At 47.9% G+C, this 261,267-nt stretch overlaps 79 protein-coding genes across 79 annotated transcripts in view; 46 read left to right on the top strand and 33 right to left on the bottom strand.

Moving 5' to 3' along the window:
* The window catches only part of F5147DRAFT_223706 (AP-2 complex subunit mu-domain containing protein), a 1,937-nt gene extending 1,932 nt beyond the window's left edge, over positions 1-5 (bottom strand). Inside the window, exon 1 of the mRNA XM_041428687.1 lies at positions 1-5. This exon is cut by the window's left edge and continues 55 nt beyond it. The gene's annotated coding sequence lies outside the window, so the exon portion shown is untranslated.
* A 5,105-nt stretch (positions 6-5,110) lies between these two features.
* On the top strand, positions 5,111-6,768 carry F5147DRAFT_637287 (carbohydrate esterase family 16 protein; the record flags this gene model as incomplete). Its single annotated transcript, XM_041432939.1, has 10 exons — positions 5,111-5,275; positions 5,330-5,366; positions 5,416-5,444; positions 5,499-5,569; positions 5,617-5,731; positions 5,788-5,805; positions 5,869-5,925; positions 5,979-6,328; positions 6,378-6,416; positions 6,472-6,768. The coding sequence occupies 10 exons, from the start codon at positions 5,111-5,113 to the stop codon at positions 6,533-6,535; spliced, it is 945 nt and encodes a 314-aa protein (XP_041291784.1). The 3' UTR covers positions 6,536-6,768.
* Positions 6,769-9,037: 2,269 nt separating this feature from the next.
* On the top strand, positions 9,038-10,471 carry F5147DRAFT_223646 (uncharacterized protein). Its single transcript, XM_041428686.1, has 6 exons — positions 9,038-9,298; positions 9,360-9,389; positions 9,448-9,464; positions 9,519-10,070; positions 10,126-10,325; positions 10,383-10,471. The coding sequence occupies exons 1-5, from the start codon at positions 9,104-9,106 to the stop codon at positions 10,313-10,315; spliced, it is 984 nt and encodes a 327-aa protein (XP_041291783.1). The 5' UTR covers positions 9,038-9,103; the 3' UTR covers positions 10,316-10,325; positions 10,383-10,471.
* A 1,258-nt stretch (positions 10,472-11,729) lies between these two features.
* On the top strand, positions 11,730-14,078 carry F5147DRAFT_804092 (major facilitator superfamily domain-containing protein; the record flags this gene model as incomplete). The annotated part of the gene is made up of 12 exons (XM_041443332.1): positions 11,730-11,850; positions 11,915-11,990; positions 12,040-12,110; positions 12,179-12,387; positions 12,447-12,486; positions 12,541-12,758; positions 12,879-12,932; positions 12,984-13,056; positions 13,106-13,329; positions 13,389-13,471; positions 13,530-13,646; positions 13,714-14,078. 12 exons carry the CDS (start codon positions 11,730-11,732, stop codon positions 13,793-13,795), a joined length of 1,368 nt encoding a protein of 455 aa, XP_041291782.1. The 3' UTR covers positions 13,796-14,078.
* Positions 14,079-14,185: 107 nt separating this feature from the next.
* F5147DRAFT_699854 (uncharacterized protein) lies at positions 14,186-15,660 on the top strand. The gene is given in 10 exon segments (XM_041437649.1): positions 14,186-14,272; positions 14,326-14,355; positions 14,420-14,436; positions 14,501-15,053; positions 15,097-15,098; positions 15,111-15,302; positions 15,359-15,497; positions 15,532-15,546; positions 15,559-15,565; positions 15,585-15,660. The coding sequence occupies 6 exon segments, from the start codon at positions 14,210-14,212 to the stop codon at positions 15,292-15,294; spliced, it is 849 nt and encodes a 282-aa protein (XP_041291781.1). The 5' UTR covers positions 14,186-14,209; the 3' UTR covers positions 15,295-15,302; positions 15,359-15,497; positions 15,532-15,546; positions 15,559-15,565; positions 15,585-15,660.
* A 1,116-nt stretch (positions 15,661-16,776) lies between these two features.
* On the top strand, positions 16,777-17,594 carry F5147DRAFT_837714 (uncharacterized protein; the record flags this gene model as incomplete). The annotated part of the gene is made up of 4 exons (XM_041444089.1): positions 16,777-16,893; positions 16,962-17,030; positions 17,089-17,392; positions 17,464-17,594. The coding sequence occupies 4 exons, from the start codon at positions 16,777-16,779 to the stop codon at positions 17,592-17,594; spliced, it is 621 nt and encodes a 206-aa protein (XP_041291780.1).
* F5147DRAFT_699852 (uncharacterized protein) lies at positions 17,427-18,969 on the bottom strand. The gene is made up of 5 exons (XM_041437648.1): positions 18,038-18,969; positions 17,922-17,981; positions 17,832-17,864; positions 17,728-17,769; positions 17,427-17,669 (listed from the first exon to the last, which is right to left on the bottom strand). The coding sequence occupies exons 1-5, from the start codon at positions 18,863-18,865 to the stop codon at positions 17,619-17,621; spliced, it is 1,014 nt and encodes a 337-aa protein (XP_041291779.1). The 5' UTR covers positions 18,866-18,969; the 3' UTR covers positions 17,427-17,618.
* Positions 18,970-19,383: 414 nt separating this feature from the next.
* F5147DRAFT_578658 (uncharacterized protein) lies at positions 19,384-19,929 on the top strand (the record flags this gene model as incomplete). The annotated part of the gene is made up of 1 exon (XM_041431448.1): positions 19,384-19,929. The coding sequence occupies one exon, from the start codon at positions 19,384-19,386 to the stop codon at positions 19,927-19,929; it is 546 nt and encodes a 181-aa protein (XP_041291778.1).
* F5147DRAFT_637273 (uncharacterized protein) lies at positions 19,906-22,516 on the top strand. The gene is made up of 5 exons (XM_041432938.1): positions 19,906-20,696; positions 20,743-20,913; positions 20,962-21,554; positions 21,615-21,817; positions 21,864-22,516. Exons 1-5 carry the CDS (start codon positions 20,140-20,142, stop codon positions 22,347-22,349), a joined length of 2,010 nt encoding a protein of 669 aa, XP_041291777.1. The 5' UTR covers positions 19,906-20,139; the 3' UTR covers positions 22,350-22,516.
* F5147DRAFT_699848 (uncharacterized protein) lies at positions 22,517-25,596 on the top strand. The gene is made up of 3 exons (XM_041437647.1): positions 22,517-22,760; positions 22,812-24,808; positions 24,872-25,596. Coding segments are annotated over exons 1-3 (2,313 nt in total). The 5' UTR covers positions 22,517-22,758; the 3' UTR covers positions 25,186-25,596.
* A 159-nt stretch (positions 25,597-25,755) lies between these two features.
* F5147DRAFT_761581 (uncharacterized protein) lies at positions 25,756-27,492 on the bottom strand (the record flags this gene model as incomplete). The annotated part of the gene is given in 6 exon segments (XM_041440535.1): positions 25,756-26,078; positions 26,374-26,542; positions 26,667-26,756; positions 26,776-26,931; positions 26,970-27,091; positions 27,141-27,492. 6 exon segments carry the CDS (start codon positions 27,490-27,492, stop codon positions 25,936-25,938), a joined length of 1,032 nt encoding a protein of 343 aa, XP_041291775.1. The 3' UTR covers positions 25,756-25,935.
* Positions 27,493-29,752: 2,260 nt separating this feature from the next.
* F5147DRAFT_699836 (cyclophilin-like domain-containing protein) lies at positions 29,753-30,964 on the top strand. Its single transcript, XM_041437646.1, has 6 exons — positions 29,753-29,844; positions 29,907-29,978; positions 30,041-30,111; positions 30,165-30,244; positions 30,302-30,431; positions 30,481-30,964. Exons 1-6 carry the CDS (start codon positions 29,773-29,775, stop codon positions 30,521-30,523), a joined length of 468 nt encoding a protein of 155 aa, XP_041291774.1. The 5' UTR covers positions 29,753-29,772; the 3' UTR covers positions 30,524-30,964.
* Positions 30,965-31,061: 97 nt separating this feature from the next.
* F5147DRAFT_699834 (uncharacterized protein) lies at positions 31,062-34,314 on the top strand. The gene is made up of 6 exons (XM_041437645.1): positions 31,062-31,939; positions 31,995-33,482; positions 33,536-33,604; positions 33,663-33,704; positions 33,757-33,840; positions 33,900-34,314. Exons 1-6 carry the CDS (start codon positions 31,199-31,201, stop codon positions 34,188-34,190), a joined length of 2,715 nt encoding a protein of 904 aa, XP_041291773.1. The 5' UTR covers positions 31,062-31,198; the 3' UTR covers positions 34,191-34,314.
* A 340-nt stretch (positions 34,315-34,654) lies between these two features.
* Positions 34,655-37,277, top strand: F5147DRAFT_637266 (nucleoside phosphatase family-domain-containing protein). Its single transcript, XM_041432937.1, has 2 exons — positions 34,655-34,963; positions 35,019-37,277. Exons 1-2 carry the CDS (start codon positions 34,750-34,752, stop codon positions 37,049-37,051), a joined length of 2,247 nt encoding a protein of 748 aa, XP_041291772.1. The 5' UTR covers positions 34,655-34,749; the 3' UTR covers positions 37,052-37,277.
* A 474-nt stretch (positions 37,278-37,751) lies between these two features.
* On the top strand, positions 37,752-39,739 carry F5147DRAFT_774736 (MFS general substrate transporter; the record flags this gene model as incomplete). Its single annotated transcript, XM_041441631.1, has 9 exons — positions 37,752-38,082; positions 38,127-38,370; positions 38,423-38,463; positions 38,515-38,927; positions 38,976-39,234; positions 39,282-39,365; positions 39,423-39,504; positions 39,561-39,603; positions 39,656-39,739. The coding sequence occupies 9 exons, from the start codon at positions 37,752-37,754 to the stop codon at positions 39,737-39,739; spliced, it is 1,581 nt and encodes a 526-aa protein (XP_041291771.1).
* Positions 39,740-39,801: 62 nt separating this feature from the next.
* F5147DRAFT_637260 (acyl-CoA N-acyltransferase) lies at positions 39,802-41,111 on the bottom strand. Its single transcript, XM_041432936.1, has 2 exons — positions 40,673-41,111; positions 39,802-40,619 (listed from the first exon to the last, which is right to left on the bottom strand). The coding sequence occupies exons 1-2, from the start codon at positions 40,751-40,753 to the stop codon at positions 39,975-39,977; spliced, it is 726 nt and encodes a 241-aa protein (XP_041291770.1). The 5' UTR covers positions 40,754-41,111; the 3' UTR covers positions 39,802-39,974.
* Positions 41,112-42,376: 1,265 nt separating this feature from the next.
* F5147DRAFT_223329 (uncharacterized protein) lies at positions 42,377-44,242 on the bottom strand. Its single transcript, XM_041428685.1, has 3 exons — positions 43,999-44,242; positions 42,773-43,902; positions 42,377-42,690 (listed from the first exon to the last, which is right to left on the bottom strand). Exons 2-3 carry the CDS (start codon positions 43,859-43,861, stop codon positions 42,463-42,465), a joined length of 1,317 nt encoding a protein of 438 aa, XP_041291769.1. The 5' UTR covers positions 43,862-43,902; positions 43,999-44,242; the 3' UTR covers positions 42,377-42,462.
* Positions 44,243-49,590: 5,348 nt separating this feature from the next.
* On the bottom strand, positions 49,591-53,571 carry F5147DRAFT_699792 (fungal-specific transcription factor domain-containing protein). Its single transcript, XM_041437644.1, has 15 exons — positions 53,432-53,571; positions 53,216-53,366; positions 52,722-53,137; positions 52,538-52,669; positions 52,091-52,485; positions 51,931-52,036; positions 51,863-51,881; positions 51,734-51,812; positions 51,475-51,688; positions 51,246-51,419; positions 51,117-51,195; positions 50,901-51,066; positions 50,584-50,846; positions 50,073-50,529; positions 49,591-50,013 (listed from the first exon to the last, which is right to left on the bottom strand). The coding sequence occupies exons 3-15, from the start codon at positions 53,093-53,095 to the stop codon at positions 49,832-49,834; spliced, it is 2,640 nt and encodes an 879-aa protein (XP_041291768.1). The 5' UTR covers positions 53,096-53,137; positions 53,216-53,366; positions 53,432-53,571; the 3' UTR covers positions 49,591-49,831.
* A 4,197-nt stretch (positions 53,572-57,768) lies between these two features.
* On the top strand, positions 57,769-60,862 carry F5147DRAFT_614023 (WD40 repeat-like protein). Its single transcript, XM_041432493.1, has 4 exons — positions 57,769-57,933; positions 57,997-59,521; positions 59,574-59,751; positions 59,803-60,862. The coding sequence occupies exons 1-4, from the start codon at positions 57,878-57,880 to the stop codon at positions 60,666-60,668; spliced, it is 2,625 nt and encodes an 874-aa protein (XP_041291767.1). The 5' UTR covers positions 57,769-57,877; the 3' UTR covers positions 60,669-60,862.
* Positions 60,863-63,294: 2,432 nt separating this feature from the next.
* On the top strand, positions 63,295-64,876 carry F5147DRAFT_223218 (AAA domain-containing protein). The gene is made up of 3 exons (XM_041428684.1): positions 63,295-63,515; positions 63,566-63,908; positions 63,963-64,876. Exons 1-3 carry the CDS (start codon positions 63,451-63,453, stop codon positions 64,596-64,598), a joined length of 1,044 nt encoding a protein of 347 aa, XP_041291766.1. The 5' UTR covers positions 63,295-63,450; the 3' UTR covers positions 64,599-64,876.
* Positions 64,877-70,791: 5,915 nt separating this feature from the next.
* F5147DRAFT_837698 (histidine phosphatase superfamily) lies at positions 70,792-73,093 on the bottom strand (the record flags this gene model as incomplete). Its single annotated transcript, XM_041444088.1, has 10 exons — positions 70,792-71,294; positions 71,351-71,424; positions 71,479-71,685; positions 71,747-71,752; positions 71,806-71,881; positions 71,931-72,210; positions 72,266-72,284; positions 72,332-72,420; positions 72,471-72,870; positions 72,922-73,093. 10 exons carry the CDS (start codon positions 73,091-73,093, stop codon positions 71,004-71,006), a joined length of 1,614 nt encoding a protein of 537 aa, XP_041291765.1. The 3' UTR covers positions 70,792-71,003.
* A 215-nt stretch (positions 73,094-73,308) lies between these two features.
* On the bottom strand, positions 73,309-73,919 carry F5147DRAFT_699759 (uncharacterized protein). Its single transcript, XM_041437643.1, has 2 exons — positions 73,611-73,919; positions 73,309-73,527 (listed from the first exon to the last, which is right to left on the bottom strand). Exons 1-2 carry the CDS (start codon positions 73,744-73,746, stop codon positions 73,349-73,351), a joined length of 315 nt encoding a protein of 104 aa, XP_041291764.1. The 5' UTR covers positions 73,747-73,919; the 3' UTR covers positions 73,309-73,348.
* A 3,306-nt stretch (positions 73,920-77,225) lies between these two features.
* Positions 77,226-79,332, bottom strand: F5147DRAFT_837696 (histidine phosphatase superfamily; the record flags this gene model as incomplete). The annotated part of the gene is made up of 10 exons (XM_041444087.1): positions 77,226-77,504; positions 77,572-77,645; positions 77,700-77,906; positions 77,968-77,973; positions 78,027-78,102; positions 78,156-78,435; positions 78,491-78,509; positions 78,571-78,659; positions 78,710-79,109; positions 79,161-79,332. The coding sequence occupies 10 exons, from the start codon at positions 79,330-79,332 to the stop codon at positions 77,226-77,228; spliced, it is 1,602 nt and encodes a 533-aa protein (XP_041291763.1).
* A 912-nt stretch (positions 79,333-80,244) lies between these two features.
* F5147DRAFT_699736 (uncharacterized protein) lies at positions 80,245-81,782 on the top strand (the record flags this gene model as incomplete). Its single annotated transcript, XM_041437642.1, has 8 exons — positions 80,245-80,296; positions 80,344-80,404; positions 80,470-80,567; positions 80,620-80,761; positions 80,809-80,962; positions 81,027-81,248; positions 81,310-81,457; positions 81,603-81,782. Coding segments are annotated over 8 exons (963 nt in total), but the record flags the coding sequence as incomplete, so codon positions are not given.
* An 858-nt stretch (positions 81,783-82,640) lies between these two features.
* Positions 82,641-83,694, top strand: F5147DRAFT_223085 (uncharacterized protein). The gene is made up of 4 exons (XM_041428683.1): positions 82,641-82,843; positions 82,893-83,046; positions 83,098-83,260; positions 83,312-83,694. The coding sequence occupies exons 1-4, from the start codon at positions 82,699-82,701 to the stop codon at positions 83,357-83,359; spliced, it is 510 nt and encodes a 169-aa protein (XP_041291761.1). The 5' UTR covers positions 82,641-82,698; the 3' UTR covers positions 83,360-83,694.
* Positions 83,695-84,220: 526 nt separating this feature from the next.
* F5147DRAFT_699730 (tRNA-specific 2-thiouridylase) lies at positions 84,221-85,998 on the bottom strand. Its single transcript, XM_041437641.1, has 9 exons — positions 85,886-85,998; positions 85,776-85,837; positions 85,586-85,723; positions 85,436-85,533; positions 85,309-85,385; positions 84,991-85,257; positions 84,757-84,940; positions 84,550-84,705; positions 84,221-84,501 (listed from the first exon to the last, which is right to left on the bottom strand). Exons 1-9 carry the CDS (start codon positions 85,977-85,979, stop codon positions 84,378-84,380), a joined length of 1,200 nt encoding a protein of 399 aa, XP_041291760.1. The 5' UTR covers positions 85,980-85,998; the 3' UTR covers positions 84,221-84,377.
* A 107-nt stretch (positions 85,999-86,105) lies between these two features.
* On the top strand, positions 86,106-88,260 carry F5147DRAFT_222984 (histone acetyltransferase ELP3). The gene is made up of 8 exons (XM_041428681.1): positions 86,106-86,228; positions 86,280-86,515; positions 86,571-86,641; positions 86,690-86,977; positions 87,032-87,514; positions 87,573-87,696; positions 87,746-88,112; positions 88,163-88,260. The coding sequence occupies exons 1-8, from the start codon at positions 86,204-86,206 to the stop codon at positions 88,237-88,239; spliced, it is 1,671 nt and encodes a 556-aa protein (XP_041291759.1). The 5' UTR covers positions 86,106-86,203; the 3' UTR covers positions 88,240-88,260.
* Positions 88,261-88,280: 20 nt separating this feature from the next.
* F5147DRAFT_578449 (uncharacterized protein) lies at positions 88,281-89,420 on the bottom strand (the record flags this gene model as incomplete). The annotated part of the gene is made up of 2 exons (XM_041431439.1): positions 88,281-88,799; positions 88,890-89,420. The coding sequence occupies 2 exons, from the start codon at positions 89,418-89,420 to the stop codon at positions 88,281-88,283; spliced, it is 1,050 nt and encodes a 349-aa protein (XP_041291758.1).
* A 20-nt stretch (positions 89,421-89,440) lies between these two features.
* F5147DRAFT_699723 (uncharacterized protein) lies at positions 89,441-90,116 on the top strand. Its single transcript, XM_041437640.1, has 3 exons — positions 89,441-89,507; positions 89,558-89,683; positions 89,737-90,116. Exons 1-3 carry the CDS (start codon positions 89,469-89,471, stop codon positions 89,833-89,835), a joined length of 264 nt encoding a protein of 87 aa, XP_041291757.1. The 5' UTR covers positions 89,441-89,468; the 3' UTR covers positions 89,836-90,116.
* A 2,526-nt stretch (positions 90,117-92,642) lies between these two features.
* On the bottom strand, positions 92,643-94,240 carry F5147DRAFT_746175 (nucleotide-sugar transporter-domain-containing protein; the record flags this gene model as incomplete). Its single annotated transcript, XM_041439821.1, has 2 exons — positions 92,643-93,960; positions 94,014-94,240. The coding sequence occupies 2 exons, from the start codon at positions 94,238-94,240 to the stop codon at positions 92,643-92,645; spliced, it is 1,545 nt and encodes a 514-aa protein (XP_041291756.1).
* Positions 94,241-95,423: 1,183 nt separating this feature from the next.
* Positions 95,424-96,848, top strand: F5147DRAFT_699716 (mitochondrial ribosomal protein subunit-domain-containing protein). The gene has a single exon (XM_041437639.1). The coding sequence runs from the start codon at positions 95,499-95,501 to the stop codon at positions 96,774-96,776; it is 1,278 nt and encodes a 425-aa protein (XP_041291755.1). The 5' UTR covers positions 95,424-95,498; the 3' UTR covers positions 96,777-96,848.
* Positions 96,849-96,928: 80 nt separating this feature from the next.
* Positions 96,929-99,190, top strand: F5147DRAFT_699714 (Mif2/CENP-C like-domain-containing protein). Its single transcript, XM_041437638.1, has 6 exons — positions 96,929-97,267; positions 97,326-97,973; positions 98,019-98,333; positions 98,391-98,551; positions 98,607-98,697; positions 98,764-99,190. The coding sequence occupies exons 1-6, from the start codon at positions 96,964-96,966 to the stop codon at positions 98,955-98,957; spliced, it is 1,713 nt and encodes a 570-aa protein (XP_041291754.1). The 5' UTR covers positions 96,929-96,963; the 3' UTR covers positions 98,958-99,190.
* On the bottom strand, positions 99,188-101,041 carry F5147DRAFT_699711 (uncharacterized protein). The gene is made up of 12 exons (XM_041437637.1): positions 100,919-101,041; positions 100,636-100,870; positions 100,498-100,587; positions 100,422-100,444; positions 100,338-100,371; positions 100,204-100,273; positions 100,098-100,148; positions 99,967-100,042; positions 99,820-99,916; positions 99,758-99,765; positions 99,558-99,697; positions 99,188-99,488 (listed from the first exon to the last, which is right to left on the bottom strand). Exons 2-11 carry the CDS (start codon positions 100,680-100,682, stop codon positions 99,558-99,560), a joined length of 636 nt encoding a protein of 211 aa, XP_041291753.1. The 5' UTR covers positions 100,683-100,870; positions 100,919-101,041; the 3' UTR covers positions 99,188-99,488.
* A 7-nt stretch (positions 101,042-101,048) lies between these two features.
* Positions 101,049-102,471, bottom strand: F5147DRAFT_761562 (uncharacterized protein; the record flags this gene model as incomplete). Its single annotated transcript, XM_041440534.1, has 3 exons — positions 101,863-102,471; positions 101,797-101,812; positions 101,049-101,251 (listed from the first exon to the last, which is right to left on the bottom strand). The coding sequence occupies exons 1-3, from the start codon at positions 102,007-102,009 to the stop codon at positions 101,049-101,051; spliced, it is 366 nt and encodes a 121-aa protein (XP_041291752.1). The 5' UTR covers positions 102,010-102,471.
* An 11,407-nt stretch (positions 102,472-113,878) lies between these two features.
* On the bottom strand, positions 113,879-114,822 carry F5147DRAFT_222780 (uncharacterized protein). The gene is made up of 4 exons (XM_041428680.1): positions 114,685-114,822; positions 114,424-114,637; positions 114,051-114,365; positions 113,879-113,999 (listed from the first exon to the last, which is right to left on the bottom strand). Exons 2-4 carry the CDS (start codon positions 114,554-114,556, stop codon positions 113,926-113,928), a joined length of 522 nt encoding a protein of 173 aa, XP_041291751.1. The 5' UTR covers positions 114,557-114,637; positions 114,685-114,822; the 3' UTR covers positions 113,879-113,925.
* A 6,749-nt stretch (positions 114,823-121,571) lies between these two features.
* F5147DRAFT_543207 (D-Tyr tRNAtyr deacylase-like domain-containing protein) lies at positions 121,572-122,404 on the top strand (the record flags this gene model as incomplete). Its single annotated transcript, XM_041430282.1, has 6 exons — positions 121,572-121,614; positions 121,668-121,730; positions 121,837-122,024; positions 122,080-122,158; positions 122,210-122,253; positions 122,309-122,404. Coding segments are annotated over 6 exons (513 nt in total), but the record flags the coding sequence as incomplete, so codon positions are not given.
* Positions 122,210-124,374, bottom strand: F5147DRAFT_803970 (uncharacterized protein). The gene is made up of 6 exons (XM_041443331.1): positions 124,228-124,374; positions 124,104-124,175; positions 123,777-124,051; positions 123,227-123,731; positions 123,002-123,173; positions 122,210-122,952 (listed from the first exon to the last, which is right to left on the bottom strand). Exons 1-6 carry the CDS (start codon positions 124,357-124,359, stop codon positions 122,699-122,701), a joined length of 1,410 nt encoding a protein of 469 aa, XP_041291749.1. The 5' UTR covers positions 124,360-124,374; the 3' UTR covers positions 122,210-122,698.
* A 98-nt stretch (positions 124,375-124,472) lies between these two features.
* On the top strand, positions 124,473-127,373 carry F5147DRAFT_637225 (uncharacterized protein). The gene is made up of 6 exons (XM_041432935.1): positions 124,473-124,961; positions 125,010-125,411; positions 125,463-125,585; positions 125,637-126,868; positions 126,925-127,011; positions 127,068-127,373. The coding sequence occupies exons 1-6, from the start codon at positions 124,674-124,676 to the stop codon at positions 127,099-127,101; spliced, it is 2,166 nt and encodes a 721-aa protein (XP_041291748.1). The 5' UTR covers positions 124,473-124,673; the 3' UTR covers positions 127,102-127,373.
* Positions 127,374-129,249: 1,876 nt separating this feature from the next.
* On the bottom strand, positions 129,250-130,752 carry F5147DRAFT_699611 (uncharacterized protein). The gene is made up of 3 exons (XM_041437636.1): positions 130,416-130,752; positions 130,095-130,363; positions 129,250-130,036 (listed from the first exon to the last, which is right to left on the bottom strand). The coding sequence occupies exons 1-3, from the start codon at positions 130,516-130,518 to the stop codon at positions 129,467-129,469; spliced, it is 942 nt and encodes a 313-aa protein (XP_041291747.1). The 5' UTR covers positions 130,519-130,752; the 3' UTR covers positions 129,250-129,466.
* Positions 130,753-131,340: 588 nt separating this feature from the next.
* F5147DRAFT_699609 (uncharacterized protein) lies at positions 131,341-131,791 on the top strand. Its single transcript, XM_041437635.1, has one exon. The coding sequence runs from the start codon at positions 131,346-131,348 to the stop codon at positions 131,628-131,630; it is 285 nt and encodes a 94-aa protein (XP_041291746.1). The 5' UTR covers positions 131,341-131,345; the 3' UTR covers positions 131,631-131,791.
* F5147DRAFT_699606 (uncharacterized protein) lies at positions 131,792-133,505 on the bottom strand. The gene is made up of 7 exons (XM_041437634.1): positions 133,227-133,505; positions 133,043-133,150; positions 132,867-132,909; positions 132,789-132,809; positions 132,679-132,710; positions 132,472-132,615; positions 131,792-132,256 (listed from the first exon to the last, which is right to left on the bottom strand). Exons 1-7 carry the CDS (start codon positions 133,424-133,426, stop codon positions 132,061-132,063), a joined length of 744 nt encoding a protein of 247 aa, XP_041291745.1. The 5' UTR covers positions 133,427-133,505; the 3' UTR covers positions 131,792-132,060.
* Positions 133,506-133,894: 389 nt separating this feature from the next.
* On the top strand, positions 133,895-134,818 carry F5147DRAFT_699599 (acyl-CoA N-acyltransferase). Its single transcript, XM_041437633.1, has 5 exons — positions 133,895-134,056; positions 134,109-134,133; positions 134,184-134,274; positions 134,328-134,618; positions 134,666-134,818. The coding sequence occupies exons 1-5, from the start codon at positions 134,004-134,006 to the stop codon at positions 134,755-134,757; spliced, it is 552 nt and encodes a 183-aa protein (XP_041291744.1). The 5' UTR covers positions 133,895-134,003; the 3' UTR covers positions 134,758-134,818.
* F5147DRAFT_613982 (uncharacterized protein) lies at positions 134,819-139,783 on the bottom strand (the record flags this gene model as incomplete). Its single annotated transcript, XM_041432492.1, has 7 exons — positions 134,819-135,508; positions 135,560-136,433; positions 136,487-138,109; positions 138,158-139,065; positions 139,118-139,303; positions 139,356-139,424; positions 139,474-139,783. Coding segments are annotated over 7 exons (4,654 nt in total), but the record flags the coding sequence as incomplete, so codon positions are not given.
* Positions 139,784-139,904: 121 nt separating this feature from the next.
* On the top strand, positions 139,905-141,204 carry F5147DRAFT_699593 (uncharacterized protein). The gene is made up of 2 exons (XM_041437632.1): positions 139,905-141,135; positions 141,187-141,204. Exon 1 carries the CDS (start codon positions 140,156-140,158, stop codon positions 140,786-140,788), a length of 633 nt encoding a protein of 210 aa, XP_041291742.1. The 5' UTR covers positions 139,905-140,155; the 3' UTR covers positions 140,789-141,135; positions 141,187-141,204.
* Positions 141,131-143,456, top strand: F5147DRAFT_699591 (uncharacterized protein). Its single transcript, XM_041437631.1, has 3 exons — positions 141,131-141,527; positions 141,679-142,123; positions 142,192-143,456. The coding sequence occupies exons 1-3, from the start codon at positions 141,317-141,319 to the stop codon at positions 142,997-142,999; spliced, it is 1,464 nt and encodes a 487-aa protein (XP_041291741.1). The 5' UTR covers positions 141,131-141,316; the 3' UTR covers positions 143,000-143,456.
* Positions 143,457-143,570: 114 nt separating this feature from the next.
* F5147DRAFT_613981 (uncharacterized protein) lies at positions 143,571-145,198 on the top strand. The gene is made up of 5 exons (XM_041432491.1): positions 143,571-143,895; positions 143,948-144,122; positions 144,177-144,362; positions 144,412-144,761; positions 144,817-145,198. The coding sequence occupies exons 1-5, from the start codon at positions 143,877-143,879 to the stop codon at positions 144,954-144,956; spliced, it is 870 nt and encodes a 289-aa protein (XP_041291740.1). The 5' UTR covers positions 143,571-143,876; the 3' UTR covers positions 144,957-145,198.
* A 2,308-nt stretch (positions 145,199-147,506) lies between these two features.
* F5147DRAFT_222459 (uncharacterized protein) lies at positions 147,507-148,621 on the top strand. Its single transcript, XM_041428679.1, has 2 exons — positions 147,507-147,636; positions 147,691-148,621. The coding sequence occupies exons 1-2, from the start codon at positions 147,604-147,606 to the stop codon at positions 148,516-148,518; spliced, it is 861 nt and encodes a 286-aa protein (XP_041291739.1). The 5' UTR covers positions 147,507-147,603; the 3' UTR covers positions 148,519-148,621.
* Positions 148,622-149,401: 780 nt separating this feature from the next.
* On the top strand, positions 149,402-150,559 carry F5147DRAFT_222429 (uncharacterized protein). The gene is made up of 4 exons (XM_041428678.1): positions 149,402-149,433; positions 149,515-149,629; positions 149,684-150,434; positions 150,485-150,559. Exons 2-3 carry the CDS (start codon positions 149,597-149,599, stop codon positions 150,392-150,394), a joined length of 744 nt encoding a protein of 247 aa, XP_041291738.1. The 5' UTR covers positions 149,402-149,433; positions 149,515-149,596; the 3' UTR covers positions 150,395-150,434; positions 150,485-150,559.
* A 1,579-nt stretch (positions 150,560-152,138) lies between these two features.
* F5147DRAFT_699577 (sphingomyelin phosphodiesterase) lies at positions 152,139-155,359 on the top strand. Its single transcript, XM_041437630.1, has 21 exons — positions 152,139-152,439; positions 152,490-152,537; positions 152,601-152,915; positions 152,965-153,130; positions 153,186-153,306; positions 153,351-153,485; positions 153,533-153,554; positions 153,606-153,742; positions 153,795-153,937; positions 153,987-153,993; positions 154,042-154,145; positions 154,194-154,262; positions 154,316-154,325; positions 154,374-154,405; positions 154,458-154,495; positions 154,552-154,611; positions 154,663-154,731; positions 154,782-154,807; positions 154,862-155,022; positions 155,075-155,103; positions 155,153-155,359. Exons 1-21 carry the CDS (start codon positions 152,203-152,205, stop codon positions 155,297-155,299), a joined length of 2,076 nt encoding a protein of 691 aa, XP_041291737.1. The 5' UTR covers positions 152,139-152,202; the 3' UTR covers positions 155,300-155,359.
* A 2,444-nt stretch (positions 155,360-157,803) lies between these two features.
* Positions 157,804-159,027, top strand: F5147DRAFT_699570 (uncharacterized protein; the record flags this gene model as incomplete). The annotated part of the gene is made up of 5 exons (XM_041437629.1): positions 157,804-157,911; positions 157,967-158,089; positions 158,151-158,368; positions 158,425-158,646; positions 158,703-159,027. Coding segments are annotated over exons 2-5 (688 nt in total), but the record flags the coding sequence as incomplete, so codon positions are not given.
* A 3,913-nt stretch (positions 159,028-162,940) lies between these two features.
* Positions 162,941-164,712, bottom strand: F5147DRAFT_653680 (uncharacterized protein; the record flags this gene model as incomplete). The annotated part of the gene is made up of 8 exons (XM_041433805.1): positions 162,941-162,981; positions 163,018-163,159; positions 163,272-163,322; positions 163,371-163,556; positions 163,770-163,838; positions 163,981-164,109; positions 164,208-164,325; positions 164,360-164,712. 8 exons carry the CDS (start codon positions 164,710-164,712, stop codon positions 162,941-162,943), a joined length of 1,089 nt encoding a protein of 362 aa, XP_041291735.1.
* A 6,218-nt stretch (positions 164,713-170,930) lies between these two features.
* Positions 170,931-171,433, top strand: F5147DRAFT_653679 (uncharacterized protein; the record flags this gene model as incomplete). Its single annotated transcript, XM_041433804.1, has 4 exons — positions 170,931-171,050; positions 171,134-171,179; positions 171,226-171,334; positions 171,382-171,433. The coding sequence occupies 4 exons, from the start codon at positions 170,931-170,933 to the stop codon at positions 171,431-171,433; spliced, it is 327 nt and encodes a 108-aa protein (XP_041291734.1).
* A 480-nt stretch (positions 171,434-171,913) lies between these two features.
* On the top strand, positions 171,914-172,351 carry F5147DRAFT_653678 (uncharacterized protein; the record flags this gene model as incomplete). The annotated part of the gene is made up of 3 exons (XM_041433803.1): positions 171,914-172,116; positions 172,170-172,304; positions 172,330-172,351. 3 exons carry the CDS (start codon positions 171,914-171,916, stop codon positions 172,349-172,351), a joined length of 360 nt encoding a protein of 119 aa, XP_041291733.1.
* Positions 172,352-178,489: 6,138 nt separating this feature from the next.
* On the bottom strand, positions 178,490-179,363 carry F5147DRAFT_613975 (uncharacterized protein; the record flags this gene model as incomplete). Its single annotated transcript, XM_041432490.1, has 4 exons — positions 179,203-179,363; positions 179,114-179,149; positions 179,006-179,055; positions 178,490-178,946 (listed from the first exon to the last, which is right to left on the bottom strand). Coding segments are annotated over exons 1-4 (612 nt in total), but the record flags the coding sequence as incomplete, so codon positions are not given.
* A 3,770-nt stretch (positions 179,364-183,133) lies between these two features.
* On the top strand, positions 183,134-185,074 carry F5147DRAFT_746163 (P-loop containing nucleoside triphosphate hydrolase protein; the record flags this gene model as incomplete). Its single annotated transcript, XM_041439820.1, has 9 exons — positions 183,134-183,194; positions 183,484-183,823; positions 183,873-184,066; positions 184,114-184,152; positions 184,206-184,303; positions 184,359-184,430; positions 184,481-184,541; positions 184,591-184,784; positions 184,841-185,074. The coding sequence occupies 9 exons, from the start codon at positions 183,134-183,136 to the stop codon at positions 185,072-185,074; spliced, it is 1,293 nt and encodes a 430-aa protein (XP_041291731.1).
* Positions 185,075-185,344: 270 nt separating this feature from the next.
* On the bottom strand, positions 185,345-186,070 carry F5147DRAFT_699559 (uncharacterized protein). The gene is made up of 2 exons (XM_041437628.1): positions 185,780-186,070; positions 185,345-185,726 (listed from the first exon to the last, which is right to left on the bottom strand). Exons 1-2 carry the CDS (start codon positions 185,871-185,873, stop codon positions 185,572-185,574), a joined length of 249 nt encoding a protein of 82 aa, XP_041291730.1. The 5' UTR covers positions 185,874-186,070; the 3' UTR covers positions 185,345-185,571.
* A 210-nt stretch (positions 186,071-186,280) lies between these two features.
* F5147DRAFT_653674 (uncharacterized protein) lies at positions 186,281-187,159 on the top strand (the record flags this gene model as incomplete). The annotated part of the gene is made up of 5 exons (XM_041433802.1): positions 186,281-186,388; positions 186,435-186,611; positions 186,667-186,729; positions 186,802-187,032; positions 187,058-187,159. 5 exons carry the CDS (start codon positions 186,281-186,283, stop codon positions 187,157-187,159), a joined length of 681 nt encoding a protein of 226 aa, XP_041291729.1.
* Positions 187,160-191,878: 4,719 nt separating this feature from the next.
* On the bottom strand, positions 191,879-194,525 carry F5147DRAFT_653673 (uncharacterized protein; the record flags this gene model as incomplete). The annotated part of the gene is made up of 8 exons (XM_041433801.1): positions 191,879-192,900; positions 193,044-193,185; positions 193,237-193,297; positions 193,366-193,398; positions 193,452-193,579; positions 193,628-193,669; positions 193,764-194,318; positions 194,367-194,525. 8 exons carry the CDS (start codon positions 194,523-194,525, stop codon positions 191,879-191,881), a joined length of 2,142 nt encoding a protein of 713 aa, XP_041291728.1.
* Positions 194,526-194,811: 286 nt separating this feature from the next.
* Positions 194,812-195,720, top strand: F5147DRAFT_774691 (uncharacterized protein; the record flags this gene model as incomplete). The annotated part of the gene is made up of 5 exons (XM_041441630.1): positions 194,812-195,028; positions 195,082-195,219; positions 195,267-195,344; positions 195,390-195,470; positions 195,521-195,720. The coding sequence occupies 5 exons, from the start codon at positions 194,812-194,814 to the stop codon at positions 195,718-195,720; spliced, it is 714 nt and encodes a 237-aa protein (XP_041291727.1).
* A 1,279-nt stretch (positions 195,721-196,999) lies between these two features.
* F5147DRAFT_653671 (uncharacterized protein) lies at positions 197,000-197,985 on the bottom strand (the record flags this gene model as incomplete). The annotated part of the gene is made up of 3 exons (XM_041433800.1): positions 197,000-197,646; positions 197,704-197,920; positions 197,962-197,985. 3 exons carry the CDS (start codon positions 197,983-197,985, stop codon positions 197,000-197,002), a joined length of 888 nt encoding a protein of 295 aa, XP_041291726.1.
* Positions 197,986-198,851: 866 nt separating this feature from the next.
* On the bottom strand, positions 198,852-199,262 carry F5147DRAFT_578442 (uncharacterized protein; the record flags this gene model as incomplete). The annotated part of the gene is made up of 1 exon (XM_041431437.1): positions 198,852-199,262. One exon carries the CDS (start codon positions 199,260-199,262, stop codon positions 198,852-198,854), a length of 411 nt encoding a protein of 136 aa, XP_041291725.1.
* Positions 199,263-201,302: 2,040 nt separating this feature from the next.
* Positions 201,303-205,395, top strand: F5147DRAFT_578480 (uncharacterized protein; the record flags this gene model as incomplete). Its single annotated transcript, XM_041431442.1, has 6 exons — positions 201,303-201,998; positions 202,073-202,539; positions 202,605-202,990; positions 203,066-203,263; positions 203,335-203,759; positions 204,595-205,395. Coding segments are annotated over 6 exons (2,973 nt in total), but the record flags the coding sequence as incomplete, so codon positions are not given.
* A 115-nt stretch (positions 205,396-205,510) lies between these two features.
* On the top strand, positions 205,511-206,392 carry F5147DRAFT_774687 (uncharacterized protein; the record flags this gene model as incomplete). Its single annotated transcript, XM_041441629.1, has 3 exons — positions 205,511-205,717; positions 205,809-206,135; positions 206,204-206,392. The coding sequence occupies 3 exons, from the start codon at positions 205,511-205,513 to the stop codon at positions 206,390-206,392; spliced, it is 723 nt and encodes a 240-aa protein (XP_041291723.1).
* A 1,683-nt stretch (positions 206,393-208,075) lies between these two features.
* On the top strand, positions 208,076-208,750 carry F5147DRAFT_530246 (uncharacterized protein; the record flags this gene model as incomplete). Its single annotated transcript, XM_041430068.1, has 2 exons — positions 208,076-208,178; positions 208,254-208,750. Coding segments are annotated over 2 exons (600 nt in total), but the record flags the coding sequence as incomplete, so codon positions are not given.
* Positions 208,751-211,644: 2,894 nt separating this feature from the next.
* On the bottom strand, positions 211,645-212,443 carry F5147DRAFT_653667 (uncharacterized protein; the record flags this gene model as incomplete). Its single annotated transcript, XM_041433799.1, has 4 exons — positions 211,645-211,766; positions 211,962-211,983; positions 212,124-212,269; positions 212,335-212,443. The coding sequence occupies 4 exons, from the start codon at positions 212,441-212,443 to the stop codon at positions 211,645-211,647; spliced, it is 399 nt and encodes a 132-aa protein (XP_041291721.1).
* A 2,216-nt stretch (positions 212,444-214,659) lies between these two features.
* On the top strand, positions 214,660-214,995 carry F5147DRAFT_578706 (uncharacterized protein; the record flags this gene model as incomplete). The annotated part of the gene is made up of 2 exons (XM_041431452.1): positions 214,660-214,706; positions 214,764-214,995. Coding segments are annotated over 2 exons (279 nt in total), but the record flags the coding sequence as incomplete, so codon positions are not given.
* Positions 214,996-220,904: 5,909 nt separating this feature from the next.
* Positions 220,905-221,786, top strand: F5147DRAFT_222258 (uncharacterized protein). Its single transcript, XM_041428676.1, has one exon. It carries the CDS (start codon positions 221,021-221,023, stop codon positions 221,465-221,467), a length of 447 nt encoding a protein of 148 aa, XP_041291719.1. The 5' UTR covers positions 220,905-221,020; the 3' UTR covers positions 221,468-221,786.
* Positions 221,787-222,201: 415 nt separating this feature from the next.
* Positions 222,202-222,965, top strand: F5147DRAFT_774682 (uncharacterized protein; the record flags this gene model as incomplete). The annotated part of the gene is made up of 2 exons (XM_041441628.1): positions 222,202-222,442; positions 222,493-222,965. The coding sequence occupies 2 exons, from the start codon at positions 222,202-222,204 to the stop codon at positions 222,963-222,965; spliced, it is 714 nt and encodes a 237-aa protein (XP_041291718.1).
* Positions 222,966-223,221: 256 nt separating this feature from the next.
* F5147DRAFT_699540 (mitochondrial import protein Pam17) lies at positions 223,222-224,189 on the bottom strand. The gene is made up of 6 exons (XM_041437627.1): positions 223,995-224,189; positions 223,844-223,933; positions 223,747-223,795; positions 223,528-223,698; positions 223,434-223,468; positions 223,222-223,383 (listed from the first exon to the last, which is right to left on the bottom strand). Exons 1-6 carry the CDS (start codon positions 224,175-224,177, stop codon positions 223,330-223,332), a joined length of 582 nt encoding a protein of 193 aa, XP_041291717.1. The 5' UTR covers positions 224,178-224,189; the 3' UTR covers positions 223,222-223,329.
* A 213-nt stretch (positions 224,190-224,402) lies between these two features.
* On the top strand, positions 224,403-228,445 carry F5147DRAFT_578509 (P-loop containing nucleoside triphosphate hydrolase protein; the record flags this gene model as incomplete). Its single annotated transcript, XM_041431444.1, has 13 exons — positions 224,403-224,909; positions 224,966-225,260; positions 225,312-225,884; positions 226,006-226,621; positions 226,671-226,818; positions 226,869-226,889; positions 226,947-226,987; positions 227,040-227,180; positions 227,234-227,765; positions 227,817-228,034; positions 228,088-228,163; positions 228,212-228,248; positions 228,309-228,445. The coding sequence occupies 13 exons, from the start codon at positions 224,403-224,405 to the stop codon at positions 228,443-228,445; spliced, it is 3,342 nt and encodes a 1,113-aa protein (XP_041291716.1).
* A 568-nt stretch (positions 228,446-229,013) lies between these two features.
* Positions 229,014-231,770, bottom strand: F5147DRAFT_578443 (DNA replication licensing factor MCM7; the record flags this gene model as incomplete). The annotated part of the gene is made up of 9 exons (XM_041431438.1): positions 229,014-229,079; positions 229,132-229,663; positions 229,716-230,106; positions 230,156-230,726; positions 230,773-231,094; positions 231,144-231,364; positions 231,420-231,479; positions 231,534-231,673; positions 231,722-231,770. 9 exons carry the CDS (start codon positions 231,768-231,770, stop codon positions 229,014-229,016), a joined length of 2,352 nt encoding a protein of 783 aa, XP_041291715.1.
* A 534-nt stretch (positions 231,771-232,304) lies between these two features.
* F5147DRAFT_637191 (permease for cytosine/purines, uracil, thiamine, allantoin-domain-containing protein) lies at positions 232,305-234,798 on the bottom strand. The gene is made up of 10 exons (XM_041432934.1): positions 234,239-234,798; positions 234,177-234,191; positions 234,052-234,123; positions 233,837-234,001; positions 233,466-233,787; positions 233,142-233,401; positions 232,803-233,093; positions 232,660-232,732; positions 232,546-232,599; positions 232,305-232,494 (listed from the first exon to the last, which is right to left on the bottom strand). Exons 1-10 carry the CDS (start codon positions 234,463-234,465, stop codon positions 232,423-232,425), a joined length of 1,551 nt encoding a protein of 516 aa, XP_041291714.1. The 5' UTR covers positions 234,466-234,798; the 3' UTR covers positions 232,305-232,422.
* A 1,093-nt stretch (positions 234,799-235,891) lies between these two features.
* On the bottom strand, positions 235,892-238,417 carry F5147DRAFT_699535 (methylenetetrahydrofolate reductase-domain-containing protein). The gene is made up of 11 exons (XM_041437626.1): positions 238,275-238,417; positions 238,020-238,223; positions 237,923-237,968; positions 237,742-237,864; positions 237,532-237,687; positions 237,358-237,482; positions 237,123-237,311; positions 236,830-237,072; positions 236,405-236,776; positions 236,234-236,353; positions 235,892-236,176 (listed from the first exon to the last, which is right to left on the bottom strand). Exons 1-11 carry the CDS (start codon positions 238,356-238,358, stop codon positions 236,006-236,008), a joined length of 1,833 nt encoding a protein of 610 aa, XP_041291713.1. The 5' UTR covers positions 238,359-238,417; the 3' UTR covers positions 235,892-236,005.
* Positions 238,418-238,504: 87 nt separating this feature from the next.
* Positions 238,505-239,735, top strand: F5147DRAFT_222116 (GTP binding protein). Its single transcript, XM_041428674.1, has 6 exons — positions 238,505-238,742; positions 238,793-238,913; positions 238,976-239,048; positions 239,098-239,209; positions 239,257-239,420; positions 239,472-239,735. Exons 1-6 carry the CDS (start codon positions 238,630-238,632, stop codon positions 239,531-239,533), a joined length of 645 nt encoding a protein of 214 aa, XP_041291712.1. The 5' UTR covers positions 238,505-238,629; the 3' UTR covers positions 239,534-239,735.
* On the bottom strand, positions 239,690-241,071 carry F5147DRAFT_653658 (TAP42-like protein; the record flags this gene model as incomplete). The annotated part of the gene is made up of 5 exons (XM_041433798.1): positions 239,690-239,864; positions 239,913-240,067; positions 240,119-240,661; positions 240,713-240,919; positions 240,976-241,071. The coding sequence occupies 5 exons, from the start codon at positions 241,069-241,071 to the stop codon at positions 239,690-239,692; spliced, it is 1,176 nt and encodes a 391-aa protein (XP_041291711.1).
* Positions 241,072-241,198: 127 nt separating this feature from the next.
* F5147DRAFT_699529 (uncharacterized protein) lies at positions 241,199-244,975 on the top strand. The gene is made up of 12 exons (XM_041437625.1): positions 241,199-241,698; positions 241,756-242,318; positions 242,376-242,481; positions 242,532-242,689; positions 242,742-243,095; positions 243,145-243,464; positions 243,517-243,631; positions 243,680-243,781; positions 243,813-244,000; positions 244,056-244,295; positions 244,345-244,480; positions 244,535-244,975. Exons 1-12 carry the CDS (start codon positions 241,257-241,259, stop codon positions 244,763-244,765), a joined length of 2,955 nt encoding a protein of 984 aa, XP_041291710.1. The 5' UTR covers positions 241,199-241,256; the 3' UTR covers positions 244,766-244,975.
* Positions 244,976-246,746: 1,771 nt separating this feature from the next.
* Positions 246,747-249,144, bottom strand: F5147DRAFT_803919 (cytochrome P450). Its single transcript, XM_041443330.1, has 11 exons — positions 248,665-249,144; positions 248,482-248,611; positions 248,244-248,432; positions 248,043-248,194; positions 247,872-247,987; positions 247,678-247,807; positions 247,608-247,621; positions 247,370-247,559; positions 247,191-247,319; positions 247,005-247,142; positions 246,747-246,944 (listed from the first exon to the last, which is right to left on the bottom strand). The coding sequence occupies exons 1-11, from the start codon at positions 248,867-248,869 to the stop codon at positions 246,775-246,777; spliced, it is 1,563 nt and encodes a 520-aa protein (XP_041291709.1). The 5' UTR covers positions 248,870-249,144; the 3' UTR covers positions 246,747-246,774.
* Positions 249,145-251,383: 2,239 nt separating this feature from the next.
* Positions 251,384-251,893, top strand: F5147DRAFT_578452 (uncharacterized protein; the record flags this gene model as incomplete). The annotated part of the gene is made up of 1 exon (XM_041431440.1): positions 251,384-251,893. One exon carries the CDS (start codon positions 251,384-251,386, stop codon positions 251,891-251,893), a length of 510 nt encoding a protein of 169 aa, XP_041291708.1.
* A 3,421-nt stretch (positions 251,894-255,314) lies between these two features.
* F5147DRAFT_774671 (uncharacterized protein) lies at positions 255,315-255,896 on the bottom strand (the record flags this gene model as incomplete). The annotated part of the gene is made up of 2 exons (XM_041441627.1): positions 255,315-255,772; positions 255,839-255,896. The coding sequence occupies 2 exons, from the start codon at positions 255,894-255,896 to the stop codon at positions 255,315-255,317; spliced, it is 516 nt and encodes a 171-aa protein (XP_041291707.1).
* Between the last annotated feature and the right edge of the window lie 5,371 nt (positions 255,897-261,267).

Genomic DNA, 261,267 nt, shown 5'->3' with positions numbered 1-261,267 from the left:
ATGTAATGACTACGGAAGGAAATCTCACGTCCATCCGATGACCAAAAAGGAAAACCCCTTTTATCGTTATAAGGACATTGTTCAACGTTCAATTTCCTTTCATAAGTTATAAGCATACAGTACATATGATACAAAATAAATCTTGTCAATTGATGCAGCGAATCAAGGTATGAATGAAAACACGTCAAACGTTCTGCTCTTGGAGATGCATACACACAATTGCAATATCTAGTGTCTTGACATCCATCATGTCTCGAATAGCAACCATGTCCTTTACCCATATGATGATACTGCGCTCCAAAGCAATTCTTTTATAATTCCTACCACGCTGCCGTGCTTGCAGGACTGCACCAAAAGGCTGTCCAAAGCGAACACTCAACCTCAGAGCTCGCAAACGAGACTCTCAGGCTGAATCAACAACTGATGCTCTCCAAAAGGCCCACTAGCGATGGGAACTCGGGGTTTCAAAAATTCCCAGGCTATCTGTATTGTCTGCGAAGTCATGCAACCCAAGGTCATAATGATTCAATGGGATGGACGAGTATTTGATCACCTGATCTTCAGCGGCGATGAACAGGTCTTGAAGCTCTGCCGCCGAGCCTCTGCTGCCTTGACATCATCAGTGAAATGTGATGCAAGGAAGAGATACAGTTTGTGATCGTCGAAACAAGGAGCACTGATCCTGTCAAGCTGTGTGTACAGCCTTAAAGCACGCTCCACAACTGCGGCATTTCGCACAAGAATATGAAAATCTGCATCTCATCTTCAGATAGAGATGGTGCTGTGCATGGGAGAGCTTCGTACGAGGTAATATCGGCTGGCAGAACAGCTATTAAACTTGGATGATCTTCCGACCCAATCCAGGGTGGTTATATCGCCAAACTGAGCTATAATTTCCTGCGAGAACCACCTGAGAGCATTTTGCTCCTCATAGATGGCAGGTAGGTGGACATCAAAGATGCCAAGTAATGAGCATGCAATGTTCTCCTGCCACATCATGGTGACACGCGTCAACGCCCATTGCAGTTTCTCTGACGCACCTGCCATGCACAGACGTGTGCGACAACCTCCGCATTCATGCCTGTCGATTTTTTCAACTCCAGCATCATAGTGGCAGACTTCTTGTGGTTGGGAGAGTAGTCATCGAGATATATTGGTAGAAGAGAGGAGCCAGAAATCCCTGAACAGTCCATCCTCACGTGTTCTACACGCGGTTTGCGGATGCGCCCGACTTTCGGCAAGAAGATGTGATCGTAAGAGCTGAATAGCGATACTAGGCAAACATGGAGTTGACCGATCGTTTGAGCTCAACGTTGTTATTCTGGTCGATGCAACAAGTATCGCTCCACACTCAGCCGATACCCAGATTCCAGGAAAATTCCAGAATGACTGGAACTTGATCATAATTCCAGATTATACATGGCTTTGTCCTGGATGACATACAGCAGCAGCTCCTTGTTTTCTGCCTATTCGATAACACAACCTAGCTGAAGTATTTTTCCACCATTTCTATATCGATGGGCTCCATCTGAAGGGGCGCATGCGCCATCGATGATGTTAAGATCTCCATTGTACTCTGTGCTTTCCAACGTGTTGATCTGTGTATCTCGATTGCGTAAATGCCCAGTAGAGGTGTTGAATAGATGAAGTGGGGCGTTTTCCAGGCGAGCATGAACGATTCGTCGAATGTCATCTTCCACTCTGACATAATGGCTGACGCAGATCTGGAAAATGAGTTAATTATCTTCATGTTGTCGCACGAGTCATCCGGGGCTTACTTTGTATTCCTACGTCGAGAGCATGGTTCAATTTGGAGAGCAGTAACTATCAACCCGATTGCTAGAACAAGTGAGTCACTATGATGAATATCATCCAAGCGCGTGTTTAATTTGCTAGTGTGTTTTGCGCTTCACAGTTCAGACAGTCTTGTCGTCCGATGTAGTGGCGATGAATTCGAAGGCTCGGAGCCATTGAAAGAGACGACGAGCGAGAGGATTCAGACGCATGAATCGGTGGTGCACATATGCTGCCCAATCTGGTTTCCGTTAGACTGTCATTGGTCGCAGGACGGAAGTATCCAACGTGGAGATGATTCTGACCAAGTTCTTCAAGTCAGGTGTCGTACCTACCCCAATCTGAGGGCCTTCAATAACAACCTCTTGTACAAGGATATTAAACTGGATAGCATCAACAATTTGATATGCCCCATTCGTTGCAGTACACTAGGTTGACATGCTCGTGATGTGACACCATGGGAACGAAGTACTAGTCAGATAATAAGCAATGTCTTTTGTGAGCAACATCAAATTACATACGTATCTTCAAATGCTTTGTATGTGGGTGATATCTTCACCAGTGAAAAAATTCGGAAGGGAAAGGCCACTTAGTCGGTGCGCGGAGCAGCAGGACTTATCGGTCGAGTTTGTGAAAGACACGGGAAGCACCTTGTAAGAACAGCAAAGCAGCCAATGTCTGGAACATGTTCAATGTCCAACGGAGACGGGTGGTTAGTTGTAGCAGAAGCGTTGGCACTTCCAGTCTGCAACGTTGCTGGCGCAGTTTCATTGACCACATTGGATGTCTTCGCTGGTGGCGTGGTGCTGCTTGAGCCACCGGCGAGGGCTTGCCGGCGAGGAGGACGTTGTAGCTGCAACAACTTATGCCTTTTCCCACTGTGGGCATTAGCGGTGCGCTGCAAGACAATATCAACGTCACTAGATGGATGTCAAAAAATCAGCAAAGCTTACGTATTTGCCTCGTGTTGCAAAGACGTCTACAAGGGAAACCCCATGTGGGCGAGGAGTTTGGTCCTGGGAAGCGGAGGAGCGAGAAAAAATACGACCTATCATGTTTTTGATCTTGGAGCCTTTAGCGTTACGCGTAGTGCTGACACGATTGTTGCGTCCAGGTGGAGAATGTGGATCAAACTGTCAAAGGATGGTGAAACATGCATGACATCTACTGTATCATATGAACCATTGAACTTGCATCATCGAAAAATCTACTAGTCGGTATTGGTGCGCGTTTTGGGCGAGGCAGTGGGTCTGGGATGGTTGTCTGCAGGACTCAAATCAGGGATTATACAAAAACAACGAGCGTGAAAGCGTACCTTGAGAATTTTATCAGTGGACTATATGACAAGTCAGCGGGCATGAAGCATGATATAACGAGAAGGTTTGCTCACCTGTTGCAGCTCCTTCTCTGACTCGCTCAAAGGAACTGTCCATGTACGAACATGTCTGTCGTAACAGCCAGCGATGAGCTGACTATCCTGGGAGAATGTCATACACCGGACTGTGTCAGGGTGCTCGAGTGGCTCGCCGATGGGTTCAAATGTGGTCAGGTCAAAGAAGCGCATCGTCTTGTCGTATGATGTGGTGGCTAATGTGATGCCATTGGGAGCAATAGCTAGCGATGAAAAGGTTTGGGTAGTATGTGCGTCAAACTGTTTGATGATGTCTCCGGTGGTAGCATCTGATATTCGGATTTCTTTCCAATTTCCACTGACGAGACGGAGACCATCTGAAGTGAATGCGACTTGCCATGCCCGCTGTTCTATTTTCAGCAACTCTTCTCCGCTTGCTGATTTCCAAATGATAATGTGCTTCTTTGTGCCTGCTGCTAGTTTCGTCCCATCCGGGGAGTACGACACCGAGTATGCCAGATCGCCCACTTTGAGCGGTCCGAGGACTATTTTTCCTGTCTCCCTCTTCCACACGCATACCGTTTTGTCCTGTGATGCACTTGCAAATGTCTTGTTGTCTGGTGCAAATATGACCCCCCGAACCACATTCTCATGGCCCTTGAACGAGATGGGCACTCTTTTGAGCTCTCTCTTGTTTGTCACTACTTCCCAGACCAGAATGCTTCCATTCCATCCTCCACTCGCTATCCAACGTCCATCAGGGGACGCCGAGACCGCGCAGACTTTGTCATCGTGTCCCAACAAGGGCTTTCCCACTTGTTTCCCCGTGTCTAAATCCCACAACCGAAGACTTTTGTCGGCCGAGCCAGTGACGAGGAGACGGGTACCGAGGATGAAAGCTACTTCGTACACAGCTTCCTCATGACCCTTGAGTGTCAGTTCAACAGGATCGGCGCGCGCTTTTGTGGATACTTTGTGGGTGGTGACCGCCATTCAATCTTGTTCCGTGTCTCGGTTAGCAGAAATACTGAGGGAGCAGCAATCACTTACATGCCAGTACGTTATAGTGAGTAGTCGTTAAGCTGTAAGATACTGACTATCCCTGATGTCAGCTTTTCTGTAGACACGTGGTGTCCAGCATACGGATCATCTTCAGCGCTTCTTCCAGGAACTTTCTTCAGTAGGCGCCGTAGGCGCCTGTTGTAACTACTACAATTTCCCGAGTCAGTCGACCCAAGATCTCTTCTTACATTTATGTTGTACTAATAAGTGATAACATAAATGAATCGCTTGATATTGGTTGGCTGTGGTAATAGCACCTCCGAGTCAGGCTAAGAGAGAACGAGATCATCGGTCGCCCTTCCACAGTAGGACGTGCGGTTTTTGCTATATGATTAAGTGCCCCCGACATCTCGCATTGATCACATACCATCACGCACCACAGTCAATTCTGTAACCTGAACCCATCTACCATTCTTCCTCGTAACGCACTCTACTTTGCCACAAAAGAACTCGGAACGATCGTGTTACTGCTGTGTGCTCATTTACCTGCCTGACAACCAACTGCCAATCCATGTGTGCTTATTGCGCACAGTCAACGTGACTTTTGCTGTGGCCTTCACGCGTGATCCACGTAGATCTCGTGACAAAGCACGCACCACTCGATGAACTGGTATCGTCTAATGAATCAACATAATTAATTTCCTATCCCCCAGGCAATATAGTTTTGCTCGGGGAAACACTGGATTTGAACCCGTTTTTGCCCGGAAGAGGTCATTCCTTTATCCGAACCTCATGAATAGGGTCAAGTGTCATTTCCATGCGGTATGTAGTCCGAAGTGCGGACTATTCTCAGGTTACGGACTGCAGTCCTTACCCAGGGTTTCTGCAGCATGGTTATATAAAAGATGATGACGGCCGTGCGTTCAATCCACCCATTTTATCCATTCCAGCGTTTCTCTGGAGATGGTGCGCAACCTAGTCGTCGCCAGTATTGGTTTACTCTGTTCAAGCTCTTTCGCGTCAGCCCTTTCGTGGAACGCGACTGAATACATGTTTGTATTTGGAGACTCGTACAGCACTGATGGATATAACATCTCTGCTGGTATCAACTCACCAGTCCCAGGATATGTAAGCATTTGGCCTGTGTTTTGACTGTTTCTTGGACCGACCTCATATCATCAGACTTCGTCAGATGGTCAGAACTGGGTTCAATTTTTGAGTAAGTAACAAGAGAAAGGAGCACTACTCTGTATCTTACACCGCAATAGCCGGTACATACAACCAAAAGGTCGTGAAGGTGATAGTAGTATAATGCACTTATCTGGCTGGTATACTGATATATGAAGTCCAGACCTTCGACTTAGCGTACAGTGGTGCAACAATCGATGCAGCCCTTGTTCCACCTTATCGACCCACTATGCTGTATGTATAGTCCTTCTATTCGGTCGTTGTCTGAATGATATTTGCAGCTCTGTGGTTGATCAGGTGGCTCAATTCAACAAGTACCTAGCATCCAAGCCTGCTGGCGCTGCATGGGACAGCACAAACAGTCTGTTCGCTGTGTGGATTGGTATAAATGATATTGTAAGTATATTCCGCACAATCCCGTGAATTTCGAATAATTAAACTTACATATCCAGGGAAACTCTGAAAGCTGGGTGGGTTATTCTCATTGTACTCGGGATGGGAATAGTATTTGTCACTGATCGCTTTATACCCAGACTAATATCACTCAAGTTAAATTCTATGGAACTCTCATGGACCGTCTGTTTTCCCAGGTAAGGAGGTTGTACCAGGAGCGTTCGATATGCTATTGACATTATTAAATCAGGTTGAAGATCTATACTCAAAGGGCGCTCGATCGTTCTTGTTCCTCACTGTTCCACCTGTGAATCGCGCACCCCTCTACATCCAGCAGGGTCCAAAGGCTGCAGCGAAAATGGGCACTAACGTTGCTGAGTACAATACGCAACTCACGCAATCCGTACGAACCTTCAAATCCAAGCACTCAGACCTTGACACCGTTACTGTGATGGACACTCAGCCCATCTTCAACGTACTTCTTGACAACTGGCAGACTTTCGGTTTCGTGAACGTCACTGGTTACTGCGAAGCTTACGAAAATGGCACTCCCACTACCACTTACCAGGTTAAGGGTTGTGCACCTGTGTTGAACTACTTGTAAGTCAATTCGAAAGTCCTAGCCGATTCTAATAGTGTTGTTTTGTAGCTGGCTTAATGCTCTGCACCCACTGTTCACTGTTCACAAGTACGCTCCTGATGTTGAATATTTGATTGTTCCTGATGATACTATTTCTATCTAGCATTTTAGCAAAGGCGATCTCCACTGCCCTTAGTGGTTATCCTGCCACGCAGATCGCCACCTAAACCTGAAGCTCCGTTACCACTTTTATACAACATTCGATTGAGCCTTAGGGTGTGTGATCTCGGCTATGCTCAAAACAGTCAAGAGTTAGCGGAATTTGTAAATGACCCAAGTTCACTGTCAACTGGAGCGAAGACGTGAGCTAGCCAATTTTGAAGTCGTGCGTCCGCATGGTGGTCAATGAGAATCTAGCAGAATTATCTGGCTTGAAGAGTTGCGAAAGACATAATCGAGCATGTGGCAAAGATGGCCAGTCCATTCAGGCAGAAGACGACTTCGAGAACAGGGAGCTGGTTCCACAGCCGAATAGATAGACCTAGATGAGCAACGCGTGAAAACTTAAATCTGATAGTGCCAGACATGGTCATATTGGAGACCCACTGGTTGAGAATTGGCCATCATTAAGGGAGGCTTTGAGAAAAAAGACCACGTGTCTGGCGAGGATTTAGGGACAGTAAGATGTTGACTTGACCACCACCCAGCATAGCGCATGTAAGTGTCTGCTCCCCATTCAACGCTCCTGCTGACTGAGACACTAGACAAGATTGAATGGCGATCACCACTACTCGGACTGACGCTCAAGGGTCACAGAGAATTGATGAACGAGCTTTCATCCTCGATACCCGTGTCCTCTTCAACTAGCTCGGTCGACAGGCGTCTCCAGGTGTGGGATCTGGACAAGTTGGAAATAAGTGGGGCCCTTGTTGGGTCACAATGACACTGTCTAAACGGTTGCGGTGTCCTCATAAGGCCTAAGGGTGTTGGGTTGTTGTGAGTGGAGGAGGGAATGGAAAAATCCTAATCTGGAAAGTTCAAGAGTCTGTCCCGTGTAAGGACCATGAGGGTGTGGTTCGGGATGTTGTGTTTGTACCAGACAGCGAGACATCCGCACGTGCACCATGGGACGCAACAGTATGCGTACGGAGGAGAGAGATGAGAAAAATCCAGTCCTTGGGCCACTCAGAGTCACTGGCAGCTGGGAAAATATGGTGTTGTACACCCTCGATGGGGTGGGATTAGCAGCAGGAACAGAGAAGTACACCATGACCATGGCATCATTTGGAATACAGAGACCGGAGAAAAATTGTCGAAAATAAAGGAACGGGCATGGTGAGTCGTATTCAGATCTACATCAGTGAAAACCTCAAAATATATGAATCTCAGATGGCCTACCACCGGAAACTCATCATCAAAGCAGTCTGATGCACACAGCTTCTACCCACTACCCATTGCGAGGTATGGGTTAGTATTAGTCACTGAATAATATCAGCAGAGGCCGTCCGGCTTACTATGATAAAACAATCGGCTTCATCCAGAAAGCTAAGGATGCCGTGGGAAGGGAGGCCCTCATCAGAGGCAACCGGCCTTAGCTAGTGTTGTTGGCAGAATGCTGCCATTCTGCCAGTGGCAATTGCCAAGCGGCAATTGCCGGCAGTAGGTCAAGGGTGGTTGGCAGAAGTCGGCAGAAATACGATGACCTAGTATTTGTTCCTACTAACAAACAATAAAAATTTGACATGTTGCCTAGAAGACCAAGGGCATTCTGTCCAAAAACTTGTGTCCGACCAATTTGTTAGTAGTTACTGGGGAAAAAGTCAAAAATTGGTCAAAAAAAACTCAAATCACTACTTTTTCACATGCAACTGCTGCTAGCTCAGCATGATAGCATCCATTTATTAATGCCATGACAAACATCTAATTGACATGATACCTTTGATCATGCTCATGCAGTGGCTACCTCACTACAAAAAAGGCAATCAAGGCCTCTATCCCCACCTATTGCTTCTGCAACTTCCCGGAGAGTTGACTCAAAGGAGGAGGTTGACCAACCGTGAGAAAATGATGGGGCAGGCCAACTGGCTTTGTTGAAGAGATCAATGTACTCAATCGAAGCTCAGAGTTCATCAGGGTATGATATTGATGCACTTTTGTCTCATCAGGTATATAGCCTTAGTGTAGTAGTCGAAACCATGTTTGCCATAGTACAAACATAGTTGAAAAGAGCTAAAAACGCTCATAATACATTTTGCCGACTTCTGCCATTCTGCCAATTGCCGTTCTACCATTCTGCCATCTGCCAAGAGGCCAATTCCTTTCTGCCCACGACACTAGCCTTAGCCTAGCTAGGACGGATAGTATGACTCATCTACAGCTAATTTCCTAGTCTTCGAGTAGTCACGTGCGTAATGAAATTCTACTTCTCTTTTTGCTTGATTAATCTGAATACTTCACCTGGGTGTCGCTCTGCACTGTGTGGAGGGTTTTTTCGTATCAAATCAGCATGGACACCATCCGGACGCGCAAGCTGAAAAATCAACACCTTTGCAAAAAAGACTATTGGCTATGGTTTGTACCATGCCTATTTTCCTTAACTCCGAGTCGTACGCCTGGCGCCAGTATGCCATAGCTGCGGCATAAATATAGAAATTCTCTTCCTCTCTTGCCAAGTATGTGATACCTTCTTCGGATCATGTCGTAGACTCCATTTGAATTATGTGTCCCTTGCAAAGTCCACTGTTGGCGCTCAACTCGCCACCAAACTCATCTCCTACCGCCTTCGCCAGAACATCATGAGTACCGACCCAAACAACTCTTTTGCAACTCCAAGAGGAGTCGTCGTTCATCATGTGACTCATCCCGAGAGGGACAGCCTGTTTCGTGCTACAGCAGTTTCTAGCGAATTCCTCAAAGCGAACCAGAAAAAGTTTCGCGTACAATGTTCGCAGTGTCGAGTGTCATTGGAGAAACCTTTGAAATGTGCAAAGGTAACGATCAAATATCCCAATGATGTTACAGGTGTTCTCAGCCGTCGCAAATATCTTTTAGTGTAAGAGCGTTTGGTATTGCTCAAAAGAGGTAGGATTTGCGACTGGAACGACACAACTATTTGCAGCACTGACATGTCACGGTCCAGTGTCAAAAGAAACACTGGTGAGAATGCCGCCTATGATTGACACTTACTCCAGCCTTAACACCTTATAATAGGCCCACCCACAAACCGAGGTGCCACGAAGTCGAACGTTCCTCGGGAACCCTCAAATTCATACGAATGTTCATTCTGAATCCGATACTCATGGGGTTCCTCAAAATTGGTGCCGTCATCGACTGTGGCCTGCTTGACAATCCCCGGATCGGATTCGATGTGCCGTTCGGGGTGCGCGTTGATGTTGCCATTGAGCCAAGTAATATCCTAGACTTCGTTGGATTGTATTTCGGCAACAAATCTCCTGGGGACAAGCTTCAAGGAATGGTGCAGGTCAATGCCATGATGTCATGGGAACTTACGTCTGAGCGGGTAGACAAATGGCGTGAGGCTCGGGCAAGGCATGACGCAGAGGGTTTTGCCCAAGATCCTGTTGGACTCGTAGATTTCATCGATGCTAACTGCACAGAGGACTTTGGGAATGCAATGACCGCTGAGTTGCACATCCTACCTGGTATCCTTGACATGGCAAAGGAACGAGAACATTTATTAGGTGTCTCTGCTATCACGGGCGCTGAAATCAGGAAACCTATGAGTGCTATGACATGTCTAGAGTAAGTTCTCTGTTCTCATTTTCTCAATCCTAGTAATGCCCCTTACGTTGCATAGGACTATCAACATGCATATCCGTGCAGATAAAGATAATCAGTTGCATTTACGCACCGAGATGGCAGATCAAGATAAGGAAATTATTCGCGCTGCAGGTCGCAACGAGGACACATATCTGGCTCGCCTTGTTAAAAAGAAGATGCAAAGAGAACACCTGTATGCCAATATCGTGCAACGACGCACTGAGTAGTTTACACAATGTGAGCAAACATTCTAGGCTACTCGCCAGTCTTTCTGAATCTTCGCATCAAAATAAGGAAATTTTGGCACGAGCGATCTGTATCCTCTTCCTCGTGACTTTCAAGTCAGTCTTGTACTATGCTTCATCCCATCGATGGGGCCTTGGTTCTTATGTTGTATCTGCCGAAAATTTGACATCTTGAAGATGCTTGCAACTCTATGTAGTCGAATATTCAGTCCATATGGCTACCAGCACGATCTTGATCAGTCTTGGCCCTCGTATACGAGTTCTTTCATCTTATCATCTTTCCTGACGCCCGAAAATTGACAATATAATCGTTGGAAGATCTTACATGGCCAGGTGCACACGTGTTCTGCAGGATTCCAAATACTTCGTATGTTTAAATATAAATATGCAGGCGATATCTCTCGGCTGGGTGAGTCATTCTTATCATGCCTGTGATGGGAGTCTTTATCAATCAGTACTCATCAAACAGAGTGATACGCATAGCTGCTTCTACTCACTACCCATTGCTTCATGGCAAATGGTACCAAATTAACCACTGCTTCATCGAATAAGGCCGAACTCATCTGGACAATGTGAACTTGCTGCGAATACTTGCTTGAACAGAGACAGAATATCCAAAATGCGTGAACAATGGCTTGTGCCACATATTTTAAATAGTTTCAAGTAGATAGACTGAAACGGGATACAGATGGGAGGGTGCAAATATCAAAGATGTGGCGGCTGCTGCCGGCCACATCTTTGGTATTTGCACCCTCGGCTGAGAGGCATGACTTACGATCGTGAAGATCTTATTCATAAACTGCTGCTTGAAGTATAGATATATAACCACTCACCGCACGCACAGACTCAAGCGCACCTCAGTCTCTCAGAGAACACGCAGAGAAATCTCAAGACCGCTGAGGCAGAATTGCTCAGGTTGTATAGGGGTTACCGATGCATACAGACCTAGATTCCCACGAAACGAAGACCATTCTCTCTCCTATTTCATAACCAACTATTCTATAACCAACTACTCTGATTTAAACTAAACCAGAAGACAATGCGGCTGGTCAGGAATGGGAGGTGAGATTGAAGGTGGAAGAGAAGTCTAAGCAGAGGCAGGGTGCGAAAGAGAGGGTGCTGGAGTTGGAGAGTCAGAAATTTTGTTTCTCCCTCCTCACTTGTCTCTCTTTTTCGCATATCGAGGTCTTGTGCTGATGATGTTTCACGGTAAGAATCTAAAATGCCAGCAGCCAGAATGATGTACTCGCTCAAATACTGCGTACGTACATTAGTAACTTGCAACAGGTACTTATTACATATATCGGCAATATATCGGTCACGGTCTTGACTCGTGATGTCTGGCCGGCAGGTATAGGCAACTGATCCTTCTCAGGGTATCAGCTCACGACTCACGATGGCTTCAGAAGAAAGCCCTATGCTGGTGCCCACCCCGCATGAAGCTGTTTATGACCGATTCACGCCAGACCAAAAGAAGTGGATCCTGTTTCGCGTGTCCTTTGTGGGTTTGTTGGCTAGTGAGTACTGGGAGTTTAAGCGTACTGTTGACCCAGAGGCGTGGTACTGATGAACATTGGTCAGTGTTCATCCAAGTGACGTTCGTGCCTTCGATCCCTCGGATAGCTAAAGATCTCGACTTAACGGATGCTGTCGTCAGGTGTGTGTTGTATGCCCATCCGATGTGTAGTGATTGAACTATTTCCCAGCTTGGCTTTTAGCATATCGATCTTTGCCAATGCCATCGGGGCGTTGATTTGGGCTTCTTATTCGTCGTTCTGTGCGTGCACCCACGGCGTGTATTGTACTCGTGGTAGCTGTTGAGTTCTAACCACAGTCCTAGTATAGACGGACGCCGAACAATATACCTGTGGGGAATGCCGTTTCTCTGTGTTGGGAGCTGTGGTGTTGCCCTGTCGGCTTCATTGCAGAGTCTGTTATTCTGGCGATTCGTGCAGATGTTTGGATGCTCTGGGGCGTTGTCGTTGGGGATTGGCGTAATTGGTGACCTCTATAAATTGGAGGAGAGGGGGACTGCTGTCGGGGCATTCTTTAGTGTAAGGAATCATGATGTTTGAATGGTTTTTTCGGTTTGGTACTGACATCGCTATCTCAGGTCACACTTATCGGGTACACTGTTGCCCCGTTTGTTGGAGGTAAATGCATTCTGAATGTTTTTGGCCGCTGACTCTAGCGACGCATTTGAACAGGTGCGGCGACGCAGTATTGGTCCTGGCGCAATTTGCATTATTCCATTGGTGCATGGGGATTACTCGAGATGCTTTTTATATACCTTTCGTTGCCTGAGACGAGTCATCCCGGCACATTGGGCATCGATAAACTGCCGTCCAGGAGATCGATACATATCGTATGGATTAATCCTCTGAGCACTCTTTGGTTGCTTCGCAGTCCAAACCTATTTGCGGTTGTGAGTCCATTTACCATGCGCTAGTGCAAATTCTCAATTTGTGTGAGATGTAGATGCTTGTGTCAGCTCTAATGGTCAACACTATATATGGTGTGTCGTTACTTGTTACTGATTGTGCAGTGCATTCTCACTCAAAACAATGCAGTTCTCGTCGTACCGATGGCGTATACTATTGTAAGCTGACAATTGTCTTCCATCTCGCATCCTGTCCTGATCGTGGTGTAGGGCGTCCAGTATGGAATCACGAACGAAGCCATCATCGGGGCGTTTTTCCTCCCAAATGGACTGGGAAGTTTCAGTATGTGCAGGGCATTGTACTCGCGGGGCACCAATACAATCTTTAACAGCCGGAACTCTGATTGCTGGCCGCCTATCGGACATTGTAATCAGAAGATGGCGAGAGAAGCGCAGAGGAGCGTGGTGTCCCGAAGATCGTTTGAGAGCAACATGGATCGGAGGGCTGATTATTGTCCCGTTGTCTATTGGGGCGTCAGGGCTGATCACAACGTATATTGGGGGCCCGATCGGCCTCGCGCTGAATATATTATGCCTCTATGCGAATGGAGTGGGGGTAAGTCATACCAGCTGGTCCCCTCACCCCGTACATAATGCAATTCACCGATTTTATAGGTCGATTCAGTAACGAATCCTATCAACTCTTATAACGTGGACGTGGTACATTCTCGAAGTGCTGAGGCCACAGCTGCTTGCATGTTAGTCTCTATGATATTGCGTGACTATCAAACCTGAATGCATCCATGTACCTGTTAGAGCGAGCTGGTCGCTCATTCTGTCTGCTGCCTCTACTATTATCGTTCCATCGATCGAGCGTATAGGTGTTGCGTGGACGAATATCATCGCGGCTGTTTTGGCGATCATTGGACAAGGGTGAGGGTCTTTTTGACCACAAGACCGGTGATACTGACATAGTAATGCTTCAAAATTTCTTTCGTAGGATCATCTTCCTGACAATTCGTTATGGCGATCACATGAGGGCGAGCATAGATGTTGGTTTCTCGACAATAGAGAGTAACTGACAGATTGACCTGGAGGGAAGCAATATGTATTATAATCAATACGGATTAAGCTCAAGTGGTGTGCGCACATGGCATTGCCGTTCTCACTATGTAGAAATAAGTACTGCAGCAGGTATTAGTAATAGTATGTACTTTACTCACTGCGGGTACGCCCGTCGCCAAGTACGTGATGCCTTCTTCGGATTATGTCACAGACATTTTAATTCAAAAGCATCCCTTGTAAAGTCCACTGCTCGCGCTCACCTCCCCACCAAATTCATCTCTTACCGCCTTTGCCAGAACATGAGTACTGACACGAACAACTCCTTTGCAACTCCAGCAGTCGTTATGCTTCAGCATGCGACTCATCCCGAGAGGGACAATCAGTTTCGTGCTATAGCGGTTTCCAGCGAATTCCTCAAAGCGAACCGGAAAATGCTTCGCATACGATGTACGCAGTGTCAAATGTCACTGGAGAAACCTTTGAAATGCGCAAAGGTGACGGTCAAATATCCAAATGAAGTTATAGGCGTTCCTCAGTTTCGCTTTAGTGTAAGAGCGTTTGGTATTGCTCAAGAGAGGTAGGATTTGCGACTGAAATGATGCAAATATCTGAAGTGCTGACTGTCACGATTCAACTTTCAGTGTCAAAAGAAACACTGGTGAGGATGCCGCATATGATTGACACTCACTCCAGCCTTGGACTTGTGACTCACGCTAGGATAGGTCCACCCACAAACCGAGATGCCACGAAGTCGAACGCTCCTCGGGAGCCCTCAAATTCATACGAATGTTCATTTTGAATCCGTTACTCATGAATTTCCTCAACATTGGTGTCGTCATTGACTGTGGCCTGCTTGACAATCCTCGGATCGGATTCGACGTGCCGTTCGGGGTGCGCGTTGATATTGCAATTGAGCCGAGTGATGTCCTAGACTTCGTTGGATTGTATTTGGGCAGCAAATCAGTTGGGGAGAAGCTTCAAGGGATGGTGCAGGTCAATGCAATGGCACAGTATGAACTTACGCCGGAGCGGGTAGACCAATGGCGTGAGGCTCGGGCAAGGCATGACGCAGAGGGTTTTGCCAAAGATCCTGTTGGACTCGTGGATTTCATTGATGCTACTTGCACAGAACACTCTGGGAATGGGGCAACCGTTGAGCTGCACTTCCCACGTGTTGTCCTTGACATCGCAAAGGCTCGAGAGCCTTTCTTACGTGTCTCTGCTGTCACGGGCGCAGAAACCAGGAAACCCATGAGTGCTATGTCATGTCTAGAGTAGGTTCTCTGTTCTCATCTTCTCAATTCTAGCAATGCCCCTTACCTTGCATAGGATTATCAACATGCATATTCGGGCAGATAAGGATAATCAGTTGTATTTACGCACTGAGATGACAGATCAAGATAAGCAGATTATTCGCGCTGCAGGTCGCAACGAGGACACATATCTGGCCCGCCTTCTTCAAGAGAAGATAAAAAGGGAACACCTCTATGCCGATATCGCGCAATTGATACCTTGAGTAGTTTAATGTGAGCGAACACTTTAGACTTCTCACCAGTGTTTCTGAACCTTTTCACATCAAAACAAGGAAATTCTAATTTCTGGCACGAGAAATCTATATCATCTCCCCCGTGACTTTCAAGTTGTACCGTACTTCGTCCCGTCTATTGGGCCTTGATTTTCATGTTATACCTGCTGAAAAATTGACATCTTAAAGACGCTCTATGGAGTCAAAGTCTTATGGATGATGCTTTTGGCAATTGAAGCATATGGACTGACATGGGTAATCGTGAGCCACGATCAGTCTTGTATTCAGTCCATACGGTTACCGGCACGATCTTGATCAGTCTCGGCCCTCCTACACGAGTTCTTTTGTCTTATCATCCCAGGTGTTTAAATACAAATATGTAGGCGAGATCTCTCAGCTGAGTGAGTCATTCTTATCATGCCTGTGATGAAAGTCTTTATCGCTGATCATCTGCATCCAGACAAACGCAACTCAAATTGAATTTCATGAGACTCTCATGGACAGTCTGTTTTCCCAGGTGGTGAAGATTGCACCTGGAACGTTTCTCATGCTATGGACATTATTGCATCAGGCAGAGGATCTGTACTCGAAGGGCACTCGATGGTTCTTGTTCCTCGCCCACACCTATCGACCGTGCAACCGGCTTCATCGAGCAGGGCCCCGAAGCTGCAACGAAAACGGGCACTGATATCACTGGGTACAATGCACAGCTCGCGTATGGTGCGTGAATCTTCCAATCTAAGCATCCATCTTGGCACCATTGCCGTGGTTGACGCTCTGTCCATCTACGGTGCCCTTGGCAGACTTCCGGTTGCGTGAATGTCGCTGGTTACTGTAAAGCTTAAGAGGATGGGATTCTCATTGCCACATACCAACTTGAGGGTTGTGCGCCTGTGTCAAGCTACTTGTTGTAGGTCAGTTCGAAACTCCTAAGCCATTCTAATGGTTTTGTTTTGTGGCTGGCGCAATGGTTCGCGCCCACCGTTCACTGTTCACAAGTATGCTCCTGCTGTTACGTGCCTTATTGTTAATCCATAAGACTTGAAGGTAGGTCACTCTGTATCACCTTCGTATCTCTTTTGTGATCCTCCTGCTCTATCTACAGTTATCAGCACGAAAAATTTCAAAGTCCCCTCCTCGCGCATACCTGCAGGTATCTACGTGTCCATCAATATTGACTCAAGGAAACGCTGGAAATCAGGGAAGATACCGTGACCCAGTAAAGTCCCTCGAATTTTTCGGATGCGATTCGACAACTCATCCTCGGTTTACAGATCATCTCACGAGTCACCTGCATTATCAGTGGAGATCAGAGCACGTTCAAGTAACGACTTTGAACCACATCCGAAACTAGCCAGCCAGTCGCATTCGTTGAAAAAACGGAACACGCACCAGTTAGTCGGTTTCGTCATCTGTAGCGCCCTTTCATTCTTTACTAAATGTTGGTCCGCAGTGCCTTCATCTTCACATGAGATGTACCATCGTGCATACCCTTCCATCCGTACCGTACCTTCATCTTCCAATATTTTCGGCCAACGACGAACGTCTAGTCAAACTGAGGCATCATTGACACGGCGCCGTACCTACAAAGTGAGCACTTCTTTTGGAACTTGCCTATATTCATCGATACTCACGATCACCCCAACGTTTGGTGCCAGTTTCACCCGAGGAGCGATTTCATGGTTTCGTCACCCTTAAATTACAAGATCAACTTAATCCCTCCTGGGGTACGTGTCATCATAACGTCTGGGAATGTGATACTGATGCGTTAGAAACTTCTTATAGTATCCACTGATAGCTTGCGTGTCGAACGCTACTAGTACTCACGAGTCCGAGAAGGGATACCTGAAGTTCGTGAAAGAAGGGGGAAAGGAAATTGAAATCTTGCAATACCTCACAGGAATCGATTCCCCTGCAAATCATACCATCTCTGGAGCACGAATCTGGCCTGTGCGCGGCAGCAACGTCATATCGATGCCGGTGGCTGGCGGCTGGCTCACGTCGCTAATAAAACCCAGTGCACACCTGTACTCTACCACCGAGAACCAGAATTCCACGTGCCGCACCTCAATAGTGAACCACATCGACGGTGCGTCTTTTGCAAACACCGCGCGCGTATACCGCTCATAATGACAATTTTCAATTTCTCTTATTTTTCAGATTTCTGCTTGTGGCACCTTTCATCCCCAACTCCGCTATCGGCAATACTGAGCAGGGGGACGTTGCATGGTGCACTTGCCTCTTTATTATACTATGGAATATGGAGGAGAGATGGAACAGGGCATAGTTAATTCACGGTATGATGATATGCAATATCAGCCCTCTAAAGCTGCAAGTCTCGCGCGAAGTTGCTCGATTTCGGCGTCCTAGTGAAATAGTACCACCGTCAACAAACGAAGATCATGTTTGCCGAGAATAACCCACTTTTTCTCGGCGAACTCGTTCGATTTCAGCCTGCACGCAAATCTACGAAGACAAGTACAGATCAACAAACAAAGACCATGGTTTTTTTGCTACGAATAATGCACCTCTGTTTGGCGAAGTCGTTCTATTTCGGCCTGCTGGTAGACAAGTACCATCAACAAACAAAGACTAAATTTGCTGAGAAAACAACTCACCTGTGCTTGGCGAAACGGCTCGTTTTCAACCTCAAACTCCATGTGTAATTTCTGTCGATTCTGCCAAGACAAGTACCATCAAGAAATGGAGTCCATATTAGCTGAGAATAGCCCACCTTTGCCTCTTCAGCTTCGCGATGGTGCTTGGTCTGCTCAAGTGTCTCTAACATCTTCTGCCACTCGGTCGGATATGCAGCGCATACAGCCTCGATATCCTCAGGAGGTGATCCTAATGCAACCCCGCGATAACGAGCGCGTGCGCGATGGTTTTCACATTCTGAGTGTCCATCACTAGGGAACAGCTCTTTCAAGCTGCCCCACACTACGCTCGAAAACCAATAACATTGGTTTTCATACAAATCATATGCTGGCGCCTGGCGGTGTACCAGAGACAGGACCGTGGACACTTGGAGTGCCGAGGGCGCAGAGGATGAAGGAAAGTCGAAGGTACAGAGTCTTCTGTATGGTGCATATCTGACTTGAAGTTGTGGCGCTGCATCGCGGGGGGAACCATAAATAGATACGGAGTCATACGCGTTGGTGTCGGATGATGAGGGAGAGACTAATTCAGATGATTGTTTGAGGGAACGGCCTTGTCCTTGCACGGCACGGTCTGCAGACACTACAGCCTGAGCGGAGCAGCCATCGACCCAATGGCTAAAATAAAACACGAGGAACTCGTGTTCGGGATGGCCAGCACACTTGCTGTACTCCATGCGTGCCAGTACACACTTTGAGTACAGATTACCCTGTGTTTTGTCCCAAGAATCGGCCATCGAGGAACACCAACTCATAACTGACGCGCTACCGACATCAGGCCCATGTGGACAGTGAAACCTTAAAGCTGGAAGTCCAGGAGGATGCTCTGACATGAATACACGACGGAGGGAGGCTAGAAAACGGTTAATCCAGGAGTGATTTCTTCGGTCTTGTTTTAAGGACATTATAGATTGTCAAGGGTTTGAACACGTTGCTCCAAGGAGAGGCGTCGAGAACATATATATGATACAGCTGCGAGCGGGACTTGCCGCTGGGTCGTCTATGTATGTATACATACTTGTTACAAGCCGTCGGCCTCGAGGTTATATGGTGCCATAATTACTGTTGATAGGTCTGCTTACATAAGGATAATACTATTTCTATTTAGTATTTTGGCAAAGGTGTTCTCCACCGTTCTTAGTGGGTACCATCCTACCCAGATCCCCACTTAACCTTGGAGCATTTTTACCACTTTCCTGGTTTTCAATATATACACAGTGAGAGCACTCTCGGTCATTTCCGACGATGTCGAGACAGCCAGGAGTTGGCAGGATCCTTGAATGACGCAAGCTCATCCAGACCAACGTGATAGTGGCGCTGACGCGTCCAGTGTATTTAAATGCACAGGAGCCAACGGTACCAAATAGTTTTGATTCCGTCCACCAGGCTCGATTGTGGTCCAACGACATCGAGACAGTTTATTATGCCAGTCACAGAATTCGCATCCCTCTCGTTGATCCCCCCTAATACACTATCCGACCCCCATATAATAGATTTCTTCTCCAAGGTTTCTTCCTGGCAATCATCCTCTTCAGGTTATCCGTTAACTTTCTTCACAAATCCAGCAGAGCCTGCTGAGATCTACCTCATCACTGGATGGGATGACGTGCGCGCTCATGAAAGATGGATAGCTAGCTCTAGAAATCAGGAGCTTCTTCAAATCGCGGAGGCGTTCCTCAACATTATTGGAATGGTTCACTTGGACCTGGATTTTAATGAATTCCCAGCGGGAGCCGAGTCACTGGTTTACTACGTGAGGTCCACTGGAGCCGCGAAGGGTGTATCAGAGGAGGCAAAATCAAAGAGTGTGACATCAATACAGTGTGGTTGGACTGGGCACGGGAGGGATGTGCAAGATATTAGCACCGGGGTTTATTATTTCGCGGAAAGTGATACCCACTTGGAGGATGGTGGAAAGGAGGACACAGTGCACGCAAGGACCCATTTGAAGAGGGTGAAGTTCACTTGATACAATTAGTTGATCTTGCTTCATTGGATTTTTCAACTTCGTATTATTACTTGTACAAATGCTATATATGCTACATTGTTATGGTGATGGGTTGTGAGCAATACATGCACTTGTTTATTCTAGAATCCTTCACGGAGTGTTTGTTTGGCAACGGCTTCTGATCCAAACAAACACCCTTTATTCTGACAGCGGCGTGTTGGACAGCCCACGATGTCAGACACGGTTCCTCAGTCACGGCAAAAATCTCGGGTGCCTCGGAGTCATCGACGGAAACGAACAAAAGAACAGGAGGATGAGAGGGGGCAAGCAAAAGAAACGGCTGTTGAACACGACTATGATAGGACACCAAGGGAGCCACGTTCAAAACGCGCAAGAACCAATGGCAAAGGCAAAGAAAAGGATTCTGAACTTGAGCTAGGCGAACTGCCCAATGACTCAAGTAGACCGTTCGGCGAAGAATTCATACCGTTTGCGGTTAGTGATAATGAAGCAGAAGCACCCAAGACACAGGACTCCCATCGCAGTAATGTGGAAATAATAAAAGAGAAAGCGCGGGAACGAGAATGGGACAAAGGGAAACGAGAAACACACGGGGATGGCTCACGAGATGGAGGTGGTCGGGGAACAAAACGAACGTACGAAATGGTTTTTGATGATGAAGATTTGAGGGACCACAGAAAGCGCAGACAGGACTTCGCCCCTACTTCAAGAAAGGCTCCTTGGATTGCCAAAGTCGACTGGGACGGCTGTCACAATGTTCCGGAGATGTACGTTTTGTAACTTTCCTTGACGTTGTGAGCTGATTTGCCACAGGTTGCATCGCGAGGTTGAGGCATTCGTTCGTTACATGTCACCAACTGAAGTCGAAGAGGAAATACGAGGACTGGTAATCATTCTTGTTTCGAATGCGATCATGAATGCATTCCCAGATGCCCAGATACTACCCTTTGGAAGCTATGAAACCAAACTATACCTCCCGAATGGGTAAACATTATATGTATCGTGTCAGAGTCAATGCTAATAATTGCTCAGGGACATAGATCTCGTGATCAAATCAGAGTCGATGGCGTACAGCGATAAAGTGAATGTCCTACGGACCCTCGCTAATGTCATCAAACGCGCGCGGATCGCTTCCAAAGTCACCATCATTGCCAAAGCCAAAGTGCCCATCATCAAATTTGTCACGATTCATGGCAGGTTAAACGTGGATATCAGCATAAATCAGGGTAATGGCGTTGTCGCGGGCGATATCGTGAACGGCTTTCTGAACGGCATGCGCGGATGTGGGTTTGCGCTCCGGAGTCTCGTCATCATCGCAAAAGCATTTCTAAATCAGCGGGCGATGAACGAGGTGTATACCGGTGGTCTGGGCAGCTACAGTATTGTTTGTATGGCAGTCAGCTTCCTCCAGATGCATCCCAAGATTCGCAGAGGGGAGATAGATGCAGAGAAGAATCTTGGAGTTTTGGTTATGGAGTTCTTTGAACTCTATGGTTGCTATTTCAATTATGAGGAAGTAGGAATATCCGTGCGTAACGGTGGCTCATATTTTAGCAAGAGACAGAGAGGATGGTACGATTTCACAAAGAGAAACCTCTTGTCCATCGAGGACCCTACCGATCCCTGTGAGCTCAATCTTCTAAAAGTTTTCACCCATGGTTCACCATTGCTCCCTTTATCACCAGCGAATGATATTTCCAAAGGATCTTACGGAATTGCGAAAGTTCGGCAGACTCTTGCAGGAGCCCACGGAATCATGACATCAATGGCCTTCTTGCGGGCTGGGATCTTAGGTGCACGTAAGGAAGGGCGGACTTACTCTTTACGTGGACACAGGGAACCAGAGGACATGAGCATTTTGTCCAGTATACTTGGCGTCACTCAAGAGGTATAGCTCTCTTTATACTCTCAACGAATGTTAAACATCGCAACAGACTTTGAACAACCGATTATTAATTCAAGAAGTTTATGACCAGCGGTTGCTCCATAAGCTGCTCGGGACCTCTCCCAAGCCCCGTATAGTTCTCGCCGACGTCCCCGAAACTGCTGCTCAGGACAGATCGTCGATGATTGCAAGCAGCAGCACACGGACCCGGGAGCGTAGCGTGGATATGGTGCTCGAATCCGATGATGAGTCGCTACCGCAAGAACCCAGTGGTTCCCGTCAAGATAACGACGAACTTGGTAAATACCATATCGAGAGGCGGCGCACCGTACAGAGGAATGAAGCTAGTCAGTCAGATGAGCAACCCGAATTCACCGCCGACGAAGATGACTCAGTAGATGAGGAAGAAGTGCACTATAATATGGGTCTAGATAACGGGGCCTCTGGTGATAAAATGCGAAGTATGACGAGCAAACGCAGATCATTTTGGCTTTCCAAGGCGATTGGGGTCGACAGCGCTGAAGACAGTAGCTGAAGACATAGTATTACAGTGCATCAGAGAACTGGAGAAGTAGAACTATTTTAGCAAGGTTACGAGGAGTCGGGGCCGAATAAGCTCGAAGTAGACAAAGTTAACCAAGGAAGTATATTTGGAGATGAGGGAGTTAGAACATCTTGGTGCATCAAATGGTTACTCACACTCACTTAATCTTGGTCTCATGCACAACCGTTGCTAGCCAGTCATTGAACCTTTCTCAGTCGCTTGAACTTTGTTTTAGTAGCAATCCCATTGGCATTTGGAGATCTGCGACGTTCCAACTGGCGCCAATTGTTCTTGGGTTCTTCGTTCATTTGATTTCGCGGTCACAACGCTGCAACTCGCCGCATCACCAATTATCCACACCTCTGAGTCGTTTCAAATCTCAATATAGTTTACCCGGTCAATGTACGTGGACAACTTCTGGTATGTCTCTGTATGCTAACCACGAGACTATAGGGCGACTTCGCGCGCGTACCCTCCTCCAGTCAATCTAAAGGAACGTATTGCTGCCCTCCAGCAGAGGAATGTCTCCCCAAGTCAACAGCAATTCGCTTCAAAGAACCTCCCGAGTAGTGGAACCGGATGTTTGCGCGACAAAATCGCTAAATTTGAGGAGAAGGGAGGCGTCCCTGTCCCACGAGGCAGCTTCGGAATGGGTGCTCCTCAGTTGGCAGAAAACGCACCGGCAAAGAAGCGTGGAGAGTTGTATGGGAATCGAGTGGGGACACCAGGCGGCTCACCATCGAGTCGCGCTGACTCACCTCTCCCCCAAGCGGACGACTCACCCTTGCCAAGGAAACGTTGTGTCTCTACCGGGGGTACACTCTTGAAAGGCACTCCTCCGAGATTCAAAACGGGGGTGCCTATTCCACCGCTTCCACCCACACCGTCGCCAGCTTCTCCTTTTGCTCGTCGCAACTCCCTAGCAGTTGATTTTGGTCCCACTCAACGTGTTGTCAGCTTCGGGGAGGCGTCTCAGCATGCAGATGAAGATCTAGAAATTCCCTCACCTTCTCTGCCCACTTCCCCTTCGACGGAAGTAAGAGACCCCGTTGGAACTATAGTCCCGTCCCAGACCCTTGAACCTGTCACCTCATCAGATGATGCACTTCTCCAAGATATGGATACACTATCACAGGCAGAGCAGGAACCAGCGATACTAGAGCTTGGCTTGCAGGCTGACTCTAATCCAGAGCCTGTGGTAGCATTGGATGTCGTGACGTCATCTCAGTCCTCGCCAGAAGTCGTAACCGTCGTGGAGGTGACTTCCGCTACCGAGCCTGATCCTCCTTCGGATGAGAAGCCTCAATCACCATATCATCGCCCGCTGTCGTTAGATGCATCTGTGATCGACACTCAGCCTTCGGAAGCTGTCCTTCCCGACTCGTCTTCAACTATTTCGCATTCGCTCGTCGCCCCCAATGCGGTTACGGAAGATGACTCAGTATTGGCTCATCCCCTGACATCTACCATTACCTTGGGATCCGATGATGTCAATGACAAGGAGCATGATGACGTGGCTATATCATTACTAGTGTCTCCTCCTACTGAGGAAAGTGGGACCATCTCTATCATCGTGCCTCATCCAAAGATCCAAGTACAACCCAGCCTCCCATCACCTGATTTAGAGATAGAGACTACCAAGCCTGAAGTCAAGCGATCTTTCACGGCTGTAGTGCATCATAAGGTCACAAAAGTTCCCGCTACCACAGCACCGACTTCATCCCTTTCCACACCTATAACACCACAAGTTGCGCGCGTGCGGCGGACGGGGATCACTATTGCTGCCGAGCCGCTTTCGAGTCCGGCCTATGGAGAACTCGCCGTCCTGCTAGAAGAAGCAGCGTTGCTTGAGATGAAACTAACTGAGGGTGATGATTCAGAACTGCTAGAGGCCGCGCTTCCCAAAACCCCAACCTTAGACACTTTCGCAACCGACATCCGATCCGTATCTTCCTCGACACTCACAGAGACACTCACAGAACACGTCAAAGCCCCATCCACGGAACACGTTACAACTCCATCTGCGGAACACGTTAAAGCTTCATCTATGGAGACTGCCTCCCTTTCAGAGCGTTCTGTATCTATTCCATCCATCCGAGAACCTAACATGGATGGGGACATCCCCGAGGAGGATGAGGGTGACGGGAGGAGTCTGGCTTCTACATCTGCGTCACAACGGTCTCCTTCACATAGGAGATATCTCTCGAGCATCAGGCGGCTGACTAGTCGTCGTTCGTCAAACTATATGCCTGGGGCGTACCCTCGGGATAGTATTTCAACATCCTCTGAAGACTCCGCCCCGGTCGCAACACCATCTGATTATGGAGATGGGTCAGGTTTTGGTATTACATGGCCAAGTGTATCTCCGAAGAAAGGCGGTGTGGGAAAGTTTGCGGACAAATTGTTCAACCGTAACAGAACTAAGTCGAACGTCAGCGCAGTGGACACAGGTGTGTAAGCTGCTCAGAAGAAAAGCTTCGCATGGACTAAATTATTGTATGCCGTTCCTCAAGACCAAGGCTCGATATATAACTCGCCGAAGAAGTCGTTTATATTATCCCAGCCTCCGAGCTCATCCCCAACTAAAAGCCCTCCAGGTCGCCATGCTAATGAATTACCCGGCTCTCGTCCATCGCACTGGATGGTCTCACGGGACTCATCATCTTCTCCTGCTCCCAGTATCCTTGAGAAGGAACTCTTTGATGAATTTCCTTCTGTGCCACAGACGCTTCCTCCGGGCCCGCTTCACCTGTCTCCAGACCTCTCGGGAGTCGCAGTCCATCAATCATCAACTCTCCCGGTCAAGGCTCGGAAACAGTCGCAATAAAGCTGATCCATAGTTTGAAGTGCTTCATCTTGAGTACCGAAGGAGTTAGCTAGCCTCGCTCCTCATGTTGTCATGGCTTTGCTTTCGTTTGTGTATTCTTGCTATCTTTCAGTTTGAAATTGACACATAATTTTGCTAGTAGATTTGTGTTTCAGTGTATAGCTTTTATATGCTTCAATATTAATATCGTCACGGCGCCGGCGCCAGCCCTCGCCTCACTTATGCCTGACATGTTTTGTGTCCATTGAATTGAATGCGGACTAGTCTTCTTATTTCATTTTGTGTTGGCAAATGATTCTACCATCAATGCATGTTCTTCGACTCCATCTTGACTCAATGACCTTTTCCCCTTTTACCATGCCTTGAATGAATGATTCACTCATCTCCAAGTGGGTCTATCTCAAGCAGTCATACGAAACTCCATTAGCATCAGGTCATTAATAATTTCATACCGGTGAACCAATTTGAGGCACAGTTTCTCAATTTCCCGTTATGGCGGTTTTAGCAAAACCCGTCATTCAAAACAAAAACAAAATTGTGCTGAGGTCTACTTTATGCCTCTACCTACTGTTGTCCCCTTCGGGGTGACATACGAAAAATTGGAACGATACAGAGAAGATTAGCATGGCCCCTGCACAAGGATGACACGCTTTCCCGGAGTGGTAGACCTACGGGTCTCAATATTTATTGCTCTTTTTTCTCAGGACAATGGTAATCAAGTATCTCTGATTGCCCTTGTTTATCGCCTTCTTATTCTTCATTGGTGTTGCCCCCCTGGGCTGGGAGCGAGTCTCCGACTCCGGATGCAACCACTTCGCGGAGACGATTTCGAGAGTTTTGCTCAGAGACGAGGAGTCCGCACTTAAACGTTTTGAACTCCCACATCATTTCGTCTATCGACAGTTCCCAACTTATGTTGGTTTATGATCCCGCCGACCCACGGGTGTTAGCTTCCTGGAATACTTGCAATCCATCAAGTCATTCTTCCTCTCCCACACGTGTTTCACGGGCCACCAATATATTTCCCGCTACGTCATTTGCGTGCGCATTGCACGCTAGCCTCCGAATCAACGCGTTGGGTGTTGCATAAAGTACAGGATGTTCTCGAAAGAACACATATCCAGGTTGTAGCTTCCCCCCACGGCATATCCGCCGCGGCAATCAGGTTGTATGTTTTGCAGGACCGACCTGTCATAGCGATGAGTTTTGGCCCGAGCTTATTAGGCTGTGGTGGCAAGAACGAAGGCAGGTGACCCTTGTTATCTAACAATGGCAGAAAAACCAGGGCGACGGGGTCCTGGTCAGTCAAGAAAAAACAATTTGCATTGGTGGCAGTAATGGTTTGTGCCGTGGTGTACTACCAAGATAACAATCTACGATTTTCCACATTTGGTCGAAAGGATATGCTTATTCATCTGGTACGGGCGCTTGAATTCTCTTCCGCAGTCTGCACAAACAGCCTTAATCTTCCCCTCATGCACCTCCCCGACGTGACGAGTGAGGTTATCCTTGTTGACGAGTGCCGAGCACCCGTTCCAGGTACATTTTACTTTGTCCTTTGCTTGGCTAGCCTGCACAACGGGGACAAACAGTTGCATTTCGGGTCTGAGTCTGGCTGAAGAATTTGACAGGACATGTTCCTCCAAATAGATGCCCTGGAAGGGTTCCGCAGCGGTCCCATAGCCAGAATCGAACGTCCCACGCAGCGATAGGTCTGGGGACACATTGTAAGCGTTTAGGGAAAAGCTGTGAATGATAGGGAATCAACCGAGGTGAGGATCTACATGATCTGATGGCAATTCCGTGACACGCGGGTCGCAGGATGCCGAAAAGGCTTCCGAGTACATGCTGTGCTGGAGGTGAGCTACATAGTTGGCAGAACTGCGGGCGTTGTAGGGCAATAAACCTGTACATGGTAAGCGTCTAAGGAAAAGCCTGCGTATACAGCAACTCACCTTGGGGAGAACCTGTACCTTCTGACAGCAATCCAGTGACTCTGAATGATGTTCCATGGGGTGCAGGCTGTGGCACGAGGCAGTGAATTGTATTGAGGCCATCAAATCCAGCTTTGGAGTCGACGGTGCTATTGCATTCGCCTGAATTCTCCGTTGTGGCATCTGACTGGCAGTTGTCAAGGAGTTCCCTAAAGAGGCTACGGACCCCTTGGATTTCCTCGTGCACGCGATACTCTAACCTGTCGAGGTGCTTAAGACATGACTGCAGGGCCAGTCTCGTTGAATGTTGGTCAGGGGCCTGCCCTGACCGTAAGGACGATGTGTTTTGTGGTGTCGATCTGGATGATTTCATGGTGCGCTCATGTCTTTTTCTACGATGCATGCGCAAGCTATCCATCTGTAGACTCTAGGCGAGAGGTGAAGTAGTGTGAATGCGGGAGAATACTTGTTATTCTTGAACACCAAATGGAACATCACACGAAGCCTTTATACCGTGTTCTTCACGCCCATGGCGCATCTGGCAGACGTAATGTGGGCTACTCTGATCCAATAGGTAATTTTTTCGTACTAGTCTCGTATCGTGTAGGATCAATTGGCAGGTGTTTCCGGAACATTGCAGTGAGTGGAAGTATTGCTTATCGCTTCGAATCTTATCAGCTTGGCTGCTACCTGTCATAGATTCAGATTGCTTGACAACCATGCGCAGCCTGCTTGCCTCCAGGTGACGGCCAAATGTGATGTAAGTGAATTTCCTCACATCCCCGAGACCTCCGAGTCTATGCACTATGTCACTGAACGACTCCTTTGAGTTCAGGTAGGCTGCATTAGAAGTCAGCGTGACTCAGAAGTACATTGTTGGGGGACGAATTATTCAGTGGATATGCCTCCAAACCTGGGACTGCCTAGGAGTTGTCGCCCCAAACCACCGGGACGTTCTCCTCAATGAGGAGGTCGGATAACCCTCTAGTGGCCGGCTTCTAACATAGTCACACTGCGCGTCTCTCCTAGACAGCCCGTTTCCATTGATTCCGCGATGTCGAGTCAGTTGCCGTCTGTATTTGCTCAATGACATGGAATTCCAATGGCGCAATCACGCTAAATTCCACTGACACTACGCCTATTGGTTCACTTTACAGTCTTGACCGCAACCCTACCAGCCATAAAATTTACTTCTCTTTGGCGCTTCAATTAACTTTGCTGAGCGCCTCGTCTGATAATGGCTCTTGGTTAGGTTTTGTTCTGAGGCCATCAACAGGAACCATCAACCATCTGCATCAACCATCAACGGTCGGCTGATCATGCCAGGTATCATAATGGTGACGGCAGAAAGGAAGAGACTGTCTTTGAATCTTTTTTTAATTCCAATTTCTGTCGTATACTCGATGCAGAACAAGTCTACAGGACCCCTGACGCATCAATATTGTGTCGTCCAGATGTCACAGTAGTACTGTAACCTGTTGGAAAAACACTGCCAACCGGTTAACTCGCCTACTTCCAGGCATCGACGGCAGGCATACTGTAAGTAGTCAAGACTTGTCATCTGCTTAACCAGTTACATCAAAAAGCAGTGATACTGAGTACTGCAAGCTTGTGTGTCAGTATCTCGGACAGTAATCATGTAGATTATACAACTGTCCAGATCTACCCCCATCTACTACTATTGTAGCAGCGCTGGGAAGCGTCAGTCCCCGACTTCAAGAAATGACGATGGATTGGCAGCGAACAGTCTATTGATATACCACAAATGTACACCAAGCAGGCACTTCCATATCAGATACAACACTACAAACCCGTCACTGACCTTTCTTTTGCCTTTTGAATCGTGGAGAGCTTTCTTGGTGTAGGTTGTGCATGGCAGCAACTGCATACGCCACAAAACAAGTGGGACCCATGAGCGTCGCGACTGCTAGGTCATAGACAGGCTGATACTATGTCCTTGACAGAGCGCAAAACAATTTCTTGCGACGGACATTCGGTGACAAGCATGCCAGGTTCGTGAATGAGAATCTAACAGAAACCAGCCTTATCTGAGAGTGATTAAACTCAAAAACAGAAAATAAACATCGCCCAAAATATTCGCTGCAGCATGAAATGGGTATAGCGTGCATTACAGGGCATGCATGCATGATTCCCAATCAAAACTGCACCATGATGGCACGACGACATCGGGTGAGATCGAACATGGTTAGCCTGATCTTGTGTAAGTTGGTGGGACAGGCGCCGCCAGGAGACTCTCGAAGAGGATATTATCTGACATGCTTAAGCTTGGCGTCGAGAAGCGAAGTAAAATGAGATGATTGCATTGACACTACATTCCACATCTGATCTTTTAGTATCAACACGCAGAATAGGTGCAGACAAACTTGAAGCGGACAAATTTTCTGCATAGCAAGCACCAGTGTGAGAAAACCATATCATCTTTTAGTCTGGATTTAATTCATCAATAAAACAAAGATACAGAGAGAAACTGAAATTAAAGGACATACACAAGTTTTGTTACAGAAACGATAGACCTCGATGCACCAATCAACTAGTACAGTTTTCGAAAGGGTTCCCACGCCGTCAGGGTATAGGTGCTTGGGGATTTGATCAAAAGCCTCCTACTAGCGTGAGAAATCGGGGGAACAGCACGATGGATTCAGTTGTTCTCGAAACCAGTCTCGGAGACGTTCAGCTTGAATTATACTGGAACCATGCCCCTCGGGTGGGTTTATTCTATTGTTTTGCGCCTTTACTTTGACTGAACTGATCAAGATACCGTCCTAGACATGTCAGAACTTTGCTGAGCTTGCAAAACGCGGCTACTACAACGGTGTTGTGTTTCATCGAATTATCGCCGTCAGTCGAGCTTTTTTTTCTACGGCAAACGTATCTATATTCATGACCAACCATGCTTGTAGGATTTTATGATCCAAGGTGGTGATCCAACTGGAACTGGTCGAGGTGGGACGAGCATTTATGGTCAGAAATTGTACGTCCATCGTAAATCTTTATCCTAAACGTAAACATATGACATGTGCACAGCGAGGATGAAATACATCCAGAATTACGCTTTACGGGGGCAGGAATCCTCGCAATGGCGAACTCGGGGCCCAACACAAACGGTTAGATTCCCGCTTTTTATATCATCTACTGCTTGGAATATAATGGCCCGCTTCTAGGATCTCAGTTTTTTATTTCGCTGGCACCCACGCCCTACCTGGACGGTAAACACACCATTTTCGGCCGGGTGAGCTCAGGCATGCGTGTTGTGCAGAGATTAGGTGCTGTTGCAGTTGATGCTCAGGATCGGTAAGTCATCGTGCGTTAGGATCTTCAGAGATACTTGACCACTTGTTAGACCAAGAGAAGATGTGAAGATACACAAGGCTCGGACGATGTGATTGTCCGTGTATTCTTACGTTTGCCTTCGAGCGGCACGCCAGAAGTCTGCGCTTTTGTTGGACCTAAATGTCTTATCTTGGACACTGGCCACGTCTTCTTGCAGAAGTACAGTCTTACGTGGAATGTTCTATTTTTTCCCAGACTGTCGTGGTTCAAACGCTCAGGATTATGCTTGAAGTGAGAGCCTTCTTTTACCAAACACAACATGACCGCTGTCAACTTGAACCGACCAGGGTCCCGACATTGTCACACCATCCATCATTATATTGAAAATGATATCTGACATTTAGTTTCAATGCGCGACAAATTTGAAGTGCGCATGCGTGTTGGATGCTGAGTACTGAGTGGGAGCCTGTGAAAGCCATTACCGAAGAACAAATCGAGTCACAGGTAAACTACGTTTGGTAAGGGGAAGACAACGGAAAGAGGTAGAGCTAGATACTGGTCGATATATATATATATATATATTGAAGTCGAATATTGATAGGAGGAAGTATCGCGTGACGTGACACGGAGTGACAAAACGCGCTCGGGCATCAAAAGTGCGAGAGTCTGGCTGACAGAGTCTACTGATACAGTCCTGACAGTAATCTTAAGGGTTGCTCCATCTACCATAGGACCGAAAGACAAATACTGCACGTCCTTACCATTCGGCAACTACTAGCACTTTCTCGATGCTATCTGAGCACATCCTCCCGACCCGTAAAGCAGCAAAGCAGGCTTCCGCTGTATTTGCAAACCAGCTCGATTCGCCAGGCCACTCTGATGACGAGCCCGAGCCCTCAGACTCATTTGGGGGGCCTCCATCGCGTAGGCAGCCTAATGTGAAATATCGCTATAACGCCAAGGGCAAATTCCGTGCTTCACCGCTAAAGCAGGCAGACCACTCGTCACCATCCCCCAAGCGTCAGTCCAAACCAAAACCCAAGGCTAAACCCAAGCCTGTAACACCCTCACACTCCCAGCCATCCGCGCGTTCGAAGAAACGCAAGGCCCCGGCTTCTGAATCTGGTTCTGATAGGGAAGGCACAGTAAGCAGTCTCACAACCCTGTCGCCCTCACCGTTTTCGAGCGTTCCTACAAGTCCGCTTATCTCAACTACGGATCTTCCCCCACGTTCCATAATCAGTCATTCTACCCCACCGCCTCAGAAGCTTAGTAGGATTAGGGGTGGTTCCACGCGCTCTCTTGGCGTATCCAGTTCCAGCTTCTCACATCCCCGGAGCCAAACTTCCCCAAGGAAAAGGAAGGCAGGAAAGGCAAAATTATCTGACCGGGGTGATGGACATGGCTTCGGCAACGTCGATACTCTAGTTTGGGTACTGGTGAATGATTCAGGAGTCATTATCACCTCGGTCCCGCATGATGACGATGATATCGAGCTTCTGGAAAACCGCATGTGGTGGCCTGCCAGGGTGAGCATTCCCTGACATGCTGAAAATGTCTCAATTCAAACAAGCGAATGGTTAGGTCGTCCAAAAACAACCTCTCTGCGTGACCCTCTTTGGCGACCTGGCATTATCTCGAGAACCTTCGACAATTTCATCTCCATCCGAATTCAACGTCCAGCCTATTCATGACCTGTCTGGCGAAAAGCGTTTTTCCCGAGCAACTTTTCAAGTCTCATCTCTCACCACAACTGGATCCTCAAACTCTTCCCCTCGCAAGAAAACAAAGACAGATATGTGCGAGAGATGGGAGGCAGCAGTGAAAGCTATGGATGATGCAGATGGACTCAAGCGTGATGGGATGCCTGAGATGATTTCCGCGTACACTGGAGGGACGTTTTCTTCAGAAGAAGACGATATAGAGGACCTACGTTCAACCAAGAAGGCTAAGCTTCTGCCTAGTGTTGAGTTTGAGACTCTTATGGACCGCGCTTGGTCTCCTCCGCCCCCGGACCCCATGCTCCAAATACCAGGCGAGCTCGTTCTGGCGCAGGCACTACGGACGAGAAGTAACAGATACTGGCCCGCTCAGCTTATAGCATACGTTCCACCAACCAAGCCAGGCGGAAAGGAACGCTATCGGGCCAAGTTTCTAGATGAACAAGAGTACAACCTCACCCGGGATAAATTCTGGACCTCTGAGGAAGAAGGCTTTGTTATGTGTGACTTGGGCGAGTTCGAAAGTGCCGTCCAGGACACCGAGGCTCCGGACTCGGAAGATGAACCGGAAGACAGGACGCGGAGCCCTAGTCCAAAGTTGACCGACCCGCCTCCTAGCGCAGATGCTTTCGCTGAGTTGTCGATACATGCCCAGCTAACATACGTGAAGCCTGTACTGAACGCTATCCTACAAGGGAAGTACACCCCGGCAGGCAAGAGCCATGAGGCTTTCATGCGGGGAGGTGCGGCTAGATCCAGTTTAATGAAGCGGGCGGCGGTGAGAGGAGGTCTGGACCCGAACGAGGTTAAGCAGTCACAAAAACTGATTGCACGGTGGGCACTTGGAGAAGAGTATGCCCGTAGAACCAATATAGAATTCAAACCTAAAGCAGCGGTGGTACCACCCCCGGAGCAAGATAGCACACCCTGCCTAACTACTTTGGCCACCAATGGCGATGGGTTGGCAGACGCTGGCATCGAAAGCGAGATAGCTGCAACTTCCGATAGGGCAGACTGCAGCATCTCTCAGCCTATACCTCCCAGTGACGTTGGCAATCAGGTCAACGACACTGAAGCAATGGCAGTTAACAAGACTGAGACCGGAACAACAAACGAAACATCTGCATCTTCCGACACCGTGGTCCACCCTGACATTCCTCAACCAATACCTCCCAGTGACAATAGCAATCAGGTCGACGACCCCAATGCAAAGTCACTTGACAAGTCGCCAGACAATATACCCCCAACTTCCGACAGTGCGAGTCACAACATACTGTCTCAGCCCATACCTCCCAGCAATACTAGCAACAAGATTGATGACGATACCACAACAGTTGGCAAGCCTAGCCAGGTTGGCTCTTTATATTTTACCTTTGCATTTCTTTTGTTGATGTTTTTACATAGGCTGACGATTCCTCAGAGCCGAAGACGATTGATCTGCCTTCTACGCCAAAGGAGATCATTGCAGAGCAGGTAGGATCTATCGCAGTCTCCCGAGTTTCCCAAACCAGATGTTCACCTCTGATTGCAGCCGGATTCTAGCGATCACTCTAACTTGCCGCATACTGGGGAGGTAGGCTAGCTATATCGCAAACACCGCCCGGGATCATTCATCATTTCTACAGATTGACCCTGTGCCCACACAGGACCAACAACGGCCAGTTGGCTCGCAAGAATATGAATCACTATCGACCCTCGATAAACTGGATGCGCGTCTTATGTTCTGTGATAACCATTTTTCACTGATTAAAAGTTTGTTCATCTACAGTATTGCGTGAACATTCTTCTCCCTGAGGCAATCCAGCAGCTACTCCTGTGGCGGTCGGGTGAGCGTACTACAGCTGCTCTTCTCTCACACTCAGAGGAAGAAAGGCTGCATGAACGTGGTTCAGCAAAGGCGCAGGAGACAGACTGGGTATTTGACCTGCTCCGCCTGAGGGAGGCGCAGGCGCGGTTGTGGAGCGTGGATCTGAAAGCTAAAGACAAAGCGAAGAATAAAGGAGGCGAGGCCAGGGGTGGGACGCGTTCGCGGCCTCGCAAGACTACTGTACCGCGATGAGGAACTTCAAGGAGCATCTTGCTTAAGCTCGTTTGGAACGTATGGATGTAGTTTCGACATAGTATTCTGTGTTAATACGGGAGCTGTTTTTTCGATTCAAGGACACTGACTTTTCTGCTTTTCTCAGGTTGGCGTGTGTATGATAAACTAGTATATCAGTCCAGTATATGATACTTTAGGACACCCTGGAAAGGTACAGTGACCGATGCACTTGATATAGCGTAGGTAGTACGGTACAGCATCTCAGCAAAGCCGAGCAGCTGCTGAGCGAAAATTATGATAGTCCAAGTCGATGAAAGAACTGCCAGAAATTCATAGCAGGTCACTCGCACGCGATCATTCGGCATGAAACGAATTTATTACTGCCACGGTTCGTTGCCTATCCAATTAGCCAGATTGATCGTGAACGGTCGTGAAAGGATAACTTCGGGAAGCTGGGTTCCGCGCGGTGGCTGGCAGCGGCTGTGAAATTCCACCTCGTCATTTACATACAACCCTTCCTACTGTGTACGTCTTTGTAAAGTGGAGCGTCGATTGCTTTACCGCTGGGCCCTGGTCTATGCCACCTACGATATTCTCTAATTCTTGGCTTACTGCGCGCCGTTTTGGAATAGTTATTGACGCTGGCTCGTCGGGTTCAAGACTTCAGATATATAGCTGGGAAGATCCCGATTTCGTGCTTAGCGAGCAGGGTGATGATGTACGGGATAAATTGCCCAAGGTAGAGAAGGGTGTCCAGGAGGGAGATGAATGGATAATGAAGGCTGAACCAGGTGCGTACACGTCTGATATTCTGCCCATAACAATTCAACTGGTTCTGTTATGTAGGTCTTTCTACATTCGCAGACAACCCGGAGGGTGTCTATGAATACCTTGCGCCTCTACTTAAACATGCGCGCTCTCAAATACCTCCTTCCCTCGAGTCCGAAACTCCTCTTTTCCTCCTCGCTACTGCTGGTATGCGCCTTTTGACACCGGTGCAACAGGCGCGCGTGCTCAGTGCCACATGTAAGTATCTCAAAAGTGCCTCGAGCTTCCGGATAGAGGATGAATCGAAAGACGGTCCGTGTGGGTCCAGTGTACGAATTATCACTGGCGAGGAGGAAGGCTTGTATGGATGGATAGCAGTGAACTATCTCATGGATGGGTTTTATGGAAAGGACAAGAAGACGACTTATGGCTTTCTGGATATGGGAGGCGCTTCGACCCAGATAGCCTTCGAGCCATCTGACACGCTTTCGGGAGACAAGGAGAACCTGGTTGATGTCCGGTTACGACTACTTGGCGGAGACGAAGTCAACCACTCAGTATTTGTCACTACGTGGTTAGGCTATGGTACCAACCAGGCACGAGAGCGATACGTTGCGAAGACCGTCGAGCATTTCAAAGAGACTTCGCTCGAGGCGTCAGAGTCGTCATCCATACCTGACCCGTGCCTTCCAAAAGATCTGACACTTTCCGAGACATTGCCTCAGATTGATGGGTCGCATTCAACACATCTACTTGCTGGGACGGGCTCTTTCACCCAGTGTCTGGATCGTACTGCTTCCCTCCTCAACAAAAATGCGCCATGCAATACTGCTCCATGCCTTTTCGATGGAGTGCACGTTCCTGCCATCAACTTTACTTCCTCCCATTTCATTGGTGTTTCCGAATACTGGTATTCATCTGAACATGTCTTCGGGCTGGGCGGCCTATATGATTATGTGCAGTACGAGCGCGCTGCGACGCAGTTCTGCGGTATGGATTGGAGTGGTATAGTCAAACAACACGAGCTGTCGAGAGCGCAGGGTATGCGAGGCGGCGATGGGGAAGTAATGGAAAACGGAGAGGTCATGGAGGTCGGGAAGTGGGGCAAGAATGTGGAGCTTCCGAGGTTGCAGATGCAGTGTTTCAAGGCCGCTTGGATAGCTAATGTGCTACATGAAGGAATTGGGATTCCTCGGATAGTTGACCCGGAAGGAAACTCCACCACTATCGGTGAACAAGTGGCACAACAAGCTGAAGCAAAGGGTTTGGGAAGACCCATGTTTCAATCTGTCGATTCCGTTGGAGATATTGCCATTAGCTGGACGCTGGGTAAAATGGTGTTAGAAGCAAGCAAGGAAATCAAACCGTCTTCAAGCAGTAGTAGGCCGCTGGCTGATCCTATAGACGATATTCCTGCTAGTACACCCAACCCTCCTATCAAACCCATTCGACCGTTCTGGGATCTCGACGGGTTGTTGGAAGAGCATGTTTCCCCACATCTACCGGCATCTTTGACCCGCGAGTCTTTGGGATTTCCACCCATTACTATACTCTCCTACGCCATTATCCTCGTCGTGGTGGGCTACATAATCTTTCGCCTACGACATCCATTACGCGTTGTTCGGAGGCGTTTCTTACGCAGCTCATTTAAACGTGACTCGCATGGAGCGTACGCGATGGAGGAAGGAATAACGATAACACGCCCTCCGTCGCCTTCAAATTCCTCTTTTCTACCCCCGTCGCTGCTACGACCCCTGCGTCGCCTTGTGTCCTCATCGACATCATCATCACGTCGTCCGCGTTTGCCTCCCATCTCTACCTCACTTCAACCTCCATTGCTTCGACATTCTCAAACCTCGACACTCTCACCTCCTCCCTATCACAATGCTTCAGATGGGTTCAGCACATCTACTTCTACGTCGCATTCTCACTCTCGTGCTTCGTCACCCACGACTACCACCGCTCCTGACGACACAATAATGGCGAGCAGCAGGTCTTCGATTCCTTCGATCAACCCACGTTCGCGAAATTCATCGTATATGAACTTGACGCTGTTTCCAAGGCAGACACTTTCTCGTGCAAACAGTGTATTACAGCTACCTGACGAGTGAACTGACATTAGACTGGACCCAGAGTATTATTATTGCAGTTGACAAACACGGGGATATCTTATTATACTTGTGGATGGTATAATTTATACCTCGCGTACTTTAGTCGATGTACTTATGCAGCCAACTGACTTTTTTGGGACATGTGTACGTACGTAACTGCATAGTTAGTTCTTCGTTCAACGATTCACTCTCGATGGGTCTATCGACCAAATCATCTAAAACGCAGCTATGGTGACTTTGAGTCTCTTCGAATTCGAGTTAAATCGATAAATGGTATGCTGATATCTTCTATTCTTGCCCGTCAAAAAGTCAACACTGCCTTGCCTTGTCCAGCAACTTGGTTCGAAATAACTGGTGAGCCCAACTTCCTTGTCATGATAGTGGCGTCCTGAGTAGCAGGAAGCTCCGGGTCGGACATGAAATTTCGAAAACACAACTAGGAAATTTCGACTGCTGGCAAGGGGGGCAATCACCCGCAAGGGCCCCCGCTGGGCTCTCAATCGGATTTGCGGCTTGACCATCTTAAGGTAGGAATCACCCAGACTCCTTATAAAATTCGGTTTATTTTCGGACAAACCGCACTTGGTGTTGTTTGGTCTGTGGCTGTCGGGCGCACACCGTTGCAAACCTATAACTATACTTAGTTCCACGTGGTAAGTAACACTTACTACAATTCAAAGATAGGTTGATCTAAACTTCCATGGCAAGCACCCAAGACGTGTCGCCGACAGAGCTGCCCTCTGAGCGTGCTCCGCTCCTTCCAGAGCGGCAGGACGTAATAAGCAGTAAACGCCAATTTTCCCCGTTAACGCTTCTAATCCCGCTAGCTGTCGCGACACGACTTACTTCGACACTTCCTGCAACAACATTATTGGAGGTTATCCAATCAGTCATCTGTCGGCTGTGGCTCACGTCAAATGGCAACTTCCCACCAGGCGGGGAGATATCCAAGGATCTATGCGCAGTTCCAGAGGTGGAGAAAACATACTCCGCCGTCATTTCAGCCATTTTAATTGGCGATGGGCTTGCGGGTGCGGACGCCGCTAAATTTTCTGCTCGATCTAATGTCCAACAGCTATGATCGCATGCAGTATGATCAGCCATATTAGCTCTAGACTTGGAAGAAAACCGGTCATCCTTGGCGCAGTTGCCGTTAGCTTTTTGGCCTATTTTCTTATGGTCTGCTCCCAGTACCTGTCTGGATGGCTAGGAGCAACTTTTTTGGCCGGCTCTCTATTACTGCAAGCATTCGGTAATCCCCTGATTATGATGTTTATGGTAAACATCTACACCGTTGATATCTCCAGTGCTGAGGACAGGTAATGTATAATTGTGGTAACCAATCTTCTTTGTACTGACTAGATGCTCGAGATCACCCGTTTTGAGTGCCATCAATGGATGGGCTATCCTAGGTAAGCATAATCCTTTGCATTTATACAATCCCCATTAATCTACGTGAAAAGGCCAATCAGTCTCCTTTGCTATTGGTGGACTTGTCACCACCAAGACCAATAACCCGCTAATCGTATATTACATCTGCATTTTCGTTCTCGGGGCAATATTCGTCTACGTCTTAGCTTTCCTCCCCGAATCATTACCGAAAGAGAAACGGGATGAACTACGTCGCCAGCGCCTTGCTCAGCAGAATGTAGAAGCAAGCGCCCATCGAAGTTTATCGAGCCGCCTCATATCTACGGTAGCCATTGCGTTCGAACCTCTGAAACAGCTTGTTCCTGCCCGCAAGGAAGATGGCAGACGGAATTGGCGAGTAGTGTATTGTGCAATTCATATCCTCATCGCGATGGTTGCGGTCTCGTATACGCCGGTGGCCCTTACGTTGTTGTACACAACGAAATACAAGTACGACTCTGCTCAGGTAGGCCGAACATCAATCACTGGAGCTCTACACTTATACACGACTTAGACCGGAATGATGTTAACAACGCTGAGCTTGAGTGGTGTATTCTGTCTTACATACACGATACCCTCGCTGATTCGCGTATTGCGTCCGATTTACGCCAGGAAGGTTGTTCTTCCCGAAAATCAACAGGAGCCTAGCGATACTGCTGTATCTACGTCGACAGACCTTCTCGATGTCCATATCATCTTCGTCTCCTGGGTCATCGATGCTATTTCCTATATAATAGCGTCTGCAACGACGACTCATGTTTCACATCTCATAGGTGCGAGGTCTCAAAGGCAGCAATGCGTGTATTGATGCTTTGTGAAGCCGTGACCGCTATCGGTTTCAGCGCAGCACATACTCCCATCACTCGAAGTCTCGCAGTATCATCGGTCGACCCCTTAAAACAAGGTACGTATTTTGAAGCTGCAAACATCCGGTTGATAACTCGCAGATTGTGTTGGATAGGAGAGGTACTGGCTGCTATCGAGATGATGTCCAGCATTGGAGCCTTCCTCTCTCCTGTTGTCATGGGCAGCATTTTTACTGCGTGAGTCGATTGGTTTTCGATCCCACACTGTCTCCTTATTTCCTTGTTTAATGCAGCACGATCTCGAGTCAACCGATGTTGGTGTTCTATATCCATGCGGTAAGCAGGTCACTTGTATACGATGTATATCTGTTTAACGTGTTTATCGCAGGCGATCGTGATAGCGGCTGCATCGCTACTCTTTCTCGTCAGAGACTCTGATCGTTATCAGAAGCCACCACAGACACAAGACTAATGAAACTGTCAAGACCTTTACCATGTATTAGAGAAGGTGCACAGTGCACCGCAGTGGGCACGAATTGGAATTATAAAAGTTTTGTTCTCGCCCGTGATATTTACATGCCAAGTACAGGGGTACAATGTGACCCTCGGGTCTATCGTCCGCGGTGCCAGGTAAGTTATGAGGGTATCACTAGATAGATTCATGAGCCCGCGTGAAAGATGGTGCAACGCTGAGAAAGCCTAGTAACTTAATGCTGTCTGTTCATTATTGCTTGTATTCTCTCTCTCCCACCTTGCTCCCAATCATCCCAACAATGAGCGAGAACAACGGTATCCCTTGCATAGTCTTCTTCGTCAAGACTGCCCCGAGGCATCTCACGACCATTATGTACCTTGGCTTTGTCCTTGCCCCCAGGAAATACACGATGCCATTTCATAATTCCCTCCTTCTTGAAGCCCAGTCTCTCAGCCGCACGAATAGAAGGGGCGTTGACAGAGCTGCATTGCCACTGAACCCTTCGCAGCCCCAAACCGCCCTGAGACGGCACTTGAAGCGCATACCGCAAAAGAAGCCCAACAGCATTGGAATTAACATGCGTCCTTTGAAATTGGGGAAGGATGATGATATATCCGATTTCTGTGCATAGATTCACAGAAGACGAGTTCATGTAAGACATCATCCCGGCCAGCTCGCCTTCGTCGTCTGCTGTAGAGGGTGGTTTTGTTTTATCTATGATGGCGAATGATATCATTCCTGGGTCGTGGTGGACTAGGGTGTCGAGGAAGTTGGTGTTGAAGTCTTGGACGGTTTGGAATGGGCCGGCGGGCATGTGTGCCCATAGTTCTGGGTGAGCTGACATGATGGAACAGAGTGGAGAGGAATGGATTGATGCCTGTCGATCAGGTTAACTTGGTTATCTAGTGTCGGATTGTGTTATCGGCTTACTTTGAAGGGAGTCATCTTGATGCGTTCATTGGATAACTCCCGCACTGGGAAACAGAAATTGAGGTCCTCCGAGAGCGTCATGGTTGCAGAGTTAGATCTAGAGCTGACTAGATAGATAATTACATATGCATCAAGTGATGACTAGGACTGACTCCTTCCGTGGGAGAGCGCTGTCATTCACCACCTCACCATCGGACCGAAGAGAATCGCTCGTAATTCCCTGTTCACTCCAAGGCGTTCGGCCATAGTACACGGAGCATGCTGAGATGCGACACTGTGGTATGGAGTCAAGCACAGGAATGATTCACTGCCAGGAGTGGCACAGTCACTACTCGGAGCAACACTGTACTGTGCAGAACCATCTAAATTACTTTTTTTTAGGTTTCCATGCTCAAAAGGGCAACATTGACTGTCAGCTGCTGTTCATTGCTACCCGGAGCCGACATTGACCCACAATGAAATCGCGGCGAAAAGGCGTAGTCTCGACCTAACGTGTCCAACCATCGTCGTACCCTACTTTTGAAAGTAGTCAAAAACTCGTGATATAGCCAGTGAGTCGACTTCGTATTCTACCCCTATGATAGCACTGTTTTACATAAATCACAGTTCTCGAGCCCCTGAGTGTGGTTTATACATAGTCCTCAACGTTTCGTTTGATCGTCTATATCACATTTAGCAACTGCCAAGAAACTCGAACGGTTCGATCGAGGCGGTACTCCGAAGCGTTCTACATCTCGCACTGCCGCCGGTCGTCCTGCACCACCTCATTCGAAGAACTATTTTAACCAATGAAACGGGGTGCATTACACTTGGCTTCGACGATCAGCACGAGTATCAAGCACTGGCTCATGGGTCCCGCTTGGAACAAGCATCTACGTTTGTCGATCACCCCAAGCGAGTACACATGCTACAGACGTCAGCGGCGTCCTCTTCTCGTTGCACGCCGTCTTATCTCAAAACACCCCGAGGCCCGCTCATTTCATAGAACAGTTCTATCTCCCCCCCACAACTCGCGGCAAATCGCACATTGCACTCGTACACGGAAGGATCCCATCCATCCCTGCAAACCGCATGCATGGCTTGGCTTGACGGCGGACATTCCGAACATCCGAGGAAACATCCCTTATCCGCACCCATCCATCATTCATCTCTCGTATCTATGAAACCGCAGGGCGAACGTCATCATGTCTTGGAATAGTACCAGCCTCATCAACGTCATCTAGACCTTCATAAAACGAGCAGATTTAACAGTGTTTATCCCCTCATGATCATGATCGGATTCAGATCAGACAAATCATGTAAAATGAGCACTAGATAGAGTCTATCCGCACTCAGTTGGGGTGCGATGAAAGGTCACCCAGTCATGTGTCAAAGAGAGTTTGCGAGATGACAATTCATTTAACGGTGTCTTCGTGCTTCGTTCAGACGGAAGTTGGTGTATTAATGAATGACATGTGTATTCACAACTGTCTGCGGTACCACGTTGATGTCTGATTCAAAATGTCACAAGCTGTCATTATTGCGACGACGCTGCTAGAGAATGCAGAAGTTACATGAACATCGGAGTATCAGAAATGAGGCTACGGTACGATCATAAACGCCGGCAGAAAAAAAAATGAAAAATGAGTGGAAAATTAGCGCTACAGTGCTGTCAGTATCGTACAATGCGGGAGGCATGCATATGCATATGAATGCATAGAGTCTATCCAAAGTCTCAACAAAGACAAACGTAAAACAGTAAAGCATGCCAATGAAAAAAAAAACCTTTATCCCAGAAACATACGTAAATGTCACGACCGGTGTCGTATATGAACACCCGTGGACGTGTCTAAAGAATGGCGTCGTTGTAGCTTGGTCTTTGAGGAGAGCCTCGGGGCTCTGGATACTTTTGATAGATCAGACGCAAAGCTAAAAAGCCGGCTGAAAAACGGTCTCTTGAATCCCATGCTGCCAGATTGAGGAGACGATGGCGATTTAGTGGTCGACGTGGCCGTGTAGAGGGAAGGCACGGGGCCGGGCTGAAACAACCACACAATACAAGTCAGCCAAAATGAAACACAGTTACAACATGGAGAGATAAGCACTTTGCTGGTGACTTACCAAGACCTTCACCTTCTGGCCAGGGGTGGGTATAACATAATAGGTGCTGCCCGACTCGCAGCTATCACCCTCGCCTATCGGAGAAGGCGCTCTAGACCGATCTTCCCGTGAAAGGGGCCCTCTCATCCCATACCGTGCTTCTTCATGAATAGACGCGAGATGACTATGAGCAGCGGGGTATGGGGCAGGAGTAATACGCGGGTACTGTGGAAACCCTGAACCCGTGGGCGCAGACACAGTATACGTCATGCCTGGTGCCTTAGTTGGGGCATACACAATAGTGGGTGGAGCATAATGATCGGTAGCGTGGTGAGGTCCGGGTGCATAAACGATCGAAGGCGGAGGCCGATGTCGCGAATGCGAATGTGCAGGATGATGCTGCTCGTATTGTCGAGGAATAGGTTGCGAATGCGAATAAGTAACTGGCGGAGCAGCACTACCATGATGGCTGGGAACGTGTCGTGGCAAGGGTGTGGCCAGGATTTCTACAGCGTTTTTGTGGGGCGGGGATTGCAAGGGTTCGGGCCGGTAAGGTTCTGAAGCTCTGCGTGGCCGATATTTTTCGTTTCTCGAGTCGTAGGGAGTGGCGTGTGGGTCAGAGGGAAGGATTTGGATTTCTTCAGGTTCTAAATCTTCAGGGTCTGCATGATGTGCATTTCGTGCTGAGGAGTGACGATACCCTGTACTATGCTCGGGGTGGCGAGGACCCCGTACAGGATATACATCAGCAGCAGACCTTGAACGGTCATGTGCACGGTGGTGATGGCTGTGTTGAGGATGGGGATGAGGATGTGAACTGGAACTATGACTGCTCCCTTTGTGAGAGCCACCATTGTCATAGTGCCAGTGTGAGATAGGAACGTCGCGTCCGTCCCCATATTTCAACATCATCTTCGGAGGCAAAGAATGCGAGCTGCCGTTGTCTGAGGTAGAGTCGTCGATATCTATATCACTGACGACGGATGGGGGACTTTCGGGGGAATAGAACTGGGAATGGAATGGCGAGTGAGAACGGACCCAGTGCTCAGTACGTTCACGGGAGTTTCTAAAGACCTGGACAGCCTCTGGTGAGGTTGTATACTCTGTCATGAGGGGGTCGTCACCACCAAAATGTCATCAACCAGATAACCCTGCGCAGAGGAGAAGTTGGAATTAATGAACACCGAGGCGAAAGAAAGAAAAAAGTTGATCAAGAGCCGCTGGTTTTATATAATAAGGCTGCGAACCTGACTGAATCATCAGATCCCGTGCCAGTTACGAGAAGCGATGGACACTAGCCAGTAGGGGCTGGGATCCCAGCGTTATCCCAGCTGGGTTGCGAGAGATTTGCTCGCCATGATTAGACTTCTGCAAGCGATTTATTTCCGATCCGTCCAGTAAGAAATTTGCGGATTATCGGGAAATTATTACGCTTTCGTCGGGTTTGGCCATCAGGAAACGTGTTTACAGCGAGGCAGATCCAGGCCAGGCCAAGACAATTGCCATGTACGTCCTTCCCAAGTTCATCCACACAGCTTTCTCAAGAAAGGGAGAGTAGGACATCAAGCTAAACTTGTGCCTGGCAGGCATAAATTCTTAGCGATCCTGTGGGAGTTCCAGTATGTAGCACTGGAGGTGACATAATCCACTAGGTGCACCTTCTTTTCCGCAGCTGCACGGCTTCAGTTGACACACATCAATTCCTTCTTTACTTCCCAAACTGTCCACCTTGGTCTGTGAGAGCAAAATTATATCCGCACAGGCTGTGGCATCTTATCAGGAGTTAGAATGATGATAGCCGTAAGTATCCAACAATGACTTCCCAATCTGATTGCATCATTAATCACTCAGAGCAGGATCCATACAGCAGAGCCCATTAGTATGCGCACATAGCTTTACAATGATTAGGAAATACAGACCCAAAGGGTACTTCTCTCTCACATGCTTCCACCCTTGACCGTTCCGATATTTCCCAGCACGGTAACCAGAATAGAGGGTGAAGAGTTTTCACGCATGACTCGTATCGGTGCTGCGGAGGAGTAAGTCCGGAACCCACTGGGGCACAGCTGGACACAGTTATGGGACTGGTGTCAAGCGTAGTTCGAGCACAAGCCGCAGGAGTCGTCATGGATGAGGCAGGGATAACAGCAGGTGCAATAAACCGGCCCCCCGTCCGCCCTGTACCTGTATGGAAACAGGATTTTTTCCTCGTGGACGGTCTGTGTACCAAGCTTATTCCCATAGCATTTGAAATAGTACACATCTCGACGATCGTCTCGATCAGCGGAGGAACTGCGCCAGCGTGGCCATACGCCTTTATATGATAGCGAAGTCCATATCACAAATCCATGACAATCAGAAGAAGTTTCATCAACATTGAAAGACAGGGGTTCATCAAATTACCTGTGCCCCAGAAAGCATGCTGAAGCTCCACAATGGATTTTCCCGGTAACGCTCGCTCGTATGTAGCTTGATGAGTCTTCCCATTCGCTGACAACATTCACATCGATGGGTCATCGGTTGAAACTATAAAATGTAAAGGGAAGTACAGCCCTGCAGACTACAGCCACAGCCGGCGTTCATTTTTGGGTGAGCACGCTTCTGTAAGAATAGGGACCGCACGTTATAGCAATCGACGCCCAAGAAGTTTTGGAATATGGCGCCACGTTGGTGATTTCTCACCAATGCAGTGAATTAACTAGCGTACGCGAAATGAAACGCGATGAGATGCGACGACGGTGCGGAAATATTGAGCAACGAGCACGTGTGGACAGAGGAAGTGACCTTGAAATTTGCCCCGAGGCTCAGCGTTCATACGAAGGTTTGTGGATGTAGGACATGATCATGATGGTTTCCCTTGGATGAAGTCCCATGTCAGCACGGACTCGGCCGGAATACGTGCGCAGCGTGAGTGACTCAACGGAGTCTCCTGGCCTCCGTGGTACCGAGCGAGGTAAAGATGGAGCTTGAATGCTATCGTTCCTTGTGAGATATCTTCAACAACTCCGAGTCGCAGACCCGTATTCTGTGAACTTACCAGAAGGAAATTACAGCCTTGCCTCGAACTTCTGATGGAAGAACGTGGAAGCACTTAAATTTACAACTCCGCGAAGTTGCTGACCATGAAGAGAGGCCAGCACCCACGTTCTCGTGAGTCACATCTCGACTCTATTGCCTATTATTACTTGCATGCCCACATCTAAATACCGTATTGTCATCGTCAAACATCCATTATTATTGTGACACTTCAAAGCACTTTCTGGAAACGACTGGTAGTTAATATTGATCAGGGATTCGTTTCTTGCGGCTCAAATCCGATCGGGAAATACGTCGTTTGACTTTGGTGTTTGGAGTAGTAGTCGCCGTGCATGTTCCGCAAAAAAAAATGCCGAGGTGTAAGGCTATAACCTGATGGGCTTAAGAGTCCTATGCTCAAGGGCGGTGTCCGCTGGGACTCAAGAACCCAGGGCCAGGTTGGGTCGTTAAATGCATCCTACGGCCCGACAATGGTGCCCTGGCAAGGTCCCATGTTATCATCGCTATCATTGGGAGGCGACATATGCACAGTACACGGGCCCACCTAGATTCGTCAAGCGGGTAGCAATTTCGCGTAGTTACTCGTACTGAATATATGTGTTGTCATGACACTTCCTGAGGACTTGCTAAAGGATCAGGCGTGTCGAGCCTGCCTCAAGTTGGACACACGGCACGCCACATCAGCAATAATACTTCACCCATGTAAATTGTAAGACTCATCAAGAATAGGACCTCCGATTGGTAAGCATGGTGCCAGTATCATGTACGAGGAAAGACAGTTTCGCGCAGCTCATCCTCCTCTGTACAGTGCAGTACTCCGCATTTGGATGCATATCGCGAGTCGGGCGCCTCCAAAAAACGGCAAATCTCGTTGTTCTTGGAAGGTATTTGTGATAGATTCACCAACGTTCCCCTAGTGATATTGGTCAACTCTGTCTTCTGTTCCATGCGCAGGGTCATCCTCGGAGAAGCCAGAGAATGAGGGTCTACGCACGTTTGAGACTAATACGTCTGTCTCGTGTCCGAAACCTAGGAAATGTAATCAGTCATCCCGCAATGGTCTTATGCATACGTTGACGGCTGTGATACTTGTGCAAGAATCAGGTTAAGATCAGGGAGTAGCAGGCCCTGGCCGTTTCCGGTACTTACAGTGACAGGATTACACACGCTTTTTGATATTAAGGCTTCCTTCTCATTCACTTTTCTATCCCAGGGCAATGGTATAGCCAAGTAGGGACAAGGTACTTACAAGGTCTTCGAAGGGTATGCCGTAAGGCATACTAAACATAGGCTGTACCTGCCAAACCTTGATGCTAAGCTCTCTTTCTCATGCGCAGAGACTTACCTAGTCTATCGCGCAGCGGGGAAACTCTTGCCGGTGAAGCTCACTGCTCTGTCTTGAGTATTCTGACCGATATACTGCCTGCGCTAAGTGAAGATCTCTGCAGTCAAACTCGCAAAGTCCTCGGGCATCTTGGACTTAGAGTGAGGAAAGAGTTTCTGACAGAGGTTCTGGTCAGCAAATCGCGTCGCCATGGAATGTGGTGAAACAAAATACGAAGGGGAAGGACGTAATCCACAATAACTTCTATCATGACGGTGACCTAGAGCACACAACAAAGAGAGAGGAAACAACATACGCGAGGCATAAAGCACGTGTATCACCTTCTCTCGCTGTTGGAAAGCGGGGTCTAGATATCAATGAGCAAAAAGTCCATGGTTCATGATTATGACATTACCTTGGAGGTATGAGGGAGAGGAGGCAACCGGAGGTGATGAGAACACTGCCTCCAGCTCCGAATATCAATAAGAAGGTACCAATTAAGCATTCTCTTGTCTGAAAAACCTACAAGATACGTCAGAAAGGCCAGTCGGGATACGCCTGCTTGGTATTAGCTTACTAGGCATCAACACACCCTTTGCTCAAGGTGTTCTCCATAGAAACCATCCAAGATGTTCGTTGAAGGACGGCGTATATCAGCCATATTGGGAAGGCAGGGCCCATCACATTTGCGAGCGAATAATAGCTCATGCTATCAGTGCCATTGATTCCTGTCGTTTGGGTGACCAGCGAATAATGCAGGGATTGTTCATATTGTTGGCCAACCCAAGCTCACAGATAGACTGAGAGCGGCAGGTACCGGTAAAATTTTCAGTTAATATCGCTCCGGAGTTTCATGATGCACGTACAATTTGAAATCTGCGAATAAGATTTGAATCTATAGAGTTCTATATACTGATAGTGCGCTCCATCGCCTGCGCAGTTTCTGGGCCGAAATCCGAAACTGTCCTTCGACTTTTAGTGGTTACGCGCTGTTAGGATCAGGAAGAAATATATACTCACTGACCGGTTGAGCTATCAGCCTGCCATCGGAACGAATGACTATGAGACCCGCCGTCGAGGTGGTTCAAAGTTCCGCAAAGAAGGCATTGGTGCTGTGGAGGCGTCTTCAGCTATTTAATGATAACCCCCATGACAATATTCGTGCTCGCTTCAATTTTTGACATTCATGGATCGTCGATTAGATTCCTTACCTGTGTGTGCCCTTATCAATGCGCAAAATTGCACTGCCCGAGCACTGCATATCCTCTATACATTATTTGAACTTGAACTCCGATCAAGTCGCGTGCCAATAGAACGTCGAGCATCTTGCCGGGTGGCTGAATAGAATCCGGTGAGTAAGGTTCTTAAAGGCGTGATTTGAATGTGGCAAAACGGACCTGAAATCAGGTGCGGTGGCACGGGCCTACCAGTATTGAATGCCTGTGTGCTGTCGCGTCGGCCAGTGTTGGCACATAGGCGAAGATCATGGTTCTAGGTGAGTGCATTGCAGTCTGTCCCATCATCAGCCGGTGCTGAAGACAACGGTCGATTTTCTGGCGCATTCGATCGAGTATACCTTGACAGATGTCGTTTATGCAAGCTTGTCAGTTGGTCTCAAGTCTCATGCACTGTGAGTCTGTGAGACTTGAAAGCAGCTGACAAGTACACTGATACGCGCCGACTCCATTTTGGGGAGCATCATCAATGAAGCGCATACCTGACCAAGACGTCTCCCATGATCAAAGATTGGTTGAAAACATCGGGAACTGATTGTCGACTCGCAGGAATGGTGTGCACCAGAAATGCCTACCAGTGCGACCGTTGGGACCATCGCGGCCATGATCTAAGACGACTGTTGAGTCGCTTTGTCGCATTTTTGAGTTGAAGACCTCATACGAGCTTCTACGATGAACTGGAACGAATATTGTCCCATGGTTTGACTGTCAGTCATCTAGTAAAGCTCGATGGCACACAACTAATGCCCTTGTGGATCTGCCATATATTTCAGCGTTCAGTCCGTGACGCCTGTTGCATGTCGGAAGCCAATCACCCATCATTAAACTTGCTGCTCACCTTGCCCAGCGCGTTACACAAGTTCTTCTTCTCGTGTGAAAGCCGCTCTTTGATCACTGATCTGCACCATGCAACAGTGAGGCGAGCACGACTGATAATATGTTTGTGAGAGTCTTGCTAATTCACATTTCATTCGAATCAGGAGGACAACGCGTCCAAAAAAGGTGTGACACAGTGAGCATATCGGTTCACTGCGACAAGAGGCAAAGTCTAGTGCTTCGAGTTTCCAGTTGATGAAGTGAACGCATGTCCACGAGCTTCGTATGAATAAGCTGTGACAAGAGGAGTTTAGAATAACATAAAGATAATTTGGATGAATGACGCGGCGCCCAAGTCATCACGGAGATACCCGGGAAAATCTACTAATCAAATCGGATCAAGTCGGGTGCTAAGAGAACTGTTCCTCCTCCGCCGACCTGGGAATCGTTTCATGAAAGAAGTGCCCAATGGAAAAAAATATGATACATTGTCTCGATCGAATAAGATGTGATAAAACAAGCACAACGAAGGAGATCCACAAATCAATGATAACATACGACCGATATGTACGAGACCACATAGAATTGAGTACAACGACAACCAAAACAACATATATCACAAACAGGTAAAACATCAACATGAACATGAAAAACGTATCGTTTATATAATTACTTTCTCTGTTGGAATACGGAGACTAAATTTTGTTGGGCGTAGTCCATGTTTGATTGTCGCATTGGGGTGTTCTGGCCAGATGGCATGGGGGAGGGGAGCCAACCGGGGGTGATTAATCCACTACCTCCAGCTCCAAACACGAAGCCGCCACTTAGGCCTTCCATAGTGTCTGAATAACCTGTTTTGAGATGCATCAGAAAGGCTAGCCAGAAGTACGTTTCCTTGATGTATGCTTACCAGGCACCAACACACTGTCCCAGAATCCATTACTCAGGATATTCTCCATAGAAAGCATACCCATATGTTCGTCAGAAGATGGCATATCGGCCATAGTGGGAGGGAAAGTCGAAATATCCGCAACAGGACCCATCTCACTTGCGAACGAATAATCGCTCATGCCATTAGTGCCATTCATTCCCATCGCTGGGTTACCACCGAAGAGCGCAGAATTGTGCATATTGTGGGCCATGTCGCCATGGCTCATGTTCTCAGACTGTTCTCGAGACGACACCTCTTCAGGCTCTTGTGGTGAATCTGTGCGAGCGGTGATCAGGGCCCGCAGGAATGTGCTGTACAGCGCTGGGGCATGATGAGAGTTCACGGCAACCTCTGCGAGGACGTTCGCAATGTCCTTGACGAGGTCGATAATGTTCTGCTCGTTCTCGATGAACTGCTGAAACTCCGGGCGGATAAGCTGGAAAATCTATGTTAGTACCATGACAAATGACGGATGATGATACCGAAGTACCTTGAGCAAACTGAGTACCGCGTAAGAAATGTATACGAAATGTGAATCTGGCGAATACTTCAGCATACCCAACGACGCAAGCTCGTCTCGCGCGACAATAGCTACTGCCGTGGCTGAGGTATAACACCGCGAGAAGAAGTGCCCGATGTCCACTGCCGAATGCTCCATAGCATTCTGCAGCCCGAAAGAGTTCACGACCAACATATAGTAGTGGAAATAGAACTTCATCGTCGTTTGGGATTGCGACAGCATGACTTCATCGGCTAAACAAATGGTAAACACGATATAGGTGACTGCCTCAAATAAAGCTATCTTACAAGTTGGCAAAGGTCGAGCAGTCGTCCATTCATGTTGCCATGCAAGTATCTGAGTCTCGATAGTTTTAATGACAATCAGGTAATCGCAGTCAGTCTGTAAACCGGACGGAGTATTGGTGCCCGAATACAGGAAGTCTAGGCTCCTGGATACAATCCGCTGTAATTCCTGGTAGAGGATGAGATCAAACTATGCATTAAAGATAAATGAATACGCACGACGGATGCTGCTAAAGCAGTGTCACCTGGTTGTCCAACGGGGGACTTCAACCACTGCAGTGCATTGCGGATTACAAAGCTGGTGGATTCAACAATTAGACATGAAAAATAGAAATGATGCCAACTTACTCCTCTTTGATAGAATGAGGCTTTCCCATTTGAGAACTCACACTTCTGTCGAGGGCAAAGCACAAGAGCCATGTTCGCTCACGGTTGTGGACCTCCTTGTCCCGAGCCCGACCTTCTGGTGTATCTTGCGCGGTCATCGTTGTCTTCCGATGCAGGTTCAGGTCTGTCGCCATCCTGAATGATAGACGTCACTAAGTATAAACTGTCGGTAAAATGGAGAGATACGGACCTGATGGCCATTCCCAGCAACAACCAAGTTTTGTCGTACTCATAGCGCTCTACAGCACCGCATCCCCAAAGCGTGAGGAGGAGATATGCCTGTACGATTTCAAGGGATTTATAACCTTTGGCAGGTACGCCAAACGCGAGCTTCTGTGCAAGCTCTGCAAGTTGCTGGTGGAGTTCCGGTCGCTGAGTGTAAAATTTCGATGATATCGCACAAACTGTGGAAGATAAGTCGTTGCACATATGAGGAGTTGTAAACTTACTGGTTGTCAGTAAAAATGGCGAGCGGGAACAGACAAGCGAGGGAGTGTGGAACTCTCTATCGAAGAGCTCGCAGTGCACCTACAAAGGTTATTTAGATACAGCATGATGTGATCATACGTAGTACGAACGTTCAGATGCTCAAAAAAGCTAGCAGGCGATCAGATCGGCATCACAGTGTATGAAACACAATACTCACATATCAAATAGCGCGACCACTTGCTCGGTGCTAACAAAGCTCAGCATCTCGGGCTGGATTTGCCGTTCAATATACAAGCGCCGCAGGGGGAGTATTGTCATCGGGCCTGCAACATTGCCAATTTGCCAAATAGACAACGTGCGAAAAGGTAGCTACGAACCTGGCCTAAAATAATTATCACTGGCCACGCCCACCTTGTGGTCAGGATCGGGGTCGGCTGGGCGCGCTGAGAACGAGGATGAGATGCCCTGGGCGCGTCGGTTTGCCAAGCTAGCCTCGGCAAGCAGCCCGAGGGGATTAAGCGAGTTATCGGGAAGAGAATGGAGCTTTGGGGAAGCAGATGCATTGGCGCTTGATGATGGTGGATAAGCAGACTGGGGAGGAGGCGATGGTGTGTCCAAAAGCGCCTTGGTTTGTGCAGCTTGACTTGTCGGGGAAGGTGATCTTGATACCATGCCAGAGACCATACTCGGGTTACCAATGGACTTTAAAACAGTGTCCAGAGTTTTCTCCATCTTCTTTAGAGAACGAGACAGGAGCTCGTGTTTCCTTGGACTTTATCTTGAGTGTTGGCTATTTGTGCAAGGTATATGAAAGTGAAACATACTTGTTGGACCGTTTGCCTCGATTGGATTCCTCAAATACGCACTCGTGGCTCCCAGCAGTGCAGCGTTTGCAAGGGGGGCCTTGCTCAGCGCCAACGCATTTCATTTTTAGACGCCGACAAACCGTGCACGCGCTAAACAGCATTGTTACGGCTCATGCGATCTAGGAGAGATGGGTGAGCTCACCGTGAACCCCTGGTGGTCTTTGGCTTTGGTTCGTCCTTATCAGCAGCAGGACTGTGCCCATCTAAGCTGTCCTCTGAGCGTGCTTTTTTCCTGCTGCTCTCGCCCATCGCACCGACGAGGGAAGAGGAAGGTCTCTTTCCGTTTGAATTGCCAGGTGAGTAAGACAGGTTGTCATTTGGAGGTGTACCCATTGTGTCCGATCCTTGTGATGATGGTGAAGATAAGTTCTGAGGGACTGTAAGATGGTGGTTGAGGTGCTGCTGGGGCTGTTGATATGTGTAGTAGGGGGGATAAAGCGATAAAGCTGGGTCGATTTGGGGGGAACGAGCAGGAGGCATGTTGGATTGAGGGATAGCGTGATCCTGATGGTGCATGGATATGATGTGGTCAAACCTTGCGGAAGAGTCGAGGTAATACTGCGGATAGCAGGGAACGGGCGACAATGGCATAAGCATGATGTCTTGAAGGGGAGATAACATATGATGGGAACATACCTTGGAAGACTTTAAAACCAGAAACTGAAACTGACGATACTGAAGCACCTAAGAGACTGGACCGCGCGCAAAGTCGCTGTTATGCGCTCACACACACAAGCGGAATGGCACGGTTCCACACAAGGAACGAATAGTCAACCAAACTAGGGTACTAGATGAATTTGGAGTTGTTCAGTAACAAGTCACCAAAAAAAAATTAAAGGGACTGTGACCCACGCAAAGAGGACAAGACCGCCCACTCACAAACCTTCAAACTTTTCTGTCAAAAGCCAAATTAAAATCCCCAGGACAATTCACGAATAACACTGAATCCGATGAGAGACTCGGATTCAGCGCTTCTTGGTCTTCACCCCCTCTGCGACCTCTTCGCCTCAACGGAGTTTCAATAATTCAGGCAATGCATCCGCGTGCTCGTTTCTTCCTTCTGGTTGGTGCCTGCTGTTATCCCAGGGTCACAAACGGCCCTCATAACCGCGAATAAATCTCAAGGGCTTCGAATAGCTGTGTTGCACAGTGTCACGCATCGACAGTCTATGCACAAATCGGACGTCCCCTCAGACCTTGGTCCGGTCTAGACCTCCTCTATCTATGTACAAAGATAGACAACGCTCGGAAATTAAGTAGCTCCATGTCCGTACACCGTGTCCGTACACCGTGTCCGTACCCACCGCTCCTTCCCAAATACCCTCCAGTTGGCGCTCCCCTGACGACAAAGCATCTTATCGTGCAACCTACACGGGGGAGTAACATGCCACATAAGTATTTGTACGTGGTCTCAATCTTTAGTCATGACTTCAGGCCATCGACATATTTTTATCATTGAGCTGTCATTTCTACATATATTTCGAGACAGGTGTCGTGGGTTGGACGCTGTACTAAGGCACGTGTACATTTGCCAATTCTTCACTGTCAATGGTTTCAACATCAGTTACAGCACAGCCTACATGATAGAAGAACGGGGTACAACAAATTGGTGGAGCTCGGACATGGACAAATGCCAGGCGCTGGTTCTACCCTGCTCTGCAGACAAGTCGATTGAATGTGCGTTTCCACGTTCTTTGTATCGCAATAAACCTAGTCTCGCTATCAATTATTTTTCTCAACGGGATTCCGTCCCCACCTTTACTGGTCTAGACAGGTTGCCTTACTCGCCAACTTTACCGTTGTCACCATGAACAACCAAGAGCAGTTCTTTTTTTGTCAGAGGTATGTTTTTCTCTCTGGTGATCGTTATTCCCCACCCCGCTTCCAGGGACCCTTTTTAGATATCATATCCACATGTGCTGACCGCGTGTCAATGATGGCTCGGAAAGGGAAGCCCAATGATTAGCTCCTATCACTCATTGGTGCTTGAACGCTTTGTTCCGCTCCGAGTCCAATCGACGTCGGTACACGTAATCCTGGTCCTCAATATCACTCTCTTTGGAATTACATCTCAACCCTCCACAGTTCGCCGGTGTGGATGGGCTATATGGCAATAACACATAATCACAATAATCCAACTATCCAACTATTCTTCGAGACTTGGCGGGAATGCCACATCACTTGATCGCATTGTTATATATCAACTATCATTCGTCGATCATTTCTCTCGTATGTCTACGAGTCACTCACTCACCTAGATGACAATCCTTTTACACCATGTGCTCTCTAATCGACATCATGTGTTGTTCATCCGCCTATTTTTGCATCGGCATCGGCGTAACTACTCTAAGCAAGAGATTCCGATCATATCGTGGGCGCCTGTACTGTCATTGGTCCTGTCTACTCTTGCCAAACATGCTGGGACACCCTGTCGTTACTCATGTCACTGAGTACCGCATTTAATCCAGCTTGGAGATCTCCGAGAGAGTTAGCTCTGCTCCAGCAGCTGTCGTTGGCTTTTGCGGGAGCAAATGTATTCGCTCGTGAGAAGCATTTGTTGGACAATGTTGCGAGTTTTCTGGATCCCACCGTTTGGCCTCATTGAAACTCCTCAGATATGTTGGGGGAAACTGGATTGATATGTTCTGTATCCCCACTAACATCCAGCATGGTGACATCACAAGATGGCAGTCGATTTCATTCATGTCTTGTCCCCCGCTTTATTGCAGAGTTTTTATCTTCGTGGCGCGGTGATATTGATAAATCTTTCACAGGAAGCCACTCTCCACGATCCTGTTCGTAACCAGCACTCGATACAGAACGACCATTTGGCATCAATATCTATCAGGAAACTTCCGTTAACTCAAGAGTCTATGATGATCTACCCAGAGTTCTCCGTCAAAATGTTCGTTGCGAAGGGCAAACACCACGAGATGAAGGACTAAGAAAAGAATAGACTTGTCTGCCTTTCGTGGTTTGAGGGTGATTACACCGACTGTTATCCAGATGCTATACATACTGCGCCTGGTCCAATTTAACTTAGTAGTTCCACTGCGGCCCCCTCATCCTGCAGTCACACTTAAAGGCCTGCCGTGATGCCGTTCTTCATTTTGGATTTTTGGATTCAATTTTAGTGTCCCCGGCCACAATGAACCTGAATCTTGATTCAATTGAGCAGGTCATCCCCCCTTGCCCCATGACCGAGGGGGCGTCCTGCTATTTGAGGCTATAAAGGTAAAACTTTCACTCCGGCTGCCGACAAAGGTTGTGTGTCCCATGTCTGGCTCTGGGACACTGCTCCTGACAGAAAAGAAAATCGTGTCCCAGAGTGAGGTGAGGTGAGGATTCTTGCCTGGGACACGACTATTTCGTCATGGAGCCAGCAAGAAGAACGAAATGTCGTGATTTTGTAGTCCATTGTGCCGTCATTACCTTTGCAGCAGCTCAGAAACTCGAATGATGAGGCTAAGAAATTATCCCTCGCACGACACAGTATATTAATTACACGTTCTTACAACGAACCCAGAATTTTCTGCCACGAAAAGTAGAATAAGGGAACGTGTCTGGCTTGCGTAAGTACATGTATGGATAGTGATCCTAAAGTGATCACACAGATGTCGGGACATATGACAGCAGCATCAGTTCGAAGGCTTCTACTATCGGTTCCCACTTACTCGGACAAAAGCGACAGCATCCCGAAGGCTTCTTGCTCCACCGCATCGGCTCGCCACTTCTTGGGCAATATCAAAAAACTTTTATCTGGATGACTGCTTCGTCGTAGGCACTTCAAGCATGTGGGAGTCGAGTTAAACTCCTAGAGGCTTGGAAGGTGTTCCTTAGCGTCTGATCTCCTAGAATTTATTAATCTCTGTCTGGAATATTGTTGTAGGCTGTGGCAAACACCCTCTAAGTCTGTATGAGTTCCGTGCATCTCAGACAGACGTAGAAGGTGTTCCTTGGCATCTAATGTCCGCGTCTAACGGTATGTATTATAGAAAACGCATCAATGTTCGGGACCGGCGTTAGCCAACAATTGACGCGGCACTAGGTGTCCGAAACCCGCAGGAAAGATGGGGGGCCAATTAACGGAGATTCGTTTTCATGAAGACCATGGGCAATTCCGAGGCCAAAAAATGATCCGCGGTCCATAGATGCTGCCAGAGTTCCGGCGTTGGTTATCCCAGTGACGGTAGAAATCGAACATTACCGCATCAAATAGTCTCGGGAAGAAACCTCCAAGACAGGCGCAACAATAGCTGAGCCAAGGTGTACGGTAATTTTTGATGTTTACAAGACCGTTATTGACGAGATATTGATATTTCTGTAGATGATACTTTTGCAATCAAGCACGCTCGTCAGAGTGTGATCAAAACAAGCGAACTTGAATGTGCTTGGGATTTTAGAGAGTTGATTGTGGGTATGTTGTGCGGGGTGACGTGATGTGGCGGACGCGGAAACGAAAAGAAGTTAGATTTGTTGACTTCTCATTTGTTCGGAGGTTGGCCTGTAAATCGTTTACACGGCCTTGACAAATTATAGGGGACGGGACCCGCCATGTCTGGGTGTAACACATGGATGTCGACATTGACGAGAGATCAGCAAGCGTGTGGCGTGTATAACCATGCACACTGAGATTGGGTTCTTGATGTATGCAATGTTCCATGGTAATCACCTTCAAGAGGGTCGCCACGTTCATTTGAGTATTTGGAACCAATGGGAATGAATGTGTGCACGAGGTGAGATGCCACAACGTCCTGCTCTGACATGTGACCAATCTGGAGGAGCAAAAGCCAAAGATTTAAGAAAATGCTTATGGAATCACCGTTGGAGGTATGGACATGGATTGTGACTGAGTCTGCGCTTTGGAGCGTCTTGGTCGTCCTGAGCTAGATCCATTCGGTAGGGAGGTAACAATCGCAGCGAAGTGGTAATCAGATCGCAATAGTAATCAGACAATCATTGAGTGACTTTCGACCCGGCGGCCTGTCACGGTGCAAGGTACAAAATAGACAAATTTTGACTGGCGTGTGCCAATCGAAAGAACCAAAGAACTGGAAAGTAACAAGGTAACAGCGTCACCGGGGACTTTGGACGGCTTGACCTGTCTTGATATAAAAACTGGACAGTGCTTTTACTAGCAGACCACTGCCGACTTTGGTTTTAGGTACACGGCAGAAGATGCCGACATGGCTAAAATGAAACTCCGCTCGAATATGACCAGGCTTAGTTGTGTGGGGGAGGGTGGCTCGGCGACAGCGAGAAACGTTTAAGGATAACAACTTCTATCTTGTCATCGTCATGACCCACCAGCAACGCCCGTCGCTGGCCCTCGCACCGTCGGTCAACACTACGACGTAGGTTATACTCATTATTCTAGCTTATCTGAGCCGTCGTTGACGCATATACTTGTTGACCAGGGTAGTCACGACCACGACGACCACGACCACTTACGCGCCGATACAACTACCACCCCTACCACCTCCGGCTGAGCCAAAGGACCCTAGAGAATATCCTTTGCTTCATGCTAAGTTTCCTTCATCCATCAAGAGATTCCCCCTTGTGTTTCCTAATGGCTCTCGTGCGACATTCCGCGACGGGACAGACGGCGAAGGAGATCTGGACGAGGAGGAGCCAATTCCGAGTGGAAAGGGCTGGACAATGGTAAGACCTGACTCAACCGGCAGTTCAAGCAAGGTTGTTGGGCTGGTGGAGGCCGTTGAGCGCTATGGCAGAAAAAGGTCACACGGCACTGACAATATGATGGAGGGCGTAGAGCCTACGACTGAGCGTGAAACACATACGCCTCCCCGAAAGAAGGCAAGGGCGACACATCTTCCGCCGATTACTACTTTGAATGCAGCCGCACCTCCATCACCATTACCATCTCCTCATGGGTCACCACCACCACAGCCTATATGGCTCTCTGCACCTCCTAGTGGCGCCTCTTCCCCACAACCTCAAGCACCACTACAACCAGATCTTGCCCTAACAACCCTTCTTACCCTTCCGTCTCTTTTATCACATTTTACAAGTCTTCCGCAACCGTTACAATCTCATTTCCTCCTTACTTTATTACGGCATTCTCCCTTACCCGTTCTGCGGACGTTGCATTCTATTTTAACTCCGACTCTGGCGCGTGATTTTTTAACATTACTTCCCCCGGAACTTGCATCCCATGTTCTGAGTTTCCTTCCTTATTCTACTGTAGTTCGTGCCTCCAGAGTATCCAAAGCTTGGCGCGTCATTATCGACTCTGATCCTGTACTTTGGTCAGATCTACTCAAAAGTACCAAGATCTGGTTTGGAGGCGTTACAGAGCGAGCTTTTGCGCATTCAATCTTTGCTAGACGTCGCCTCAATATTCCCCCTACTCCCAAAACCCTTCCCCTCTCTCATCCATATAAGATGCTCTTCAAATCCCGACAACTCACTCGAACTCGATGGGTGGACAACGAGAACCCGAAACATCGATCCTTCCCCGCACACGGCTCCTCTGTCGTCACTTGTCTTCTTCTTTCACACGGACGCATAATATCGGCGTCCGATGATCACTCAATTCATGTGTATTCCCCTTTGACAGGTGAACTCCTGCAAATGTTGGATGGCCATGAAGGTGGCGTATGGGCGCTTGCCGCCTGCAAAGATACGCTCGTCAGCGGGTCGACTGATCGCACAGTCCGAATTTGGAATCTTGCAACTGGTCGATGTACGCATATATTTGGCGGCCATACAAGCACTGTCCGATGTCTGGCTATCGTCAAGCCAGAGTGGATCGAAATCGAAGGCGATAGCGGTGTCATTACGAGGGAAAAGTGGCCAAAGCGGTCAGTGATCGTGACCGGCAGCCGTGACCACTCCCTTCGTGTGTGGACTTTACCTCGCCCCGGTGATCCTGAGTACAGATGCTATGGTGCAGATGACTCCGAGGCTGACCCAGCTGATGTAAGATTGTATAAGGCGTTTCGCATTTTGTTCTCATATCTTTGATTTGCAGGAGGATGCAGATGATAATCCGTATCATAAGATGCATCTAGAGGGTCATGACCATGCAGTTCGTGCTCTCGCCGCCCGTGGCCGCACCCTTGTATCCGGCAGCTATGACTGTACTGTAAGAATATGGGACATCGTCACTGGCGAATGTAAATGGGTGCTTGTGGGCCACACACAGAAAGGTTCGTATTCCTGTATACCTCGAAACCCTGTCATTAAAGCCCCGTCCCTAGTGTATAGCGTTGTACTTGATATCTACCGTCAGATAGCCTGTTCGGGGTCTATGGATGGCACTGTTCGTGTGTGGAACTTACGCACAGGGCAGTGTCAACATACATTGACTGGGCACACATCGCTCGTCGGCCTACTCGGCCTCTCCCCTTCCCACCTCGTTTCCGCCGCTGCCGACTCCACTTTGCGCATATGGGATCCCGAATCTGGAGAACTACGCCACACCCTTGCTGCCCATACGGGTGCTATTACGTGCTTCCAACATGACGAGTTCAAGGTGCTCAGCGGGTCAGATGGTACGCTCAAGATGTGGAACGTACGCGATGGTACCGTTGTCCGTGATCTCCTGACAGGCATCCAGGGTGTTTGGCAGGTAGTCTTCGAGGGTCGTTGGTGTGTCGCTGCCAGCAATCGAAATCCTGCTACAGTGCTTGATGTGTGGGACTTTGGCACTGATGAGGATGAATGGATTGGAGAGCCTCCAAGTGGTTTCTATGATGACGACACTGAAGAGGAAGACGAGGGGGAAGAAATAGAACAAGCAGATGTAGACGCTATGGACCAAGACCTCGAAGTGGAAGTTTCTGAGGAGTCTGCAGAGCCCGAGGAACCTCAGGAGTGTGCGCGTGAGAGCAGCCAGCCGCTAGCTGCCGAAGTCGAGGATGTGCCAATGGAGCGAGTGGAAGGCATCAGGGCATCAAAGTGGGCCCCCCCTTCCAAACCCTCCGGCCATCAACGCAATCGCACAGTCCTTGGCGAACCTTCTAGCAGAGCGATTTCGCACCCAGTGGACGGTATCCCTTCACGCTTACCACCCATTAATGAGACGCCCACGCGTCCCAGAATACGCCAGAAGCAAAGGCGTTAATTGTATGTAATGCATCCTAAAACAAAGTCGCTCATTCTTTTTTTATTTTATCTGGTTGTTTCCATTATGGCTGGTGGTACATATTTGTGGCATCTTGACATCCGTATGGATGGGACTTGGATCATTGTCATTTGCAGTATTCAAACATTTGTATCAGTCGCAATGGAATTGAAATTCATCCTGTGTTGTATGTATTCGGGACTCCCGCTAAATCTTGAAATTCCGTGAAATCTAAGCTGCAGCTGCAGGAAATTGACGGTCCTCGAATCTTGCTTCAATCAATTACATTTCGTAAATCTGAGCGTGGGATTTCTTTCTAATGAGGCTGAGGTACCGTGGCAAGCCGTAAAGAACCTTTCACCGCAAACCACCATGGACAGCTTCGACAACTTTCAATATACAGATTCAGCTTCATCGTATGGCGGCGCTATCAGCGTTGTAGATGATAATTCCTCTGTATATACTGCAACTACGAACACTGGAACGCCAGTCGACCTAGAAAGTCTCTCTATCGTAGACGATCGCTCCCAAACATCCTCATACAACAATGGACACGAAGGGCACCACCATCACACACCGAGAACTGGTGTAGATGAAGATTTCTATGCTGTTCTTGACGACCTCAAAGACGAGGGTACTATGGATCTCCCTCCTCATGCCTGCAGGTAAGTTTTACACGTATTATTCGTGGGATATGACTCAATCCGTATCGGTCCCGCTCAGCTACTGCGGAATCCACTCGCCAGCCTCCGTCGTGAAGTGCCTTGTGTGCTCTAAATGGTTCTGCAACTCGCGCGGCAACACTTCCGCCTCACATATCGTGAACCATCTAGTGCGCGCAAAGCATAAGGAGGTTATTTTGCATGCCGAGAGTCCGCTCGGGGAAACTACCCCAGAATGCTATAATTGTGGTAGCAAGAACGTATTCATGCTGGGATTTATCCCCGCAAAGAGCGATACTGTTGTTATCCTTTTGTGTCGGTAAGCCTGCCAGGTTAGCACCGAGACTCATATTCATGGTATATGTGCAGCCAGCCCTGTGCGACGGTCAGCAAGGACATGTCTTGGAACGCTTCCCTATGGGCACCGTTGATCGATGACAGGTCTTTCCTTTCGTGGCTCGTGAAGCCTCCCACCGAAACCGAACAACTTCGATCTCGTCAGATATCGTTCAACCAGATTAACCGCTTGGAAGATCTCTGGCGTGAAAATGCCAATGCCACGCTGGAGGACCTCGAGAAGCCTGGTGTTGATGATGAGCCGCAGCCTATCCTTCTCCACTACGAGGACGCATATCAATATCAGAATATTTTCGGACCTCTCGTCAAGATCGAGGCTGATTATGATAAACGCCTGAAGGAGAGTCAGACTCAGACTGATATAACTGTCCGATGGGATGTTGGTTTGAACCAGAAGAGAGTTGCGTGGTTTTGCTTGCCCAAGCTTGAGAGTGGCGAAGTCAGACTTGCGGTGGGTGATGAATTACGGTTGAGGTACCAGGGAGAACTGCACAAAGCTTGGGATGGGGTAGGACACGTCATCAAGATTCCGAACAGTAAGCTTTATGTCACGAGACAAAGTGTTGCGCTCATGCTCATTTTCTAGACATTTCCGATGAAATTGGGCTTGAATTGCGACGGACCGAAGGTGTACCTACTGATTGCACGCATAACTTTGCGGCAGATTTTGTCTGGAAATCCACCAGCTTTGATAGGATGCAGTTGGCAATGAAGACGTTTGCAGTCGATGAGAAGAGCGTTAATGGCTACATTGTACGTTCGTCACTCTATCCTATTGAAGTCGCTGAGCCCCTCGCTAGTATCACAAGCTTCTCGGACATGATCTTGCTCCCCAGGTTCTCCGCACGCAGATGCCTAAGCGTTTCTCTGCGCCAGGTCTTCCCGAGCTTAACCACTCTCAAATGTATGCAGTTAAGAGCGTTCTGCAGAAGCCCATTAGTTTGATCCAGGGCCCTCCTGGTACTGGAAAGACCGTGACCTCCGCTTCAATCGTCTATCATCTTGCCAAGATGAATCCCGGTCAGGTTCTCGTCTGCGCGCCGTCGAACGTGGCTGTCGACCAGCTCACTGAAAAGATTCACGCCACTGGTTTAAAGGTCGTGCGTCTGACTGCCAAATCTCGCGAAGCTCTAGACTCTAGCGTCGCCTTCTTGACGCTGCACCAACAAGTGGCAAATAATACAACTCACGTGGAGTTGCAGAAGTTGATCATGCTGAAGAACGAACAAGGAGAATTGAGCTCCAATGATGAGAGGAAGTACAAGACATTGATCAGGCAGTGCGAGAAGGAGATCTTGGGTGCTGCGGATGTTATCTGCTGCACGTGCGTGGGTGCTGGTGATCCTCGCCTCAACAAACTCAAGTTCAGGACGGTGTTGATCGACGAAGCTACGCAAGCTGCTGAGCCAGGTGCGGAGCTTGTATCCTTTGATGAATTAGTAATTGGCTGACCTTAAACCAGAATGTATGATCCCTCTGGTGCTTGGGTGTAAGCAGGTTGTCCTTGTCGGTGATCATCAGCAGCTTGGTCCGGTTATCATGAACAAGAAAGCAGCGCGTGCTGGTCTGACACAATCGCTCTTTGAACGTCTGGTTGTACTCGGCAATAGACCCATTCGTCTGCAAGTACAGTACCGCATGCACCCTTGTTTATCCGAGTTCCCCTCGAACATGTTTTATGAAGGCACGCTACAGAATGGTGTCACTGCTCCAGAACGTCTTCGCAAAATGTTGATTTCCCTTGGCCCGCCCCGGACACTCCGATGTTCTTTTACCAGAACCTTGGTCAGGAGGAAATATCCTCCAGCGGAACTTCGTTCCTCAATAGGTACTTCTCATGTCTCATCTCTATTTGCAGCCGCTCATCACTGATCCCAGGACGGAAGCATCCAACGTTGAGAAGATTGTGACCAAGTTCTTCAAATCGGGTGTCGTACCTAACCAAATCGGCGTTGTCACACCCTACGAGGGCCAACGTTCCTACATTGTCAACTATATGCAGTTCAACGGGTCTCTCAAGAAAGAACTATATAAGGATATTGAGGTGGCCAGTGTCGACGCCTTCCAAGGACGAGAGAAGGATTATATCATTTTGAGCTGCGTTAGAAGCAATGAACACCAGGGTATCGGTTTCTTAAATGACCCTCGTCGCTTGAACGTAGCTTTGACTCGTGCAAAGTATGGAGTCGTCATCCTCGGAAACCCAAAGGTTCTCAGCAAGGCAAGTCGCTTTGGTGGTCGATCCTACAGTCCGCTGATTGATTGAATCTTATAGCACCCACTGTGGCACTACCTTCTTACGCACTACAAGGAACGTAACACCCTTGTCGAGGGCCCGCTGAACAACTTACAGGCGAGCATGATACAATTCAGTAAACCTCGCCGCTCCCTCGTCAAGTCCATGGACCAGTTTCGTCGCCACGAGACAAATGCACGGGACTACATCCCCAGCACTGGAGGTGCAGGCAGATCTGGAACACCAAGTCGCTTCGATACTAGTTTCTACCGCACTCATGATGCTCTCGGATACATCCCGTCTGACGTGCAGTCTCTACGCTCCCAAGCCACTTATTCCTCCGGACTCCCCATGTTTGCAGCGGCTGGTGGATTTGGTCCTGGTATACCCCGTGGCTCCGGGGGTGTTGGGAAGCGCAGTGCGTACGGTAGCTACGCCAGCTCCATCATCTCTCAGGATGCTGGACCGCCAAGCACCGCAAGCATTGGCGGTTCTGCCATGGCGTTCTCGCAATCAGACCGTTTACAGAGGCGTGGCTCCTTCTCCTCTGCTGCTGGTGCTTCTGACATGGCCAGCATGAGTGGGTATGATTACAAGAGCCAGGACGGTACGACAGACCTCGACGACGTGAAGAGCCAGTATGCGGGGACGCAATCGGGCGTGACTGTGTTCTAGATGGCACGGGTTATTCTACTGCCGCGGATCCTATGCGCGCACTATGACTGCGCGAGCTGGTTTGTGTGGGACTGGTTCGTGGCTGGTGACGCCACGGCCAGCTAGGCCAGCTCCCTTGCACTTCTTGTCGCATCTTGGCAGCCTGTCGGTGTCTTCAGGTTATCCCTTTTCTTCAGAGCGAGCCGGCGGTTGTCATGCGACAGTCTCGTCGCATGCACGAATGTTACGGTAGCATCCGTATGCCTGCACAGTGGTCTGCGTGCTGCTCTCCGCGTATGCGGTGTTTGACTTTTTAAGTACTTTATGCTTATGCTGAAATCAAGATATGTGATGCATTATGTTTCTTGTATGCAGCAGTCGATAGATGCCTTGTCAATAGATTAGGTTGGCCATGCAAGTATCGGATAAGGTTACATATCATTGTGTGCTCTATTGGCGCAAGCAATCCAGATAATTAGGTATGAACGAGTGGTATCAATTCAGCTGAACGAGAGAATGCTGCGTATGATGGTAGTCCTCTACCGGGAACATCACCGAATTGCGTAAATATCTTCCAATGGATTCAGTAACATCTATTCCAATGAAAACGCTCAGAGGGGACAAGAAGCCTAGCGGGAACCTGAAGCGAATCGTGATAAACATGGGAGGCACCTTGGGAGAACCGCAAAGCAGCTGCTGTGTGGGGAATGCGCGACGTCTAGTGGGGAAGAGGGTCTGGTACTTCCAGTTTGCAACGTTGCTGGTGTAGTTTCATTGACCACATTGGATGTCTCCGCTGGTGGCGTGCTGCCGCTTGAGGCACCAGCGTGAGCTTGCCAGTTACGAGGAGGACGTTGTAGCCGCAACAACTTATCCCTTTTTCCACTGTGGGCATTAGCGGTGCGCTGCGAGACAATATCAACGTGACTACATGGATGTCAAAAGGTCAGGACAGCTTACATATTTGCCTCGTGTTGCAGAGACGTCTACAAGGGGAACCCCGAGTAGACGAGGAGTATGGCCCTGGGACGCGGAGGAGCGAGAAAAGATACGATATACCATGTTTTTGATTTTGGAGCCTTTGGCGTTGCGCGTAGTGCTGGCGCCATTGTTGCGTCCAGTTGGATCAAACTGTCAAGGATGGTAAGACGTGCATCAGATCTACCGTATCATATGGACTTACATCATCGAAGAATCTATTAGTCGGTATTGGAGCGAGTCTTGGACGAGGCCGTGGGTCCGGGATGGTTTTCTACAGGACTGAAATTAGGGATTGTACAAAACAACGAGCGTGAAAGCGGCGTACCTTGACAATTTTCTGAGTGGACTACATGACAGGTCAGCGGGCGTGAAGTATGATACGACGAGATAATTTGCTCACCTGTTGGGGCTCCTTCTCTGACTCGCTCAGAGGAACTATCCATGTACGAACATGGTTGTCAGCACAGCCAGTCGCGATGAGTTTGCTGTCCTCAGAAAATGCCACACACCAGACTGGATCAGGGTGCTCGAGTGGCTCGCTGATGGGTTCGAATGTGATCAGGTCAAAGAACCGCGTCGTCTTGTCGTGTGACGTGGTGGCAAATTTGGTGCCATTGGGAGCAATGGCTAGTGATAAAAGAATTCGGTAGTGCGCGTCGAACCGTTTGATGATGTCTCCGGTGGTAGCATCTGATATTCGGATGTCTCTCAGGTTTCCACTGACGAGTCGGAGACCATCTTGAGTGAATGCGACTCGCCATGCCCGCTGTTCTATTTTCAGTAACTCTTTTCCACTTGCTGAATTCCAAATGATGATGTGCTTATTTGTGCTTGCTGCTAGTTTTGTCCCATCCGGGGAGTACGACACCGAGTTTGCCCAGCTGCCCACTTTGAGTGGTCCAAGGACTATTTTTCCCGTCTCCCTCTTCCACACGCATACCGTTTCGTTCCGTGATGCACTTGCAAATGTCTTGTTGTCCGGTGCAAATACGATGCCATCAACCACATCCTCATGGCCCTTAAACGAGATGGGCACTCTTTTGAGTTCTCTCTTGTTTGTCGCAACTTCCCACACCAAGATGCTTCCATTCCATCCTCCACTCGCTATCCAACGTCCATCAGGGGACGCCGAGACCGCATTGACCATGGCATCTTGTCCCAACAAGGGCTCTCCCACTTCAAGTTGTTTCCCCGTGTCCAGATCCCACACCCGAAGACTCTTGTCGTGCGAGCCAGTGACGAGGAGACGGGTACCGAGGATGAAAGCTACTTCGCACACAGCTTCCTCATAACCCTTGAGTGTCAGTTCAACAGGCTGGGCGGGCGCTTTTGTGGATACTTTGTGAGTGGTAACCGCCATTCAATATTCAATCTTGTTCGGTGTCTCGGTTAGCTGGAATACTGAGGGAGCAGCAATCACTTACATGCGCTATAGTGAGTAGTCGTCAAGTTGCATCTTCTGTAATTGCTGTAAGATACTGACTATCCCCGAACCCTGATGTCAGCTTTGCTGTAGACACGTGGTGTCCTGCATACGGATCATCTCCAGCGCTTCTTCCAGGAGCTTTCTTCAGTAGGTGCCGTGGCCACTTTTACTGTGTCTCAACCTGTCATAATTTCCCGGCCATGTTTGACTCAATTGACCCGATCTCTTCCTGCATGTGTATTGTACCGATAAGTGATAACGTGAATGTAACGAATCAATTGCTTGATACTCATTGGCTGCGTTAATAGCACCACCAGATCAGGCTGATGGAGAATGAGATGTTCGTTCCTGCCTGTATCATCGGTTCTCGAAAGTGGCAGCTTTTCTCCGTTGCATAGTTTCTCCTGAGCACTGCAAGCCAATCGATTCCACGATTACAAGTGTGACCGCCATGCGAACACGGAGCGAGAGATGCTGAACTGGCCCATATACGCGCGAGGTTAAGCATACAAACTGCTATCGATGTCAAATTGTTTGAGGACTGTTGCAGCGTCCCCAGATGGGCGGTGGATTATGAGTGGAGCGTCTGACGGAAGCATCCCTTATGATCACCACTGAACAGAGAACGCCGGCTGCGGACTGAGGAGTGTGAAACAAGCTCTTGTGCATCATCGTGCTCTTACTAGTCTGTGATGAATGATTTTTGTCCTTCCAATACTGTGACTCGTGAGCATCACTACACCAGTACTTACAGAATGGTTCTCGCCGACAACATTTATGCCCTGGTCACCGTTGGCAATGGCATCATAAGACATGCAACCGTATCAGATTGTTGGGACTCCGGCTGATGATGCTAAGCTAACATCGAAAACGTTGAGATACGAACAGCAGTTATTGGACAGAACAATCTGGCTTTCCTTCATCAAGCCGGGGTGGTTGTGTAGTACTCTCCAGTAGATTCGTTCAGATCCAGGTTGCGCTTTCAGCAAGTGCTTTAGTCAAGATTGCGGGGATATCGATGGCAAATAGATGGCACCGAAACTGCATTCTTTTGATGGTCCGAGGTGATGGTATACGAGATCGGAGTCTTGGCTGCCATTTTCACGTTCTGTCCAGAATTCGCGAAAGGAGGATGAAGAAAAAATACCATTCCGAACATCTATGAATGTTGTATATCATAGTACAATTGCAGTCGTTTATCGGGAGTAACTGGTTTGCATAAGTATCTGAAAGAAAATGAATGCGGCAGTTGTATCCATCCCAATGAAAAGTTCGGATAGGAGAGGCCGCTCAGCGGGTATGAGGAGTAGCAGAACTTATTAGTTGAGTGCGTGAAAGACGCGGGAAGCACCTTGTGAGAGCTGCAAAGCAGCTGATGTCTGAAACATGTTCAACATCCAACGGGGAAGGGGGATTGTTAGTTGCACTGGTATTTCCGGTCTGCAATGTTGCTGGCGTAGTTTCATCAACCGCATTGGATGTCACCGCCAGTGGCGTGCTGCTGCTTGAGGCACCGGTATGGGATTGCTTGCGAGGAGGACGTTGCTGCTGCAATAACTTATTTCTTTTTCCACTGTGGGCATTAGCGGTGCGCTGCGGGGAAGTGTCATCATCATGAGATGCGTCAAAAGGAGGAAGACTTACATATTTGCCTCGTGTCGCGAAGACGTCTACAGGGGGGATTCTCCGTGGGAAAGGAGTATGGTCCTGGGGAGTGGAGGAGCGGTAAAAGAGATGGTTCACGATGTTCTTGATGTTCTTGATCCCGGACCCCTCAGCATGGCGCGTGGTGGTAGCAGCAGGATTGTTACGTCCAGGTGGAGGATGTGGATCAAACTGTCAAAGGATGGTGAGACGTGCATCGAATATACTGTATCGTATGGACTTACATCATCAAAAAACCTACCAGTAGGTATTGGAGCGCATCTCGGCCGTTGATGTGGAATGGTTTTCTGCAGGGCTGAAGTTAGGGATCATACAAAACAACGAGCGTGAAAGCGGCGTACATTGAGAATTTTCTGAGTGGACTATGTATATGACAGGTCAGCGGGCGTGAAGTAAGATATTTTGCTCACTTGTTGGGGCTCCTTCTCTGAATCACTCAGAGGAATTGTCCATGTGCGAACATAGCTGTCTTTACAGCCAGTCGCGATGAGTTTGCTGTCCTCGGAAAATGCCACACACCAGACTAAATCAGGGTGCTCAGGTGGCTCGTCAATGGGTTCGAAAGTGGTCAGGTCAAAGAACCGCGTCGTCTTGTCGTATGATGTGGTGGCAAATTTGGCGCCGTTGGGAGCAATGGCTAGTGATAAAAAGAATTCGGTGTGCGCGTCGAACCGTTTGATGATGTCTCCGGTGGTAGCATCTGATATTCGGATGTCTCTCAGGTTTCCACTGACGAGTCGGAGACCATCTTGAGTGAATGCGACTCTGAATGCCCGCTGTTCTATCTTCAGCAACTCTTTTCCGCTTGCTGGATTCCACACGATGATGTGCTCATTTGTGCCTGCTGCTAGTTTTGTTCCATCCGGAGAGTACGACACCGACAATGCCAGATCGCCCACTTTGAGCGGTCCGAGGACTATTTTTCCCGTCTCCCTGTTCCACACGCATATCATTCCATCCAGTGATGCACTTGCAAATGTCTTGTTGTCCGGTGCAAATACGATGCCACGAACCACATCCTCATGGCCCTTAAACGAGACGAGCACTCTTTTGAGCTCTCTCTCGTTTGTCGCAACTTCCCAGACCAGAATGCTTCCATTCCATCCTCCACTCGCTATCCAATGTCCATCAGGGGACGATACCATCCTCCAGACTTCAGCATCGTGACCCCATAATGGCTCTCCCACTTGTTTCCCCGTGTCCAGATCCCACACCCGAAGGCTCTTGTCGTCGGAGCCAGTGACGAGGAGACGAGTCCCTGCGATAAAAGCTACGCCGCGCACATCCCCTTCATGACCCTTGAGTGTCATTTCGACATGAGGTGGCACCTTTCGAGTTATTCCTTTGGATGATACTTCGTCCGTGGTAGCCGCCATTCTTGTTCGGTGTCTCGGTCAGTAGGAGTGTTGAGCGAGGGAACAGACTCTTATGTGTGCTTGGTGAGTGATGCACAAGATACTATCGTTGAACCACCATGTTGGCCTTGCTGTAGACTATTAGCGTAGACTTGCAATTACTCTTTTCTACCGATCTTGCTTCTTGGTACTATACTAATAGTGATCCAAGTGCTTCTTTCAGAAAGTTTCCTGGGCCATAGTAGACGCCGTGACCGCTTTTACATACTGCGCTTCAACATGTCGTGGCTGATACAGTTTATCGGTCAGCCTATCAGTTAAACCAAGATATCTTCTTCTCGCACTGTTCTTCTAATGTTAGGTGACCACATGGATGCAATGAATCAATAGGCTGTGGTGCCATCATATCCTCAGGCACACCAGCTTCAAGCTTGTGTTCCCGCGGGCAGTTGGAAAGCTTCGAATTCTGCAATTTGAAGGTTCAGCAAGGTCTTTTATATGCTTTAGGTTGGATAGGCTGTTTCCAATGCCTCCTTGGTTTACGAAATAACAGTGACCATTCTCCTTGGATCTCTGTCTGAGATAGACAGCCGTCGCCGTCGAGGGACTTGCTAATCAAGGGTGCAACAGTTATTTCACAGTCCTGTATTGAAGCACAGTTTTGGAAAGGTAGACGCGGTGCTAGATCGACATCTAACATTCTAAGGTGAAACGTTTCCAGCACAAGCAATTCGCATGACCCCCATGTACGTGCTCCACATGAGCTCCACACTGCTCACCATCCATCTGCGCTTTTATTCGGACATGTCATTCTGATGGTGGGAAGCAGTCCCTCTGCGCAACAGTATATAACACATCATAGTACATGTAACAACAAAATCTGTCGGTCAAAAACGGATTGGTACAAAATGCGCGTCGTTTACCTTTTCTCGACATCATAAACGTTATCCAAAAGATGTCAACTTGTGGGTGCATACAACCAAATACTAATTCATCCTTTTAACTGGGGTATCTTCCATCAATGATGTTGTCGGGATTGGGTATGGTATAATTGGCGAAGCAATCATGCGCGTAATTGATCTGCCCGATTCTTTCATGCGTTCCGCTGATAAAGCTGGGCAGCACACAGAGACCGTTCGAATCTTCTGTACAACCATGAATGCCCGTCAGTGGTACCACGCCATCGTTCAGAAGGAACCGGATATGAGTTGGTTCCTCTGAGGCTGGGCAACTGAGCACCTGCGCTACAAGCTGGCTGGAAAAAGGTGCGATCTGGCTAGAAATGTAAGACTGAAGTGACGACTCGTCAGAAATAGACACAAGCGGTGGGTCATGAGACTGCATACACGGCGAGGGGGTATATGGTCGGTTGGCAGAGGGCCAGTCGCAGCTAGACTGGTAAAGTTCAAAGCAGTGACGACTGAGCCCTTTTGTCAGTAGTCTTGCATTAGAAAGGAAGGCAGTGACAACATACTGCTGGAGATGACCACGTCGTGGGTAGCGTCCACATATATAGGTTGATTAAGAGGGAATGTGATGTTGCTCGAGTCAAGAGTGCTGTTGGTGCTGCTGTTCCAGACATTGATGGGAATGTGAGTGAGACGCGACACTAGCTCCTGAACATAGCCAAGGCCCTGCGCTGCAGCTGTTGGATTGCCTGGTCCATAGCTGTACCAGAACTCTGTGTTCACAACAAAGTCAGTAGTCGCTCAGGCCACAAGTTTGCCGCTCAATGTGCTCACCAAGATCTGCAAATAGAGATCAGCGCCGAGCTCAGCAAGGATGATTTGAGGGAACATACCGATGTAGTACTCGAATCCTTCCCATTCTTGCTCAGTGAAAAGGTCGCAAAACTTGGAATATCCGAGGGCCACCGTCTGCAGGATGTCACAAATCCATGAAGACTGCATAAAAGGATGGGATTACCTCATAGGCGCACAGTTCTTGCATGTCAACCAATAGTGAGATGGTCAAATTAAATCCTTGGATCATTGGTTGCAAGCGCGTTTGAGCATCTTTGAGATAGATATCCGCCCATTTACCGGCCTCAGTGCCACCGAAGTAACCGATATCCTCCGAATTGGCGTTGGGACACACTTCATAAGGAGCGAGGGTGTTGTTGTATTTGTTTTCCTCAATGATGATCTCCTGGTGATAGTCGGTCTCGTAAGTTCTGATTTCAAAAAAGCCTGCAGCAAAGTTCAGGCTACCGATAGCATCATCAGGCGCAGCACATGCAGAAATATGAACGAATCGCTTACGCAGAATCCACCATGCGATCTATACGACATAAGCAAACCATAAACAAACGTTCGATGCAGGCAAACCTTCAGAAGTAGTACGGAATACTGGGAGGTCCGTGAAGGCATTAAGCAACTGGCCATATCTGTAGCGAAAGGCAACCCCGTTGCTAAAGCTGACGGAGGAGAGCGTCAGTGGAAGCATCGCAAACGAGAGCGAACGTACACCGATTCGCGGCCAAAAGGCGTCAAGATCTCCGCACCCAACTTATATGTCCAGGTTGCCAAGAATTCCAAATCACCAGTGACGCTGAAGCCTTCTTTCAGTGCAGCAGCATGAATGTCAGAGGCGAACTTAGAAGGTCCGGAGCCAGAAGTTGGATAGCGGGCGCCGTGGCGCATCAAAAGATGCACCGCATTGAGACCACACCCTTCTGGAATGATGGGGGATGCATCAGGAAGACCAAATGACTCTACGGAGTACATGGGCGACAAGTTTCCCCAGTGACGCGTCACATTAAAAGTGCTGTCTATGCCATCTGCCGAGTTCGGCCTCGACAAGGGAAATATGTTTTCGACCTTAGAGAACGGGATGGCAGTGACAATGGCCGCAGGTTCAGCACCAGCTGAATGTTTTTGATTAGAACACAGGAAACACAATTAGCATTATCGCTTACTAGGCGTTGGACCTGCATAACCGACTTGAGATGCATCTGGGAAGTAAGCGTCAACAGCAGTGTTGGTGGCACCGGGGGGAGGATAAGAATCGACGACGGTTGATCCTGCATAACTGGATGCTGACTCTGCGCTGCTGAACGGCAGAGCAAGCAACAGGACGGTAGCAAGCATGGCTTAGTGAGTTAGAGAGGTCAGTCGTGTGACATACTTTATATAGCAAATATGCGTGATTATATAGCTAGTAAGAAGTTAACTTCAAACAGGACGCCGCATGGACATGCTCAGAAATTAAAATGACATTGTCATTTGAAGTGAGAATCACGATAATTTCAAATTCGGCAATAATGAGGCACGTGTACTCGTTTGCTTCGCGATGTGGAAACAAGTTTGGTAGTGATGCGGACCAGTAGTCCAGCAGAGGAGAAGCTAGGGACTCTGCATGCCCCCATCGACGATTATTTGCAAGTGACTACTATGACTAGTACACCAAACAGCAAGGAAAACTCGGTAATAGACCCATTCATCTGCAAGTGCAGGATGACTTGTCAATACACTCAGAGGTTGGCCATGCAAGTATGGGATGAAGTTACGTATCGTTGTTTGCTCTGTTAGCGCAAGCAATCCAGAAAATCGGTATGACAGGCAAATGAGTGGTATTTATTCAGCTGAAGGAGAGAATGCTGCGTACGATGATAGTCCTCTACCGGCAACATAATTGAATTGCATAAGTATCTTCCGATATATCCAGTAACATCTACTCCAATAAAAATGCTCAGAAGGGAAAAGAAGCCTAGCGGAAACTTGGAGCGGATCGTGATAAACATGGGAGGCACCTTGCGAGAACCGCAAAGTAGCTGCTGTGTGGGACATGTGCGGCGTCTAGTGGGGAAGAGGGTCTGGTACTTTCAGTCTGCAACGTTGCTGGCCCAGTTTCATTGACCACATTGGATGTCTCCGGTGGTGGCGTGCTGCTGCTTGAGGCACCAGCGTGAGCTTGGTTGCGAGGAGGACGTTGTAGCTTCAACAACCTATCCCTTTTTCCACTGTGGGCATTAGCGGTGCGCTGCGAGACAATATCAACGTCACTAGATGGGTGTCAAAAAGTCAGGAAAGCTTACATATTTGCCTCGTGTTGCAAAGACAGCCACAAAAGGAACCCCGCGTGGGTGAGGAGTATGGTCCTGGGAAGCGGAGGAGCGAAAAAAGATACGATCTATCATGTTTTTGATTTTGGAACCTTTGGCGTTGCGCGTAGTGCCGACGCGATTATTGCGTCCAGTTGGATCAAACTGTTAAAGGATGGTGAGACGTGCATCAGACCTACTGTATCATATGGGCTTACATCATCGAAGAATCTACTAGTCGATATTGGAGCGCGTTTTGGGCGAGGCCGTGGGTCTGGGATGGTTGTCTGCAGGACTGAAATTAGGGATTGTACAAAACAACGAGCGTGAAAGCGGCGTACCTTGAGAATTTTCTGAGTGGACTATATGACAGGGTCAGCGGGCGTGAAGTATGATACGACGAGATGATTTGCTCGCCTGTTGGAGCTCCTTCTCTGACTCGCTCACTGGCAGAGGAATTGTCCATGTGCGAACATGTCCGTCCTGACAGCCAGTCGCGATGAGTTTGCTGTCCTCGGAAAATGCCACAGACCAGACTGGATCAGGGTGTTCGAGTGGCTCGCCAATGGGTTCGAAAGTGGTCAAGTCAAAGAACCGTGTCGTCTTGTCGTGTGATGTGGTGGCTAATTTGATGCCATTGGGAGCAATGGCCAGTGATAAAAAGGATTCGGTAGTATGCGCGTCGAACTGTTTGATGATGTCTCCGGTGGTAGCATCTGATATTCGGATGTCTCTCAGGTTTCCACTGACGAGACGGAGACCATCTGGAGTGAATGCAACTCGCCATGCCGGCCGTTCTATTTTCAGCAACTCTTCCCCACTCGCTGAATTCCAAATAATGATGTGCTTCTCTGTGCCTGCTGCTAGTTTCGTCCCATCCGGGGAGTACGACACCGAGTTTACATATGCATCACCACCCGCTTTGAGTGGTCCGAGGGCTATTTTTCCCGTCTCCCTCTTCCACACGCATACCGTTTTGTCCTCCGATGCACTTGCAAATGTCTTGTTGTCCGGTGCAAACACGACGCCCTGAACCGCATTCTCATGGCCCTTACACAAGACGGGCACTCTTTTGAGCTCTCTCTTGTTTGTCGCAACTTCCCAGACCAGAATGCTTCCATTGCCTCCCCCACTCACAATCCAACGTCCATCATGGGACGCTGAGACCGCCCAGACTTGGGCATCGTGTCCCAACAAGGGCTCTCCCACTTGTTTCCCAGTGTCCAGATCCCACATCCGAAGACTCTTGTCTGTCGAGCCAGTGACGAGGAGACGGGTACCGAGGATAAAAACTACGCCGTACACAGCTTCCTCATGACCTTTGAGTGTCAGTTCAACAGGCTGGGCGGGCGCTTTTTTGGATACTTTGTGGGTGGTGACCGCCATTCAATATTCAATCTTGTTCGGTGTCTTGGTTAGCAGGAATACGGAAGGAGCAGCAATCACTTACATGCGCTATAGTGAGTAGTCGTTAAGTTGCATCTTCTGTAAGGTACTGACTATTGAACCCTGATGTCAGCTTTGCTGTAGACACGTGGTGTCCTACATACGGATCATCTCCAGCGCTTCTTCCAGGAGCTTTCTTCAGTAGGCGCCGTAGCCGCTTTTACTGTGTTTCCACCTGTTGTTGATATAATTTCCCAGCCACGTCCGAATCAATCGACCCGAGATCTCTTCCTACATTCATCTTGTACTGAAAAGTGATAACACGAACGTAACGAATTAATCGCTTGATACTGGTTAGCTGTGGTGATAGCACCTTCAAGTCAGGCTGAGGCAGAATGAGATTCTCGTTCCTGCGAGCATCAAAGTTGGGTCTTGAAAATCGCCACTTGGCTCCATTGCATACTCTCCTGGCCACTGCTGCACCGCAAGGCAATCAATTCCGCCATTACAAGTATGGCCGCCACGCGGACACGGAGCGAGAAATGCTAACTGGCACATATACGCGCACGATTAAGCGTATAAACTACCAGCAAACTGCTATCGATGTAGCGTGGGCGTCCAAAGACTGTTGCAGTATCTCCAGATGGGCGGTTACGATCATGAGTGGAGCATCGAAACGGAAGCATCCTTTATGACGTTGTACATCCACCGGAGTGTGTAATCATCAGACTCACGCCGGGCCAGTTCACTTGAACGTTCAAAATTCTCAAACATCGAAGGACCTATTTGCTGAACCTTCAAACTCTCCTCTTCCCAAGCTGGTCTGGCCCTTGTCATGTCCATCAAGTAAGCTTTTAATCATTGTCCTTGATCAAAGATAGTCATTCTTTCAATGAGCGTGTTCCTCCGGGATGTATGCAATGATGTCATCGAGCTTCGTGATCATCTGTACGATCCGGTAGAAGCTGGTAACACGAGTTCACCATGCACACATGCTCTTGTAGCAAAATTGGGGGAAGGGGTCCTCCGGGGCAGGCGCGCAGCGCTTTTTCACAATGTCAAAACTCTTCAGAAGGCCAGTAACATTGACAGTGACGCATGCACGTGTCTCGAATGCACATGGTTGACGACGGAGTGGAGTGCTCAGGGTGCATGCACGACTGTTCTCGAGGCTCGGAGGAGAAGACTGAAGTACTCTGTATGTCGCGTTCGATTGAAACCTTGATGAAGTTCATGATTTGTTTTCATTCTCTCTGAACAAACTGGTAATTATCCTCGTGATGCTCACCGCTGACGGTTCGTCAAAGTGCAGATCCCACGCGAAGTTGATTGTCTAGACTCTGCCTCGCATCACTTTCTCCTTTAACCCTGCGCATTCGAATTGGACAGTCAACCGTAAACAATTTCCATTAGTATATGGGACGACGTTCAACAGCTCCCAAGGACTTACCCTCCGACGTGCGTACCGATGCATTCACACACGGTTCACTGGCAAAGCGCTATTCAGGGTGTGGAACCGTTACGACATTCGGGCGTTGTTGTCAGGCACGGATGAAGAAAGGGAGACGGAGGACATAGTTTACTCGTCATTACTGCTGTAAAGCAATCCGAGAGGATGACAATGTATGGTACGACCGAACCATTCGAAAGCGAGTGAATTGCTTGTTATATGTAATAACGAAATATGTCCGTGAAAAATGGATTAGTGGGAAATGCGCGTCGTTCACCTTTTTTCGACATCATTAACATTCTCCAACTTGTGGGTATATGCGAACAAATAGCCAATCATCCTTTTAACTAGGGTACCTTCCATCGATGATGTTGTCAGGATTGGGCATAGTATAATTGGCGAAGCAATCATGCGCGTAATTGATCTGCCCAATTCGTTCATGCATCCCGCTGATAAAACTGGGCAGCGCGCAAAGACCGTTCGAATCTTCCTGTACAACCATGAATGCCCTGTCAGTGGCACCACCCCATCGTTCAGAAGGAACCGGATATGAGTTGGTTCTTCTGAGGCTGGGCAACTGATCACCTGCGCTACAAGCTGGCTGGCAAAAGGTGCGATCTGGCTAGCAATGTAAGACTTATGTGACTCGTCAGCAATATATACAAGCGGTGGGTCATGAGACTGCATACACGATGAGGGGGTATATGGTCGGTTGGCAGAGGACCAGTCGCAGCTAGACTAGTAAAGTTCAGAGCAGTGACGACTGAGCCCGTTCGTCAGTAGTCTTGCATTGGAAAGGAAGGAAGTGGCAACATACTGCTGGAGATGACCACATCATGGGTAGCATCCACATATATAGGTTGATTAAGAGGGAATGTGATGTTGCTCGAGTCAAGAGTGCTGTTGGTGCTGCTGTTCCAGACATTGATGGGAGTGTGAGTGAGACGCGACACTAGCTCCTGAACGTAGCCAAGGCCCTGCGCTGCTGATGTTGGATTCCCTGGTCCACAGCTGTACCAGAAATCTTTGTGCACAACGAAGTCAACAGTCGCTCAGGCTGCAAGTTTACCGCTCAATGTGCTCACCAAGATCTGCAAATAGAGATCAGCGCCGAGCTCAGCAAGGATCATTGAAAGAAACATACCATTGTAGTACTCGAATCCTTCCCATTCTTTCTCAGTGAAAAGGTCGCAAAACTTGGAATATCCAAGGCCCACAGTCTGCAGGATGTCAGGAACAAGATCCATCAAGATTGTGAAAAGGGTAAGATCACCTCATAAGCGCACAATTGTTGCATGTAAACCAACCGTGAGATGGTCAAATTAAATCCTTGGAGCATTGGTTGCAAGCGCGTTTGAGCATCTTTGAGATAGATATCCGCCCATTTACTGGCCTCGGTGCCACCGAAGTAACCGATATCCTCCGAATTGGCGTTGGGGCACACATCATAAGGAGCGAGGGTGTTGTTGAAGTTGTTCTCCTCGATGATGATCTCCTGGTGATAGTCGGTCTCGTAAGTTCTGACATCAAAAAAGCCTGCAGCAAAGTTCAGGCTACCAATAACATCATGAGGCGCAGCGCACGCAGAAATATGAATGAATTGCTCACGCAGAATCCACCATGCGATCTATACGACATAAGCAAACCATCAGAACCCATTGTGAAATAAACGTTCGATGCAAACAAACCTTCAGAAGTAGTGCGGAATACTGGGAGGTCCGTGAATGCATTAAGCAACTGGCCATATCTGTAGCGGAAGGCTACCCCGTTGCTAAAGCTGACGGAGGAGAGCGTCAGTGGAAGCATCGTAAAGCAGAGCGAACGTACAGCGACTCGCGGCCGAAAGGCGTCAAGATCTCCGCGCCCAGTTTATATGTCCAGGTTGCCAAGAATTTCAAATCACCAGTGGCGTTGAAGCCCTCTTTCACTGCAGCAGCATGAATGTCAGCGGCGAAATGAGAAATTCCGGAGTCAGAAGTTGGATAGCGGGCGCCGTGGCGCATCAAGAGATGCACCGCATTGAGACCACACCCTTCTGGGATGATGGGGGATGCGTCAGGAAGACCAAACGACTCCACAGAGTAGAAGGGAGACAAGTTGCCCCAGTGACGCGTCACATTGAAAGTGCTGTCTACGCCATCTGCCGAATTGGGCCTCGACAAGGGAAATATGTTTTCGACCTTGGAGAACGGGACGGCAGTAACAATAGCTGCAGGTTCAGCACCAGCTGATTTTTATTTATTAGAACACAGGAAATACGATTAGCATTAACACTGACTAGGCGTTGGACCTGCATAACCGACTTGAGATTCATCCGGGAAGTAAGCATCAACAGCAGTGTTGGTGGCACCGGGGGGAGGATAAGAATCAACGACGGTTGATCCTGCATAACTGGATGCCGACTCTGCAGCGCAGAATGGCAGAGCAAGCAACAGAACGGTAGCAAGCATGGCTTGATAAGTTAGACAGATCAGTAGCACTCGAGTTCCATATTTTATAGCAAATGACATACGTAATTATAATGGAAGTTTATACCGAACAGCATGCGAACAGGACGCCACATAGTAGACATGATGCTCGCTACGTAATTAAAATGTTGTTTTCGTTTGGGACCCGAGCACCGGGGCAACTCACAATTCGACAAAGTTCGGCACTAACGAGTTGAAACGAAGTGTACCTTGTTCGCCTCGCGATGCGAATGAGTTCGGGAGTGACATGGACCGGTAATCCAGCTAATGAAAGCTAGGGATTCTGAGTACACCCGCCGACGATTATTCACAAGTGACTACTAGTAAGTACTGTGTAAGATATATATAGGTCGTGTTCATACTCTGGTTGATCACGTGACGTTAGTGTCTGAATTCACCTGTAGCTCGCTGTACATGAAGTGTGATTGAAAATGGTGCTATGATTATGTTCGCAGAGTATGTAGCAATGTACCCATTTAATTTTTACGAGTCAAATCGAGAAACCGAGGAACGAGCGAGTAGGCATTATGTACAATAATCAAAAGTGATATGAACGCCACCCGCCGCATATAGTACTGTATACATACCGGTATTACCGACTCGGACTTGATAACCCTTAACTTTTCCGGTATCTGAGAAATACATTGCCTGCCTCGCATTACCTTCTCAATCCAGTACCGTTCTGGCTGGACCGTAAATCGCAAACAGTTTTTACTTACGCCACGACATTCAACTGATGACAAGGACTGACACTCCAGAAAGCCATACTTGACCTGCGTACAGATTCTTTCGCTCACGACAGCTATACACCGCACTTTCAAGATTACAATGTCGGCGAGAAATTCGAACGCTGTTTGCAAAAGAGGAAGAGGAAAAGACAACAGCAAATGTAGTGCACAGACATCTCGTGCAGAGGAGCTTTACAAGCAAATATTGAATTCTACGGGTGTGCTGAACAGTGTATGTCTTGACTGGTGCTAATCATGGTCTCAGCGTCAACCTCCAAGGGATCGGCAGTCAATGCCGACAAGGAACAGTCTTTGCGTGACCAAGAGTTAGCCTTGATAAAACTCGCAGAGCTCTAAAGTGAGTCTTGCAAAGTCTGTTGTTTTGCGCAAGCCTCACTCCAGACAGAGATGCCAGTGGCTTAGCGCAAGTCATCACACTCTCGAGATCATTCATGTCTTCAACTGCCAAGGCAAAGACTGCCAAGCTGAGTGAGTGCCTTCTGTTCTTGACCTGCTATACTTCGTTAATGTCTCCCTGTAGTCCGCACGCTTCTTAATTACTTTAACTTTATTCCTAACAGCCGGCAAACCCAGATCGATGTCCTAACCGACAACATTGAGTGGTCAAAGCGCGAAAAGCGCATATTCCTTAAACATAGCTTGGAAATTCGACTCGTTTCCCTGTAAGAAACACTTCTACTTCTTACGACAATGCTGACCATTGGTACAGGCAGCTTGAAGCACTGCAGTATAAGTTAGCCTTAACACGAATCGACGCACTCTTGACAGAGTTGAAAAGGTTAGATGACAAGATGATTCTTACCGAAGTACACCTGCTCGAGAGAACATTCTACCGTGGCATTGGAAACCTGTCGAAGTCCAAGGTTAGTCCTTCGAGTGCCATCCCGATATTCTCATCATGTGCCCTTACGTCCGTGAAATGCAAAGGCTGCCCTTACTTCTGCCAGGACTGCTGCAAACTCAATATATTGTCCTCATCTTCAAGCAGCGTTAGACCTCCAATCTGGTGTTCTCCATGCTGAGGACAAATATTACACTACTGCATACTCGTATTTCTATGAGACTTTCGAGAACATGTCATCGCAGGATGACCCAGCAGCGCTGAGCGCACTCAAGTACATGCTTTTGTGCAAGGTCATGTTGAATATGGTGTGTTGTCACAGTGATGTCACTGATCTTGACTCGTCAGTCATTTTGATGTGTGTTCCAGCCCGAAGATGTAACATCACTTCTCTCTATCAAGCTCGCGGTGAAATATGCTCAGCTCCGCGAGATCGAGAGCATGCGTGCGATAGCGCTTGCGCATCAGAATCGGAACTTGTCAGATTTCGAGAAGGCCCTTCGGGATTACAAACATGGTATATTATACTCCATTTACACAACTTGTTGTTGACTTGTCATTGCTACACAGAACTCTTGTCCGACTCTACTATTCGCTCACATCTCGCAGCGCTTTACGACACCCTTATTTACTGCGTATCGTTGAGCCGTACTCGGTGGTAGAGATTGACTGCGTTGCCAAACAGGTCGGGCGAGGACGGCAGGACGTTGAGGCCAAGTGCGCATTGAATTGTCTCTGTGAAAAGTAGCTAATATCGTGTTTTAGGCTATCTCAGATGATCTTGGACAAGGTGTTCCACGGCGTGCTGGATCAGGGACGAGGATGCCTGATCGTATTCGATGAGCTAGAAGCTGACGTGTCCTCTCTTCTCACTCTTCTCATTCATGCTTATCCTTTTTTTCAGAACACGTATGGTGCAGCAATTGGGACCCTGGAACAAGTTAGCAAGGTTGTAGACTCGTTGTATGCCAAAGTACGTCTGTTTATTGTTCCTGGCCGCTGGTCTATGCTTACGAATATCATTCAGACTGTCAAGATCGCATAGATGTAGTTGTTTATATTTTCTCCTTCCTACACGTGAAATTCAACACGATACGTATAATTAAGAGGAGGAAACGGCCACACTAGGTCAATGGTCAAATCTGCGTGCTGCACAGCATGACGGGGTGGACACAATTGACACCGAGCCGACGGCAAGCTTATATATGTTAGAAACCCCTATGTCTCTCGCATCTGTCGGTGTATCGCACATCATGCCTCCCATTGCCAACCGACAAAAGCTTGCAGACCTAACTGTAGGAGATACAACCGAATTGCTTTATAAGCTCGAGGAACTTCGTTCTGACCTTGATGAAGGGCTTGCTGGTCTGATCCGAGAACTGTGTGGCAAATTGGAAGACCTTAAGGTGATGTGAATGACGCTGAATTGTTCACAGCGCTGATCAGCCTCTCCTTAGGACGTTTCCTTCTCTAAGGTCGATTCAACAATGCTAGCTTCAGTGGGAATATCGTTTGGTCCACTTTTTCTGACCAGCGACAAGAGCCAAGAAGCCAAAACTTTTGGACTTACCGATATACCAGGGTGTCTTCCGATGGAGACTACCCGATTTCTGATAAGTTTAGTGCGCGGCCGCGTCACACAGTGGTATGTTACGGTGGCTGATTTCCATGAATGACTGTATACTCATTTAAACTCCAAAGACGGAAGCTGGATGTCGCATCTTGATCAACATACTCTTGTTGAGAGTTGTATCGGTCATGTCTCCGGATACCACGACGGTGAACATAATTCCAGAATTCCATATCCCTAGCACGATCTTCAACCAACTTGATGGGTCTGCCAAACGTTCGTTCAGTGGGGTCATTGACTTCCTGGTGACTAAACTCCCCGCTAAGTACACCGGTCAGTCATTTTCTGTCGCGTGCTAGAATGGATTTGAACCGTTCTTTAGCATTCCTCCTGAACAATCCAACCACAGCACTGGCGGCTCTCGGAAACACCCAGGAACTAATGTCGTCCAGCATCTTCGAAGCTGAGCTCGATAGGGTTCAGGTTGGTCTATCTCGAGCTACAATTGCTGCGGCTTCATATTGCCAATTGCGGGGGTTAGCTCTCTGTCGCTCTATGTTCCGTGACGTAGTCTAACTTTATGATAGCTTAAATGTCATCAGGGGTGTTGTCACCAGCGGAGAACAGTGGATTTTCTTCGTGTACAAAAGGCACCCAGATGGTACTGGGCGAGTTCTATCTTCTGAACAATACACTTTAGGAGAGAATCTTGAAGGTCTAGCCTTGGTTCTTGGCCTCTTGAGGGATTCGGTGCGACTCAATTCTCATATCTTATCTTTGCATCCTCACTGTTTCGAATAGATTGATAACACAACTAGCTCCGACCATACATTCTTCACTACTACGTGACAGATATATGGTCGTACATAGGGCCTGATATGGGTAGAAGGTGCCCGAGTACCCGCCCGGGTGGAACCCGCAGGTAGCGTGTGGGTCGGGTGCTACGGGTTTCAGAAGCCAGCTGAGGGGTGTGATCTTGAGCAAGGTGGAAGGGAGGAAGGAAAGGTGCAAGAATACGTCACTGGAGCTCCCATAATACTGTCCACGACATTAAAACCTATCATTTATAGTACTTTATACGCGACATGCACGAACATGTGAGGATTCCCGCCGCGACAAACGCTAGGAGCGGTAGTTTGGCTGATTGGTACGGTACCAAGATGGAGCTGAGCCATAAATGCCTTTTCCCCGCAAGTACATGTATGACATAGAGCCCTTTTGATTTGTCATAAAATTTTGGGCCAGGTGGGCACTGTAACAAATTCCTTATGTTCGCACAACTTCATATGTCACTCCAAACACTTTGAATCATTGTTAATGATCAACATATGAGTGTCTGCCTGCGTACAGGCTCTATAGTGCTGTATTCACCTCTCACCAAATTTACAGTGCTTGTCCTCTGTTCACACTACTAGTATGCATCTTGCACATCAGTCCTGTATTGTTGCATTACCTCTAATTCATCTATCTTGGTTTTCGATGGTAGACGTCCGAAAGTGAACGGAACGCTTGTACGAGGTTAAAGAGTACCAGTCCGATGTGCTGGTGTCAAATTGGACGATGATCGCAAGAGGGAAATTACGCTGAGTAAAATGTGGAACCCATCGGTGCTGTGCCCGAGTACAAGACGGATTTACTTTGGAAGTAGAAGTGGCAGCTGCACATAATTCATGCAGATACTCAGGCGACAGTCATCCACGAAAATCCCCTTCGCAATAATTAGATCAAACATGAATAATAAAATTATTAAGAAAATTTAAATAGCTTTTATTATTAAATTTTGTAGAATTTGCAATCAAAAGTCAGGTACGAACATCATTACCTGTTGAACTCGTCGTTTCATGACATTTGAAATAGAGTGCGGCACCTAAGCTACTTCCACAATTGTACCGCATCCTAAACACCAGTATTCAATGTAAATCGTTGCAACTTGTCCTGGTGCAATGGCCTTTTGCGGCTCATCGAAATCGATGCGAATGCAATCGTTGTCACTGACCTAATTAACTGATTGTGAACGATAAAACAACGGCTGGACTCACGAGTACACTGAGCAGCCTATGTCTGACATCACATGTCGGAATTTTATACGTGCTTTGAGACCGCCAGGACGCATGAGCTCTATTGGTGGACTATCGGCCCATATCCACGTCCAATCGCGAATGGTCAAGGATTGTGCGTATAACGCTGGATGATCTCTGGAAATTAACGAACGTTGGTAATTCCAAGGAGGATATGAGAACACTGACGTTCCAGGTACGACATATATTATATTCTTTGGGATGTCTTTCTTCACAACAAAGGTCTTCTCTTTGAGACCTTTCACTTTAGCGCCCTGGCCAATAGTGAAATTCCACGGCCCTGCATGCTCGCCTACCTGGAGTCCTGTCTCCAGATCGATGATCGGCCCAGGCTTAGGTGGTATATATTGAGCTGAGCTAGAAGGTTCAGCGGGTGATGCCAGGCACGAAGTCTGAGCTCACATATGAAATCATGAAATTTACGTTTCTCCCCCACGAAACATATGCCCATGCTTTCTTGTCTGGCAGCCGTTGGTAAATTCCACTTCACGGCGAGCTCTCTGACTTCTGTCTTTTTTATGGATCCTAGAGGGAAAATAGCACGGGAAAGGCTACGTTCAGGGACAGAAGACAGATAATATGTCTGGTCCTTTGTGACGTCGTGAGGACGAAGAAGTCTTGGTCGCGGAACGCCGTTATGGTATTTCCAATCTTTATTTGCGTAGTGGCCTGCACGCATAGCAGGTGAGTTGAATCGAGCACAGAAAAAAGATCAAGTACCAGTTGCAAGCCATGGAGTGTTTGAAAGCCCAGGATCTTCGGTCAGGCGGTCCAGCAATGCGCCAAATTTAACTTCTCTGACCCAAGATTAAGAACAAAATACTGATATAGATATAAAACAACTCACTTATTACACCACACGTCAGGATTGGGCGTGATACCGCTCTCCCAGGACTTCAAGGAGGGTTCGAATACCCGCGTCCAGTACTCACGGGAGAGATCCACCTTTGAGTAAGCAAACTTAGAAGCTTGTAAAAGTAAATCAGATAAAAAATACCATTTTACAAGGTATATCGAGCACCCCGCACACGCGTCTGACATCTTCCCAGTCTTTCTCCCACTCGCATCCATGATCTGAACCAGACTCGTCGCGTGTATCCCAATTACGCATGAACACTGCTGATAGGTCATAATCCTGCCGGTACAGAAAATATGTCAGTTGTAACAGTATGACATATGATGCTTACTTTGTCCGCTAGTAATTTTGCGGTGACTGAGGAATCCACTCCTCCGGACATTGCAACGACAACTGGGTGCGAAATCAATGAGGAATTTACTACTGGATAATCTAACTCACCTTTGTCGCCTTTTCTCGGAGCATGTGTCCTGGAGTCATAATAAGAACGAATCTGTAACTTTTGCAGTCGTGAAAAGCGACATTGTCGAAACATATTAGCTCAGCCTGTGTCGGGCCTCGGTGAGTCAAAGTGTGACAACGGAATAGCGCGTGACAAATGTGTGACCCGAGGTAATAGTCACATCGGGATTCGGCAGTTCCTAGTAGATATACATTCACCAGCTAATTCTTCAAGATCGGATTGCACGACAAGCAAGCAAACTCACAGAAAGGAACAAAACACACATAATTTTTGGCAACCGAATTGATAGCCTATAAATGGTTCAAGGGTCAAAAACCGAAGGTAAACTCATCACACACTCACTTTTATCCACCAACTCACAATCTCAGTAAGGCCCCTCCCAGGCCGAGATCCTTCTTCGTGTAACGTCAGGAATCGCCGCAGAACTAATCAAAGCCCACGATTCTAACCAAACAGTCTCGCTGAATGAACTCCGCGCAAAGATCTCTAAGAAATATGGCTTCGGGGGCGTGCCGAGGCTGGTAGATATCATCAGCGCCATACCGGACGAATATAAAAAGGCTCTTTTGCCTAAACTTCGTGCCAGGCCTATAAGAACGGCCAGTGGTGTATGTAGCTCGTCTACCTCCCACGAGACCCGTTGGATCTGATGGCTCCTCGTAGATCGCTGTGGTAGCAGTGATGTGCAAACCGCATCGATGTCCTCACATCGCTATGACAGGGAACATTTGCGTGTACGTTCCACTTTGTTGTCTCTATCTGTGTTCCTCATCCCTGTACAGATACTGCCCAGGTGGGCCGGATTCTGATTTTGATTACAGCACGCAAAGTTACACTGGGTATGAACCAACAAGTATGCGTGCCATCCGTGCGCGCTACGACCCGTACGAACAGACGCGAGGTCGTGTCGAACAGCTAAAAGCCCTTGGTCATAGTGTCGACAAGGTCGAATTCATAATCATGGGCGGTACTTTCATGAGTATGCCAGAGGACTACCGCGCAAAATTCGTCGCACAGCTACATAACGCTCTATCTGGATTCACGGGCACCGATGTTGATGAAGCGGTACGGTAAATACTGCTCTATTCTGGTTTCAAACAGCAGGATATTTATGCCTCGTATAGATACTCGGAACAGAGCAAGTCAAAGGCGATCGGGATAACCATAGAGACGCGACCAGACTACTGCTTGAGGCCCCATCTATCACAGATGCTCCGCTACGGCTGCACGCGCCTCGAAATTGGCGTCCAATCAGTATACGAGGACGTTGCCCGAGACACAAATCGTGGACATACTGTGCGTGCAGTCTCCGAGTCCTTTCACATGGCAAAAGATGCAGGGTTCAAAGTCGTCGCCCACATGATGCCTGATCTCCCAAATGTGGGATTGGAGCGGGATCTTGAGCAGTTCAAAGAGTATTTTGAGAATCCAGCATTTAGGAGTGATGGATTAAAGATATATCCTACTCTGGTCATTCGAGGGACAGGCTTGTATGAGCTTTGGCGGACGGGCAAGTACAAGAATTACACACCGAATGTCTTGGTGGATGTCGTTGCTCGGATATTGGCGCTTGTACCTCCGTGGACGCGAGTATATCGTGTACAAAGGTTAGTCTCGTGAACTCGATGTGAAACAACATGATTCTAACACAACTGTTTCCCATAGGGATATTCCATTGCCGCTGGTCACAAGCGGCTGTGAAAATTCAGGCAATCTACGAGAGTTGGCCCTCAATCGAATGAAAGACTTTGGTGCAGAATGCAGGGATGTGCGGTATCGCGAAGTTGGCGTGCGTGCGGCGTCCTGAAATAGTGGCTCGAATACTGATGTTCATACAGATACACGAAATACACCACAAAGTACGACCGGGATCTGTCGAGCTCCTTAGACGAGATTATGCGGCCAATGGTGGGTGGGAAACCTTCCTTTCTTACGAGGACCCAGAGCAAGACATCTTGATTGGGCTTCTTCGTCTACGGAAGTGTTCCGAAGAAGGTACCTTCCGACCTGAGCTTGTGCGCAAGGAAGGTGCAGCGGGAGGGTCGAGTATTGTCCGTGAGCTCCATGTCTATGGCACTGCGGTCCCAGTACACGGGCGCGACCCAACGAAATTCCAACATCAGGGGTTTGGAACACTGCTCATGGAAGAAGCAGAACGAATAGCACGGGAGGAACATGGGAGTGTGAAGCTCGCCGTCATATCAGGTCCGACTTTTGGTTTACAAGGAGAAGCTTACCACTCACCTTCTCCACAGGTGTCGGTACTCGAGATTATTACCGCAAACTTGGCTACGAGCTCGACGGCCCTTACATGAGCAAATCACTACTATGACATATACAGTTACACTATGGTTGTACATTACATTATCGTTTTCACGAGCGTCCTTGGTCGCCAATGATCAATGTATGAAAATTCGGAAACACGAGTTCCTCCTCCACTGTATTCCGTATGACATCTTGAATGAACCTCTCGACTCGCGTCACGTTTTTAAGAACATGTTTGTCCGCCTGGCCAATCTCACTCTCGATCAAGATAGACGGGAGGAGGCGCTGGCCAATTGGCAAAAGTTTTCCGTCGCGTTTTCCGCTGTCTTCGTCCATTTCAGGAGGGGTGCTGGATTGACTTCGTGGGCGTTTGCACGCAGGACCATAGGGATCCAATTCATCGAGTATGCACAAGTGCACTCGGCCACGCGAACCCTCGTACGCGACAGCCACCTCTCCCGTGAACACCAACCCTGTCACTGAAAGCTTAATCGGAAGGGACATGAACGACGGGGAAGGGTAATTGATCAATAAGGATGTCGTGAGCGTGAGCCGGAGATTGGAGTGCCAATTAAGGTAGAGATGCAGCTGAAGATCTGGATTATCGGGCGGAGAGGTTGGAGCTGGCTCTGGTTCCTGGCGTGAAGACGGAGGATTTTGTGGAGAAGGAGAAGACTTATCTGGCGTCATAGACGCGCGGGGCATCGAATCATAGACCGAACTAGGATCAAACGATGGTATCGACAAGCTGCTCGTCGTCGGCCTGAATTCGCCCAGGCTAGGCATGCTCACATGCATAGCGCCCCCGCCCCACACGTCTCTCGGTAAACCGGCATGCAATGCAGGCGTAGACGCAAACAAATCCACGGATGGACTGCGCCCGTAACGAATGTGTGGTGGCAGATGATGATATGCCAGACCTTCCTCCGCGATCCCCCGGCGTGCCCCCTTCCTTGACACCCACTCAAACCCGTCTTCATCATCCCCTGCACCCTCCGTTACTTTCACATTGTCATGATCTGGCTCAGAATTGGAGTCAGAATCAGAGTCATCGAGGAAATCGCGGTATATATCACGAAGGTCGACGAGCTCGATGTCTGGAGGGACTGTACCAAAGTCGAGCGAGGAGATTTCGACAGGACCGATGAAGGATGGTCTTTGAGTTGTCGTTAATTGTCTGTTGAGGATGTCAATGAGGGTGGTCGCTAGTGATGAGTTTAGCTTTTGCCATTCCAGTTCGATGGACATGAATAACAGGCGTCGGCATACTCCGATACTCCTTTATAGCAATACCACATGAATAACGGACGGGGAGAGGCAGAAGTCCTCGCGGCTGTCAGTGACTGTTCTCACTACCCTCATGATCATGCTCACCCCAACCTTAGTTCAATGATGGCTATCAATACTCCAAAACTAAGCTCGAAGAGAGCTTGCGGCAAGTCATGACGCTCAAACCCACCAAGTCCTCCAAGGATGCTGTTGTCCTGAAACGAGAGGACGTCGATCTCATCGTGCGTGTTACAGTCTCCATCTAGTGCATAACTCATCCACCGGACTTTTGAAGGTAAATGAACTAGGCATTCCTAGATCGCATGCCGAGAAGGCGCTCTTGGAAAGCGGGGGCGAGCTCGAAAAAGCCCTTCGTGCGCTCGTTGCGAGTTGATGGGACTCTCAAACGAAAGCTTGCCGCCCTTTTTGCTCAGTATCGCTACTCTTCTCATCCATGCAATCGATACCTCAGAAAGGAAGAACAACAAGTAGATGACTCAACGACGGATTTTCAGTCACATTTATAGCTAACAGAACAACTAGACCATGCCAGCAGACGTCGACTTTCTACACAAAATTCACAGTTCACTATTAGTTGAGCTCGAAACGTTCTTGGTCGTCAATTTCTTGCTGCCTGTACCCCCTGAAACTCAAAGATACTCGCACTTTCGGTTATCCAACGTCAAAGTAATGAGTCCTATGCGGATGCACACATCACCGCAATGACCCATACTTCGTTTGTCAACAAGCCATTCATCATCAAGCGTTGATTTTCCCAGCTAGAAAAGCATGTTAATGTGCATTCGACATTCGATTAGAACGCCGTGACGTTATATCCGAGAGGCTTCCGCATGTTCTCGAGAAACGTTGCACTATACGGTTCTCTAAGGTATTTGTGGACTTCACAGTGCAGAGTACCAATGCGATAGCCATCAAATTATCATGAAGTTGAAATGATGGCCCGATGAAAAGCCAGCGCAATATGGTGATATCCAAAACACAGACGACTCAACACGATATAGCTACCACACGAGAGTCAGACGACGTGATACAAGACAAACAACCGTATCAGGCTGTTGGGACTCAGAATCAGGATGTTACGAAAATAACGAGATCCTAACCTCAAACACTAGTAGCTATTGGGTAACTCAGTTTGGCATCTTCGTGTGTGTACTCCGGTGGAATCGTTAAATTTGAGGTTCCAGGTTGTGTTCTGCAATTGCGTATCGATGGTACCGAGCAAAATCTCATTTGCTTGGTGATGTAGTAGGCGCTAAGGACCAGTTTCCATGTAGTCTTTTGCGACCTCTCCTTTGTCTACTGTGAGTTTCCCATAGGGAGGTCCTCTACCGTGTCCAAAAATCTTCGTGGTTAGACCATGTGAAAACAAGGATAAAACGGTAGTCACATCAAGGACAAGGTCCTGAATACACCGGTCTTGTTCACGACCTGCGGGAAACCATATGCATCAGCTCCCGTCTCAGGGGTCTAGGCAAGTCGTTCGTGAGCTGCCGATCGAGATCAAGGCACAACGAGGGCAAGATTTGCAGAGAAACGGAGGGGAAAACTCCCCAGTCGGCGTAGTTTGGTCACCTTACTGCATGATGCATGATGGCTCGTGTCCGTGCTGTGAATCGCAGAGTAGATAGGAGTCTGCAACCTGCAACTTAAAGTACTAATGAAGTTCCCATCCGCGGCCTGTGCTTTATGGTACTTGAATCCTGACTACGGGATGGTATATCCCATAGTAGAGACCATCCCTTTCGTAGCGAAAATGATCTCAAGCGTCATTTTCTTGCCGAGATCGTTGCTGCAAGACGGACAAAGAAATAAGCACAAGCCAGTAGCCAAAAGACACTCACGCACGTCTGACAGGTCAGGTTTTTGGAAGCGCGGGGTGGCATTGCTACCAGTGAAGGGCTTCGACTTCTGCACTTGGAGGCTCAGCGCTCAGCAAAGAGGCCCTTAAAGGCTGTTTCTGCTTCCTTGGCCTGCAACATAAAAAGACATATTCTCCTTGGATCTCCTCCGAGACAATCAGATAAATACATGTACTGCAGTGCCGAACATTCCAGACTGGCCATACAGGAACATGACAGTTACTCGACAGTTCGGTCGGTGTTGAAGACCCTGAGGGCAGAACTCCCAGGATATGGCCCAAATGCCACCGGAAGAAGCCCTGGCACATGTCACGTTGAACGTGTCTTTGGCGTACCGCCCATCACTGCAATTAGGTTAGTTATTGAAAGAGAGTAGTTATCTGATGCCGATCTTAGTAAGTTGTACGACACCAAGGGAAGTTACGTTGAGTATACTGTGGAGCGACAGCCAGATCAGACATCGTGCGCATGCTGGCGTTCCATATGCACCTTGAGACTGCCAGGGTGCGTAATATCGATTGGTGAACTGTTCATGTCAAGAGCAAGAGTACGCATACCTACGTCCAACACGAAATACCACAGATAGGATAATCATGATCCATGAGATCGTGTGCCAAGAAGGCGCTCTTGGAGGAAGTGGGCCCCGAGAAGGCCCTTCATGCACCGAGTCGCTATGAGTTGATATTTGTTCAACGAAAGCTTACATTCATCCCCGGCGAGGGAGGGGACCCGGGAGACAGTCATTCAAAGCTGCGCCAGAGGCAGGCAGGTTCTTGCGCTGCACCGCTGATTATCGATGTTATCTATGCAATTGATACCTCAGCAAGCCAGAACAATAGATGTAAAAGATGTAAATTCAGTCCCAATTACAGCTAACAGAACATGTTAGCAAAAGTCGATACTCTACTAAAAAGTTCAAAGTTCATGATCAGTTACCCCAAGTCCTCGTGCGTAAAGGTAGCAAAACTAGGCAAAAAAGTAGAAATGCAATCTGATGTGAACGGCACCAAGAGCTCCAGAATAGCAAAAACGCACAAAACATTCTGAAGCGGCGCGATCGGAAAAGACTGCAGGGAATGAGCGAGATGAATCGTAATGTGACTGGGCTATGAAAGAGAGAAGATTTGATATGATAACCATGAAATAGATTCAGATTTGCCTGTTTGTGAGATCATGGTGCAGTGGCGCAATGCAATATCTGTGATAAAAAGAGCTTACTTGCAAAGATCTAGGAAACGGGTATATTCAGAAAAAATCATCATAAGACGTCGTATAATAGTTGAAAGTTCTGATGAGTTCTTTTTATGTCCTGGTGTGCTAATTACAGCCGCTCTTCGGGCCTGGGCGTGGGCGTACGTGACGGAAAGGGAGAACCGTATGGTGCGTTGAGGTATCGCGAGGTGGATTCCATGTCAGAGAAGTAGTCGCTCTCAACAATACTCGAGGGCTTTTCTGCAAGGCCCAGAGCACTGGCGATAGCTCGGGGGCTTCCAAACGGCGACGACCTCTTCTGTGATGGGAATTGCCCAATTATGGGATCATCGGGACCTAAAGGGGCGTCTGAAAATGGCTTTGAGCCGCCACTGATCGTGGATGTCATCTTTGTCTCAGGCGACGCGGGCTGGTTGTACATGGCAGTTGCTGCGAGCACCGTGGAAGCCCCGATGATGAAGGAAGGGGTGATGTGGAAGTCGAAGAGCACGACGGAGGCGAGGAAGGATAGAATGATAGATAGTGACGTCGCAAATCCCTTCAAGATATTGTCCGAGTACTTGATCACGACAGCGGTCACCAAACCACCAAAGACTTGTACTGCCACCGTGGCCCACGCCCATCCACCAAAGTTTCGGAAGAGGTAACTCAAGAAACCCATAGAAGGCGGTTGCGCAGGGCCGTAGAGGATGGGGAGGAAGGCAGGGAGAAGGGAGAAGAGCGAGAGTTGGACATTGCGCACCCACAGGTCTGCCTTGGAGTTCTTGAGTACCATCTCGAAGTAGACACCTGCGAGACCGGATGTAAAGCAGGCAGCAGTGACCGCACCAAAGCCCTTTAGTGGGCTCATAATATGGATGTGTAGAGGTGCCGCATCATGTGCACTCCCCACTCGAATCTCCCGCATTCCGCTATTCGATGCAGTCGTCTGCACCTGAACGATACCAACGCCAATCGCCAAAAAAAACAAGGATAGCCATTTCGTCGAAGATAGCGTCTTCCGGAGGAGGATGACTGAGAACGCCGCAGTAGTTAGGATCTTCATTTGATATGCCACCTGAAAGGACGCCACGGGCAAATTGCTGATAGCAACGAACTGTAACGAGTTCTGCACGACGTAAAGGACGGCTGGTATGGACAGCTTCCAACAATCGGGGCTAAAAATCTCACTGCATACTTGGCGGAAGGGTGCAGACCATGGAAAGAGTGCTTGCACGAAGCCAGTGAAAGATTTCCGGGATGACCAATGAGATTCTGATATGTCCTGTGCTCTCCATATTGCAATGACGAAGGATATGGATCCTTTCAGTATTTCGCATAGTAGTACTGCTGCTGCAGGAGAATATGACAGGTGCGGGGGCGTGGATACGCGAGAGTAGTGCATCACAATGGATAAGGTTGCATTTTGAACGGCAAGGGTGATGAGCCTGATACATGGGAAAGTTAGCCATCTGTAGGCCGAACACTTGATTGAACTCACGATACGTATTTCAGAGGCATTCCGCAGATTGTTGGATGTTTCGGAGCTGTTTCTGGTAGAGCTGCGTTCAGATGCTGGTTGAGAAGTAACCCAGTTGATTTGGGTGAGAGACCGTGAAGGCCTGAGGGAGGGAGCAACGGGGCTAGGCGTGGACTGGTGTTTGTGATACCGGAGAGGTTGGAAGATGAAGGAACGGAACGAATGGAAGGGTATGCACGATGATACATTTCATGTGAAGATGAAGGCACTGCGGACCAAGGTTTAGTAAAGAATGAAAGGGCGCTACGGATGACTTCACTGACTACTCGTGCGTGTTCCGTTTTTTCAACGAACGCGATTGGTTGGCTGGTTCGGATATCGTTCAGTGTGCTTCCTTCCACGTACAATTCAACGGAGACCGACAAGAAATATGATAAAAGGCTATAGCTTGCTGACGTGAAAGGGATGAGAAAGGATTGCAACAGAAATCGTCTATGAAAAGCAGTACCTCGTCCGATTCGACCGTGGCAGTTAAATAGAGAGTCAAAATCTGTGGCCACCCAATTAAAACCAAGTCGCCAAGAGAGCAAGGATGTATTAGTCTTCAACAAAGTCAGTGCTCTTAAGCACTGGGGCAGTGTAGGAAAAACTTTGAGGATGATGGAGGCGCACACACAAAAAAGGTGTATCCATAAAAAATCACGACATTCACCAACATCGGCTATGTAATAAGTCACTTGATCAACAAAATGGTTCTATGATCAACTTCATATATTATGATTCTAAACTCATTCTAGGCTACATACGGAGCAACATTTTGACATAATCATGGGAACTACAGACTATCCGGCTCATGGCGCTAAGTGTAACCTACCAAGCTATGCAATCTGTGAAACTGTCATCAGCCCATCATCACAGCTCCTGATCGAGTCACAGGATGGGCACCAATGCGATACCTCAGCCTCGCCTTTATTTCTCCATCCACACCCATCTGTCTGTGCGGCTCTTTGACAAAAACCGCATCAGACACCCTCGCACTTCAAGGGACCCATTCGAGCGGGTTGTGTGTTTTTACCAGGATGATCTTCTTCGGCATGCATCGGTACCCATCACAGCTCAAACGATAAGAATATGCACGACTTACAATATTGTAATTGCACGGTACCCATCTACAAACATCAGTACGAAAAAAAGCTGTAGGCATCTCCAGGTGATCCTGCGTCCTCATCCCTCGACCAGTGGGAGGAACATTCAGCAAAGATTGTTTTTGAGACAACAGATTAATCCTCGACGTTTGTCTGGACTATCCATCCTTGAAAGTTGCGTAAAGCAGAGGATAAACAGTAATTTGGACGTCGTGGTTTTGTTGAAAAAAAAAGTAGAGCGAACAAGGAAGGTTTTGAATAGCACGGCGAATACCGAGCGGACTTACAAAGTCGTCCCAATTTGGCAAGGTATCGGGCATCACAGAAAATTGGACTTGTTGCTTGACGAGGACGTCTAGGCATGGCTTCCGTTGTACAATCTCCTTTCGCTACTCTTCTCAAACGGTCAAAATTCTCCTCCTTTGACCCTCGCATCGCTCAAGTCTACACCACACACGGTGGTGATGCTCACCGCGGCAACTGGGGCTTCAAACGTCCGCTCCCGATACGTAGACGTGGAGCTTACATCACAGTGAAGGCTGTGGACTCACTTGAACAGCAGACAGAATGGAACTCTGCAGAGCCTCAGGCCATGTGGATGAAGAACTGGGATGAGTTGCAATTAAACCCCAGGTCGGAAGAGTTGCGTCGGCCGTCGAGCGAGGATTCTGGTGATATGGTGGACTCGGAGTATGCGCCAATGCGGATGGACCCACAATGTTGGTGCTCGCCTGCTGTCCCCAATGTCCATGCTATGTCCAACTCGGAATTCAAGAAATATGTTGCGCATATCCGTCGCAAACGCGAGCACTTCTTTGAATATCAGAAGATGAAGGCGGAAGCATTAAAGAAGCAGAGGGAGATGAAAGAGAGGGAGGAAGAGGCGTTAAATCTGATGAAGGCAGACTCGTCCAAGGAACCGTCTACACCCAAAGGATTGTCTAAGGCGAAAAAAGCCCCTCCCGAAAAACTTCCAACGGATTATTCCCTTGATGACTTCGCTATGTGGGAGTCTGAAGGAGTACGAGAGCATCCTCGATCACGTTCACTCGAAAGCGTACCACATCGCTCTGCAGGTCTCCATTACTCTCATTTCCCACCACTTCAAACATATCTCTCTACGAAGGAGCACAAAGGACGATTGGTTGAAGAGGTAAAGGGCGACAAAGGAAAGCCCATATATTTCGTGGCATCATACGCTGGTATGGGCACCCTCGTACAGCAGAAGAACAAAGGAGTGGGCAACGTGATGACGTGGGGCGATCCAAGCAAAACTGGTGTGACGAACCTCAGGCCTGAGTCTGTAGTGTTGGAGAAGGCTCCAGAAGTGGTACACAAGAGGCAAGGGTTGAAAGCGGCGAAGCTCTCAATGACAGCATTTGCAAATGACGCGCAGAGTCACTCCCAAAGCAACACACATAGACCTGGCTCACTGGAGTACATCACGGCTGAACCTCTGCAGTCTTTCGCCAATCACACCCCACACCCTAAGCGCGCAGCGAGGTTCGATAATATCGTGCGCAAGTCGACGCAACCACCACCACGCAATCCTAGTGAGACGACACTAGACTTTTTGCAGGAGATCCTTAGAAAGAAGGGTCCTGATACGAACGGGAATGGGGATTTAGAAAAATCATAGTATAGTTTTTTAATCACATTGACACTCTTTGAATCCACCTTGTGCCACACCTTTTGTGGCTCGCGAAGTGACACAAACGCGTGGTGTGCGCGTGACATGCCGTGACCCATTAACCGCGACAAGCGTGTCTTGTTTAAGTTTCCCACGGCACTTACTCCTCCAGCTTAGGTGCTCGCCGTCACCAACGATGCCACGCGAATCTACAGACCGCAGAAAATCAAGCATAGGTAGTCGCCGCGGCCCCCCAAAGAAACATATTCCATTCCGCGCCGACGATCTTGGCCTCGGAAAGAAAACCGGAATTGCAGTCCAATACGTCGGCCGTGACTCTGATGAATTCGAGCCATTCGACGAGGTCATCAAGCAAGCTGACGATCGCACACCGCCCCGAGTTAAATCACGCAAGAAGAAGGCCCCAGTCGTCGCTACTCCCGTTCCAGAAGTCGACGAATACGACGAGGATGGGGAGATGTCCATGGAGTTGGCAGAAAGTGAGTGACTTTGACCGCAAGTAGGATCCGACGCGTTTATCCCCATAATTTTCCACAGGCAACCAGGGCAGTCCGCTGGCTTACCTTACCAATGCGCCTTCCATAATGGCGCCTAACAGTGCGCGCAAACCAGGCTCGTCGCGGTCCGTCCCGCGAACGTCTGAGATCGACTTTGACGAAGTACCTTCGCCCCGTATGCGCACTGCACCGTCTAGGCGTGAATCTACTGTGAATGGTGCAGGACCTTCAGTACTCTCAAAGTCGTTCTCCGTATACAACGACCCTCGTGAGCCTGACCCTGCTCCCGACCCCGAATTCGAGCCAGCAAATCAAGACTTTGACTATGATCCCCTACCGAACGACGACAGCCCGCCGCAAACAGGAACAAGTTTTGATTATGTGAATGCGGACGAGGATGATGAGGATGACGCTGCAGAAGTCGAAAAACAGATAGCATCACAGGCGAAGAAGGCTGACAAGGGCAAGGGCAAGGGGCGCGCAGATATAGAGCTGGGGCAACAGGAGGAAAACGAGATCGATGAGGATATTGCCCAGGGACTCGAAGAAGTTGAGAATGCGCCAGATGAGGAAGAAGATGAAGACCCACCCCCTAAGAAGCCACGCAAAGAAAAACCGAAAGAGCAGCAACCGAAGAAACCAAAAGCAGCGCGTGCACCCAAACGAGTCATCAAATCAGTCGAAGAAAGTAAGTCACCTCTTACACCATGAACAAGAAATTCATCCACCTTAGATTCTCCACTACCTGATGGGGTACGTCGCAGTCGGCGGCATCGGTACAAGCCTCTTGAATACTGGCGCCAAGAAAAAGTCGTCTATGGTGGTGATACTTCTGGTCTGATTCTCGTTCCTCAAATTAAAGAAATCATACGCATCCCGCAAGAGCCTCCTAAACCACTCGGGAAGGCAGGAAAGAAGCGCAAGCGCACAGGCAGTGAACGTGCGAAGAGTATACCTGAGCCATTTGACCCCGAGGAAGGCTGGGACGACGAAACACAGGAATCCGGTGTGGTCATTGACTATGCCACCGAGGAGCCTGTGTTAAGACGTACGTAGCTTCTCCTATCGTCACTTTATAGTCTTATATTGACTATCGTTGTTTCAGGTATTGTCTACACAGCAAAAAAGGTCGATCCGAGACCTGCAGCTGGCGGCGGGTGGTTCTTTCAAAAGGTCTTCGGGGAGGGCGACTTCATTGCGGCAGGCGTCCTTCGTATACCCCCGCAGGGCCGCAAACCAAGCAAAGGCACAAAAGATAATACTTATGTTCGCATTCGTCACTACACTGCGCATTTCAATCTATTCACCTTATTTTACGCAGGTTTTCTACGTCATTGAAGGCGCCGTAGCCGCTGTGATTCATGAATCACAATATGTTGTAGCTACAGGGGGCATGTTCATTGTGCCGCGTGGTCAGTCCCATTCCTCACGCCCCGTCCGCTGGTCTCACAAATAATATAAACCGCAACCACATTCAGGCAACACCTACTACATCGAGAACATCTCCGATCGAGATGCGAAAGTCTTTTTCACGCAAGCTCGCCAGGTATCGTTAGACGAAGACCAGCAACTAGATCACGTATCGCACTCTGCGCCTCCTTCATCGCATCCCCAGCGGTTAAGTGAGGGGGCGACTTCGGTAGCGAAGAGGGGGACGTCGATGAAGATGTGAATAGTTCAGCATGAGATTTGTGAATTTAATAGCGCATTCTTTATATTGCAGTTTCTTTTTCATCGTCATCGGTTCACTGTAACTTATCATAATTAAGTGTCGTTTCTGTCGACAAAATGAATGGGACGGTTATAGCGTTGGCTTAGCATACTTATATCCGCTAGCACTTGGTGTAATACTCATACCCTTGTATTCCATCCCAATTATGTCAGGTCACTCAAACTCTGTCAGGGCCTCTATCACGATAAGACGAGCTGCGACTTGAAGAGGTCTTTGCTTCAAGTCGCTACTCATCTTACGATGAGCGGGATCAGGACAATCGTTTTGATGATCAGTCGACCCAATATGGTATAACGGTGACTACACGAGATGGAAGGTTATACAAGACAAGCAACTGGGACTCTGAACGGGGCCGTCGGGGCGGCGGCGAAAACAGAGAACAAGGCATTAACAACAGTCACCATGCACATCAATTTGGCATTCCTTCGTTGGTTTGCGCACTGTGCCCTAGACTCCGAGTCGCCGGTAGTACTGAAAGGTAAGCTTTCAGTATATTACCTTTTGGTGTAACGGTTATATGCCAGCGGCAGTGCGACTTACTTACGGTTTAGTCTTCGTGAGTTTGCAACGTCCAGTCAGTATGTTCCGTTCGAGGTTGAAGACCGTGTTCCGAAAAAGCTGGTGAAGATCCTGCTCCAAGATGGCAGTGCTTTTAATGGCACCGACCAAGACCTCGGTCTCTTTATAGTTCGATTCGACGTAGATGCGCAGGACCGGTTTCCATCAAGCAGTGGCCTTACTTCCGTTCCTGCAGTATGAACTGTGAGTTTCCTGGAGGGAGAATGAAGGGGAGTTGACACACCCAACTTCTTTGAAGAAGAGCATCGGATCAGGCCCACTGGCAATTATGACGGCTCTTGATAGGTCATATATGACGGGTTTTGATGGGTCATAAAAGCCTTATGATTCCAATGAGGTAAGAAAAAGAAAAGAAACTGGGGTTACAAACCGACTGCAAGGTCCTGAATAAACCCAGTCTCGTTCTCTGCCGTCAGGTGATCTCCGGTAGCAAAGTTCACAGGTGGCTACACAGGTTGTTAGTAAACTGCAGAGATGAAGGCAGATGAATGCTATTCATACAGAGAAACGTGTTCTTTTATCTTTCAGGGACAGTGTGGTTTTTTGGCCTGGCTGCATGATGGCTTGTGTTTGTGGTGGGAACCGCAGAGTAGATGTAGTCTCCCACCTTCAGCTTGAGGGAACTAGAAGTTTGAACGAGGTTATCATGTCCGATGTTTGCTTTGGAAAAAGCAAGGCTATACGTCGAATAAAAGCGACGTTCGTGAGCATGATATTGGATATTTCTCGGACAATACTTACTCGTCCGAGTAGGTCACATTATAGCTGCGCGAGCCTAAGACGAAAGTTCATAATTGAAGTGGGAATTGGACGCGAGGGACCTACCTCTCGCTGGGAAAGTAAAGGTTCTGAAAACATCGAAAGTCTTGTATTCCTCGAGAGTGAAAGCGGGGGTGCTTACTTCCAAACCACAGGGTAGATTGTGTCGTAGAGGCCCTCCATGTCGGTATCAAAAACGAGCAAAATTGTTGTTTCCCGGCCGAAATCGTCGCTGCAAGACGGTCAGGATGAAACAGCGCTATAACTCAAAGACGCTCACGACTTAAATGTCAAGTTCCTAACGATGGTCCCCGAAGGTGTCGACATGGTAGATTCTAAAGTGATTCTAAAGCACAAAATGCAGTTGAGAGTAAGTATGGATTAAAGAACGTCGAGTCCTGCAGTTAGTAGAGGTCCAGGAAGGAGGGCTTTTATATGCCCCAGATAACAGGCTGTATATGCTGTACAGCTTCTTGGTTTGCGTCACAAGCTGTAGCTTATCAATCTTCTGATCTCTGGAATATTTTTAGCGTGAGACCCGACCATTGCAGGGAATCTCGTACAGCTATGTAGTAGCGACGAGCGCTATAATACATATGCGGTTAATGGGTCAGGGATTAACGCCCTACCGACAAAAAGCAATCTCTAGGGTTATTCTTCGTAGTAGAAGGTTGCTTATATGAACCTCATTAATCAGAACTTGATAGGAAAAGAGGAGATAAAGCTAGCTGGCTTTGCATCACCAGCTGCAACGTTGAAGTTGAGAAGGAGATAAAGCTGACCAAGGTTTGGCTCGGCGTAACCAGCTGCAACGTTCAAATTCAGGTTGAGGAGGGATATCTGCGATGATGGGGCAAGAGTCATGTGTTCAGATACCCAGCACGTCTGGCTATGACCTGGGGAACAACAAAACAAAAGAATGATGGATGATCCCCGTCGAAGGAGTCTTTTAGTCTGTTATACCCCGGCAGTTCTCGCTTCCTTGTTTTGCGACATAGCAAGCTGTAGTTGTTTCATCGCGCTTCTGTTCTCTGTAATAGGGTCCGCGAAAGGAGAACTGGACGCGAACCTGAGCGCTTCATCAACGAGGATACACAATCGTGATTAAAATTCAGGGAGGTGAAAAGCATAACCTGAAAGTCGATATTCACGAAGTCGACGACAGCCTGGGAACGCAACATGTGACACTGTAGTATCGGAGAGGGAGATGGGCAAGATAACCCTCGGACCACTCCAAGTGGGGAATGACTCGGACTCGGAGGTATTATAGGTATCGTACGGGAGAAAACTAACAACAGGTACCGATGAACACAACATCGTTTGGATCGCAATAAATCGTCCTAAATATAAAACCGTGACATCCCTGCTCCGGCTGAGCGCTGCCTTGATCTTTTCCTATCTGCAGCACCGCCCTCCTTTGGTGGTGGTTGTGATTACTCACTGTGCTGCATTTCTACCTGTACGAGAATGACACGTGCATGCATCACTGTCAATGTTACTGGCTGACCCGGAGGACCCCTTCCCCCAATTTTGCTGCAAGAACATGGGTACATGGTGAGCTCGTATTACCAGCTTCTATCACATTCTCCAGATCGTACAGATGATCGCGAAGCTCGATGACACCATCACATACGTCCCGGAGGACCATGCTCATTGAAAGAATGACGATCCTTGATCTAGGACAATGATTAAAAGCATATTTGATGGAAATAATAAGGGCCAGACCGGCTTGGGAAGAGGAGAGTTTGAAAGTTCAACAATTGGGTCCTTCGATATTTGAAAATTTTGAACGTTCAAGTGGACTGGCCCAGCGGGAGTCTAATGATAATAGACTCCAGTCGATGTACCACGCAGTCCTTATCAGCTGCAAAGACCTCCCAAACGCTGGTACACCTACCCGCAGGAGCTTGTTTCACCTTCTTCGATCTGCAGTTGGTATTATCTGTTCAGAAGGGATGCTTCCGTTTGGACGCTCCACTCATGATCCACCGCCCATCTGGAGATACTGCAACAGTCCTTCGACGCCCACGCTATATCGATACCACTTTGTTAGCAGTTTATACGCTTAATCCTGCGCGTATATGGGCCAGTCAGCATTTCTCGCTCCGTGTCCGCGTAGCGGCCAAACTTGTAATCGCGGAATGGATTGCCTTGCGGTGCAGCAGTCGCCAGGAGAGTATGCAATGCAGCCAAGTTGCTATTTTCAAGACACGATGATGCTGGCAGGAACGAGAACCTCATTCTCCCTCAGCCTGACTTGGAGGTGCTATCCAACCAGTATCAAGCGATTAATTCGTTACATTCATGTTTTCACTTTTCAGTACAAGATGAATGAGAGAAGATATCCCGTGTCGACTGACTCGGACGTGGCCGGGAAATTGTATCAGTTACAACAGGTTGGAACACAGTAAAAGCGGCCACGGCGCCTATTGAAGAAAACTTCTGGAAGAAGCGCTGAAGATTTGCTGAAGATGATCCGTATGCAGGACACCACGTGTCTACAGCAAAGCTGACATCAGGGTTCAGGGATAGTCAGTATCTTACAGAAGATGCAACTTAACGACTACGATAGCGCATGTAAGTGATTGCTGCTCACTCAATATTCCTGCTGACCGAGATACCGAACAAGATTGAATGGCGGTCACCACCCACAAAGCATCCACAAAAGCGCCCGCCCAGCCTGTTGAACTGACACTCAAGGGTCATGGGGCGCATGTGTACAAAGTAGCTTTCATCCTCGGTACCCGTCTCCTCGTCACTGGCTCGGCCGACCACAGTCTTCGAGTGTGGGATCTGGACACGGGGAAACAAGTGGGAGAGCCCTTGTTGGAACACGATCACGAAGTCTGCGCGGTGTCGGCGTCCCCTGATGGACGTTGGATAGCGAGTGGAGGATGGAATGGAAGCATCCTGGTCTGGGAAGTTGCGACAAACAAGAGAGAGCTCAAAAGAGTGCCCGTCTCGTTTAAGGGCCACGAGAATCTGGTTTGGGATGTTGTATTTGCACCGGACAACAAGACATTTGCAAGTGCATCAATGGACGAAACGGTATGCGTGTGGAAGAGGGAGACGGGAAAAATAGTCCTCGGACCACTCAAAGTGGGCAGTGGTCCAGGTGCATACTCGGTGTCGTACTCCCCGGATGGGACAAAACTAGCAGCAGGCACACATAAGCACATCATCATTTGGAATTCAGCAAGTGGAGAAGTGTTACTGAAAATAGAACAGCGGGCATACAAAGTCGCATTCACTCCAGATGGTCTCCGTCTTGTTAGTGGAAACTGGAAAGACATACGAATATCAGATGTTACCACCGGAGACATCATCAAACAGTTTGACGCGCACACCGAACCCTTTTTATCACTAGCCGTTGCTCCCAATGACACCAAATTCGTCACCACGTCACGCGACAAGACGACGCGGTTCTTTGACCTGGCCACTTTCGAACCCATTGGCGAGCCACTCGAGCACCCTGATCAAGTCTTTTGCGTGGCATTTTCCGAGGACAGCAAACTCATCGCGACTGGCTGTGTTGACAACCATGCTCGCACATGGACAGTTCCTCTGAGCGAGTCAGAGAAGGAGCTTCAACAGGTGAGCAAATTATCTCGTCGTATCATGCTTCACGCCCGTTGACCTGACATATAGTCCACTCAGAAAATTCTCAAAGTACGCCGCTTTCACGCTCGTTGTTTTGTACGATCCCTAATTTCAGTCCTGCAGAAAACCATCCCAGACCCACGGCCTCGCCCAAAACGCGCTACAATAGTGACTAGTAAATTCTTCGATGATGTAAGTCCATATGATACCGTAGATTTGATGCACGTCTCACCATCCAGGCTTTGACAGTTTGATCCAACTGAACGCAACAATCGCGCCGGCACTATGCGCAACGCCAAAGGTTCCAAAATCAAACACATGATAGATCGTATATTTTCTCGCTCCTCCGCTTCCCAGGATCAAACTCCTCGCCCACTTGGGGTTCCCCTTGTGGACGTCTCTACAACACGAGGCAAATATGTAAGCTTGCTGACTTTTCGACATCCATGTAGTGACATTGATGTTGTCTCGCAGCGCACCGCTAACCCCCACAGTGGAAAAAGGGATAGGTTGTTGAAGGCACAACGTCCTCCTCGCAACTGGCAAGGTCACGCTGGTGCCTCAAGCAGCAGCACGCCACCAACAGGGACATCCAATGTGGTGAATGAAACTGCGCCAGCAACGTTACAGACTGGACATGCCAACGCTTCTGCTACAACTAACCACCCTTCTCCGTTGGACATTGAACATGTTCCAGGCATTAACTGCTTTGCAGTTCTTACAAGGTGTTTCCCATGTCTTTCCTTAACTCCACCGATAAGTCCTGCGGCTCCGCGCACCAGTTGAGCGGCCTCTCTGTTCCAAATCTTTTTGTTGGAGTAGATAGCATCCATGTACTAGCTATTTGAAGACACATATGTAATACGATGTTGCTCTCAAAAGACATTGCTTGACAAATAACTAGCACTTCGTCCCCATTGTGTAGCATCGGAGTTGGCCAACCCAGTGTGTTGAATGACTGGGGCATACGAGAAATACGATACATTGTAAATCATGATCAAGTCATCGACGCTAGCCAGTTCAATATTCTTATACAAGTCGTGATTAAGAGACCCGTTGAACTGCCAGTGCATGTAGGAACGCTGGCTCTCGGCAGCGCTGAGCGCCAACGTCCGTGTTCATACCTCTGACGTCCACAAAACTTGTGCTCGGGTTATGGAATGTTATGCCACCAACGATCCTCGACTTTAGTACTAATTAAAATTGACGACCCTCCGATATAACATTAGAGGCTTCTTATGCATCTGTTAGACAAGAAAAATTTTGAGCCATTTCTCGTAATGCAGAGCCTCACACGAACATGACAGCCTATTTTCTCTGCAGGAACGGCTGTCCCTACCCCAGTGCATGCGCTTCCGGCCCCGCAATCTGCACGAGTTGTGACATGGACTCTTGGCCCGAAGAACACGTATTTCAAAACTTCTCAACGTTACAATTCATCTTGTTGATATTTATCCGCTGCTGGCCAATGATGTTTTTGTTAACGTTTAACTCGCCAAGGTTCAACCGTCTGTCAACTACCTTCTGTTGCATCCCTTGTTAATTCATAATCAAATATATAACCTCTGCAAGATCTGCACGACATTCGGCAAGACCGTCCACCATCTATCTGAGTCCATGCCCTATCGATCGTGATGAGTATCTCTGACCCGGTACAACGGGGCTTAGGCATCTTGCCTATGTTCAGAACGCATTTGGCCACTGGCCTGTTTCGCTGAATATAACGTCAATTTGCAACAAATTTGCAAAACATAGAACCATGTAGTAGTTTTGACCGAGTGTTGCAACGTTGAGCTCCTGGTACAATACGATTTGTGCAATAACGAGTGTACACGAAGCGTCGAGACACAGAGACGCTTTGTGTGAGAGTGACTGAAAGGGAGAGAATACGCATACAAACCATCGACGAGCCTCCAAGACCACGTTCCAGCCTCATCTGCGTTCAACATGTCTCGAGTTCATTGTAATATGTTGTTGATGTGTTCATGGGGTTTGACAGTTTGAAGTGTCGGTTGTTGTTGACTGCTGCTAGAACATCAGAGAGGCGGTGGGGGAGATGATATGTCGGGAAGGGGATCGTGCAGAGAATGTGCAGCATACTGAAGAAGGAGATGTGATTGGAGAGGGGAGTGGTGCAGAAATCTTGAATAAACTGGATAATAGCCAAGTGCGTGAGCAGTTGGTTGTTGAGGTTGACTGTCAGTGGAGGGCAAAGATGCTGTTGCGAGTGGGTGAATCAGTTCGATGAAATGTTGTGCTTAATGACTGCAAAATTGGAAGGATTAACACCATCATAGCTTTTCACATATTCAAAGACGAGGATATATGCGTAGGAGTACAACATTCCTGCAAGGGAATGAGCGCATATACTCACCTGAGACGTCTCCGCGTAACAGATGAACAGCTTTTTTAGCAAGCGCATCAGTATTTAAGGAACCAAGATATGGACACACCATTCAATCTACCAATTCCACTCGACACTCAGACACATAAAATAGCAATACATACATGTACGTCCTGCAAGAGCATATGCTCAAAGGGATGATTTGAAATGGAGTCGTCCAAGATTGAGTCTATTATTAGACTCACTGTGACAGTTGGTTTGCGCATGTTTGGTTCATGTTAAAACGAAACGTTGTCAACGTTGGCCTCGGCCGCCATCTCGAGCCGTCCTTCAAGCTTCAAGCTTCCTGGACAATCCAACAACGTTGCAGCCCCTATCCACTATGGGCATCTCGCTATCAAGGCCTCTGCGAAGCTCTCAGGATCTATATATCTGCGCGGCTCAAACCAATTTGCTCAGCACCTCATTTGATATAGCTGCCAAGAACGTGTGCAGAAGCTGTTCATTTCGTTGTGAGCTTTCCAGAGCTCGTTTGCGGAAATTTTATTGGGATGATCCTGCCTAGTGTGCAGAACGGTGTGTGGCTATAGATTGTGAACGGTTCACGAGTCTAGTGCAACATGTACATTGATATGCATAATCTATACTTCTCACAAATCATGAACTTTCAATCGCATGCGCTCATAGATTAAATACCAGCCTTTCAGTGCCAGTCCTACCAGCGGTGCTTTTTTGATGAGATTTGTTGCGATATCGGTACATACAGAGTAGTTCTCCCTCGAGCTTCAAGCTTTCAAGAACAATCGTGCATGCACCCTGAGCACTCCACTCCGTCGTCAACCAGTGCGTTCGAGACAATGCTACTGGTCCTCTGACGATATCGTGAAAAAGCGCCACGTGCCTGGCCCGGAGGACCCTGTCATTTGCTACAAGAGCATGCGTGCATAGTGAGCTCCTGTTGCCAGCTTCCATCAGTCCTCGGGATAGATGATCACGAAGCTCGATGGCGCCATCGCATACGTCTTGGAGGAGCATTCTCATTGAAGGAATGATGAACCTGATATGGGCCAGATCGGCTTGGGAAGAGGAGATTTTGAAGGTTCAATATTATAAGGCCTCCCAAACACTGGTACAGGAGCTCATTTCACTCTCTTTCAATCCGCAGCTGGCGTTCTCTGTTCAGTGATGATCATAAGGGATCCTTCCGTTGGACGCTCCACTCATAATACAGTGGCCGCTTATGTCGAGATGCTGCAACAGTCTTTTAACGCCCACGCTATATGATCGATAGCAGTTTTGTCGGCAGTTCATATGCTTAATCCCGCGCGCATAAGGGCCAGTCAGCATTTTTCGCTCCGTGTCCGCATGGCAGCCAAACTTATAATCGCGGAATTGATTGCCTTGCAGTGCAGTAGTAATCAGGAGAAGCTATGCAATGGAGCGAATTTCCCACTTTCAAGACCCAACGATGCTGGCATGAACGAAAATATCATTTTCCTGAGCCCGACTTGGAGGTGCTACCACCACAGCCAACCAGCATCAAGCGATTGATTCGTTACATTCATGTTATCGCTTATTAGTACAAGCTAAATGTAAGAGATCTCGGGTCGACTGACTTAGACATGGCCGGGCAGTGACAACATGTTGAAACATGGTGAAAACGACCACGGCGTCGGCGCCTACTGAAGAAAACTCCTGAAAGAAGCGCTGAAGACGTTGCTAAACCGTATGCAGGACGCCACGTGTCTACAGCAAAGGGTTCAGCGATAGTCAGCATCTTACAGAAGATGCAACTTAACGACTACTCACCATAGCGCATGTAAGTGATTGCTGTTCCCTCAGTATTCTGTATTCCTGCTAACCGAGACACCGAACAAGATTGAATGGCGGTCACCACCCACAAAGCATCCACAAAAACGCCCGCCCAGCCTGTTGAACTGATCAAAGGTCATGAGGAAGTTGTGTGCGAAGTAGCTTTCGTCCTCGATACCCGTCTCCTCGTCACTGGCTCAGCCGACCAGAGTCTCCGGGTGTGGGATCTGGACACGGGAAAACAAATGGGAGAGCCTTTGTTGGGACACGATGACGAAGTCTGCGCGGTGTCGGCGTCCCCTGATGGACGTTGGATAGCGAGTGGAGGAGGGAATGGAAGCATTATGGTCTGGGAAGTTGCGACAAACAAGAGAGAGCTCAAAAGAGTGCCCGTCTCGTTTAAGGGCCATGAGAATGCGGTTCAGGGCATCGCATTTGCACCGGACAACAAGACATTTGCAAGTGCATCATGGGATCGAACAGTATGCGTGTGGAAGAGGGAGACGGGAAAAATAGTTCTCGGACCACTCAAAGTGGGCAACATAGCAAACTCGGTGTCGTACTCCCCGGATGGGACAAAACTAGCAGCAGGCACAGATAAGCACATCATCATTTGGAATTCAGCAAGTGGAGAAGAGTTGCTGAAAATAGAACAGCGGGCATACAGAGTCGTATTCACTCCAGATGGTCTCAGTCTCGTCAGTGGAAACCTGAGAGACATCCGAATATCAGATGCTACCACCGGAGACATCATCAAACAATTCGACGCGCATACTACTGAACTCTTTTTATCACTAGCCGTTGCTCCCAATGGCAACAAATTCGCCACCACATCATACGACAAGACGACGCGGTTCTTTGACCTGGCCACTTTCGAACCCATCGGCGAGCCACTCGAGCACCCTGATGAAGTCTGGTGTGTGGCATTTTCCGAGGACAGCAAACTCATCGCGACTGGCTGTGTTGACAACCATGTTCGCACATGGACAGTTCCTCTGAGCGAGTCAGAGAAGGAGCTTCAACAGGTGAGCAATTTTTCTCGTCCTATCATACTTCACGCCCGTTGACCTGACATATAGTCCACTCAGAAAGTTCTCGAGGTACGTCGCTTTCACGCTCGTTGTTTTGTGCAATCCCTAATTTCAGTCCTGCAGAAAACCATCCCAGACCCACGGCCTCGCCCAAAACGCGCTCCAATACCGATTAATAGATTCTTCGATGATGTAAGTCCATATGATACAGTAGATCTGATGCACGTCTCACTATCGTTTGACAGTTTGATCCAACTGCACACAACAATCGCGCCAGCACTACGCGCAACGCCAAAGGCTCCAAAATCAAAAACGTGGTAGATGGTATCTTTTCTCGCTCCTCCGCTTCCCAGGACCAGACTCCTCGCCCACGCGGGGTTCCCCTTGTGGACGTCTCTGCAACACGAGGCAAATATGTAAGCTTTGCTGACTTTTCGACATCCATGCAGTGATGTTGATATTGTCTCACAGCGCACCGCTAATGCGCACAGTGGAAAAAGGGACAAGTTGTTGCGGCTACAACGTCCTCCTCGCGACTGGCAAGCTCACGCTGGTGCCTCAAGCAGCAGCACGCCACCAGCAGGGACATCCAATGTGGTCAATGAAACTGCGCCAGCAAGGTTGCAGACTGGAAATACCGACGCTTCTGCTACAACTAACCACCCTTCTTTGTTGGACATTGAACATGTTCCAGGCATCAGCTGCTTTGCAGTTCTTACGAGGTACTTCCCATGTCTTGCACGAACCCAACAGATAAGTCCTGCTGCTCCACGCACCAGCTGAGTGTCCTTTCCCTTCCAAATCTTTTTTGTTGAAGATATCACGCATGTACAAAGTATTCGAAGACACATGTAATTTTATATTGCTTCCAAAATACGTTGCTTGATATCTGACTAGAACTTCGTCCTCATGGTCTCACATCACGATCATGGTCAACCTAGTGTATTACAATGACTGGGGCATACGAGAAATACGATACATTGTAAATCATGATCAAGTCATCGATGCTAGCCAGTTCAATATCCTTATATAAGTCGTTATTGAGAGACCCATTGAACTGTATATTGAAACGCTGGCCCTCAGATTGGGGCAGGTACGACGCCCGACTTGAAGAACTTGGTGAGGACCTTCTCCACATTGGATACTTCTGTCCTGCGACCAATGATAAGCCGGTGCGATTGAGAGATGAGGACATGGAAGTACCTATTGAGGAGTGAGGTTCCTCTGGAGGATGTTTCCTCCCGACCAAGGTTTTGGTAGAGAAACACCATGATGCCCGGGGCGAGAAAATTGTCATTATTGTGAAGACGTTCGGGAGCAGTGACACCATTCTATAGTGCACCTACCCCGTCTCCGTTGACATAATTTGTTGTGCTGTGCATATCGCGTTCACTTTGAGGTCTAGGGGAAGCATTGCGAGATAATCAGCAGTTTTTTCAGAGAGAATGAAAATAAATTATGAATTTCATCAAGGTTTTAATCAAACGCGACATACAGAGTACTTCAGTCTTCTCCCCCAAGCTTCAGGAACAATCGTACATGCACCCTGAGCACTCCACTATATCATCAACCAGCGCATTCGAGACACGTGCATGTGTCACTGTCGATGTTACTACCCCTTTGAAGAGTTTTGATATCGTGAAAAAGCGCTGCACGCCTGGCCAGGAAGACCCCTCCCCTCAACTTTGCGACAAGAGGTGCATGGTACGCTCGTGTTACCAGCTTCTATCACATCGTCTGGATCGTACAGATTATTGTGAAGCTCGATGACACCATCACATACGTCCTGGAGGAGCACGCTCATTGAAAGAATGACGATCCGGATCTAGGACAATGATTAAAAGATGAACATGATAAGGGCCAGACCTGCTTAGGAAGACGAGAGTTTGAAGGTTCAACAATTAGGTCCTTCGCTGTTTGAAAATTTTGAACGTCCAAGTGAATTGGCCCAGCGTATTAAGTCTAATGATAATAGACTCCAGTCAATGTACAATGATGTCCTTATCAACTGCAAAGGCCTCCTAAACGCTGGTATACCTACCCACAGAAGCTTGTTTCACTTTCTTCGATCTGCAGTTGGCGTTATCTGTTCAGTGGTGATCATAATGGATGCTTCCGTCTGGACGCACCACTCATGATCCACCACCCATCTGGAGATACTGCGACCGTCCTTCAACGCCCACACTATATCGATAGCACTTTGTTGGCAGTTCATATACTTAATCCCGCGCGTATATGGGCCAGTCAGTATTTCTCGCTCCGTGTCCGCGTGGAGGCCAAACTTGTAATCGCAGAATTGATTGCCTTGCGGTGCAGCAGTGGCCAGGAGAGTATGCAATGGAGCGAAGTTGCTATTTTCTGATACTGGCAGGAACGAGAACTTCATTCTCCCTCAGCCTGACTTGGAGGTGCCAGCACCACAGCCAAGCAGTATCAAGCAATTAGTTCGTTACATTCATGTCACTTATTAGCACAAGATGAATGTAATAAGAGATCTCGGGTCAACTGACTCGGACGTGACCAGGAAATTATATCAGTTACGACAGTTGAAACACAGTAAAAGTAGCCACGGCGCCTACTAAAGGAAACTCCTGGAAGAAGCGCTGAGGATGATCCGTATGAGGGACACCACGTGCCTAAGGCAAAGGCAACATCAGGGTTCAGCGCTCAGCGATAGTCGGTATCTTACAGAAGATGACTACTCACTATAGCACATGTAAGTTATTGCTACTCCCTCAGTATTCTTGCTAACCGAGACACTTGAATGGCGGTCACCATCCACAAAGCGTCCACAAAAGCACCCGCCCAGCCTGTTGAACTGATACTCAAGGGTCATGAGGAATCTGTGTATGAAGTAGCTTTCATCCTCGGTACCCGTCTCCTCGTTACTGGCTCGGCCGACAAGAGTCTTCGAGTGTGGGATCTGGACATGGGGAAACAAGTGGGAGAGTCCTTGTTGGGACACGATGACAAAGTCTGGGCGGTCTCGGCGTCCCCTGATGGACGTTGGATAGCGAGTGGAGGATGGAATGGAAGCATACTGGTGTGGGAAGTTGCGACAAACAAGAGAAAGCTCAAAAGAGTGCCCGTCTCGTTTACGAGCCATGAGAGTCTGGTTCATGGCATCGCATTTGCACCGGACAACAAGACATTTGCAAGTGCATCGCTGGACAGAACAATATGCGTGTGGAAGAGGGAGACGGGAAAAATAGTCCTCGGACCGCTCAAAGTGGACAACATGGCATACTCCGTGTCGTACTCCCCAGATGGGATAAAACTAGCAGCAGGCACAGAGAAGCACATCATCATTTGGAATTCAGCAAGTGGAGAAGTGTTGCTGAAAATAGAACAGCGGGCATGGCGGGTCGCATTCACTCCAGATGGTCTCCATCTCGTCAGTGGAAACCTGACAGACATCCGAATATCGGATGCTACCACCGGAGCCATCATCAAACAGTTCGTCGTCGGAATCTTTTTATCGCTAGTCGTTGCTCCCAATGGCACTAAAATAGCCATCACGTCACACGACAGGACGACACGGTTCTTTGACCTGACCACATTCGAACCTATCGGCGAGCCACTTGAGCACCCTGATAAAGTCTTGTGCGTGGCATTTTCCGAGGACAGCCAGCTCATCGCTACTGGCTGTTATGATGGACATATTAGTACATGGACAGTTCCCTTGAGCGAGTCAGAGAAGGAGCTTCAACAGGTGAGTAGATTTTTTCGTTATATCATGCTTCACGCCCGCTGACCTGTCATATAGTCCACTGAGAAAATTCTCAAGGTACGCTTTCACGCTCGTTGTTTTGTACAATCCCTAATTTCAGTCCTGCAGAAAACCACCCCGGACTCACAGCCTCGCCCAAAACGTGCTCCAATACTGACTAGTAGATTCTTTGATGATGTAAGTCCATATGATACAGTAGATTTGATGCACGTCTCACTATCCTTTGACAGTTTGATCCACATTCTCCGATTGGTCGTAACAATCGCGCTGACACTACACGCAACGTCAAAGGGTCCAAAATCAAAAACATGATAGATCATATATTTTTTCTCTCCTCTGCTTCTCAGGACCAAAATCCTCGTCCACTCGGGGTTCGCCTTGTGGATGTCTTTGCAACAAGAGGCAAATATGTAAGCTTCGCTGACTTTTCGACATCCATCTCGCGACGTTGATATTGTCTCGCAGCGCATCGCTAATGCCCATAGTGGAAAATGGGATAAGTTGTTGCGGTTACAGCATCCTCCTCGCAAGCAAGCCCATGCTGGTGTCTCAAGCAGCAGCACGCCACCAGCGGGGACATCCAATGTGGTCAATGAAACTGCGTCAGCAACGTTGCAGACCGGAAATGCCAATGCTTCTGCTACAACTAACCATTCTTCTCCATTAGACATTGAACATATTCCAGGCATTAGCTGCTTTGCAGTTCTTACAAGGTACTTCCCGTGTCTTAGTCCTGCTGCTCCGCGCGCCAGCTGAGTGTCCTTTCCCTTCCAAAATTTTTTTGTTGGAGAAGATATCATGCATGTACGAAGTATTCGAAGACACATGTAATTTTATGTTACTTCCAAAATATATCGCTTGGCGAATAACTAGCACTTCGTCCCCATTGTGTTGCATCGGAGTTGGCCAACCCAGTGTATTACAATGACTGGGGCATACGAGAAATACGATACATTGTAAATCATGATGAAGTCATCGGCGCTAGCCAGTTCGATATTCTTATACAAGTCGTTATTGAGAGACCCGTTGAACTACATATAGGAACGCTGGCCCTCAGATTGGGGCAGGTATGACACCCGGCTTGAAGAACTTGGTCAGAATCTTCTCCATTGTCAGGCACATCTGTCCTGCGTCCAGTGATAAGCAGGTATCACTGAGAGATGAGGATATAGAAGCACCTATTGAGAAGCGAGGTTCTTCTGGAGGAAGTTTCCTCCCGACCAAGGTTTTGGTAGAGGAATACCGGGATGCCCAGGGCGAGGGGATCGACATTATTATGAAGACGTTCGGGAGCAGTGACACCATTATATAGTGCGCCTTCATAGGACACGTTCGAGGAATGCAGACAAACAAGGGCGCATGTATACGAATGGGTCTGTTGCCAAGTACAACCAACTGTTCGAAGAGCGATTGTATCAGATGAGCGAGTGCCGCATTCTTCAATTTATTCGCGATAAAAACTGGACCAAGCTGTTGGTGATGGTCGAGGACAACTTGCTTACAGTCAAGCACCGGAAGAATCGAGACGCGCTGAAAGTATGGATAACGTACAACCTGTATGCGGGACGCCACGTGTCTGCAGCAAGGCCGACATGTGGATACATTGGCAACGATAGGGAGGACCTGTAGGATATAAATATTCAATTTGAACGCCACTCACCATAGCGCGCGAGGGCTCCCCCATTCAAAGTTCCTGCTGACCGACACATCGAACAGGGTTGAATATTAGATGGCGGCCACCACTCGCAAAGACAGGACGTCCAAACTACCCACCCCATTAGCTCAAGAAGAAATATCTCAGCCCACACTCACGCTCGTGGGTCATGAAGAATGGGTGTCCGGGGTGATTTTCATCCCTCATACGAATCTCCTCGTCACTAGCTCCGCCGACAAGACTCTTCGGGTGTGGAATCTAGACACAGGGAAACAAGTGGGGGATCCCTTGTTGAATCACGATTGCGCAGTCTGGAAGGTCGCAGCGTCTCCCGATGGGCGTTGGATTGTAAGTGGAGGATGGAATGGAAGTATCCTGGTCTGGGAAATTGCAGCAGACAAGACAGATCTCAAGAGAGAGCCCGTCTCGTTCAAGGGCCATGAAATTCTGCTTCGGGGCCTTGCATTTGCGCCAGACAGCGAGACATTTGCAAGTGCATCGAATGACTTGACAGTATGTGTTTGGAAGAGGGAGACGGGACAAATAGTTGTCGGACCGCTCCGACTGGGCGAGCTGCCAAACTCAATCTCGTACTCTCAGGATGGAAGAAAACTAGCAGCAGGCACCGACAAACACATCATCGTTTGGAACGCGACGAATGGAGAAGAGCTGCTCAAGATACAAAAGCGGGCATACAGAGTCGCATTCACTCCAGATAGTCTCCGTCTCATCAGTGGGGACTGGAATAACATCCGAATCACAGATGTTGCCACTGGAGACATAATAAAACAGTTCGACGCGCACAACAAACCCTGTCAATCATTAGCCGTTGCTCCCAATGGCACCAAATTTGCGACCACTTCAACCGACAAGACCACGCGGTTCTTTGACATGAACACATTCGAACCTATCGGCGAGCCACTCGAGCACCCTGATGTCGTCTTGTGTGTGGCATTTTCCGAGGACAGCCAGCTCATTGCTACTGGCTGTGAGGACAAGCTCGTCCGCACATGGACAGTTCCTCTGAGTGAGTCAGAGAAGGAACTCGAAGAAGTGAGCAAGTTCTCTCGTCATGTCATGCTTCGCACTGACTTGTCATATAGTCCACTGAGAAAATTCTCCAGGTACGCTTTCACACTCGTTGTTTTGTACGATCCCTAACTTCAGTCCTGCAGAAAACCATCCTACATCAATAACCGAGACGTACTCCAATACGGTATACCTACTAGTAGGTTTTTTGATTATGTAAATCCATACGATACAGTATATTCGATGCACGTCTCACCATCCTTTGACAGTTTGATCCACATCCTCCACCTGGACGTAACAATCCTGCTGCTACTACCACGTGTCACGCTGAGGGGTCCGGGATGAAGAACATCATGAACCGTCTCTTTTCCCGCTCCCCAGGGCCATACTTTGACACTTCCCCGGAGCGCACCGCTAATGTCCACGGTGGAGAAAGCTAGCAATCTCCCTTCCCCGTTGGATGTTGAATGTGGTCCAGGCATCAGCTGCTTTGCAGCTCTCGCAAGGTGCTTCCTGCGTCATTCACATACTCGACGAATAAGTCCCGCCACTCCCCACACCCGCTAAACGGCCTCTTCTATCCGAACCTTTTCGTTGGCATAGATACAACTGCCGCATTTATTTTCTTTCAAATACTTATGCAAATCGATGTTACTCCCGATAAACGACTGCAATTGTACTATGATACACAACATTTATTCGAAATAGGATTTTCTCATCCTCCTTTCGCGAACTCTGGACAGCACGCGAAAACAGCAGTCAAGACTCCGATCTCGCATGCCTAGGCAGCCTACACCACCTCAGACTATCAAAAGACCGCGGTTTTGGTCGGTGCCATCGATATCCTCACAATCTCGACTCAAGCACTTGCTGAAAGTGCAACCTAGATCTTAACGAATCCACTGGAGAGCACTACACAACCACCCCAGCTTGATAAAGGAAAGCCAAATTGTTATGTCCAATAACTACTGTTCGTATCTCAACGTTTTCCATGTTAGCTTAGTGTCATCAGCCAGAGTCCCAACAATCTGATACAGTTGCAGTCTCGTATGATGCCGTTGCCAACGGTGACCAGGGTATAGATGTTGTCGGCGAGAACCATTCTGTAAGTACTGATGCAGTGATATTCATGAGTCACAGTATTGGAAGGACAAAGTTCATTCACCACTACAGACTGGTCAGTAAGAGCACAACGACGCACAGGAGCTCGTTTCACACTCCTCTACCCGCAGCCAGCGTTCTCTGTTCAGTGGTGATCATCAGGGATGCTTCCGTCGGACGCTCCACTCATAATCTACTACCTGTCTGGAGACGCTGCAACAGTCCTTAACCAGTTCGACGTCCACGCTATATCGATAGCAGTTTGTATGCCTAACGTATATGGGCCAGTTCAGCATCTCTCGCACTGTGTCCGCATGGCGGTCAAACTTGTAATCGCGGAATAAATTGGCTTGCAGTGCTCAGGAGAAACTATGCAATGGAGCAAAGCTGCCACTTTCAAGAATCAATGATGCTGGCAGGAACGAACATCTCATTCTCCCTCAGCCTTACCTGGAGGTACTATCACCACGGCCAACCAGTATCAAGCGATTGATTCGTTACATTCATGTCATCACTTGTCAGTACAAGATAAATGTAAGAGATCTCGGGTCGACTGACTTGGACATGACCGGGCAGTGACAACATGTTGAAACATGTTGAAAAGGACCACGGCGCCTACTGAAAAAAACTCCTGAAAGAAGCGCTGAAGACGTTGCTAAACCGTATGCAGGACGCCACGTGTCTACAGCAAAGGGTTCAGCGATAGTCAGCATCTTACAGAAGATGCAACTTGACGACTACTCACCATAGCGCATGTAAGTGATTGCTGTTTCCTCAGTATTCTGTATTCCTGCTAACCGAGACACCGAACAAGATTGAATGGCGGTCACCACCCACAAAGCATCCACAAAAACGCCCGCCCAGCCTGTTGAACTGACACTCCTCAAGGGTCATGAGGAAGCTGTGCAAGAAGTAGCTTTCATCCTCGGTACTCGTCTCCTCGTCACTGGCTCGGCCGACAGGAGTCTTCGGGTGTGGGATCTGGACACAGGGAAACAACTGGGAGAGCCCTTATTGGGACACGATGACATAGTCTGGGTGGTCTCGGCGTCCCCTGATGGACGTTGGATAGCGAGTGGAGGAGTGAATGGAAGCATCCTGGTCTGGGAAGTTGCGACAAACAAGAGAGAGCTCAAAAGAGTGCCCGTCTCGTTTAAGGGCCATGAGAATGCGGTTCAGGGCATCGCATTTGCACCGGACAACAAGACATTTGCAAGTGCATCATGGGATCGAACAGTATGCGTGTGGAAGAGGGAGACGGGAAAAATAGTTCTCGGACCACTCAAAGTGGGCAACATAGCAAACTCGGTGTCGTACTCCCCGGATGGGACAAAACTAGCAGCAGGCACAGATAAGCACATCATCATTTGGAATTCAGCAAGTGGAGAAGAGTTGCTGAAAATAGAACAGCGGGCATACAGAGTCGTATTCACTCCAGATGGTCTCAGTCTCGTCAGTGGAAACCTGAGAGACATCCGAATATCAGATGCTACCACCGGAGACATCATCAAACAGTTTGACGCGCATACTACCAACTCCTTTTGCTCACTAGCTATTGCTCCCAATGGCACCAAATTAGCCACCATATCATATGACAAGACGACGCGGTTGTTTGACCTGACCACTTTCGAACCCATCGGCGAGCCACTCGAGCACCCTGATGAAGTCTGGTGTGTGGCATTTTCCGAGGACAGCAAACTCATCGCGACTGGCTGTGTTGACAACCATGTTCGCACATGGACAGTTCCTCTGAATGAGTCAGAGAAGGCGCTCCAACAGGTGAGCAAATTATCCCGTCGTATCATACTACTTCATGCCCGCTGACCTCTCATGTAGTCCACTCAGAAAATTCTCCAGGTACGCCGCTTTCACGCTCGTTGTTTTTTACAATCCCTAATTTCAGTCCTGCAGAAAACCATCCCAGACCCATGGCCTTGCCAAAAACGCGCTCCAATACCGACTAATAGATTCTTCGATGATGTAAGTCCATATGATACAGTAGATCTGATGTACGTCTCACTATCCTTTGACAGTTTGATCCAACTGAACGCAACAATCACTCCAGCACTACGCGCAACGCCAAAGGCTCCAAAATCAAAAACGTGGTAGATCGCATCTTTTCTCACTCCTCCGCTTCCCAGGACCAAACTCCTCGCCCACACGGGGTTCCCCTTGTGGACATCTCTGCAACACGAGGCAAATATGTAAGCTTTGCTGACTTTTCGATATCCATGTAGTGATGTTGATATTTTCTCGCAGCGCACCGCTAATGCCCACAGTGGAAAAAGGGACAAGTTGTTGCGGCTACAACGTCCTCCTCGCAACTTGCAAGCTCACGCTAGTGCCTCAAGCAGCAGCACGTCACCAGCGGAGACATCCAATGCGATCAATGAAACTGCGCCGTTGCAAACTGGAAGTACCAGACCCTCTTCCTCACTAGACGTCGCACATGCCCCACACATCAGCTGCTTTGCAGTTCTCGCAAAGTGCCTCCCATGTTTATCACGATCCACTTCAGGTTCCCGCTAGGCTTCTTGTCCCTTTTGAGCATTTTCGCCGGAATAGATGTCACTGGATCCATCGGATACTTATGCAATTCGATTATGTTCCCGGTAGAGGACTACCATCATATGCAGCATCCTCTCGTTCGGCTGAATAGATACCACTCGTTCACCGGTCATACCTAATTTTCTGGATTGCTTGCGCTAACAGAGCACACAATGATATGTAACCTTATCCCATACTTGCATGGCCAACCTAATGTATTGACAAAGCATCCATCGACTGTCGCATACAAGAAACATAGTGCATTGTTGCATGTCTTGATTTCAGCATAAGCATAAAATACTTAAAACGTCAAACACCGCATACGCGGAGAGCAGCACGCGGACCACTATGCAGACATACGGATGTACCGTAACATTCGCGCACGCGACGAGACTGTCGCATGACAACCGCCGGCTCGCTCTAAGAAAAGGGATCACCTGGAGACACCGACAGGCTGCCAAGATGCGACAAGAAGTGCAAAGGAGCTGGCCTAGCTGGCCGTGGCGTCACCAGCCACGAACCAATCCCACACATACCAGCTCGCGCAATCATAGAGCACGCGCATAGGATCCGCGGCAGTAGAATAACTCGCGCCATCTAGAATACAGTCACGCCCGATTGTGTCCCCGCATACTGGCTCTTCACGTCGTCGAGGTCTGTCGTACCGTCCTGGCTCTTGTAATCATACCCACTCATGCTGGCCATATCAGAAGCACCAGCAGCAAAGGAAAAGGAGTCACGCCTCTGTAAATGGTCTGACGGCGAGAATGTCATGGCAGAACCGCCAATGCTTGCGGTGCTTGGCGGTCCAGCATCCTGAGAGATGACGGAACTGGCGTAGCTACCGTTCTGGCGCAAGATCATGTCCAAGAAGCGTGTAATACCGGTCAGGAGTTTGATGCATTGATGAGTTTAATCCGATAGTGGAATGAACATACGATGCAACCATGGACGCTCTTCTCGGCTTCATCGAAACATGCCGTTCTTGCTGCATACACCCACGTCTTGATTGTCCGAGAAACTTTGTCTCAGACCTTGTGTCAGTCAGATTTACGTTCACCCAATTTCTAAACCAGACATAGACATCCAGGCTCGTCCCCCTGGCCTGGGTCCATTCGAGGGAATCACTCACTGGCTCGCATTTATCCGAATAATATCTTCCTCGCAAATCGCAAGTGTGCTCTTTACGGACTGGCTGCATTTCCCAAGGTCAATGTCAGTGGGTTCGGACCTATCCCGCTGCCGATAATTCTACGCGACGGGACGTTGAAGATGACACCAAAGGTACGAACGCCCAGCACGGACTTATGTCGGATTTCAAAAGCGAAAAAGGCAGTCCCCGTTTCAGTGATATTTGCGCGCTGATCTACCGTAAAGTCAAAGATCCGGCACCGACAGGCATGTACCACCAGGGTCCCGATGATCTGCGATAATATGAGCAGTTGTTGCGAGACATGGAAACAAATTTGATGATATGCGAGTCGGAGATCCCCGTACCCCGCATCAAACCGTTTTTTTTCGATTGAACAGTTGAAGATCACTAGTGATCACCCACGTCATCCTGTGTTTAACGGAGATAGCCTGCTTTTGACCTCCAGATCATAAGAAAACGCCCTGAGATCGAATCGTTATTAGATGACAAATGTGATGAATGACGAAAACTCATGCTGACTGAGCTGTAACGGAATCCAGGAAATGACAACTTGAAGCCACCCAACCCAATCTGTAATATGATGAGAGCATGATAAACTTACATAAAGAAGTAGTAAGTCATGTCTTACAAACCTAGTACCACAGCTGTTTCCCCTGATCCTGTGACAGTACGTACTCGTCGTGCAGATGTCCGAGTACCTAGTATGCGTTTTGCCGCGACCAGGCATAAGTAAGAGCCGACGGTGATGCATCCCGGTGGAGTGTCCGAGTGTATGAGTTACTGCCGGCAGGCTGTCGTATCATCCTGCCATCTTTTTGACGTGGCTATACCACTGATTCCTCGATGGGTATCAGTGACTATTGACTCATCAGTATGTACTCACATATTTCGGCCGTTCAATCAACATGTCATGATAGTACGAGTGCTAAATACATCATGCACATGAGTCATACATCGAGCTCCGGGGATGCACAGACGGCTTACAATATTTATTAATCCAGTGGATTGCGCGACGTGAAAATGTTGCAATGTCATAGTGGCATAAGCCTGAGAACAATGTACCTGATAATCTAAAGATAGCAACTACCCGCGGGGCTTTCCCGAATGATTAATGAGTCAATAATCCTCAGTACTCTATCATGTAATCAATCTTATTGTCGGACTGTCATCACCCTAGGTCAGCGCTAGCATCGACGGCCCGCCGCATAGCACAAAATGAGAGCTGTTGTTCAACGCGTCGCATCGGCCTCGGTATCAGGTAAAAATTATTAGCAAATCCATCACAGCTAATGTACCTAATCTGCATCGCAGTCGACGGAGATGTGATCTCAAGCATATCCCGAGGACTGATGGTCTTAGTTGGAATCGGTATTGGTATGGATATGTATCCTGTGCAGATACACAGCCAACGAGTATTCGCACAGGATAGATGACACGCTTGCGGATGTCGAAACATTGGCCAACAAAATGCAAGGATGAGCGTATCCTCGGCCCTTGTCCTCCGCACTGACCACTAGCAATAGACTTAACATCCGCGTTTTTGATGCGAATGGTTCAATGTGGAAGTCCAACGTCAAGGACATCGCTGGCCAGGTTCTCTGCGTCTCCCAGTTCACGCTGATGGCGAACACTACCAAAGGCAACAAACCTGATTTTCACCGTGCGATGGTGTGCCATATCTCAATTTCTTGATAATTTAACGCCGATTGCATTGCTTTTCCAGTCCTCGAATGCCTCCAGAGAACTGTATGCAACGTTTCTCGAGAAAATGCGGCGTCTGTACGTGCCGGATCGAATACAAGGTTAGCTTCGTTCTAGTCGATGCACGATGACGTGGTTAATGTACTTTCCAGACGGGCAATTCGGTGCTATGATGGATGTATCGTTGACAAACGAGGTATGGCGTATCGCTACTCGAGCTTTTTATGCGGTGATACATGCTGTCTGCATAGGGACCTGTTACTCTGACGTTGGATACTCGGAAGTTTGAGTATGTTGCCGTTTCAGGGGGTACAAACAAGAAATCGAGTGAGAACCGCAATAAAGAGGCCAAGAATCAAACGGCTGATGCTGCTGGCTCGAGATCTGCTGCCAGTGTCAATCCAGGCATGACTGATTCGCAGGTCAACGTTCCGTAGTGTTCGTGTGCGTGAACAATGTCATTTCTTCATCAATTTCTTTGACCCTGTTGCCGTTCCTGACAAAGTAAACTGAACTGCGAAAGTCAGTTTTGTAAGTTTGGATACTGAAAAGCCGATGTCACAGCAAGCTGGGCCATGTGGCATCGACTCGGATGTGTGACGGCAGAAAATATGCGAGATGACAGCGACAACTGTGATCGGCTACAACATACCACCGACGAGAGCCACAATGGCTTTCGTGCGCCACCTGACCTTTCTTTCTCCGCCCTTCCAAGGCACCGCCCAACGATGCAGTCCCTTAATTTCCTCCTGTAATTTTTGACGTAATTCATCTGACGAGGTCGCCATCACGAAAGACAGCTCTGTGTCAAGGTTCGTTGAACGTGAGTTCAAGTTCGTCGACCCAAAAAGCGTGAGGACTGGCGGTGAATCTACTGAAGGAGAAAGCCAAATTCCTGAATGGACGACATGAGATTTGACAACGCTCCAAAGCCAAGCACTGACCTTTTGCGTGGTACGTCCAACCAGCCCTTTCCCACTCTTTAAGGCTGACATTGTGGTTATTTGAACAAGGTCGGCTCGCGGCTCTTACTGCCGACATAAAACGTTTCTCCAATAGGGTATATCCCTCAGGGATGAGTCCAGACAGGCCTCCAGACCCGTAGAAACCATTTGCCTGAGAACGCAGGTTACATCATGATCAGCGTGCTGATCTTGGGAAAAAATCACCTTCGGACTGGCTGCTATGATACTGCATCCAACGTTAGATTTCAAAATAAGATCTTGGTATTCCTTGGACAGTCCAAAGTAGCCGCTTGTCAGATTCATAATAGGTTCTTGATCAGAGCGGTTTTCGCGAGATGCCAAGTGATCGAAGAGCATCGACAGAGTATGCTCTTCTTCTCGGATATTGAATTGTCCAGCTTGGATCACAGGAAAGATGACTACATCCGACGAATTTGTCTGTTCTTCACTGGTAGAGGACACGGACGAAAACAGATGTTTCGTTTGAAACTGTGACAACACACGTTCTGCCTTGGCCTGGATCTGCCACGGCAAAACAGACGTGTCGTCCCAATGAAGGGCATGTCCATCTGGAGTTGCCAGCACTCGATACGAAAAACCAGAGACGGCCTGCAAGAATGAGAAACAGTAATCTGCAAGAGCAGGTTGTGCGCTGAAATGCAGATACCGATCTTGTCTATTCGAGAAATATGCCTTGTTCAGGTTCGCTCTGTTATTTTGTCAGCTCAGCATTTTTGAGTTCCAAATGACTGACCCGCTAATCATAACTTCATCGTCAGAACCGTAAATTTTGGCGTGCCAGGTGCCCCAACCTTCGTTGAATCGGGGAGGGACTATATTTGACATCGCTGCACTGAGCTTTGGACTCCGAAATAGGGATATATGTACTCTATGCTCATAGTTCCGTAGGAGGGGAAGAAGGGAGAGAATGGGAGACGATGGTCCAGGTCGAGTTGACCGGTTATAGTCCAAGTTTAAGTAGAGGTGCAGACCAGGATTCGTCCGAAGTGCATCGTCTAGAGCGTTTATCTGGTGACTATCAGGAAAACTCTCTTTGTCGCAGAATGCATGATGTGCCTACCAGCTCTGTCTCCGAGAAACCAATGTATAATGACGATAGAAAAATCCGCCGCCGTGCACGACGGATGATGTTCTAGCATGCACACCGTCGGAAAGTCTCATAAAGACAAGATACGAATGCTTACAAGCAGATTTGCGTAAAAGTCAGAAGGCTGTGACAGCACACGCACGTCTTTCGACGCTACCTTGAAGCTCGGCTGTTTCTGCGCGAGACAAGACACGAATTCACGGATAGTAGGATCAAAATTGCGCGTCATAGAAAAGTTACGCGCACATTTGGAAATAGCAAAGGATTTCAGGAGTTCCTTGTGCGTGCCGGAGTGCCTGCATATGTTTCTGTATGCTACTGCGAGCATGTAAGTATCTTCAACCTTGGGTGCTATTTACGCCGAAAAGGCAAATTTAGTAAAAGCGCACTGTTGACTAAGCGAAAGATAACTAAAGTAAGGCGACTGCGCGTTGCAGCCTTGCATCACTTATACACCAGCGGAGTCCCGGCATGGGACGGTTTTAACAACGAGGCTAAACTGCTGGCTGTTTCTATCATTCTCTTTTTCTTGAACTGAACACGATGCTGGCGAATGCTACAGTCGAAGTGTTCAGACTTGCAAAGTCAAGTGTTATCCAGGCATCTGTCACGCTGTTGACCTTCCCAGTCCAATTGCTAGGTCGTATACGGAAATTGGGCACAGATGACAGATGGGTGCACAGCTCCGAGAGTTTATTCGCTTTCGGAGTTAAGCATGACCTGTCCGATGAATTCTTGTTATCACAGTCTCCTCCCCCACCCGTATCTACCCCTTTACCGGGTCCATGGAGCTTTCTGATATCTTGGTATGTTTTTGGATTGATCATTATGGTGTGTTATACCCGCAAGTAATGTGCTCTGTTACTGACTTTGCACTAGGCGGTTCTCTTACATCGTATACGGAACATCGTAGTGCCCAGGGATGAATTCATCAACCGTTTCACTCGCACTACAAGGCTCCGCGCATTCCCATACTCTGCTATCCCGTCTATCTTCCCTCTAGATCTATCGTCTTCAGTAACTCGTTTTGTGCTACGCTCGCCCTCGCTATACTTCGTTTCCAAGATGGTCGTTATATGGCTTATCGTTCTCGCTCAAGCAGCAGACAAGTTTCCAACGTGGAACCTGTCATGGTTGCAGTCAGCGGGGACTTATGCCGCCAAGAGAGAAACGGCGGACCTCTGCTGGTCCACTTTTTGCGCTGTCTGTGGTGTTTTATGCATGGAAGGACTAACACATGGTTTAGAAGGCGGGGCACACCGCCCTTCTCCATTTAATCTGGTGCGGTTCTAGCGTAATGTGCAAGATCACTCACTTACGTGAAGAAAAAAGCTTGGCTATGCTTTTCTTTTGCACACATACTCTTCCCCAGTGACTCACTGGATAACGCTTGAGGGCTCGACTTCACGGCCAGACAAGCATGTTGTACTTACTATTCTGTTGCCTTTGTTTCAGGTTCGTTGGCTTACCTCGCTTCGTGGGATGATAATTAACAACCCTTTCTAGCTCACAATCATCCACTTGATTGGGATTAAGCAAGATTGGTCGTCCCATCGCCTCTTTCCATCGGCGTTTGTGTCGCTTCTTGCGCTCATCCACTTCCATTCAGTTCTATGGCTATCGGACTCATCTTATCCTCTGCTCAGCTACGTGCCTTGCCTGTTCGAATCTTCCCTTCTAGCCGTCATATTTCTGGCTCTATTCCTCAATGCCTTTACCCAAATTGCTACGGAGGGTAAAGTCTCTCGTCTCCTATTTGGCCACCAAGCTGCTCTTCTTCCGCAATGGGATGAAGACTTCTCGGTTGCATTGTTACGCATGGGTACGGCAAGCCTCGAGGCCTCGAGTGTATTGGGCCTTGGGAATCAAGTGGGCGGTGTTACTGCGGTCACGCCACTTCCCCTGAACGATGGAACCGTGGAACTGAATCGATTGGGGGTGGTTTCACTTGCCCCAGCTGTCGAAGGCTCCATCAAACACCGTCGTTTCAAGAAGGGTTTTACCAATGAAGTCAAGACCATCAAGGTCACAACGACTGGAGGAGATATCTGGTTTGATACAGCTTGGTGCAGGGATCTTGCAAGACTCGGAATGAGTTTGGTGCAATGTGCCAGAGGGCTGATAATGAAATCATGGAATGCACTCAGACGGAGGTCGCGAAAGCCGCCCAACTTCCCTCCTCGACGTATAGTGGTCAGAAACGAGGCCACCACAAGTGAGCAGACTCAAGGGTTAGATGCTGAAGAGGCCGAAGAACAAGAAGAATTGTACAGACGATTCATTAGGGGAGAATCCATGGACGAAGACGATGAAGATTTTGAATATCACCCCTCGGAAACAGAACGGAACGGGTTCACTAGCCCTACTCCATCGGGGTCCGAGCATGACAGCGAGGAGGAAGAGGAGGAAGGAGAAGAGGTTCCAGGGCAAGTAACAGACGAGATTGTCAACTTGTTTTCGGACCTCTCTTCCACTCCCTCAGCCATGACTTCTACCTCGGTCTTGATGGCGCATATGATCCATAATTCGACATTGCCCATGACAAGACAACGATTCGAACACCTGATGTCGGCGCCTTCTCAACGCAGTGACGATTTCCTGAGCGACTGGTCGGACGTTGCTGCAATCCGACGATCATCTTCCAGCGGGACTGGAATGCATGAAGACTCGCAGGACACAATGAGAAACTGCGTGATATGCACAGTCGAGCCACGGCAAATCATATGTTGGCCATGTCGGTGAGTAACAAGGCGCGATTTCTTTTGGAATTCATGTGAGACTGACTGCTCGGCAGATGTCTAGCGGTGTGTGACGACTGCCGCGAAAATCTTGCGTCACGTTCGTCCGCATCTACACACACGTGCCCTTGCTGTCGAAGAAAGTGAGTATCTTTACAGGGCAGTAACAAGGCTGGAATTGACGTTTCATTTACTTCAGCGTGGATGGGTATTCGAAGATCTACATCCCCTAATGTAAAGGGTTTTATTGGGTGGATTTGAAGAATGTAATATTACGATAGCAGGGGTCGCTATTCCTGACGTGGATCGTAGATAATGGCGCGTTCTGTTAGCTTTCTAGATCTATTCTTGCGAATCTTGACATGATAACGTGTGCGGGGAAGACCCGGTTGACAGTATCAAGGGAAGCAGGAGACTAAGCGCTAGGCGCTAGGATCTAGACTAATGTCTGTATGCGGGAAGCTTAAGGGTGTCTAAGGAACGTATCTCGTGCTATCTCACCTCAGTTCGAACAATGATACGCCACTAAACCCGTTAACATAACGTTTGACTAGTAGTAGAAGGTAATTGCAAATATGAAACAGGACAGATGATCGGCACCTACTTACCAGTACTAGTTGCCACTGCCACGGAACCGCTCAATCATATGTGCATCCTGTCAGGGTATACGGATCGAGCGATTAATGGCAAAAATACGCAATGGCCACACTACCCCAACCAGTCAAAACACTATCTATTTGGCAACTACTACTACGCCCGCTTGTCATTGACAGCCCTGTGTAGTAGGTCTAAACCCACTAGTCGACTAGCCGGTGCTCGTAGCAAAGTCATTGGGAGCCCATTATAGTATCGTTAGTTGAGTGGGTATGAATAGCAAAACTACGCAAAAGCCACACCGTGACAACTGCCGACTGGTCTTATCAATTAAATATACGTACACGACACTCCGGCCATGACGCACAGGATATCACGAGCTCGGGTGCCGCCATATAGTAAAGCGTACTAAGCGCTGCCTCAACGGCGTTCAGCCAGCAGCGGTTATTGCATGGGGGTCATGCTGTGGCGCCGGCCCACTCACAAAACAGCACATGACAAACCTAGACCCTTCACCCCACCGAATCGGACGCCCAGGCACATCAACTGGCCGGATACATTGAATATCTCGAGCCTTTCAACGCCACGTTCAAGCTTTAGGTGAGTATACACACCGCTGCGTCGAATAACCGAGACTCGAGCAAACGGTCACCGGTCATATGCTCCCCCAGCGCCAACCGAAGCGATCTATCTATAATTGTTACTGGCTTATCAGTTAACCGCTCGTGATGGAAATAGCACCCGGGTAGGACGGTACATACTTGAAGATTGCAGGCCAATCGGCCGTTTGGCAAGGACATTTGATTGGACATGGACATGCGGCAGTGCGGGCGCCTTCGTGTAAGCCATATACATAGTGAAAAGAATGCTGCATCAACCCGACCAATATCCTCCCGCAGTATCAGTCGAGAACCGCACACGTTGCTGCGACCGCACCATGCAGTCAACCCACCAAAAGCGATGCATTGCATGATCAGCCCCCTCCCATTGATCTCGGACGCCATAAATGTCAGACAAGCCCCGAGCCATAGGACTTTCAGGTACTACCCACACCCTGAATAACATTTGGAGGTTATCATTACTTGGTCACACCCCCAACCCATCCCAGAAAAAACCAAGCCAAGCCCTGTGATTAATCTTCGGACTCCACTGATTCCGGGAAGATTCGCGGTTAGGGTTGTTCCTGAAATACGACAGGCCTAGTGTGACTTGACTCGCGGGCCCAACGTGTGTCCGATCGTCGTGTATCCTTGCATATATGAGTATGAGCCTTCGCAGCATCGTGTCCGTGATTCTCCTCGTGAGAAACCAATTATATTTGTTGTATGGAATGTGACCCATGCATATGATAGAAGTCGCGACTCTGGTTGAGGACAAGCTCCGTTTCCGTGATACCGTTTATACAGTATACGCATCGCTACTAGTAGATGATGTAAAAGTATGTACGAGCGCTATAAGTAAGAAAACAAGGCAATGTGCTTGGCGACTACCAATCTTCATTGATGCTGCGTAGGGCTGGACTTCTCGCACGACTTCCGCGTTTCAATACAATCATTATTTGAGTTTCATTCATTCACCAACATTGTCCGGTGGTCAAGGAAATTTTTAGAGTGACACGGCCCTCGCCTTCGTCTCGCTTAGATCCAAAGTCCAGACTGTTCGCAGCCGACTAAGCATGCGAAGCCAGAAGGCCCATCGGACCCCGGGTGTTGGGCGTTTACCGTCAACCAGTGACGTGCTTTATGATTTGCATCATGTGCACGCAATAACACTTAATTGCAACGTGGTAAATTCACGGTGATGTATTGAGTGGAGTCACTGCACGTCAGATCTGATGAACATGTGGTTGGAGTGAGATAAACGATGAGGATCATGGTATTTGCGATAGTATGACGATAAGCTTTTGAGCACGAGGCTGATGTGGAATTAGTCTTGAAAATATAGCGACACCACAATAACGTTACGAAGAGAATAATAAGATCATCGAACGAATATAAAGGATATCTATGCAGCAACTTGCATCACTGGATTCTTAAAAGGAAAATGCGAATAACGATTGTGCGGCTTGTTGGAAGCCGGCTGAGAACGTGAACTTGAATGAGGCACAGGAATAGGAAACGAGCGCAGCAAGTCTAGTGTAGATGTAGCTTGATACGACTTCTTCGGGGGTGGTGGGGGAGGAATCACGAGTTCCATAGCGTCATGATGTGTTTTTACGGCAGGATTGAATGAAGAGTTTGGCACAGCCTCAGGAGTAAGTGGCTGAGGGGAGCTCCCAGATGATGAAGAATGGGGGCTAGAAGGATCCAAATCTGGGCAACGAACATGGTGCGAACGGTTGTATTGTGAGTGCGCGTGGGATGGAGAGTAATCTGCGAGTCTGCGGAAGTCGTGGGAAGGAAGAGCGACTGAAGACAAGCCATCGTGATGGCTAAGAATGTCATCTTCGGTAATTGACAGATCAAAATCAAGCACGTCCAGAAATTCTCGTTCAATTCGGCCGACATCACGTTTGCCGAATACGCCGGTGCAAAGAGCCCAGTGAACATTTTTAAGTGTGGAATCGTTTGAAAACTGTTAGGGTGGAGTCAGGGGGTGATGACATGGGAGAAAGTACTTGAAGTAAACGTACCTTGCTAGCGATCATTATGGCGCCAAGGAAGACACGCTCGCACGCCCACTCCTCTAGAGCGATTTGCAAGTGAGGTTTGGCGCGATTGATGTATACGAGGGAGACAAGAAGTGTAGGGAGTGTGACTTCTGCTCTAGTGAGAACATTTGTGACAAATGTGGTGAATTTGGTGTGCTCTGGGCGGCGAGACACGCTGCGGCCACGATGAGATGATGATGGACGACCCATGGCATAGTTGACTGTGTCTACTACGCAATCAACGACATATTCTGGAAACATTGTTAGGATGGATGGGACATTGCAAAGTGGAATATGACATACCGATAACAGGTCGTGATAGCTTTATTTCGAGGAGCTCGAGGAGAGCAGGAGAATGTAGAGCAGGGTCTACAAGGCTTGCCTTGTGGATTGGAGAAGAGACCATTGCTGTTGCTGTCTGAAGTATATGGATGATGATGACAGAGAGAGCTTGAAGCGAGGATGGCTCAGTGGGGTATTCATGTTGGATGGATCGTGTGGTATATAAAGGGACACCGGATGGGAGGAACAGCAAGAGAGCCGGATCGGTTACTTACGAAAAGGGACAAGTTGACATGAGCGATTAGAAAGGAAGGGCCGGAGTATTGCATAATCGGTTTCGGCTTTCAGTTGTGCTGTGGTTGTGACTCGGCGTCGGTGAATGAACACGAATCTGCTGCCGTTAAAGGGCTTACAATTACATCCCAATTTGGATTTAATGTTAAATTCGGCAAGACGCGGCACAGCACCGTAACAATCGCAGTGTCATTAGCCGATACGAGCGTGCACCAGCGCTGCCGCCGGTTGGTTTACGTTCCGATGGGGACAATGCGAACAGTGTCAGTGAGTGAGCTCACAGGTAGTAAGTATGCACTAGTTCGGCTTGAAAGAGGGTACAATATTTACCCGAGTTAAGTATAAGTATACCTGTATAACGCTAATATGGAATCTTCTGTTCAAGTACTTATAATAAGTTATAATTTCCCGCCACTTCAACAGAGCTTCCGAGCGCAATCTTACCACCAGAATCATCAGTAGGAACGTGTCGGGTACCACGGCCGGTACGGTAGAAGCAACTAGTCATGCTGACACGGGTTCCGTGTAGAAGGGACATCCATCGACGATTTACCACCCTTGGCTGCGATTGTTGCGGGGAAGATGACTCACTCACTCCACTTACCAATACAAGTTCGTACCCTGTATCAGATCAAAGCTTCTGCCCATCCAAGTCGGATGTACACATCGTCAAATCTAATACTCAGTATCTTCATTACTTGCATAGAGAAATCATGTACGATCCCATGTCAATGGGCGTGTGGCGTCCTCCGATATACTATGCCAAGGGCATTTCAAGCCACTTCCACAGGAACACTTGGCCTGTTCACAATCATACAAGACCAAGGAACCGTACGTCCATCAAGTGCGGTGTTTTATCACCTCCGTTCATTATCATGCGTATTCAACGCATGTGGTCCTTCCGGTATCTCAGTCGGAATGTCTGGTAGTACCCATTCGTAGTCATGGACGGAGTCGATCTTAATGCGGAGTCACATCTTGAACTACCTAGCGTGGTCGTCAGGAGAATCACTCCAGCGCTCACGCCAAGGCACAAAGATAGTCGTTGAAATGAATATGGGCTATAACACAGCATCCCAGGGGAGCAGATCATCATCGATCAGTCACGGAGTTCAATAAAGTCATTTATCATGTATGTATGTGATATAGTACAACTTGTAGTCACAGGAATCCATATGATAGAACCCACATCATCATCCGTCCCTAGCTGTCCCTGCATCTAGCCCCCAAGTCACTAAAGCCCGCATCAATCAAGCGAAGAAAACTCAAAACCAGCTCGTAAGTTTGCGGCCCACAAAATGATTTTCCTTCCTTCACGCTCGCTAAGCAATTACATACCAAGCTGCGGCCATTGTCACCTGTCACTCGTCAATCATGCAGTGCCACCAGCCACTGCACTTCCGCTAGCACTCGTACTTCCGCTAGGTGCGTTGCCACCTGCTTTGCCACCACGGTTTTTGCTACCCTTAGGTCGACCTCGTGGGCGTTTCGTGGTGCTAGGTTGTTGATCTGGCTGACTGTCGCTTACAGGGCGTTTCTCCCCATTTACCCGACGATCACGCAAATACCTATTTAGGAAATAGCAAGTAGTTAGCACACGCTCACGAAGACTACGCAAGGCGGCGGCGGTTTACAATCCCCAGAGAATGCACCCGAACCCGCCGTGCGACAGGACCAGTACACTCCTGTGGCGGGCCGCCGATCGCCAAAAACATGCTGCGGCGCACACACAGAGCCGGGCAGAAGTTCCCTCAAATTACAGCCGGAAGGAACTTGGACTTACTGAGACGTCTTCTCATCAAGCTTAGTTTGGAGTGGGGGGAGCGGGGGCTGGCCGAGCTCGGTCCGCAAGCGATCAACGTCCGCTTTTGCGATAGCATATTCACCTTCTTGGAGGGTTTGGATTTGTTGCCTTAGATCCACACACCTACACAGTGGAGTGGATTAGGACACACTGCGGGGGAATAAGAGACGTGGGAAGAATACGTACTCTCGTGTGATGGATGCTTCGAGGAGATCCACCTTTGGGGAAAGGTGAAAGATAGCATGTGAGCAATACCATCCTTAAATGGCACGTTTAATACCGACGATCCAACGCACCTTGTCACGGTCTGCATTTATCTGTCAGCAAAATAACTGTTATCAGCATAATAACATAAGCTGTGACGGAATATATACCTCTGCGAGTGCGTTAAGTAATCGTGCACGTTCGCTGTCCAATCTGCCAGAGGGCAATTAGCAAAAACCGTCAGTAGCACGCGAGATATCAAAAATGGACGAATCAGACACGGTCATGATGGATTGGGAAAGGTAATGTGATAGATTGGTCGAATCATCGAAAAGGTTATTCATACCGATTTTTTTGTTCTTTGATGTCCTGAATTGTCTTATCCTTTTGTTCGAGGGTATTATGGGCAGCAACTATATTAGCGGTATGCAGTTGCAATGTCAGGGAATGTTTTCTGCCCACAGCTAGTTCAGTACCGGATGTTGAGGCAATGACGAACCCAATCTAGTTTAATAACGCGCAAAACTCACTTGAGTTCAGCAGTCTTGGCAAGCTGGACGAGTTCAGTCGTCCAATTACCGGTCGCCACAAGGGGCTGCGGCTTTGGCGTCACTGGTTGTGGAGCTGTAGTAGTTGCATGTGGTGCTACAGTACTAGGGCCTGCAGCGGGTGCAGACATTATCATTTGGCCATAATCGTTGGATGATGAAGCAGGGAACTGTTGATACATTGCAAATGTCAGAAATCGAGCCAGCTACAGCGAAGGGCCCTGGGGTCTTGGGTAGGTATGAGAGTGGTTGAGTGCAGAATTTGCTAGGACTCCGTGCACTGCTAGCAGGTGTTTGTCTTTATTAGGAACCGAGGCTGTCGACACGAATTGGGATACTTACTTCATCTTCTTTCAACGTTGATTCGAAGACGATGTGCAGATCTGGTCAGAGATGTTCATGTATCATTTGCGGCAGAAGCTTGTCGACCCTGCGGCTCTTCAGAATACTGTGTATCCGAGCAAATCAGCTTCTTTCTAACCGTTGGAACACCAGCAAACTACTAGTACCGCTGTATTATTATTATTGTTATTGTATGGGCTTAGTCCTAACTAGGTAGCTCGGTACCGTTCTAATATGGCTCATGTCAGTCTCAACGTTGAGGGTACTACTTATAGGTTGAATTTGGACTAGAAGTACTCAATACATGGCCTTACCGTATAAGCTGATATACTAGTATGTACGTCAGCGCCCGCTTCCTTTCTTCTTCAACACAGTGACAATTTCATTTGTTCTCGAAACGAGATAAACCTCATCACGATGAGCGTCCTCAGGCCCTTCAAAGCGAATGATCTGTTCAGGTTCAACAACATGCAAGTCTGACATTTTTTGAACTTGCCGTCGTGTATTGAACGAAAATCACAGCAATTTGGACGTCTGGACGGAGACTGCGAGTCTCTCATACCTTCGACCATGGATCTAGCTCATAGTTTTTAACAGTACGGTATTCCCTTCTATCTAACTTACCTTCAAAGGTGGTCAGACCTTTGTTTCACTCAAGAAAGCCCAAGAGGCCGGTTGCAAGGCTACAGTGCGTCCATCTCCCTCGTGTCCTCAGCCGATACAAATCACACGTCTTGAAAGTTCTTGGCAAGGCTGAAGGTGTACAAACCGAATGGCATGGTCACATTACAGCCGTTTCGGTTGCTCCAGAGTACCGTCGTCTCTCTCTAGCACGAAACATGTGCCAGCGTCTCGAATTTGCCTCAGACGGGATATACAAAGGGTACTTCGTGGATCTTTATGTGCGCTGTAACAATGCACTAGCCATCAAAATGTACGAGGGTATGGGATATAGCGTGTACAGGCGAGTAAGAGAATACTACGGTAATCTTGGGGTAGGGAAGGATGGACGAGACGAGGAGGACGCGTTTGGTGCGTATGCCTGCAATGGTACTTTGGACCATACTCATGTCTGACAGATATGCGAAAATGTTTGTCACGCGACGTGGCACAACGATCTATACGGTCTAATGGTCGAGATATGATAGTCAGTGCTCATGATGTCTCGTAAATCGGTAGACGTATTCTGTGGATGTTCGTTCACAAACTATTGCCTGCATTACAATGCACCGAACACATCATATACTAAGTGGTGGAGGGTCGTCCGGCCCAAGAGCAGCCAGCTCCTCATCATAAAACTGCATCAACGCAGCTTCATCTGAGCAGAACTCCTGCATCTTTATCCGAATCTCTTCCGCCGCAGCTTCAGGTCTCTGCTCCTTACTCTTCATCGCACTGCCCATGCGACCTGGACCCAACAAACGGTTGGTCAGGAACAGCAGTCCCTGCGAACCGCCTATAACCTGCACAAATGCGACACCAGACCGATGCACAAATTGCGAATGTTTGAAAGGTGCTCGGCGGTAAGAGTAGGAGACCTCTACATCCTTCGGGTATAGGTTGGTGGCTTCCACATCGAGGATGAAGTCAAAGCGTTTGAGAATTGCATATTCGAAGTAATGCGTTGTATGCGTTCCTTCAGGTACGCGCTTCTCAAGACCCGGAACAATGGGTGGCGGTATTACCAAACGCAAAGGGAAGCAAGACTGGAACGCGTTGCGTTCTCGTATGTCGCCAATTTCCATGACATAGGCCTCGACCAATTTGAGGCCGTACCTTTCAATCGCCCGACTCCATTGCCGCAGCGAGTCTTCAATGCAACGCGCAGTGGATCCGATCCACTGCAGCTCGAAGTGAAATACTGTCCCAGGGTTTTGGATAATGTCGTGGTGAAGAACTACTGATTCAGCCTGGTCACTCCTCTGTACAAATGACGTAAGTTCAGGGAAGCCACACAGTACAACTTTGTGTACCTTGGTGGGATCAACATCAATTATCATAGTTTGACTCAGGATCAGGCACTTCCTGTTGCGCCTAGGCCCCGAGGGTCTACCAAGACTGGATGGGTAATATCCTCCCCCTGGTCTAGTGATGCTGACCTCATCGCCGTTAATATAACGAGATGTCTTGATCCACCCTCCTCTTGGGGTGCTAACGCTTGCATATTCACCATTTAGCTGATAGAAGTAGTGCCTGTGGCGGAATGACAAATTAGTCCAATTTGTAGTATCAAACATCCGAGGAACTTGCCCGTCCAGTAAGCCGTGGCGCCCTCGGCAATGAGAGAACAACCCTTGTTCAAGGAGCCTCGCCCCGCATTCAGCACCTTGCTCCCTTGACGTCACATCTCGGAACTCGCGCACAAGCCACGAAACAAAGTCAAACCCAGTGAAAGAATCAGGATACTTCGCTCCATGCCATTGATGAAACTTGATCGGTACGCCGTCCTCTTCACGCATGAGTTTCGCTATCAACGAAAGAGGGGTGTCTGCGATTTCCCTGGTACTCTGCATTTTCTTCTTCAGAGGTCCCGCAGCATGTATTTCGTCCAGTTGTGCCACAAGCGACTCATCCAGGACACAGTGCACAGGGCCGAGTGTCGTAGGGAGGAAGCGCACGGGTGCAACGGGCGTACCGCGCTCATCTGGAGGTTGCCACCGCAATTTTGTGAATATCTCGGCAAGCTTGTCAATTCCCATAAGCCGAATTTCTTCATCATTGAGCTTCTCTCCAGAGGGTCCCACATTACCCTCAGGGACGGCGGACGGTATGACTACGAACCTAGTCCGCCAGTATCGCAAGGATTCATTAAATTGATGTTCATAGCCAGCAACCAACATATCCAATCTAGGATAAGAAATCAGCACTGACATCGTGCACAAGCACGAAAAAAAACAGACCTGTTCCAGCCGAAATTTTCCAGTCCATGTGAGACGAACTTTGTCTTCAACTCCGTATACCCCACACCGAGCTTAGGCCAGATGAGACACTCGTACTCAAAGGGCTGGGTCGGCGGCATTCTTCTAACATATCGCCTCACCTGGATCGCCTCGCCAGTGTAAGATATCCGGTGAATCTCATTGCTCATGCTCAAGTAAACAGGTAGATTGGTGGTCTTGAGAACTTCCGCTGCCCCAGCTGGCTTTGGCGATGCATCGTCCTCGCCCATGAAAGATTTCGTCCGCCGCATGGTCGTGTGGTCTTCACTGTCACCCGTTTTACGTGGTCGCAAGACAAACTGGAACCCTTGTGCAAGTCGGACGGCAACCATACCACGCATTACAGTGAGTGCCCACGCACGGCGCACTTCCTCGGTGTTCCCCTGAGCAGGAGGCGGTTTCACCAGGAAGGAACGCATCTCTGTCGGATCGACGACAAAGTCATACGAGAATACATCATATGACAATTCCAGCTCTGAATTGCTGGGGAAGTGGTCCATCGTGAGCGGAAGACACGCTGGAGTGACCATGGACTTCCATTTCACCTCGTGCTTGTACGTGGGCGTAGGAAACACATGCTGTCGGCGTCTGGCAAGTGAAGACTGTGCGTACGAGACTGTAGGTTGAGGTCGCGACGGATTGGTGCGAAGAGTGGGGACTGGGGAAGACGACGAGAAAAGTAGGTTTAGTGCATTTAGTGTCGTATTGCGCCTCTTCCCAAAAGTGCTTTCATCACGGGGAGGGGTGTTCATCGGTGAATGCCGATTCAAGGAACTTCGATGCGCAAAATTGCCTTCTTCCTCATACGTCCTGCTCAGAGCCGATCGACCCGATGCACCATGTAATATGGCCATTGGTTGAGGTGAGCGGGAAAGCGAGGCAGAGGGTGTAGCGGAGAGATTTGACGTGATCGGGATGCGCATGTTTGGAGTGGGGGGAGATATGGAACCTGTGACTGATGAGGCAGCAATCGAAGATGTCTGAGAGTCACTCGAGCTTCTTTGAAAGGCATTGTAAAACCAAGACGATGCAATTTTAGCAAGACGTGAAGAGCCCGCGTTGCGGGATTGAAGGTCACTTCCGTTATTGGAAGTAGTAGATGCGTTGGTTCTCACTGAGCGTATAGACTGCGAAGGAGATGTGCTGAGTCCGGTTACGGAGGGTAGCAACCCATCTTCATTGCCTTCAGGAGGTAGATCCATGATGATTTTTCTGGGACTTTCTTCAATGGGTGCTATACGCGTGGAGGCGATAGAACTGCGTTGCGATGCTAGCCCACGTCTCTCACTCATGATCGATGAACGATAGGACGAGGCCATGACAGTTCCACTTGCAGAAGATCCATATGAAGTGCGCGTGCTGGCGACGGGTCGGGGCTCTTTCTTCAAGACGAACAGATCCATGTCGGCTTGATCAGCTTCTGCTTGTGTGGGAGCACGGTCATCTTCCGGAAAGCTGTCTCGTGGGGGCATGGCGTATGGGTCATGTAACTCTGGGAGGTAAGGGACCTCTATGCCAGAAAGGACGTCATGCTCGAGTAGCCCAAGCATCTGTATCTGATGCATTTTTGCTCTGGCAACAAACCTGAGAATGCCGTCAGTCAAGGCGAAGGATCGAGCTCAAACAACAAACCTATCCTCGCGAAAAGGTAGATCCATCTGCTTGTCCCAGAAGGAGATACCTATCCAGAATGGCTCCCACCAGAACGTAATCTTCTCCAATCTCCTGGACTCCTCTAGGTCTTCATCACCTCCCCAGAGCGGATCGAGGGCTCGACCTCCGTTCTTCCCATCCTTATCCAAGCGTGGCTCGTATCCCTTGAAAGCGAATATGGGAGTCTGGTGTAAAGGGCGTTTTGCTAATGATACGAGATCCAAACCGAAACCCTGGTCAAGCATGCGAGTTGTGGTTAATCGGAGCAATTGCTTGGATACTTTGTAATAGCCTGTACCGGGAGTGATGAGGATGATTGACGCCCCAGTGTTTGACAGTGAGCGATCAATGTAATGCGTTTCATTTGGGTTAAGACCCAAGTTGAGAGCCTCCAAAATAGGTCCGTCATGCGCATCCGATAGCTGACCAACGAGTCTGGCTTGCTCTGGTGCTATAGATTCGACGGAAGCTTGATGGTAGTGATGGGCGAGTAAGATGTCCCTTTGAAAAGCCCAGAAGGACACTTTGAGTCCCACAAGTGTAGGTTTCCAGTCATGGATGACTTCCAAGTCAGTAATGACCTTGTAAAAATCCTTGTACCGTCGACCATCTTCATCCAGTCTTAGAGGCCCTGCGGTATACTCTTTTTCGGAGTCATCGTAATACACCCTCGAGATAAGCACGATGGTCACTGTATGATTCGTCCCAGCCTCGCGCCACTTGGCAAATAAGGCAGGGAGAAACGAGTGTACGATTTTCTCATTGTAGCGTTCACCATCTCCCGCAAATTCCCAGAGTTCACGGCAGACTTGAATGAAGATTGTCACTTTCGCAGAGAGAGACCGGTATATTGCTTTGGTAGTGGCAGTAACGTATCCTGCAGATACCTGCAAAAGCGCCTTTTGAGTATAACAGGGAAGCGGGAGGCCATACACCTACTCTTCGACCCTTGACATAGATGGATTGTATCTTGGCGGCGATCACGCTTATGAAGGATATCTCCTGATCGACAAATACACACTGCCCTACAAGGTGCTCTGCTAGTCTCCACATCTCATTTCGACCAAGATATTGGTCTTGGAATGTGAACTCGATATAGTCTGCACAATACTGCTGCTTGTCCACCTGCCTCGATTATGAGCACGCCTTTGACCGAAATTGTCAAGAATACAATTACTTTCGTTACGGCCACCTCGCCATTGTTCTTGATTCCAAACGCGTCTGCAACATTCTTTGGAAGTGAAATCTGGGCCTGTCTGAGTGCGATTTCACGGTGACCGAGGCAGAACAGGCACCTGTAATGCGGGTTTCGAGCAGCCTTCGTCCTTTGGAACCATGAATAGATACCCAGCAGTAGCATTTACTGTATTGCAACCTGAGACTTGTAGCATGTCTCCCTCTGCCACACCGGGCAACCATGTTTGATTCAATATAGCGGTGGAAGACTCCTTCTGGTCGTGTACCCATGAATTGAGAACTTTGACATCTCCGAGTTTCAGAGGTTGTGGTGGTGGTCCAGGGGGATTGCGAAAGATTGATTGTGCAGTATTAGACCTTCTCCGACCAAATTGCTGTGCATGACTGTCTGGTCGGACTGTGCTCATGGTATTCGGTTATAACATTACATATACGTAACAAAAACTCCCTGGCAAAAGGTGCAGCCAAAAGCGGTTATGCGCTTAGCTAGCTCTAAGTCAAAATCGGTTGCAAAGTAAATTCGACTTTAGTGCTGTTTAGCCTGTTACCAAGAGATACACGGAGCTATACCAAAGTCGTACTCATAATAAATCATTTTCGCTTCTCAGGTTTGCTCTGATCCACCATCTGAAGCTGCCTTCCAACTGGGCTGCAGACCGCGGTGTAGTCGTTTCGGATAAAATTTTCTCGGAGACTCGTCACATTCTTTGAACACCTTACATTCTTTGAACACCTTACATTCTTTTCTTCCGAGTCAGTCCGACTCGTCAAGGGCACACCATGTCTGTCGCCACCTGCCTCGATAATGACCATGAAGTGGTGACCAAGCTCTCGTCCGAGCACACCCCGTCCCCTAACTCATCATTGATCTTTCCTACCATCACAAACTTTAACTCATCAAACTCCTCTCCTTCATCCACATGCTTTTCGCTGGGACACATGCCAACTGTCAGATTCGCACCGCTTCCCTCACCAGACCCTAATCGGAAGCGTTCGGACTGTCCGCTCGGGATGGCGGCCCGTTCGCGGAGAAAACGTCCCACACGTGGAGGGCGTCAGCAAGGACGGCCGTTGTGGACCTACGACCCTGTTGCAGAAGACCCACTGATCAAGGATCCGCTTGTCACGTTGGGGAAGTTTGTGAAAAGCGCAACTAGAAACCTATGGCGACGCGTGAGAGAGAGGAATGGGCTTGTAGATCAGGTGGAACCTATCCAACACGATGGCGTTCTTGATATCAAACCAAGGAATGGTCACGAGCAGCTGGTGGAAGTGGTGCCAGCACATAGACAAGCAGTCATCTCAGAGGTGGGAACGCGTTCTGAGCGCCCTGCGCTTGATGACAATAACTTGAAGTGGCGGCGGAGAAGGACTACGGGCAGTACTATGCCTTCTGGTCCAGGCTTACATTAATTCTTTCAAGACTTTTACGGCGAATTATGATAGTTTGATATTTCATGCAGATATATCATGCCGCTGGCAGAAGCTCTACTCGAGCTTGTCTGCAAAAGTTCTCGGTTCTCAGTGTTGTGCTACTTTTTCACCAGTAATATTAATAGTAGTAGTTCAAGTTGCCATTGTTGTTAGCATCTGTGCACGCACCTTGTCAACGGGGTTTCAGTTTGCCCGACGCCCGTCGTGTGCACTACAACCCAGCTGCAGGTTGCTATGATAGAGTGCAGATAATATTACGGCTAACCGACTGTGCCGAAAATGAAAAGGTAAGCGAAAGCAGTGCCTTCGTGCCTTTGAATACACAAGTAAGCTTTGCTCAACTTTCAACCTTTGTTTCTTGACTTCATTCTCCCCAGTTCCCTTTTCTCGATTGCTTGCCTTTTCTTCCTCCGGGCTTTCTGGACCCGTGTTTTTTTTTTAATTACTTTTTGCATGAACCCTTAGTGCTGGACTTGCTTGATTCTGTTGCCCAACCTTCCAAGGACCATGTCTTGCACCCCGTCTGCCACTGCAACGGAGTACACCACTATCACTACATTTACGACGTCCACGTCCCTCTCACAGAGTGTAGCGAACAATCAGGATGCACTCACCACTGTTGTGCAGCAGACCTGTATCGCCACTGGCACCTTGAGTGGATCAAATAGTACAGGTTGCATCTCGAGCACAGCGGTCACTCAGGTGAACACCATTGCAGGTGCGTAGTTCATTATCGTACTCATTTCCCTTCTGCTGTCGCACCACGGTGTTGTGTGACCGCGTTGACGGCACCGATGCTTCCACTTGTCGCGGTTATTTTGGTCATCCTTCGCTTCCGAATGGGGTGCTGATGGTTGCATTCTTTCCAGGTGGGGTTGTTACCACACAAGTACCCGTAATTGTGACGGTTTTAGTCACCCAGACTCAACCAACGAGCACTCTCTTCGCCTCTTGCTCTGATGGTTCCACCCCGTCGCAGACAACATCGCATTCCACGGCTAGTCAAACAAGTTCTAGTTTAACTCCTAGCCCAGTCACAACGTCCGTGCTAGTAGAGACCACACCTGCGCCGTCCATTATCACCCAATCGTCTTCTACAACCCTTTCGAACGGCGATGTGGTTGCGACTGTATTCACTACAACATCTACACTCCCGGCATCTTCTGTTTATGTACCATCTGTGATTGTTAACCCAACTGTCACAAGTACTCAAAGTGCGAGTGGATCAGGCACAGATGTAGCCCCCATAGTCGGGGGTGTGCTTGGCGGTTTTGTTGGATTAATCGCGATCGTGGGCGCTTTGTGGTACCTCTGGTAAATTCCGTCACCCTAGCATTCATTTGTTTCCCCGATTTACTTTTTCCTTTCCTCCTCTTTTGCAGCCGCAGACGCAGATCTTGGGATGATATCTTTGATAGAGAAGCCATTGAAGATGAAGAATTTGATTCCCCAGTTGCTGTGCGCCGAGACCGTGACAGGAGCATGCTTGACCTCGGCGCTGAGCCTAAACCATATCAGTATGGTCTCGTCGGACATGTAACGCCACCACCAGGGTCAAGTTCCCCGCCAAGCATTCACCAATCTCACCATCCTTCATTCAGCACTTCCGTGGCAAGTAACCACAGCCGCAATACGTCAGTCACCCCTTTGCTTGGCATGAGTTCTGCGCCCGGGAACGCTTCGAAGGCTTCCATTTCAGGGTCCATGCAGGCAACACAAACTGCTGTTGCGCAGAGGCATCTCAGTGCGACATCCCAATCGACATCCCAGTCTTCCATGGGCCCTCGATCGCTGTCTGTGGTCTCCACCAGCAGCGCGACACCATTGCTAGATGTATCCGGACCTTCTTTGCTTTCGTCGAGCAACCGCGTTGATGAGCTTGGCGTATTTGATCCGCTTAATCGCACAGGAAGTCCTACCCCTGTGATTGACAGGCGGGTCTTGCAAATCATCAATGATGGCCCTCAGTCGCCCAAATCCCCTGTTCTTGTATCTGCACCTGCACCCACACCTGCACCCGCACCCGCGCCTGCGTCTGCGTCTTCTTCATCTGTGCCTGCTCGGCCGCCCGGTAAACGTGCCCCAAGACGAAGGAGATCTAACAGTGTTGTTGTGCACACAGATGCCGGACTGGTTTCTCCCACTTCGGGTACTGCAGCAAACGAACCCCCACCCTACTCGAGAGAATAGTTCATCCCTCCCGCCGAAAACAGTCCATTGAGCACTGATATCACATTTACTAACCCTACCCCATATTTGGACTTGCGATGACCGTACTATAACCACCCACGCGCTTTTACGTTCCTCCATACCTATATACAGTTGTTTGAACGTAGCCTATGGACAATACACTCTAATCATCTCTGAAGATATTCTCACTGTGGTTTCTTATTCTGCCCACGGAGTGGATAGATACGAATTGTATGCCAGCGCTGTTCATTGTCTTGATATAAGTATATCCCCAGATCCTGGATACAAATACCCTTACAGTCATGGCTTGGTGAGCTGTACATAGTACTACTGTAAATTATGATTTGAGAAGTGCGGCGATTTCTGAGATCGTATGTAATTGGGAGATTGCGTATAACATCATGTGTTGTACTACGTCCACTGGGCAACCCAAGGCTGACAACGACAAACATCGGGCGCTGTGGACCAACAATAAAAATGGACGAGCCAGCAAAGTGTTGTGGTACTTTTTAACTCCGCGATTGAGATATTTTAATTTTGATTCCGGGCACCAATTACGTAAAAGTCGGATGAAGCATTGTACTCGCTCTTTTTGTTCAATGAATCGTGTGTGGACTTTCTGAAGAACAATAAGGTCGGGAGGTCAATGGACCATCCACATCAGTCCAAACTACATAAACCGTTGTTCTCAGCTGGTCAAAATGTATTCCATCCCCCGCCTCGTTTCCTTAACCGTCCTCGTTGCTTTCTACCGGTGCTGGGCCACCCGATTATTCATTCACCAAAGACACCCCTGCAATTGCTGTTGTTTTCAAGTCAACCAAGTCTGTGATCTTAAGCATCCCCTAGACATTATCATTCTTTTCTATCGTTCATAATGGCCGGCGTACGAGCATGTGAGTACAGTTTTTTTGTTTTGCTTAGCTAGGTTAGCTGACTTGGCCTCAGATATCTTCTTTGGACTCAATGTTGTCCGCTTCCTGAGCATCGTCTCTCTCATACTGGTCTTTGCCAGTAGCATCTTTGTCATAGTCACAGACGTTGAGGCTGTCAACGCGTTTGAAGCTGCAAGACAAAGTGGCAATGTCACAGCGCAAGACTTTGCCGACTGCGAATACATCGAGTAAGTTCGAATGTCCCATGTATAAGTATTATTGTGTACTGACGTCGTAAACAGGAACAGCACCGTACCCAACCAGATTGGCGGCGTTTTCTGGGCTATCATCAACCGCCTGCTTATTATCTTCCAAGTTGTCATTCTTTTCCTTTCCGAAATTGGCTGGCCATCCCCTTTCTTTGATCGCTTTTTCCCTGTGCTTGGTTCTGGCTTTGGACTTGGTGCTCTTGGTATCTTCCAAGGACTGTGAGTTATTTTCTTTACGCAGTTTCGTACACAGCGCTGACTTTTTTAGTATCGGAGCTGCAGTCCTCTCGCAGCATGTGGATGACTTCACCCTTGTCTCCGCTTTCTTCCTTTTTGTCCTCGGCTGCATAAACATGTTCCTTGGTCTCCTCTTTCGTGAATCGGCCAAGAGCAGACGTTCCATTACGTTGTGGCGTGAGGGTGCCAAGGATGTACTGCCAACGAACAACCCACGTCCTCCTACCAATCTTAGCCGTTCTAGCTCCGGGCAGACATACACTTCTTCGACAGTCTACGATGAGAAGACTGGAAATGTTACGGAGTTCGGCGCAATGCGGAATGGAAGCCGAGCTGGTTACGGCTTTGGGCGACAAGGTGAGAAGGCTGCAGGCCTGAGAGGTCAGTGTTCATTGTTCTTTTTTTTTCCGTACTATATTCTCATCATGGTTCTTAGGCTTCTTGATCTCCAAGCCTCTTGAGAGTCGCCCCCGTTATGCAGCTCGTCCCACTAGCGCTCCCTCCCGGTCCTCCCGTTCTTCCTCGCCTGAACCTGAATCTGAACCTCATTTCGCCTCCAGCGGTTCCGCGATTTGATGACAGCACCGACGCTTCCTAACACTAGGAATTGTCACGACGCCACGCGCATGTCATTAACATGACCGTACTTATATGGTCTACTCATGTGTGTACAACCACGGACAACCCCAGCGGGAACGCTGGTCTCACGTTGATATATCTACTGTATGGTGTTGTGCAGTACACTATTTTGTACTGTATTGGACAGTTGTAGCTCTTAGCATTACATATTGCAATTAATAAGTACTGTTTGAATGTAAGCTGACTGTCGCTCGATTTCTGATTTCTGTGAAGATGTCATCGTCAAGACACCAGTTGATATCACCAACTGCCACACTGCATGAATACACCTGTACTAATACTTGAAGCTTGAAACCCAACTGATAAGTAGGCTCTCACTTCGAGCAATGAGCCCAGTGATGGTCAATGATGGATCAAATTCTCTGAGGTTGGCTTCTAGATGCGTGACACCAATTTTCAAGATAATTCAGATTCAAATGATGCTATGTCGCAGATATGCTCATCACATACCGTGGTCTAGTGTCACCTGTGATAAAGCTAACGGGTCGAGTGTGAAAATGCCAACCTCGTTCGATCAATCGTGTTTTTCTACCCTCGTGGTATCGAAGTGCAGCCAGGGCGTCTGTCACTCCCTCGTGATGGCGTAATCAGTACTTCCTGATCGTGTCAGACCATGGACATGGTTTGCTCGGAGATAAATGGGTTTGTAGCATGTGCCACTGATGAAGACGGTTCGAATTCTGGAGAAGCGTGGACTGTCCAAAGTGTTGGAATTCTTTCTGTTTATTCGGGCGCAAATACATCGACGCATGCGCGGGGTGCAAAAGATGGCACTGTGCAACGATTGCACGGAACTTGAAAAAGATGCGCATATTTCTGATGAGGAAGAGATTCATTTATTTGATGAGGAGATATACATGCCGATGAGGTGGACATGCATATGCCCCAAGTAGAGATCCCCAATCGTTTACGAGGCACAACTCTCGTGACCGTGACGGCGTATAAACACTGCCAGCGCAGAACCAGTGCAGACTGTTTCGAAGAGCGCCAATTCTGTTGCGGGAAATGTACCGGTATTGCTAGGGGAATGGCAAGTGTTCTGAAATGATTGTATCTTTAGCGGATGAATGACTTTTATGGATAATTCAGAATGGATTGCAAGGCACCTCTGTACCCGATTTGCAAGGGAATGAAGGAGTTTTCGTAGATTCATTTTCGTACATCAAATGTTGGTTGACATTGATGTATCGAAATAAGGTAGGCATCCTGATGGATGCAATGCAACGACGTGGTGAGAATAGCGATGTATCTGTCGACTTAGAATCGACCAGGGGCAATGGGTTTTGACGGGCTGGTTGTCGCCAAAACTTTGCGAAAACGTTCCCAACACATGCGAACGAACTCAAACGAATACGGCAAGTCCAGTATATTGCCGAACAGGGATGATGTATCCCAAACTCGGGTATTTGAGGTGACCCCTGTGTCACGCAGCGCAGCAGATGTGAGATAGATGTTGACTTCCTGCAAATGCCCCCGACCCACGAACGTGCTATGCAAGGGAGCTGGGTGAAAATATCACGAGCGAGAACTTCGGGGTCCGCTACGAGTTTCCGAGAGGTGTGTCCAAATTTTTGTAAAAAGGTATGTTGTGTTGGCTCAACAGCAGGATCGATATCGAGATTCACGGTATCAATTAACACTCGCAGTCAAACCAAGTGTAGTCATCGACAAAGGGCTGTGAATAATCCGCGGACTGTGACGGAAGGTGGATGGCGACCCAAGTTATCTATTTCCAGATGACGAAAACACAGCAGGTTGCCTCGATAGGGATGACTGAGAGTGTGAAAAAGGCGGTCAGATGGTATAATCGATGAGGGAACACCGTAACAAGCGGAGCGACTGCAAAAATCGACATGCATTATTGGCAGATAACGGTTCGACGCCTTTCCCCGACAGTTCCACTATTTTAAATGTTCGGTTAGCCAGGCCCAGGTTGCCATTGAACGTAAAAAAATGAACAGCACGAAACTGACCCTGACAGTGCGATACCGCTACGATATACCAGTGGACCTCATTATACAGCATAGCATTTGTTCTGATGGATTTATTTCAGTTCACAGCACACCCACCATGGGCTTGTGGAAGGTTTTGCAGGCCGTTACAAGCGCTGCAAAGGATTTAAGTCCAAATCGGACTCAGAATCCCACTTTGAACTCCCCTAATATCTCAATCGCAAATGATGAGATCGTTAACAGTTCTAAACTTCTTCCGTGTCGATAGGACAGCTAGAGCGTCGGCGCACCTGCACAGCTGGTGCCAGTGGTTCAATTTCGAAGGCGCCACAGCCTCCGCCGCAATCGGAGGGAAGACACAACATCGCGCGATGTCGAACTTCTGAAGGTAAGCTGCGCACGCATGCGCACCACACTCTGGATCCACATGTACATAGTATGATAGAGCTAGTGGTCTGGACAGAGGAATACCGGAAGTATCCGGACCAGTACAATGAGCCCACTGGACCCTGGTTCCTAAATCGCGTTTCCTAAACTATCTGGACTGCACAGCATGAGGACACATGGATCCAAAGATGAAAATCGTATAAGTAGGTTCTCACAGCGAGCACGAGGGCACCCAACAGTCAGCGATGGATCAAAGTCTTTCTGAGGTAGGTCTCCAGGTGCGTAAAGCTCAGCATCCAGGCACTTCACATTCAAATGACACTGTTTCGCAGGACTATTACCAGCTGCTCGCCGATAATGGTTTGATATCCCATTCGCAAGCAAGTCAAGTACCTAAAATACCCACTTCACCATCCGCGCCAGACCATCCTCGCTGCCCCCTCTGCTCGCACCTTCTCGTCACATGTCATGGTTGTTCGAATGTCACCTGCGATAACAGTCACTGTAAAGGTGCTGACCTCGTTAGTTTTGTGTCTTCGTGTCAATCGTGCTTGTCGACTCTTGCAACGGCGAAGATGTGCAGCCAGCTCAACTGTTTCTCTCGCACACATTTTACTGGTGGTGTAATCTGTCCTGATTGCGTCAGCCCCACGGACGGTCACATAATTTGTCACTGCGGAGACAGCTGGATTTGTGGCCCGTGTGCCACTCAGAATCAACTTCTCGACAGGTGTGGACGCTGTCCAAAATGTCAGAACTATTTTTGTTTTTTTGGGTGCAAATATATTGGCGTGTGCGCGGATTGCCGCGAGGTGACGCTGTGCAACGATTGCATGGAGGAAGAATTATCCGAGTCTGATCGGAAGCGGTCTTTCCGCTTAAGAGAGAGCATATTAACATTCCTCGTGGAGACGTGCGAAGAATGTCGATCCAGAATCTGTATAGATTGCTACGAAGAGCAAAAATCCCGTTGTGGATCTTGTCTCAGTGTTCATTGCATGGATTGCGCGGCCTTATATGTTGAGTGCCCGGGATGTGAGGAGCGTACGTGTTCACAGAAGACTTGTGTGTGTCATGAGTGGTGCCCGGTATGTCGATCTTCAAACAACAATTTTTGGTTGCCATTGACATATCGAAATAAGGCACAATTCTCGGACTAGTTTTACACGTGACAGCTTCAGGAAACCTGCAGTCGACCAGTAGGAGTTTTTGATAGACGCTGACGGGTGTTAACAAAACCTTTTGTCAGTTTCGCAGTGTACTCTTGCTTTCGAATTTTACCTGTTCAGGCTTTCGCATTCCTTCCCGAACGCAAACGTTCCTTTTGCGGAGAAGTCCCAGGCATGTACGAACGAACACAAACGAATGAAGCAGATGTTCCCTGAACGTGAACATATCCCAAACTCAGGCATTCGAGGTGATTTCTATGACATACCGAACAGCAGCTTTTCAAAGATATGTATGAGATGGGTGTCGATTTCATCCCAGGGCTTCCAATGGACATGCGGGCATCATCAAGTTGCCTTTGAGAGGCTGAGAGTTGTAACGAAATATCAGACAACTAGTGGGGGTACCGGTGAGTTGCTGACGGGCGAAGTCATCAATAGAAGGTGACAGTAGCAAGGTCAATTGAAGGGAGTTGCGCTCCGTGCGAATTCGAGACTGAACGTGGGAAGAAATGTGGTTCACATTGTTTAACAGAGGCAATCATAGATGTGGTCAGGGTGTCCGCTGAGCGCTGCAGCGCTGAGCCCGCAGGCTCGGCAAAACTTTCCAAGAGAGTCCATATGACAGGCCTGTTCGAACGTTCATTAACATTGTCTGGACTCTACAATGCACCAGAATGTGGGTGTCCGAATTGCCCACATGATGAATGTATAGATTGTTACGTTGTACAACACTTTTCAAACATTACATTTTTCGGCTAAATTCGGATTCTCCTCAGACAGCAAGTTAGAACAACATCGTACGATGTCGAACTTCTGAAGGTAAAGCTGCGCATGCATGCGCCCCACACACTGGTAACTCTGGATCCATGCACACATAGCTACTACTAGTGGTCTCGACACAGGAACATCGGAAGTATCCGGACCAGTACATTGTACAATGGTTCCTAGAATGTCATTTTGTTGTTTCCTAAACTAACTGGACTGCACAGCATGAGGACACATAAATTCCAAGATGAAAACCTGATAAGTAGGTTCTCACAGCGAGCACAAGGGCACGCAACAGTCAGCGATGGATCAAAGTCTTTCTGAGGTCGGTCTCCAGGTGCGTGAAACTCAGCATTCAGCCACTTCACATTCAAATGAAGCTGTTTTGCAGAACTATTACCAGCTACTCGCCGATAACGGTTTGATATCCCAGTCACAAGCAAGCCAACCACCTCAAATACCCACTTCACCATCCATACCCGACTATCCTCGCTGTCCCATCTGTTCGCATCTTCTCATCACATGTCATGGTTGTTCGAATGTCACCTGCGACAACAGTCACTGTAAAGGTGCTGACCTCGTTAGTTTTGTGTCTTCGTGTCACTCGTGCTTTTCGACCCTTGCCACGGCGAAGATGTGCAGCCAGCTCGACTGTTTCTCTCGCGTACATCTTACTGGTGGTGTAATCTGTCCTGATTGCGTCAGCCCCACGGACGGTCACATACTTTGTCTCTGCAGGGACAACTGGATTTGTGGCGCGTGTGCCACTCAAAATAAAATTCTGGACAGGTGTGGACGCTGTCCAAAATGTCAGAACTATTTTTGTTTTTTTGGGTGCAAATATATCGGCGTGTGCGCGGACTGTTGCAAGGTGACACTATGCAACGATTGCATGGAAGAAGAATTATCTGATCGGGAGGAGTCTTCGCGCGCAAACAATAGCGCATTCCTCGTGGCGACGTGCGAGGGATGTCAGTCCAGAATCTGTATAGACTGCTTTGATGAGCGCGAATCCCGTTGTGAATCTTGCAACAGTATTTATTGCAAGGATTGCACTGACTATGACGAGTGTCCGGGATGTGGGGAGTTTATGCGCGTATGACTTGCGCCACAGACGACTCGTATGTGTTCATGAGTGCGAGGTATGTCGATCTTCACAACAATTTTTGGTTGCCATTGACATCGAAATAAGTAATATTTCTAGTTTTACACGTGACAGCTCAGGAATCCCGCAGCCGAGCGAACCCTGTGGACTTGGAATCGACCAGTAGGAGTTTTTGATAGATGCGTGTTGACAAAACCTTTTGTCAGTTTCACAGTGTACGTTGGCTTTCGAAGTAATTTTACCTGTTCAGGTTTTTGCACTCCTTTCCGAACGCAAACATTCCTTTTGCGAAAACGTTCCGGACATGTACGAGCGAACATAAAAGAATGAAGAGATATTCCTTGAACGTGCACATATCTCAAACTCAGGTATCCGAGGCGACTTCAAAGATATGTATGTGAGGGTGTTGGTCTTATCCTAGGGCTTCCAATTAACATGCTAACTTGGTCAATGAAGAACCGGTTGCAACACAAGCCTGAAAGTGCCTTTCTCCCGAAAACACAGCAACAGAAAGAGTGATGGAGAATTCGGCACAGATCGACCTTCCACGCTCTGCATATTCAAGTGCTCGAGCTTCGAGGAGATGATGATTCCACGGGTGGACAAGAGATCTGCAATAAGCCATGGAGACGACGAATTGTCTTTAGTGGTGAAGCCTCGCCTTAACGGGTCCGGAATGATGTCTTCCTGGAACTTTGCTGAGTCTGGTGTTTAACGAGTAGCAGGCTCAGCAGATCTTGTCACTACACACAGCTTTGGGAACTGGGCCCCGGGAAACAAAAGCGCAATACGAAAGCACTGCAGTAGGACTGGACTGTCCGGACATTCAACGTTCTGAATTCGACCAGGCATGTACATATTCAGTTCACTAGTCCCGCCACACTTTCTGTTTGACTGCTTTGCGATTGACTAGTGTCCTATCTGAATACAGACTTATAAAGTGAGCGCCGCCGTGTCACGTGACAACACACGTTTGCATACACTCATGGGTACTTAAGCTTTAAGGGTGTCCGCTGAGCCCGCAGGCTCGGCAAAACTTGGGAAGGGAAGCCTAAGGGTCCATATGACAGGGTCCATTGCCAGGAATGCACGGAGTGTGGGTGTCTGAACTGCTCACATGATGAATGTATAGATTGTTACGTTGTACAATGCTTTTCAAACATTGAATTTTTTTGGCCAAAATACCGGATTCTCGTCAGACAGCTTAGAGTAAATTGACCAGCTTGAATGAGGTACTGTCCTCGGAACGGCAGCAGGTGGGTTTGCTTTAGCAGGACCAGGGATCACGTTACAACTTACCAGCTGTGCATACTAATGAGGGCAATGTAAGATAAAAACACCGGGCCTGTGTGTAAGCATATATGGTCTTCCTTTGGTTCTCCTTTTCCTCTCTTCTCACTTTGGACATTCATGAATATTCAAAGTTCTGAACATTAATGCGTCTCTCTGCAACCAGTTGGGGGGTATAAGCACTAGTAACGTTCACTCGTCGAAGTGACTTGGTATGTATGCGGGCTTAAGCGCTGAAGTACTTATCCATACACAGCTTAATTAATGACATTCTTTTCGGCCCATTCACTTCCTCATTTAGCACTACATGCGTGTGCAAAGGCACCTAATGAACCGCGCGGCGTTCGAACGTTCGTGGCAACCGATTTATCCCTCATCCGACAGTACTGGACCTACTGTAGGTCATATGATCACTTTAGCGAGTTCTTAATAAACAAAGCCGGTTAATGTGGTGTGAAGCACTCGTACGTACGTGCAGTCCATCTTCCTGCTTGAAAAGCTTCACGACGCTCGGAATGTCTGTTAAAATCAGATATTTCTTAGGTTTAGCCACTTTGGCTTGGAGTCACTATGGCCAGGGATCCGAGTTCGTCTTGGCTGCCTCAGCGGTCCAGAATAGTGCTACTGCTAGTACTGTTCCTTCTTCATATGCGGTCCCAGGAGCGTTCCCAACTTCTCTCTACTCTCATTACTACAATAATCCAACGGCCACCTCTGCGCAGCCACAGCCAGTCATTTCAGATCCCGTCACGGTAATTCTCTACTATAACTACTACGTAACTGAAACTAACTCGCTCTTCAGCATGAAATCTTTCCATTTTCCCTGACAGACCCGCAAAACATTCCTCAGGTAACGTGCATTCCCAATATGCGCCGCGTCGGTTTCATCGTTTTAACCCTCCGGCTTTGACAGAATGACACTGTGGATCCCCATCCGCTTCCACCCCAGGCGTCCTCTGAACAACTTCTTCAACAAGCCGTAGCGCAGATCAAGTCAATTGCAGTAAACCCGATGTTCACTACATCATGTGCGCGGTGCCAGGCTTCTCTAGAAGTGGCCAAATTTCTTGCTCTTGCCGCTCCTGAACAAGGGACCAATCTTGCTCTGACGCTTTGCGAGTACTTCGATTATTCACCCTCTTGCGAGAAAAATTATGGACCTCTCGTCTTGGGACCGATCCTTACTCAAGTTGCATCTTTTGCTGATGTCGGAGGGTATGACGGACAGGTAAAATTAGTTGCTGAAACGGAAGAATACTGCTCATGATGTTTCCCAGTCGATTTGCTCCGAGTTTCTTGGCTTATGTCCAGCACCTACGACAACGACTCTCAACCTCACTGGCTGGTTTGCAAAGCCAAAACCAAACCCTCTTCCCCCTCCCAAGCAGCCCAGTGGCCAACTGATGAAAGTCTTACATCTTTCTGACCTGCATATTGATGCCCGTAAGCGGCATTTGCACGTATGCGTTGTTTATTTTCACCGATATTCTATTGACAGGTTATGCGAACGGCGCAGAAGCAAACTGCACCAGTGGTTTGTGTTGTCGCGATAATGCTTACAATTCTCTCAGCCCTCAGACACCTCTCTTCCCTGCGCCACGATACGGCTCGTTCCTCTGGTTAGAGCTCATTCACTGGAAGAATACAATCTGACATCTTTTAGCGACGCTCCGTATTCATTGATCACCTCTATATTGGAGGCCATCCCACCGTTGACCGGAACTGATTCAACTGGCTTCGACTTTACTTTGTTCACTGGCGACCTGTTAGCGCATGACCCAGATAACCAGCAATCTAGGTACGTGTTTTATACACATTGTCGGTCTTTTCTCACTTCCCTTCAAGGGCCATGAACGAGTACGCTGAGGTAATATTTGTGTTTCAAAATTAGACCGTCACATATCATGTGTCCTGGCAGGTTGTCCTTTATGATCTACTGAAGCGCATGCTCGGATCTGGCCCAACCTATGCTACGCTCGGAAACCATGATACTTGTCTACCAGATCAAGCTTCGCCTTCATCCCTAGGAGGTGCTTTGGGGCAACAGTTCAGCTGGTATAATTTCTCTCTCGTCAGTTTCCATCTTATATTTTATCTCATCTACTAGGCTATACGACCACGTTACAGCGTTATGGGAGCAAAAGGGATGGCTTCCGGAGGCTTCTGTCGAGTTTTCGCGGACTCACTATGCAGCATACATGGTTAAGCGTGCAGATGGCCTGAGAGTAATCAGCTTGGATACCAACTTATGTGAGGCAAAATGTTTAACTGGCATGAGCACTAACAAACTTGTCTACAGGGTACAGGTGCGTAATCAATGATCCAGACAGTCAAAAGATATAAACTGTGCAAAGGTCAAACTACTTCAATTACATCAACTCTTCCGAACCAGATGTTTCTGGAATACTAAGGTTCCTCACTGACGAACTTCAGGACGCGGAAGACGCGGGAGACCGAGGTGCGCTGATGGATGATACTACATTCCAATCGATCTGACAGTGCTCAGTCTGGATCATTGGTCACGTCGTCAGTGGTTGGGATGGCTCAAATTCGCTGCCGAACCCAACCAATCTCTGTAAGTTTAACCTCTCAATTATCGTGCAACATGCTGAGCAGCGTCTGCGCTAGTTTATCAAATGTAAGTTCGCTGGATGTCGAAATCACTGCATGGAACTGATATACCTAGTGTTGATCGCTTTTCTCCTCACGTTATTGCTAGTATGTTATTCCTCTACGATGCCCGAACCAGTTTGACGACTCACATAATCAGACATCTTCTGGGGTCACACACACGAGGACCAGCTATCCGTATGAGCCGATGCCACTTCATAGAAAGGGAACGCTGACATATCTTCTTGGTCCAGATCTACTATGCCAATAATGGCACGAATATAAGTGCTGAGACCGCTCAGGCGGTATCCTGGGTGTGTCCTTTGACGGATCCATAGTAACGATCAATCTAACTTGGCTTCCAGACTGGGCCCTCTGTAACACCCCTCACCAACCTGAATTCTGGGTTCCGCGTTTATGAAATCGACTCTGCTGTAGGTTTTCCTACTTACGTCTGCTAAATCCAGCTTACACATCCACGCAGACTTTTGAAGTGGTCGATGCTTATACGTCAGTTTTTCTCCGGACTGCTGTCACCAGCTGGTACTTACAAGTTCCTTGCAGCTGGAAGAGTTACGTCAACGATTATCCTGCACTGGATTCGCAGACTCAATTCGGCCCTACTTTCGAGTTCGAGTATAGCACTCGTGAGGCATATGGAGGAAACATCGCCTGGGGAGCAACTGACCCACTGAACGCAACCTGGTGGCATCTTGTAACTGAGCGTGCGTATATTCCTTCTTTTCCACCACCATCGCTATATATATGTTGTTTCAGAGATGGAAGTAGACCCGACTTTGATGGAGGTAAGTTCGTGACTAGATGTTTCTAACTTGTTGTCTCACTTATTCCTAGGCCTTCAATTCATACCAGGGAAAGGGCTCGATACTCACTCCGCCATGCACGGGCGAATGCATTCCTGCTAGGATCTGCTACATCCGTAGTGGCTCTGCTAGCATCGCCAAGCAGAACTGCATATCAGGTTATGGATCAGTGCAGTAGTAGTTTATCTTAATTCCTTAGAGCTGTGATGGACTTTGCAAATAAGCGCGTTTAAGTAGTATTGTGTGATCGGCGATACCCAAACAACGGCGAGGCTTACCCACGAGTCATGACCTCCGAGTCAGACCTTTTGCTCAATTAACCTCTTCAGCCTTGGATAACGTTCTAGCATGGTATTAGTGGTCTGGCCAATCACTGATAATGGGCGCTTCCAAGCACATATGGTAATTCATCGCAAACATGCAGTAGCAGGCGCCTGTCTATCTTTCGTGCTACCTACCACCCTCCTCGTTACATTTTCACCAAGGCATTGTCTACCTAGCCATCATTCCCACTTACTAGATGGATGAAAACAATTCTCCTCGGAAGAAGCGCTGGGAGTGGTTGAAGCCACGTTCAGAGTCTTCAGAGCAACATTCGGTAGAGGACAGAGTAAGTAAGCCCCTGCCGGTAGTTGGTGAGCCGCAAGCCCAAGAGGCAGGAACTGGCCGCCTTATGCGCAATGCTGTCAGAAAGCTCTCGGGCCAGGAGGAAGATGGAGCTAGAAGGATTTAGTTAAAAATGCAATCACACCTATACGACGTGGTAGCACTAAGAATGCAAACAGTGTCACAGTGACTCAATATCGGGCTGGATGGATGTCGAATTTTTGTTAATGTCCAAATCCAAAAATTTTGGAATGGAGGACGATGCCAGGATGATGATAGGATTGTTTGCTATGCGTCGACTGATGGGAGGAAGGCCTCTTGCACGCTGAGGATGATTTCGCCTGCTTAATGGAGTGGAGAGCAGGAGGCCTATGTTTCAAGAGGACACGTCAGTTGTGGAAATGGAATGTTGAACTCGATCGAATGCGAAAGGAATGAAAGTTTATACAAAGCAAGAGGTCTGGAATTTATCCAGATTCGACATAAAACCTTCCTATTGCTCTCAGGACGATGTGATCGAGAGTAAGTTTAATAATAGATTCACGCTGAGCTATATTTGTACGTTCAAACATGGTACTATAGCGCACATCAACCTGAGCCACTCGCAACAGCACTGACAATAAATAGCATCATCAACCAACTGCTCACCCACCTGCCTACTATCCAGCTTCCTGAACCGCTTTAGAACCCACCCCTCCCAAGTAACATCTCCTTCCTCAGCACAGTGCACAAGGACCGTCGTGGTCTAAGTGAAATTTCAAAAGCAGATGGAGTCTGTTGGTTTGTCCAGCTCGAGAATATTGAGGGGGCCTGTGACGTTGAACGTTGACAATTTGATAATGTCGACTACGCGGACCTAACATGAATCAAACATAGGCAAATAAAGGCGCGCAAGCTCACTCGTGACTTGGCAGCTGCCCACTGCAATCATCGTGACTAGTCTGTAGTGGTGAATGAACTTTGTCCTTCCAATACTGTGACTCCTGAGCATCACTGCACCAGTATTTGCGCCCGACAACGGTGAGGTTTCCTGATGGCCTATTGCTCGATTAATCTACCTCAGCCATCGATAAGGTTCCGAACTTCCAGCATGTGCATCGATATAATAGTCCAGCCAATCGATATTGAGCGCTTCAAAACACATGTTCGGCAGCTGCCTGTTTATCCTGCGTACCATCCACCACCTTCCTTGTGACTAAGAAACCTCTTACATCAGCAAAAGTGGCGCAGCCCGGTAAGGCCTTCCCAGGCATGGCAAGATACCCCCAGTCTGACGAACTTCGCCAAGACTGAACACGGCTTGCAGACAACCTCTCCGTCGTGCCAGATGGGCACCAGGCTGGTCAAAAGCCATCATAATCGTGTATTTTAAAAAGTCTTGAGGCGCCTTGCAATGTTGATCCAGCCTTGCCAGTTCCAAGCAGGCTGTTCATAGCTTACATGACTCGTACCAGACAGATAGCACACTGCAATGCAATAAATAGAATCCAGTGAATTTCATGATCGTACAATACAAAGCAGTGCAAGTAGTAAAACTACACAGGTGTCTATGTGAGTCCGATGCCATCCAAAAGCAGGAGCAAGGGCCTGATGAGAGCAAAAATGATGGTGCGAGAAATGAAATATTGTAAGTGCAGGAGCAGTCGTGAGTGCGAGCGTAATGTACAGCATGATGGGCGTGAGATGACCAAGTGGAATGCAGTGAGTGACAGCGTTGAAACCTGTGTGATTAAAGCAAGAGTCAGAATAGGCAAACCGACCAGGATTCAAAATACCTAGGCAGCCTTTTTACCACGACGAGCCACAGGCTTTTTCTTTGGAGGCGCAGGAGCTTTCAAATTCAGGATACCAGCATCACCCACCTCGTTAGTGGGTTCTTCAACCTGGATACCACCAGCAGTAGTGCTGCCGCGGTCCGGTCCAGAACCATGGTTCGAACCGGACTTTTGGTCCGGTTCTCCGCGGTTCGGTCCATGGTTCTTGCGCCAGCCAGAACCGGACCGGAAAACGGTTCTCGGTTCTAGATCTTCCCAAACGGTCCAGTTCTGGTTCGGCCTTCCCGAACCATTCCGAACCCTTATCGACTTTGACTTCGACAACACCTGCCTCGACGTCAGACTGTCGTCTTCGGGATTCACATTGTTGATTAATCAAGCTACATTTAGCCTTTTCGAAGGTATACCAGTAAGCACTAACTAATTAAACTCTCAAGTCTCTCACCTGCTCACCTCTATAACAGGAAGTTCTATTCATTGAGGACCGGCTACAACACTGCGCAAGACTACCTTTTACTGGAGGTGGATATGTTAGGCGCGGTCAAGGTGGATTTTGGAGGGATTGTGTCTTGCGCTATGCTGCAGAGGTGCATATTTGTGCTCTGAATGCTGATGGCTCCCTCAAGGGCCAGCACCCATCGCTACCAGCGCACAACCCATCACACGCCACGCCACCTGCGCCTATGTTGATGCCCGCCACCTCACTGCATCCCCTCTCACTCGCTTGCTGTTCTTGCCGGCTGGCTTTTGCTGGCTCGCTTGCCATGTCTCACTCGCCCACTGTCTCTCACCCTCTGTCTCTCGCCCGTTGTCTCTCACCCCGCTGGACGCGACCCAATCTTTCAATACGATGAGAGTTTTTGGAGGTACGTTTTATTTGAGTTGTGATGACACGATGTTGAACGATCACCTTGCACTACAGGCTTTGCGCATCGCGCGATTGAGGATATCATTTGGAAGAACTACCATCATTTTCGTCCTCTCACCTTTGGGTTTGACGCTTGTGCTTCAGGGCTATCGCAAACAATCCTGAAGTCTTCCCCGAACCACACAGGTTTAATCCTCAGCGTTGGATTGACGATGCAGGTTGCGTGCGATAATCTCCGGTTGATCTCCGGTTTTTCACTTTTGGCTTTGGCCGTCAGTGAGTAGTATCGTTCATCTCTTGACCATTTCTTACGCCTTACTTGAAAATGTCAGAGTGTGTCCTCACGAATTGGTCAGTCTTCATCAATACGGCTCTCATCATGTGGGCTTTCCACTTTTCGGAGAATCCTGCGGCCACCAGCATCACAATTTTTTCTGAAGCGCCGGCCACGTCAGCATCTTCAGCAGCTACAGAGGCAGAGGGGTATGGAGTCATCATTAGAGTAGCTACTCGATGTGTAAACTAGTATTTCAATGTTTTGTTTTTCACGCTTGCCACTGAAAATTTTCGGGTTCGGTTCGAGTTCGGACCAGAAAAAAACCGAACCGGACCACAGAGAACCGTTCTCTGTGGTCCGGTTCGGGGTTCGAAGATTTTGCAGAACCGGACCATGGTCCGGTTCTCGGTTCTCGTCCAGGGCCCTCTGAACCGGACCAAACCGGACCACGGCAGCACTAACCAGCAGAGAGACGCGCAGAACCGCGAGTGTTGGACCGTGGCTTGGGTACTGGTTTGGCCTTTGGAACGGGTTTAGGTCTGGGGACAGGTTTGGCCTTTTTGTGCGCACCAGGCACTGGATTGGGAAGAACGGCTGTGGGTATAGCAGGTGGCTGTTTTGCCGGGGAGGGTGGGAATGATTCCGAGTCAGATAGTGGTGTCAAGGCGCGTGGTGGTGATGATGTGGAAGGTGTAACCTGCAAAGGGAGTCTGGGTGGAGATAGTGGTGGTGCAGGTGATGATGGGCGTTCTGCTGCTGATACTGAGGGTGGAGAAGTAGTGGTACTGCGCACAACATTGTTTGTTGCTGATGTCGAAGTGTTACCTTGTTTACGAGCGGCACATTTTGCTCGCATTTTCGCAAGGTCAGAATCGGTGTCATCTGCGGCAGCTGTCATGGCCTTGGCTGCATGTTTCCCGAAAACCTGTCTGTAATTTGTGTTAGTAGACCGTCATTAATATTAGCCTAGACACATACTCGTTAATCCATGCCGAACCCAGCCAGTGTGCCCACTGAGAGAATATGCCTTGCCAGTCTCAATATCCCACACCCAGATTTCCCCGTCATCTGAACCAGACACGATACAATGTCTATCCATGGAGATTGCAACAGACCAAACATAGTCAGTGTGACCTTGGAGAATACCTGATGCCTTCCCGGTTTCCACATTCCACATGCAGATGCTCTCGTCCGCTGAACCAGACACGATGCCCTTCCCATCCGACGAGACTGCAACTGACAGAACAGAGTCTGTGTGCCCTTGGAGGGGGGCAACCAGCACCTTGCCAGTCTCTATATCCCACACTTGAACTGTTGTGTCATCTGAACCAGACACAATGGAACATCCATCCAGCGAGAGTGCAACAGAATTAACAGAGCCAGTGTGGTATTCAAGGGCGGCAACCGATGCCTTGCCCATGATGGTATCGGCATCCCACACCTGAACCGTCTTATTGTCCGAACCAGAGGCTATGTGACTTCCATCCCGCATGATTGCGACAGACTCAACCTGAGAAGTGTGACCTTGAAGAGGGGATCCTACTGCCTCGCCAGTCTTCGCATCCCATGCTCGGATCGTCTGGTCAGATGAACCAGACATGATGCGGTTTCCATCCGAAGAGATTGCAACTGACACAACATGGTCAGTGTGGCCTTTGAGGGGGGTACCGAATGCCTCGCCAGTCTCCATATCCCACACCTGAATCATCTTGTCTCCTGACCCAGACACAATGTGTTTGCCATCAGGCGAGATGGTGACAGATAGAACACCTTCAACGTGGCCTTGAAGGGGGGCGCCCAATGCCTCGCCAGTCATCATATCCCACACCCGGATTGTCTTGTCTACCGACCCAGACACGAGGCATTTCCCATCTGGTGAGACTGCGACAGAGTAAACAATGCTTGTGTGGCCTTGGAGTGGGGCACCAAACGCCTTTCCAGTCTCCATGTCCCACACCCGAATTGTCCTGTCCCACGAACCAGACACGATGCGTTTACCATTCGGCGAGATTGCAACAGACACAACCCAGTGAGTGTGGCCTTGGAGGGGAGATCCTGATGCCTCGCCAGTCTTCGCATCCCACACCCGGACTGTTGTGTCCCACGAACCTGAAACGATGTGATGTCCATCTGGCGAGAATGCAATGGATGCAACACGATCAGTGTGGCCTTGAAGAGGGGCACACAATGACTCGCCAGTATCCATATTGCATACCTGGATCGTTCCGTCACTTAAACCACATGCAATGTGTTTTCCATCTGGCGACAGTGCAACCGAGTAAACGGCGTCATTTGCATGGAGTATCTTCTCCATTTGAGGCCAATTTTCGACATGGCCAGCGACGATGTGGGGTACAAGGAAACTTTGAGGCAAACTTGCGAAACATTCTCGACTGGGTTGGAGCAAACAGTAGAGCGGACAAGTATAAATGGGGAGTGCTGCGTAAAATGGTGGTTGCAAAGGTTCAGATGAAACACAGGGTATCCCTGCTAGCGTGATGAACATGCGTGAACTTGGTATGACCCTATGACCATCCACTCGTAAGAATTCATTGGGCAACGAATGGGCTTGAGCTATGCACCGAAATCCAATCTGCAATAGATGATAGGGTCATTACTGACCTGCCTAGGCTTTTCATCAGAGCCAGTGCTTCCAACCACCAAAGAAGGCGCTCTCCGTCAAAGAAAGCTTCAACTTCTTTAGCGAGTGATGATTCAAAGGATGTGGAGCCAACATGCGTTCCCCAGAATCGACATGAGTATGATAGCTCAGTCGGAATAGAGCCTTTGACTCATCTCTCCAAATCAGGGACGGAAGAGTTGGGTAAGTACAGATTATCCAAGGAGCAGATGTTGAAGTGAAGCCCACGCTCCATGACCCCAAGCGAGGCAAAGGCGAGGTCGGCCTGTACCGATGATGTATCAATGAAGGAGTGATGGCTCTGCGATTCTTCGGTGAGGAAGTCATAGAAGGATGCATGTAGGGGACAAACAGGAGTATGAAAATCTGTAGTCCCGGTTAAAAACGAGGCCATTGGCCCGATCACCCAATCCACTTGGACGTGGTCTTCTTCATGGGGAAAATGCAGTCGCATTGCAGTCAATGCAGTCACGGGGAGCAGTTCAGGGGATGCAACGATTTGCCCCATCACCGAATGAAACATGGCAATTGCTGCCTCATCCTCCAGGGGCATAATGTCCATCAATATGCATTGGTACATATCATCCAGCAGATGTGTTGCTGTTTTAGAGCTAGATGTTCCACCAATCACAGCTTTGTAACGGCCCATTGGATCGCCTACTTTGTTCGTATCCTTGATGTACTCACAGGCAAGACAAGCCCGTTCAAACAAGCCATCAGATTTATCAGCAAGCGTCTTAGAGTGCCCATCATTGAATGTGTTGTGTGGGCCTTTCAGTATGTCAGAGATGTAAAGTTGGATGTCATGTTGTGTTAATATGACCGGGATTTCATCCATGGAGATGTGGTAATGCAACGGGGTTTTCAGAGTATCTGTAATGTCTTGGAGTGGACAGGAAGTGACGATGATATGGAAATTTGACGGAAGTGGAGGGGAAGAAGTGCTCGTACCGCAAGAAAGCAGACGGAGAATCTGTTTCTGGGATTTAGCATCACCGCTCTCGTCCAATGCATTGATCACTATCAGTACGGGTGCAGTGATTGTTTTTGAGGCCTCGTCGATTGGTTTTACGACTAACTCCTGCCATTGTCTTGAGACATCTACAGTGTGTCTGAGCTCATTGTTGTTATGAACCGCACGCGCCAATGCTCCCCGCATGGTGATATCGCAATCAGCCAAGTCACGTGCAATTGTAGTGAATATCTTTTCGTGGCGGTGCTCGGCCACCCTTGGGCAGTCGAAGCAGAAACAAGCACGCATTCCCCCGTGCTCATGAGACCAGTTGGCTATGGTATGTGCGATGGCTGATTTGCCTTTCCCTGCCGTGCCAGACAACCACAAGACACGTGGCATGTCTTCACCTGTGCTACGGATCCAGCACTTGACCTCGGATAGAATATCTTCCCGAGTGCCTGAGAGACAGTTCTTAGACGTATTCCGTCCAGCACCAGGCACGTATTCCATGCTGCTGACGTCCAGGTCCTCAGCTAAATCATGGGCATCAAACTTCAGAGAAGAGTCAAAGATAACTCGAAGTTGCATCATACCGATACGGTGGATGGTTTCGATGGTGGTGAGAGCCATTTGATCTCGGAATTGTTGCATGAGGTTGTTGAGAACCTTGTTGTAACATTGTATCGTGGTCTCCGTTTCATTCAAGGCATGTTTGCCAAGTCTTCGCCCTGTAAAGAGCTAAATATTGGGGATGTTGTGATGAAAATGACTCACAAAAATTCTGCATATCCGAGTAATGGACGACAAAGTCAGCACACTCCAACGTTTGTTGCACAATCTTTCCATAAATCTCTAGCATGGATGAAATCCTAGCCAATCTGTCCCCTTCCATTAATAAAACATAGATGTCCGAGATCTTCGAGAGTAGACGGGACACAGCAGCATCTCAGTGCGCCTGATTGAGAATCATCTGTTGCCCATACAGTCTTATTGACTTGCGAAGTGTAAGAATATAAAATTGAACACACCTTTGACACGAAGGTGAAGATACTCAATGCCACCTTTGCATAGGGATGGACCTACGCACAAAGATCAGTCACATAAAAAATCGAGATAGGTGCCCATACATCCGCAAGCCCTGTAACAATGGAGTTAAACACTCTTAATGGTGCGAGAAGTTGGGAAAACGTGTCGATCATATCTGAAGCAGATTGTAGGTTGTCGGATGCTGAAGCAGTATTTTCCACCATCCCTGAAACATGTTTGATGCCGTCGAGATGTGCTTTGGCATTCGCAAGCTTTTCCTCAACAAGCTTCATGTCAGGTTGTTCAGATGATGAGAGAACTTAGTCTATGATCGAAAGAAAGATAACAACATTACGGACTGTGATAGTCAAACTTGTGTTTACAATGCCCACATCGGAAGACTGGTTAGGATTTGGTTCAGGAGGGATAGTGGGTGGTGGAAGATCTTGCGGCCGTTACTGGTTAGATCACACATAGAACACGCCAAGAATTGTATATACCTGGCTTGTCTGAAGGTGTAGGGGATCCTGTACGCTAGAACCTGTGACTGTGGGTTTGGGGTTGGGAGACTGTCAAGCGCTTCGAGTAGACTTGTGAAATGACTTGGGAAGAAACCTTGATAATCTATTCCTCGAAGGCAAGAGACTGGATGACTACAATCATGATTAGAAACAACAGTGTAGCTGTAGCTGTAATGGCGAAAGTCTATACATCACTAGCTGCCCTCTGCCCTCTCTCATCTGCCAACTGAGGGTTTGAATGACTTCGCTTCAGCAATCCCCAACACTTCTTACGAGCAGGATTCCCTTCACTCATCGAGTATGTTGGAAGGACGGTTGACTGTAAGTTTTACATCAGCAAAAGTGGCACAAGCTGACAAGGCCTCAGCAAATGCCGTAAGCCTGGCATAGAGTTCCAAACATGGCTACAGGCCTTACAGGCGTCATGCCAGGCATTGTAAGGCTCCCAGATGACAAAGTAATCGTCACTCGCACATGTATGTATGCAAGAATTATCAATACAATAGTAATGTAATATGTTTCTTCCCTCACACAGCTGAAAGACAAGTCCTTCCAATGCATTCTAATACTCAGCATAGTCACCATAATCCTCTTCAGTATCCGCAGCACCCTCTCCGTCCTCAGCACCAAGAACGGCATCATCTAGTTCATCCTGCGAGCCTTCCTCTTCTGAGCTGTCATCCGATAACAACTGCTCCTCTAGGTCACCATAACCAAACTCACTGCGCTCGTCATCCAACACTGAACCATCCTTGTTATCATCAGCCTCTTTGTCCGATTCCTCGTCTCCATCAATCAAATCTGTGTCAAACTCGTAAGTAGCACTCTGTAAGTTCTCTGCTTCTTCAAGCTCATCGTCCGACTCAGACCAGCTTCCTGTACAATCCATATGCTCCTCACTGGAACTGCTGATGCTGCGCATGTCTGCATCTGCCAGTGTGTCTCTATGATCATCACCAGACTCTGAGTCGATGTCCTCATTCATCAGCGAACCTGGTATGTAAAACATACCGGTGCGCTCGCTTTCCTTCGTAAATGGCACTGAGTCAAGTGCATCTCGGTCCTCGTAGAAACTTTGTGTCGCCTCTCGTGTGGTCTTGTGTCCAACACCACCACCACGGAACCGCATGAACATGTCGCGATCTACAAATCTAAAAAAATGTAAGTCAACTATTTGTTTTGCAAGTAAAAAAACCATCAACTGGTTGACATAGTACCAGCTATAGTCTATATCACCTTCACGAGGCTGGCGAGCAATTGATGGAGGAAGAAGGTTTGCGGTGGAACCATGTGCGAATCCTGGGATTACATGGACACCATGGATCACTTGCACAGGGTCGACAAATCCAAAAGCATCTGCTCCAACCTTGTTGGCATCATAAAAGCCAATATGGTGCAACCGACGTGCAACCCAGCCAGATTTATGGTTAGAGTCTCGACAGAACCAGTGCACCCATAGGAAATCGACACATCGTGAAGCTCGGTCACAAGAATCTGAACCAAGATATCTGGCATATACGTGAAAAATACCGATGATGCGCGCATACCAATATGGGTGAGGAGCGAGTTCGCCAGGTTTACTTTCCTTGTTGCCTAGGAGCATGATGTCTGCATGTGTACGTGGATTGAGTGAATCTTGAGCTCTTCGAAGATCGTATGTTGTGTAGTTGATACAAAGTACTTTGTGTTTATAGATCTTATTGTTGAGGATGATGAGTGAGTTCTGCTGTGCAGCAGTAAATGTGCGTTCCTCAGAATCATCATAACCGAGAAAACGAGTAACAATATGATCCTTGAGCCATGGTAAAAAATCCTATGCAAAATCAGATAGACCAAAACCCACAGTGACTTCGGATAGATACCTTCACGGCGAGGTCCTCACGATTCCTGTACAGCCATGAAGTGATGTCCCAGTGTTGGCGGCATGAGTTGGAAATCTGATACTGGGTCTCTGGAGAACACTGCGGCAATGACTCTGTTTCAGCAAAGCCAACTGAAGGAGAAGAATCTTCTGCATGATTCAAGCGACCTTCAGCTTGTTGTGCAGCAGCCTTTTGTCGAATCTTGTGAAGGAGTCGTTCCTGGCACTGCTGTTTTGCGATACCCCGCACAATTTTGATCTTGTTAGTGCATGCATAAAAGTGTTTCACACAGCGATGCTCCAGTTCACCCTGCAATCAAAACTAGAACCATGAATCAAGAGCGGAGATGTGTGTATTAGCGCACCACTTGTGTTGAAAAATTATCAGTTGTCCCAAACAACCAGATTGACCTCACATAGTCACCAAGTGCATGCAACTTGTAGGTAGACATGTTGAAATATCGTTGTTGAGTGCCCTCAGTGGTTCTCTTGTTCCCTTTCTTTGTCGGCATGGCTTTTGACTTCCCCTTGACCGAATATGCAGGTTTTCGGTGCCCCTGAGCAGCAGCTTCTTTGGGTAGCTCTTGTGTTATGAACGAATCACATGTAGACTGCTTGAAGCGGTGGAGAGCTCGTCCTAGCCTGATAGTCGAGTTGTCGAGGAAATTGAGTGTTGTTTCGGTGTGCATCCGAAGCTTTCCAAGTGCATGCCAGGTCGCAAGCTCAAAAAGTAAGTCGAGAATGACTTCGTCATGATCGGGTAGCAAGCCCTCCATTACTGGAATACAACACTATATATGAATCGGGTCGTTAGACAGCTAACAGTATACTAAAGGGTGGACAGACCTGCAACAAGTCTTCATAATCTCTCACAGTGAGTTTGGCGAGATTTGATACATTCCAACTGAACTTCCGAATAGTGTCCCTCCCGAATGTTGGCACACAGCAAAATCTTCAAAATATTAGTCTTTGGATGCATTAGATCACAGAACTCACCTAGCATCGAACCGTGTCATAGTATCTCCACCAAACACATGCAGAATCCGTAGTAGATGGGTGAGAGTCCCTTTCCAAACACCGAGTTCAAATTCGTGCATAAAGTCAGGCACGAACATCGAATGGAAGTCAAATCCAAACCTAGATAGTCATTCAGAAAATGCATTCTTTGATTCTATCAGTCAAAGTTATCTTAATGAAGTTTGAAACTTACACATGTTGGTACCAGTGACATTGGCCCAAGCAACTTGTCGATCACGGTGCTGCCAATGTTGCGTCCTTTTGTAAAGATCCAATCACGCACTCTCTCAATGGTACTCCTGCGTGCGTGATTATCCAATCGCATGTCCCTTTTATGCCACAGTCTATCCAGCTTCATCCCAAGGTCGGCAATTTTCTCCTTAGGAATGAGGCAGCACGGACAGGAAAATTTTCCCAGAAATTTGATGCATGCGAGAAGAATCCTGTCAGTGTTTGATTAGTTTTATGGCATAGTAGTGCAGGCAGAGTACTTACTTTTCAGGATAGTCAGCGGCATATGTAAAAAATCGAGGAAACACTCTGCGCTTCACATTATCGGCAAACCACACCACAATACCATGTTCATATGCGTGCATGAACTCTTCGTCAAGGAGAAACAGCCAAATGGCTTGCATAAGCTCTCGCTTGAGATGTGTGAGCACTGAGCTTGTCGCTGCTTGCCCATACAATTTATGGTAATATTCATGGACAATGTCCGGTAACTCAAAGGCAAGTCAGCGAACTTTGCAAACTCAATCATGAAACAGATGCAAACCTTTGGGATATATGCCAGATGATGAGCAGCGAATGCAGAGGGACAATTCCTGATATACTTTGACTGATTTCCGATGAACATGTAGATTGGCCATAGCGCAGCATGTCCAAATGAAGCAAGATGTGTCGAGTCTGACCAAAGCATGATGGAAGTGACAACGGTCTCCAGCTGACAACCAGGCTCATGGGGCTGTGCCTTTATCTTCTCATGCTCATTGAGCATAGCATTGGCCATATAGACCTCCGTAATGATACGTTCCGGAAATTCACCCTCATCAGGCTGCCAGAAGAGTTTGTACGGGACATTGTGAAATGATTTCGAAGCGACTTCCTCATAGGCTGACCTGATAACCTCTAGAGGCTTCCGGTAATAGAGTCCATCCATGGCACAGTCAGGTGCATCAGCTTCAGATGTGTACTTGTGCTTCTCAGCAGGCAGCTTGATATTGACAGACGCCTCGTGCCACTTGTCGGAGGTGCTAAACAGCTTTGAATCTGGGTCCTCATCGGCCTGGTCCATTCTTTTTGCCTCCCGAAATGCAGAAAAATCCCTGAGGTCCTCACGCTCAAAGTCATCCGCCAATATGACTCCCTGCACAAGGCGGTCAATGTTAGCCAGGGAGTTACCGCTGGATGACTCGTAAAACCAGTTCATGAGATGAAATGTGGTAGCATTGAGAAAAGGTGCAAAAAATGTGCGATTGACTGCTTCAATAGCAGTACCAAAGCCTGCATACCAGGGCCGCTTGTTTGAACTGTCGGCCTGTTGGAAAGTACGAGAGTCACATACATCATCGAACAATGAAGTGTTCTCAGGGTCATAGGAAGGGAAAGTTCCTCGGTATGAACGAAAGGTGCCAAAAGTGTCCTGTTCAGTGTGTACCCACACTTCTCCTTCTGATTCGGTAGTACCTGAGTCAGAATGAACAGGAGATTGTGGAACGGTATGGGCTGCATCATCTACTGGAGGTGGAATCGGAACAGGGATGGGAAGGGCAGGAAGTTCATCTCAGTAACGTGAAGGTAGTTGCCGCCTGCGATTCGGAAGACCTGATGCTCGTGCCAGTGGTGGGGGTGAGGGCGAATGATGTACTGGCAATTCCTAGACAGCAGCATGAATACCCTGTATCACTCTGACAAAAGAAACATTCACTTACATATGGCTCGGGATTCTCTAACTCTGGCTGGTTCACCTCGTTGAGTGAGGGCTCGTCGAGTAAGGGAATTTCTGACTGAGCATGTGGAGCAGGAGGAGGCTGTGGGGCTTGGCACTCGTGACGGGCATTCATGACATTGTTTGAGGCGTCTCTAAGGCCTTTGCACCATTGGTTCTGGTGCGTTGACAGACCGCGTGCTGATTTGGCAGTATAATTGCAAGCAGGACATATGAATGACATGACGAGGATGAAAGTGAGTAACACAAGGGTGGTACACTTTGCAGGCATCGCCTGCGTGTATCTGCCGAGTCACTGCAGGCATACACTGTGATGGGGAGGCGAGGAGTCAGAACAAAGGACACATTATATGTTAAATCGGACCTGCCACCTGATCAAAACCTGCCTGCAAAACTCTACACTCCCAAAGAGCATCCTGGCAGTGCTGTGCACCATATGGTGATGTATCCTTCTCTCCCGCTATAGGTCCAATATTGCCATTCTCTCCCTCTGGCTGACGTACTTGACCAAGCCTCTGCGGATCATGACTGAAGCCGATAGACTATGTTTGAAGAAAGTAACTGCCCTTGTGAGCTGAAGGAGGATCGTGAAATGTGTTGAAGAGCGCAATTGTAGAGCAACTCACTTGAATGGGAGGGCGATGCTCGACGTATATACTCAATATCTCTGGTAGTTCGTCGATAACTGGATGTGAAGAGGTTTTCACGTATTTACCTATAGTCAGTATCTTTGGTAGTTTGTCGATAGCCGGATTTGAAGACTCTTGGGTGTAGAATCATCACTGCGCCGCCATAGATAAATAGGTGGATTTGGCAATCGAACTCTTGAAAGATGAGTACGGAGTGAGAGCTGAACCTCGTGATGGAGATGATATTTGCAATAAGGGTCAAGTTACATGGGTGTCGGCTCAACACAAGAAACAATGATATTCATGTGACAATCTATGTAGGGTAGATAAGTTCAAGTGCCAACTGCACTATCGCGAACAAATGTGTACCTCATGTCCTGGGTGTCAATGAAACAAGGTAGGTTAGCATGGTGAAGCGGCATAATAATGTACAGTACACACACCTCTCCAGAAAAGAAAGACACCCGCAATCCCTCAACCATGCTTCATCGTATGCAACGAGGAGAGTACAGGAGAGTCCTGCGCGAGACATATCTTCACCACAAGCTCGATGTCAAAATTATCCTCCGGTGTTGGAAAATGGTGCCTCATGGCATTCAGGGAAGTGAAGCACAGCAGTGCAGGACAACGTGCCACGCTCGATAAAAGAGATGCAGAGTCGACCGGTTCGGATTTAGGTTGATTAATGGATGGCAGGGCGTAAGACACATAAGTAGTAGAGGGAGGGTGTTGTGATACTGGATGTGGGAATGCAGATTGCGTAGCTTGGCGAGGGTATGCATGCTGAGCTTGGTATTGATATGCGGAGGAGTGGTTCAGGGTGAGAAAAGGGCAGGTAATAATGGGAGGTGGGTGAGAATGCGAGGGCGGATGAGCATGCGAGGGTGGGGTAGCAGCAGTTGCTGGTCAGGACTCTGTAATCTAGATAGAAAGTGAGCAACTTAAAACGGTCAAAATTTATGGATGTGGTGGAAGGGGAAGCGGTGCTCCACTACTCAGTCTCGGGGTGGGGACGGGCCATACCGAACTTCATAGGGAGGGGAGTTTAAGCAAACTAAAAAGAAAGGACACTCACCAAATAAAACATAGAATTAGCAGACACCCTATATTGATGGTACGTGCAACGTCCACCACAAGCTCTTGGAAAATGGCGCCTCATGGTGTTCAGGGAAGTGAAGCCGGGCGTGTTGCATCGCCAACTAAGCCGGTGGGTGAAGATGCGAGGTTGGGTGAAGATGCAAGGCGGGTGAAGATGCGAGGTTGGGTGAAGGTGCGAGGGCGGGTGAAGATGCAAGGCGGGTGAGACAAATAGCCTAGTACAAGAAACAAAGTCAGTACACATAGTAGGTAGTAAAAGTTAGAAGCCGTCAGGCTCAAGTGCTCGGAGTCGCCTCCTAGAGGCGTGTCCTCGCAGCCTGACAGCCTCTGGTCCAAGTCGCCTCCTAGAGGCGTGTTGGACCAGGAAGTGAAGTGCAAATAAAAATAAGAAAACTCACCAGAGTTTGTGCACTCGCTTGGAAACTGAAGAAACAAGAAGAATAAGTTCGGACTTCCCGTTTCGAAAGTCACGTGACTTTCAAAGTCAGCCGGCACTTTCCGGAAATACACAATGTCTCAACAACGTGTCAATCTTTGCTTATCTCTTACCATTAATTGTACTCTTATGCTACTATTTATTATCCTCAATGCCTTCAACGTCTACCATCAACATGTTCGAGGACAACATACTCATTGAGATCAATGGTGTTGCCTCTACGTGGGATACCTATTGTCTTGGCCTAAATATAGTCACTCCTGGCTCCAAGGTATGAAATAATCGTTTTATTTACAAGTATGACTAAACCTATCATGTTTTTGTCTATTCAGCGAGTGATTTTCCGGTTCAAAGATATCGGAAAGGCCATTTGAGAGGGCTCATCTGACTCCGGCCATATGTGAGTTCATTCGTTCAATACAGTGCGCTAATTATTCACTTTGAAGCTAGCACTAATATGAGCACACTCGAGGCTGACAACATCAAGACAGAACCTGACCTAGTCGAGACTTGTGTAAAGTTCGAGGAGGACGACAAGGATTCCATAAATTCTGTGTATGCAACCTTCTGTCTAATTACTATACTCAGATTCTGACTAACAGATTTTCAAAGGAACGTGTCTCCATGCAACCTACTCGCTCGACGCTGTGGTAATCCAAATGCAAGACCAACCGACCCATTTGCACCATGGCGCTACTCAGTACGGCCATTTGATCGGTCAAACATTCTGTCGGAGGCTGCTAAAAGGAAGGCACTGCATCAAGACATCAAGGACTATGCATGCAAGTGTCATAAATTATGATATGTCCACTATCGCTTCAAATTGTTCGCTCATTTTCCCATAGTCACTCATACCTTTTGCAGTCATTTGTATCAACTACTGTTTGCTATCACCTGCTCTCGTACTACAGATACCTTTCATGTTGCTCACAGTACCTCTTTCTTCTTGCACTGTACCACTATTTTACAATGCTCTTTTGCGGATTATCATATGTCGTGTACTGCTCAATTCAAAGTGTATCTGCTTGTCACGGTTGTCTGATGATCTTGAAACTCCGGCCATCAATATTTTTAAATTCTGATATCTGTGAACAACTCCCTGATTTTCCCCTGAGCCCTTTACCTCACCCTACCATGTCTTCATCAGACTCTGATGCATTGTCGTCAGCCTACAACTCCAATAAATGTGCATCTTCATCAAACTCTGACGCGACGTTGCCAACTTCCAACTCTGAGAAGTGTACATCTTCATCAAGCTCTAACGTGTCGAAAAAACACGTCTCAACTGATGATATCCTCGATAATCTTACTACCACTGGCAGGCAGAAGAAAATAAAGTGAGTTTTACATTCGTGGGCTGACCACTATCATGCGACTCATGCAACTTAAGGTTGAGCAACGCATTATCAGAATATCGCACGGCTGGGCGCAAAGCGGTCCTAACATTGAATCCATTTGCCAATGTGTCACTTGCATTTCACTATGGGATGATGCTTGACAAGGGAGGCGTCTCCAATTCAAACATGTAAGTTGGTAATTGCATCTCGTAGTATTAACCTGATCTGCTCGTAAGATCTGATGAGCAACAAACTCGTTACTGTACATTTTACAATGGTATTCTAGATATGATTCCTGGTTTCCATGCAACTCTCGATGAGTTGTCATATGACGAACTTAAACCATATATCACAGCGGTACATTTCTGCATATATGCGCATATATTCATTGATTGGCACCAAACTAATGACTACAAATAACTAGATCAACAGCGCCATGAGCTCACAGCGATCCGATGACTTCGCATCCCTCAAACACTCAATACTTGAGTATATTTTGATGAACCGTAACAGCGATACCCTGCAGCCTCCCATACCAAAGTCATCCTGTATGTTACGGCACACTAATTCTCTTCGCTTCTCCTTTGTTACCAGACAATGGTACTTAAACACAGCTGTTGATGAGCGACCAATTACTTTCCAGACTCTCACTCATATCATTGCCAAGCTGACTTTCCGTACTAGTAACCATCACTATGTTTGACCAATCATCCCTTATCAAAGCGGGCTGTCCGCACCATGGTTACTATCTCCTATCTCTTATCTCTTATCGTCTACCAAGTGGGCTGTCCGCCTTCTATCTTGATACGCATTTACAAGCTCCGCTTGAACTCTCGCTATATAGATACATAGCGTACCACATGTAGTTCTTCACTTTAATCTACTGGGTTTTACCTAGAACTAGTCCTTTAGCAAGGTCTCCAACCTTGCTATCTAAGAACCATATTCTAAGGAAGTCGCCGATACTTGCCTTAGCCAGAAACCTTTGACCTCTCATTCGAGAGAAGAACCACGTCTGTCTCGCCGAATCTCAGTCCACTCGGACTAAGACAGCTCGACATACCCCAGTCGTAACACTGTAAGTCCAACCGAGGCACGAATCATCCACAATTGGCGTGTGAGCTCTGCCCTCGGAAGTGGCTGGACAGATTTGATATTGATGTCGATTTGTAAGTTCTTGTTTTTATTTCAAGTTCTAGTCACTGACCATTATATAATCAGAGGAATTTAGCGTCTTCAAGATGGGACTTGGCCTTTACTCTCAACTAATTGGCCGTCATTCCTATATGCAGCCGATGCCATCTACGACAGCGAGGACCCGAACATTGGCCTCTTTCACGGGCATGCTGGTATCAGGGTATGTAGTGTATTGTCACCTTTCATGTGCTCACAATTTTCCTAGGCATTCCAGCACCTGTACCTAGGTCCTGCTGCTGCAGGATCAGAGGAACATAACGACGACGACAGCAAGCACGGTAGAAGCAAGTCCAAGGCTACCATGTATGGGCTTACAAAGGTGATGCCGCAAGCATGGGCTTGGGCCATGTGTGCAGTGCATGTCTGTTTTTATTTTCGACTAGTGTACTGATTTTCGTACAGGCGTGGTTTTTGCTCTCAGCCTGCAACTCGTACAAAGTGTGCATCGGGTCATTCAACCTAGAAGATTTCTTTTTCGCTATCCTCGAAACTCTCGATGATCCTGAGGACCCATGGGCAGTAGAGATTTCATCAGATGGTCATCGCATAGTGTCCGGTTTGAGTGACGGGACAATTCTGGTGTGGGATAGTATGGGGACTGGCAAGGCATCAAGTGCCTGTCTCCAAGGACACACTCACTGGGTCCTCTCCATTGCAATCTCACCAGATGTATGCTGCATTGTATCTGGCTCACGAGACCAGACTATCCGTGTGTGGGATATGGGGACTGGCGAGCAAGTGGGCTCCCCTCTCCAAGGCCACACTGACTGTGTTAACACCGTTGTGATCTCCTCCGATGGTAATTGCATTGTGTCTGGCTTGGCTGACCAGACTGTCTGGTGTCTTACTAGGATGTGATTGGCAATAAAATCACCAGTTCTCACTATCCTCCATGGTCAATGGTTCAGACAAATACCAACAGTTGATAATGTGGTCATTCGTGGGAGGAGGCGTAAATAGCTGGGTCAATCTAAACAACTTCTAATGACTTTAGGTGGGTTGAGACAGTGACCGTTAACTGGCTTGATGCAGTGCTTAGGTACTTGAAGGTCGATAGTCCGTTAACTGGCTTGATGCAGTACTTAGGACGGTGAAGATAAGGATCGTAAATGGTGTAGCTGAATCGATAACTGGCTTGATGCAGTACTACGATGCTACTAAAAGAGGATTTGCAAAGGTGTGCAATATGAAGATGAAGATATGAATCACACACTACACAATGAATCAGAGTAATATCTTGTAAACACTCCCTATTCTCAAAAATTAGAGGAGATCAAACTAAGCCTCTAACACAATTGAATCAATCCGAAATATGTGGCTTCGAAACTAACTTCTCTGCTGCTCAGGCACTCACAATGAGTATGACGCAGAATCAGAACAGAGTACACCCTCTTGATGTAGTCTTAAAGCAGCCAAGCTCTTAATATTGTTGAATAAAGTGCTAGTCTTATTTGTCGTCCTCCTAATCATTAAAAATACGTAAATTCTCCCAACAGAAAAGGTATCCTGTGTTGTAAAGAGAATGTGATGAAACTACAACTAGATGACTGATAACCGTGTACCAGCTAGTGTAATTCAAGGATTGGCTCAAGGTGTTACGCTGACTGTGGGTCGGCATGTGCGAACTAGGATAGGTCTTCTCAGCGACGACTCGGGTGAGTCTACTGAAGCTGAGCGTGGTCTAGCCTTGACGGAACGTCAAGGATTCCTCCGGCGATCTCGGTAAGATGGCGCTCGTCGAGATGCAGGGCTAGTGGATACGTGCTAAGTCGTATGGGGGCGACTTAGAAGTGCGGTCTCACACAAGGAAGCTGGTTAAGGCTTAGATGAGCAAGTTCTGGGGATGAACCTAGTAGATTAAAGTAAAGTCTAAGTACAATAATCTGTGTCTACTTATAGGGAAGTACTACAAGTATTCTAGCTCAGTCTGTAATCAATAGTATATCGTAAATCTATGATAGCAAGACATGAGGTTCAGATAGGATACATGAGGCTTAACCTCTGATCAAGCATGCTGCGCCAAGGGCAGCTGCGCATAGGTACAGGAAGCGCCAAGCGCGCTCCGGATCTTCATGAAGCGACATGCGGTATGCATGCGCTGATCTAGGGTGACTATGAGGCGTACAGCCTCCATGGATCAGGTACAAGGCTGTCTAGGCCAGGGGCGGGGTCATAGCGCCAGGGGCGGGGTCGCAGCGGTCCAGACCACTGTCTTTCTAGGCGCGGGCGGCGCACCGCTGCGCGGGGAGTCTAGCAGAGCGGGGGCAGGCATAGGCAGAGCTGGGGCTCCTTTAGGTGTTACAGATGCCTGTAACACAAGGTAGGCCTCAGAAGATCAGTATGTTGTGGGAAATGATGACAAAAGAATGGAGGGAATAAACTAATATTCACTCAGATGTTCACACAGATGTAGGGTGAGAAATTCAGGAAGATACTCAAATCCTCCTCCCTCTCTCTAAAAGGAGGATGTCTGTCCTCTCAAAGGAAGCTTATTTCAAAAGGGAGATTGTCATTATTCAGAGGGGAAACTGGGCCCCTTATATACTACTCTAAATGTGGCTGTGTAACTATCTATTTAAGGAAATATGACTCATCCTGACTCATACTGAGTCATATTAAAGATGACTCATAGTGACTCAGACAGAAAATGACTCATAATGACTCATACTGAGTCATAGTTGAAATGTCTTATGATGACTTGTTCACTTCTCAAATATTCCCATCTATCAACTTTCTTCCTTCAGTTTCCTGACTAATTCATCTCATCTTACAAATCCATTTCATCTGACTAAGCCATTGATCACACATGAACTGTTGAAATGTTGGAATGCTACTGTAAATATGTTTCAGAACATACAGTAAAAATGTGAAGAATTGTAAAAAAAACAATCATAAGATTGTGAGAGAATGCTGACTAATGTGTTGTGGTACGTTTGGAGCTTATCTTTAGATTGGATAAGTGTTAATTGAATTATTATGTAGTATTATAGGTTTGTTATGTCTGAAAATTACTCAAATCAAATCATAATGTGTTATAGAAAATTCTTAGTAATTTCGTAAAGTATAGTAGAGAGCGTCAAAGCTAAAAAGTAGCCATGACCATGCACAAAACAAGTTTGGTGCGTGTCACCGGGTGTGGGATATGAAGACCGGCGAGGCAGTGGCCACTATTCAAGAGCATACCGAATTTGTTCTGTGTGTTGCAATCTCACCCGATGGCAAACACATCGTGTCTGGGTCAAAAGACAAGACCAACCGGGTGTGGGATCTAGAATTTCTAATCCGGCAGCACCAATCATTTGAAGCACCTATGATGTGTTTCTCATCCGACCTGACTCATGCCCTTCATTCTGCCTCCTCCTTTCTCCAAGATTCCGAGTCTAAAATCCTGGCCCCAGCCCCATCCCCATCCCCACCATCCAAGTTAGATTCCAAGTTCAAATCTGAAACCCCAGTCCCTTACATCCCGAACAAGGAGGGATGGGTCATAGGTCCTGAAGGACGACTTCTCCTCTGGATCCCGCTCAATTTCCACCCAGTGGTGTATGTCCCAGGCAATACCCTGGTGATAGCCAACAATGCCCTGCAGGTGGACTTGAGTTGTGTCACACATGGCACATCATGGCAGAAGTGTCGCGGACAGTAGCAGGCTGCATTGCTTTAGCATGTCCTTATGTCAATCGACATTTATGCACATCCTACAAATTCCATATCACACCTGTTTACCATCTTGGATTTCGTTCGTTCTGTTCTACTTATGTAATGGGCTCACTCTCGCAAAACGTTTAGGAGTGCACAAAGATTTATGTTTACATACACTCATACCGTTGCCAGTACTGTACTATCTGGAATTGTTTCTCCGCGGATAACTTGAAGGTATACAAGAACTGGACTGAAGCACCACTCGACTCCATCGCCTTCTTGTCTGAACAGATAGATCGCCACAATGGACTTCTTCACCGCTCGAAGCCGTGTCCAACAGCGTGGACCATCACGCCATTCAACTACCCGAACACCGCTCGACGAAGGCTCAGAATCACAGGCACCTCAGGCCTAATTAGCTCGGCAGAGATGTAAACCAACTAAGCATTCTATCGTTCTTCACGTCACTCTAATGGAGTAAAAGACAGTTCTTAGAACTTCGTCCTGAATAGGTTGGAAAGGAGCAATTCGATGATGAAGTGGCCAGTCTGGCCGTAGGTGGCGATGATGGCATACTACAGTGGATTTGATCTACGAGTTGACATAGATGACAGGTTGTCGACCAGACTCTAGGCTAATGTCCTTAGCATCCTCTATGTTATCGTCAAGATAAATTCATGTACTCAATCTCAAACACAAGCAGCGTCGCAGAGTTTACTGACTCGTTTGAATGATACCGCTATTATTTGTGAAGTACGAGAGGATGCTAGCACAATGGTAAAGCGCGCTATTCATTGTCTGAAAGATCCATGTCCATGTCGCTGTCATTTGAGTCATCCTCTGTGACAGTGATGAGTGCACAATATTGGGGGTGTGCAGGCGGAGGAAGTGAAGGTGGAGAAGGTGGCAGTGGAGGGGGGGTGGAAGGTGGTGGAGGTGGAGGTGGTTGGTACTCGATGTGCGATTGCAGCGAAGAAAATGCCCCAGGTAATCTCCAAGGAGGAACAAGTGCATTCGCAGATTGAGTTCCGGATATGATTTGCTCCCAAAGAGCTCTTCTTTCTGCAGTAAAGGTATTACTGGGACGGGAAGTGGCGGTGTCTGATAATACCAATGTCGTCCCATTGTAGACAGTGAGGTGGTCTGAGGAGAAATAATTATCGGGGTACGTTGCCCACCTACGAGGTGTCGATGAGCGGAGCTCCGAGTCAAAGTTGGCAGACAAAGTATCATCGATAATTGGTGTTTCATCCCCGCCTGACTTGAGGTAGAAGGACGTTGCAAGACTTAGGTCGATCACCTCGTGGTCCTCTTCGCCACTAACTATGAGGAAGGAGTCATCGGCATCTTCAAGTGGATGACCGTGTATCAGGGTGTCGAAGTCTCCCAAAATTCTTTGGCGAACAGCATCCCTCGGATCGGTATCACTTATCCATCCTGCAGGATAGCCCCAATATGATATGTTGTATAGCCATGCACACTGATGACCTGAGTCTCCATGCTGCAAGCCCAAAGCTTCGCGCAAGGCGGGTCCAACAACCTTTCCGGGCTGGAAAAATTCCAACCATTCAAGCCGTTGTTTCTTCCAAGCTTCAACAACATGAAATCTGCCCGGTTCCCTCGTTTCCCCATCAGAGCGCAAAAAATTGAAAATTTGCCGCGACAGCGCGATGAGGGGACGATTATGCGGTTCGGGACAGGACCCAATGATGTGATCAGGTGAGCCGCAGTTGAAACAAAAGCGAACATCGAGGAGTGTAGGGGATGGACTGCGGTTCTCGCCTAGGATACCGGAGATGTGCCTGTCATAAAAGCATAACTGCGGTGACAATTCTTGGAACCCAGCTGACCCAGAGGTATCGATATAAAAGTTGCAGGCGACATCGGACCCGTAAGGACTACTCTCTAGACAACTTCCTCCTGAGCTTCCAGCGCCGCATTCCGCTGCCTCATAGACTCGACCACGGTGGAGGCATCCCAGCGACCTTTCGCTATCTCCCTCCCATCCAGATGGAGCGCGGGAATCCAGTAGACGTATTTCTTCTTCCACTTTTCCTGGCCTTTATCCTGTATGTTGACTATTTCAAGGTCGAATTGATACTACTCGTTTATTAGCAACTTGTATGTCGCATTTGAGTGTTGAGAACTTGCGACGTACTGACTGCCGGACTTTCGCCAATTCTAGTTTTGCAACCTAGCGCGCGTAAATAATTAGAAAGTTTTATAAAGAAAAAGAAAAGTACTAACATCACAAAGGGAACAATTTGGGCCAGTAAAGAGAATGAGGCGGGCGAGTTGGGGGAGACGGGCAGCCATTGGAGGGTGGTGGTATCTGGGGTCCGTTGTAATTCCTATTATGGGTTGTGGGGAACTGTCTTGGTTCAATAACGGAAGCAAATGTTCTGTACACACCGTCCGCGTCCGAGGTCATTCGATGAATCAGTGGAATGACAGTTCAGGATCCTCCATGGCGCCAGAGAAGTATGTTCCTACGTATATTCTATGGATATGTTTTGATTTTTTTTCTTTTCTAGCGCGGCCGTGTCCGTTTTTCTCTCAAGGACGCTGTTTGTTCGCGGATTCGTGCAACTTCCTTCACGATATCAAAGTGAAGAGTCCTCTCAATCAGTCGCATTTTGACGTGCGCGTTGAGCAGCCTATCGGGTCCCGCGTTTTTTTCCCTCCAAAAACCGTTCTTAATCCTCCTTCGGTCGTGGTTAACTCTGCGAGTCCACGCTCTACCCAACATGTCAGCCCGGTGGATGACACTTCTCGTTATTTCGGTTTACTTTCGGTTCTTCAAGATGTAATTGGCCCAACAACTCAGGAGGACGGTGAAACATCCACACCTCGACCTGTTGGCATGAACGATATTTTTTTGCAAAATTCCCAAGCAGAAACCGCCGCGGTTGGTTTCTCCCCGGACGGTTCTTCCATGGATATTTCTACGTTAATGGAAGAATCAGATTTATGTGATACCCAGGATTCCGTTGTTGATGTGCCTCAGGATGTCGGGGAGATACAGGAGATACTCGCAGGTCATGATATCGACTCAGATGATTATAAAGAGGCTAGGGATATATTTCCCTCATATGTGGTGGATGATGAGGATGGGGCAGAAGAACAGGAACAGGACCCCGGAGAGGCCGGAGAAGATAACTCGCAATCCACTTCAATGACCGTCTTGCGGTTCCCCACTCCGCCTTCCAGGTTCTCTTCTACGAGTACTGCCAGCTCTGTCTTGTCGCTCCTTGCATGTCCTCGTGACCTTACGGAGGAGCCCTTGAACAACCCGGGACAAGAAGCTTACAACAACCTTCTGTCTCCCGTCGAGCTTTCTGCACGCTTGCGACCTTTCTCAATGTACAGCTATAACTTTCCGCCAAAGCGGGAAGACTCTATCGACTCGGGCTATGCCGACAGTTGGACGGGACCGGCACTGCTAGCGCGTTCTCCACCTCATTCCACGCGCAATAGCATTGCATTTGATTCAATTCCCTTTCGCCGTGCTTCAGTATCTTTGTTACAAGATCGACGCGTGTCATATGATGTTCGCGGCGTTCGACCTCCCCCCTCCCAACCGGTGGTGGCCGAAGAGCATGACGATGACGCATCTTCGACTTTATCTATTTTAGATGCCTATGATCTTTCATCTGATCTCGACGAAGAGCCTCTCTCCCCCACCGTCCGTCTCGCTGGGATGGGGTTAACACTTCCTTTGAGTCCTCCAGCAGAATCATTCTTTCCAAAACAGCCATCCGTTTTCATTTCCGAGAGTGCGCCCATTCATGATAGCACCTCAGAAGCATCATCACTTCAGCCTGATTCCGTGCCTGAGGATGACATTGGACGTGCGTTTTTCGATACTGACAGCCCTCTAAAGTCACTGGTTTCTCCGCCTTCATCTGCGACTCGCCCGTCCTCTGTCAATGGGATTTTTCCATCTCAGGAAGCAGTGCTTGTCGGCATGAAATTTTCCAGTCTTCCGGCCTCTCCACTACCCGAACCCGCTGCGTGCGACGTTGATATCGTCAGCAGAGTCAATGACGTCATGGCACCCTCCTCGGTTTCCTCGTATCCGAGTGATACCGAGTTTATGGAGGGAGAATTGTCATCAAAAGTGTCGCTATTATCTGTGGGTACTTTCCCGTCTGGCTGCTCGTCTCCGAATACGTCCATACTCTCCGTTGAGTGCGACTCCACGGCTCAAGAAACCGGTTTCTCTCACCCTCCCTCGCCACAGCAGACTGGTCTTGCACTAGCGCAGTCCACTTCATCGTCGGTATGGGATGATGATAATATGGATCGATATGAACTCCACGAAGATCAACCCCATACAAGCGACCCAACGGAAAGTCAAGAGTCGTCCATTGTTCACCCCAGCGAGCGGCCAAGGATTTCCCGTGAACTTCTAGCCCACATCGGGCATGTATTTTCCCTTTCCGACGACATACTAGTGCCTGCAGGGGATGCTCGAGACACAACCGGAAGTGGTTCAGGTGTCCAGACTGATGATCATGGTGATTCCTGGCATGATGCTCTGGATGCGGATGTCCGACAGGCTTTGCGCATGTCTTCAATGCCTCCTGTGGCGTTTTTATCTGATGATGCAGACTTCGATCACGACGAGGCCGGCGTGCGCACGTCTTGGGGTTCTAAATTGGGCGACTTTTCCATCAACCTTCGTCGTCGGAGTGGCGCAGAAAATGTTTTGTCCGTCGAGGAAGGTATGAGTGTTAGCCCCATCGAACTTGACGAGAACGATGCGCTTTGTGGCCAACCTAGCACTGAAGGCCTCTTGGTTGACATGGTATCTTTACCAGCGGCCTTGGAGACTCCTGCCGAGCAAGCCATCGGAACTTATGACATAGATGCGTTCCTACTTCAGGGAAAACGGGATATCCAGACAGCTCATTTTTACGACCAATCACTAGTTGACACCCATACTGTCAACGACTCCTCGGCTGCGACTTTCAGCTCCGCAGATGCTCCGTCGATCATTGAATTTGTACAGAGGAGTCGTGCTATCTCAGATGCCACCGTAAAACCTGATTCACGGTCTCCGGGTGCTCCTTGCTTTTCTCCGTCACCCATGGCCCTCACCCCGGCTAACCTTGTCGACAGTAATTTGGACGAACATGCAGACTTCCCGCAAGTACTTGACGATCGAAACGTGGATGCACACTTGCCAAGTATGGAGGCTACTGGCGTGAAACTAGCCCATGAGACGGGGGAATCGCCGGATCTACATCCGGCATCTGTTCTTGAATCAACGACACATGATCATGAGGAGAAACATTCTTCCGTGTTAGTTAGGATGGGGTCCCCTGCGACACTTAGAGCTCCATTGAATCTTACAATACGCATTCCATCGACCATTGAAGCTCAGCCATCCTCATCGTCTACTGCTCAGAGTCTACCACTCATTCTATCTCTCTCGAATGGACGTGATACGAAGCGATGGTTCTCCTCCCATACAGACGGGTTTTCGTCTACAGCAAATAGTCCCTCTCTCTCCGCTCCAGTAATATCAAATCTTCCGTCGCGCGAAGCAGGAAGCACAAAGGTGCCGTTGGGTTTTCGACGTTTCAATCCACAGGTAAGCTTCTGAAGCGACATTGTCTAATCGTTACTCATGCCCCTGTAGTTTGTAGCCAGAAGGCCATTGCAGCGTACTCAGCCCTCTTCCGTTTCACCTGTCTTTCATCCAGCAGCGAGACGAGAGAGTAACGCCGCCAGTGCGAATGCTGCCCCGCAGCAGCTCGACTTCTTTCCACCGAACCTACCATCGTCCGATCGGCTCCTATCTCCCATTGAACTGCAACAAGAATCATCTGCTACTGGGTTAAAACCTCTCAAGCTGGTGAGTTATCAAATGACAGTAATTCATGTACATCGTCACTCAAGTTCTCCTTCAGTCTAGTTTGCTTAATCCGAGGTCGTCTGTATCATCGTCCTCGTCCATCATGTCTAATATATTATCCGGTCACTATTTCGAATTCCTTTTCGGTGATTGTAGTACTCATTCTTGAATATAGATCATATCTTCAACTCGTCTTCACCTCATTCGCCCAATGTATCATCTAGCACTTCGCTATCGTATAATTCACTGGTGCGTAAGCTCATAATGTTTTTGCCCTTGGTACCAGTCTGATTTCTGTGGGCAGCTGCCTTCACCATGTTCAAGCATTCCCGAGCATATTCCCGAGCATATTCACAACACCCTCACACCCGTTCACGTTACTTCATCATTGTTTGCATCTACTCCTGCACCTTCGTCTCCTGTTCATCCTGCGCAGAGGGAGTGCCAGTCGCACTCTGCACCAGTTCAACAGGCTCCATCTTGGCGCCTTTCGCGTTATCGAGGAGACTCTCATGATGTTAATCAGCCGCTCCACCCCTCGACACGCCGACTGTCGACTCTTAGTTTGACATACGACGATGAAGGGGAAGATACTGATAAATACAATCGCACGATTCGTCGTTCCGTCTCCGGCCTTCCTCCACGATCCTCGTCCGTTCTAGAAGCTCCACTTCATGCAATAGCGACGCCAAAGCCGACTCTCTTGTTTGCCATTGCGAGCGATGATGTCAATGAAGTGCGACAGGTGCTCGAGAGTGGCGAAGCTGGACCAAACGACCAAGTTGGTCCTCAGTCCGCCCTGGCCTTTACTTTGACAAATGACAAGCTGTCGCACAAGAATGAGATTGTCAAGGCCCTGTTAGCCTACGGCGCAGATCCATCGGCGCTGCGGAATCCAAAATTGAATCCGTCTGCACAAGCGTCACCGGAGGGAAGTGAGGGTGGTTCAGGATCACATTCACAGCCTGGAGAGACGATGCCAGAAGGAATGGACCCTGCTACGAGGTACTTAGTGCCTCGATATTTTATCACTGTTTGCTCATTCGATTCTTAGATACTACGTTACCAGAGCCGATTCAACACATACTCGACAAACATCTCAGCTTATATATCGCTCATTCTTCCGGCCCCTCACAAGAGTTCGATATGATCTTATCGGTCAAGACTGGGTGTTAGAACAACTCTTTAGGGTGTTGAGTATGCACTCTCAACGGTTGTCAGTAGCTCCCATCGTGGTTCTGCTTTGCGGTATGTTCTCCAGCTAAGCACAAGGTGCATTGTTATACCTCCCCTAGGTCCGAGTGGTCATGGGAAGAGCTTACTGGCCCGCAAATGTCTGTAACTCATCTTTACGAGTCACACCTTTAACTTATCGTTTGTGTTGCAGTTGGAAGTCTCTTGGATATTCCTACCCATACCGTTAACATGACCACCTTGCGCTCCACGCACGATCTATGGCAATCGTACTCTATGAGTCCGTATGAGGTTTGTCATGTTTTCTTTGTCGATGGAACACACCTTAATAAATACTTTCGCGAAGGAACCTTCCTCAGATACTTTGGCCCAATTTCTGCTTAATAACGAAGGCGAGCGATGCGTAGTCGTGCTAGACGTGCGTTCCTCTCAACCTTGTTCCGCAAAATTTACTCATTTCTACCTTAGGAGATCGAAAAGGTAGAAGATCCAAAGGCGCTATATTCTCTTCTCATGCCTTGGGAGCTTGGTGAGTGCATATAACATTATGAGTACGACAATGTTTTACTCTTTTAAAGGCCGATGTTCCCTTGAAGTAGGAAAGCGACATGTTGATCTCACGAAAGTGATTTGGCTTGGAACGTCCAATATAGGCCATAACCTTGTATTTGAGCACTGTGATTCCCGACCAGATCCAAGCAAACCCATCACTCGAGAAGAGTACCGAGATCTCATGGATCTTTCAAGACCTCCTGTTTCGGAATGTCTCGGAGTGAGTGCTTGAACTGGTCAGATCCTATACGGACTCCCTGATGCTGTCTCTTCCAGGCTTCACTTTTGTCTCGCGTTACCACCGTGTTGCCTTTTATTCCGTTCACCTTGGAAGAAAAAATGGCAATCGCCGCTGAAGCGGTATACTCTCTCACTTGCAACGCTGAGAAGACCCTGACTCCTCAAGATGTGGAGGCAATTGTGATGAAAGCGCTGCCAAGTTATGTTCCATCGGAGGGAGCTCGCTCGTTACACAGAGCTGTGTCGAATCAATTGGTGGATATGATCTAGTCTCTGCGCTTCCTCGATATTCCTGTGATTTATGGTACTTAATATTGTATTGTTGCATCTTTGCATACACGGTATATTTTTCCGTTTGTCTATTCAGGTCTGCCAAGTGAGTGAAGTAACAACGTGACAGCGAGGAACGAAATTGAAATTCACTAAAGATCTTCTGACAATCAGTATCTACGTAGTACTATGTAATGACTGTCGAAAGCTCTTCCCATCGCAACGACCATGGATGCGCTCAATCGTGTCAACATATGCTACATTCCAGACAGCGAAAACATTACATGCGAGAAACAGTTAGAACGACGGCATGTACTAAGATAGAAGTACTTTGTACAGTCGAAGATCCGACACACTGATACAAATCATACAATACGTGAATACTAGTCGAACGACTCACAAAAAAACAGACAGCTAATAATACACTAGTATCAAAAGAAGACGTTACAAGCCTTGGACGTGTTTGTTCTCTTCGCCGCATTCACGAATAGACTCGCTCAGGGAGTGGGTCCAAGCGCGACTGCAGCGCAAGCTGCCATACATGCCCCAAGAGCTGTATTGCAAGCTATGATAGCGGGAGGCGCTGCAGGCGGTGCGACGCCGAATGTAAAACCGGCTGCAGAGTAGCATGCAACAGCGATGCCGTTGCAGCCTGCTCAAAAATTTGAGACAGCTGTATACGATGATCGTGCTCGTCGACCTTACCGGTTTGACAGATGGCGTATCCGATTGGGCCTGCGACTGCGGGCCCGGCTGTTGCAGCGAGGAGGAGGATAGTACTAATCGATTTAAACTTCATCTTGTGGATGGATGGCAGTCAATGGGAGATGAGATGATGGTGAAGAAGAACCTGTTGCGGTCACGGTGTAGCTCGATGCCACTAAGGCAGAGTTGAATTGAAGAGCGAAGTCAGGAGAGCGTATCTGACTATATAGTACCCCTATAGAGGCCAATTTCAAAAAAGGGCGACACCCCTGTCACGTCGCTGGGGGGATTTGAGTCGGACGCTCAGCTTAAACATGTACAAATAAATAAAGGTTCTTGAATGAATTTGTCTGCTATTAATAGTTCAAGCTGCTGGCAATCGATAACAGGCGCTTCCAACATTCATGTTCATGACATGTAGGCGCCAGTCCATCCTATTTGCTACCACCACACCTGCACCAAAACATGCATATCCAAACACCTATCTTTCTCACTTACTAGATGGATGAAAACAATCCTTCTCAGAAGAAATGCTGGGGGCGTCCAAAGCCAAGTCATTCAGACCATCATTTGGTAGAGGAGAGAGGCAGGATGACAGCCAGTCCCAATGTATGAATTTTTACATTAGCATTTACATCATACCTAATCATTACAGCCGTCCTCTCTCTCACCTTCGAGGAATGGGTCTCATGAAAGACGTTCAGGGTCAGTTTTCAAGCTCTTTGGCAAGGTGACCAAGTGCTTCGCTCGAAGCGCTCAACAACCCCCAAACCCTGAACCCACAGCTGCAAGTTCCAGCCTGCAGGGCACCCAGCCAGTTCAGTCATCTAAGGTAAGTGTAATCTAACCTCTGCATGTGCTATGATTAGTAATAATCGCTTCTGCAGGACCTCACCCCTCCCACTCTCGAACCAGATTGTGAGCAGTCTTCCAATTCAGGGATTGTAGAAGTAAGCTCGACTAACGAAGTTCGGAATATCCTCATCAGTCTGTTTCGACAATGTGCTGACACCTACACTCAGGTCGAACATCTCGACCCAAAATTTGTGCGCAAAAGAATTGCCAATGCTAACAAAGGTCTCGCAGGCACCAGACAGGTCCCAAGAATACTCCAAGATGCTTCTTCTGTGACCAACAACCTACCATTTGCTTCTGATACAATCAATACGTTCTCCGTGTTGCTCAAACCCTTGAAGGCATTCAACTCCATTGCCAGCATGATTGCGAATGTACAAACTATCTATGTCTCTTCTGTATGTGACTAACATTCGTGCGCAGGTCCATCCCTACGCGAAGGTGGCACTGAGTATCTTCACTTGCGCATCCAATGTAGGCCTCTTTCTTGATCATCGCCGTGGCAGGTTGACAAAGTTATGGTAACAGATGATTCTCGATCAAGCAGACCACGATGTTGCTGTTTCTCTTCTCCTCTCAAAGATATCTGAAGTCTATACATTTATCACGGAGGAGGACAAATTGGCCAAGATTCAGTCCATGCTAGCGATATATGGGAAGATAGCACAGCAGACGCTGGAGTGTGCTGATTTCATCAGCCATTACTCTGAGACGAAGAGCACCTGTGAGTCTATCCCACTGCTTCGTCCCCCAAGCTCAATGTTACTTGTTCGTATAGGGATAAGACTTGGCAAGCATGTTTTCGATGAAACGGACACCACAATCCAGAACTATAACAATGTCCTCAACAGTCTCATGCAGCAATTCCGAGACCGGGCGGCTCATGATACTGTTGTGATTGTCCACCATATGGGTATAAGTCAGTTTTCAGGTCTCTTTGCACCTCATCTGACATTCCATGATCCCTGGCATAGCTGAGAGTTTGGACCTCGTAGGCATGGAGTACGCAACAGGTGCAGGATTAAATATGTCTAAATGTTGTTTGCCAAATACTCAGCAAGACCTTCTGAAGGATATTCAGAACTGGATCAGTAGCACCGAGGAGGGTGCTCCGCACATCTTGTGGTTGTCTGGCACAGCAGGCAAGGGTAAATCAGCTGTCGCCCATACAATAGCCGACTGGTATGTCGAACACGGTGGTCTCAGCTCATGCTTCTGCTTCGACCGTACTCAGCAAGCGGATCACCATCAGGACAAAATATTCACGACCATCGCAAGCAAATTGGCGGACTGCAACCCTATCGTGCGGCGAGCCTTGGCGCAGGCAGTTCGTGATCACAATGGTCTCAAGTGGACTCCAGATATCACAAAACAATGGCAGAAACTCATCATCAGTCCCACAAGCATAGCCTCAAAAGCCATCGCTGCACCCGTCCTGATTGTCATTGAGGCATTGGATGAGAGTGGCGAAGCTAATTCCCGGGAACAGATTCTTCATCTACTCGCTGGCAAATTAAACACTTCTGCTCCACAACTATCTGAACTCCCAGCCAACTTCCGCATTCTCCTCACTTCTCGTCCCCTCGAAGACATTCACAACACTCTGCACGCTGCACCACATGTTCACCATATTTCCCTGGATGACATCTCGTCTGTGTCCACAGAACTCGACATTGAACTTTATATCTTCCACAGGCTAGAAGATCTGCGTCACATTTTCAATGATGCCCACTTCAAGGCGCTAGCTCTAAAATCTGATGGCCTGTTTGAATGGGCTCGTCTCGCCTCAGAATATATCAAGAGCATGGCATCGTGAGCCGAGGCCCGATGCACCGTTTCCACGACATTTCTGAAACATCTGTCAAAGGCATACATCTTCTGGATGAGATGTACCAACACATCTTGGCAGATATCATGCTAAAGCACATGCATGAGGAGGCGATTCCTATCTTTTGGTCCGTGATGGGTTAAATTCTTGCATCGTCAGAACCACTTTCCATCAATGTGTTCAATACGATGTGACGGTGTTTCCCATGTGATGATGACCACTACGATGTAAAGTTGCTGATGGGGCATCTTGGCTTGCTTGTCTCCGGCACCTCAGATTCTGATATTCCCATATGTCCCCTTCACACATCATTCTACGACTTCCTCACAGACAAATCACGGAGCCATGACTTCTTTGTTGATGCATCAGCGATGCATAGAGATATTGCCTTTGCCTCGCTTTGGGTCATGGACTCGGAGCGCAGGCTTCGCTTCAACATCTGCTCCTTAGAGAATTCGTACTTGCCCAACTCTTCCGTCCCTGATTTGGAGAAACGAGTCAAAGAATCCATTCCGGTTGAGCTATCATACTCATGTTGGTTTTGGGGGACTCATGTTGGCTCTACATCCTTCGAATCATCGCTCGCTAAGGAAGTCGAGGCTTTCTTCGATGGAGAGCGCCTTCTTTGGTGGTTGGAAGCACTGGCTCTGATGAGAAGTCTCAGTGGCTCGGCAGTGACCCTCTCATATATTGTGGATTGTTTTTCGGTGCGTAGCTCAAGCTCATTCTTTTCCCAACAAATTCTTACGAGTAGTGGGGTGGTTGTAGGGTCATGCTGAGTTTACGCATGTTGGTGACGCTATCAAGGACACCCTGCGTTTCGTCCGCACTTTCGCACCCACCATTATATGCAGCACTCCCCATTTATACCTGTCTGCTCTACCATTCGCTCCAATGCAGTTGAGAATATTTCGCAAGTTTGCCGCAAAGTTTCCTCACACCCCCTGCATTGTTGCTGGCCATGTCGAAAATTGGCCTCCAACAGAAAAGATAATCCACACAAATGACTGTGTTTGGTCGGTTGCAATGTCACCAGACAGAAAACACATTGCATGTGGTTTAACCGATGGAACGATCCAGGTGTGGGATATGGAGACTGGCGAGGCATTGTGTGCCCCTCTTCAAGGGCACACTGGCGTTGTTGCGTCTGTCGCATTCTCACTGGATGGACTTCACATCATTTCATGTTCGTACAACAATACAGTCCGGGTGTGGGATGTAGCAACTGGCAAGGCATTAGGTACCCTTCCAGGGCACACTGAACTTGGTTCGTTCCGTCGCAATCTCGCTGGATGGAAATCACATAGTATCGGGCTCAGATGACAAGACAATCAGAGTGTGGGATATGAAGACTAGCAAGCCAGTGGGGACCCCTCTCCTAGGCCACACTTTGTGCGTTAACACTGTTGCGGTCTCCCCAGATGGTCATCACATTGTCTCCAGTTCAGATGACAAAACAATCCGGGTGTGGGATATGAAGACTGGCCAGGGAGTGGGCACCCCTCTCCAGGGTCACACCAACCTTGTTTGGTCTGTTGCAATCTCGCCGGATGGGAAATGCATCGCATCTGGTTCACAAGACGGCACAATTCGGGTGTGGGATATAGAGACTGGTGAGGCATTGGGTGCCCCTCTCTTAGGGCACACAGGTTCTGTTCGATCTGTTGTATTCTTGCCGAATGAAAATTGTATCGTGTCTGGTTCAGGCGACCGGACGATCCGAGTGTGGGATGCGAAGACTGGCTTGGCATTAGGATCCCCTCTTCAAGGCCACAGCGACTGGATTCGATCTATCACAGTCTCGTCGGATGGAAGTCGCATAGTCTCTGGTTCAAACGACAAGACGATTCGGGTGTGGGATGCTGACACTATTACAGGCAAGGCATCAGTCACTACCTTTTAAAGCCACACTGGCTCCATTCACTGCATTGCAATCTTGCCAGATGGACATCACATCGTGTCCGGTTCAGCTGACAAGACAATTCGAATGTGGGATATAGAGACTGGCAAGGCATTAGTTGCCCCTCTCGAAGGGCACACTGAATCTGTTCAGTCAGTTGCAATCTCATCTGACGGGAAGTGCATTGTGTCTGGTTCAGCTGATAGAAGCATTCGGGTGTGGGATATTGGGACTGGCAAGGGTTTGGGGGCGCCTCTTCAAGGCCATACTGATGTGGTCAACTCTACTGCGATCTCACCGGATGGACATCACATCATTTCAGGTTCATGGGATGAAACAGTCCGGATGTGGGATGTAGCAACTGGCAATGCATCTGGTACTCCTATCAAAGATCACACTCACTGGGTTCAGTCCGTCGCAATCTCACCGGATGGAAATCACATAGTATCTGGTTCAGCTGACAAAACAATCAGGGTGTGGGATATGGAGAGTAGTGAGGCAGTGGGCAATCCTCTTGAAGGACATTCTGACTGGGTTCAGTCTGTCACAGTGTCACCATATGCAAAATATGTTGTGTCTGGTTCAGATGACACAACTGTCCGTGTGTGGGATATTAGGACTGGCAAGGCATTGGGTGCCCCTCTACAAGGGCCCACAGGCTTTGTTTGGTCTGTTGTATTCTTGAGCCCATTCAGTGAATTCACCCGTCTCAGACGGACAGCCCAGCTTGACAATGTACCTACAGAGACGGGCCATCTCATGTGGGCCCATGGCAACAATTGTACCATGATATATGAGTGGGCCGACTGAATGTATGTACCCGAGACAAACAGATGGGCCGGGGGTATATAATATAGACAGTAGTATAGGAATGTGCTAATATATAAGAAATTATGAATAGTGAATCCGGTTTACAATGGAGACGGGTGGGCCGGACGAATGTGTGTACCCAAGGCAAACAGATGGGCCAGGGGTATATAATATAGACAATAGTATAGGAATGTACTAGGATATAGGATATTATCAATAGTGAATCCAGTTTACAATGGAGACGGGTGGGCTGGACAAATGTGTGTACCCAAGGCAAACGGATGGGCCGGGTATATGAGTTGGCCTAGTGAACGGATGGGCCAAGGGAATATGTGCCAGTATATAGGACATCATGAATTGCGAATCTGGTTCACAATGGACACCAGTGGGTCCGGTTCATCTAGCATCAGGTAAATAAATGATCCGGTAGGTATATGATCCGGTAGGTATATTATCCGGTACACCGATAATCCATCTCAAGCCTATCGTCCGGTATATCTTGGATACACAAACTGGTCAATCTAGTACACCATCTGGTACAATCTACCATGGTATGAGACTGGCCTTACAAGTGTTCACAAACAGGTTATGCAAGTCAACTTTATAATTATGTAACAAACTGTCCTGTAAACATTGAAAGCACAACACGACGTTCACCGGTATAAACCATAAGTAAAAAAGAAAAAAAGAATGATGTATGCTACCATTACTTGGGCCCATTACCGGAAGTGTTCTTAGCATGCCTAGCACTCACTGACCGACCTTGTTGACGGGATTGAGGTGCAAATGACCAGTTGGGCAAAGGAGCTGAGATGGACTGACCATCTGCTGGCACATTTGATGGCCTGGTGATGAACGTGCGAAGAGTGCTAGTAGAGGGCATAGATTGCATTGGGACAGTGGAAGGTGGTACCGGAAGTGCACCAACCGGATGCATGGGTGGACCGGATTCCCCTGTGGTAGGCACAGGGTTGATGGTGGAGGTAGAGGTAGAGGTGGGTGCAGGTGACTGCTCGTGCCTTGTGACCGGTGAGGCATTGCCACCAGGGCGTGCATTGGTTGAAAACACATCCAGAGTAAAGACATTGTTGGTGACGGCGCGACCCAAGGCACTGATGGAGCCAAACTCAGGAAATATGGGGGTACCAGGGATGACAATGGGTGGTGGATTGAATGAGGGTGGAGTTGAGGCCATTGCTGCAGTGGTTCTTGAGTTGTCCCTGAGGTACCGGGCAGTGCCGCCCATCTGAATGGTCAAGTGATCCACCAGTCCCTTCTGGCTGTTCAATTGCTCTGTATAGTTAGCTTGCAGCCGGTCGATGCGATGAGACAGCTCATCATGAATCATGTCATCACGTGTGCGGAGCTGATCCATGTCGATCTGAATTTGGGCCAACATGGCTTGCATCTCCAAATCAGTTAAAGGACAGGGATGCCAGTGAGACTGAAGAGGTATCGAAGTAGTTGGAGGGGAGGGAGGTCTTTGAGTATGAGCCGGATAGATGGGCGAGTACCGGATGTCGTCCGGTGTGTCCATGAATGGTGCTGGAGGTAAGATGCTGTCATCCATGGGTTCGATCCACCGGTCCATAGAAAAATCGTCCACAGATACCGCAGGTACTTCATCTGGGGCAGTACTGGGAAGACCGGTGGTTGTGACTCCAGCGTCCATCTCAACATCGACATCCGGTTCCTCCGGGATGGGACTAGGATGCTGAGCGTTAATGTCTGGAAGAATCAATTAGTAGAAACACGAGCTGAAATAAGAGACTTGCCTTTTCGTTTAGACTGCTTACCGGTCTTGCTCTTTGCGGTGGTCTTTGATCAAGTGGCGATGGGTGTGACAGGCGGGGTAGGCATGGTGGTTGTACCGGTACCAGTTGCAGGCGTGTCTGGTTGCATCGGCCGGATGCATTTCATCCTCCATTTATTGCAAAGGGTGCAAGTATGGGCAACCTCACCCCTCTTGGTCACCCATCTCTCACATGGCAGTAGAGGCGCACCAATGGGTTTCTATGAAGAATCAGTATGGTACTACCGGATGACAAGTACCGGATGTCTTACCGGATGTGGACGCTTGGCCTTGCCCTTCACCTTGGGCTGGTCAGCTCCTGCGCCATATTTACTGGACTTGGACTATAATACAGGGTGATATGAGCTGTACTAACCACCTGTGATGATATTGAAACATACCGGTTCTTCTCCTTTGGCCGGCTTGACATTTGGCTACATCCGGATAAGTCGCCAACCGGTAGAGATACATCATATTTACCTTTCACTTGGATTGGGAGTCATCAGTGGGCTCCATTCGATCTTCGTCATCTTCCTCCAGTTCGTATTCCAAATCAGTCGCATCTGCTGTTGCAGGTGGCATCGGCCGTGTACTGATGACCACGACCAGTAATTTCTGTGAACATAAATATCGGCTGCTTTGAGATTGAAAAAATGAGCATACCTTTTTCATCATGTTGCGTGTTGAATTCCGGGTCTGAGTACTCTGAAATACATGAACGGAACAACTTACATTAACTTCCAGATCATGATCAACATCGATGGTCATTTGCTCAATGTCACTATCCGGTGACAGTGACCTTGCCTTTGCCTTTCCCTTTGCCTTTCACCTTACCATTCCCAATGCGGATCCCATCAGTGTCAGTATCGGTGTCAGTCAAGATCACCTTCGACTTCTGGGCAGCCTTCTGGGCCTTCTTGACCGGACGGGGGGGGCTGGCACTAAATTGCCATTTGTGAGGTTTGGATGGGCCCGGAATTGCAATGGAGTTGCTACCTCCAGGGATGCCGATTGTTGTACTGGGAGCCAGTAAAGTAGCGATTGAAGGAGGCAACAGGGAAGGTGGTGCAGGTGCTGGTACAGGTGCCGGTACCGGTACTGGTGCCAGTGCCAGTTGAGGTGCAGATCCAGTGGCTCCAGCAGTAGGGGTGGTAACATTGGGTGCCGGACCCAATGTCTTGGGGTATAAGGGATGACCCCGGCAGATGTCCTCATTGCTCCCAACTAGATTCCAATCCGGTACTTGCACCAAGCGCACGGTACCCCTCTGAGCCCGATGGATTTCGGCTGCCATTGACAGCAGGTGAAGGGGGATGTAGGTAGCCACTGTCTGGTAAGAACGGATTGCATCGTTCTTGGAGGGTATCAATACATACAATACATAAAAGAATGTGAAACATACCAATTGAGACGCAATGGTCCAGCTCAATCCCATTTTCTCCTCTTCTGACTGGGACCGCAGGACCTGTTCAACCAGCTGATTCAGCCTGTCAAGAAGAGCAATCAGCGCCTGGTTGGCAGTGGCAGCAGCAGCAGTTGTGGTAGTGGCGTTGGAAGGCATTGTAGCAGTAAGACAATCGTGGTGGCAGGTTAGCTTGAAGAAGAGATCCGGAAGGGAACAATGGATACTTGGGCAATTTGAAAATTACCAGATGTCCGGGTGATTTCGGAGATTGCTGAATACACGGTTCAAGAACCGGTTCTCTATTGGGAATAGTTTTTATTGTGATCGTGTGAATGCAATTGTTGCCATGTCATCATTACCTAATCAGTGTTATTAAAACTAACATTATCCGGCTGTGGTTGATTGAGACATTGGAGCCGAGGCACGAGCAGCACACTTCAACATGACTTCCAACCAGATGCCAGATCAACCAGGGCCAGAAGTGTTGGATATGGGGTTCCCCCACCTGTGTAATACTGACCGGTCATCACCTGTGGCACCCATATTGGAGTTGGATATGGGATTTCCACCTAGCTGTGAATTCAATTTCCAGCATTCGCCTGACCCGGCGAACAGCTCTTCAAACTTCCTGGCAGTGGATCATCCAGCCAGTAACTCAGGTATGTCTCGACTAAATATGTAATATATTGCATAACTCATCTTTGCAATTCAGTCAATGTAATTCCACCGAAAGACAGTCCTCTCGACATGGGTTTCGACGCACTTCTGGTTCAACATGAGCATCCGGACCAGATGCCTTTGGATATGGGCTTTGGCATCAATCTGGTTGATTATGTACCCGATCGGTCAGGTCAGTCTTATCATTGTGATGGTGTCCACTCTTAAATATGAATTTAGTCGATATTGAACCGGAAGACAGGCCTTTGGACATGGGCTTTGGTATCCATCTGGTTCATAATTTTCCAGATCAGTCATGTAAGTCACTTCATTATTTGGTCGCACTGTTAAATGTAAATTCAGTGGATATTGGACCTGACAATATGCATTTGGACATGGGATTTGAGACACCGGATCCGGTATATCTTTCGCCGGATCAGTCCTGTAGGTCATTCCATGCAATATCACATTGTTAATTACTAAAATTCAGTCAGTGGGTCAACTGGAACCCATTGGATTTGTCATTCAGCGCGCTGTAGGAGATTTGCGCTTGGCGACACACTGGTTGGAGATGCAAAGGGCCCATGGCACAATGTCACTGGAAGAAGCGTCTGTCAGCCAGGAAGTTCTTCAGTCCACCAATGAGTTGTTGTTGGCATTTCAACTGATATCAATATACCGACTGTCGACATGATATATATGTAAGGTCCATACTCTCCACCCTTTGTATAGTACATTCAAGGAATCACAATGATTACACCCTTTGCATGTAATTCACTTTATAAGACACCTTTGCAGTTCTAGTAGACCGCTTCGGCTCCGTATTGTCAACTTGAGCTCCATGTCTTTTGGTTTTCTTGTCAGTGGCCTGTGTGGTGGACAGAGCGGTTAGTTTGGGTGCAGGTATCTTGTGACTCATCGCCTTCAACCGGACAGCTGATGCAGGACAGACTAAGCGACTTCCGCAGGTATTGTTTAAAGGTAGTCGTGCTGTAGGATGGTTACTGGATGATTCTACTAAAGGAGTGCCAGCGTTGTCCCCCAGTGGTCTGTTGCTCCTAGTTGCATTTGTTTTAGATCTCTTGACCGGTGTAGCACTCGAGCTCACGCTAGGCTCGTATTCACTGATTTCCCGATATACGTTCAATGCCTGTCACTATCTGATGTAACCCGCACAACCCGACGCAAACCCGACACTTTGACTAGCGGACCTGATGTTTCAGCCGCATCGGACCCGATATTTTCCCGCGCACTTGTCCTATCCATGTCCCGTCCCGTCTTGCTAGCCCCACTAGGTGCGTAGTTGATTATTTCACACATTACTCACGTTGTAGCCAGCGCTATTACATGTTTTCCCATCATCCGCAGCGCCTCGTGTTTATTTACATGTACTTCGGACCCGAAATCGTCGGCCGCTACTTTCACCTACGGCCTTCCGGATTTCTATGTACTTATATATATATTGGACTGACTACGAGTATTTTCATTATCCAAGTAGTAGGGAGCCATTCCCCGATACTTAGTGGTCAAACCCGATATTTCATAGTTCTTAGTTGACATTGCGAATATTACCGCTCTTTCTATCCAAAATACCCATTGTTATCATATATCCACATACTGCTCGCTTTCCCAACATTTGCTGATGCCATTCCTGCTAACCTGCTAAACCCGAACCTGAAACCCGCTAACCTGAAACCTGAAAACATCGGACCTGACACTTTGGCATTGGACATCGTAGATATACCTTCGGACTTTGTTTCCCACGCTCGGACTTTTGACTGTTTTATCATTTCACTAACTACAGGCCAATCCAATAGCTAACCCCTCGGGTCAAACGCACTTGTCTTGCAAGTAAAGCAGACTAGGCTGTGCACGACCACAACATTTTTATATTGCTGGCTACTTACTTCGTGTAGTGTCCAGCAATTGTTGTATCTCTACACCAGTGGGCAGGAATCTTCCTCTGATTGAGATCAGACAGCTCTGCCCCGCTTTCCGGTCGATTTCAGCTTGGATGCCAGTGATCGGACTTCATCATCTTCATCCTTATCCTCATCCTCACTACTCGACTCCTGTTCCACCCGTCCGGTTGGCTTCCCAGATGACTTTCTGGTCGACTTGGCAGAAGGTTGTTTAACAGGAACAGATCGGACAGCTCTTCCCCACTTTCTGGTTGATTTCAGCTTGGAAGGCGGTGATTGGACTTCATCGTCTTCATCCTTATCCTCATCCTCATCACTCGACTCCTGTTCCACCCTTTCGGTTGGCTTCCTGGATGACTTTCTGGTTGGCTTGCCGGTTGGTTTCTTAACCGGGACCCTGGTCCTTGCTGTCGCTAGACTGCATATAGTGCTAGAGTCGTACCCTGTGATCTTGTCCATTGGTTCTCTCATCTCCTTGTCATGGTCTTGCCAGCCTTTGAATTCAAATGTTGGCCAAACCTTGTCCTTTTGTCGCTGATGCCAGAACTCTAAGAGCCGGTCGGCTTCATGGAACTGAAGCTTCGATGGGTCCTTGATTTTCCTGCCGGTAGGTGAAAACTTGGCCTCGATAAAATCTTCCTGAGCCTCTGTCACTGCAGACCAAGGAACAGACGCCTTTGGCTTTTGACTGCAAAACCCTGCAAAATATGTAGTTGCTTTATCAACTCTCCGGATATTTGATTTGTAACACTTACTGTAGTGTTTTGTGAGGAATGTCTGGATAAGAGACTTTTTGTCCTCTAGGTTAAGTGGCTTAATATCCGGTATGACCGGAAGCCCATAGGTATCCACCTCCAAAGCAAATTCCTCCTTCTTTCTCCTTTGGTTTCTGCTTGCCTTTCCCTCCCCGTCCTCATTGCCATCCTCATCATCATTCCGGTCAACTGCTGGTATTACGACATGGTGTAAGTACTTGACCGGATCAATCAACATTACACAAAAAAGAACCTCACCGAACTCTTCTCCAACATAGGCATTGTTACGCTGACTGTTGGTCGGCGTGTGCGAACTAGGATAGGTCTTCTCAGCGACGACTCGAGTGAGTCTACTGAAGCTGAGCGTGGTCTGGCCTTGACGGAACGTCAAGGATTCCTCCGGCGATCTCGGTAAGACGGCGCTCGTCGAGATGCAGGGCTAGCGGATACGTGCTAAGTCGTATGGGGGCGACTTAGAAGTGCGGTCTCCCACAAGGAAGCTGGTAAGCTTAGATGAGCAAGTTCTGGGGATGAACCTAGTAGATTAAAGTAAAGTCTAAGTACAATAATCTGTGTCTACTTATAGGGAAGTACTACAAGTATTCTCGCTCAGTCTGTAATCAATAGTATATCGTACATCTATGATAACCAGACATGAGGTTCAGATAAGATACATGAGGCTTAACCTCTGATCAAGCATGCTGCACCAAGGGCAGCTGCGCATAGGTACAGGAAGCGCCAAGCGCGCTCCGGATCTTCATGAAGCGACATGCTGTATACATGCGCTGATCTAGGGCGTCCATGAGGCGTCCATGAGGCGTACAGCCTCCATGGAACAGGTACAAGGCTGTCTAGGCCAGGGGCGGGGTCATAGCGCCAGGGGGCGGGGTCATAGCGGTCCAGACCGCTGTCTTTCTAGGCGCAGGCGTCACACCGCCGCGTGGGGAGTCTAGCAGAGCGGGGGCAGGCGTAGGGAGAGCTGGGGCTCTAGTAGGTGTTACAGATCCCTGTAACAGGCATTCCACTCCGGTAACATGGCCTTCCAGTCTTTTGTATCTGTGAAACTACTGCCCTCCAACTTTTCATTGAAGTCAATTCTTATGACCGGATCAGGCCATCTTTACCAGTCGAGAGAATGAAAATGTCACTCACCCATTGATCCTCACTTCGCCTTCCTCAGTTTTCCATGCCGACAATATGAATATCCTCATACCAGCCTGCCTCCATAACTGAGTTGCAAGATCCTTCATCATACCAGGAGTGTTCTTCTGAGCGAACTCAACTTGGACATCTGTAGGAGGAGCCTTGCTAGACCATTCTATCGCCGTCTTATTTGCTTCCTCCAGCTGCTCTTCAGATAAACCGCCCATAATTGCATTGACCGCACCCTGGTAGTTTTTAATCATTTCCTTCCCTCCTGGCCTTGCTCCAGTCTTTTCAAGGATCTCCTTCTTGCACTGGTGTTCTATCACCAACCGGGCAGTCCATTTCTTACCGAACTTGCTTTGTTTTTTGATGGTCTTTTCAGCTCTCCGGTTATATAACCAGTCCCGGTACATCTTAATACATCATGAGCATTTATACAATTAGAGGATCAGCTGCTCACAGATTTCCTTTTCTTCAAAAGCCAGGCATCCATCTTAGGGGCTTGCATCTTGGCCTCTTTTATGACCGCCCTCAGAATCGTTTTCCTATCCTTACTGGTTGCTTCCTTCCATTCTTCTAGGTGAGATTGTAAGACCACCAGCTCTTCCTCAGTCAATTTCTGCTTGGTCTTTTCAGGGCTGTGTACTGATGAGTTGGATCGGGCCATTGCAAAGCAGTTGAGGTCTTGGTAGAAGAAAGGATACAGTATAAGGTCACATAGCTGATTGCCACCATGTATCCGACAGTAAACCGAACAAGAGATTGTCTGCCAGCATGATACTCTCAGGCTCAACATGCCCTGTGTTTCCGGTTCATAGAATTTAGAACTGTGAAACATACAAACATACACCAAGTTCATCATATAGTATACAGGCAGCATACAGTCATACTCTCAGATATGTCATACAGCACAGGGAGACACATTGATACCAGATGACATCCATGGGAATTGTGATGATGGCAGGATTACCATGTGTTTGATTAACCGATGTAGAGACTCGCGCCTCTCAATGCGGAATATACGGCCCTATTACCCACATAATTCCCTACACGTTCCAGCTCTTATCCGAAGGATCAGTCATACACGCTCTCACGCGCGCGCCCTACGTACGCGCCTCGTTCGCGCGCCTTACACGCACTCGCGCCTTTCACGCACGCTCGTGCGCCTCCCCTTAGGCCTTTGTACCCTTGTCCGTCCGTCCGTCCATCCTATGTCCTTGCTGATTTACTGGTGCGTTATTCTTATCCCTTTCACTGAATTGACGTACCTTCGGTCCGATCTCCGCGCTTACATACAGAAAGTCTATCATAGGCTTTAGAATATATTTAGAGTTGATATGGTTACTCGGTTCGGTACCACGCTCGGAAGCGCGCCGCATAGCGTAATCTCCCTTCTTAAATAGAGGGAAAGTTCCTTTTAACTTACTTCCTTCCCTTCTCCCTTATCTGAGTATACTGCAAATTGTATAAGTGCACCTTAGTACTTGAAATCCGATTATACTTCACTATTCTACCATCGCTCGCGCATCTGCTATACTTGAACACTCTCCCCCATCGCTCAAAAGCATGCTTCCGCATACGCGCGCACCCCTCGCATCTTTCGCTCGCGCGCGCCCTTTGCGCGCCTTCGCATTGCTTACTCACGCCTACGCGCACATTATCTTCTCGCGCCTACGCGCACATTATCTTCTCGCGCCTTCGCGCGCCTGTTACCACCCGTCTAGTTGGCGAAGACTCCCTCTATTACATTAAAGAGGAACTTCTCTCAGTAGCTGTCCTTTGGGTCGAGTCGTATTCTCGTATCCTGGTCTTACTGTAGAACCCCCGTTAGCTTTAGCGTTTCACCTATAGTCAAGATTCCTCACCTTCACCGACTTCTAAATGATGAAACTTATGGCAATCTCAGTTGCTCTGACCTTAATATATCCTAAATGGAGATGAGGTTCTGAGATTTCTGATGCCCTGAGTTACCTCAATGACAAACAGGAACAGAAAATGTGGTAATCCGGTGATTCAAATCACTCAATCCGGAGTTGAAGGAAAGCACAATGTGAAGTCATATGCACTGCCAATCATCAAGCTTGAGTACACTCCCCAGCCCAACAATCCTTTTAGGTGGTGGTATCAATCATGGCAAATACTAAACAAAAGGGAATCACATACACTCCTCCAATGAGGAAACAATTGCCTCAGCTATATAAACTCCAGGAGAAAACTACTTCCAGAGGATCCAGGTCATCTTGGGTGAAAGATTCATGGTCCCTGAAAACAAAGTCAGTGACATCATCACCAACAAAATCTCCCTCAAAACAAATAGCTGGGTTCTCTCAGATGCTCCATGAGGGCGCTGACATTGACTTTGACCAAGGAGACATCCCTCAGCCTAAATTACCAAAATCTCTGGCAAGCAGAAGTCCTTCTTATTTCTGCAGTCTGCATCTGACCAGATCACACAGAGTCAGAATGAATATCTCTGGCAATGGAACCGCAAGTTCAAGGACTACATAAACCTACTGATGGTCAGAGAAGCCCCTCCTCTGGACTGGCTTTGTGCAGTTTGCAAGAAGGATGGGGTTTATAAATGCCATGGCTGTTTCAATGAGCCCCTGTTTTGCACAGACTGCTGCAGAACCCAGCATCAAAGGCATCCTTTCCATCGCATCAGTCAATGGACCGGATCATTTTTTCAAGAAACTTCACTCATTAAAGTCGGCCTGCACATTCACCTTGCTCATGATGGCACTCCATGTCCCAGCAGCACTGAATACACATCCGACCTCTTTGATTGGTCAGATACCGATGAAAATATAGACTATGATGATTATCCGGAGGGAGCTTCCATTCCACTTGTTGCAGACTCAGATCATCCGGCTACAATCATAGTAGACAAATCCGGTGTTCACTCCCTATCCATATGGTATTGCCACTGCTCCGGTGCTCTCAACCGGGATATGCAGCTCTTTGAGGCAGGCTTGTTTCTGGCATCTTTCACCAGACCAAAAACTGCATTCACATTCTCTGTCTTGGACGATTTTCTGCTAGACAACCTTGAATGTGGTACATCAGCCATGAATTACTACAGTAAGATCCGGAGGCTAACCTCAAGCATATTTCCATTGATGGTTCCGGTAAGTCAATTTTCATTTTCTGTACTGACCATCCGGTCATTAAACAACAATATTTGCAGGATCGCTACAGAGAGCTCATTAGAACTGCCAGACAGTGGCGCCAATGCAAGCTTTACAAGTGGCATGGGTTTGCCCACAAAGATGATGAGCCAAAGGCCGGTGATCTCGCTCTATTTTGTCCTGCATGTCCTCAACCAGGGATAAATTTGGACCTGTCAACTGGTACAGCCACTCAGCCTGACAACACCCCTTTCTGGCTCTTCACCAGGACTTTAGTCATGGATGGTAATTTTAAAGCCGAGCACCTCCATCCGGTGAATCCATCCGACGAAGTATCATTGATGGATGGTCTTGCATTCATGGTCGGAGATGAGAGATACAAGAGTCATTTGTCTGTTGCCCAAGACCGTGTCCAAAAGTCAGATTGCAACAATCACCATGCAGTCAATCAAGCAAATGCCTCCCGGCAAAAGCTGGAGGCCACTGGGATAGGAGGATGTGCATGTGCACGGCATGGATGTTTTGTCCCACATTCCATGGTGGATTTTCAGAAAGGTGAAAGGTGAATACACATTGCATCCGGTTACATGCATTTACAGTCTTACTGATCTCACCCACAATAATCAGGCAGATGAACATGGACTATGCCTTGAGTCAAGCACTCAACTACAATACAGATGGAATCTCATGCGTGATAACGTTCTATGACATAAATTGTCAGTATAATAAGTTTCTCAAGGACTGGATCACATCCAGCATGTATCTTTCGATCCCCATGGGCATGAATATCATTCCCGGAATAGGTTTGTGGCATGTACATGGGCATCAGGACAGCTGCTATGTCCAGTATGCATCAAATTTTATGGGCAGGATAGACGGAGAGATCATGGAAACACTCTGGGCATCCTTGAACATAATCTCTCCATCGGCCAGGGGCATGGGAACTCCGCATCGCAAGGAGGTATTGGATTATCAGATGAATGATTCCAACTTCATGAAAATGATTCGCATAAGTGAGTTGGCAACCTCCGGATGCACAAATATGTTCCGGTCTCATATGATTCATTGCTGGCTCACTTGCCCTGCAGCTAAGTTTCTGTGCAGAAAGTTCAAGGAGGCTGCCAGGGGTGCTGAAGAGAGCAAACTCTCATTCCAAAATCTTAATGAGACAGCTCACCCCGACATGGTCCTTCTTTGGGAAGTAGAGGAGGCACTTGCTCAGGCGAACAGACTGGAGGATCCAACAGCCATGGACATTTATGAGGTCCGGTTGGAAAAGGGCAAGTGTCAAATTCTACTAATATTCATCCGGGCCGGATCACATTCTGATTATTATCCGGATGTCATTTATCTACAGCTCCAACTAGAAAGCAGCAGGAGTTGCGCCTGCTGGAGGCTCAAAACTGTCCTGATCATTTGGTCACCAATTCCCTCAGTCGAAGAGGAGCCGCCACTTGGCTAGCAACTAATCTCACCATAGAAGAATCCCAAATCTCTCTATCCAGAGATGTGAAAAGGCTCGGAAGGCATCCTACAGATATTCAATTGCTGAGAGTAGCCCAACTCAGGGATAAGCTACAAACTCATATTACAAGCTTTCTCGAGATGGCACCCACTTATCTTGGATTTGGAGTTGATGTCGATGAACCAGATCCTCCGGTAGATAGGGTTCATAATTCGCTCGACGATTATTCCGATCTTGATGATTGTGATCACAATCCGGTGAAGGTTCAACGATACAGCGAGGCACGAACAATGCTCCTGACTGTATCTATAATTGTTGTAAGGTCGTGCATTGCCTAGTCTGCTATACTTGAGACGACAAGTGCGTTCAACCCTAAAGGGGAAGCGAGTGCAGCAAGGATCTAGAGGTATGCGCTGAAAGCGCTACTGGTTGGCCAATGCGAAGCGCGGGAAAGCGCAGGTGCGCGCGAGGCGCGAGAATGCGCGCGTGTATGGCGCGAAGCGCGGGAAAGCGTGCGCGTGTATACAGATACGAGAGAGAGTAAGAGTGAGTTTGCTTAAGTGATGATATGATGTAAGACAAGAGAAGAGAGATGCGAGGTGTAAACAAATAGATTTCTACTATGTTCTGCTAGGTAAATAGTGGGTAGTAACCAGTAAGTCCTCTGTCGTTCTGGTGGGAGAGTAAGTCAGTAAGTAAGTATGTACTGCTGGCGCTTAAGTATGGCGCCTAAGCGCTGTCATGTGGAGCTGAAGCGCTACCGAGTAAGGTATGTAAAGATATATGTAAGTAAGGGTCCATGATAAAAATAAAGATGGAATGATATGCAAATGTGAGAAATGGAAATATACGCACTAGGGAACTTGGTGGACAGTGGATGGATGCTTCTGGATGGCTGGCGCTATAGGGCGCTACAGCGCGGGAAAGCGCGCGCGCATATACATCGTGAAGCGCGGGAAAGGTACGCGCGCATGGCGCGTGTTGTGCGGGAAAGCTGCGCCTCATATAGAGATAGCTGCAGGTAGCACACAGAGTGATGCTACAAGTTCGTGCCATGTACTCCCCAGTGAAAACTGCCATATTGCACAATGAGAGGCATGAGTCTCTACACCGGATCTGGAACCAAATCATACCTCCCTATTTCAACTGGAGCTTACAATCATACCTTTGCCTTCCAACCTTGGAATAGACAAATGCAATGCATTGGATGTCACCGATCTCATGAAAGAAGAAACTGCCCTCCGTGAAGGCCAGGCCAATGACGCCCTTCATGCAATTAGAGTTCATTTGGGAGATAAAGCGGTTATATTCTGGAATACTGTCCGATCAGCTAAGTCACAGGCCTCCTCCACCAGGGCATGGACTCAAGTTCACTCAGTGGAAGCAGCAGTAAATCTCAATGCCAGGATATATTCAAAATGCTGGTTGCAGCTAGCCAAACTCCCTGATCATGACCTCCTGAAGAAATATCTTCCACTAAAGAAAGAACACCTGAAAGCCAGCGCTGCAGTGGCAGATCCAAATGTGCGTGGTCAGAGGGACGCTACTCTCGCATGGTTCTGGTCCATTGATGTTCAGGGTGATACATCCGGAAATGACTGGATGACAGAATGTGAGTGTCCACCACATCCGGTGATATTGGGTCGTCTGGTCTCACATGCTCTGACAATAGTTTATCGGGTAAATTGGCTCCGGACAAAGGCACTGTGTGATCGTTGGAATGAAGAGGTTGTTCTTGTTAAACAAGAGATGCAGTGGTCGGTCAATTTCTTTAATCACAAGGCCAAGCAATGGTGCGGTCGCAGGGACAATGCCGCTTCCACTGGGAGGACCAGACATGCATGTTATGCTGCCCGACAATGTCACATATATGAAGAACTAGCTGCACATGCAGCGGATTCCTTTCAGAAAATTATTCCGGTCATTCAGCTGGAAGTACCGGTTGTCAGTTAGTTCGGAGTACCGGTTGGATAGTTCCCAGGTTAGCTAATATGTAATTATGTGAAATGTGTGCAAACAATCACACTTTCCCATTCTCTGACAACAACATCATCCTCATTCGCTCTCCATGAACATCACCGGAACTCTGGTTGCCTCTGACCAAGTCATTGTGGTCTACTCAGATGGTCAGATCACCGCTGGAGAGATTTCTCGTGCTTTATTCTATGCCAATTCTCGCTTGTTGGCCATGCGCCTGTATGTTGGCAAGAGCTTTGCCACTGCGATGCCGGGATATGCAGAAAAATTCTACAGACTCATGAAATGGGAAATGGAGGTAAGCATCCAGTTCTCCAGTTCTCCGGTTCTCCGGTAGTCTGGTCATCCTCATCTTCCCTTGCACTCAAATATCGTCACCTGTCATATAGACCTTTGTCACTCCTTTCATCAACATATCCTTCCTCAGCAAGTGCTCCGCTGTCATTCCAAAACCTCTTCAAGATGTGATAGCAATCATGGTGGTACAGACATTGGTGGACCGGCAACCAGATGTGAATGAGGTTCTCAGTGACATCAAAGCATTGGCTCTCTCTGTGGATTCCATCACATCTGATCAATATGACATTGCTCATATGCCAGACTACTTCAATGCCTGGTGGAAGGAAAACCTGGGCTCTTGCAGGGTGTCAGACATGTTGCCAAAGTCATCCGTCCAAGATGTGATGGAGTTGGTGAAGGGCCATTTTTCAGAACTTGTGAGTCCATGAGATCTTCACCTCCTAAACCATATCCTCACTAAATCTGACATCTAACACCATAATAGCCTGATCATGTGGAAACCGGCCTCCTTCCATATATGCTCACAGTTGGCCCAGTTGTTCACCCGGAGATGATCGGATCGGCATCTCTTGAGCAGTGCCGGCAGACAACAATTGGTAGAGAGCTGTTGGACATATTGCATGGAAGGATGACGAACTTTTTACGTTCAAGTGATAGGTTGTGTTACAAGTAACATCGGTCATGTGGCCCCCCTATCATTTTCCCTTCATCCTCGCCCTCACCATCTACCGGCTCGTCCTCCTTTACCGACTTTCCGTTGACCGGATCCTCGGGACCGTTCCCGTCCCTCACATCGCCCACCTCTATGCACGTGCATGCACGTTCCTCCCCTGATTCGACCACCAATGTGGTCCCACACCTATGACTCGGTCTGACTCGTGCCACCAATGTGGCTTTCCTCTTTCTGTTCCTTCTGACTGCGGATTCCCACACGTTGTATTCTTACCATTGGTCCGTTCCAACGTTTCTCGGTCTCATTCCATATTCGACCACCCATCACTAATCCGGCTCTGTTGCCAACGCACCTATACCATTCTCGTTTCCCCCTTTACCCTTACCTACTGTGCGGTAGCCTTGCCCTTAACCCTCTCCACCTAGTATAAGTAGTCAGTCACCCTGTACTAGATTCTCCAACTTGAATCTACTCAATCTTCCCTGGAACATACTTCCCTCTGAACGCCCCTTTGGCTTCAGTCTCTAGTATCTTTTCTTAGTTGCTCATCGCGACTAAGTCTACCTCAATCGAGCTCATCGTTCGGACAAGATAGTCCTTATGTGAGCGACTTCATAGACATCTGTCTTAGAAGTCACGTGACACGCGCGTACTGTGATCACTGCCGACTCATCGTCGCCAGTATCACTTGCTATACCGGATCCTTCCGGTTACGTCACGAACGTTAGCGGACGACGCCCCTCTTAGGGCTCCGCCTAACAGATCTATTTGAGTGCGTAACAGGTTGGCCAGATTAGTTGGGCCTGTTGATGAACTTACTAGGGCTGTGGCGTCCTCACAATCACTCATGGACCGGTTGAATTCAGGTGACAGTGCATCCGTACGGTCAAGCACAATTTGACGTCCGGAAGCATCCAGTAAATATGTCATACCACGTATTATATTCAACTGCAATGTAAATGTGTGCAGATTTCCAAAGATGAAATCTGATCATGTGCATGTGATGCTGATTCCGACTCATCCTTATCCGGTTATGGATGGATCAAACCGGTTGTCTTTTCTTTCCTTATACATTAACCGCTCATTTATTTCCTCGACACATGACAACAATCCCACTGGACTGGGCATTATACCAGACCTACCTTGCCGGTGAACTGGTTTATGACACCTTCATGTCCAAAATTCATCAACAACCAGTTCACCCAATGGGAGTTGGACTGTTGGATATCGACACCTGTATTGCTTTGGAGCAGCTTGCCAATGTCTTGGCTGTCGCTTACCAGAATCCTGGTATGCATTCCAGCATAAATATTTGTTCCAGTTCATTAACTTGCAGACAGTTCATCTGAAAATTGACATGGTTAGATACAATGAATGCCTGGAGAAACATGAATCCAGTCGAAGCCAAAAACAAGAGCAGACTCTTTTGGACAAGTTCCCTCCTGAAGAGGAGCGTGTCTTGACAACACCTAGTGTCATCATTGATTCCGGAGGCAGAATTATTGCCTGGTATTTGCCTGAAGCAATGACCGGCATGATAATGGTATGTCTTCTATCCACATCTGTTTCTTATTTCATCTCATCTGGATGTATATGACAATTTCACAGACGGATATGCACTGTGCCACAAATTCCATGGGCAATTTGTTGAACAATAGCATCACAACCGGCAAGCCTACTGCATGGAGGACCCATGCGTCCAATTTCTATCCAAGTCTGAATAGGAAGATCACCCCCGGTTGCATCAATATATCACCAGCATGGTTTCAGCAAGGAAGAGAGGTATGTCCGGTTCATATGAATTGAGGTTGCTGGTCTGAAGTATTGTAGAAACATGGTTTCCCCAATCTTGATCCGGAAGATGGCTTTTCACCTGAAGTATCAGCGTCATTGAAAGGTGATGTTGGTAGCAATATCACGACCTCCCTTCAAAGATCTGGTATCCTTGTCTCTGCTGCACTTCGGGTGATGCACCCAGATCTTTATCGGGCTGGACTCAAAACCCAAGTCAGGCTGGGCAAATGGGCGACCCGGTATCAGTTACATGACATGTGCCATCATCTAAAATGTTGGACGTCGGTCTTCAATGTGGTATCGGTCATTTGCAACCGCCGGTCACCACCTCATAGAGATCCAAAATGTCGACTGGAGGCATTTGATATCATGACAACTGCAGGTATTTATCACCCGGTCATAATGGATTTCATGAATCTTGGAATTAAGTTCCTATATGACTCCGGGTCAATGTTGGCTTCATCATGTCGCCTTGTGAGACATCACATGCATGTGGAAGAGGGCAGCCGGATTGTTACTGCATGGTACATGCAAGATAGTATCCATAATTTTGTTGGAACTCCAAGGACAGACTATGCAAAATATGGCACTGTGAAATGCAGCCACCCGGTTGCCAAAAATGATGCTTAGACAAGTGATTATAAATGTAAACCCATACATATTTTGGATGTACTGGTCACTTTATCAGGCATCTATTCATGTGCCGGAGTCCGGTACATGAGTGGTATACACATATATGGGCTGGGAAAATGTATTTTGGTCTACCCCAATTGATATTCACTCATGGTTGATTTACCGGACGATAGGCTCGTAAGATCATAGTTGTACCGGATACTACACCTACCGGATCACAGATTTACCTGATGCTAGATGTACTGGATGATAAGCTTGTAACCCTGGCACATCCTTTGGCCCTGGGTACACCCATTCTTCCGGCTCATTTGTCCCCAATATAAACAGGATTCACCATTGATGATGGCCTATATACTGGTACTTCCGGCCCCCTTGTCTCTATTTCAAACCGGATTCCCCATTTATAGTGTCCCATATACTAGTACATTCCTATACCATTGTCTATACTACATACTCCCGGCCCATCCATTTGCCTCGGGTACACACATTCACTTGGCCCATTCGTCTCTATTGTACACCAGATTCACCATTCATAGTGTCCTATATGCTAGTACATTCCTATACCATTGTCTATACTACATACCCCCAGCCCATCCGTTTGCCTTGGGTACACACATTCACTCGGCCCACTCATCTCTATTGTAAACCAGATTCACCATTCATAATATCCTATATTCCTAGTACATTCCTATACTATTGTCTATATTATATACCCCCAGCCCATCTGTTTGCCTCGGGTACGCACATTTACTAGGCCCACTCATATACCCGGCCCATCTGTTTGCCTTGGGTACACACATTCGTCTGGCCCACTCGTCTCTATTGTAAACCAGATTCACCATTCATAATGTCCTATATATTAGCACATTCCTATACTACTGTCTATATTATATACCCCCGGCCCATCTGTTTGTCTCGGGTACATACATTCAGTCGGCCTACTCATATATCATGGTACAATTGTTGCCATGGGCCCACATGGGATGGCCCGTCTCTATAGGTACATTGTCAAGCTGGGCTGTCCATCTGAGATGGGTATAAGTTCACCTCAGGCAGCAGTTTTCATTACTATTAAAGGTCTGTCAGACCCTATGTTTATGTTAGGATTATATGGTCTAAGAGACCCAGCCTCACTGATGTTCTAATTATAGCACGCCTTCCTTCCTCCAGAATTCTCCCGCAGTGCCTCCCTCAAGCCTCGTAGCCCTCTCCTGACCCTCTGGATATTTCGTACATCATCTACGATGCCTCACCGACCTCGCCAGCATCCCCGGAACCCCGTCCCAGGACTACCTATGGTAATCTTTAAGGCTACAAACCTGATTCACTATTGACATCACTACTTAATGGTACTTAGCGCTCATCCTGTCTCTCCACCACAACAGCTCCCAGCTTATACTCAACACACTTGTACTGCGACAATTTGTACTGTTGTTCACTTTGTTATTCTTGCCTTCGTTCTGCCTCATGTCGCTCATATCTTCAATCGTTTTTACCTAGGATTGGTATAGTTGGTTTGGGTGCATATATCCAGTTTTTATTCCCTACTAACTGATGCCCCCGTCATTTCAGTCTCACACCACCTCGAGTCCCAAGTCCTTGTGCTCGAACATCCATCACTCATCCGTCATTCTGCTCACAAGGTTACCTTCCACCTTCCAACGCTATTCAGCTACGACGTGGCTGATTGAAGTGCTACATGTGGACTTCTTTGAGTGCAAGGATATGATATTAGAGGGTTTGGGTATGTATTTCATCACATTTGTATCATTTTCCTCCACTGAAACATGCACACCTTGTCATGCCACACCCTCCGACACCACCAATGCACCACCTGCGCCCTTTCAGCCCTCCATAGCCCCCCAGCACCTTCATATCACCCCATCCCACCATCCAACATGCCTACCCCCAAGATTCCCTTCCAGTCCAATCTACATCCTTTCGTTACCCAATCGCACACTCGTTCGGTCTATCTACCCTCCCTGTATGTTACTGCACCCTCCTGCAAGCAACCTTATCTTAACTCACCAAACTGTCTCCAGGTAACGCCTCGAGGGTATCTTGATGCTTCTTTACTTTCCAAGGGATCGTGAGTGTCTCCTTGCGCATGATACCCACCACTCATTCTTGATTGTCACTTTGACTTTGGGCCTCATCGCATCGCTCCTCCACAACTCCAGTGTAATACCGAGTTGACTTTGGATGGCCTTCAACACCTGAAAGAAACGGAAGGCATCCACCATGCAATCTGTGATATGTCATCACTATCTACAATCTCGTACTTTTGACATTTACGTTCAAGAGCGTGGATGTATGTAAGGCTGCTAGGATTTTGGAGTTGAATTTGAAGAGGTATCTGAATGGTGCGTGTGTGTGTCGTGTTGGTTGTGTTCTGACGTGCAATCTTTTACTGTTTGATATCCCTTCACTCCCATCCACCCACAATGTCTCCTTCCTCTTTGGCGCAGGTAGACTGGCCCTTGTCTGTTCTCAACCCACCAAAGCGCTCGACTACTACGTGCGTGCGGCATAAGAGTTCTGTCATCAGTCCGATAGGTTCTTCATACCCTCGAGCACCGTCCAATCGTGCCATCTACGAAATGTGTGAGTCCGCATCACCACTCCTCATAGATTTGTCAAGGTTCAAACCTCTCATACCAGAGAGATACATTACTCTCGTTTTATTTTCCGATAGCTCAACATTTCAGTGAGTTGCTCGAGACGACATGTCAAGCGGTAATGTCCTCTCTTATTAAATGTCTTGCATCTCCTTCATTGTGCCCATAGACGACCTCCACGTAAGCACCCTCACTCAGCTGTAACCCTCAAACTCCCACAACTGGAGAAAGGCTTAATTTTCCCTTCTCGAGTGCAAAGTCAAGGAACTTGAGGAATAGACTGGGTGCCTCCCTGCTTCCCCGAACAACTTGAACGGGAACGTGAAAACCTGGAGTTGCACGAAAGCATCCAAACACTCAAGAAGGCGCCAATCACAAGTATATCTACTTCCCCAGAGACTTCTAGCTCGACCACAAGTCATCTGAGCATAGATGGAACATGCCATTTGTTGACCGTATATCTGTGCGGTACTCTTATTGTACTCATGTACTTAGAAATAAGTAACTTTGACAATGATTTATACCTGCGCCAATCCCTACTAGTAGCTGAAATATTACAGTATGTGAACATTCTCTACTACAGTTGTTGTATGTGACAGAAAGCCGGACAGCGAAGAAATTGAAGCAGATAGTAATGTTGCGAGCATAAGATCAGTTTCAGTCCGACCATATGTGACCAACCTTACTAGAATCATGTAAAGTAAATGACCCATTGCACTGCACTTTTCGTGCAAAGTGCAGCGTTGTGGGTCATTTGCCTTACAATAGTACTTAATGGTGGTCTTATTATATGTAGGGACTGCTGTGCTGTTATTCCAGACCATTCCAGATGCTGTTATCATCAGTATTCAGTCCATAATCAATGTTTTATGTTTTAGTTGGTGTTTTATTCGTTACTTGATTGGCTGCTTAAACCTCTCAAGAGCATCTCATGAGCCTCGTGAGATGCCCTTGAGAGCCATAGCTTCGGTAGGCACAGGCACAGGCACCTGAAGTTGATCCACATCTAGTGTTCTACAGGTGATTCGTGTCGTGTTGTCATGCTATTTACATGATGATTCTCAAAGACTCAGTACCGAGGAGGGTTCACGAGGCAAGACAAGTTCTTGGATTGGGCACACGCGTCTCTGTTGATGCATTCACGATACGACGTGTCTTGTCACATGACCTTACTACGTGCCTCCAAATTCTCCAACTTGAAGTCTTACTTACTATCATTCAGCTCGTCTCATTGCCCATGTTCTAACGTCTACACATCTCTTGGTCCTCCATACTGTTGTATTCATCCTCAAGAGTTCTCATTCTGTGCACACAACTACTGCAGCCTGCAGTGGTGGCTCTTTTCAACTTGAAGCATGCCAAAACTTTATCTGTCGAGGAACTCAGGAAACAAGAAATATACTGAAGTTCTCCCACAATGTGGTGTGTGTCTCAATTGAAGACCCTGATGCGACTGACTTGTCATTCTATGATCTATAGGGTAAGTCTATGTTCATCTGAATTGAGACAGCATATCTAATGTGCAATGTCACACTCGGTGCTGGAGCTATCAACCAGCATCACAAATGGGTACAAATCATCAAGGGCCATTCAGATGATCACAAGCTGAGGCATGACTTTTACTGTGTGCGTCTTCCCGATGGTGCCAAACATGTTGTAAAGAGTTGATTCTGTGTGGGCTCTACAAAGTGTTACCTTCAGAACTCAATGTGCGAGTGATGTGCTCGTCCCAAAGAGACTGCCTATAGAAATACTCCTTGATAAAATGCAAGGGATATTTTGTTAAGATCAAGGATGAGAGAAAGGAAAGTTACCAAGAGCACGCTCAATGTTCCGAGGATGCATCCGAAGTGGTCCGAAGGTGGTCCGACGATGGTCCGACGTCAAGAAATGAAGGTCCGAGGTTGCGCAAAGCGTCCAAAGAGCTTCCGATGAACAGCGAGTGCTCCGAGAGAAGTATGGCAGGTGTATCGAAGTATAAGACTTCGCAAAGTATAACTAAGCAAAGACTATCGGGAGAACTTAGAGACAGCAAAGAGCAAAATGGCAGCGGTCAGGCCAAACAATCGTTCCGAATAAACAAGGATCGATTGCGCGAAGTACAACTATCTGAAAGTGACTCTACTAACTATGACTCGTAGCAGGGAAAGTGAAGTGAAGTGCGAGTAGTTAGCGAGGCAGATTATATCCTACAGCGTGAAAGTCTGGAAACTGCGTAGGCAAAACCAGTAGCGAGATAAGACATCTGAAATGTAATAAGACTCAAGGCGAGCCGCTACAGAGATATGCATGTAATAAGGCGCAAGGCGTGTTTGATATGCGTATAACTGACGGGCCGACAACATATGTGCCCCTAAACATAATCAATAACAGATAACCAAGTGGAAAACGCACCAGCAAAGTCAAATGGACGCGGACGGGACATGGTACGGGGGATCAGAACTGTATACAGGCCTCGGAAATGGACGGACGACCTTCGGACAACTCAGACGAACGTACGGAACTCCCGGAAGGTAAATGGAGTGTCGAGGAATGTGTATGTGGAATACTTGTGAGTTTGGCAGGATACGAGCCCAACGCCGATCCGAGTGCTACAAATGTGCAATATGTGTCTCATGCTGAATCAAAGGTGTGCTGCTGAATATACCGACACAACCTAACATTGCTCACACAGATGCCCGCTACATCACTCATGCGGACGCCCTCAAGCTACTATATCTTCTTTCCAACAGTGTTTTCCTCACCTCGAAGTGTCGCTCTGGGGCTCCTAATATTGGGGATCTGAGGTTCACTTCGCTGCGTCGCTCTCACCACTAACACCTGGGAATCGCAGCTCACCTAGGCTCTCTCTCGCATAGGTTGGGGCCGCCATCGGAGCTTCCACCCAAAAAACTATCTGCTTAATAAAGAAAACATTTCCTTTCATTCTCGTTACCACTACTAAGACCGCTTCACGACAGCAAACACAAAGAATTGGTGAGTATTATTTCATCTATATACATTGTATGGACTTTGCTGAGCGGACGTCTCATTTCTCTTCTCTTTGGTAGCATAAATGTCCGCGTCCAAAGTCCATGTGTGCTAGTCATGGAGAAGGACGATGCAGTGGTGCGTCATCTTTGGCTTCTGCATTGTCCACGCTGTCCTTGGCTGCAGCACCACCGCATTCTTCTTCTTCTGCGACACCGGTCCGAGTCGTGGAGGTGGTGAGTCCTGGTTGCAACTCCTTTGTGGAGGAAGGATGATGAAGGCAAGACTGTTTGCAACGTGTAAGTTCTCATTTGTTGTTCCTTCTATATTCATACCAATCTCTTATATACATACAGATGTGGCCTCTACTATAAGCTTCACGGCTCTGCTTGTCCCATTAGTATGAAATCCGATATTATTCGGAAGCGCTCTCAACACCACGCTCGTGCGCAGCACTCCTCCCTCACTGAGCCCCCAAGCGCATCTAACACGCCTGGCACTCCTTCCGTTATGGAGGAGACAGTTTCAGAACGGGTTCTGGTGCAACAAGCGCAGGTACTTCTTCGTCTTCGTGGCGCAGCAGCATAGACTCGTCTGTCCACACAGTCGACGTGGGCACTGTTGTGCCACACCCGCCACTATACTACCCACCAACCCACCATGAGACCCGCACCTGCCATGGGGGTGTGGATATACCTGCAGGTGTGGGTGATGCTTGCGACACCCACGGATACACCCGTGTCATTCCCTATTTGCGACTGGTGCGTTTGGCTGTATCTGCTGTGCTTAGTCCATCCGCCACACATATATTGTATATCACCGTGTACCTTTCGAGCCTCCGCATCTGACTTTACTGTCGTTGATTACCTTGTTCTTGTTGTTGTATTAGTCAATGCATGCTATTGCGTCTGAATTAGTGATGTGCGGGCCCGGCCTGGCCTGAAAGCCCCGGCTTAGGCCCGGCTTTGGGGGGCTTGGGCTTTGCAAAAGCTCAGGCTGAGCTGTGAGCCCAAGCCAGGCCAAAGCCGCGGCTCAGCTTGGGCTCAATGACAGCTTTCAAGAACAAAATGATCTGAAATTCAATCTAAGCATATGTGTAACGATGAGATACTAAAAGAACTTCATGAACCGTGTAGGCATGGATGTTGGTATCGTGGGTCTGCCTGTGAGTATGTCTTTGCGCACATGGAAGTACTTGACGTGTGCAAAGATGAGCATGCTGTTGTGTTCACCTGTGACCGGGTGCATGATGTCTATCGATTGGTAGAGCTGTTGAGAGGTGATGTTGTCAGCGAGCGAGCGGGCTAGGCGTGAAATGGAATTACCTCGCATTCAATGCTAAAAGCGCTTTCCTTGACGCGCAAGGCTCTTATTTGCACCTGAACACGTCGTCGTTAGTGGATATATTGTATCATAAACGTGCACGCGTACTGAGTTTTCTCCATGAAGCGCTTGAGGAATTCGTCATAGATGCCTTCTTGCAGGAAGATACGCAAACCTGCACAACACGTCTGACCGTGGTTCCAGCTGGTGAAATATGAGTGTAGTTTGCATGACAACACGGTATACTCACAAGATACCGAATGCAGCCCAGTTGAGATTTCACTGTTCCCAGATGCGAATGGCACATCTCACCACTCGGTCGGTCCTACTTCGTCAACCACAATATTTGGACCACGTCGTGGAAGAAACCAAAGCCAGAACGTCCAGCAGGAAGCTTGATGCCGGAGTATATCATCGAGGGTCACTTCAACTGCATATGGAGCCTTGCCTATTTGAGTACTAGTGGCAATATAATGAGCGCGTCTAAGGATAGTTCAATTCGTCAGTGGAAAAGAGATGGAGAGCCAGTGGGAAAACCTTTGAATAGCGACGGAGGAGGGATAGGCTTGATGGCACTATCCCCAGATGAATCAATGGTCATTTATAGAAGTGTAGATGGCAGATTGCGGCTGTGGAATATAAAGGAGGGCAGTATCCCTTCATGCGGATGTACATGGTTGGTGGATTAGCTGGACTGACCCTGTTTTCATAGGTTGCAAATATCAAGGCCGATAAGGAACAAAAAGCCGCCGGCTCAGGCTTTTCAACACCTCAAGCCGGGCCCTGGGCCATGGTCAGGCCCTGACTTGGGCCCGGCTCGGCTTGGCCTAATTAGGCTCGGCTTTGGCTGGCCCACAGCCTGAAGCCGGGCCGTGCACATCACTAGTCTGAATAACTTGTTTGTGCAATAAGAATGGGAGAGAAAAATGAAATAAAGCATTCAAAGTGGAATACAGAAGTATGAAAAACATATAGATTCAAGAGGCTCTACAACACATCCACTATCATACTCATCAACATCATGGGGCAGGTGGTGAGCATCTGGAGAAGGTGCTATGTTGAGGCTCTCCAGGGAACATACCAGGAGGCTACCCTCACCCTCTGCCACTAGTGCTGCCGTGGTCCGGTTCGGTCCGGTTCAGAGGGCCCTGGACGAGAACCGAGAACTGGACCATGGTCCGGTTCTACAAAATTGTCGAACCCAGAACCGGACCATCAAGAACGGTTCTTAACAGTCCGGTTCGGTTTTTTTGCGGTCCGAATGTGAACCGAACCGCAAATTTTTCAAGCAGCAAGGAAAAACATTCACAATACATCTACATGACATTGGGTAGCTAGGCTAATGACACACCAGCTGCGTACTCTTCTGCCTCTACTGCCGCTGACACATGACCATTCTTATAGGCTGCCTTCATTAATTGTAGCGCGGAGAATGTGGATGGTGCGAGGGCGTTGCGGCGCAGAGTCGATGTGATCCCCGCACTGGAGAAAGCGCGTTCCGATGGGACTGCACTGCCTTGAATGGGCAGGTAATCACGCGCAACACGAGCTAGCGTTGGATATTGCATTGAATGTAACTGATCAAGGATGTAAGCGGGGAACAATGAATTTGAGGGCTGACTTACACCCCACCACGCGACAACGTCATCCGTCTCCTCCAATGGTGAAGTAAGGTATGCGGAGAGCTCTTGATGAGGATCGCGCGTGCGATGGTCTGTAGCTTGACGTTCCATGATAGCGTCGCACATCCAGGAAGCACCATAACAAATTGAAGCTTTCGTTGTTGACATGGCCAATGGCTCCTTGGGTTGCAGTCCTGGGGCTGGAGGCGCTTGATAATATTTGTCAAACTAAGCATCCATCTGAAGTTAGAGACCGCCAGGATACTTAAGGTTGAATAGTACTCACCACCGCCTGAAGACGAGCCCTCCCATCCGCGACCTTCATCTCAGTCCATCGCCGTTCAACATATGCTAACTTGTAGTTGGGGTCAAGAACTGTAACAAAATGAGACATGGACTTGAGCGAAAACTCGATACTTACCTAGACAGATAAAGTAGACATCCGAGTCACTAGCTTTCTGGTAGTACTTCTCAACATTTTTGAGACCCTTCGTAATGGCATCCGCGATTATTGCGTATTCTGGATTTCTTGCCATCGTCTCCCATGCGCTAGCGAGACACTCTAGTGTAGGTATAGTCTGCCAGGCTGTTGGGTACGCGACCGACGAGAATGATTGCTGTGCAGTTGCAGGTTCCTATAACAATCAGTAAATAAAATAAAAACAGATATACAAATAAGTACCTTGAGGACGTCATGCACTAGCCGTATCTTCCTCCAGTCGGCTCGATCAAGCTTGAAGTCACTATATGACTTGTTGCGCAACTTTGGGACCTCATGGCTCTCATCGGCAAGTAGAGTGAAGCGGTTGACAGCCTGAAAGATGTTAGATACTAAACCGGCAGTTGTACATCTCACCTACCAGGCGAAGAGACAAGAAGCGCTCGAGGCACTTGAACAAGGAAGCCCAGCGTGTTCTCACCCATGTCAGAATCTCACGAACGGCAACACCTTCTTCCTCGCATGATTTCTTGAAAAACGCTTGAGCTTGCGGTGATTTACGGATCTAGTTATTGGTTGTGTCAATGAGAACTTGAAGACAAAAAGAGAGGACTTTACCTGTTCAATGAGTGCCAATGCTTTTCCAACAGCATCGCCGACATCAAAACCATCCTCAACAATAGCTTGAGGGTCGTGTTCCAATGCTGCAAGTTGTTCAGTTAAGCTGGTGATGTCAGTATCCTCGTCATAATCGATAGCGTGACGGATCTTGCGTAGTAAGGTTGCCTGTGGGGTGGGTGCGACTCCGTCAACAAAATGTCGCGCTGCAAGATTCAAAATATGCTCTTGACAGCGGATGCGACGGGGACCTGGAAGCCAGTGGGTACCATCTGCATCTATGGCCTTCGCTACTTCACTCATAGCGGTATCATTATTTGAGGCATTGTCCGACGTCAGCCATCCAACCTATGCAAGCGAAGTCAATCCACAGCTGAAGCCAGACTCTGGGAAACATACCTTATTGCGAATATCATACCTATCTATCGTCGTAACGAGTATATTGCTGATGTTGTGGCCGCTATGGTTGCCTTCAATCCGCATGAAATCAAGTTGCTCATTTCTCAGCTCCCACTGCAGCGGTTTGCCAGCAGGGCTCCAAATATAATGTCCAGTAACCGAAAAAAATGGTTCGCCGATTATCGATGTCCATGAATCGAAAGTCATGGACACCGCACTGTCAATATGCTAATGAAATATTGTAAGACTGATGCCATAATATAAGTAGGTCAAGACTCACCGCTAGACGCTCCTTGATATTTTCGACCACAGTCATTGCTCGAGACTTGATTGTTTCCGTTAACTTGGTGCGATGCAGAATGTCCTTTTCAGTTAGGGTGGGACGCGCATACTGTAATAAACGCCGAAATGCTGGCTTGTCAATTAATTGTATTGCCTGGTGTGATGTGAATAAATTGATACAATATATATATAAAAACAACGTACCTCGTCTTCTGTCACGATAAGTTCCATGATATATTCAAGCAAGCCTTCCTTGGTGAACGCAGGTGGTTTGCAAACAAGCTTGCCATCGAGAGTTGATTGTGATTGTGTCATGATGTCGTCTTCTCCAGGTGGGATTGCACGAGAGTGCATTGTGATGCCTGCGGCGTCACAACGCTCCTTGTAGACTTGAAAATGCGACTTCTTGTAACGGACAATATGGGTGCGAAGTGTCGAAGTACCTCCACGAAATGTGTGCTTCTGCACTGGTTCACCAGCGGCCCTTGTTTGAAAGTTATTAAACGACATATCAAAAACAATATGGACCACTTACTTGCATAGTGTACACACCCACCCATCAGGTAAACAGGTAAATATAGTCCTAACGTCCGCTGTGCGTTCGCTTTTTGAAAGCTAAATACAGGTCTTAGTTGAGACTCAAGGAAAACAATAAACGAGTACATACAGTAGTGGTGCACCCGTTCTCGGATTTAGATTCATCAACTTCATCGTCGACCTCTGGTTGGGGGATCAGCTCGTCAGCAGACGACTCTCCCAGATCAGGTGTAGAGGGTATTTCTTCATCTTCGGAGTCAAGAGGAGATAAGATTCGCATGGCAGTTTTCTTGCGTGGTGGATGATCCGTAGCGCTGGATAAAGCACGTTTCCTTGGGTTAGTTGACGAAGACAGACCGCAGGCATTGTCCACATCGCGAATACGAGCTGACGGTTTTGAGGGCCGGCCAGAGCGCCTAGATCCAGCTGCAACTGTTGCTGGGGTGCGTCCAGCCTTGAGCAGAATGGAGAAGGCGTCCTTTGCGGATGTAGTGGAAGAGGATGGTTGGGGCAATGGTACTTCATCGTCAGGATCGTTAAAGAAGGTAATTTCAGAAGCATCCTTAAGGGTGCCGTCAGCGTTCAGAGCGCAGCAGTCTTCAGACATCATGAGGCAAATAACTCACAAGTTTTTTGTTAGCACCTCGTTTTATGTGTGGAGGAGACCCTAACACCACAGAGCAACAATATCCAAGGAGATCTGTTAGAGATGACAACCGGTGGAGGATCATGCTTATCCAGGAAGCATATAGACTAGAACATGTAGATATCTGTGATATAGGTGAACATATGTCAGTCAGTAAGAGTTCTTGAGAGTAGATTGATTAGTACTTACCTTCAAAAAGGCTAACAGTAGCCCGATTAACAAATAATGCAAATCTCGAAGACGATGCTTTGATGTCGACATGGACACCGACGTCGTCGTTATTGAAGTCGAAGTTGAGGGAATTCGAAGTCAAGGAACGGTTCGGGAAGGTTCGGGAAAGTCGAACCAGAACCGGACCATTAGTGAAGGTCCAGAACCCAGAACCGTTTTCCGGTCCGGTTCTGGCTGGTGAGGGAACCATGGACCGAACCACAGAGAACCGGACCAAAAGTCCGGTTCGAACCGTGGTTCTGGACCGGACCGCGGCAGCACTATCTGCCACGAGGGTCGGCATGTATCCTCTTGAGGGAGATCTAGTAGTCAGCCCTATAAAACTAGGGAGCAGCCTCCTGGAGGAGGGTGTCTCTCAGACCATATAATTTCTACATAATAATAGGGTCTGACAGTACGTGGGAACATCTTCAAAGTGCTGCCAAGGGTGTATAAGTTACTGTATTATGTGTATTCTCGCCGAATAAAAATTGTATTGTGTCTGGTTCAGACGACCAGACGATTTGGGTGTGGGATATGAAGACTGGCCAGGGAGTCGGTCCCACTTTCCACGGGCACGTCGGAAGTGTTCTGTCTGTCGCAATCTCCCCCGACGGCAAACGCATTGTATCTGGTTCAGAAGACAAGACCATCCGTGTGTGGGATGTAGAATTCCTTAGCCAGCCCCACCCGCCTGCAGTATGCTTTTCACCTAACCCATCCCACGCTCTTCATTTCGCCTCCTCCTTTCTCCAGGATCCCTCGACCCCAGTCTCTGTTGTTGCGAACGAGGATGGATGGGTTGTAGGTCCTGACGGACGCCTTCTTCTCTGGATCTCACCCATTTTGCACCCGGTGGTGTATGCCCCAGGAAACACGCTGGTGATACCCAATCGTGCCTCGCAGTTCGATTTGAGTCGTCTTGCGCATGGCACGTCTTGGCATACGTGTCGGGAACAGGAGGCTGCTTTGTCTTCGTTATGATACCCTTGTATGTTGCACACGCACTACACATGATTCGTACCGCACTTGTTTGTCGTCAGGGCTTATTCAGTTCACTTCGTCACGTACCAGTCGAATTTCGCTAACTTGGGTCATGAACGTGTTGTCCGATTCAGAGACTGAGTCTTGATCTCCGGTCACACAATAGCACCAGAAGTTTCATCTCTTCGCTTGATCACATCGTTCCAATGTCCATTAATGACGGTCTCCACGGCGCTACGTCTGAGGCAGACCCTCGAATCAAAGGAAGACAGTCGTGCATAGCCCCGACCCCGAGCGCGTTCTATTGTGTCACGGTGGCACTGCGAGGCTATGCGAGATTCATGTGATCGAACATTTCAGGAAGAACAGCTTGCATGAAGCCCAATGTTTCCAGTTGGTTCCGAACTACATGAGCCAGCCGTATCAGTATTGAGGCGGAGAACACAGGCTGAACTTAACTTCAGGTCCGATTTTTTCTGCGTTGAGGTCCCACCTCACGAGTGCTACACGTCCATATCTTCTCACATCAATCAGTGACACTCCTGAAGCGCTTTATATGTCCAGGGTCCAGGGATGATGATTATCCTCAGCGCTTTCAATCCGGCAGTGCAAAGATTGTTGCTAAGGGCTGATTATGTATGACAGGCGGCGTGACTTCAAGAGTCCATGGCCACTTAGATTCATTCATCTTTCCTCCCAAACATACTTCCTTTTTCTTTTCCTTCGTCTTCTCCATGACATACTCTATGCGTCTCGTTCAGCGGGAAGGGCGCAGGATCGCCCGTTTTCTGCAACGGCGCGATTCTAATGCTAGCGCTGTCTCTAGTACATATTTCGCACCTTCACCTACTACTATCCCTGAAGGACCTGGATGGGCACTTCCACCGACAACGACGCCTGTAACCACTTCAAAGAGTTTCCCTGTTTCAAGCCAAACCCTTATCGCACTGTCAATCCTCGTGTTTATCGTCCTTGGTATGTGATCCTCTATGCCAATGATGTCATGTGGGCTTTACATCTATCAGGCATCGCGTTCTGGCGCATACGAGTGCTAAGAAGGAAATCCATCAAGGGCGACGCTGACGTTGCAGATAGGGGAGATGTAGAACGACAGAAAGACAAATGGCTTGCACCGTCTACAACTACTCCCCTAGCTCTTGACACTGTCGCGGCACCTGCTGGTGTTGGCTGGACACCTCAGTTTCGCTCGATTAGCGGTCCTGAATATGTAAGAGAAGCTGCCAAAGAATCCAAGCCACTCCCTCCCAAGCGATCACGTTCTCCACCGCCATCTCTCGGTTCTATACAATCTCAAGACCCCTTTGCTGACCCCAGACCTAAGTCTGCTCCTCCAAGGTCACCCGGGACTCGTGAGGTAGATCGCAACATCAACATCTCCTCTCCGTCGTCCCCTCAGCCCTATGCTCTCTCTGTAAGTGGATATCAGGTTAGAGGTCTGTGGACGAAGGAAAAGGGAACACGGGATTGGGATGTTTGAATTACTGCAACTTTTTAAGCATAACCATGATGATTCAGGACGACTACTTATGATGTCAACTGCAAACTCAGCGGAATCCCACTACAGTCCATTAGCTACATTTGGCTTCGGTTCGGTTCTAGGTATTCCCCTTTTTTTGAAATCTCCGGAGACATTTGAAGTCTCACTGCATAGGTTTAATGCGTATTCCACTCTTCACGTAACCCTTAATTTATTCTATGGTCAGTAATTCGTTTACGGAGCAACAAAACCCGTTGAGACTGGTAAATCTGTCGGTTACTATTGAAACACGATTTGCCAAATACAATGTCAATTATGGAGGGTAAGGTGCAAAGTTACTCAGCAATCTTAGGACATAAACATCTCATTCCTCCGCAAATCGTGCTTTCCGTCTAAACCTAGCTTGGTCACGCAACCACTGTACGAAATAGTAAATTTACTGTAGGGGAGGCTAAGAAGCATACGCACTTGTCGATATTGGTGGAGAGATCCAATCTTTTCACCTGTGGTACCGCGGGCATAAAACACGTTTCACATCCACAATCCGAGCATCAGTACTTACCATAGAAATCTGGCACAGGGTTCGTGGCACTTTGAGCTGTGGGATCTACGCGATTCTTCACTATGTGTCGGTGAAATTCCCGGTCTTTAGCTTCTATGAGGTTCATTGTGCGGCGGTGGGTCATTCTCCAGCCTGCAGCCCCGATAGTAGGGCCAATGAGATATCCGAGTCCTAGGCTGAATTAATTAAGGTCACCTTGGCATAAACAACATGTCTTACCCATGCATGAGACCGTGCAACCGCTGTAGAAAAACAACGGATCTATCCCCTGGTTCTATGAGAAAGAAGTACAAGCATATAACAATGTATTACACACCATGATAGGCTTCGTCGCGTCTGACTCCAGAGAACCAAAGTATGCAAGTCCTCCCACCAACCCGAGAATACATGCCGGAATGGTAACGGCCTGTCATGCGTTCATAGCCTATGAGAAAACGCAAACATGAATTCCAGCTAGAATATCTCACAGTTTCCCATTTTCGTTTACTTTTGCGAATCTCTAGATATTTTGACCAGGACAAGTTCTGTTGTTCTGCCTCGGAGACCGCTGTGTTTGAGTTATGTCTGATGTTCAAGACTGCCCGGCGGCATATCCATGATGGCGCGAGGCGCACTTCATGACAGCTTACCCTTGCAAGAGACACTGACATTATGAGAAAGACGGAGTTGTCCTGTTTTCCTCATTTCAACCAAGCCAAGCCAGCAACAAAATACCAAGAAAGGAATGTCATTCCCACACCTACGTTACGAATTGTTATCTCCGGCGTTACGGCTAGCGACTTCAAAACTTCAAGTGGTACTACAGCAAGTCTGTCTCAGCAATCGTTCCACTGACCGTCATCACCATCACCTCTGTCTGAGGACAGCCTGCATGCATGGACGGAGTGAGATCCTGTCTACTGTGCTGTCAGGCTTGCGTAGGAGATGGCGTGGACAACGAGCACGACAAATCGAACCCCTTTGCCCTCGATAATCTGTTATCTGCGGGAACCATCAGTGTAGATGTTCAAGGCCGCCATCTGCACTGCGCTCATAGTCACGAAAGTGACACCTGGCATCCAGTACCATCGCAACAGCTGCCTGTTTGTGTAGAGGATGATGTATTTTGTAAGATCTCTTTTCTAACTGAACATCAATTTCTGCGTGCTACCTGTCGTCTTGGAACGAGTCAACGAGTGTTATACATTCGAATATACCTCGTACCTACCGATTCTCCAATTGTCAAAGAAAGCCTACGATATCGTACCGAAGTTATTTTGAAAGAGGGTCACCGTCACCTTCAGGCCTTACTACCTTCGATTGTACAGGACCAACGTTCCTGGAATGCAGATGAACTCTCCTCAATCAGTCAACCTCAAAAGTATTTTTTGCCAAGGGATGTTGTAAGCACTTCCTACACTATAATCGGTCTCTAGTAGCTGCATATTCCATCACACAGGATAATCGCACAATGGCGGAGATCTACAATGACCTGCCGTCGTTGGTCTCTTCAACAATTACTGTGAGACACGAAATCAGGGGTCTTCGCAGTACTTTGTATGAGTACCAGAGACAGTCCGTAGCCATGATGATCGAGAAGGAGTCGAGCAACCAGCCTGTTCAAGACCCTTTATACATCCCGATCTCAAATATGCATGGCGAACGCTTTTATTTCCAGCCTTCAACCCTCACCGCTGCGCGGGAATGCCCAACAGTTGCTCGGTGTAAGGGTGGCATTTTATGCGAAGAACTAGGTAGGTGTCAGATTATCCTCAACTCCTCGACTTATATATGACCGCCCACAGGCACGGGCAAGACGGTGATGGTCTTGGGCTTGATCCTTGTCACTATCAATCAACTATCTCAGCCAGAAGAATCGCTATTGGACTACCGCCCCGTCATGTCTCCCTTGGCCTATCGCACTTTCCCTGCAGATGAGTACCATAATGCTCGAAGAAGGGCTGGCATGCATAAAAGTTCGGCGCTCGATGTAACACGTGTTCCATCTCTCGTTGAAATTCTTCTTCACCGCATAAGGACGTGGGGTGACAAGGTGGACATGCGATCACACGAAGAACAATTAGAGGCGTCCAACCTCTGGCAGCTCCTTCAAGCCAACACACCATTTTATCACCACTACACTGTTAAATCACCCATGCATGGTCTTGGTCCTTCCCGCACAAGACGTCGAGTCTCAGAATCCCCCCGACTAATGCACCTTACGACAGCGACACTTGTTGTTGTGCCCGTTAATTTACTTGGACAATGGGACAGGGAAATTTTGAAACATTGTCATAGCACGTTGAGATATCTTGTCGTCCAACAAACAACGAAAATTCCAAGTGCGAAGGCTTTGGCGTCTGATTATGACGTACGTAGTATTGTATCTGCACCGACACTGCATTGCTAATTTGTAAATGTTCAAGTTGATCATTATGACGGACAGTCGTGCGTTTCGATACTCCATATGTTTTTTCAGTGCTTATTTATTACATTCAGGTTTTCGCAGGGAGTCGGTGAACAACAAAGTTGCTCAATTGCATAAACTTAAACCCTGCACTTGTGCTCCGTTTACTGGCAGCCGCGTACCAAACTGTTGTTGTCCCAGCGATCCAGCTGTATCACCTTTTCTTCAAATCCGCTGGAAGAGGCTGGTGATCGACGAAGGCCATACCTCAGGAAACTCGGCCGCCACACTAAATTACTTCGTTCGTGAGCTAAGCATCGAGCGTAAATGGATTGTAACTGGAACACCGACATCGAATATACTAGGGTTGAACTTGGGGCGCAAGCAGGATGAGGACATAGAAAATGATATTGGCGTTGACAAGACTTACTCATTACCTACCATGACGGATTGCTCTGCATCCGATACCTCTTCAATTTCTGATAGCGGCGCGGAGAACATAGCCAGGGTATGGGGGACGTATGACTACGTCAACTTGCGAAAACTCGGGGCAATGATCAGTGACTTCCTCGCCGTTCCCCAGTTCCATTCTGATCTCAAATTGTTCGGTAGTCATATCTCTGCACCTCTTTGTGATCGTCACGGGCCTCGCGTGGGCGCAGTCAAAGTACTGAGTCAGGTCATGGAGATGGTCATGGTTCGTCACAGGTTAGCCGCGTTGTATACTGCTAGAGACTGTAAGGCTTATCTTACCCAGGATCGAAGATGTTGAGGAAGAAGTAGTTCTACCTCCCATGCGGCATACACCCATTTACATGGATCTCGATGCCTATGCTGCGAAGTCCTACAATGCAATGCAAGCCAGTATTGCAATTAACGCTATTGACTCTGAACGCGAGGGTCAGGTGCGTGTCTGGTCATGTACTATCTGATTTTTCACTCATATCGCTTGAAGGATTACATCTTCCACCCCAGGGTGAAAAACTTTCAAATTTTCCGCACGATTTGAATATTGACTCTGATTTTACACTAGAACGCGAAAAGTCTTCAGATTGCCATAGACAACTTGTCACAGTAAGTTCTTGGGCTTAGAGAAACTAATAACTGAAATCAAGATCAAACTTAGAGGAATGTTCTGGTCGGTGTCCGACATTTTGTTTAATGTCGACCAAATACGACGCGAGGCCCCTAAATTTCTGGCTCGTGCCATCGAAGCCAAAGTGCCCGATCATGATATGGCGCTATTAGAAGAAGCACTAACACATGCGTTAGTCTATTCTCCTTGTCGTTGTATACTTGATACTTAATGACGTCTCACAGAGAGGCGACAGCGAAAGATCCTCTGTGGCGCGCTATGCAACTACATGAAGATGTACCTTTCCGCGTGATGGGGATGGATGCAGCTGTCTTCGAAGCTTGGACACGGGGAAGGTTGAAGGACAGATCTCGTGTTCACGATCTCATGCACGCGAACCGGCTGTGTGATCTACGAGCTCTCGTTCGCAGTCGACCTTTGATGAGTCTCGGTCGATTGGCTGAGGAAGGAAGAGAACTGGATTCAAATGAACGAGCACGATGCGAGAGGAAATTGACACAAATGCATGATGTCACAAACGCCGCGCAGATGAAAAAGATGGTGTCTGAGGTTAAAGACGAATTGGAGGTCATAAAGGAGAAAGAGAAAGTTTATCAAACAGAGGATGTACCTGAAACAGACATCGATGTCTTCGTTCGCCACAAGTTGGGGCATCATTCTGCTCCTTCGCTATCTGATCTACTCCGCTCGTCGCCATTGTCAGAAACATATGTCGGGCCATCTCTATCCACCAAGCTGAACTTCATCTTATCCGAGGTTAGTACACAGTACTATCATGTATCACCCACCTCCTACCCTTCTTTCTAGGTTCTGGAGCATTCAGAGAAGGAAAAATTCCTCATATTCTCTAATTCGCCACTCACTCTCGCCCACATCGCAGAGGCACTCTCTTTGATCGAAATCAAGTACCTCCGATATGCAACGGATATGTCTCCGCCACTGCGAGAGCAATGTGTCATGACTTTTGAGTCCTCTGAGACATTCCGTGTTTTCCTGATGGAGTTGAAGCTTGGTGCTCGTGGTCTGTGAGTATATCTTATTTGCATTCATTTTTGTGGTTCCAATATATATCTGACAGGAACTTGATATCTGCCTCTCGAGTGATCTTCTGCGAGCCTGTCTGGCATCCTGATGTTGAAGCACAAGCCATAAAGGTAAGATCTTGTCTCAGATTAGACAATCGTTACTCAAAGAGTTGTCAGCGAGCGCACCGTATCGGACAGACAAAACCAATTACTGGTAGGTCAATTATTTCTGAATGATGGTTAATGGTTTTGTTCATCGCATCAATATACTTAGTGAAAACTCTTGTAATCAGACACACTGCAGAAGAAGCAATGGTCTCCAGACGACATTTTCTGAAGGGATCCAGCAAAATTCCAAGGATGACTACTGACGTGGGGATGCGTCAATTCCTGGAGGTACGTGCAACTTAGTTATAATTGGTTGGATCACTCATAAGGGCCTTTCCTCTTAGAACCCTCACTTTTTGGCTGTTCCAACAGAACCAGAGTGTTTTTCTTCATCAATACAGATATCCTTGCTAATGCATGTAGACCCTCAAAGACAAGAGCTCACATCTACCCACATCTCAGAAGATTTGGTCGCATCATCAGCCCCAAATTTCGATGTTATCAATACTAGTAATCAGCCAGATAATACAGCAGACCGGGCTTTGAAACGACCTCGAACAGTTAGGTTTGCAGATTGATACTAAGGTCTATCTTGTAGTCAAAGACACAGTCCACGATGTATTGTACTGTGGTTATCATATGTTGTTCTTCGAGGGGGGGCTTCCACCAACATTCTTCTCACCAACCCTTTGATTTTTGATTTTTTTTGATTTAATTCCATTAATCGCATTAGGGGATGACCCATATTGTTGACAAGCACGGAAGCTTTGAGATGCAAAAGACTTCATGGAAACTTGCACAATAGATGTTACATCCACAAAAGGATCGATCGATAGAAAAGTCACAGCGTAAGTGCCCTATACAAGATGCCTTAATCAAGAATGAAGCGCAGTTTTGCGCCATTTGCTACACGTGTCCAGACATCGATAGCTTCATACTGGAAACAGGTGTCAGAAAAGCCTTGTCATCAGATACGTGTATATACTCACCTCCGCAATGGTATCATTAAGCTGCGCCTCAGTATATCCAGCACCCAACACACGGGACCGAACGTCAATGAGAGCGAGTTCTTCCCCATCATCCTCCTCTTCGTCCGAGTCGACGTCCATCTCGCGTTCCCCGCCGGGGCCTCGACCAAACCTTTTCTGTCTCTTTCTCCGTTTCCTCCCGCCCTCGTTCGACATGCTTTTGATGAGCCTGAAGATTTGACTGACGACTGACCGATCAGGCTCATACTCCTTGTCATCATCATCGTGCAGGCTCTCTTTGCTGCATTCCATAAGCCTGAGTGCCTCGTCAACATCAGCCCGCTGCACGATGTCTGCGAAGCGCAGGCGTGCGAGAGATTGTGCGAGACGAAGCACACCGAGGAGCGTACGTGCGGAAGTGTAAGTATGGGATTTCTTTTGTGCGGCCTCGTCTTTCGAGAGCTTGCGAAGGCGGACATAAGAGTCGACGATGTAGCTAGAGACGTCTGAGGGAACGGTAGGACGGCGTTGGCGAGCTTGGGCGATGTAGTGTCTGCCAGGAGGCTCGTTTAATTGGAATAAATGTCTTCAACACCCATGCTTACCTCATAAGGACAGGGTCAACAACATCGTACTCAAGCTCAGGATGGCAGTTGAACATGTGCACATGGGTTACATGTTGCGCCAGTCGCTCATCGTCTTCTCTAGTCGGTTTGTCCAGGATGAGGAATAAAAGGTCAAAACGAGATAGGAGCGCAGCGGGCAGATTGATGTTTTCGACAGGCGACACTTTCGGGTTATACCGGCCATACAGAGGATTCGCGGCCGCAAGTATGGATGTGCGAGCATTCAGAGTCGTCGATATTCCAGCTTTTGAGATGGAGATTGTTTGCTGTTCCATGACTTCGTGAATCGCAGTTCTGTCTGTTTCCTCCATCTTGTCAAATTCGTCGATGCAGCAAATGCCGTTGTCGGCAAGAACCAGGGCACCGCCCTCTTCAGTACTGTCAGACCAAGTGTTGAAGTAAGACCGAAATAAACTCACCAAGAACCATCTCATCGGTAACCGGGTCTCTCATGACCGCAGCTGTAAGACCAACTCCTGATGAACCTTTACCCGTAGTGTAGACTCCTCGAGGAGCGATTTTCGAGATGTACTTCAGTAGCTGCGACTTGGCCACACCAGGATCACCCATAAGGCATATATTGAGGTCGCCACGAATCTTCATCCCGTCACCCATCGTCTTTGTTACACCCCCCACAAGCAACAGCAACAAGGCTTTCTTCACATCCGTATGTCCATATATTTCGGGCGCGATGTTCTGGGCAAGCTTGTTGTACAGTGACGGGTCTGCCTGCATCTCCGCGATCTGTGCCTGTATTTGTGGCGTCATTTCCATGTCACCATATTGCTTCTTGAGTTGGTGGATGTGGTGTCCTTCGAGGTAGGTATCTGTGAGTAGTCCAGCTCGGATGGCCTGGAATCCTGTGTAGGGAATTGGGAGGAAGATACCCCCAAGATGAACAACATCACCCGGGTTCATTTGGCGCGTCAGGTTGCCGTGCACATGTATAGTCATGGATCGAGGTATGTGTCCTACTGGCACTTGGTCGGCCTGGAAGTTGTTAATGTCAACACAAAAGCAGGTATCCATGACTCACCATCTCTTGAATTTTGACTTCTTGGAAAGGACTAAATCGACATGCTCGAGTCTGCATGTGAAGGGAGCCACGTATGCCGTTCTTCTTGCATTCCTGTTCGTTCGGACAGTCCGCAATGGGAGAGAAGGTTTTGCTGGATATCTGCTGGAATGTTTCGGAACCGCAAACATCGCAGGTGTAGGCGTTCACAAGGAGCAGTGGCTTGACTTCTGACACGCGGGTAACGATGCCCCGAACAGTGATCAACCTGCCAAGATAGGTTCCCTTGACCTCTCGGACGGCCAGAGCAACATCGGACCGAAGAGGCTGGAAATAAAGGTTGCTTAAATAAAGTCAGCTCTCAAACGAACATTGGCAATGTCACCACATACTATCGCCGCAAGAGATGGTCGGGGAAGCCCTCTTGACTGCCTTCAGTCTGCTCATTCCGCTCTCGCCTTTGGTGCAGAATGACATCGATTACTTCATCATGTTCACTGATGTCCTTGGTTGGAGGCGGCATGAGTTTGTCCACGGCTTCGCTGAAAAGCGCGACGTAGCGCCGAGTGTTGTTTCGTATCCGAGATACCAGTTCAGAGACCGTTTTCTCGTGCTTTACAAAATATCATTCACATATAAGACATCAGAAATATGTGAAGATCTCGTACCTGGTGGATGTCTTCCATGTCAATGGTGAGCATCTGCTGCTCACGATTTGCTATGCGTTGCTGATGAATTAAATGTTGAGTAAAGACGCGTCCCGATTACTGTATCGCACGTACAAGCTGCTGCATGTATTTGAGACTTTTCCTACTAGCATCTTGCTGATCATCCTCGTCATCGCTGAGCGCCATATCTGCAAAACCCTCGTCCCATTGCTTGTTTGTGCCCACATATGTGGATAAAAAGTTCTGTATTTTATCTGTGAACATATTAATAGCCTTGTCATCAATTTATCGAGCAAACATACCTAGCTCATCATCGTAATCAATGGGTATGTTGAGTACCGGGAGAGACATTGTGTGTTGTTGGTATGTACTAGTCGCGTCTCAAAGGCGCGTCTGTCACAATCAGGTCAGAACGTGACATTCTTGTCACGCTCAATGTTGACACGTGACTCGTTAAGCGTCGACCGTGTGCCGGTGTGGCCGCATCAGTGACATCAGTAAGGGCTAGGCCCGGCTGTTTCGGAAGATTGTTGTCGTGGTTCTCGATGTGAGCGTCGAGGAAATTAAGCGGACAAAATGCACACTTGAAATATGATCTATAGTTGTTGCATGAGTTGGAGACATCTTCGAGGCGGCCAAAATTCAACCAGCTTCGGGGAGCCTGAGACTTAAAAGCTTAATTACTGGCTAGCTTGGCCGTGAATTTGAACGCGTAGTTCTAAATCAATCGAGTACTAGATATAGCTAGGATTTGCTTCGACAACTATACAATTTATCATATATTCATTTCATTCTCACGCGTGCTCCTGTAGCACTTTTCGGCTTCTACCAACTTCTCTCCAGCTACCAGGTTCTGCCAACAACGCTAGGAAGGGTCCTACACTCAACGTTTCGAAACACCTCTATTTGTTGTACCTGATAATCTGGCCGTCTATCTTATAATACTTAAACTACACACATGGATATGTCATGACCTTGGTACCAGCACCAGAAGACCTTCCATTCATCGACCAGTGAGCCTAATTTCAAGCGCACGTAACGGAAAGTAAGTTACAGCTGAAAATACTGCTGCGAGCTTGAATCTTGTAAGCGAGTCAATGTCCAAACAACCAAAGATAATGCACACCTCAAACCCGATCTCTGCTCCTACCATCTCTCCAAGTGGGCCTGTATACAACTCCTATGAACAAAATGATGAGTCAGTACACATGGATGGACCAATGCGGTGCCGATGACCCGCCTGAGACATCCCAATGACAGCACCTGCGACACCAAAGCACCCCGCAAGTATACCCGCTACGCCTACCGGTAGTCTTAAGAAGTGAAGAGAGGACTGTGAGGTCACGACCTTCATCAAAAAGAACCACTAGCAGCTGAACTCACTTCGACAGCGTATCGTAATCATCCAGGTTGTACCCACCAAGCGGCCCATTTTTCCGCCGGAAGATGAAGTGTTCCTCAGCTACGATCACGACGAAGAATGCTGTCCAGTCGCTGAGAATTCTGAGGAAATTGGAAAGTATAGTACTAAAATGCTCGCGGCCGGCAACGCCAGCTACAGTATACGCCACAAAGGCTAGAAGTACCCAAAAGAAGCGCGGAATAATGGCGAACGGGCGTCCAAGTGCCTGCATGGACAAGCCAGCGGAGTAAGTATTTGGGATGTTGTTGGCACTATAACTGGTTTAGTGCGAACAGGCAAAGGCGTTCACTAATTCTTACATGACAGAAAGCGAGAGCAGAACGAGGATGAACTGGCCAAAGTGACCCAATGGCGACAGGACCTGCGCAACAAGGCCGCCTGTCGAGCCGCTTCTGAATGATGCGACATATGCAGGGTCTGTGAGGGTCATGAGGGCGGCGCCGAGAATCCCGACAAAGCAGATAGGGATGAACAAGCCGAGGAACGTGAGTAGAAACACGCGCATGGGTGATGTATCGGCAGGCAGCCGACAGTTGAAGTCCGCTGCAACTGGCGCCCACTGGTAACCGTTTACATGACAATTTAACAGTCGTCGAATAAATATAAATGATGATTTAACCCACCCCAGTGAATAAGCCGAATACAATCCCACCAAAGCCGAGAATGTCTGCTGTGAGGGCGTGCCCCATTTCCTCTTGAAGCGGCTTTTGCGCGTTGATGTTATATCCGGCTTTTCCGCCAAGACCCCAGAGGAAGAGCATGCCGGCCAGGGTAATTATCCATGCATAGCGCTCGTAGAAGTGCACCATATTGTACCCAATAACGCACGGGATGAGGGAGCACACACCAATGATGATGATTCCAACGACGGAAGGAAGAGTACCAGGGTTGATGTTGGACAGCGTTTGACCTCCGAGGATGACAGTCGTTGTGGCAAAGCCAAGCCTGGACAATGCTCAGCAAAATATGACAAAATGAGGGAGAATAAACGCACTGCGTGAGGATGTTGAGGACTGAGTAGATGGTACAACCGAGATATCCCGAGCTGAACCGGGTGATGACCATGGTACGGAGGCCCGTTATGGGGCCGAGGGTAGCAACAAACGCTGTCGCGACGGCCCCGACAGCGCCAAAGCAGAGGATAGTAGCTACAGCATTACTCAGGAGAATAAGTGTGGTTGCGACACCGTGCTCGCCTGAGTGACCTACCCGAAACTCAAAGTAAAAGTTGACTGTGCCAGCACGCCGACGGGAATGATATCATACACTGTGTTAACGGACCTACAAAAAGGTCAAGTAAAAGTACGAATATCGGTCGTGGGACGCAGACTGACCACCACATTAGGATGCTACATGGGGCTCAGATCAAGTATACGAGTGGAATTCGAATACGTACTTATTCCAGGCATTTTTTGATTCTCGCTGGTTTTCTGGCACACGCTCTACTCCACGAGCCTCGACACCGCTTGCAAAGAGTCTCGATAGAAGAGGTCCTAATCTACCAAAACGCTTTACGATCACGCGATCTGGCGCTGCCTCGATCGCATACACATCTTGAGCATCTTCGAGCCTGGCGACAGATTTCTCCTCATCCTCTAGGTAGTAGCCTATGGAGACGGACATGGTGATTTCTGGGCAGATATGCAGAACGACACAGGCTCAGTAGGAATGTCAAGCGTGCAGTTACCGAGGATTTAAACAATGCATTGCGAAGAGGGCCGTGCTGGCAATGCGCTGGCGTCCATTGAATAAGTCCGCCATTGAATAGTCGAGATAGAGTGTGTGTTTTTGGATAAAGAGCCCGATCAGCAGTCGAAGCGTCTTGCCCCAAAGAGTTATTTCAACGGTATGCGCCACAACGCACAGTAGAAAATCGCCGATTCGTCACAGCACCGGAACCGGTCCGCAACTTGCAATATTAATTTGAAAGTTTTGCACCAGATTCAAAGATTTAACTGCATGGTAGGACCAAGGCAGCATCGGTTGAATAACCTGCCCAAGGTCCCATTTCATCCAGAGAATAGCCCGACACCATGTCCATTCGAGTGTCGCCGATGCAAGCATGTTCTCATTGCAGGCGCTGACGTTCCATCTTCTGCGGGCCTAGAGGGGATACCTGATTCAGCGCTGCCTCTGAAAATACGGAGTGGTGATCCCTGTTAAGTCTGTTACTTTCCGTCTATAAACCAATCGATGAGGAAGGGGATGTATGACGGAAGTAATAATCGTTGCTGGTAGACGCATAGCGTAAGATTCCTGCCATTGAGCCGTGACAGCTGCAACCTCGCAAGTAGGACCCGCTGATATGGCGACTACGATGCAGAGAGGATTTCAGAGATTTGCCAGCAGGCTACCCACGCCGTAACAAGTAACGACGGGGGCAGCACTCCACTATTCGTATGTTTTGGTGAACATTTCGTTCCATTTGTCGTTCTGAACTCCAGGTAGAAAACAGTTAAGTCGGAAAATGGTGTCGGCTATCGTCGTTCACCCTAGCTGCACCAGCCAAAGGACTCAGTGAACCCAGAGACCAAAACCGACAATAGTGACTCCGATGCAGAGAGGGTTAGAAAGATTTTAAGCAGCCTATTCGCACCCTCAGGGCAAGGAAGTTACTGATATGTTTCAGGCGACAGATGCTTTTTGTGCTGAACTCCAGATCTCGGAGAACTATCGTTGGAAACGCGAACTCATCCTGCACCTGCAAGGTTGCCAGGGCGCCGCTGCCAGAAGGCCAGGGAATTGATGGCGATTCCAATCTGGAAGTACGAGCGTTCCAGAGAGTCGAACACCATGCTACGCAACGATAATGGTGGCGTTGGACGTATTTGCTTCCAATTTGATCTCCAGCACTTGAAGACCTGTTGTTTCAACCTTGAACTGGCACCTGGAGCTGGACCGGGGAAACACATCGAGATCAAACGAGGCATTATAGTGGAACTCAAAGTAGAACGATGAACGCCCAGGCATTTTCCAAGCACTGAGCTTTTGAACCCCAGTTACACTCTGGACTTCTGCGTGGGCACGCCGACCCTGCTCAGACCTGGTTCGCCGGGTTCATGTACAGAATTTTCATTAGCTAATCGTAAATTTCCCCAGTTATGTAAACAGACTTAGCAGAAACAAAACTATTCCGACAAATTAGAACATGCTAGCACACGCATCATAGTTCTCCATCTAGTAGGAACGTCCATAGCGCGTCTGGTCGCTTGTAGTCATGATGTACAACGCTCACTAGCCACCGCTCCCTGCGAACAGAATTCAATAGCTCTCTTTCCTCGGACCCTGGTGGGTAGAAAGAGGCCCACTCAGCCCAGATAGAGAATGCTTCATCCTACATTAATATTGTCAGTACAAATATGGGCAGAATGACTCTGAAGACAACGCATACCTTCCACGTCAGGAAAGATTCGCGCTCGATTATGGTCGTCTGAGTGATTTCTTGCCCGGGAAACATACCCCAAGTGACTGCATTCCTGCCGTCGTCGGGTACATTACTTCTACATTCTCCCTGTACTCGCTTTAGTCACAAAAATGGTGCAATATGTAAGGGAATACTCACTTGCAGATTCCCGGCGAAATAGTGCACCCAACCTTGCCCCTTTTCCTTAATCTTTTTCTCGATCTTCTCTAGATCTTGCTCTTCCACGAAAAACTCCACAAACCCTTTTTGATAAACATACCCACCTCTCGGACCCCACCCGAAAACTTCATCAGTAGAGCACGCTCCGTCTACTGCGGGTTGCGAAGAAATCGTCCACCACCCGCGCTTCGTGAGCTGCTCGAGGTGCGGCAGGATAGTCAGCGACTCTGGAGAAAGTGGTAAGGAAGAAAATGGGGACGAGGACACCTCAGAATGAAGGTAGCGCAGAACGAGCGAAGTAAGGTCATCAGTACTTTTGGGATGGCCCCATTCACTAAGACCTTCATACTGCTGCAAAGATCTGTCAGCATGGTGGTTAGGCAGGGCAGAAAGACGATTCGCACAGACAGGCCACTACCACCCCACTGATCTTGAGCACCGAACGCAGGACTCTTGTAGTCACCAAAACGACCGTTCGGGAAATCGTCCCATGTTGCTGCATTATTCAGCTCCCCTCGGCCGGGATCTGGGTCCAAGGTTTGCTTAAACGTCAGCGCACTTGTTGCTGTGTTTGTTGCTGTGGTGGGATCGATGACCAAATCGGAAGAGTTAGTGAGCTGCACATGAATCATCGGTCCTGGAGCATCCTGAGTTACAATCAGCGACTTGACCTCAACCATAGATTAACGAGACTTGCAGCGATCAATCTATTCTTTATTGTTGGGCTGCTGCCTGCCCACTGCAGTTTCTCTATCACAAGTTGGACGCTCTTCTCCAGGTTTAGAGTGCAAAAATGAATTCCCTTGATTGTTCCCGTGCAAGTAATCTTCCGAATGATGTCAACAGCAAGGCCTACACCATAGTCCTTGACAAGCTGGTCATCATGCTGCCCTCTCATTAGAAGGGCAATGTCATATAATTGGATTACTTACACATATAGGCTCCAAAGCAGCCATGACTGATGGGGGAACTTTCACTCCGCATAGCTTGATCAAGCGCAAAAAGGAAGAATACGTTTGGATGGGCATGACACCGGGTATGATGGGTACAGTGATGCCTGCAATCCAATCAGAAGGACATGGCCGATACCATGAGTTGCTACTAACCTTTTGCTCTAACTTTGTCAACCCATTCAAGAAACGGGTCTGCGTCATAGAATAGTTGCGTGACGATGAAATCTGCTCCAGCATCAACCTTCTCTTTCAGGACATTTAAGCTACCGTCTTCATCAGTCTCGCGGTCTGGGTGACCTTCTGGGTAGGCTATTATTACACGTATGTCAGTCACATAAGGAGTTCAAAGCTAAGGGCCCCTACCTGCAACGCCAATACAAAAGTGGGCGGAAAACTCCGGAGATGAACGGATGTACTTCACAAGATCAATTCCGCGAGTAAATTGGGAGTCGACGGGTGTCCAATGTTCGGTTCCTCGAGATGAATCTTACGTAAAAATATCAGTAACACGAACAACGTCTCTAACGAGAATCACGGTGCTCACCACCACGTAGCGCGAGCACATTCTGTATACCCCGCGCTTTTGCAGCCTGTTAAGGCGGTGTTCACCGTAGCCCGGAGATTCGTGGGAAGGAGCTCACCCTGAGAGCATCATCCACCATCCCTGGGAGCATATTTGTGCATGTCAAGTGCAAAACGGTGTCGATTCCATAATCTGATTGGGTTAGACCTGCAAGATCAATGCTTCGTTCTCTCGTCGAACCCCCAGCTCCCCATGTTACACTTATTGCAAGGGGATTTAGAGTTGACAGGCGTGATATACGTGGAATTAAATTCTCGAACCCCTGATATAGATTTTGAAGGATGAGAATAATAAGGAAACATCACACACGAACCTGGTCAGTCCGAGGAGGAAAGAACTCAAAGGTGTAGAAAGGACGCGACGAGTCGTATGCCGCGATCTTGTCTGAAAGTTTCATTGCATGTCCTATTCAAGATCAGGTCAGGTTGGTTGCAGGGTCTCGAGGTTGATGGCAGTGATTCAGAAGATTTCTGTGTAGAATATCACGTGGATTACATACAGCTGGCAGTAATAACCGAGCAAACACGGATAAACACACTGCCATGACAGAGCTCAACTGGACCGACTTTCACATTCAGAGGTCTTTAGCAGGCACTTGGCAAGTCAATCGCCTTGTTTTATCACTGTTGTACACGGTTTAGGCATAAGGCCAAGATTGTACTCCGCAAATGGACGCTCCATCAACACCCGCAACCGCCGACTTCTCCTCGACGCCCCCGAAACGCACCAAGATCGTCCTTCTTGGCGACCAGAGTGTCGGGAAGACCAGTCTCATCACCAGGTCAGTTGGGGTGGATTCTGCGCCAGTTGCATGTCTTGACATAGGCGTAGATTCATGTACGATACGTTTGACAACACCTACCAGGCCACCATCGGTATTGACTTCCTGAGCAAGACTATGTACCTGGAGGACCGGACGGTGCGGTTACAATTGTGGGACACTGCCGGACAGGTGCGTGTGACGTGCGGTAGTTGGTTGTGTTGGTAGTTGTTGGCTGATCTGTATCGCTTCAGGAGCGCTTCCGTTCATTAATACCATCGTACATCCGAGATTCGTCCGTAGCTATAGTTGTGTATGATATCACTAGTGAGTGAGTTCCGTTTACAAAGTGTGACAGGTACTCAATGGTGGAAAGATCGACAATCCTTCCTTTCAACGTCAAAATGGATAGACGACGTTCGGTCAGAACGGGGGAACGATGTCATTATTGTACTCGTCGGTAACAAGGCCGATCTGTCGGAGAAACGGTTTGTCCTCTCGTCTGTAATACGAAGTCGTCTGACACAGCAATCAGCCAAGTCACTGTAGAAGAGGCAACTGCAAAATCGACACAAATGAACATCATGTTCATGGAAACGTCAGCAAAAGCTGGACATAATGTAAAGAGCTTGTTCAAGAAGATTGCTCTATCATTACCTGGGATGGAGAAAGAAGGCCAAGCAGATGCTCAGAATACAAGTATGTTTTTCATGCCGTATCGCTGATTAAGGAATTGACCTTTCATTGTAGAAATCGATGTTACGACACAGCAGGCTGCCGCCGTACCAGAGGCATCACAGTGCAATTGCTGATTCAGTGTTTTCCATGTAATGATACGTACTACCCCCTCGTGATACCTGTTTTACTTGCCCGTGTTGCAACGAGTATGTTCTACTGCCGCTCTTCGTCCATTACAGATCATTTGTGACACAATGCAACGAACTCTCTTTTCTCACCGTTAACCCCCCTCAACCACGATTCATCGTGTTTCCCGCTCCGCGCGGATTTGCATCCTTGAACTGTGCCCACTGTTCGTCTTTCTGCCGTTTCTCTTCCAATTTCATCTCACCAAAGATTGTACCGTCCGTTTCGGAGTCCATCGTCAGCTGTTCTGACGACGTTGGCTGTCCCTCGGATTGTGGGCTGCGCCGATTAATTAGTGTCTAAGTAACTGAAATGGTGAGAACTTACCCTCCTCCTGTGAGTATGTTGCCGCGTTCTTGTTCAATTTTGAGGTACTCGTCAATACTCATCGTTGGTAGTCGGTGATCAGGTCCAAAGACCTGCGATTGCAGACGTATGCGATCTGATCCGCCTGCAGGAAGGATGGTAAATGGCCTCAGGGGCTATCATGACGATCAACTTCATTTGGTGGTGGGAATGTAATGCTTTGGTACCTTCCCGCTAGAGTCAAGTAATGGTCCGCTCTCGCCGACGGAAGATTTTGTGTCCAGTTTCCACATGTCATCTTGGTCCTTCAGTTTATTTTTTCTGTCGTCTGAGGGTGGACCTGGCCTGGGAGAAGGTGGGGCGATACGCAGGAGTTCAAGCTCCTGATCCATACTCTCGAGTTGAGAGTATGCTTGGGAATAGTTTAATCGTAGTAGTAGTAATACTGCTTCCCGAAGGATCTCATCTGTCTCTGAATCATCCTCCTCATCCTCGTCGCTCGCTTGCGGAGTGATGGTTGACGGGAGTAATGACCGAATAAGATCAAAATCACTTTGGGACAGGTCTCCGATGGGTATCTGCTTCCGTCGTTTTCGTACAGCTTCGATTCGCGCACGCAAGTCCTTCTCTCCCTTGAACTGCTTGATCTTGACTTCTCGCCGTTTAGCCGCGTCCTTGATGGAAGATGCACTCTGTGCGTACAGCGCACGATCCACCTCAGGTACTAAGCAATAAATATCCAAATCATGGATGAATGATCTCAGATGGACCTGATCACAGCTTAAGACGTTTTGATCGATCAAATGAAATAAAGAATTCACCTGTGTCTTCTTGAGAACAGTTATGCGCTCGTCCCTATCTGTCGTCTTCATGCGATTCTGCACCTCAGCCAGAACATATCGTGCAAACAAGTACACCAAATTCCTGGTGGATATGTCCTCAAGAACATCATTTGAACTGAACAGTGAAAGGGCTGCGACACGCCGGTCCAGCTCCTTGAGATCAGTTACGGCTGATTGGATTAGTTCCTTTGTAGTATTGTCAGATAACGATATACAATATGTGGTCCAAGATGAAAACACACCTGTGTTTCATCTTCGATAGTGGGTAGATTTGCGGCCTTTGAGGCTGTTGCAAGCGCCCTGGAGAATAGAGTTGGTAAGGGAAGTGTGCTGGTCATGGTGAGGGTTTCCTGGGGTCCTGCCAGGATCGATCTAACTCTATATATTAAAAGTGCCTGGGGGTCAACCCGCGTTACATCGCGTCGTGGACATTCCCGAAGTCAGTTACAATTTCTTCATCTCTTAGCTTTATCAACTTAACAGTTCTTCTCTGTGCACGCGTTGTTCACATTCAAACGCAGTCATGAAAAGAACATCTGTGGAAGAAGGATCCCCTCCAAAAAGATCTCGCCTGGAGGACAACCTTGCGCTATTCGATGAAACACGTCGAAAGAATGCAACTGACCTTCTCGACCCCGCGACAGATGAAACCAACAATATCGAAGCCAAAATTCACATGGTTTTTCCCTGTATCGGCAACAAACGCCAGGTGAATGTCGAGATGCGTGAACACGGCGACACCTACCGCTTTCTCGTTCTCATTTCGTCCAAAGTCGACGAATTAATGCCCTTCCCATTCGCTGTCAATGACAGAATCTGCCTTTCTCTTAAGGGTGCACAGATTCAGCCAAGGGCACAGTCTTCTGCACCTTTCTATCTGCCCGTCGGGCTCGTATTCAAAGATGGGATCGCAGCCATGCTCATGTCAGGACCCGAAATTGGGAAGGTATACAGTACTTGGGAAGGTGATTTTTTGTGCTGTTTTATGTTTACAGAAGTAATTTGTGCTGACGCATTCTTAGTGGACTGGTATAGCGATACCGGCGACATTCCGCGTGTCGGGGACGTTGTCCCGCAACATTCCACAGAAGACGTGGAAATGTCAAACACAAATCCTCCATCTAAAAGCCCGCAGTCGGAAATCGTTACTAGTCAGAAAGCGCGAGAAGAACCCATGCCTGTTCTTGCGTCCCGCCAGCATCTCGATTCGCGAGCTGATAGTCTTCCTCAACCTGGCGAGCAGTCACCAGAAATGGATTTTACAAAGGCGCAGAGGCGCAGGCGGAAAAAGCAAGCACATAAGTTATCCGCTCTCAAGGACAGACGTAAATCGGACGGGCATGAGATACCGATACCACAAGCAGAGGCGGTCGCTCTGCGACCACCATCATCGCCCCCCACCAATGTACGGTCACCACCACAAGTATCCTCTAACGAGCGCACAAGCTCGGGTTCTGGACAGACCAGTTCGTCGTCCAAGAGGGTAGCACCAGTGCCGGTGACCATGCCCTCACCGCCTCCTGCAAACGATCCTGCACGCAATAATGGACCGCTGGCTATGAAGGCTGGAATGACTACGCAAGGGGTGAGTTTCGTATCTTTAGACAAGTTCAGCACGAGCTCATTCGAAATCTGTCTGTAGGGAGATGTGTTCATACCAATCAAGAAGATTGAGCCGGGACCGGAATTCTTCAACATCATTGGTGTAGTTACGTCAATCAAGCCCGTGACATTCACGCGCTCACAAGGTAGGATTCCTCAGCATTTATTGTTGGTTCTTTGCTCATCGTAGTACCAGAGTGGTGCCGTAATTTCACCATTGTCGACCCGTCCTGCATGGAAGACGATACAGAATTCGTGAATTATAACTTCAGGGTCAATTGCTTCCAGAAGAAGCACACGGCGCGGCTCCCTCAGGCTGAAGTTGGCGATATAGTCCTCTTTCGGAGGCTTAAGGTATCGACCGATTTCCTGTACTAATTTACACTCGCTCACGATATTTGGTCAGACCTCCTTGTATAATGGCGGCTTCAATGGCGTAGGGTATCATGATAAGTTGCGCTGGGCCACCTATGATACCCAAGCTCGGTGTTTCCGCGTTCCTGACAGAATTGACGCCCCGCGTTCCGAGACACCAGACGAAGGATCTGGATATATGTACTCACCTTACTACGAGCCGAGTGAGCAAGGCAAAGAAGCGCAGTACTGCGCTCAGCTTGCCGACTGGTGGCAGGCGATACATGCAAAAGAACAAGGCATCACAACTGTGCAGTGTGTCTCATGCCCTTCGCGAGAGCATCATCTCATCTCTGAGGTCACTCCGGAGACTTCTCCTCAAGGTTATTTCGATTGCACCGTCGAAGTGAGTTTACAGACAACTTTCCGTAAATGTGGAGCTGACAAAAGTCTAGATTTTGCACAGCTACGAAAACACCAGTGGACCCAACACTTTGTATGTGACTGACTACACCGTAAACCCTCACGCCAAACCACCACAAGCAAACTGGTGCTCTTCGGAACTGTCAGCATACGTTTTCAAGATAGAGATGTGGGATGACGCGAGGCTCCTCGCAAATACAATGCAGCCCGGGGAATTCTGGAGCCTCCCAAACGCACGCGTGAGGACAGACCCCGATAATCATCTCCACGGTAAATTGGTGGAAACACACAAGTCAAAAAAGCTTGATGAGGCCGAACATGGCAAGAACTTGCATTTTCGCGCATTGCTAGAGTGAGTGGTGCTGTTGGCTGGTCAATCATATCATTTAGCGCGTGTTCTCCAGGCGAAAAAAGAAGTTTGAGCAAGGGGGAGGGGTGTCCAGCTCTTCTGCACGTTTTGACACTAAGTTGATTGAAGATGTTGACGGAGCCGTCGCATTCTTCCACTGCACTGTTGAGGTGGGTCAGATAAAAATTTCGTCTCTCACTTCATGACACGTTCCACAGCTTCTTCATGTTGATCTTGCCCCTGGGGAAGAGTCAGTTGTTTATGTGACAGATTACACATTCAATCCCGAACTCTTCAACCCAACAGAGCCAGCACCCTGGGTCCTTGGTCTCGATCCGCCGGATCGTCAAGATCGTCCTGGAGGATGGGCAGAAAGGGAGAGCACGCGACCTTCAGCCGGGCGCGATGTATAGAATCAAGAATCTGCGCTTGATCACCAGGATAGGTGTTAAGGGTGCCTTCGGGCGTCTAGGGGGCGACGAACGACTCATCATTGCAGCCGACGACCGCGAAAAGGAGGACGTACAAGCTCTTCTTCAGTACGTTTTAGCGGGACTGTTGACATTTCACTTGTCGCTGATACTCCTACAACAGACGCAAGAAGAAGTGGAAGTTAGAAATGAAACGAGACGGGGTGTCCGTCGAACCGGCGACCAATTCCGTCACAACATCACGCCCTCGTACTCCCGAGACATTCCAGGATCTCACTCTGAAACAAGTTATCGCCAGCAGCGTCTGTCTTAACACATTCACAGTCGTTGCGCGGGTAGCCGATTTTTATCCCTTCGATCTGGATCAAGCCACGTACCTGCGGTGCATGAAGTGCAACACCAAGTCAGCTTAAGCCGATTCTTTCCCTAGGCGACGCTAACGTGTTCTATAGGATACGGCGGACCTGGAAACGCTGTATCGACTGCGATGACATGCTCGACACTCATTGCAAATGGCTTTACAACCTGCTTTTCGAATTGGAAGATGATGAAAAAAACACAATTACGGTTTCTCCCTGCAACGAATCTGTAAGTTTCTTATTTCATTTTGCACATTCTGTCAGGCTCTGAGGGGCTGCAAAGTGTAAACTTCTGTCTGGACTGCCCGCTACCGACTTGGAAGCGGATAAAGATGCTCTCAATCGACTTGTAGCTCGCCTACAACCCGTTATCGGCAACCTCGGGCAAGTGCATGACACGTATGCAGAGTCGAAGGTCCTGCCAGTCGTTTCCCCGAAAATGCGTTTCACCGTCAGGAGTTGGATCGCTGAAGGTGACCGATGGTATAAGCTTCTGGATTGTACTCCACTTTGATCTTTCCTCGGACAAATGGACTCCCCGATTGAGCCCGTAAAATATGTGTAATCCGTCGATAATCTGTATTCTGTATAGCGCAGCTAATTTTTCTACGTCCTCGAGTGTCTTGTAATGCGACCAACTCTCGGTGTCTGCTCTTTATGTACTTTGTAACAGGGAATTGCCTTGATAGGATGTCAGCGAGCAATATCATGATGTCACGACACCCCAGCTTGTTCGGTTTATTGGTTTTCGATCTTCGAGTGAGATATGAATGGCATGTATAATGTTGCTTGACACAGATTGCCTACATTATCGACGGGGTATAATATATAACTTCCCATAACTTGCTGTCACAGAACGAGCGTAGACGTGCGCCGGAGGTATTATAAGCCTGAGCATCGAACGGAACGCGGATCGAACTTCGAAGGTGAAATAAGTAGTACCCGTTCTGGTGGTCATGGGGCCCAGACTCACACTGACTCATCTAACGAGCACAGAGTTTTCGATACGGTTGGTCTCGGATGAGGTGCACTCCATTCGATCCACAAGACCATGACTGAGTACTGAGCATTTGATTTCTTTGCTACGCGTGTGGAGACCTCTGCAGTTAAAGATTCAAAAGCGGAGAAAATGAAGCATTTAGTAGTCCCCGCTCAGACTATGTGTAGACGTCAAGTGATTGAGGAAAGTGCATGAAGACACAAACGTCAAGATGAGTCGAGTCGTTCCAGATGCACACCAGGCTACCTCGTTGACAAGAAACTAGTCCATGGTGTCGATCAGGAGATGGCCGATAAGGCGTCTAGAAGGATTGCACTCAAGAACAGTGAAGAACTGACACTGATCGTGACAGTCTAATATAACAGCGCTTAGCATTGATCGCCGAAAGCAAAACACACCGCGATTCCGATATTTTCCCTGTTAAGGACTCGCAATGGGGAGGAAAAACTCGAGTCAAATTCACGAAAGTATCAGAGATGCAGAAAACCTCGCTTCCTCGGAGGATAGAGTAAGCAAACTAGCCTGAGATAACCATGCCAGTGAACTGAGGCGGTGAGCAAGGAGACCCGCATATCGAGTCTACAACGAGGCAGACAATCGCAGACTGATAGAGATACTTGATCACTGTTCACCACAGCGCATTTGAGTTAATGAGTGTCTCTCCTCTCAATGCTCCTGCTTACTGAGGGCTAGCCAACCTAGCAGAGCAAGTTTCAATGGCGGTAACTGACTTAAGAAGATAAAGCATTCCAAGAAGCTCACTGTCAACCCGCACGAAAGGAAATGCCATATGTCGAACTGGCTCTCAAGGACCATAAAGAATTTGTGAGGGACATAATCTACGTCGGGTTATATGTGGAAAGTCAGACGAGTTGGTTATTTTTTTCTGCAGTGGCTGAACAGAGATTATGTAATGCCGCCTGCGGAGGAGAGAAAGTGAAACGAGCTGCTGCGGGTACTAGCCTGAGGTATACGGCGTGATCGAGAGTGAGTTTATTATTAGATTCACGCTGGGCTATTTCAAATTGTCACATGATCATAGAAGGGGAAGACATACCTAATACTATTTATAGCGGGGTCTACGCCGACTACAGAGAACGTTTGGCACAAATTCCAAGATGTAACGGATTGAGGTTTACGCCATTCACAACAGAACGCATTCGCTTCGAATTCACCCCCGCAATCAATTTGAATCATCAAATGAGTTGGGAAATATGAAACTAACAATAGACAAGGCAAACATCGAAACTACTGGAACAAGGTACTATGTGCCAACACAACTCGAACTGGAAAAAGGACGCATCAAATATAGATGCACTGAGAGTACTGCGGCACGAAAAGAACGCCTAGGAGACTGATTGGCAGTTGGCCCAAGTCAGAACATACAAAAGGACGATGACAAGTCTTTCACTGTCACATACATATTACTCTCCCGTTCGTAAAGCAGCACCCACGAGTCCTGAATGAACATGAGAACGTGGCGAAATACTGCAGGGAAAGACCGTAACGCAACTAAATCGGTATTAGTAACGGGATGAAATAACACAAGAAAACAGGTACTGAAATAGTCCCGTCGTGAATTCGGGGGTGAATTCAATCACTTTGCCCTGGTCATTTTTGGCAAAAGAAAACTCCACCGTGGCCAACATAGTAACGATAGCAGACCACGCTGAGGCATCAGCAGCATACCGGCCTGATCAAAGAATGTATTGGCTCATCATATGCAATACGGCAATGAAATAACGCAACCTACCTGGACATCTACGTCGGCCTAAGCCAAAACAATATTCAGCTGGGTCGTCGTCCGTCAGCGCACCATCGGCGTTCATGAACCTCTCTGGCATAAACACAGATGCATTGGGGTACCTGCTTTTCATCCCGTGTAATTCCCCTGCAATATAACGTCAGCATCTCGAAACCTTGACAGAATGTATCTGACCATATGTTGCATATGACAGTCGCTCCTGATGTATGATGTTACCGATGATCTGCTCATTAGACGAAAATGGCAGACCTTTTGGAATAAAGTAACCGTCATATATATCATCACTCAAAGTAGCACGTGGCACTATAATATCATCTTCAGTGCAGGCTTGATTCCTCAGCGAGGAAGATTACCAAAGGGTGAGACAGGCTGCCATCGCAAAGTCTCCCGCAGAACTGATTCGATATATGGTAGTGACGCTCTGTCTTCAAATATAGGCAAGCGATCCCGCCCAACCACTGAGTCAATCTCCGCTTGTGCGCGTTTTTGAACATCTGGGTAAGACACCATGGCGAGAGCAAAAGCCATCAAGAACGAAGTACTCTGCGAAGACATTCAGCGGTTGACAATATGGTTCGGACATCCGCTAACCGTCTCGCATGAACCTGCGTAGATATGCATCAAAGAGCAGTATACTGTCCCTTGTAAACAGATGACGAACCTGCAATAGCAGAAGTAGCTGCTTTCTTCAAGGCACTCTCAAACAATGGTCTAGATGTCTGATCCTGCTTCTCCATTCGTTGAAGATTTTCTGCCACCATCGAAAGCTGGCCAAGGGCCAAGTCTTCTGCCTTGACGATCATGTAAGTAATAGCTGAGACAACACTGATATTTTTTAAAACGAAAGATGGCTACCATATGCTGCTGCGTATATCGAAACGGCACCTCTGTCATTTCAGTCATGAGATTGGTCGAGGCTTGGGCCTCGCGTTTGATCGAGGATCCCCAACACCAGTCAGGTAACTTCAGTACTGCATCAGAGTACAGAATGTCAACTATGTTCATGAGAAAAAGAGATGAGCTCACAGAAGGGGAAGGTTTTAAGTAAGATTGCTCTCTCTGGGGTTGCCACCTGACTGCCAATAGCCAGTGAATTTTCTACGATTCGGACCAGAGGATCATCACGAGGACTGGTTTGGTAGCCGTATATCGCCGACATCGCAACTGATGACGAGAATCTATGAACAGGTTAACAGTCATTCGATGTTTACAAACACGTCGACTGACGTCGCGAAGTGAGAATGATAATGTTCAGGGTCATCGATTAGATTAACGATCATCTCATGGGCCCGCTTGATCTGCATTGGACGAAACTTGAGTGCAGAGTTAGCATGGAAAGTTTGGTGGAAGAGTCGTCGGCAAAGACGCCATTCGTCGCCATAGCCTGTGAATCCAAAGACGACCGACCAACCAAACCTGTCTGTACTTCATAATGATTAAATGGAAGAATGTCAGAAGAACGCACGGCTCAAGTGTGGCTATGGATGGTCTATCGGAGTAAATGCGAGAACGTTTGTCCAGCAAGGCTTTCGCAACGTGCTCAGAATTGATCACCACAACTTTCTGGCCTAGAAGTCGCACGAAAAACAAGTCTCCTGATATGATGATCTGCACAACATATGCACCGTGGTACTATGTGATCACGTACCATAAGCAGCAGCCCATTTGGTATAAGTCAACCAAGGCTCCTTGGTGTCGATCGATAAGACATTTCCTAACAGTGGGAGCGGCACTGGGCCAGGGGGAAGCTTGTTTTGTCTGTTCCTAATGAACCGCTTGAGGCATGTGATAAGAAAAAAGAAAGCAGGTAAGACGGCGAGGATAGCAAGGCGAGGATCAACTAAAGGAAACATGGTTAGAGCAGTGTGTAGGTATACAAGACGCGACAGACTGGCATTGAGTTTTTAACTGCACGAAAAACCGCGCGGAGAGCTTATTGAGATACTTATCCATGCCTCGCTGTCGTAGGCTTGGCGCTGATCCCAGATAGCAGGCGCTCGTCACGGTCGGCGATGTGTGGAGGTCTGTGGACAGTGAGGAACCTGGCGGGAAGGGAGATGAGGGCGGGGTGCTTAGAAATTCGAATGGACAGCTAATCAATATATTGTCGGGTTTGGGCGACTTAGGCGTGTCATCATCTCGATCGGCTATGCAGCTCCAATTTGCACATAAACCAAAATCCCTTACATTAGCAAAATGCCGGAACCGGCAGAATATTTCGATCCTAGGATATCCGACCGTCCGACCCTTTCCAACATCCGCCCCAGATATGACTCAGCGTGCCAGCCACCATCATCTACAAACAAACAACACCAAGCACGCCACCTTGAACTTTACATCACCCTTTCCCCACCCCCCGCCCTTTGTGTCTCTTTCCCCGCCCTCACCGGCGCCCTCTGTGTCATGGTCAATGTTGAAGATGAGCCAGTAGGGAGCTGATGCGCTGATGATGCAGTAACTGCAGCACCTCAAGGCCTCAAGGGCTGATGGTATTGGCATAGTCATTGAGTGCGGTGCAGGGAGGTAAGCATGTGGCGGCGCTGTTGAGTAGCGGCTTGGCCAAATGTAGTAATATCCCCGACGTGCGCAGAGGTGAGGATGTGTGGGAAACAGTGAGCTTAATACATAATTATATTTTAACATTGAATGTAGTATATTATGTATGCGTGGGAACGATTATTATTATACTGGCGCGGATGCGGTCGGACAGTCGGATGAGGTCGGACGGTCGGATATCCCAGGATTGAGATGTCCTCGGAACCAGAGAGTTTCCGGTACAAGTCTTCTCCAGCCTGAATCAATCATTATGTAATGTTCCTGCATGACCGACCATAACGGACGCTTCCAAACATATGTCCATCATTGATTTATGCAAATAATAATCCTCATTGCGGCAGACATGCAGTGGCTCAGTGCATGTCTATCTTTGGCTCCACCCACCCTCGCTCCTTTTTTACCAAGGAATCTTTTAACATGCACACTCATCTGTCCCTCACACTTTCTCGATGGATGAAAACAGTTTTCATCGTAAGACCCATTGGGGATGGTTGAAGCCAAGTCATCCAGACCATCCTTTGGTACAGGAGAGAGGCAGGAGGGCAGCCAGCCAAGATGTATGGACCTCTGTCTTTCGAACTATGCATTATTTGTAATGATCACAGCTGTCCTCTCTCCCGGATTCCAGGAATGGGTCTCGTGGACAATTTTTAGGGTTGGTTCCCAAGTTACTCGACAAGGTGACCAAGTGCTTCGCTCGAAGCGCTCGACAGTCTCTCAACCCTGAAACCACGACTGCAAGTTCCAGCCCACAAGACATTCAATTCATTCAGTCAAACAAGGTATCCACGATCTCATCTCTGAGTATGCTCTGTCTACCATGATTGCTACTCATCACTTCTGCAGGACATCACTGCTCCCACACTTGAACCGAATCCTGAACAATCTTTCAATTCGTGGATTGCAGAAGTAAATTCGATCAATGTAGTTCACAATATTGTGATCCATCTCTTTTGATGATATGCTAACGTTTATAACCAGGCCAAAGATCTCAACCCGAAGTTTGTTAACAAAAGGATCGCCGAAGCTACTGAAGGTGTCGCAGGCATTGGCCAGGTCCCAACAATAGTCCAAGATACTTCTTCTGCAATCAACAACTTACCGTCTGTTTCTGATGCAATTGACACGTTCTCCGTGTTGCTTTGACCTTTGAAGGCATTCAATTTCATTGTCAACGAGATCGCAAATGTACAGTCATGTATCTCTTTGTTATACACGACTAACATTCACACACAGGTCCATCCCTATGTGAAGGTGGCATTGAGTATCTTCACTTGCGCGTCCAAGGTAGGCATCTTTCTCAATCATCACCATCGCAGGGCGACGAGATTTTACATGACAGATGATTCTTGATCAGGCAAACTGTGATGTCGCTGTTTCCAGTTTACTCTCAAAAATATCTGAAGTCTATGTTTTCATCACGGAAGAGGAGGAATTGGCCAAGATTCAATCAATGCTAGCGATATATGGGAAGATAGTGCAGCAGACTCTGGAGTGCGCTGATTTCATCAGCCATTACTCCGAGACAAAGAGTGCCTGTGAGTTGATCCCACTGCTTCGCCTTCTGGGACTCAATGGTGCCTGTTTGTATAGGGACAAGGCTTGGCAAGCACATTTTCGACGAAACAGATACAATGATTAAGAGCTACAGCAATGTTCTTGACGGTCTCATGCAACAATTCCGAGACTGAGTGGCTCGTGACACTGTTGTGATTGTTCACCATATGGGTAAGAGATGCTCTTAAATTTTGTTGAGCCTTATCTGACATTCCACGACCTCTGGCATAGCTGAGAGCCTGGACCTTGTAGGCATGGAGTACACAACAGGTGCTGGATTGAATACGTCTAAATGCTGTTTGCCAAATACTCGGCGAGACCTTTTGAAGGATATTCAGAATTGGATCAGCAGCACCGAGGAGGGCGCTCCATGCATCTTATGGTTGTCTGGCACAGCAGGCAAGGGTAAATCGGCCGTTGCCCATACAATAGCCAACTGGTATATCGAAAACAGTGGTCTTGGCTCATGTTTCTGCTTCGATCGCACTTGGCAAGCGGATCGCCGTCGAGACAAAATATTCACGACCATCGCAAGAGAATTAGCGGACTGCAAACCTATCGTGCGACGAGCCTTGGCGCAAGCAGTTCGTGACCACGACGGACTCAAGTGCACTCCAGATATCACAAAACAGTGGCAGGAACTCATCATAGGGCCAATGAGCATAGCCTCAAAAGCCATTGCTGCACCCATGCTCATTGTCATCGATGCGTTGGATGAGAGCGGTGAAACTGATTCTCGGGAAGTCTACTCGCTGGAAAACTGAACAATTCAACCTCACAACTAGTTGAACTTCCAGTCAACTTCCGCATTCTCCTCATTTCCCATCCACTTGAAGACATTCACAACACTCTGCATACTGCACCACATGTTCACCACATTTCCTTGGATGATGTCTCGTCTTCATCTCCAGAACTCGACATTCAGCTTTATCATCAGTAAACCGATGATTCCTTGATATTGTAGCTGTGCGAATTGTAGAGGGGTAGAACTCTGCCGCTGCTAAATATTTTCATGTATACCATAAGAAATCTTATTTGCCACTACATAGCCTGGAGATCTAGAGTAAGATGAGCAGTGCACAACAAGGTTATGATGTTTCTCCATTGCAGCTGACCAGGGTGGTAAGCCTACTTATGCCAAATATTTTGGCCATTGTCATTTTGCATGACTTACGCTTTGCACTACAACTTCATCCATGACATTCTTGTGGGAGGTACCCTTGGCACTTGTCAACTAATCTAGAATAGCACTAGATTTTGTAACAATATCCTGACTTGTGGCCGTGAAGATTAAGAAGTGATGACAGCGCACACCTCTCAACCTGTTTTGTGACTCTCCTTTTCCGTCGTCTATGCATTGGATCAAACTACTATTTAACATCTTCCCATAGGAAGAGCCTTTGGCGCTTGTTAACTAATCTAGAATAGCACTAGATTTTGTAACAATGTCCTGACTTGTGGCCCTGAAGATTAACAAGGGACGACCATCAATGAACCAGTGAAGAAAGTAGAAGGCCATATATCACAATATATAGTACACAATTGCACACATCAGCATAATTCTGCCATCGATCATTACATTATCATGTTTGACCTTGTAGAGGAAAGAAGCGTTCTTCATTTTCTTATATCTGCTTTCGATGTCAAAGCTACTCAGGAAAAACCTCCTTCTCAAATTGGATGAAATGCGATCCAACTTGCACAAATCTGCAAGAATTTGATGATTTGGCAATCTGTCCAATTATTTTAATTCCTTCCAAATTTTCGTAAATAGGATCTCAATTCACGACAATACTATCACAATATTTTCAGGTAGCTTTTCCAATTCAATTAAATGATATCAAGCAAATTCCATTAAATTTTAAATCTGACATAAATGGCGAACATCTATATATCTATCATTCAAATCTACCATACCCTTGATATATCAAGGAACACGAGTCTCGGTAGGTTCAGATGATGAGAGCAAGCGAGAGATACGTCGTTGTCATTGCATCGTTGTATCATCGTTGTTGTTGTGTCATCGTCACATCGTTGTTGTTGTGTCATCGTCACATCGTTGTTGTTGTGTTGTCGTCGCATTGTATCGTCGTCATCGTGTCGTCGTCGCATCACATCATCGTTGTTGTGTAGTATCGTCATTGTTGTGTCATCGTCATCGTTGTATTGTCGTCGTCGTCGTCATTGTGTCATTGTCATTGTCATTGTGTCATCGTTGTGTTTGTCGTTGTATCGTCCGTCGTCGTTGTGTTGTTGTTGTTGTTATCCTATCGTTGTCATCGGGTTGTCATTGTCGTCATTGCACCATCATCGTCGGCCAAAAGCAGCAAGTGAGAGTAGCGATGAGTGAGAGCGAGTGAGAGATGAGCAAGGGAGAGCAGTGAGGGAAGAAAAGTTCAAGTTGAACTTTTGTGAGTGCACCATCACGTGAACAAACATATACAAATGTTGGACTTTAGATATTTCCAGCGGCTGCTACAGAGTGCTCTGTAGCACAATTGATCCCGCTGATGCCTTGTAGAGCGCCGCTGTACTTTTACATTTGCAATAAGCAGCAATCAGAAACATGTAAAGCATTGTTTGAGGGGATGAAAATATCTAATGTAGTCTTGTTGAAAGCGGAGGCCGCTGGAAGCGGTACAGCTAGTTTCAAAAGTTGTCTGCTAAAGGTATCTTCTCATGAGAAGGGCTTGAATAGCATTGTAATGGGACAAATAAATAGGGCCAAACGACAATGCACGAAATAATTGGGATAAGTCTACTACCACCCCTCATCATCTGAAAAGGAGGAATGTCATAGCTTTGTGACTAAATCTAATGGTATTCTAGATTTGTCGACAAATGCCCGAGGCTCTTTCCACGAAAAGGCCTTGAATAACATTGTAATTAAAAAACGAGATCAGGTAAGATGTCAAAGCTCAAAACAATTAGCTCAGGTATACTACCACTACTCATTGGCTGCAGAGGCGGAATGTCCCAGCATTGTCATAAATCATTAATGTTAAGCTGGATTTATAAGCATACATGGGTATGTATGACATTGTATGTGCAACTCAAATTGCTTGCAATATACAAGCTAATATCTGGCGGTAGCAAAATTAAATCATGTTATACTTCCCATGGCTACAATATCAAGGACTCATCAATTCACTGATGACAGTGCACACCTCTCAACCTGTTTCGTGACTCTCCTTTTCTGCCATCTATACATTGGATCAAACTACTATTTAACATCTTCCCATAGGAAGAGCCTTTTGTGTTTGTCAACTAATCTAGAATAGCACTACAATTCCTAACAAAATTGCGACCTGTCACCATCGCAGTATGTATTGTACTCTCGGCAGTGTTGATTGTTATTTTCCTCCATTATCAGGTGTTGAATTAATCTCGCAAGTTAGCAGCATCATGATGCACTTGAGACAATATGATGATTGGTTAGTTACACTCAGGCCACGATATACATTCGACTCGAAGTTGCGACTCGATCATATGGGCAAAATCGGTCAATAGACTTAAATATCAAAGTGCAACTTGAAAGGGAAGGACCATTAAGCTACTATGACTCATCAATGTTTGAGAGTTAACTTAGACGGTTTTTTGCTTCCTGAATGTCTCGAAGTGACACGAGTGATACAGTTTGATAACATTTGACATTTGACATGTGACTTACTCACTGCATTACATGCTACCTGCACTAAAGCCTCTCCGTTTTTATCACAAACTTTCTCGGATCCGATCGATGTAGCGATGTTGTTGCGCCTCAAAACTTGGAAGACGTTTGCTACGACTACCAACCGAGGATTCAGTGTCGTGCTCAGTTTGAAAGAGCCTGAGGGCGTCAGTGTTCTGGATGTCTGAGGAACAGCAGGTTGAAAAAGGCTTCAAGTAGGAAGAGGGTCTGTCCAGCGGTTTCTATGAGGAATGGGTGGAGGGTTCGTAGTTGATGGTTCGCAATATCCTAAAGCAGAAGGCGTTCAGCATAGGGAAGAAAGATGATTGGGAGAAACTTGCTAGTTTCATGAGTTTCAATATATCGAGGCACATGCGAACCGCCTTGACCGTGTCCGCCTTACTGCCACCGCATCGTGGGTGCAAGCTTTGGCTGCTTCAACTATAGCGTCCACGAGACGATCGCGCATGGGGGCAGTGGCTTTTAAGAGTCGGGCCAATGACGATGAAAAGTCCTTATGGATCGAAGAGTTGGTGGTGAAGCTCTTGCTGAATAAGCTCCAGATCAAAGAGGGATCTGAGATGAGCAGCCGGAGCTGTGTGTTGCTCAATTTGCATCTGGAGGGTTGCAGGATTGGCATAGGTGCCGCATAGTAGTATACTTGTAAGGGGTTGTGTGACAAAGAGTAATACTTCGAGAAAAATTCTGTGAGAAGGTGACGGATGTGGGAGGGCATGCGAAGTGTGGGTGCTCGGAGAGGGGAGCATTAGGTGAGGCTGGGTACTCGTGGTATAAGGCCTTGGGCGCAAACGGAGGAGGTCATGGGGTTTCCATTGAAGATAAAAGGAAACGTAGGTGCAGCCTGTTTGGAGTTCTTGTGCAATACCGGACCAATATTTATCGGATAGATCGTGTTTATGTCGACCAGATGTAGGACGAAACTGGAGACCAGCGTCAAAGAGAAGATTACGTCCTATTGAATATATTAGATATATGATAAGTTAAATTTGTAATAAAAACTGACAAAGTTAGGGATTACGGATGATAGAGTCAAGATCAAGGCCTTTGAGTGTCTGTCTGTTGATGAGGAGGTGCATTGTGGGGACATGAGATGATAGGTCGGCTGGAGCCTGAGGGTGTGTGGGTAGAGGAGAACAATCAATAGCAGTATAATGAGGGTCTAGATGATTAGGGCGTGATTCTGTTTTTTCTTGAAAGAAGTTCGCCAAGGGGTGATGAAAGAGTCTTAATAGCTGAACACCTATGAGATTTGAAAGATTGTAGATTGCGAGTATCGACTCTTGTTAGCTCTCGTCTCTGTGAGTGTTGGGATGGGAGAATTGGGTCCTGATGGCCATACAGCACGTGCGGCTTTGTCTGTCGATATTGAAGGTGGTAGTAGTTGACGAGGGGCATAAGTTGGGTCTAGTATCATGATACTAGTAGAAGTACCAGTATTATCGTTTGCCTTGAATTTTGGATCTGATATCTGTTCCTCGTCGTCATTCTTGAGTTGATGACTGGCGAAATCGTTCATGCTGCTGGTTCAAGATAAAAAGGGAGTTGACTAGGGAAAAATGATGGGTTTCGTTATAAAGGCAACTCCGAGTCGTAGACGTCACACTATGCATAGATGCGGTAATAATTGAGGGTGTGCTTCAATAGATCGCTATGTATGTATTGCCTGTCAGCAACAAACTAGGGTCATCGATGAATCACTCACACATTACTAGACACCCATTGAAACCGCCAGAAGAATTGGGTCACGGTACTATGGCAAGGTGTCACTCCTACAGCTTCATTGGAGATCTGGCGGCATAGTCACGGTCGCCGATAGTGGCAGGGTCAGCACGGACAATGTTAAGACCTGGAGAGGCGTAAGCAAAAGTTAGAACGAACTTCGTGAGCGGATGCATGATGGTCACTGTAATGTCACTGACTGTCGGACAAACTTCAACAAACTCGGATTCTGTCACAGTAGGACAAGCTCTAATCTCATGATTCACTCAGAGAAAGTCCTGGAAAGTAAATTAAGATTCAAGCCTGGTGTATTCGAAGCCCAGTCAAAAAATGGTGTGCAGGCTGAAAATAAACATTCAAGTACTGCTAGTAAGGCTAAGCTACAGGCTGATTGAGTCAGAAAGATAGGTCACAGTCTTGCTCATACTCATGCTCATTCTCGTCTTCACCGTCTTCTATCTCACCGTCATTCAGGTCATTAACATTCTCGTCGTCGTCGTCATTCTCCTGTGTGTCCATGTCTTCGTCTTCTTCTTCGCTGTCATAGCCTTCTTCCTCCCCTCCATCATCGCCCTCGGGTTGAATTTCACTCTCCAAGTCATCATTGTCATTATCCTCCTCTGATTCCAGGGTATCCGCGAGCTCCACTTCGGCACAGTCTCTTGTGATCCCCCATAGGACGGTAGAATGTCCAATTCCATAGTGCATGTATCACATGAACATATCTCGGTCGACGAATCTGAGTGATCATCAACAGTCGAGTAAGGACAACGAGATGAATTGTTACACTTACATGCCAACATAGTATCCCTCCCAGTCGTCCAATTCACCAAATTGACGTCCGAAGGACTTTCCATAGCGAAGGGATGTAGTTCCGCAATTAGAAGAAAAAGCTGGAATCAAATGGGCACTTCGGATGACTTGACCGGGGTCGAGAAACCCAAATGCGTCGTGGTCAGACTCTTCAACGAAAGCGATCTTCGGAAGTCGAGCACAGCTCATCCCTGACGGGTGGTTGGTCAAGGGTGCTAACCATCTGACATAAAGAAGCTCAATTTGACGCCTTTTGATCAGACCTTTGTTATTGAGCCACACATCCATGTGGTAGATGCCTAGAACACGGGCATACCAGTATGGATGTCAGGGCCTTGTTTCCCCAGATAAAACCATAATATCGGGGTGTGTCCGAATATTGACGGTATCATACTCTCACCGAAGATCATAAGTCGTGTAATGAACCTATCAATTTGAAGTGTTACAATGCTAGCAAAACTTGAGATCTGTGTGACATACCTGCATCGTTTGGATGGAGTATAGCCTATTGTCTGAGATGATAACTGAATTACGTTCATCGTCGGAGAAGGTATGGTCACAATAGGTGACGTCTAAGTTTCGAAGTCGGTATAGTGTGTGGTCTTTGAGTTTTGGTATGAACGCCTGTACAATATTGTGAGTTAGGAGAACAGTGAGGAAAGTAACACATACCGCTACAGCTGGATCATTGTCATGATCTCAAAGAAAATGAAATATATCTATGGGATTGTTGCGGCTTAGCGTCAGTATATAGTGATGATCCTTCATGTTGATCCCTGCAGGCAAGTTGACTGGTGGCTGTTCCAAAGCACATGAACTACGTTCTGCTTCTGCCACTCGCCGAAGGATTCGTCGATGGCGCTCATGCTTAGCGAGTTGAGCCGGGGTGTCTAATTTATTAGTCAAGGGATAGAATGCTTTCAGTGCTCGATGCGCTAACTCTCCCTGGACAGACATCAAAATGAGATGGGACATTGTGTCAGACTCGGAAATGCACATACAATTTGCGATGTAAAGGAGTCGATCGTTCCAAAGAGCCAGATCGATCGCAGATAATCCCCCATGGCATGAAATTTGTAAGTGTTCAGATTAAATTTTTTGACCTTTCTGCTGCCACTTCCAGCACCTGCATTGTCGGAACTTGAGCCTTCGCGCGCAGCCCTTTCTTTTGGTAGCTCCACAGTAGAGAAGGCAGCACATGTGAAATCCCGGAACTTATGCAACTGACGAGACAGCCTCTGGAATGTCCTCTCGAGTACTGACAGAGTGGTGTTGGAATGCATCCTTAGTTTGGCGAGAGCGTGCCATTGAGCAAACCTGTATAAAAGTAATTGTACAATAGCATCGTGCTCTGCTGGAAAAAGCCCCTCGAAGACCAGCATCGCACACTGAGATCAAATGTCACTAACACACAACGTCGACTGAGCCACCAATATGTACCTGCAGAATGTCCTCAAAGTCCTGTGCTGCGAGGCGCTTCATTTCTGAGGTGTTATTCGAAAATTTCCTGATGACACCGTTACCATATGACGGAACGTGGCGAAATCTGTGTTGAAAGCGATTATTTTCAATTCGGTAAAGAGAATGGTGTGACAAACCTATAGTCAAGACTTGCAACTAGGCGATCACCGCCGGGGAGCGCGTAAAGTAGACGGATGAGGTGCGTAAACAGCGCCTTCCATGTACCTAACTTGCATTCATGCATAAAATCGACCACAAGCATATGGAAAGCATCGAATCCGAGTAGTGCAAGCCTTTCTACAAATGCGTTCTAGTTTAAAAGTAGGTACTGATCATAAGGGGAATGATTTGCAAGGCACTCACTACAGTCGGCACCCATGAGCCTCCTCCAACAGTCGCCTGCACCTTAGACCCATTCACAGTATTTCCTCCATAGATGAATCCGCGGGCCTGGATTATCCTTTCCAAACAGTAGGTCCTGAGGGTAGTGACGTGATCTTGCATGTCTTTCCACAAACCAAGGAAATCGAACGAGACTTTCGGCATGAGACAGCGCAGACACGGGCAAGCACCCATATCCTTGATTGTTGCTATAAGAACCCTAAGATATTGATCAGTACTTCAACAAAAACAAGACGAAAATGTGCACTTTTCCGGATAATCAGCCGAGTAAGTAAATATGCGCGGAAATACTCTTCTAAATATCCCATCTGGACACCGGAGCACAATTCCGTGATGGTATGCATGAAGGAATTCCGCATCTAACAGATGTTTCCAACACGCATGGAATAGATCTTGCCGACAATGCACATGAAGGGCTGCCATGCCACTTTTTGATATACGCGGCAAGCTGCTGAAGATGTCCTTTATATTATCCGGAAGCTAAAAAATCTACTGTGAGAGAGAGATACAGTATGGAAGGCAGATGACCTACAGAAGGTAAAAATCCCACAAGATGGCATGCGCCAGATTTGGGTGCTGAGCGTGCATACTTAGTTAAATTTCCGAAATACAGATAAAGAGGCCAAGCCTTGGCTGTTCCGAAGGTGGCTAAATGAGTTGCATCCGAAAAAAACATCAGTTTAGCGATAACGTGTTCGAGTGAGCAGCCAGGTTCTTTTGGCTGTCTATACAGGTCTTCCTGAGCTTCTAACCAGGAGTCAGAGGTATATAGCTCATCAAATACACGTTCTTGATGACCGTCCAGCGGATCCCTCCATAGACGCTTGAAGGGGAAAAGATGGAACACGCTGGCTTGAATGTCGGCGAATGTGGAATGGATCACTGATATAAGTGGCTGGTAGTGAAATCCCGAAATGTATAATGATCTGGCCTGGTCATCTTTTGATTTGGAAGGTATGTCAAGCACGACATCCTTCTCTAACCAGTCATCTGGAAAAATAACAGGCCCCTTTTCTCCATTATTATCCAATGCACGCAGACTTCTCTTTACCGAAAATCCATCCAGGTCCTTGGGGTTGAAGTCTCTCGCTTGAATCACATCTTTAACAAGACGCATGATTTCGGCCTCGGATTTTTGATGACTCCCGGAATTCATCCATGTCATCAGACGATAGACAGTCATATTGGAAAAAGGATGAGGCGGTACAGAGACTCTAGAAGATGAATCGGACCCTTGAATATCTGTGCCAATAGTCATTGGACAGGAATCAGCTAGCAGCATAGATGGGACGTAATTATTGGGTTCGAATGAGGGGCGCCTAGGATACTGTCGACAAAGTCTGATAACGTTGAATGCTGTTTGAAGAGAATCACGCAGCGTCAATAAGACTCGTAGAATTCTGCGGGGCGGTGGATTGTGAGTTTTGGTCACTGTTACGAACTAGGATAGTTCTAACAACGACAACTCGACAGAGTTTTCGGTCGTTGAGATTCTCAGTCTCTCAGACAAGAGAGAGTTCGGTGGACTTAGTTAAAGGAGTGCTTCAACTAAGAATCAGGTCTCAAGACGACTTAAGATTGGAGGTCTTAAGCGAAGGATGTTCCAGGTAAAACCTAGTAAGATTCAAGTAAAGAATATAGGCGTAATACATGTGCTTAAATAGATCCATATGTGCGCACAGACCAAGTCATCGTGAGATAGTAAGTACAAGTCCAAGAAAGGAAGGCATATCGAGAGAATGTAAGAAGTATAAGATAACGGTTGTAACATTACCCCCTTACTAAGCGTGAAGTCACCGACTTTACTCATAATCCTGGTATTCACAATGGTTAGAGTCGTCCTGGTTCGCCCAATATATAGGGTCGTCGGAGTAGTCAAACTGATCACCTCCTCCAGTAAGGTACTCCGCCTGTCGGAGAGCTTCTTCTTCCTGGCACTGGCTGATGTACGCGTCGTCTAAACTTTTCTCCCAATGAGAGAGTTCTTGGTAGAATCCTTCGTCCTTCCAAGTGAGCGTGGTGGGGGAGCTTCCAGTGAATTTGTGGCAATAT

Source organism: Suillus discolor (genome assembly GCF_016758755.1).
Source record: "Suillus discolor strain FC423 chromosome Unknown F5147scaffold_34, whole genome shotgun sequence".
Taxonomy (NCBI): domain Eukaryota; kingdom Fungi; phylum Basidiomycota; class Agaricomycetes; order Boletales; family Suillaceae; genus Suillus; species Suillus discolor.
Note: the sequence above shows the minus strand (reverse complement) of the source record. Positions and strands in the feature narration are given on the sequence as shown.

Coding starts and splice junctions, on each gene's coding strand:
- F5147DRAFT_223329 (XM_041428685.1), bottom strand. CDS start 43,861: ATGACAGAGTATACAACCTCACCAGAGGCTGTCCAGGTCTTTAGAAAC. Junction 42,691..42,772: donor GCCAGAAGGTGAAGGTCTTG/GTAAGTCACCAG, acceptor TGGTTGTTTCAG/CCCGGCCCCGTGCCTTCCCT.
- F5147DRAFT_803970 (XM_041443331.1), bottom strand. CDS start 124,359: ATGACGCGCAATTTTGATCCTACTATCCGTGAATTCGTGTCTTGTCTC. Junction 124,176..124,227: donor ACTTTTACGCAAATCTGCTT/GTAAGCATTCGT, acceptor TGTGCATGCTAG/AACATCATCCGTCGTGCACG. Junction 123,174..123,226: donor TCATAGCAGCCAGTCCGAAG/GTGATTTTTTCC, acceptor CTGCGTTCTCAG/GCAAATGGTTTCTACGGGTC.
- F5147DRAFT_699759 (XM_041437643.1), bottom strand. CDS start 73,746: ATGTTTATCACGATCCGCTCCAAGTTTCCGCTAGGCTTCTTTTCCCTT. Junction 73,528..73,610: donor GCCGGTAGAGGACTATCATC/GTACGCAGCATT, acceptor TTGCGCTAACAG/AGCAAACAACGATACGTAAC.
- F5147DRAFT_222429 (XM_041428678.1), top strand. CDS start 149,597: ATGGATCAAAGTCTTTCTGAGGTCGGTCTCCAG. Junction 149,630..149,683: donor TTTCTGAGGTCGGTCTCCAG/GTGCGTGAAACT, acceptor GCTGTTTTGCAG/AACTATTACCAGCTACTCGC.
- F5147DRAFT_637273 (XM_041432938.1), top strand. CDS start 20,140: ATGTCAGACACGGTTCCTCAGTCACGGCAAAAATCTCGGGTGCCTCGG. Junction 20,697..20,742: donor TGTCACAATGTTCCGGAGAT/GTACGTTTTGTA, acceptor GATTTGCCACAG/GTTGCATCGCGAGGTTGAGG. Junction 21,818..21,863: donor TACTTGGCGTCACTCAAGAG/GTATAGCTCTCT, acceptor ACATCGCAACAG/ACTTTGAACAACCGATTATT.
- F5147DRAFT_223085 (XM_041428683.1), top strand. CDS start 82,699: ATGTCTCCGGATACCACGACGGTGAACATAATTCCAGAATTCCATATC. Junction 82,844..82,892: donor ACTCCCCGCTAAGTACACCG/GTCAGTCATTTT, acceptor ACCGTTCTTTAG/CATTCCTCCTGAACAATCCA. Junction 83,261..83,311: donor TTGGCCTCTTGAGGGATTCG/GTGCGACTCAAT, acceptor TGTTTCGAATAG/ATTGATAACACAACTAGCTC.
- F5147DRAFT_699540 (XM_041437627.1), bottom strand. CDS start 224,177: ATGTCAGTGTCTCTTGCAAGGGTAAGCTGTCATGAAGTGCGCCTCGCG. Junction 223,934..223,994: donor GTAAACGAAAATGGGAAACT/GTGAGATATTCT, acceptor AACGCATGACAG/GCCGTTACCATTCCGGCATG. Junction 223,699..223,746: donor TTGCACGGTCTCATGCATGG/GTAAGACATGTT, acceptor AATTCAGCCTAG/GACTCGGATATCTCATTGGC.
- F5147DRAFT_222984 (XM_041428681.1), top strand. CDS start 86,204: ATGGTTCAAGGGTCAAAAACCGAAG. Junction 86,516..86,570: donor CTATAAGAACGGCCAGTGGT/GTATGTAGCTCG, acceptor GGCTCCTCGTAG/ATCGCTGTGGTAGCAGTGAT. Junction 87,515..87,572: donor CGAGTATATCGTGTACAAAG/GTTAGTCTCGTG, acceptor TGTTTCCCATAG/GGATATTCCATTGCCGCTGG.
- F5147DRAFT_699852 (XM_041437648.1), bottom strand. CDS start 18,865: ATGTCCTTAAAACAAGACCGAAGAAATCACTCCTGGATTAACCGTTTT. Junction 17,982..18,037: donor GCGAAGCTGAAGAGGCAAAG/GTGGGCTATTCT, acceptor TTGTCTTGGCAG/AATCGACAGAAATTACACAT. Junction 17,670..17,727: donor AACGAGTTCGCCGAGAAAAA/GTGGGTTATTCT, acceptor CTATTTCACTAG/GACGCCGAAATCGAGCAACT.
- F5147DRAFT_222459 (XM_041428679.1), top strand. CDS start 147,604: ATGGATCAAAGTCTTTCTGAGGTAGGTCTCCAG. Junction 147,637..147,690: donor TTTCTGAGGTAGGTCTCCAG/GTGCGTAAAGCT, acceptor ACTGTTTCGCAG/GACTATTACCAGCTGCTCGC.
- F5147DRAFT_699848 (XM_041437647.1), top strand. Junction 24,809..24,871: donor CGTCAGCGCAGTGGACACAG/GTGTGTAAGCTG, acceptor CCGTTCCTCAAG/ACCAAGGCTCGATATATAAC.
- F5147DRAFT_637225 (XM_041432935.1), top strand. CDS start 124,674: ATGCTGGCGAATGCTACAGTCGAAGTGTTCAGACTTGCAAAGTCAAGT. Junction 125,412..125,462: donor GCCCTTCTCCATTTAATCTG/GTGCGGTTCTAG, acceptor TGAAGAAAAAAG/CTTGGCTATGCTTTTCTTTT. Junction 127,012..127,067: donor TGCCCTTGCTGTCGAAGAAA/GTGAGTATCTTT, acceptor CATTTACTTCAG/CGTGGATGGGTATTCGAAGA.
- F5147DRAFT_222116 (XM_041428674.1), top strand. CDS start 238,630: ATGGACGCTCCATCAACACCCGCAACCGCCGACTTCTCCTCGACGCCC. Junction 238,914..238,975: donor TGTGGGACACTGCCGGACAG/GTGCGTGTGACG, acceptor GTATCGCTTCAG/GAGCGCTTCCGTTCATTAAT. Junction 239,049..239,097: donor AGTTGTGTATGATATCACTA/GTGAGTGAGTTC, acceptor AATGGTGGAAAG/ATCGACAATCCTTCCTTTCA.
- F5147DRAFT_699593 (XM_041437632.1), top strand. CDS start 140,156: ATGTCTGTCGCCACCTGCCTCGATAATGACCATGAAGTGGTGACCAAG.
- F5147DRAFT_637191 (XM_041432934.1), bottom strand. CDS start 234,465: ATGTCCGTCTCCATAGGCTACTACCTAGAGGATGAGGAGAAATCTGTC. Junction 232,600..232,659: donor CTGTCATTGGGATGTCTCAG/GCGGGTCATCGG, acceptor TTTTGTTCATAG/GAGTTGTATACAGGCCCACT. Junction 232,495..232,545: donor GAGCAGAGATCGGGTTTGAG/GTGTGCATTATC, acceptor ACAAGATTCAAG/CTCGCAGCAGTATTTTCAGC.
- F5147DRAFT_699611 (XM_041437636.1), bottom strand. CDS start 130,518: ATGGTCTCTTCTCCAATCCACAAGGCAAGCCTTGTAGACCCTGCTCTA. Junction 130,364..130,415: donor GCTATCACGACCTGTTATCG/GTATGTCATATT, acceptor CAATGTTTCCAG/AATATGTCGTTGATTGCGTA. Junction 130,037..130,094: donor CCATAATGATCGCTAGCAAG/GTACGTTTACTT, acceptor CCACCCTAACAG/TTTTCAAACGATTCCACACT.
- F5147DRAFT_699591 (XM_041437631.1), top strand. CDS start 141,317: ATGTCTTGCACCCCGTCTGCCACTGCAACGGAGTACACCACTATCACT. Junction 141,528..141,678: donor TCAGGTGAACACCATTGCAG/GTGCGTAGTTCA, acceptor CATTCTTTCCAG/GTGGGGTTGTTACCACACAA. Junction 142,124..142,191: donor GGCGCTTTGTGGTACCTCTG/GTAAATTCCGTC, acceptor CCTCTTTTGCAG/CCGCAGACGCAGATCTTGGG.
- F5147DRAFT_699792 (XM_041437644.1), bottom strand. CDS start 53,095: ATGCACCATCAGGATCACGCTATCCCTCAATCCAACATGCCTCCTGCT. Junction 52,670..52,721: donor AAGACCACCAGGGGTTCACG/GTGAGCTCACCC, acceptor AATGCTGTTTAG/CGCGTGCACGGTTTGTCGGC. Junction 50,530..50,583: donor CGGTACTCAGTTTGCTCAAG/GTACTTCGGTAT, acceptor TAGATTTTCCAG/CTTATCCGCCCGGAGTTTCA.
- F5147DRAFT_699716 (XM_041437639.1), top strand. CDS start 95,499: ATGGCTTCCGTTGTACAATCTCCTTTCGCTACTCTTCTCAAACGGTCA.
- F5147DRAFT_614023 (XM_041432493.1), top strand. CDS start 57,878: ATGACCCACCAGCAACGCCCGTCGCTGGCCCTCGCACCGTCGGTCAAC. Junction 57,934..57,996: donor CCGTCGGTCAACACTACGAC/GTAGGTTATACT, acceptor CTTGTTGACCAG/GGTAGTCACGACCACGACGA. Junction 59,522..59,573: donor CCGAGGCTGACCCAGCTGAT/GTAAGATTGTAT, acceptor TTTGATTTGCAG/GAGGATGCAGATGATAATCC.
- F5147DRAFT_222780 (XM_041428680.1), bottom strand. CDS start 114,556: ATGGGGGAGCCCTCGCGCGCTATGGTGAGTGGCGTTCAAATTGAATAT. Junction 114,366..114,423: donor TGGCGTCCCGCATACAGGTT/GTACGTTATCCA, acceptor ACTGTAAGCAAG/TTGTCCTCGACCATCACCAA. Junction 114,000..114,050: donor AGAACCTCGCTTCTCAATAG/GTGCTTCTATAT, acceptor CACTGGACGCAG/GACAGATGTGCCTGACAATG.
- F5147DRAFT_222258 (XM_041428676.1), top strand. CDS start 221,021: ATGAAGACTGGCCAGGGAGTCGGTCCCACTTTCCACGGGCACGTCGGA.
- F5147DRAFT_699609 (XM_041437635.1), top strand. CDS start 131,346: ATGTACACATCGTCAAATCTAATACTCAGTATCTTCATTACTTGCATA.
- F5147DRAFT_223218 (XM_041428684.1), top strand. CDS start 63,451: ATGTTCTTTTACCAGAACCTTGGTCAGGAGGAAATATCCTCCAGCGGA. Junction 63,516..63,565: donor GGAACTTCGTTCCTCAATAG/GTACTTCTCATG, acceptor CACTGATCCCAG/GACGGAAGCATCCAACGTTG. Junction 63,909..63,962: donor ACCCAAAGGTTCTCAGCAAG/GCAAGTCGCTTT, acceptor TGAATCTTATAG/CACCCACTGTGGCACTACCT.
- F5147DRAFT_699711 (XM_041437637.1), bottom strand. CDS start 100,682: ATGTCGACACCTTCGGGGACCATCGTTAGGAACTTGACATTTAAGTC. Junction 100,274..100,337: donor AATGTGACCTACTCGGACGA/GTAAGTATTGTC, acceptor TTCGACGTATAG/CCTTGCTTTTTCCAAAGCAA. Junction 99,917..99,966: donor TATTCAGGACCTTGCAGTCG/GTTTGTAACCCC, acceptor TGGAATCATAAG/GCTTTTATGACCCATCAAAA.
- F5147DRAFT_699730 (XM_041437641.1), bottom strand. CDS start 85,979: ATGTTTCGACAATGTCGCTTTTCACGACTGCAAAAGTTACAGATTCGT. Junction 85,838..85,885: donor TCCGAGAAAAGGCGACAAAG/GTGAGTTAGATT, acceptor TTTCGCACCCAG/TTGTCGTTGCAATGTCCGGA. Junction 85,258..85,308: donor CACTCCATGGCTTGCAACTG/GTACTTGATCTT, acceptor CTATGCGTGCAG/GCCACTACGCAAATAAAGAT.
- F5147DRAFT_699529 (XM_041437625.1), top strand. CDS start 241,257: ATGAAAAGAACATCTGTGGAAGAAGGATCCCCTCCAAAAAGATCTCGC. Junction 243,782..243,812: donor CAACAGAGCCAGCACCCTGG/GTCCTTGGTCTC, acceptor CGGATCGTCAAG/ATCGTCCTGGAGGATGGGCA. Junction 244,481..244,534: donor TTTCTCCCTGCAACGAATCT/GTAAGTTTCTTA, acceptor GGGGCTGCAAAG/TGTAAACTTCTGTCTGGACT.
- F5147DRAFT_223646 (XM_041428686.1), top strand. CDS start 9,104: ATGAGTACCGACCCAAACAACTCTTTTGCAACTCCAAGAGGAGTCGTC. Junction 9,299..9,359: donor AACCTTTGAAATGTGCAAAG/GTAACGATCAAA, acceptor AATATCTTTTAG/TGTAAGAGCGTTTGGTATTG. Junction 10,071..10,125: donor AGTGCTATGACATGTCTAGA/GTAAGTTCTCTG, acceptor TACGTTGCATAG/GACTATCAACATGCATATCC.
- F5147DRAFT_699599 (XM_041437633.1), top strand. CDS start 134,004: ATGAGCGTCCTCAGGCCCTTCAAAGCGAATGATCTGTTCAGGTTCAAC. Junction 134,057..134,108: donor CTGTTCAGGTTCAACAACAT/GCAAGTCTGACA, acceptor CGAAAATCACAG/CAATTTGGACGTCTGGACGG. Junction 134,619..134,665: donor AGACGAGGAGGACGCGTTTG/GTGCGTATGCCT, acceptor CATGTCTGACAG/ATATGCGAAAATGTTTGTCA.
- F5147DRAFT_699714 (XM_041437638.1), top strand. CDS start 96,964: ATGCCACGCGAATCTACAGACCGCAGAAAATCAAGCATAGGTAGTCGC. Junction 97,268..97,325: donor GTCCATGGAGTTGGCAGAAA/GTGAGTGACTTT, acceptor AATTTTCCACAG/GCAACCAGGGCAGTCCGCTG. Junction 97,974..98,018: donor CATCAAATCAGTCGAAGAAA/GTAAGTCACCTC, acceptor CATCCACCTTAG/ATTCTCCACTACCTGATGGG.
- F5147DRAFT_699854 (XM_041437649.1), top strand. CDS start 14,210: ATGCTTCGCATACGATGTACGCAGTGTCAAATGTCACTGGAGAAACCT. Junction 14,273..14,325: donor AACCTTTGAAATGCGCAAAG/GTGACGGTCAAA, acceptor GTTTCGCTTTAG/TGTAAGAGCGTTTGGTATTG.
- F5147DRAFT_699535 (XM_041437626.1), bottom strand. CDS start 238,358: ATGAAACTTTCAGACAAGATCGCGGCATACGACTCGTCGCGTCCTTTC. Junction 237,312..237,357: donor CTGCTTTGGAGCCTATATGT/GTAAGTAATCCA, acceptor ATGAGAGGGCAG/CATGATGACCAGCTTGTCAA. Junction 236,777..236,829: donor GGGGTGGTAGTGGCCTGTCT/GTGCGAATCGTC, acceptor AGATCTTTGCAG/CAGTATGAAGGTCTTAGTGA.
- F5147DRAFT_699606 (XM_041437634.1), bottom strand. CDS start 133,426: ATGTATCAACAGTTCCCTGCTTCATCATCCAACGATTATGGCCAAATG. Junction 133,151..133,226: donor GCCAAGACTGCTGAACTCAA/GTGAGTTTTGCG, acceptor AGCTGTGGGCAG/AAAACATTCCCTGACATTGC. Junction 132,616..132,678: donor GAAGCATCCATCACACGAGA/GTACGTATTCTT, acceptor TCCACTGTGTAG/GTGTGTGGATCTAAGGCAAC.
- F5147DRAFT_803919 (XM_041443330.1), bottom strand. CDS start 248,869: ATGTTTCCTTTAGTTGATCCTCGCCTTGCTATCCTCGCCGTCTTACCT. Junction 248,195..248,243: donor TATCATTCTCACTTCGCGAC/GTCAGTCGACGT, acceptor ACCTGTTCATAG/ATTCTCGTCATCAGTTGCGA. Junction 247,320..247,369: donor GCAGCCTGTCTCACCCTTTG/GTAATCTTCCTC, acceptor ATGATATTATAG/TGCCACGTGCTACTTTGAGT.
- F5147DRAFT_699723 (XM_041437640.1), top strand. CDS start 89,469: ATGAATAACGGACGGGGAGAGGCAGAAGTCCTCGCGGCT. Junction 89,508..89,557: donor AGGCAGAAGTCCTCGCGGCT/GTCAGTGACTGT, acceptor CCCCAACCTTAG/TTCAATGATGGCTATCAATA. Junction 89,684..89,736: donor GAGAGGACGTCGATCTCATC/GTGCGTGTTACA, acceptor GGACTTTTGAAG/GTAAATGAACTAGGCATTCC.
- F5147DRAFT_699559 (XM_041437628.1), bottom strand. CDS start 185,873: ATGAAGTTTAAATCGATTAGTACTATCCTCCTCCTCGCTGCAACAGCC. Junction 185,727..185,779: donor ATACGCCATCTGTCAAACCG/GTAAGGTCGACG, acceptor ATTTTTGAGCAG/GCTGCAACGGCATCGCTGTT.
- F5147DRAFT_699577 (XM_041437630.1), top strand. CDS start 152,203: ATGTCTGTTAAAATCAGATATTTCTTAGGTTTAGCCACTTTGGCTTGG. Junction 152,916..152,964: donor TCGGAGGGTATGACGGACAG/GTAAAATTAGTT, acceptor GATGTTTCCCAG/TCGATTTGCTCCGAGTTTCT. Junction 153,307..153,350: donor CGATACGGCTCGTTCCTCTG/GTTAGAGCTCAT, acceptor GACATCTTTTAG/CGACGCTCCGTATTCATTGA.
- F5147DRAFT_637260 (XM_041432936.1), bottom strand. CDS start 40,753: ATGACGCTCTCGGAGGACCTCAATTTCTGTTTCCCAGTGCGGGAGTTA. Junction 40,620..40,672: donor TCAAGATGACTCCCTTCAAA/GTAAGCCGATAA, acceptor CCTGATCGACAG/GCATCAATCCATTCCTCTCC.
- F5147DRAFT_637266 (XM_041432937.1), top strand. CDS start 34,750: ATGCCACCTACGATATTCTCTAATTCTTGGCTTACTGCGCGCCGTTTT. Junction 34,964..35,018: donor GATAATGAAGGCTGAACCAG/GTGCGTACACGT, acceptor TCTGTTATGTAG/GTCTTTCTACATTCGCAGAC.
- F5147DRAFT_699836 (XM_041437646.1), top strand. CDS start 29,773: ATGGATTCAGTTGTTCTCGAAACCAGTCTCGGAGACGTTCAGCTTGAA. Junction 29,845..29,906: donor ACTGGAACCATGCCCCTCGG/GTGGGTTTATTC, acceptor ATACCGTCCTAG/ACATGTCAGAACTTTGCTGA. Junction 30,112..30,164: donor AGCATTTATGGTCAGAAATT/GTACGTCCATCG, acceptor ACATGTGCACAG/CGAGGATGAAATACATCCAG.
- F5147DRAFT_613981 (XM_041432491.1), top strand. Junction 144,123..144,176: donor GCCGACTGCGAATACATCGA/GTAAGTTCGAAT, acceptor CGTCGTAAACAG/GAACAGCACCGTACCCAACC. Junction 144,762..144,816: donor GAAGGCTGCAGGCCTGAGAG/GTCAGTGTTCAT, acceptor CATGGTTCTTAG/GCTTCTTGATCTCCAAGCCT.
- F5147DRAFT_699834 (XM_041437645.1), top strand. CDS start 31,199: ATGCTATCTGAGCACATCCTCCCGACCCGTAAAGCAGCAAAGCAGGCT. Junction 31,940..31,994: donor GCATGTGGTGGCCTGCCAGG/GTGAGCATTCCC, acceptor GCGAATGGTTAG/GTCGTCCAAAAACAACCTCT. Junction 33,705..33,756: donor ACTTGCCGCATACTGGGGAG/GTAGGCTAGCTA, acceptor TCATTTCTACAG/ATTGACCCTGTGCCCACACA.